The 288,358-nt window shown below is 43.2% G+C and overlaps 1 protein-coding gene and 1 pseudogene across 1 annotated transcript; one reads left to right on the forward strand and one right to left on the reverse strand.

Annotated features, from left to right (window-relative positions):
- Window positions 1-4,049: 4,049 nt before the first annotated feature.
- Window positions 4,050-188,610, reverse strand: Sfmbt2 (Scm like with four mbt domains 2). The gene is made up of 21 exons (XM_059263508.1): window positions 188,463-188,610; window positions 169,974-170,120; window positions 162,257-162,351; window positions 159,736-159,976; window positions 110,707-110,795; window positions 108,484-108,730; window positions 102,655-102,752; window positions 82,409-82,510; window positions 77,501-77,648; window positions 67,185-67,267; window positions 59,584-59,710; window positions 49,446-49,559; window positions 47,604-47,646; window positions 45,782-45,852; window positions 43,015-43,157; window positions 33,294-33,403; window positions 24,338-24,513; window positions 21,903-22,069; window positions 20,579-20,842; window positions 19,245-19,373; window positions 4,050-7,278 (listed from the first exon to the last, which is right to left on the reverse strand). The coding sequence occupies exons 2-21, from the start codon at window positions 170,068-170,070 to the stop codon at window positions 7,138-7,140; spliced, it is 2,685 nt and encodes an 894-aa protein (XP_059119491.1). The 5' UTR covers window positions 170,071-170,120; window positions 188,463-188,610; the 3' UTR covers window positions 4,050-7,137.
- A 5,319-nt stretch (window positions 188,611-193,929) lies between these two features.
- On the forward strand, window positions 193,930-194,351 carry LOC131910512 (small ribosomal subunit protein uS12m-like; annotated as a pseudogene).
- Window positions 194,352-288,358: the final 94,007 nt, after the last annotated feature.

Raw genomic sequence — 288,358 nt, forward strand, 5'->3', positions numbered from 1 at the left:
TATTCAGTCCTGTTAACCATGTAAAGGTGCATAACTCTTTACCTTTTATAGAAAACTGAAGTCTTGTATTATAGAAATGGAAAGCATACCACCTCACATTACACACACACACACACACACACACACACACACACACACACACACACATCACAAATGTGCATATATGCACACACCCATGATACATATATACATACATATTCACCTACATATGTATAATGTACATATATGCATACTTAATTGTATATATGCATGCCTAACATTTGTGTATGTGCTTATATAATGTATATATTACTATATTATATTTATTATTCCAAAACTTCACAGCAAAGAAGTCAATTTCTAACACAGAACAAATCTAGTAACAGTCATTGTATGTTGAGCTGTCATCAGAACTAAGCAAAACTTCCTTTTATTTATTACTATGATATATCATTTGGACATGTCATCTACAAATGACACTAAACTTTGACATAACAAATGAACTACATTCAACAGAGATGTGCTATGGCCCAGGCTTGAGCCAATGTCATCAACATGGCTTCATGAAATGATTCCGACAACTCTTTGTAGCTCAGGTAGTACTCTCACCTTACTGGTCGTCACATGGAATCAGCCAAGGTTATGTTCACACAATCAGCACTTAAAACATACATTCTCGGAATCTCTAGTAAGCCTTTTGCTTTCCTACAGACTTAAAACAGTTGTAGTACCACAAACCTCAGAATAAAGGAGAAATAACTTCTAGTGAACGGAAAGTTGTACACAGTCTGGCTAAGTAGAAGAAAAAAATAAAAATAGGGTTCTCATGACAACATGAACAATCTTTTTTGCTTTGAATTATTCAATTTAGAGATTTGGAAGTGTTCAGATTTTACTTCTCATATAGTCAGTGTTTAGACTTCTGTTTTCAAGGATATTCAAGTATAAATAGAAATATGATGGCTGTATTTATTCAGCGGTACACTACTCTATCTGCTGTTGGTAGACTGGGGAAAACAAACGATGTTCCTTATTGTGCTTTAAAGGTTCTGCTTTCTCTGGTAAAGCTTTGTATTTAAATAAGTCATAAACCAACAAATAAAAGCTACCTCATGTAAGCCAGGCATGGTGGCACACACCTATAATCTCAGCATGCAGAAAGCTGAGGCAAAAGGATTTCAAGATTGAAACCTGCATGATCAATCTATTTTTTAAAGGCATCCATAATTAAAAGAGTGCAATAATTTATATATGTGGATTTTAAATGTCAACAGGACCAAAAGGGAATTAAAGTGGAGCCACTGGAGACTGGATTAAAGGAGAAATGACTGCCCTCTCCAGCCCATTCCCCAGGGGTCTAACTCTCTTTACCTTCTTACCCTCCCTGGGTGATGGAAGCCACAATGACAGGCAAGGAAGGGCGTTCTCTTTCTGTGAGATCTCAGGAGTGGGGTACCACAGCAACAGGCTGGTTTTCTCTTACGTGGATACTCAAGACTTACTTGTGACAGCAAGTCATAAGATGTATCGATATGGTTAGTAAATTGGGGTGCCTGTAGAAATAAAGCCATCTTTCTTCCAAAGTATCAGGCAATCCCAGAAAAGGAAAAATGGTTGAAGTCCAGAAGGCCAGGAACAATATGAAAATAGACAATACTGTTTGTATGTGTATGTGTGCACATGTTCATGTGTATCTGTACACAAATGCACTTGTGTGGAAGTCAGGGGACAATCTTTGGAATTATCCTCAGGAAGTTCACCTTCTTTAAGGCAGGGTTTCTCATTGAACTGAAGTTCACCAATAAGCCTAGAGTCCTTGATTTGTGAGCCCTGGGGATCCACATGTCTCCACCTCCACAGAGCTGGGATAACAAGTGTGCATCATCACTACAGGTAATTTTACCTGGGTTCTAAATATGTAATTGGGTCATCATGATAGCAAGACAAGCACTTTACCCACTGAGTCATTCCCAGAGCTCCACTGCACTGTTTTCCCCAGATGTGAGGTGGTCCTAGGCCATGTAAGGAAACTGGCTAAGCATGAACGTATGAATGAGGAAGTGGGCACTGATCTCTGTTTCTAGTTCCTGCTTGAAATCCTGCCTGGATTTCCCTTAATGATGATCTGTGACCTGGGAGTGTAAGTCAAACAAATCATTTTTTTTTGTTGTTGTTTTGCTTAAGTTTGCTTTTTAGTTAGTGTTTTATCAAAGCAACAAAAATGAAACCAGACTAGAAACACATTGTTTGACTAAAATACTATAATGATGATGTGACTTTGAGATCTATGGTTCCAACCAACTTAACAGTAGATGCTATAATGAAATGTAAAAATAAAACAAAGACGTCAGAAGAAAATGACCCTAATAAAGCCCCAAACATATATTCAATAACCTTTGACACATAAACACAAACACCACCATAGAATTTATGTTTACTTTATTAACAATGTGGCTTACCATGTTTTCAAGTAAAAAGGGTTTTTTGTCATTTAGAATAAAAATTAAAATATAACTCTGATATATATTTTCATTTATGTACATGGAAACATATATACAGAATACAATCTTACAACAAACTGAGAGAGCATGCCCTTTATCCTTTAAATTTCAAAAGTAAAAACACTGATATTTTTCTCTTTTATGCACCAAAACATACCAAGATATGAACCAAATTTCAAAACAAACTTTTCAAAGTGGAGCGTGAAAGATAAAGGACTCCCGCCATTAGTGACTGCTTACACAGATCGTGTTTGCTTGCATTCTGAATGACAGGTATGATGTTTACCTTTTCTATTATTAAAAAAAAAACCCTTCCCATCAGTTTTCATCATAAATCAATTTTTAGCAAAATATTGTTCTAGACTTTTCCTTCTTCTGTGTTCCTCTTTGCCCTTCCCAAAGCGCTGTTCTACCTTGGTTCTGTGACATGACCCGCACCCTCACTGGTGCTGAGTCCTTGCCATTGAAAGAAAACGGAACAAGGAAGTCTATAGTTCAGAAAACTGAATCATTATTTATCATTTAAACCACAAAAGCTTTTTAAAACTAAAACCCAAGGAGACGAGGCAGGACAGCAATTACGACTTTTCAGTAAATTAAATGGGTCACACATACAATTTCATTTTGTAATAGCATGTTTTGGATACCTCTAAACCACCCTAGTATTAAAAGCTCTGAGAATTAAGCAACTTAAAAAGTTAACCCAGTTAAAGAGAGTAATTTTCAGAAAATTTGTGAGCAGAAAGGAATTGTAAGAGAACCACTAGATTGTATGGTTGCCATTTCAGCTTCTCCTTGCTACTTAATTATTGCACCAAAGAGACACAAGCAGCAGATGTCCCCAGAGACTTCTTCCACAAACACTACAGATATCTTAATTTACATTTTCTCCTTCCAAATAATTGCACACTCAATCACAGCTCTCCAAAGACAGAATAGAGAGTGATTGGAACCTAAATTCACTATCCTAACCCAAAAGCAGCAATGTCAAACCACAACAAAGATCCTACTACTGTTTTGTTCTATTTCTATATACAGAAATAAATATAAATGGGTGTTATATAAAATAAGTATGAAAACCCCGAGTTCTTCCAAATTTAAGGGACAACTTTCAGGAGGGATGTTTGGTGTAAGATAGAAGACAAACCCAGTATCTGTCTCATAGACCCCTCAAAGTTCTGAGACAGATTAGGAGGGGCCTATCTTCAAAAGGCTGATCAAAAGGAACCATGTAAAGATGGCAGTAAAGGTCAGATGTGGCAGTGTTAGAGTGTGGATCATTTTAATTTATTGAAAACCAAATCAAAGCAAACACGGGAAATGATTTTTCCAATATGATCAAATAAGGTCTAGGGACTTAAATAGAGCTCAAATACTGTCTGTGAGTCAAATTGATCAAAGACATCTAATTTGAAAAGTGACAGACCAGTTCTGTGAGCTCTAGGTTAGATGCTGTGTTGAAGGACACCACTGATGATTCGCAAAGATATGCAATGCCAGTGTACTTGGCTTTGATCGGGGTATGTTTTATTTTGTGAACAGGATTTTTTTTTTTTTTTTTTTTTACAATACAGCACAAATGCAGCCGGGAAGTTAAGGGCTAAAATAAACTTGCTAAACTTTGGAGTGGGAATAAATGATGGACTGTCATTATTTAAGTTTAGGTGACATTTCCGTTCCTCGATTGCATGGCACAGACTGTAGGGCGTCTGCTTGGCTGGTTATAGGAGGCAATGAAAGGTGTGATGTACCCAAGGTGTGGGGACATGAAGGAGAGGACTCTGGTCCCAGAAGATAATCAGAGAGATAATGAAATGATACCATCCAGGAAGGAATACGCGGGAGGGCATCGTTTGACCATATTTAGAGTAGAATGTTTTTGGTGTACAGGCTGTGGTGGTATTTGGAGTATGTATGTAAGATCCATTTCTTTTTCTGCCATAGTAATGGGGGTAAAGAACAAATTGTTCCTTGGGAATCAGCCCCGTGTTTAAGACAGAAGCAGGGGAGAGGTGAGTCTAGAGAGAAACAAAATCCACTTTACAATCTGGTAACAAAATTGTTGTCCACATGATGAGCACACCATCCTGGACCAAAGCTCTGGAGGATGCTGGCATCTCCCAGAGGAACACCATCCCCTTCAATCCTCTCGTAATTCTCAAGTCTACTGGAGGGCTGGGCTGACTGCCACTGACAGCCACTATGATGAGGGTGGACCCTGGCTGGGCATTCTTCTGGTATGATTACTGCCATCTCTTCCTTGCCGAAGCTGGAGACTAAGAATGAGGCTGAAGGGAATGATATTGTACAGAGAGGCATTGACATTAAACTGCACAGCTGAAGGATGGGGACAGGCTGGGACTTGTGGTTCCATAGGATGTAGGGTTTCTGACCAATGGCGGCCATATCCTGACTGGGTTTTCTGTTAATATTCTTCTGGCTCTTTCTGTGGGCTCAGTAGACCTCTAGAAAAATCTCCATGTTCTGAAGCAACACCTGCTCCTCAGTGTCATTACCGGAAATGGCATGAGAAAGTGGCATTTGCTCTCAAAGCACATCGTGTGCTGCTAATGCCACAGCTGCATCCAGGTTTCAGATGCAAAAGAAAGAGCTCATCTTGACAAGGGCACATTGAAGGATCAAGGAGTCAGCACAGGAGAAATGCCACGCCATCTTGAAATAGATACCCTTTCCAACCAATAGATTGAGTATTTATGGCCAAAAGCATATGGCTGAGAAGGCCGGCCAGCTAAGGAAGGTTCAACATGTAGCACAGAAGAGAGAAATTCAACTACAAGGCAACCATGCAGGCATGAGCATGGGGCACCTCCATCCTTATAGCACCAAAAAGGACACAATCTGACCATCAGTTGTCCCTAGGTACACCCATTCACCAAAGGTCTGTAGCTTGACAATAGAAAAGCAGCTTTAGGGAAGAGTCCCAACCACAAATAATTTGATTTCTGCTTCCAGCAGCACCCATTGCACAATGCTGAGAGGGGTTAGCATAAACAACCCCAGTGCTCCAGTCTGACAGATCACCACGCCTTAAAATGTCGCTAAACTACAAGCAGCATGTCACACTATGTTCTGGGGCAGTTGAGACTCTAGTCAGAGAGAAAAAACCAACACAAGTATGACAAAACATGAAAAACCAGAAAGCAAAACAATAAAATCCATATAGGTGGGAAGTTAAGCTTCCAAAATCAACATTTACTCCTAAACAGAGTAAAAGTTTGGTTTCCTTGCATGGTTTTAAAAAGACAAGGCAGGGAGGTGACCTCCATGTCATAATGTACCTCAGTCCCTTGGGGTTTGGAAGTACATGTTGAACCACTTGTGAGAAAACACAGAGGAAGTGCTGGACAGAAAAGACTGGGCAAACTTTATAATCACTGATTATTCTATAGATGACTTAGTGAAATTTCATGAGCAACCTCAAAGGGAGTGAAATGCGGGAACCGGCAGGTTAAATTCTGTGGCCCCACTTTTTCCCATTTTGGTCCACCTGGACTCCTATCTAGCAAGCACGAGAAGGCTGAGGGGAGATGGTCTACTCAGTGCCTGACTACTAAGTGACCTGCCTTTTCCTTCAATGGGAGCTTGAGTCCAGAGTGGTGGGAGTTCCCCAAAGACATGCAGCTGGTCATCAGCAAAGGCAGGATAGAAACAGAGTCCAGACCCAGTGTTCTCTCGGCTATATCATGTTAGGCATTGCTACTTCCTCATGCTGGCTTCCCGTGTGGCAAGCCAGATGAGCAGAAGGGAGGTGCAGAAGGGCTTGTATGCAGCGACCAGCTGTGTTACCATTTCTAAGTAGATACATCTAGCTCACAAAATGCTTCCTCAAATTTCTTCCCATGCTGGCCCTCTGAAAGCTTTGTCTTCAATACAGAATTTGGTATTTCCCTAAGATAGCCTCCCCCTGACGGGTCACAGTAATCGTGGAACAGTGAATCTATGGTTCTGCAGGAGACTATGGACAGTGCTTGCCACTGCCAATGTTCTGGGCTCTGCTTACACAGTAGCTGTCTGCTGTAAGCAGCCAAACTTGTGAAAGGCACTCTGACATAGAGGACGGAGCTTAGCACATCGTGTTATACCGGCATCCTGAAACAGAGCTGGCAGTTGTGTTGGAGAAAGGAGTTGTCAGTGAGATCGAATGGGACAGCAGGTGACTGTAAACCACAGTAGTTTGCATGTGTGGGCCAGATAGAGCTGTGAAAGAGCCTGAGAGCGAGTCAGGCAAAAACTGCCGGCAAGTCAGGGATTCTGCGTGGAGGGACTCAGTCCAATTCAGTTTTCCAAGAACCTGGACCTCAGTGTAAGGAAACCTGGCCTACAGGAAGCTGCCTAGCTTGGGTGGGAGAGAAATGAAACTCGGAGATCAAGAAGCAAGTCCAGAGCCGGGAAAGTTCTGAGACAGAACTTTCGCTACAGTCCCAGAAACTGCTGCTGCGGTCCTTCTGTGTGCTTTAGAGACATCAAACTATCAAAGAGGCTGGTGCATGAAGGAGGTCGTGGGCTTCTTGCTTTTTGGAGATGCTCAATGAATGTACTATTTATTTCACAGCACCTAGAAAATCAAGGTCTCATTTCTGGAAACCTTCAGAAACACAGCATCATTAGAATCAGGCACCACCCCAGGCAAGCTGAGCTAGTTGGCATACTGGGCATAGAATGCCACTTTAACTCTCTCGATCTGATGGCATAACTTGATAGCAGGTCCCAGCTTCAGCTCCAAGCACTCTTGCACGGTTGGTAGAGTCAGCAGTAGGAGTGCCTGGCCGTCGATGTCCTGCCGGAGATAAAACCATGTCAGAGAAGTCGGACATACTTGGAGGATGTGTTTGCCATGTTCAGCTTTGTCCTGGAGCTAATCGTGTAAAGAACTGCTCTTCCTGCTTTGAATTTGGGAGCATATGATCATAGGTAACGATTAACTTGGTAACTACTGAATGCTTGTGCTAATAAAATGTGTGTGTGTGTGTGCGTGCACGTGTGTGTGTGTGTGTGTGTGTGTGTGTGTGTGTGTGAGAGAGAGAGAGAGAGAGAGAGAGAGAGAGAGAGAGAGAGAGAGAGAGAGAGAACAGCGATATAGATGGAAGTCAGAGGAAAACCTTGAGTCTTGGTCCTCACCCTCTACCATGTTTGAGACAGGGTATCTCTGCCAGGCTAGCTGGCCTGGAATTCTGTCTCTGTCTCTCAGCTCTTCACAGGAGTGTGCTGGGATTGCAGACACATGTACACTATTGTCTCTCGTTTGTATGCGGGTTCTGAGGATAAAATCTCAGGTCACCAGAGTGCACAGCCAGTACTTTACCCATTGAGTGAGCTATCTCTCCAGCCCTCAAAATAATTTTGATAAGAATATTTTAGTTCCCCTGAAATTCCTAAGCTTCTGTTGGTGGAGACAAGCAATGGAACAGGTAGGAGGCTCCAGAGGTTGTTTCCCAAGCTCAGTATCCCATTCCAGAACAGCAACTTCTTCTTTCCAGACCAGGTCCTTCTTTGCTAATCTGAGTACCATAAAATGGCCAGATACTAAAAAGTAAAAGTTTTCTTACTAGTTTGTAAGATCTGATATCACAGGACAGGTGATAGGACACCAAAAATGGAAATATCAACTACATACTGTAATTTTCTAGAGGAAAATACATGCACGCACTCTCTCTCTCTCTCTCTCTCTCTCTCTCTCTCTCTCTCTCTCGTGCGTGTGGTGTGTGTGTGTGTGTGTGTGTGTGTGTGTGTGTGTTGTGTATGTATGTATGTGTGTATAGACAGACAGACAGGCAGACACACACACACACACACGCACACACACACATACACACACTGACACGTGGGCTATATCTACCTGGCCCACTTATATTTTCCCATTGCCACATAGTGATAAAAATGGCCAGTCTATAACACTAGTGCCACATGTACCATGCCCTAAACCACCATTTATTGCTGATGAAACCATGAGACTATGCTCTATTCAAATGGAACCCAAGTCAGTGTCATATGCCAATCAAACACCCCTGAAAAACATCTTTGGAGGAAAATTTTTTACTACAGAAGTTACCCTCCAAAACTATTAGAGCTAAAGGAGCTGCTAGATGTACAATAAATATCAATATAGATACATAAAAATATGAAAAAAATCAAGACTACATGATGCCTTTGGAGGAACCTCATAACAAGGAACACACACCTAAAGAAATGAGCAAAATGAACATTTTTTTTCGTTCAAAAGAATGGCTCCGTGGAAGTTAAATGGAATACAAGGGAATACAGACAGACAACTCAATGAAATTAGGGGAACAGCGCCTACTAAAATGACAAATTTAGCCAAGTGATGATGATTAGGAAGAAGAACCAAAGAGAAGCCCTGGAGCTAAAGAACTGAGTGAGTTCAACAGCAGCAAATACAGGCGGGAGCCTCAGCAACCACATAGGTAGAAAGAACTCCCACCTTGAAGAGAAGTCCTGGGAGATAACACATTCAGACACAAAAGGAAAGAGGTGGAGAGGAAGCAGCTGAGCCTTAGGAGACGCCACTAAATGAACTAATATTCAAATGAGTGTCAGGGGTGGGGGCAGAAAATCTAATTGATGAAATAATAGTCCTAAACAATTGAAATCTTAAGAAAAGTATGGGCATTCAGGTCCAGGAGGCTCAAAAGACCACAAAAGGGCACAGTGTGGTCAAACTACCCACGAGAAAGAGAATTCTAAAACAGCACGAAAAGGTGTCAAGGTACACATTAGGGAATCATTCTAAGATAACAACAGGCTTCTCAGCAGACATCTTAGCAGTCTTAGGAGGAAAGGCCACATCCAAAGTCCCAAAAGAATGAGTACCAGCCTAGCCAGAGCTCGGAGCTCTATAGCAAGAACTGATCTAGATAGATAGATAGATAGATAGATAGATAGATAGATAGATAGATAGATAGATAGATTAGGTTTCTAAAAACTGCTTAAGGAATCCTACACCTAGAAGCAGATGTCCATCATGAAAACACACACCCACACATACCTGTGTACACACCCAATCCTCAGAGTGAGATGCACTCGTATTTAGGACTGTTTTCTCCCTGTTCTACTACACCTTTGCTGTATCTACACAAAATAGGTGCCATATTACAGTGATATCCATCAAGTGATTGTTAAATCTGCTCTATGAGGAAGGGCACAAAAACTCACTCCAAAGCCCTAGATCATTCTGTTAGTATATGTCTCTGCCAGCTTGCTTCCTATTGCAAGCTGGTTTGTTCATGTAGATGCCATTGGATTGTGTGGCTGAGCTTAACTGCAACTTGCTCTTCCTATTTCCTAAGGCAAGCTTCATATTCCAGCAGGAATAACTAAGGATTAGTGAGATCAGAGGCTTGAAGTGATGCTAAGAGTGAGTGGTAATAAACTGAACTCAGCATGGCAGAACTTCAGCCACATGAAGTCTTATGCTCTGGGCTCTTGTGAACCATAAGGACTCAACAGCCTTTCACCATTGCCTAGGCAATATTATAGAAACCACCTGTCAACGAATTTCATGTAGAGATCTTCCATCTTAAAGAAATTGTTTATTTTCTAAAGCTATAATAAGAAAAGTCCCCAAATATATAAAGGATGTAGCAGTGAGGAGCCAAATGATAAGAGAAGTATCATTTATTATCTAAGGACTGATGTTAGGAGCAAGGGAGTTTATTACCTCATTAGACCCCAAATCCACAATATTACCTGATAAGTGCAGTAGCAATAAAAATTGAACACTAACTTAAAAGTATCGCTGTGAATTTATTTACTTTTAAATTATAGATGAGCACAGGCTGTGCTATTGGAATAAGCTATGTCTGAATAAAGACACATATGACCTTATCAAACCTCAAAAATAAGTAGATCAGTCTCATACACAGCCATACAGAAAACAAATGAACTTCCCATGTGTTTTCATGTTATATACGGACTTCCCCTTTTCCCATATTCTTCTTCCACGTCACTTCACCTTTCTGCACCACTACTGCTAAGGATGGCAGTAGTTGGAGAAACGGGAAGTGGAAGGTGCAGACCAAGTTAATAAAGTCAGCAAGGGCACTCCAAGAGTGCACAATGCACAGTTTTGGAAGCATCAACAAAGCAAGAGATGTTGATATTGGTGGCTGCTGTGTTTTCCCGGCTCTACCCTCAACACAAATGACTTTTAAGTAGATAATAGATCCAGATCACCAGGGGCGTGAAGAAGCCCACTCCACTTTTAAGTCTTTTCCAGAACTTTTCCTTTACTATTGGGAAGAGTTTGTGGAATACCTACTGAGCATAAAATGTAAAGTTTATGAGGTTTTAAGACCACCAATTCCTTCCTAATAGCTAAAGTGGTCATGCTAGGTGCCTTAAACCACCCACAAAAATGTACCATTCTTTACACTGCCAGAGTGTGGCTCACTTTAAAAAACTATTCCGTAAACACCAGCTACTTGATTCTTGAAATAAATGTACTGGATTTCTGCACATTCAGACAGTACCACAGTGATCATGTCTGTCAATTCCTCGGCTCACCCGGCATGTACTTGATTGACCTGGGTACAGTATCGAGAACACAAACAACACCCAAACATTCTCTGAATGGATAGATGTTTAACACAGGTGACAAATAATAAATAATGAAGTTGGTCCTCAAGATTAAATGGTGAAGAGCTGCTCCATTACGGTCCAGATTTGAGGGGGGAACATAGTCTTTTTTGTGGGAGGTCATCTCCTGTTGTTTCCAGGAAAATGTTTCACTATCCACTGTCGTTCACTGTCAGCCATACCTGCCATGTCTCTGCTCCCATGGTTTCTTTCCAACCCTGCAGTCACTGCCTGCTCCAGGAGCCTCAGTGCCAAGCTTACTTCACTCTCCCCAATCTACAAGGATATCCACCTCCCCACCCAGCTTTGAGTCTTTTGTTCAGCTAGTGGGGGTTTCCTGGGCTACTGTAACTGACATCTCTTCCATAACCCAGTTCAATGCTATCTCTTCTACAATTTCTCTCCTTAAACTATAACATCCTAACTGTCATTGACATCACCATTTTCCTCTGGTCTGAGCATCTCCAAATCGTGTCTGTACCTGCTGCCTCAAATCAATCCTACGTTTAAAAGGGGAGTCGGTTCTGAATCTGTTGATGGAAAGTGGAGAAGAATATATACTCCACAATGTGAATTTGAAGTGGGCGACCCGGAGTAGATGCGGCAGAGAACATCTCTGAAGCTCTCCCCCAAGAACCTGCTTGCTTGAAATCTACACAGACACTGACCTTTCATCTCAGGGTGCAGAATGGGAACTAACAGCTGAATGAAGCTCTAGTCATAGGCTCACTCATTAAACCTAACCGATATGATTGATCAGAGAGACCCTTCACTCTGCTTTTTAGCTCAGAAGAATTAATTTTAAAAACCAGGCCCAAGACTCAAAGGTGAGAAGTGCTTGAAACTGCAGCCTGCCCATATAAATATGTGGGGTGTTGGGATTTCCCTCCAGTGTTGTTATCAGTCAATTGTTCAAAAAGCACCTTGTACAAGGAGGTCACTCTCAATTCCAAGACAATGAGGAGTTGGTTTGTATATGACTGGCTATGAAGACATCAATGGCATCCTCTCTTTTTTTAATTTTAATTCTTTTGAAAATTTCATATGTAAGTACTATATTTACATCATTTCTATCTCTCTCCTTCCACATTCCAACTCCTCCTGTTAACAATCCTCTCTAGACTTGGGAAAAAAATCTTCTCTCTGGAAGTTTTTACTCTCCTATGATGTACTACACCCTGCCAAGTAGGCACAATGAAGGCATGTGACTGTTCCCTAAAATGGCCGACATGCTGAAAGGTGAGGATATGGAGGGGAAGCAGTGAGATACTGGGAAAACATTTTAGGGAATGACGGGACATCTGTGAGCATTCTCATCTTCCTTATAAATGGAGTTCCCAGTGTGTAGAATTTTAATAGAATATAAGTACTGAGTCATGTGTGCTGGAAACTGGGAGCTGAATACTGTTGTTTGGCTAAATTGACATACTGTTGAGCTGCCTTTTAAATATGTATGTTTCTACCCATAGACAAATACTACTCCCAGCTTTAATGGGAGAAGCCATTCTTCTCAGTGGAGAGTGGTGAATGCAGAGACTCATGGCTGTTCAAGATGCTGAGAATAAGCACAGATGAGTGCTCAGTCCCAAACAGGCATTTTAAACTATCCTTTCTATGGTTCAGGGAATACTGTAGCAGAAAGCAGGGGAAAGAACCTCAAAATCATCTTCTGGACAAGGCACGGCCATTACAATCATGGACTCACAGTAGCCGTGGATACCTGGACTGGGTCTGCGTAAGAAATGGCCCCTCCACAGTCAGGCATGGATGGAGGAAAGCCTCCGGGTGGCCCTACCTCTCACTGTTTAACCATGTTCCCACTGATGACCCCACCAGACTCCTGTGGATAGTTCCAAACACAGGTGGCCCTGAAAATGGCTACATATCCAAAAGTCCTGATTTGGGGAAAGGCACTAAAAAATAGAGTGAGGAATTGATAGAGACAGAGGAGAGGTAAGAGAAGGTGGGAGGGGGCAGAGAGAAAGCACAATGCATTAAATACAGGCATGAAACTGTCATAATAAAATTAATAAAAAGGAAAAAAGAATTAGAATAAATTGGGCTTAGGGGCACTCAACATCTTTACCAAAGCAGATGTATGTCCACATCACAGTAAGTCAGCAATTTAAAAACAAGTTTTAACCACAGAAATGAGAACACTCTGTGAAGGGAGACTTAAAGGAAAAGGTGGAAATAATGAGAAGATTCTGTCTACCAGACACACCCCACTGATACTGTTTTGTCTTTTAATTCTTTTTAATCTATTAAGGTATGCAGGTAAGAGAACTAATAAACCTTGGTTGTAGGTGTGTAGAATTCTGTTATCAAACCATGAGATGATAAGAGCTAAATGCTTGGCACCTATGTGTACATTCTTTAAATTATGCATTCCAGCTATTGGCTGTGAGTGCTGTAAAAGAAAACCGGGTCTGGGGATGGCTCATTAATAAAGTGTTCATAGAAATGTGAGGACCAGAGTTCAGAGCCACAGCATCCCTGTGAAAGCTAGGTGCAGCTGTGCATGACTGTAATCTCAGCATTGGGAAGGAAGAGATGGTAAGACCTCTGGGGTGCGCTAGCCAGTCAGTCTAGCCCCATCACAGAGTTCCAGATTTAGTGAGAGACTCTGTCTCAAAAAACATAAGGTGGAGGGCCTGGAGAGATGGCTCAATAGTTACAAGTACTTGCTGCTCTTGCTGAAGACTCACAACTAGCTCTATCTTCAGCTCCAGGGGATCTGATGCTCTCTTCTGGCTTCTGTGGACATCTGCACTCAAACTTACACACACACACACACACACACACACACACACAGAGAGAGAGAGAGAGAGAGAGAGAGAGAGAGACAGACAGACAGACAGACAGACAGACAGACAGACAGACACTATTTTAAAAAGAATCTTAAAAAAAATAAAGTGAAAGCCATGCAGTAGTGGCACACGCCTTTAATCCCAGCACTCAGGAGGCAGAGCCAGTCGGATCTTTGTGAGTTCGAGGCCAGCCTGGTCTACAGAGCAAGATCCAGGACAGGCACCAAAACTACACAGAGAAACCCTGTCTCGGAAAAAAAAAAAAAGCAAACTAACAAAAATAATAAAGTGAAGAATGATTGAGGAAGCTACCAGATGTTGACCTCTGGCCTCCATACAAACATGTGCACATGTATACATGAACACATGAGCACATACATTCACACATAAAATAAATGAAAGTCATGAGATGAAGAAACAATTCAGAAAATGATTCCACAGTGACTTGACATAGAAGATACTGGGCAGTCAGCTTAATTGTCCAAAGAAACACGATGTTCTTTCCATCCTTTCTCCAGGGCAGGGTTCCATAGCTCACTGCGCAACGTTGTGGTAAAGGCTGCCCTAAGGTCACAGCATTAAGGAGAATGGCAGACCTAACAGACGCCATGCAGGCTGGATGAGGCCACTTAAAAATGATGTCAAGGGCCTTGAAATGTCATTCTCTGACCTTTTCAGATCAGATGCCCCTCCTGTCCTGGCCCCAGCGCATGGCCACTTCTCCTGCTAGACTTCCTCTGAAGAGAACAAATGGGAAGGAACATTTAGCTCCCCTCTCCCACTCAGCCAGCAGCAGTGATGGAAGGCCCAGGTTTACAGGGGGTTTTAGCTTTAAAGTCATGGGTTGGAGTGTGGGAAAGAGTCTATACTGCCGGGTGTGGATGGCAAGGTTGGCAACCTGGAAGAGAAGCAGATGGAGGCCACGACCTTGAAACTCTCTAGAAGCTGGCTTACCTGAGTTCTACAGAAGCAGCTTTTGGACATCTGGACATATAAAGGGTCCCTCCTAAATGCTAAGCTGAACAAAAACCTTTCTACAAGATGATGTGCAGAGGGAAAGGGTTAAGTCTAAACAATCTGATTAATTAGCGAACTTTCACCTTCCTTCTTACCTGGTAAAAATTCACCCAAAACTAGGCCTTATATCTAGAGGTACAAAGTGCTTAAAATGCAGTCTGTCTATATTTGAACCACCTGAAGGTCCATGATTAGTACTTCTATGTTCTCAATTCATTTCCCATTCTCCCTAAATGATGGGAAATACGACTCATGGGGTTCATGGTTTTGAGAAGACCATGCTACTCAGAATACAACCAGACTTCTAATTTCCACGCTGCCTGCCTGCTGAAAACAGCTAGGTCTGGCAACTGAAACGTCTGGCTGTCACTCTTGTGCAAAGACTAACCCTAGGTTAACCCTTATTTTGGACTCACTCTTGCTGTAGATTCCATATAGTCAATGCTTGTTGTATCTCATGGTCAGCTAGGAAAGAGAAAGGTGTAAACAGGAAAAAGCTAGGTAAAGGGGGACACAGAGATGACACTGTAAAGCATAGAAGAGTGAGCAGGGAATCCCCCTGTACCAGGTGTTTCAGAGGTAATCTTTGGTTCAGTTTGGAAGAAGTTTGCTTTTTTTTTTTCCCTAATGGATTATGTAGGTTATACGCCAGATTCACAGTTGATTGAATTTTTATAAATATGTTCCTGTGTCATTTATAAATTCTGGCAGATCAGTTGTTATATTAAACAGAATCACTAATGGATGACTAATTTTAAGGACATGGACTTGAACAAAATACACACGAAAATTAAGCAGACTCACCATAACTGCAGAACATTTTGAAGGAATAAGATATGACATGTCACGAAAGTCACACTTAGGACAGGGAAAACGGACACTTACTTGGATAGAGTTCTGATTAGGATATGGCAGTTCCTTAGTGGAGATATCTGGGTTGGGAGGGTATGAATATAAAGGGTCCCTCCTCAATGCTAAGCTGATGGGCTTTAGGCTAGTGACCTGATCCGGAGGACCATGTCCTGATCCAGATGGATGCACTGGATAGGATGCTCCTGTCTTTGTTTGCTTTCTTTTGACCAGTAAGCATGTGGTTCTGCTTCACCATGGCACTCCGTGATGACACTGTCACAGGAGCTCAGAAATAGACCCACACAACCAGGGACTGACAAGAGGTAAACTTCTCTCCTTCAAATCGGGACGAAAATGGACAAGCACGTGGGCCAATGGAAATGAAGAAGAAGAACCCCTCAAAGACAACTAAAGCTGTCAACAATCCTCTAAAGTTTTCATAAAATAAACGACTCACTCAGGCAGTCTGCTTCTCTTGTGAGCGGACCGATCGGCAGTGAGTGAGCACATAGACCACGTTCGTCAGGATTGTGTGTTTAAAAACACATTACAGATGCATGGACTTTCACTGTATAATGTTCAGATTTGCAGCATGAAATTATAGAGAATAGATTTTACTAAGAGACTGCCACAACATTTCAGAGATAAAAGGTCCGTATGCTGGTAATGGGGAGTGTGTAATGTCTGCAATCGCTCCTGGTGATTAGAACCATCTCTGAATTCCTAACATCCCTAGGCGTGAACGCACACAGCTATTAGCATTCTGTACACTGTGATCTCCTGTGCAGGCTGCTGAATAGTCTGCAGACACCTAGTTCATCTGACAGCTCAGAAAATGCTGGAGGCCTCACCCAATCAGAGCACTGTCATTTGGGCAAAATGATGATAGAACAAATTAGTAAAAATAAGTCATTAAAAGTCTAATGGGCCAGAAAGGACTCAAGTGTCCATACACTTTAGACAGCCCAGCAGGCAAGTTTTTTTTTTTTTTAAACAGTTGAAAATCCCTAATGTGAAATGCAAAATTAATTGGGAACAAGACTCATCCATTAAAGCCCACCTAACGTCTAAATCAAGGACAAAGCTTTTAGCTGATGTCGGAGGAGGTGGATGGAGGAAGCCTTTGCCCACTCTGAATCTACAGTGGGGATGTGCCAGCCATGTCCACTTCCCTGAAACATTCTGAGATGTTTTTGGAAAGTGGGCTTAGCAGTGAGATAAAGAAAGGCTGTAAATGTAGTGTTTTAGCTAATCCCTCCCCACGAGCCAGTTTCTCACTGAAAATTCGCACATGGCATCAACACAGGAGCCTGGTAACCACTCATGCTACAGATGTTCTTGAGTTCCCACGTACCTTAGATCTAGAAATGACAAAAATCTATCCCTTATTCTACTCACAACAGAATAATGTTTCTAAAATGAAAATGGAACATTGGAGCCTAAACCAAAATAAAACGAGTTTTTATGAATGTCACATTTCATCGTCATACTTTGGACATTATAAAGCACATAGTAGGCGTTTGGTCAGTTTATGTTGAATGTACACATGGACCAACATATACATGGTGGCGTATTTAAACTTATATGGATAGAATTTATCATGTACTTGAATACAGGTTTCCGCTTGTTTTTTGTCGATTTTTGGTGGTGCCACTATGAATAAGCACCAGACTGGGGAAATGCTGCCCCAGGCAGTCCTCTACATGGGTTTTCTAGCTTTTGCTTTTGCTTTGCGTTTGTTTCTAAGATGGAGGTGCACTTTTATTAATAAGCCCCGTGCCAGCTGAGCTACAGCACTGTTCACCATTTCCTGTCTTGTCTGTTTGTTGCAATGAAGGGCAGAGGTCATTACCCTCTTTCTTTAGGTCAGAAAGTGCGTCTCCTTTTCTGCCTCCCGTCTGTGCCCAGACAGGAAGAGCAGTGAACGCCAGAAAGCCAAGAGGCAGGCCTCCTGTCTGGCTCCTGTTCGTGCCTTCCACATGACCTTCTCTGGAGTCTGCAGAAGTTTCCAGAATGAATGTGATTAATCACTTTGTCTCATGGATATCAAGGCAGGAGAGCTTGGATACCAAGAACACACTCTTGGGAGTGGGAAGTGGAGGACTAGGATGTCCATTAATTTGCTTTTTACAAAATATTACTGCATTGACTTGGATCAGAAGATGGAAAATTCCCTATATGATTGGGAAATCAGACTTTTTTTTCTGTCTTAATGATTAAATTTTATCTTCTCTAATTATTGGCTTGTTGAATCTAAAAAGAGGCTAGATAGGCATATCTTTAATCAACTATATGGAAAACAGTATATAAATAATACTAGGCCTTAAAAGACATATTTACTCTGTGAGGCTGTGCTGGTTAGTTTTTTTGTTTGTTTGTTTTTTTGTCAATTTAACATGAGCTATTATCATTTGAGAAGAGGGAGTCTCAATTGAGAAAATGTACCCATCAGGCTGACCTGTAGGCAACTCTTTGCGGGCATTTTCTTCATTTAAATATTGATGTAGGAGAGCCCAGCCCATGGGGGTGGTGCCATCTCTGGGCAGGTAGCCCTGAGTAGTCTAAGGAAGTTCCCTGAGCTGGACATGGTAAATAAGCCAGCAAGCCAGTTCCATCAAGTCTCTGCTTCAGTTCCCGCCTCCAGGTTCCCACCCTGAGCTCCTTCCCCATCAACCCTTCATTAAATGCCTTAAGCTGTGAGATGAAATAAACTCTTTCCTCTCTGAGTCGTTTTTGGTCAGTGCTTTATCACAGCAATAGCACAACAGAAACTGGTACCAGAGAGGGAGCTACATCTGTGAATGATGGTGGAGCCTAGAGGTTCACTCCTTTCCTGGCAGAACCAGCTACGTCTCAATCAGAAAACCCTCATCCCTATGAGACAATTAAGAACCAGACACGAGACTCCCACATCAGGTGCTCAGCACTATGCATGAGCCCACTTACAGATATCAACTGTAGCATGCAGATGAAAGGCACCTGAGACTTTACTCCTACCTGGTAAGTCATAAAGAAGCCAGATAAGATAGGTAATTCCTTTAAGATCTAGTCTCTGGACTGGGAAGACAGCTCAGTCAGTACAGAAGTTGCCTAGTGAGTAGAAGAAACTGATGCCCAGAACTTAATTTTACAAAACTAGGTGTCCTGGTACATGCTTGTAATCACAGCACTTTTGGGGCATAGATAAGTGGGTCTCTGAGGCTCACTGACCAGTCAGCCTAGCCTACTAAGTGAGTTCCAAGGCAGCGAGTGAACCTATCTCTAAAAGGTGGCATCGTTTGAGGCATGGCAGGCACCCTGTGGTTCTCTGGGCTTTACAGCCACATGCACATACATGCACACACACAAATACATGTAAGTGCACACACACGAACACACATATATTTATGCTCAACACAGAGAGACATGCAAACACAGAGAGACAAGACCTGGAGTCCAGAAAATAAATTGTTGACACAGCAAACCACTGTACCTGCTCCTGAAAGATCTTGGCCAAGGGCGCGCAGTCCGTCAGCTTAATGAATCGTACCACGTCTGTGACCGTCCACTCCAACGGATTGCTCTCAAGAATCAGCCTTTCCTCATCCTCTTGCTTTGTTTCCTGCAGGGAAGGGGGCAGGGCACTGTTACTGAACAGAAAGATGTAGGGCCAGCTACATCTTTCTAACAACCTGTGTGCCTCAACCCCACACCGCGGGACCAGAACTCCTACTTCTCTTGATCTCTTTGCTGGACACACAGCCAGTGACAGAGCTCAGTCTCTGTGGAGTTTCTTAGCAACCTGTCTCTGGTGACTCCCCCACCTGCAATGACCTGGCTGTCTTCAAAGGCTCAAAAACAGTAACAACAAAAGGTACAGCAGGGCTGGGAGATAACGGCAAAATGCTTGCCATGCAAGCATAAGGATCTGAGTTCAATACCGAGGTCACACACTAAAAAAGAAACAAACAAACAAACAAACAAAACAAAAACAAAAAACTGGTGGTGCTGGGGAAGTGGAGGCAGGAGGATTCTGGGACATGCTGGTCAATCAGCCTAAACTACTAGGCTCTAGGCATGAAATATCTTTTCAAAAAATAAAAGAATGAAAATAAAAGAAGAAACCAAGAGTGAAGAGTGAACGGCTCCTAAGAAATGATATCTGAGGTTGACCCCTGACCTCTAAGCACACTTATGAACCTGCACACCTGTCCCACCCTATGGCATAGTGGCTGTCAATCTTGAACGCCTAGTTCACAAAATCTAGGGCCTGCTTACTAAGGAATCATCACTGATTACAATGCAAACAGATACTAAGGGTTATAGGCAGACCCAGGCAGTCGAGCACAGCTCACTGTCACCGTTCGCTTTCGTTAGGATGGTGCCAAGGACCTGTGTAGCTGTTCACACGCCACCTGTACGGTTCGGGAGTCTCAAGTATGCTGATGTAATGTACGAGGGTGACAGAGAGGTGTCCCACGGAGGAGAGAGAGCTGCAGAAGTCAAGTGCGGAAATGGGAAATGTAGAGATGGCATTGGGGAACCCACAACTGCAGGACTGGACCCTCTCCATCCACTTAATTGGAAGCGCTGGGATATTAAAATTACCCAGAAATGAAGACGCTATTCCAGCCCTAGGAACAGCTTTCTGATGCTTCCTCGCCCTCTCAACCAAGAGGTAAAAATCACTCTTTTGTTCTCAGACTTGGGAATTTTGACAGACCATCTACGGTCCTTTCTGATATTTGAAAGAGGTTTTCCTGAACGGCATCCTGAACTCTACTCCACGTTCTTAAAGAGGAGCCATGACTCTCTGAGCTTACTTACCTCTGGTTCCTTGGGCCTAGCAGGCGGGGCCTTGTCGCCTTCAACAGCAGAGGTAGTGGTTGGCGCTGGGCGGACCCTTCGTGGCCTCTCCACTGGAGGCCGCTTCGCAGCCTGTGAACTGTTCCGCAGGGTCACAGCTCTCCGGGGCCTGGTGGAGGGCACCTCCGCTGATGAGGTGTCTGTCTGGTCACCTCGGACCTCAGAACCAGTTTCCTCACTGGCAGTGTCGTCCTCCGGGGCCTCTGCATCCTCCTCCTCACTTTCCTGAGAGGGAGGGATGTGCTTAGTGAGGGTGAGCTGACAGAGACTTGAGTGAGAGCAGCAAGGTGACGCTCACAGACAGCCCCATTGCCCGGCCCGGATGACTTGGCTTTCCTTCCCAGAACAGAGCTCTTGGCAAGGTTTGTCCATGGAGGCCTTGAAAGAGAGCCCATGGTACCAAAGGATCTCCTGACACAGCCTTTTCCTAACCAGTAGCTGAACACGTGCAATTGGTTCTCAGTACGCAAAGGGGCTGTCAGGGAGTGTCTTGTCCCAGGTTTCTACTCCAGGACTCAGGAAGATGAGGCAAAAGGTTAGTAAATTTAAGGCCAGCCTAGACTGCATGCTGAGACTATCTCTCAAAAAAATAGTCAGGGAGGACCTCAGCTTGATCCCCGGATGCCATGTGGAAAAGCTGGGCCTCGAGGAAGTGGAGGCAGGTGGATCCCTATGACTTGCTGGCTAATCAGCTTAGCCAAAGTGATGAGTTCTAGATAAAAGTAAGAAGCCCTACCTCAAAAACAAAACGAAAACCCCAGATGAACCTTGTCCTGAGGAATGACAACCAAGAAGGTTGACCTCTTGTCCTCACATGTTTGTGTATACACACACACACACACACACACACACACACACACACACGCAGTTCAAGGCCACTTTGAGCTACACAGAGAGAACCTGTAAAATTGCAAGGGACAGGTTGTTGCTGGATGGCAAAGTGCTTGCCTAGCCTTCACAAGGTTGGGCTTGATCTCTTTCACCCCCCAAAACAACCGAACCGGGCAGGCAAAAGGGTTTGCTGTACAAACCTGACAACCTGACTTGGATCCTGGGATCCCACAGTGAGAGGAGAAAATAGACTCCCAGAAGTTGTTTTCTAACCTCCATAGGTACACCATGGCAGACACAGGCATAGGCCTGCGTTCTCATTCTCCTCCTCCCCCCCTTACACACGCACGCACGCCACACACACACACACACACACACACACACACACACAGTAAAATTAAAACCAACCAAACACCTCTCCTCTAATGCTGGAAGCCCTTTAAGGCCAGCGTACCTCCCCAGAGGCTGCTGGCAAGTCCACCGCAGAAGATCTTCGTCTCTTCTGCACAAAGATGGATTTCCGACGTTTCCTTCTCCTGGCTGGTTTTGGATGCCCGCTTTCAATGCTGCTTTCCCCAATTGGGGGTTTAATGATCTTCTTTCTTTTTCCATAATAATAGGCTATAGGGAAGAAGATGATCTGACTGAGTACAAGCAATGATAGGTCCATCATAGAGCCAGAGCCTACTGGGAGAACCCTGCTCTCAGTAGTCTCAATTCTATCCAATGGCTGGTTTTTGTTTGTTTGTTTGTTTTCTTTTTGTTTTTCCTCCCATTGTAGCTCAGTTTCCAGTGATAGCAATATTCACATTGAAGGGTCTAAGCCTTTTGAAGTTTTGTTAAATGAGATCCAGAATCATCTTTCAGTTCACTTCCAGGTCACAATGCCCACCCCTTTCCTCTTCCCCGGTGTCCTGGGACAACAGGAAACCATATTTGCAAGGTCAACACTCAAGGCAACTGAAGTCCTCAGTGAAGACAGTTACTTCCAGGAGCAGTTGCTGGCCAGCAGACCCTTCCACCGGCCAAAGGTAAGGTGATGCAGAAATGAGCAGGGAGATGATGTGAACATCCAGAGATAGAGTATGCTATAGGTCTCCAAAAAAGATTTTTTTCAAGTTCAAGGCCAGCCTAATTCACAAAGGGACATTCTATGTAATGATTAGGGTGGTCAACTTGAAAGAATCTAGAGCCATCTGAGAAAGGCCTATGACCTTGAAGGCAGGGAGTTACCTTGGCGTAATTAACTGAGGTGGGACGATGCACCACCAAGGACGGTGCCATTCACTGCTTGAGATCCTGGACTGTACTAAGAGCGAGCTAGCAAGCTGAGAGCTTGCATGTACTCCCTGTGCTATATTTCTAATTGCAGACACACCATGACCACCTCTCTCTAACTCCCGCCACTGTGGCGTCCTTGCTATGGTGGGCTGTGACTTGGAAGTGTGAGCCAAAATAAACCCTTGCCTGCTTAAGTTGTTGGTGTCAGAGTGATCAATCACAGCCACAAGGAACAGAAATGAACACACCATGTCTCAAAACATCAAGGCCTGAGAATGTGGCTCGTGGCAGAATGCTTGTCTAGCATGTGTAAGACCGGCTTCTATGCCCTGGTCCCTCTCACCGGGAACTAAGTATGCAGGTGGAAAGGCATAGAGATGTAATAGAGGGAACAGGCGACCCTCTGACTTTCAGAGGGACTGGGAGTAGAAGGTTAATTTGCCAAGTACAGTTGTATGTGTGTGCCTGTCTACCTGTGTCTGTGTACAGAGCAAAGCCACACTGTGAACAGTATCTCGAGCCTACTCATATCCCTGGTTCCAACAAAGCAGCTGATACGTCACAGGTGCCTGTGGTTCACAGAGCACTGACCACACTGTGTGCGTCCTTAAACTCTAGTAGGTGGCTGGGGCCTCGGCTTCCTTGTCACTGCCCCGGGACCAGAGAGAACTAAGGGGAGATTAGCAAGCTCAGAAGCTGTAGACTGGAGTTTCAGGGCTTGAGATGCCCCAGGTAGAGGCTTCTACAGTGGTAAACCCTTCAAGAATGGGAGAAGGAAGTTCTCAGAACAGCGGAAATGAAGGGCTGCGGGAAGCTGTCAGTCTAAGGCTGAGGTGAGGTCTCTCAGGGCGCTGGGAGTTGGCAGAGGCAAGCACTACAGGTTGGGGAAGGGGGCCAACTCAGAGTCCTGCACAGCAGTGGGGAAGCAAAGGCATCTGGGAAGGAAGGGAGATGTTTCTGAATCCTCCAGTGACATGCCTGAGAAAGTGCTGAGGGAAGTAGCTAAGTAGGGGAGAAACGGACAGGGTCGGGGCAGTAAGAGAACGCTCAGAGACGTTCCTGCTGTTGGGTGAAAGAACTGTTAGCCAGCGTGGTCGCTCATATCTGTAATTCCAACACACGGGACAGAGGCAGGAGGAGCTCTGAGAGTGTGAGGCTAGCCCGGGTTACATAATGACTTTTAGGCCAGCCTGGGCTACAGAACGAGAGACCAAGTCTCAGAAACAAAACAAAACAAACAAACAAAAAAAAACAAACAAAACAAAAAAAAAGTAGTATTACAAATCCTGAGTGTAAGGACAAGAAGTTAATTAATTAGTGTTTCTAAGCATTACTAATAGTCAATTTATCATGTCCTGCTTCCACCCACATGGCTTAGGAATCAGTTGGTCTTCTGAAATTGTCACTTCTCCATTCCCAAAATCTTCTGATGACAATCCACCCGGGTTTGAACCATCCCATCCCTTTCTTATGTCAGGCTAAAAACACGTGTGGACCTGCACCACAGATCTTAAAGAGTTCTGCAGTTATTCATGTGAAAAACTACGCAAAACATTAAAAAAAAAAAAAAGTACCCCACACCATAGCTCAGGATCCCTTTGGACTCACTGTATTTGGTTTTGGTGTGAATGGAACAGTTCTCTGGGCAGTTCTCAGAAATCAACACAGGACTAAATAAATTTGGACAGCATTCCAGCTTGGCACACACGCGGCGACAGAAATGTTGCACCTGGTCCGATGTCCGCACGATCTTGACCACAGCCCTGTACGTTTTGCCTCTGTACCTAGAAAATGGAGGACAGAGAAGGAACGGTGAGTCCATTTTCAGACTTATTCTGTTAGACTGGAAGGTACCTCTAACCTTCTGGCATTGAGAGAGACACGGGTGTTGTCACCTGTCACCTACAAAGTTCACAAATGAGAACTGCACACGGAGTTATTAACAAAAGTTCCATTATAAAAATGGCTTGATGGTCTGGAGAATCGGCTCAGTGGTTAAGAGCATTGGCTGTACTTCTGGAGGACTGGGGTTAGATTTGCAGCAACCGCCAAGATGGCCCACAGTTATGTGGAACTCCTGCTCTAGAAGATCTTACCCCTTCTTCTGCCTTCTGAGGGCATTGTAGCCACATGGGGCACAGAAGTACACACAAGCAAAACACCCATATGCATAAAATAAAAATAAATATATCTTTTAAAAAAAATCATGAAGTTCCAAGTAAGTTTGTGATTTTGTGTTGGACCTCATTTGTAACTCTCCCAGGGTGCACACAGCCCACAAGCCAAGGGTTGGAGACACACAGCATTGTTAAGGGATGAATCTGAGTTGTTCCCTAAAAGTGTTAGATGTATGGCTGTCAGTCCTGGGGCTTTTGGGAAATGACTGGATCATAAGGTGTCTCTTCATCAACAGATTAATTCCTCAGTGGGTTCATAAGTTGATGGCATTAATGAGAGAAGGTGGAAACTTTGGGAGGGGGCCCTAGTTGAAGAAAATGAGCCACCAGGGTGTGCCTTTGAAAGGTCTATCTTGTCCCTAGTCCCTCTTGATGGTTCTGCTTCATACACAGTTTACATGAGATGAGCAGCTCTGTCCTACCATCCACTCCCTGCCACGCTGCTCCACTATGGACTGAAACTCTGAGCCCAATCCAGTGCTTCCTCCCTAGCTTTTCTCAGCTTAGGTATTTTGTCACAGCGACAGCAACAGCAACAACAGACCAGCACAAGTGTATTCCCAAAATGACATCTCTGTTTTCTAACAACATAGCTAATGTGTGTAGCTTCTATTTTCTTTTGATACTTCCTTATAATCTCACTGGGAATATGTTTGAGAATTATCCTCTGGTGGGCACAAAGGGCAGGGTAACAGGGCTAAACCTCCTGTAGTCAAGATTTCTGCGTAGCAGGTTCTCGCCATGTTACATGGAGCCTCATAGCTAAACCTAGTACGACACAGTATAGCCTAGGACACATCTAATGGTCGTGGTCCTCAGACTGAAGCTAATGATATCTAATGGGTGTCCCTTCTTTATTTTTTGAAAGTATGAGTGCATATTGGATAGTGAATGTGCTTTGAAAAACTATGAAAAATCAGATCACTGAAATGGCATCTTTGTCACGATGGCACAGCACGTTATTGAAATGAGAGACAATCTCTATTATTCATACATGGGCATTGTGCAGCATGGTGACAGGCAAGCAAGGTCACCATCAAGAGGAAAGAAGTTCAAAAGATTTTATAAAAAAAATCAAAACTAACAAAACCCTGTCCTACAGCCCTGTGAAGTCAGCCTGCCACCTGAAAAGTCCTGGAACCGGGGATGCTAGCAGCTTTAGTACCCACAGAACCCAAACTGACCACAAGCAAGCTACTGTGGTGACAGAGACAGGCTTCTGTATGTTAGAAGTATCAAAGGATCCATACAGAATAGCAAAGCCGTCCACCAAACTCTGGCCATCAGAGTAAGCATCTCCGTCTCTCTCCTGGCTGGCAGAGGTGACAGGTGGCTCCATGAATAAAATCACTCTGGAGAAGTCATCTACCTTTCTGTCCACCATGGCTTTAGTTTGCCAGCCCCAAAGAAGTGCAACCAATCTTTCCGGATGCATGCACAATCAGCAGTTCTTTGGGGACCCAAATCTCAAACAGACGAGGCCACAGAGCCTGGAGGACTATGTTCAAAGAAAGGATACTGTAAGATAAGGAGACCATCATGCTCAAAATTGGAAGATAAAACATTTTTTAAAACCCTTGGCCAGGGCTAGAGAGGTGGCTCAGCAGTTAAGAGTGAGTGTTGCTCTTTCAGACAACCCAAGTTCAGTTCCCAGTGCCATCATGCAACTCACAACCTCTTATAACTCTAGTTCCTGAGGGATCCGATGCCTCAGTCTGTGTGGGCACCTACACTCAAGTGCACACATTACCACCTCCCATACACACTCACATATACACATATTAAAGATAATAAAATCAATCTTTAAAAACCTTGATCTGGATCACAAAGAAAAATGTGTTAGAAGAAATAAAGAGAAAAAAGTACTTCTTAATAGATTTCATCTTGATTTTTTTTAAATTAATGTCTTTTGGGAGACTATAGTATGTTTTCCCTAATAATTCTTTTCCAAAGTCTTGACAGTAAAAAAAATATTAAGCTCTAACTGGAAAAAGTCCTTTGTATTTATTCTCTGGCCTTTCATGTCCTAGGACTTCTGCTCTCCTTGTTCTTCAATTCCTCTGATGTTTGAGGTTGCCTTTCTATATGGGAAGAACTCACATCAATGCTTTGTAGACAAAATGATGCTTTAAATTGAACAGCTTTGCATCGATGTTGATTTTTTCCTTCTGGAACCTTCATGGGCCCTCTTTAGAGAGACCGTTCTCTCTGCGCCCCGGGACGGCTGCTCGGATGCACTTTGCAGGGAGAAGGTCTCGCTTTCTACTGTTGTTGCGTTTCATGACAAGAATAGTCCCGCTCTGAGAACACGGTATATCCCCAGGTTTGTGGGAAACAGAGAATATAAATTTTTTACAGGTACATTTTTCCCTTATAAGTTTTATCTTTTCCCTGTTTGTGGCCCTACAGCTCTGCTTGAAAGACCTTGCTATCAAGAATCTTAAAGTCTCTTTGAAATAAAAAATGAAATAACATGACACACAAAGAGCAGGGGAAATGTGAAAACCAGGTCAGATGCCAAACTGTGTAAGGGGAACTCGGAGACAAAGCATGTCCATTTGGAAACCCTGCAGCGACAAGGTGCAGGAAGAGGCATGGAGAGCGCAGGGCTGCTTCCTGTGGCCAAGTGAAAAGTCATTTATCTCCCTCCCTACTCAGGCGGATTCAGTGGAGACAGGAGCCTTTCTTTTTGTCTTATTACCTTTTAAAATTGGCACACAAAGTAATGGGCTTCATTACGACAACCACATACATGTGTCATTGTATTGTCTTATAATGAAGCGTGTGCTTTACTAAAATCTCCCATAATTAGGGAAAGCTCATCTAAATGCACCGAAATGAGAATTAAACCACAGTCAAATAATGATGGCTTTCTTTCACACGTCTATCTGGATTCCATGGTGGTGGAGGGACTGAGGAAGAAGCGTGGTGTCTGGGTAGAGCACTGTCACCTGACAAGACACTGTTCCTCCAGACTCTGGCTGCCCCAACTCTGAGGGCAGGATGCTGCAGGCTCACGGAGCCAGCCATGGCTCCTTTAGGGTGTGCCTCAACTGTCCAAAGCTGCCTTACTTTGGCTTTTTCCAGACAGCTCCCATCTAACCATAGACGGTGGAGGAAAAGGCTTGGTGACTGGGCTCAGGACAATCAAGATGGCCTCTTTAGTCCCAGAGCTGCTCATGAGCCACCAATGACAGGTATCCCTGAAAGTCACCAACCGTCTGCCAAATCTTACACCTTCCCTCCCTACCAAAGGTGCTAGTGTCTTCAACACAATCCATCCAGGAGGCAACAGTCCTGGGATAGGGGAGACTGCAGTGGGGTAGTGGTGAGGAGGCTGTTTGCTTGTGGGACTAAAGATATGGGGAGGGTGGGAGGGAGGGAGGGAGGGAGGACACTGAAGTGACGTTGGCATCTGATCAAATAATATACTGTAGTTAGCAAGTGCAGGTGTGACGGCTGATATGCATGGTCAAGTCATTGTCAACTGGATTCAAATCAACTAGAAGACACTGCCCCGGATATGTCTGTGAGGATGTTTCCAGAGAGGCTAAAGAAAGAAGGCCCACAGTGAGTACAGATGGTACTATCCTGTGGGCTATGGTCCTGAACAAAAAAGGGAAGGGGGGAAGCCAGCTGAGACCAGCGTTCATCTCCCTGCTTTCCTACCGTGGATCGAGGGTGACCAGTTGTCTCACGTTCTGCCACCACAGCTAGAGAGCACTTTCCACCATGATGGACTGCCCTTGGGTTGTGAGCCAAAGCAAGCCCTCCCTGCCTAAAGTTGCTTCTTACTGTGTGTTTAAAACAGGCTTCCTGCTGTCAGAGGCAGGAGCTGCAAATGGGATTGAAAGGCCAGGGTGATGCTGGCATGGTGGGCTGGAACGGGAATCTGGATTTATTGCTACACTTGTCCTGGAGATGCTATCTTCAGAAAAGCCACAGGCACCTCTGGCTGGCATCTGAGAACTTGAGCAAGAGGGTTGACTCCTCCAGCCCAACACAAAGCAGTTTCCAGAGTCTAGCAAGAAAGCAAGAGCCTGGCACCAACACTGTACAGCCGAGGTACAGAAAGCCTACTCCTACAATCTTATCGCTTTGAAACCCCAGTTCCCAGATGTAACAACCACTGTGATACACACACACACACACACACACACACACACACCACAGTGACACACACACACTGTGACACAGACTGTGACACACACACACACACACACACACACACACACACACACACACAACTGTGGTTGAAACCCATGACCCCAAGCTCATTAATCAAGCATCTCTCTGAGCTACATCGCTGACTCATTGACTAATAACACTCCACTCACATCCCCAGTGCAGTAAGCTCCTCAATTAGGCAGTCACTGGCTTTGAGGTCAATCATCAGGTCTATTTCCAGGAGCACAAATTGTCCTCCTCTGAGCTAGGTAAATAGAAACTAACAAATGAGCACACACACACACACACACACACACACACACACACACACACACACACACAATCTGTTCCAGTGAACACCTCTGTTTGGGAATCCTTTTTCACACAAGTCCCCCAGGATGGTGCACTATTATTACATCCTGTTCATAACACAGAAAGAAGCCTGTGAAATGGCTAAGGGGAGAGGAGGCCAGGAAGTAAGGATCACAAAAGCAGCCTGTGGGAGAGGTGAGTACTCCACAGTTAACACAACTCACAGCAAAACAAGGTCTGACTTAGCCTTGCTGCCCCTGGCCACACGACAACCAAGTGGGACAAAGCGGCAACAAGAGCCTGGAAAAGAAAAACCTGTAGATCTTCTTCCCGGCTTCCCTAACACAGGCTCAAAGTCATTCAAAGAAGAGGTAAAATAGGAAGAAACTTTAGGATGCATTGAAAACATTTCAATTATTTTAGATCTCCCTAATGGAGAGAGTAAAATTTTTTTCTCATCTTAAAATTCAGAATAATGCAGGTAGCTTGGAATATTTACATTTATCCGAAGGAAACTGTTCCATTAAAAAACAGTTTCAACAAATAACGTCAGAATGCTCTTTCACTTTGTCAGTACAGGCAGCCCAGCTTTCAGACAATGACAAGCCACACTTCCCACAGTACTCCAAACCCTGCAACCATTTCCTTAGTAGTGTGAAAGGTGTAACTGATGGAAAAGGAAGGAAAATACCAATAGACTACTGTATGTGATGATGCTGGGTTCCATCTTATTTTACTATTTTATTTACAGGTGAAAATCTTCTGAAAGGCAAATTTATCTTGTCAGGAAAAATATCTATTTATTCTTTGAGGAAAACGCCATCCTCCAATAAAAGAAGAAGAAGAAGAAGAAGAAGAAGAAGAAGAAGAAGAAGAAGAAGAAGAAGAAGAAGAAGAAGAAGAAGAAGAAGAAAAACAGTGAATGAGAGAGGGAGACACTTTTCTCTGTGGTACAGTCACTGGCAAGTTGTTCATATTCTGTAAAAGCTTCTTACCCATGAGCCTTTCAACAACACTTATGAAACTCACTGGATCATGATACAAGAGGAGGGTCAGGAGGAGGAGGACCAGGAGGAGGAGGAGGACTAGGAGGAGAAGGACCAGGAGGAGGAAAATCAGGAGGAGGAGGACCAGGAGGAGGAGGACCAGGAGGAGGAGAATCAGGAGGAGGAGGACCAGGAGAAGGAAGATCAGGAGGAGGATCAGGAGGAGGAGGACCAGGAGGGGGAGGACCAGGAGGAGGAGAATCAGGAGGAGGAGGACCAGGAGGAGGAAGATCAGGAGGAGGATCAGGAGGAAGAGGACCAGGAGGAGGAGGAGCAGGAGAAGGAGGATCAGGAAGAGGAGGATCAGGAGGAGGAGGAGCAGGAGAAGGAGGATCAGGAAGAGGAGGATCAGGAGGAGGAGGACCAGGAGGGCCAGGAGCATCAGGGGGAGGAGGACCAAAAGGAGGAGATATAGTGGAAAGGCAACTAGTTGGGAAGAAAGGGATCCGTGAAGTGGGTTGGAGATAAACGAGGGAATAAAGGAGAATAGAATCAAAATTCCTTATATACGTGAAGAGAAATGTCCTAATAAAATTAGTTATTATATATAATTCGTAAATGTTAATAAAGACATTAAAAAACAACAACAACAACAACAAAACAGTGAGCAATCACAACAAACACTTCCCCGAGGGCTATCACAGGCCTCGACTCCTGCAGACACTGTAACATTACAGTTCAGCTCAGACAGTAAAGATGTCAGGTCTAACCTCTGCTAAGTTAATTCATTCACAATGAAGACCACTCCTGCCTGTCAGTACAGAGGAAGAAGCTGGCTCCCTCTCCAGTCTCTTTCCATTTGCATAGAGGGAAAAAAGCACAGCCAAGTTGTCAGGATCTGGAAAGCTGTCGTTTGCCATGAGAAGGAGAGATGGCACGACCCACAGACCTGTCACCAGCAGGCTCCTGCTGACGGTAGCTGTCATCATTAGCAGCCGCTCAGAAGGAATGCTATGATCAGGCAAGGAGAAAGCCCGTGCAGGCAGGCGTTTCCTCCCGAGAAGATGCTGTGTAAGGCTTTGCTGAGGACCTCCCTGCCATCCTCGATAGAAGAGGTAATCTGTTGCCTTTGTAATTGAGCAGGATGGAAAGCAAGGTGTCGGTTTCAATTCTACCCAGCTGAATTTAATAAAAGCTCCCATCGACTCAGCGACATGAAAATAAGTGCAAACATTTGCAAAATGAACTCTTCCTGTCATGGAATAGTTTCTGGCTGATTTAGGGAGAGCAGGGCTTTTAATGAGACTTGAGATGTTTGTGTTCTGGTTATTTCCGTAGCTGTTAGGTGCCTCTGGGTTATAGTGAATGGTACAGAAAAATCCAAAAGTGAGAAGTAAGGATTTCTCTGCACAAATACTTGCCGGAGTCTTCTGGCATCAGCTTAATAGGACTCTAGAAACAATGCTGTTATGGCAGATGACCCCCCCTTGTAGAACATAGAATATGGAATACTAAGAGGGAAAAAAAACTTGCTTTGTTCCTTCTGTGCTATGGGTGACGCTCCTGTAAGAGTTTCTTGGAATGATGGCATGTAATTTTGCCCATCACTGGCTTTCAGCGTTGTAAAAATAAGCCCTCTCCTTATTGTCCTTTATTCCCTTCCCCTTGTGATTGGACAGGGCATTGTTAGACCGTAAATGGCTTTCATAGAATTGAAGATAACAGGGCTGATCTAAAGAGACACCAGGGATACTGAGTAGGTAGCTGACCATAAACTGTTTCACTAGCCCCATACATGGTACCAGAAAAAGTTATTAACAGAGGAAACTATACTGGCCATACAAATCATGCACGAGGTCCTTGCAAGCACAAGGACCTGGGTTTAAGCCCTAAAACCCATGCAAAGAAGCCAGATAAGGTGATGTATGCCTGTAATCCTCAAGCTGGGGATCAGGAAAGAGGAAGATGTCTGGGGCTTGTGGTTCCGCCAGCATCGCCTACATGGCAAACTCTACGAAAATGAGAGACCTTGTCTCAAAAGTGTTCTTTGGCCTTCATACATATTTGCATAATATACACACACACACATACATCTGCACATATACAATGCACACATACACATAAAAACACACATGTACAAAATATTGGTTAAGCAAATCTGCATTTCATGTTAGCAATCTTTTTTGTTTGTTTGTTTTTTGTTTTTTGTTTTTCGAGACAAGGTTTCTCTGTGTAGCTTTGCGCCTTTCCTGGAACTCACTTGGTAGTCCAGGCTGGCCTCGAACTCACAGAGATCCGCCTGCCTCTGCCTCCCGGTGCGCCACCACCGCCCGGCTTCATGTTAGCAATCTTAATGCTTAAGGCAGCTCAATATAGCAGAAATGTCACTGTTACAGTTTGGATGTGAAATGTCCCTCTAAAGCCCATTTATTAAACATCTGGTTCTTAGTTGACAGTTCTATGTTAGGAGGTGGCAGAGACTTTAGAAGGGGGTACCAAGCTGGCACAAATAGGTCACTGGGGAAGTGTCTTGGAAGATTATACCTAATCACCTCATCCCTCTTCTCCCTTGGCTTCCTGTCCACTTGTGATATAAATAACTCTGCCACACTGTCCCACTACCACGATATTCTGTCTCAACATATACCTAGAAATGGAGCTGACTGAGCATGGGCTGAACTCCTTGAAGCCATGAGGAAAAAAATCTTGGAGCCCTGAAGTTGCTTTTATTAAGTATTTCGTCATGGAGATAACAAAACTAATCCAGACAGTAAGTCTACATGTAGCACATGGAGGTGTGATACAACAGACCTTCAGCTTGTTTCTATTTGTCTGGGCAATATCAAATCAAGGAGTGAGACGTTTCAAAACAGCAAGGGAAATATTACAAATCCTTCGTTTCCCAGGTTTGAAAATACTTACTTTGCCTTGAGTGTCTCCTCCTGAAAATTCCAGTGTGGATCCTCCACCAGTTGCAGTTCTCTCAATACCCTCCCAGGCTTGTAGGCGGCATTGATTATCATGGTAAGAATCTGTTGGGAGAAAGATACAAAATCAGCCACAACTGTGTCCATTCCTGTTGAGTTTGACAAGAATGTGTTGAAAACCACGCTGTTGACAAGAGGTTTCCGCCTTACATCTCATTAAGCGAAGGGCTCTGATGAAGTCTAATAGAGCACTGAGGCAATATGGAACTAACTCACCAACCAGAAAACACAAATCCTAGCCACCCTGGCTTGGAAATTCAACACTGCTCACTAGCGGGAGTGCCTGATGCTCCAGAACTCATCAGTTCATTATTCTCCAACTGGATGCTTCTACACTAGGGTCCTGAGACTTTCATTCTATTTTTAAAGACCTATGTTGGGGTCTGGAAAGACAGCTCAGTGGTTCAGACCAGGTAGCGCTCTTGCAGAGGACTTGTATATGGTTCCCAGTGCCCATGCCTAGCAGGTCACAACTGCCTGCACTTCCCACTCTAAGGATCCAACACCCTCTTCCAGATTCCACAAATGTCTGTACTCATGTGCATATCCCCTCAATACAACTAATTAAACATAAACATTAATCTTGTACTTCTTTGTGTAACCAATGAAGAAAACAGTATGTTTGGGCTAACACTGTGGGAGACTTCAGATACCTGTAAGAGGTGTAAGGAATTCCTGAAAGCTAATAATGCCTCAACTTAATGGACATTTAATTTGATAGTGTTCTTGGTGTGTGTTTTAAGCAGTAGCCTGGAGCATTTAACATTATCCAATAACATATATTTTCAAATAACACGCTTAATTCCAAATCTGAAGTCCAAGAAAATAATCATGTGGCGATTGCCTATAGCAAAGTACCCAGAATGACCAGATATTTCTATACTAAGGGTCAAAGGAGCAGATTCTAGAGAAGAGAGGTGTTCCTAGCAATTCTCAGCATGCCTATTTACTAAAACAGTCGAGGGACTTAGACCTCTGGGCACTAGCCTCTCACTAAGCAAGCCATGATTTCCTCATTTTTGTGTTTTGGAGACAGTATCTCATGCAGCCAAAGCTGACTTCTAACTCTGATCACCCTGCTTCTACCTCTCAAGTGCCGGAACTCCAAGAATGTGTCACCATGCCTGCATGATTAACTCAGCATTCACAAGCTCTGCCATACTCCACGCTCCTGATACCCAGCTACATCAACAGTATGAAGAAGTAAACAGGAAATCAAGTGGTAAATTCCACAAAGTGGCCCTCTGTGGCAGTTCCATGGGATGCTAGGAATACAGACAGGTACCACCCTCTTCTCAAGTTTACCTAAGTCCAGAAAAGGTGTAAATAGTCACATCAGGCTGAGGGCACAGACTGCATGTGTGGCCACATAGGACAGAGAGTGAGAAAAACAGTTCCAAGATTGGAGATTGAGAAAAATAGTTCCAAGATGGAGACAAGTACTGCTGCCGCCATGCCTACTTGGGTGGAAATCAGTCAACATAAAGGAGGTGACATTAGGAAAATATTGCCTGGGATGGATATACCCTGATAACCTCTGAAAACAATGAAGCTTTCAGAGATAGGGCTGAGGCTTCATTGGCAAAGTGCTTGCCACACAAATTTGAGGATCTGAATTCAAGTCCCAGTACCTGCATAAAAAGTCAGGAAGATATCCAAAGTCGACTTCCGGCCACCAGGTATACTCAAACGCATATACACACACATCTTCCCATACATGTATACAAACATGACCATTTATACCTCCCAAAAGAGAGAGACAAATTGCATTAAACAGTTAGTATGCAAACCACTTTGTCCTAGATGGCACTGGGCTTTGTTCCAATGGCCCAGACTATCCCCAACAAGAGGCACACTTGAACCCAGGGGTTCAAATGGAACAGCAAGGCAATACAAGCTGTTGTGGTATGTTTTGTTTTCTGCTTTAAAACAATCATCTGATTTTTCTGTTTGCCATCAGTACAATTTAAAAACTGAGTTTAAAAATAAATCTAATTAGAGCTGGCCGCAGTAACATGTAAAGTATTTATCATTAGGCAATAACATTCAGTTCATTCTTTTCATTGTGACTAGCAGAGAAAACCCCAGAGCTACGTTGTCATTTGCTGAATATCAGAATGCATTTTGTGACTGTGAATAGAATCAGAACATGCCTTCCAGAGTTCAATTCAGCCTAGAAACAAGCAGCAATTAAATTTGAAAAAGCACCCAATATAGATTTTTTTTTTCTCATGGCTTTTCCCAATACCAACCCATTTGTCTTCAAATTCAACAAAGGTTCTAGAATGCTAGCGTGCTGATATGCACAGTGGCTGTGTCCATGACTGCTGAAGAAAATACAGCTACCCCATGAAAAGAACTACATGGGGACTGGGGAAACTTCTCAATGGTTAAGGAGATAGCCAGACAGTATGAGGACCTGAGTTTGATCTCAGAACCCATATAAATGCTAGTTAGGGGCGGCAGCCCACCTATGATCCCAGCCTCATAAGACAGAAATAGGAGATCCCAGAGCAAGCTGGCTAGCCTGACTAGCCATATGATAAGGGTTTGACTGAGATGTGCTGTCTCTATGAATAGAGGAGAAGATGACACCTCAGGCCTCCAAATGCATTCTCACACTCCAGGTGCATGCCAGCACATATGCAAATATGCATAGATGCATATGCGCAGTACACACAAGCACACAAATGGAAGAATAAGAACTAAGTAGATAGTTATTGTCACTAGGCAGAGTTAAGCCAAACGACTTTGCCTTGCAAACTATCAGAATACAATTCAGTATGTTCTCCATAAGAGATTAGAAATAGCATAAAGCCCACCCTCAGCTAAGGACACTGTCAACCAAGATGTCTGAGTAACTCCAAAAGAAAATCCACACCACAAAGCAATGGCTCACTGCATCCTTTGGAGTTTGGGATGTTGAAAACATACTGTCATAAGCAAGTTCCTCTCTAATGGGTTATGGGAGAAAAGCAATGACCTCTCTAGTTGGATACATCTGGGATCAAATCTCAGTTAGATCCCTGTGAAGCTACAGGCCTTTGGGCAAATCACTTTCTCCATTTGTATGTAGAGCACTTTCATTTATCTGGTCATTTTCCCTATGGCTGCCACCACATTGAGCTCAGCCTCTGTGACCCTGCAGGGACAGGCTCCTGACACTGTTGGTCCCCTGCTTATTTGGTTTCTGCCACATTAGCTAGGAACTGTAGAAAGTCCTCTTAAGGGCTGTCCACTTCTCTTGCAATGAATTGGATCTGTAAGGTCCCTAAAGACCCAGACAGTACAGGCTTGGTCCCAATGCCAGGCACTGAAAGGTACTAGGATCTTTAGGTCACTAGAGATGTGTCCTGGAGTGGGATGAAGGAATCCTAGCCCTGTCTTCTTTCTCTTTATCAGTTCAATAGCTTTTTTCTACCAAGTGCTCCCCGCCATGAGGAAGCAACTGGACCAACTGGCATCTCAGCAACTCTGAGCCCAAATATTCTTTTTTCTTTTAATAAACTGATGGTCTCAGGTACGCTACAGTAATGAAATATGACAATACCCACATCGCCCATTCTTTTTCTCTCTCAGGTCATCTTTCCAAAAGTCCCTTCACAGAAACCTCTTTTGAGTACCCTCCGCATAAGACCACTTTCATTTTCTCATCATCAGCCCTCTCCCTTATCACTATACTGTCAATCTAAGCAGGCAGAAAGCAGGGGCACCATGCCACCACATCCTCTGTAGCTAGACTGTGACTGGCACTAGCAAGTGTCTGATCGACTTTTTAAATTTTGTTCAGTAAATTTCAATATGGAACCAGAAGCTAGCTCACTGAAAATTAATGACAAGAATCTATCTGATACCATACAGTAGAGTGAATGGAGGTTCAGGAAGGAGATAGCTTTGGTTTTGGATTGTCGTTGATACAAAGTCCTTCTCTATGGTATAATAAGAAAGTTCATAAAGTGTATCATGTCTTCCATATGGGAAAACAATAGAGAATGCCACAAGAGCAAAAGCAGCTTGCACTATTCTTTAGTTGTGCTTTGCAGACATTACCAGGCATCCCACAAACACCTGCATCACAAGCCAGGAACATGCATTATCATGGACACGCTCACCCAAGCCTGCTGCATTATTCTTAATGGGTTGATGTTCAACATTAACTTCCGGCAGTAGCAGCAAAAGCACAGCAGAGTACCTTCAAGAGGCATGTGTGCCTCCTCCGCCTTTGATTCTGATGACGGCCTTACCTGGGATTCAGCGACACAAGGCTTCTGCTCTGTCCAGTGTTACTGGGGGAAGCCATTACTATGGAGATTCACAATGGGTTACTAAGAGTGAGTGAGTGTTGAACACTTAGTTGAAATGGGACATCTGTAGCGCTTTCCCAAGGCTCAAGTAGCACTGTGTAAGAAGGGACAGAAAGAATCTAGGAGCTGGAGGAAAGGGGAGTGCTGTGGAACGCTGTCTTCTGGGAATGACACACCATTGCACTCTTTAACACTTAGCAGCTATGGCCACCTGAATAAGTCTGCATAAGTCTGGGAACAGAGTATTCCAGATAGAGTAGAGGGGTATGTAAGAGGCTCTTCCCATTCCCTGAGGATTTATGGGTTAGTTAGGGGTTGCTGAGAGAAGATTCATTTTCTTCAGTGGTGCAGCTGTGGGTAAGGTGCCCATGCTCCTTTAAACTACCACTCACCCACATTACTATAAGGAACGCTAATTCACTGGTCAAAAACTGTTGAAGTAGAAGGGACTAGTTGACAAGAGGAAGGTATCAGTAAAGAGGGGATGGACTAGATGGACATATTCAGGGGTGAATATGATCAAAATACAATACATTTACATATGAAAAGGTCACAATAAAATCCATTATTATTTAACAGATGCTAATAAAAAACTAATAATTAATATAAGACCATCCCTGCTACTTAAACGCCAACTTCTGTCTGTTTCACTGATGAACATGACTTAACAGCCATCTTCATTTGCCATCAGCTCCACAAATAGACCGCTATCTGCCTTCACACATTAGGAATGGATAGATGATAAATAATGAGACAGATACAAGTATTTGATAGATGATAATGATGGTAATAGAAGGTAGACAGATACTATAATAGATGGTAAATAGGTAGACATATAGATATAAATAAGTAGCTGTAAATATATAATAGATTCATGATGATGATATATAATAGATGATAGATGAGGAAGAGGAAGAGAGATGATAAGTGAGACAGATATAATAATCATAATGCAGCTAGATGATGGCTGGATAAATAGATGGACAGGCTGACAGGTGCTAACAAACAAAGACGAATTAAAGATATAGATAACAGACAGGTATAGATGGTGGGAGAGAGACAAATTGATGGAAAGGTACAGAGGTTGGATACTAAAAGACAAATAATACAAATAATAATAGGTGGATAAATAGGCAGGTGGCAGACACTGAGATGGGGGTATACAGATGAACGTGGAGATAGTTGAGTAGGTGAACTAAGACAGTATGGAGCAGGGTTATATCTGTATTTCTTCAATCAGAAACAGGATGCCCATCTTGGTGGACCTGATACGCATTATCACACTCAGTCTCTTGACCAGACTCATACCTAAAAGTCTCGTGGCTTCTCCAGCAACCTCAACTCACTAGAGTAGAAAGTCACACAGCAAGTGATACACTCAGGGAGGCTCATCACCTCCAAAGAAGTGATACACCACAGAGGCTTATCACATCCAAAAGTTTCCTACAGGTACAAGCTCTGTGAACCTTTCTCCTAAGAATTAGCTAGCAGCAGAAAAAGAAGAGGGAAGACAAGATTGTGATATTTTCGCTTTCTAGTAGACATTTACAATACGTCGGGTTTTCCTCTATTTATTTATTTTTCTTTATCTCTACAGTCCAGGCTGCCAAAGAAGAGAGGTCACACCTGTGTAGAGCTTATGCAATCACAGAGTGACAGCCAGCTGAATACATCCTAAATGATGTGGAGAGCATGGAAAGGGACCCCCAGAGTCTCTCTGTTTGAAATGACATGTTTCTCTTTTTGTTAAACACAGGGGTTTCACCCTGGCAGATATTCTAAGGCAAATGCCTTCTAAGAGAAAACATAGAGAACCAAACCTCCATGTGCCACCCTGGGATTCTATCATCACAGCCTGCTGAGTTTCCTTAAAGACAAAGGAACAATTATTCGCCACATTGAGTATTTTCAGAGTCATTTCTGCTGGCAACACCTGGCTGGTACTCTGCCATTTCATTATCACAGGTTGAGATACTCATCCCAGGACACACTGACCTGAGTTAGCCGAGGAAACACTCTGTTTCTCTAGTTTCATGTCCCTGCTGGCTGGCTCTCCCTTTAAATATGAGGATGTGCACACCCCAAGAACACACTGCATATAAACCAAATGCAACGGGTAGACCAGGTGACTTAAAGGATGGCACAAGATTCTAACAGTCTTAGAATAATACTACATAAAATGGTTTGTCTAACCATCAGGGACCTTGGCACACTGGAGAAGACAGCAAGTTAGAATGATTTGTTATAATGGATGGTCCCAACTGGCAATGATTTGACTGAGCATGCAGGTTTATGACAAATGTCATCACTATTATCTGTCCCTGATAATTCTACGATGCCCATAAAATGGCCCAGCATATAAGGAGTTATCATAAGACTTGACTTGATCCCTAACACTAGAAGGTCAAGACCCACTCCAGGTCCCAAGTTTACTTTTAGATGGTGTTGGGAGTTGAATGGACTCTAGCTCCAGCTCAATTAAATCTATCTCTTCTCAATACCATCTCTGAAGTCAAGGTCAGTCACACATTGCTTTCCGAATCTCTACAAAGCCCTCCCAAGTCTAATACCCAGAAAACAAGTTGATGCATGCTTTAGCCACTACTTTCTAGAAGCTTCGTTCTCTCCAATATATAGACCCCCTCACACATATCTCAGGACCCCTCTCCTCAGCTTGCAGCTAGCCTTTCCAAATACCAGTCTTGCATCTGCCTACAGACACTATCTACTTAGAGCAGACCAGCCACAGAGAAAACAACGCCCGTTTCACATTTTCTGAAGATACAAAAGTGTTTAAATTTCCAATACTGCCGATGGCCCGGAAAAGCAAGGCATCTGTCTCTGCTTCAATTACCTCGTTCTCTTTAAGCAAAATGAAATTTGAAGCCATGCAGAGGCTCTGGCACCAAAGGAAGAGCATTAGCATAAATATTGGTTTGGTGGAACTTACATTTTTCTTCCACTCATAGAACTGAAGCGCTTGCTTTTTATTTATTTATTTTTCCTTCCATCTTGCTGCACATATTTTTAACCATCAGCAAAAATCAACTTTTGTCATCAGAAAACTGCTTCTGGCTAGGCTTTTAAATTTGGTAGCTGGCAAGTTATCAGAAAATGATTGGGAATAACCACTTTTGACTTGAAAAACAAAATCATCTAGTCAAGTAAGATAGCCAGCCCCTAAAGAGAGAATGAAGCCAAGCTCTTGTTGTTGGTTAACGTGGCTGGCAGATGATAGAGAGTCTCATGTTAGCAACCAGAACCTGCCATGTGAATCAGGCTTGCAGGCGCCCGCAAAGAAACTAGGTTAGTCACTGTATTTCTATCAGGTTTGGCATTCCTGAGCTGTCAATCAATACCGGGCACTAATACAGGCAAACAACCTATGCCACCTTAGCCACAGTCCAATCATGTCAGACTGCTGGCACTCTGAGAAATCCCCACAACCCAGGCCTCACATTCAAACTGCTTGGAATACCAAGAAAGCTACTCCCACACAGCTTCCTCTGAGCTCCTTGGTGCTACCTGACGGTGAAGCACCAGACAACCCTGAATCCTCTTAGGTTTTAGTCTTAAAACATAACACACCCTTTTATACCTATTGGTTAACCACAGCCTAATGTCCTCTGCTCCAGCCAGGCCTGGCCTCTTTGCCAGAATCTTCCCCAGATTCCCACCCATACTGTACAGTTGAGGTTGTACTTTACCTCTGCCAAGCCAAATGTCGCCAGACATATCTTAGTCCTCCCACCCCCTTCCCTCTGCTCTCATAAAACTGTGCTCCCATGTCTCTTTAGACTACACCTATGATTATTAAGCTTTGGATCGTATAATTTTCCCATAACCAAATGGGAAAATCAGATAGACAGAAGGTTAAGAGGGCTGGGTTTGATCCAGTGGTTCAGATAGCGATAGCACCCAGCTCCTAGCAGCTGCCTGGTAAACAACTGGTCAGTGGGTAAATTCTGTAGCCACAGAATTGTGCTCTAAAGAGCATTCATCCAGGCAGTGCAGCAATAAAAAGGTCATAGTGATACCATGTTTTTTAGAGAGAGCCCTGTTATGTGCGGGGTGAGAGCAGAGAGTTCCTAGAAGAGTCCAGAAACTATTCTACTATCCCAGTGAGTCACCAGATACCCCCTGAAGTTGGACCAATAAGACGCAGTAGAAGCAGGGCTAGAGAGATGGCTCAATGGTCAAGAGTACTGGCTGTTTTTCCGAAGGAGCTGGGTTGAACCAGGTTCAATTCCTGGCACCCACATGGTAATTCACAACTCTCTGTAACTCTAGTTCAGACACTCTCACACATGCAGGCAAACCACCAATGCACACAAAAAATTAATAAAATGAAGTTTGTTTATGCCAGGCAGTGGTGGTGCACACGTTTAATCCGAGTACTCGGGAGACAGAGGAAGGCGGATCTCTGTGAGTTCGAGGCCAGTCTGGTCTACAAGTAGAGTTCCAGGACAGCCAGAGCTATTACACAGGAAAACCCTGTCTCAAAAAACAAACAAACAAACAAACAAAAATGTAGTAGAAGGACTTCCAGTGTCCATTTACTTCCTCGTGGTTAGCCTCCCCAGATAGGAAGGAAATGGGAAGTACTCTCCGGGTGTTGGGTAACCAGGGCTTGGCCTGGATCAAGCAACAACACAAAACTTGTGAACACACTTAGAGACCAGGCAGGTTATTACTATCTAAGTACAGGTACCAGGCAGGCACTGTGGAGAGAGAGGACTGCAAAGATGCCATGTGGGCTGGGTTGGCAGCTCAGCTGGTAAAATGCAGGAGGCCCTGGATTAGACACCATTACTACATAAAAACGTGGGTGGTGGTGTATACCTGCAATTCCAGCATTTGGGTGGTGGAGGGAGGGACATAAGAAATTCTAGGTCACCACTGGATAGACAGTGAGTTCAAGGCCAGCCTGGAATATATGAAACCCTGTCTTTAAAAAGGCAGAGAAGGAAAAGAAAAGATGCCAGCCACTCTCTCCTGCCTATGAGGTCCCTTGGCTGTCCAAGGTACCTTCTTCCTTGAAAAGCTTGAACTATTTGGCCCTGAGTGCTCACTCCACATCCCCATTCTCCTGTCCTCCTAGAACATTTGATTTAAATACATCACAACATATCTCCCTCATTCATGGGGGAGAGCATGTTGATTAGACTGTGAGTCTTTTATGGTAAGGATGTCGCTTTTTTCATCTTTGAATCTCTAGTGTTCCATCCCCAGAGATGAGAGGTGCTTTGCTGGATGTGAACTAAACTGAATCGACTCAAGGGATGAGCCATCTCCTTTGGAAACTGAACACAACGTAAAGCTCTTGTGAGAACAGTTCAGACGATGTCTTACCTCTTTCAGCACCAGCACACACTTGCCAGGCCCCACCGACTGAGGTAGCTCTGCAATCCTCCCTTTGTTCAGGAACGGGCCTGAGAAACACCTGTGGTTGACGAAGAGCTGGGGACAGCAGTACTTCCCGTTGACAGTGCCTGCTGGGAGAGAAGAGCGACAGGGCGGATGCTGGGGATTGCTATACCATGACTTACGGTGCTGTCAAGACTTATGCTGAATCCAAAGATCTCGTCTTGACTGGTAGAGAATCTGGAGGAGAAAGGGGCTCTGAATGGTCCCTGCTTTCCCAAGACCTAGAGCTGTTATGATTCTAACTGGGCAGCTTGACTTGAGTTGCAAAGTATGACAGAGAAACGTGGTTTTCTCCTTTGACAAAGGTGCCCTGTGTCCTAACACCAGCACATTGCCAGGTCTGTAAAAGTGTCTTAAGATACTTTTAAACTTTTTAAAGATACTTTTACACTTTGCTTATTTTTCCCATTACTTAGACTTTTCTGTAGATTATATAGCATCTGAGATACAGAAAGAAGCAGACTATAACAATGACTAACTGGGAATCATTACACAGCCCAAGGACAGCTACTGTCATACAGATAAGATCCCCTCTAAGTTCTACCCCAGCAACTCCCCTCATTGCCCTTAGAAAAGGGATTCTCAATCTTCCTAGTGTTGCAATCCTTTAACACAGTTCCTCATGTGGCGACCCCCAATCATAAAAATATTTTCATTGCTACTTCATAACTGTAATTTTGCTGCTGTTGTGATTCATAATATAAATATCTGATATGCAGGATACCTGGTGTGTGACCCCTGTGAGAGGGTCATTTGACCCCCAAAGGGGTCGTGGCCCAAAGGTTGAGAACCTCTGCCTTAGAAGTAACCATCACCCTGAAAGATGCTATTTATCACTCTCACACAAATTAATAAACTTTACTTCTCAACACATGGAAGTGTGCAGTAAGTTATATGCATCTGGGGTCTTCACAAAAACATCTCATGGATGGTTTTCTATCACATATTTGTTAGCTTACTTAAGTTTCCTAGAGTCACAAGTCAATAAAATTATAACAAATTTGCCAACAAACTCAGAACATTCAGCTTTTACTTCTATACATGAGTCACTCCTCTTATGGATACACCAGTTTATTTGTCATTCCCCAACTTTTCCTTAAGTCATCCAGTAATGACTTGAGGAATGTATCTTCAAAAATCAACTTCTGCCTATGAGCAAGAGGGATTTGTGTAAGGACACAGTGGAACTGGCTTGTCCATTCATCTGCATAGCCACACTCTTAGTAAAGATGACCACACTGCTCCCTACAGTGACAACCCGCTGACATTCCCAACAGCATCGTGTTAGAGCGGCTGATGTCCCACACCCAGGGCAACGAGGCATTGCCAGGCTTCTCCACATTGCCGATATGATGGAGAGAAAATGCACCTCAACATTGGCTTTTGAACTCCTATCCTTTCGACACACTCAGCGGGGCATATTGGGTCTCTAGCTCTGTAGCCCAGACTGGTGTGGAGCTCACAGCTCTTCCGCTATGGGCTCCCAAGTGCTGGAATAACAGCTGTGCACACCACATCTGGCTTGATTAAAATTTGTTGGTGTTTATAAATACATAATGAAGTCTCTTTTTGGGCTAAGAGAACAACTCTCTAATGTCCTCACTCAGCTCTTACCCAAGATATGCCAAAGAAACAGTGGTATTTCTTCAGAAATACAACTATTTATGTAAAGATAATTTAACAGTTCAGAAAGGCTGGTTTCTTAAACTTAAGACCCAGTAGATAGGTAGGGATTTTATCCTGAATGTATGAAAGAGAGTAATATTACTGCAGTGGACTATAAAACAGTAGCTGATGTGGTTTTCCAAAAGAGCACTTTGAAATCTGAGTTTTATACAACAAGCTAGATAATTAACTTCACAACTGAATTTCCTTATAATTTTTGGTAGTATTACCCAGACTTTTAGTTAAATGTTCATCTAGTCTACTTATAAAATTGTTCTCTTTACCGCAGAAAGAACATCATCAGCTAATGGGAGTATTCATACCATGTAGACCATAATCCTGGAATTCAAAGCAGATTTTGTTTGGTCAAGAACACAGAACCCCCCAAGTTAAGTACCAGTTCGGGCAGACATATCTGTAGTCACATTTGGTGGTCCAATGGCAGCTCACAATTGTATCTCACAAAGATGTAACAGTGTGTTAACAAATCTATCAGTCACAATCAGCTTCTCAGACGCAGGTTTCCATGAAGAAATCAACAGTGAGTGGGATGTAAGAGTCACTGGGGCAAAGGTGCCAGAGACAGTGACAGATATTTGGAATCCCTGTACTCAGTAGGATTGAGAGTTCAAGGCTAGCCTGGGCTTCATGGCAAGGCCATGTCTCAAAAGGGTCAAGTGGAACTGTGATAAAATGTCAAGAAAGGAATGCCCAATACTAATGCTCAATGTTTTCCCTTTCTTCACGTGGTCCATAACACAGAATGCCAATCTGATTTGTAATGGCCAATTAGCAAACAGATCCTTCTCCTGAGGATTATAGGACCTGTCTACAGCTCTTAATCTAACAGTAGTAAAGATGAAGTACAACTTTAGCTTAATAAAAATTTAAAAAAGGTGTATCTGTTAGTGAGTAGCAACTGAGGAAAAGAAAATAGGCTCAAAGCTGAGATGCAGTGACTGAAACACGCATGTCTCCAGTCACAGCTACACAGTGGAATGAGATCGAGTCCTTCAAAGTCATTTACCTGCAGAGTCCACGTGAGGGAATAAGCAAAGGTCATGAGGTATTTTCTCAACAGGCACTGTGGATGACAATCTGTGGATATAGAAAATCAGTTATTACAGGGCACAGAAGAAAGGAGTGCATTGTGAAATCTTTTCATCACTTAAAATGACTATGCTGGAAATTCAAGATAAAAGTCATTGTAAGGTAGGCTGTGTGGACAAGAGGAGCACCAGTAAACTAAATAAGGAGGTCATTTTGGAAAATTGGTTTTCAAATCCATTTGATGACCCTAAAAAGTCTAGGGCGCAAGTGCCCCCGAGTGGCCAGCTCTGATCAATGAGTTTCTTCTGAACTTAGAATAATGTCTTCAATTACATTCTAGATACAACTGACATATAATTAATGTCAGACTTTTCCACTGTAATTGTCTAATTGAAAAAAACCTTGAGGTGACTTTGGGCATCCTTACTCTGTGCCTATGAGGGTCACGGCCATACTAAAAAAAAAGACTCAAGAGGAAAAACTATAGACTGGCGATTGTTAAAATTTTAACTCTGGCTTGTTCTGTTAGAGTTCAGGTAAAAAGTTCATAAACAAATCTGTGTGTGTGTGTGTGTGTGTGTGTGTGTGTGTGTGTGTGTGTGTAGTCCTACAGGAACATAGGAAATCTGGGACACACAAGGCTCATCTGTGCTGGCTGCATAGCAATCATGGTTTTTGAAAATTGACCTAAATGTCAAATAAAACACAGCAGATATCTTAGGATGGGGAGGGGTGCATCCTCCCAGCAGTGGATAACAGACTGTGGTTCCTTGAGCCCACAGAACTGGCATTAGCTGGGAATTTGTCAAAATCCAGATTCTCAGACCACATCCCAGATAGCCTAAAGCAGAAATTGTGGGATGGGGCCCAGCAATCCATGTGAGGTGAGAGAACCATTAATCCATGAACCGCAAATTAGGACTCCATCAAGAGTTCTTGTTAATCTATCTACTTCATGTTATGTAGACAAACTGGAGCCCAGTTACAAGCCCGACCCATGGCACTCAGTGATGATCACACATAAAATATCCTCAAAGCCACCATCCTTAGTCAATTATTGGTGCAAGTGTTTGTTTCATTCCTTGTATTTAATTGTAAGCCTGAATACACGAAAAGGTGCTCTTTTCGGTCAACTTTATAACCATATGTTTTTGTTCCTTAAGAAAACACAATCACTTCAGGTGGAAGGAACATTTGGATGTATTTTAAATACTTTATAATGCACAAAAGCCTCACCAGAAGTTCCTACTTTTCAAATACACCCTGCCCACATGTACAACACTCTACCCTAAAACACTCATTCCCCCAAAATTGCACACCATAATGGAAAAACCCACAATTTTTACATGAAACCAAATTTAATATTTTTTAAAAAACTCAGAAGTATTGTTTTTAAATGGGGATGTTAAGATGTCAAGGGGTAAAGCGGCTTCTCACATTCAGCCAGCTGCGTGACAGGGGGGTCAGGGTACTGAAGCCTTTTGCCTCTAGGCACTCAGGGTCAGCAAAACAGATCACCCATCTATAAAATACACTTGTCATATGAGGCCACCAAGAATCGGTACCAGAGACAGTAGTTTCCATTAGTGTGGAATAAAAAGTAAGAAATAACCATGGGGGCTGTAGAAGGCTTTGAGAGTGGACTCCATATTTTGCACATAATAACTGCACAAGGAATAAAAGCTGTCACCATCGATGATGACATGCTTGTTAGCTAATGCCCCAAGAAAATCACACAGGCTCTTTATAGCTAATCATGCAATTTGGGAGGGGGGAAAAAAGGAAGAAGAAAAACATACTTTTTTTCCGGCTGTACAACTGCAATCTTTCTCTTCTTTTCTACTGTAAAACAGGAAAACGACATTGTTAGTGAGGCTAGTCCTTTTTTAATGGCTTAGTGTAAAAGTGCACCCTGTTTTATTTATTTAGAGATAGGGCCTCATTCAGGCTAGAACTGGATATATAGCTGCCAGCAACCTTGAACGTCTGATCCTCCAGGACCCACCTCCAAAGTGCTAGGATTACCTGGGTGCACCACTACGCCCAGTTTGTGCAGTGCTGGGCCTGACTGAGCTCAGGCTTCAGTGCATGCTGGGTAGGTGGCCATGTAGGTATGCACTGTCTCAACAGAGCTGCTTCCCCAGCTCCTCCTTATTTCTGAATAGGACAAGAATCATCTCTCTAAGCCTTTTCAGCCTCTAAATAATGAGGGTAGTTTTTTTTTAGGACAAATCCTTAATTATTATTATTTTTTATTAAGATGAGTCCTGTGTCTATTCTTATAACTAAAAAGTTGCTGAAGTCAAGCCACAAATTTACATACTATCTACTAGCATAGAACAGATACGGTTTTATCAAATATGAAAATATTGTAAGTACATTTAATCTTATCACTACACTGACTATTTAATGTTAAAGGTCACTTTTAATAAGGAAGAGAAGGAGAACACATATTGTACTGCACATAAACACACATTAAGATAAATTGTTGCAAACTTGACAGAAATTGTGATAAGGTGAAGAATACTTCCAAAATAATATAAGCCCAAGTCAACCTCAATGAAAAGAAAACACTGAATTAGTGGGAGGGGAACAGGCAGTTCGCAATGTGCGTGGTCAAATATTCAAATAAACCAGCAAATAATGATCTGGGGAGATGAGAACACTCTATGTCCCTATTTCTTTGAAGACTTGTTTCGTTTATAATTATGCAAGTGTGTCTATGTGGGGTTATGTGTATGTGAGTCCAGCCCAGGGTGCCAGATCCCTTGGAACTGGAGGTTCAGGTGCTTTTGAGCTGCCTGATGTGGGTGCTGGAAACCGAACTGAGCCATTTGTCCGACTCCAATATTTGCCTTCATTCCTTACGCACACACTGTGCTGCAAAGGAGGCAAACTTGAGCTCTTATCCCACCGAACTCTAATAGTCGCAGAAATCTGATTATCGTTAACAAATGCTATGATTGGCATAGTGGTGCACGCCTTTAATCCCAACACTCAGGAGGCAGAGGCAGCCGGATCTCTGTGAGTTTGAGGCCAGCCTGGTCTACATAACGAGTTCCAGGACAGGCAAAGCTACATAGTGAGACCTTGTCTTAGAAAAAAAAAAATGCTGATGTTAGAAAATGCGGAATTATCTGAATCAAGACTGATTAACAACAAATGTGCATATAAATCTAGCTAAGGCCTACCTTTTTATAAAGGTGATAATCATTTGTTAGAAATAAATATTAACAGAGGAACTGGAGAGATGGTCACTCACATGTACATATATCTGAACATAAACACATACATACACACACACCAAGTAAAAAATAACCTGGGGTACATAGTGAGACCCTTTCTCAAAAACTGAGGGAAAAGAAAATTAAAAATATGATGTTTAATCTCTGTTTTCCCAAATCAAAACAATGGATTATGTGGCCTCCTTTAATTGTCTCCTTACTGTCACCTATAAAATATGCCCAAATGTCTGTTTGATAACAGCACTTAAAGAATGATTGAGACAATAATAACATAGGCATTCCTTAGGACATCTAGGACCTTTATTTTCACAACCTCCTGCACCAACTTGCTCATTTATTCACCAAGATTGTGGACACTATGTGTTCAATCATCCCATCCCACTGGGCAACACTTACAAACTGTTTTTTGTGGTGTAGTCAAAGGATAAAAATTCGCTTCACACCAGCCTACAGGGAAGATATCCATGGAATCCATGTCCACAATGACCTCTGGGATTGGAGGCTGCAGACCTGTGTGGGGAAGAAACCAACATAATGGGTACCAAAAATAAACAGAAGGAAACAACACACACACACACACACACACACACACACACACACACACACACACACACACACGAAAGCATCCCTAAGACTCAGAAACGCATTCCTGCAAATGTTTTAAAAAACGATAATAGTATGGAGGATGGCTTGTAGAGTGTGTAGTCTTAAGGTGGGTACAAATGTTGAAATTACTTAACGATGAGAATCTGAGATATTTCAAATAAAACAGGAGTTTGGAAAAAAAAGATACATATTGCCCTAAAAACGAGGAGGGAAGAAGGATGCTAGGAAAAATTGGATCAGAGCCAGATATGCTCAAAAGGGACCAGATGTCCCCTTTCCTAAGAGTAGTTATGAAATTAAAGACATGTGGTACAACTTGTAAGCCACCGTGACAGAATTTGTTCCACACCAAGCAAAAAGTAACTGTCAACTAAATAAAAGCAAACTTTACAGCCAAAAGCAACAGCTATAGGGAAACCACTGTTTCGGAACAGACTAGAGATAAGGCCATTTCCTGAGAGGATGTGTTTGTCTCTCAGCTTTGACTGGAGTGACTCGTATATGTATGTGCATGTGTATGTGTATGTGTATGTGTATATGTATGTGTATGTGTGTATTCATGTTTGTGTGTGTGCAGTTGCATGTGTGTGCAGGTGTGAGTGCACTCCCATGTGGAGTCCAAGAAGTCAACCTCCAGTGTCATTGGCCACACACACCTGTATCTTAGTTTTTGAGATAGGGTCGTCCCTGACCCTGAGATCCTAAGTAGGCTCACCAGTGACCCTCAGGCATCCACCTGTCTCTGTGTCCTCATGTTCCCCACCCAAAGATTAAATCCTAAGAGCTTATTCACCAGGCCAGGCAGCCTGGTCAAAATGGCGAGCTCCAGATTCTGTGAAAGACCATGTCTTGAGGAAATAGGATGGAAAGAAAGCAGAGGAAGGCACCGAAGTCCCTCCCTGCCATCTGCACAGGTACACATAGGCTGTGAATAGGATGAATGAAAGCATTTGGAGTATATGCATATGCCACACACATATATACCACAGCAAGGGGGGAAAGAGAAACAGAGAGGGAGGGAGGGAGGGAGAGAGGGAGGGAGGGAGGGAGGGAGGGAGGGAGGGAGGGAGGGAGACACACACAGTGTGAGGGGGGAGGGAGGGAGCGGGGGGGGGAGAGAGAGAGAGAGAGAGAGAGAGAGAGAGAGAGAGAGAGGACAAATACATGCTCAAGTAAGCAATGTGGGTATCACCCAGGAAAATTTTTCCTGACCCCCATCTTTTAAACGCCATTCTGGATGGTGAGTAGCAATTGCTTATTTACTTTTATCAGCCTTATCAATTGCTGTGATTATCACAGAATTGTAGATACATCTGGCCAGATTCTAGATAACCTTTTAAGGGCAAGCTTATTATTTCCAAGCCTGGAGACCCAGCAGCTTTACGAAATGAAAATGGAGCTTGTTCGCTCCAGCACTGCTGGGATTACAGAAGCAAACCCAGAGGCTTCATCAAAGACTCGAGGCGGTATCTGTCACTTCGTATGGAAGCACAACACACAGCATGGAATTCTTGAAGGAACAAAACTATTTATGAAAAGAAAAGAAAACCTCCTTCTAGACGAGACCACACCTGAGCTCTGCCTTTGTCTCAGCTGCATCTCCTCAACATCACTTGCACCCTCACACTTGTCTAGAAGGCCATCTCAAAACCCCTTAGGAAGCAGACAGCCCCTCCACGGGAAAGTGTTGAAATAAGGTAGGGTATATTCAAGTGATGGAACACTCTGCGGCTATTTAAATACTTAATGTAATGATCTCCAAGATGTGTCCTGGAGTGAGAAAAGACAGGCTGAGCCTGTGAGTGTAAAGCATATGACATGACGCTGTTTTCAAGGGGTGAAGACATGTCTAATTATGTATGCATAAAATAAATCGGAGAGTAAATGTGAAATACTAATGGCGGTATCCCCTGAGAAGAGACCAACAGTGAGATACTTGGTGGGTTCCGTACCTTTGTGGATGTTCTCTTTTACACACAGCTTCCACAATCTCCAGCACAGTCAAGAAGAAAAGAAGGGTTTTGTGCATAAATCTTGTCTTGCCATCAAGTTCAAATTAATAAAATGCAAGTTACCACACAAGAAAAGAAAATGAAACCATAAAGAAACCACTGCTACAAGAACTTTGGTAGTCCTGACGTAAATTTACAAGCATCTGAATTTGTAGGAATCATACAGGAACCTTAGAGACAATTTTCCATCTCCAGTAACCTTTGCCCTCCCATCGCGGACCCAAAGACTGTTTGTCTGTGTGGTTGCTAGAACTTTATACTGCAGCTCAATCTAGTCAATGGCACAGGATACCTCAACAGAGATGGTGACCTGTTTAAACCTAGAAACGTTGGGATGGCACAGGTAGATGGCTTGGCGCAACACAATCCTGCCAAGGTCCCAAAGATATGCAATTACGTCACTTCCAACAAGCCATGAGAGAGAGAAAGCACAGGTGAATTAAGAGAGTGGAGATGCTATGGGGTACCACAGGGAAGAGAGATGTGAGGGGAGAGAGCCTCAGAGCCAAGCACGACACAAGTAATGATTTTCATTTACTTCAGTAATAGAATTATTGTTGCAACTTCTTCATCTTGCTTAAACGCTGGGATGGGGAAAAGGTAAGAGGTATTTAAGGGAACAACTTCACTTGGGTTCATGTTCTTGGGCAAAGTTAAAGGCCACAGCAAATGTGGACAGTCTCCAAGATGAGATAAAGAGAGACAACGTAAGATGAGGGAAGAGCCACCAGAACCAGGTGATGGATGGAGCCCCAGCTTTGACCTGCCGTGCTTGTCCCCTTTGCCATGTCAATGAACAAAGGAGCCTTTGGAGTATCTCTTTGTCAGCCTTGGAGCCAAACTCCTAAGGAATAAAGAGAGAACAGAATTGTGGCCAGCAAGGAAAAATAATAAATAAAAAGGTCAGAGGAAATACACAGTTTGAAAGAAAATGGTACAAATGGAACTGAAGGAGCGTGCACGTGTGCATGAGTGTGTGTGTGTGTGTGTGTGTGTGTGTGTGTGTATGTGTGTATGCATACATGCATATGTACCTATTTGTGTGTGTGCGCGTGTGTATATGCATGTATGTGTATAAGTGTTTGTGTGTGTGTATATGCATACATGCGTATGTGTACCTGTTCCTGTATGTGTGTGTATACATAGAGGGAAACACAATCCACAGGGAAGACAATCATAGTTCTTACTACAGGCCAGCTCTTTTCCATGAGTTTAGTTCACAATAATCCTGAAAACTAGGGGCTTTTCCCAACAATCCTGAAAAAAAAACAGGGACTTTTCTATCTCCATTTTCAAGACAAGTAACCTGAGGTACAGAAAAGCAGTAACTAGAGAGTGTAATAAGATGTGGGACTTACATCTGGGACTTCAGAAGTGTTCACTTCCTAATTTCATTTTATTAGGGGTAGCATATCAAGCATGTGGCTCCTTCTCTTATGAAGCCCCAATCTTATTAGCAGAATCGCTATGGTTACCACACAAGGGCCTGGTCAGGTTAGGTTCTGCAGGCCAGTGGCAGCAGACTCAGGTTCATCTAGGGATTCAGCTTCTTAAGAATATGTTCATCAGGAATCCCTCTCACCCCAATGACAGAAACCAAAGTGCCCCCCCGCCAACGTGATTCCTCTGCAAAGATTTCAGAAGAGGGGTGTCCCCAGTCTGTCATTAACAGCAACGTAACCATGGTTCCACTTAGAGCCGTCCTGAGCCACCACAAACCTGTCTGTCCAAGCATCAACTTCCAGAGCAACACAAATCTGGCTGTATTTATGACCTCTTTCCCCAAAGATCTTGCTCTGGGAGCAGCGTTTTCATCTTCCTGAAAACTATTACAATTGCTCTCATGGCCTGATCTTTGGCAGTGTGTATTCTCCAAATTTCCCACAGGACACACCCTTTTACGGAGCTGTGTGAGCCACTCGGGTTGGCTCGAAAGAGACTTATTTCACATCTGCACTTTTCCTTTACTGTATTTGTGCAGTGTTTGCAAAATGTGTATTAACTACCCAACTTTCCCGCATATGATGGAAATGCGAAAGATACTGTTTTCTGTGCTGTCTCCTAAAACAGGAGGGGGCTCTAACAGGTCTCTCTGATCCAAAGATACCTGGTGAATTTGACAAACTAGTGTGAATGGTGACTTAGTGTTCATAGGAAGCACCAGGGAATGCGGCATAACATACAGGTTCCAAGCCCAGTTCCCAGGGACTGGAAAGTATAAGATCTCATCAGGGCCCCAGATATGTGGACTCCTGTTGATTATGATATAGACACAGGGTGGTCAATCTTTCATTTTCTTTGGGCTGTGGGAGGTGAAGAACTGTCTTGGGTCACACAGCATTAGTGGTACACAACCTGCACCCCACAGGATGCAAGAGCATCCATATACTGTATACTTTGTGTGACACTGTGAGGTGGCACTGTCAACTACAAAGTTCACACCGAAGAAACGTGTAAGTCACAGAATTGAAAAATAATCTCAGAGTGTTTAGGGTTACAATTTTATTGGGCACATTTATAGCTATCCTGGGTTATATGTGGTCTATGGGTTGTACATGGACAGATGTAAAAGGTGGTTATGGAAACTCAAGCACGATTTTGAAAAACCGATTGAGGAGTTTTCGATTGTTAGCATATCAGTGTCACAGACCTCACTCTGAAACGTTGACCGCCAAACGGCAGTTCTTAAGAGATGGCGGCCCCTGAAACTGCTATTGGTTTCTGTAACAAACTGTGTTTATTCTTCCTGTTTGTTCAGCAGCATTGAGGGAGCAAAGTGCACAAGAGGTTGTGAATAGACACTGTGCTGGGTCCGATGGAGAGGCGGGAACAGGGTCACACAGAATAGCTTATAACACTAACAATAATATTAGCGTGTTCGAGGGTGCTTCCTCTTTCTAACGGAGACTAGGATCCTTGGAGGAACAGATTTGTGCCAGAAAGGTGCTGCTACCTCAGCTGGAACTGTGGACGTCCCTACCTCAGCAACACTCAGCACGGCCAGACTGGGGCTGCTTGTGTCGCAGTCGGACTGACATCTAACGAGCTCATGCAAGAAAATTAGCTGCAAGGATGAGAAACAGAAGCACCACGTCTATTCAGGAAGAGAGTGCTGCTTTGACTACAATGTTTTAACTCGGAATAACCCGTGAGCTTCTCACATCTTAATAATCTTGCCAATGAAGTGGCCAGGTCTGTGAAGAACAAAGAGACGAGATGGGGCTGAGGAGATGAGTGAGTCGGCCAAGTGCTTGCCACACCAGCACAAGGACCGTGTTTGGCTTGCCACCACTCGAATAAATTCTAGCTGGGCTGGGTGGTCTGCCTGTAATCCAGACCCATTGGTAGAGGAGACACGGGAACCCCCGAGGAAGCTGGCTAACTATACTACCTGAATCAGCAAGCTCTGGGTTCAAATGAAAGAATATGTAAGGTGGGAGGCAAATTAACACCAATTTCTGGCCTCTGCATGCAAGTGCATACACACATATGCATGTGCACACACATATGCATGTGCACCTACATACATATGAACATACGTACGTACATGCACACTACTACACATATGCAGGCAAAAAAGGACAGAAGAGCAAATCATTATGGAATAAGATATAAGCATAAAAGTATTAGTACTAGTAGTAAATCTTGCACAAAACTATTTTCAGACAAATACTGCAGGACTACCTCCATGGGGGTTATAGGAAGTTCATAGAGACAGAACAGCGGCTGCTAAAGACTGGAGTGAAATCTGGGGGAGTTTACGGCAATGGGTACCAAGTTTCCATTTGAAGATAAGAAAGTTCTGGAAATGAATGCTGATGATGTTGCGCAGTGATGTTCATTAATTTAATACCACATGCCCAGGCACTTCAAAAAGTTTAGTCAAAAGAGTAAACTTTATACAGTATTTATTTTACCACAATTTTTCAAAGGCACAATACCTTTTACAACTAAAATTTCTAAATTTTAAACAACTCTGAACACAAACCTAAGTTTTTCAAGTTTCTTGAGCAATCAATGTATTAATCACTGGGAATTTGAGCTGAGTACCATTGGGTCTCCCATGAAATGTGCAATAAAGTTCTACACACAGATATACAGGTAGACAATGCTTAATCCACACACTCCCAGATGCAAAATGATACCAAATGTAAACTTTCAGAGTGTCATTATGACACTTTATAAAGAAAGCAATCCAGTATGAATTTGGTTATTTTGTAAATCTCTTAAAAATATTCATAAAGTTACTTTTAGACCCCTCCCTCCATCTCTCCTTCTCCCAACTTGTCAGAGAGAGAGAGAGGAGAGAGAGAGAGAGAGAGAGAGAGAGAGAGAGAGAGAGAGAGAGAGAGAGAGAGAGAGAGAGGATGTGATTTCACATTCGATGTGGATCCTACATACAAGCAAATATTCAAAAATCCTAAAGACTTTTGCTCTCAAGCATTTGGGATAAGGGACTGGCAGCTTATACCTCATAATGTATCCAAAAGAAAGGATTCTGAGAAAGTGGTGCCACAAGAGAGGCCAAAGAAGGCAACACAATGCTCTGCTCCCACTTAAGGACAAAAGAACCATGAAAACACGTAAAACGCCGGGCTGCATCTGCTGCACAAGAAAGTGACCTGGGGTAAGTAAGGTTCCCTAGTTTGTGAGACGACCGACCGATGAGCATGTAGTCCAGCTCACAGCTGCAGTACTGGAGCTGTCTAGGGATAGTGTTCATAGCTTTAGATAGGATTACCTACACTAGAATAACGAGAAGAGAGAAAGCAGTACAGGGTCCATCCCAAGACACTAATCCCTGTTACAATATGTCTCCCTTCCAGTCAGTGGTGTGTGAGAATTAGAATCTTTTTCCAGTGTGAACTAAAAATATTACATTAATCTCATATACTTTATTCATTGATTTCTTTCTAACAAAAGACCTTCTAAAGATACTTAAAGAATGATCTGGCTTCTTAAGGAGTCAAATATTAACTAGAAATGATCATTTTAATTACCTAAAAGTGGTCAATCAGCCATGCACTGAAAAGACTTCAAACTGATTTAATGCATTAAAATAACTAATAACACTGTTGTAAAGACTTTTATAAATTTAAAGTGTCAAATAAATGGCCTGTAATCAGAATAATCATTACCCTATAAAGTAATTTAATAGCCACAAAGTGACCATAATGAAGCCCTAACACTTTATCCCCCGGACTGAGGACAGGGATGCTATGTGTAGATAGAATTATAAAGTGAAGAGAAATAGGTGCCACTGAGTTGTCACTTTCAGAAGGTAAAAGGACCTCTAAGGTCAAAGTCCCAACAAAACAAAATAAAAATCAAATTCATGTGAAACCAAGAAGATGGTCTGGAATTTAATGTATGATGTGTGTGTGCATGTGTTTATGTGTATGTACACCTTCGCACACTCTCACATGCATAAATATGCACATATAGAGGCCAAAGGACAGTGTTGGGTGTCTTACTTAATCACTATCCATCTGACTTTGAGACAGGGTCTCTTCAGTGAACCTGGAGCTCATCAACGCAGCTAGACTGGCTGACCAGAGTGTCCCTGGGATATACCTCCCTCTGCCTTCCCAGTCCTAATATAACAGGGGCACTGTGGATCAGCTGTTTACATGGGCACTCAGCATCAAGCTCTTTACATGGGTACTCAGCATCCAAATTTAGGTCCTCACACTGTCACAGCAAAAAATCTTTTAAGTTAAGAAACAGGTGCATGATTTTGACCATTAATGCCATGTACCATTCAATAGTCATTAGAAAATATTCACCCAGTTGCTTACAAGCACTTTTTAAAAATATAAATTAGGTCTGGAAAATGGATACTCTTTTTTCAAATTTTTGCTTCCTAGTTTTCAATACACAGAGCACTGTAAAAAAAATAAGAATGCACGTGAGGTGGGGTTATTTTTTTTGTCTTGGGTAGATTTTCTTTTTCCAGTAAAACCCAAAATTTGTATCTTGAGGAGATCAGAACAACAACAACAACAAAAGTATAGTCAAAAATGTTAAGCATGCATTAAATGTTGCTCATCACTCTCTTAAGAAGCAGGAAGCTGCAGCGTCTAGTGAATTAAGCAACAGAAAATGTCAAGAGCAATGAAAATGACTCCCAGGCAGATCCTAATGGCTTAGCTGGTTTCTCCAGCTATAAAAATCAGGACACTCTTACCGCTGTTTGTGTTAGGTAATTAACAGCTGCAAAGTATACTAAAAGGAGAAACTGCTAAATAAATAATGACTGCCACGGAATCTCAACCATAATGTGCTAAATAATAAAGAGGAAACACGGGCTTCTAACGTCACCATTTCTGTCTCGCAGTTAATGCAGAGTCTCATTAGCGTGGCTCAGCACACATAGAAGATATGTGAGTGATGAGAAGCCACAGCAGTGATCTTGTGGCTCCAATAGCAACTGATCTGAGTCCACAAGTAGCAACAAAATCAAAGGTGTCCCCTCTGTAACTATAAGTATCACCATTTTGCCCATGACTTCGATTGCTTCCAAGCAGAAGCCATTCACTAGGAATCCACAAAGCGAAACCCATTCTCAGAATTCCACTTAATTCAGATGGATTTTGGCACCTAAACTACAGCAATGTTTACATTATTATCTGGAAAACAATGACACAATGACATCTAAGATGACTGCTTCACATCTTCCAATCTATTTAACTGTAATGTTTATGAGACTATAAACTAACCTGAGAACTTGGTATGCAATTTTCAGACTTGCTTCCACAGGAAATAAGGATCACATGATATTACTACCAAGTCTAGCCCTTTCTTCCACACCTTCTTTCCCAATTGTGTGTTGGTTTCAATTAGAATGTCCCTAATGAACCCCAGCTCCTGGAATTGTTTGGGAAGGATTAGGAGGTGTGGCCTTGTTAGAGGTGGGGCACGGGGAGCAGACTTTGAGGTTTCAAAAGACTCTTGCCATTCCCACTGTTCCCTCATGATTGCAGGTCAAGATGTGAACTCTCAGCGGGTCATGCTGCAGCCTTTGCTCCACCATCATGGACTCTAACCCTCTGAAGTCCTAAGCTCAATTAAATGCTTCTTTTGTACAAGCTGCCTTGGTCATGGTGTTTTATCTCAATAAAAAAAGCAACTAAGACAAATAGTGACAAGAACATGTCATAAGATATAAACGGTGCATATACCAGGAGACCTAGAAGTCTCTTATAATCTTATCTGTTCTTATTGTGTGGCATATGCATCAAACATCTGAGTTCTGTCATTATGTTATGAAAAGATTGGAAATCCTTAGAGATTAAATCCACTTTAATTATTTCTAGTTCAAAATGTAATGCATGGAAGACACAATGTTGTACCTAAATCTAAAATGTTCTATTCACAAAACACATTACACTGTGAATTTTCTGTATATTCTAAAATAAACTATCTGTAAAGAACAGTTTCAACATCATTGAAGAAAAAAAGCTTAAATGTATTTGGAGAGAGAAACCATCAGTTAGTATTTTGAGGAAAAATTAAACATCTACAGAAGAAAACAAAATGAAGGGTATTGCCCACATTAAAATGCAAATATATCATTTTATTCTCATAATGACCAAGACCTCAAATACCATTTTTAGTGACTCATATTAATTTAATTGCAACATTAGCTTTTATAATCATAGATGTAAAAAGACCAGTGTGTTCCAAACATAATTATCTCGCCTGCATCTCATTTCATGAAATTATTAGTTAAGAGGAGCGCCTCGGAATGAATTTGTATTTGATTAGTTTCACTTATTTAAGAACACTGAATAATTTAAGATCTGTTTAAACAGAGGGTAACAAGAGGGGCATTTATGAGAGTGCCGAATCTTCCTGTACCCCATCCTCTGGAGAGGACCCCCAAGTACTCCTAGACAGCAGCTTATTGTACCTACCTTCTAGGTGGAGCCATAACAACCGCCCCTTCACACTGACCACAGAGGCCACACACAGCTCTGCTGGATTCCTGGGGTTCACAGCTTCCAGCTTCATGTTCTTTGAAAAGCCCCGATTGAATGCTGCCTGAAAGAAAAAGAAAGCAGGCCTGAGCAGCAGCTCTCAGAGGAGAATAGTGAGTGACTACAGAACTGGCCGGTGAAGACAGTAGCCACAATGGCATCTCGTTGCTGAGACAGACAGGCTTGCTTTCCCCACTGCTCATGAGCAAAGGGCCATGCATTCGTTACTGCATGGGTCAGGATCAGAACTGTGCTTAACACACACACAACAGGCACCTGAGACATCTTGCTAAAATGAATGAGGTTCTGGACACATTCTTTCTTGAATAGTTTGAACTTCAATTCTATGAGCTTTCTAAAACACATCATTTTTCTACTTCTCTATATTCCTTGCTAAAATCATACCTAGGGTGTTTTACAAGGCAGATGGAGTATCCATCTGGTATCATTTTCTTTTAAAGGACATTTAAAGAATGCCCTTTAGCTTATAGCACGGGCCTGTTGGTGACAAATGCCTTAGTTTTCATTTATCTGAAATTGTCTTTATTTTCTTATTACTTGTATTTGTCTTTACTTTTCTAATTAACTTTAAATTTTTTATGTGTATATAGTAGGGGCTGGGAGATACAGACAGACAGCTCAGTAAGGAGAGTACTTGTCATGTGAGCAAGAGGGCCCAAGTTCAATCCCCAGAACCTATGTTTAAAAAATGCAGGGTGTGGTGGCCCTTACTTTCAATCCCAGCACTGAGGAAGGAGACAGACTAGCCAGCCAGCCTGGCCCCTTGGAGAGCTTCAGGCCAACAAAGGCTTTATATAAAAAAACAAAAAACAAAAAACATGGACCATAGCTGAGGACTGACACCTGACGTCGTCCACAGGCCTGTGTATACACACACACACACACACACACACACACACACACACACACACACCAAGAAATACATATAGTAAAATTCACTGCTTAGGATGCTCTGGTTGATCTATAAAGATAAAGCTGTTGGACAAATGCACATAACCATATTCGCCCACAACTACAGTCATGGTGCAAAACAGCCCCTTCACCACCTCCTCCCAACAACCTCGTACTAGCCCTGTGTACCCAGTTCTTGACGCTCAGTTCCTAGTGGCCATCAATCTGGCTTTTGTTTCTGTAATTCCATGTATTTATTTTATATTATCACACAGATAGAGTCACATTCTACGAAACCTTTTCAGTCTGTCTTCCTTCACTTAGTTGATGTAGACAAGGGCAACACATAAAAAACATGGGGAGAGGGTTGTTTTTCTTGGTTCTGTACATGTTAAGTGACCAGCTTCGAGTCCCTGCCTTGACTTCTCTGGTCCCACGGACTACAAGCTGGCATCTTTCTCCTAAGTAGCTTCGGTCAAGATATTTCATTGAAGCAACAGAAATGAACCCAGCATGTTTGGCAAAATGCATTTGAGGATCATTCCTGCAAGAATCATCCGTAGTTTGCTCTGTTATGGCTGAGTAGTTAACGTATACACGTTACAATTTATCAATCCATTTGTCGGTTAAGGGACATTGAACCATTTTCAAAACTTAGTTAGTTATTGTAAATGAAGCTGCTACAACCCTGCAGGCACATACACATTTTTGTGTGATCAGAAGTACATGAAACCATTCAGGTTACCTTAACAAAATGCCACAGACTAAGTGGCTTAAACAACCAAAATTAGTTATCTCAAAGTCCTAGAAGCTGAGACCACAACATCAATCTTTCACCCGGTTGGCTCCTGCTGAGGTCTCCTTTTATGACTTACAGATGGCTGTGTGAAGTCTGTGTCCTCCCATGGTCATCCCTCCATGAGTATTTGGGTCCTGACTTACTCTCTCAATAAGAACACAGGTCACACAGGATTAGGACTTCATCTTATCATAGTTATTTCTCTAGACATCGTCATTCCAAACATCATCACGTTTTGAGGGTTTCAGATATGATCATACGAATGGGGTAGACCAAGCTAAACCCTTCACAATAAATTTACACTTCTCTAGAAACAGAATTGTTGGATGATTATATATATATATATATATATATATATATATATATATATATATATATATATATATATATCAGGCACTAAACCTTTTATGGTATTTGGTTTGCAACGTGGTCTCCTCACTTCTGCATTCCCACAAGTGTCCTAGCGGATATAACTCGCCAGTAGCATTGGCATGGCTATGTTCCAAAATTCAGCCATTCTAATAGTTATCTAGTTGCTGAGGGACGACCCTTCTGTATGCTGTGAATACGTATTCCTCTGATTGGTTAATAATAAAGCTGCTTGGCCTATGGAAAGGCAGGGCAAGGTTAGGCAGAACAATCAAACTGAGGACTTGGATGAAGATGGGCAGAGTCAAAGGAAATGTGAGCCAGCTGCCCAAGTAGCAAGATGTCAGAGGAACAGTAAAGCCATGTGGCAATACATAGATGAATAGAAATGGGTTGATTTAAATGTAAGAGCTAATTAATAATAAGCCTGAGCTATTGACCAAGCATTTATAATTAATATAAGTCTCTGTGTGGTGATTTGGGAAGGGGCTGCTGGATATGTGGGAACAGGCAGTGGGGACAGAAAACTCCACCTCCATTTACATCTAGTTGTCTTTGTTTGGCTTATGTAGCTGTGATAAAATATCCTGACAAAAAAGTGACTTAGGAGAGAAAGCATTTGTTTTAACTCAATTCCAGCACATGGTCTATCATATCTAGGAAGTAAAGACAGCAACAGCTGATTACATTATGTCCACAGTTAGAGCAAAGGGAACAAACACATGAGTGTTTATTCTCCTGCTTACTTTCTCTGCTCAGTCCAGGACCCGAACCCAGGGAACGACACTGTCCACAGTGGGCTGCCGAAACCAGGGAACGACACTGTCCAGAGTGGGCTGCCAAACCCAGTGAATGACACTGTCCACAGTGGGCTGCCAAACCCAGTGAATGACACTGTCCACAGTGGGCTGCCGAACCCAGTGAATGACACTGTCCACAGTGGGCTGCCAAACCCAGTGAACAACACTGTCCACAGTGGGCTACTGAACCCAGGGAATGACACTGTCCACAGTGGGCTGCCGAACCCAAGGAAAGACATTGTCCAGACTGGGCTGGGTCTCCCCACATCAGTTAAGGCAATCAAGACAATCTCCCATAGGCCAACCCGACAAAAAAAAACCATCTCTGAGACTCTCTTACTAGGCGATTCTAGATTGTGTCAAGGTGACAATCAAAACTAACCATCACACTGGCAAAGCATTGTGGTGCTTCTAACTTTCACAAACTCTGCTGACTAAGCAGTAGCATCCTGTTTCTTTGTCTTCCATAACATCTATGGGAGGTGTCTTTTCACCTTCCTTCAGTCACTCCTAGGTCTCTAATCTCACAGACCGCTCCTTAAGATTCATCTGTCTTTTTCATTCTCCCTTGCCATTTTTTCTTTCCTCTCTGTTCTGTGCCTCCTGTAATTTCTACATTCAAGGTCAGTAACTGTAATTTCCATTCTGCTATTAAACTGATGAATTCTTTTAGTTCATACACCATTCTCAATTCTAGAGCTTCTAGCTTTGACAGCTTTTATTTCCTATCCTTACATGCTTAACAAGGATACTTTCCTTTACATCTACTGTTATCAAATTCCAGGGTGTATCAGAAACACGGAGAGAATTAAAGAATCATCATTTCCAATAAGCCCCTAGGGGGCGCTAAAGCTGCTGGTGTGGGCATCACATAGGGAGACCACACTTTCCATCCCTGAGTTTCAGTACAATAGGGGATGTGCAAAACTTGTCTGCTAATCTCAGCATCTGAATCATGGTGGGTTTTTGTTCTCTTTTCTTTTTCTTTTTCTTCCTTCTCAGAAGGAATACATTTTTCCCAGCTTCTGTATGCCTTAGTTGAAACATGCATATTCTAAATGGGATGACACAGAAATTCTGGATTGCGCTATATTCCCACAAGGCTATGTATGGGTTTTTGCTTCTGTTTCTGTTCTCAGTTTTAGCAAACCATCTTCTCGACTGAATTCAAACCACAAACTCTGTCTCCTTAAAAGCAATTTAAATGCCCACTCTGTTCTTCTCTCCTCACCTGGGCTAACTGGAGACCTTCTGGGACATGGAGGATTCAAGAGTCCCCCAATGATGCAGGTGGCATTTAATGAACAGGATTCTGAGCTTCGGCTCCCTGATTCTCCACTGTCTGAAATTTTATCTTACTTTCTAGTATCTGTGTTGGCCTGGACTCTAGAGTCTGACTTACCAGGGCAGAAAGACTAAGTTTCTTCACACCACTCCTTAACGTCTTATATACGCTGTCAGCCTACGCTATCTTCACACTGTGAGTTACAGAAATGTGAAGGCTGTTCATGGTCCTTCCTTCCAACTGCTTGCTCCTCCCCACAACATGTCTGGTTGTTTTTATTCATGCTCCACAACTTTGAAGTGAGTGTTTTTGATACTAGGTCTGGAGTTAAATAGCTATTTCAGAAAGATCAATTCTGTACGAGTTTTCTCAGTACTATGAGCAAACTTCTCTCCAAATATTACTCTCAAATAAATCTGACTTTCCCCAAACAGTAGCTACTATAAATTGCAATCAAATATGCTAGAGTACTATAAAAACATATCTACTCTGAAATATATAAACTCATCTAAACAGATTTCTAGAACCAATAAAAGACTGTATCGTTATGTGACTCTTATGGGGATAGATATCAGAGTCATTTACATTTAAGTGTCTTTTTATAAAAGCAGTTGAAAAGGCAATTGTATCCTTATGTAATCAGAACAAAAATTATGTCCTGCATGCTTAAAAAAGTCAATTTCCTCCTTCCCTGTATATTTCTCTGGAAATAAGAGGCAGAGATGTTTACAGTGGCCTTTTTTTTATGGTCCCCTCAATACACAAGTCACCCTCTTTTATTCACACAATTATGTATGAAGCTTCTTTCTGATAGCACAGCTGGATGGCTGCATGGAGAACCTTGAAGTTAAAAAGTATTTTATCTCACTTAATAAGGCAAAGCTACAACCACATAACCTCTTTTCATTTCCTCTCGCTGCTTGAGGGTAATTTATAAAAGATCAATAGCAAAACTGTTACCTCTGAGTTTCCTTTACTAAGCATTTGGCTATGTCAATCCATCCTAGAACCAACTCTGATTGTTAAAACGTCCCCAAGGGAAATGTCTCCCACACATCCAGTTCCACAGCTCTCCTCTAGTACACATGAGATGCGTGATTAAAAAATGAATTCGTAATAAGCATTCCATTAAAGAGCACTCGTAGCAAGCTAACAGATTCAGCAGAGTGCCACTATGCAATGCATAAGCCAGCAGGCAGACAACACTCCTGTCTATTAAATAAATGGGGAGCCAGAAACAAAAGCACTCCTAATGAATACACCAGAAAATTCATTAAGCCAGATTGCATCTTGGTGACTGAATCCTGGAAGCTCCAAAGACAACTTGGCATGTGGTTAATTGCTCCTGAATGAAATGCCATGTAGACACTCCTGGATAAAAGGAAATTTTCAGAGGGCTGGTGAGATGGCTCAGTAGGTAAAGTGTTTGCCATTTGAGCATAAGGGCCTGAGTTCAGATCCCCAACATCCATGGAAAAAGCCATGGGTGGCAGCTTGTGTAATGCCAGCAGTGGAGAGGGAGGGGACAGAAAGATCCTGGGGCTCACTGGTCAGTCAGTCTAACAGAAATCAGTGGGCTCCAGGTTCTGAGGGAGACGCTGCTTAAGATAGATAGATAGATGGATGGATGGATGGATGGATGGACTGACGGACGGACAGACAGACAGATAGATAGATAGATAGATAGATAGATAGATAGATAGATAGATAGATAGACAGACAGATAAATGTGGGGATTGAATGAATCAGGCACCTAACAATAACCTCTAGGACCCCCCTATCCCCAATCTTTCTCTCTTGTGGAACTATGCTGCCATGGGAGAAATACACTCTAAAAATGGAACAAGGAGTGATGTGAAAATTTTCTTTCCCAAGCTAGAGTCAAGGGAAGGAGTGTTTCTCTCGTGAGGTAGAAAGCACAACCTTGAACGGGTTTTGAGGCATCATGGGCTATTTCCCCAGTTCCCCATGAAAGGCAGGCCGGTAGATTCTGAGCCAGTGACATCAACACAGTATAAAGTCATGTGTCACTAGACTTGATAAGCCTCAAGGGTCCTGGAACAGCCATACCTGTCTCCATCACACAGTTTAAAACACACCCCCCATAGTGCTATGCTGCTACAGAGAAACTGCTCCTATAGGTTAATATCATTAACTGAAAGGTCAGATAGTCAAATGAGTCCTTATTTTGAATCCTGCTGCTGATGTTGCTCTGTATTTAGGAGCACACATGACTTCAGTCATCAAACTACTTCATGTTTCATCATCTCAATTTGACTTATGCACAGCCAAGCTTCTCTGAAGCCAATGCTTTCCCTTCCTGCCCTTTGAATTCTGTTGTCCCTGTGGCACAGACATCCGTGTGGGTGGACAATCAGTCAATAAGTCTGGGATCACAGGGTCAGAAGCAAGCCTTTTGATTTGCAAATGCTATGCAGGGTTGGAGCTGCAGGTCAGAAGTAAAAGGGGTGTGTCATTTTTTCTTAGCATAAGGGATTTACTCTCCTAACTACAAATATGTTGAACACACTTGGCGATACTCACTTCATTTTTAAAGCAGAGGTAACAGCTCAGATCCCTTGCATAGTCTCCACGGTTGAAGAAACTTAAAGGACCGATTTTGCCAACTACTTCACCAAACTTTACCACCTCTTGCTACTGAGTAAGTTCATTTATCTATTTCTAGTTTGTGTCACTAAAATACTGCTGCAATGACAATAATCTAATAGTTTAAAGTAAGCACTTCCCAGAGCTGCTCAGCTGGTGTCTTACTAGTAATGAAAGCACTTCCTAAAGTGTCTGTCATCTACTATCTATCTATCTATCTATCTATCTATCTATCTATCTATCTATCTATCAATTGAAAACAAAGTATCTTGTAGCCTGGGCTAGCCTTGAACTCACCATGTAGCAGAGAATGGCTTTGAACATCTATTCTTCCTGCCTTTACCTACGAAGTGCTGCGATTACAGGCATTCACTACCACATCTGGTTTACGCAGTGCTGGGAATTGACTCACTCACTCTAGGCAAGCATTCTACAAACTAAACTCCATTCCCAGGCCAGGATTACACCCTTTGATAAACCTTAGGAGCAAAGCATCTCTGATCCTTGACTCTTCCAAAAGTGGAAACTAAATTCCAGCATGTTCAAGTCAGCTCCTGTGCAGTCGTTAGTCAGTTTACCAGAGCAGTCTGGCTTCATCCACACAACATGAAAAGAAACTTGTTTGGAAACCTGTGATGGTTCCACGGTCCTGCTGCGCAAGGCCGGCCTACACACCTGATCACCGAACAGGGAAAAAAACAACTCACGCAGCATACACGGCATTGCATCTACAACTTCAAATGGGAACCAATGGGAAGTGTCTTACATTTCTGAAGCAGAAAGGTGGTGCTTCTTCTGCCCCGTGCCGCTTGTGATAATCTGCCCAGTCAAAGTCCTGGCCCGAGTAACCTGTGAGGAAGGAAACACACAAGGCCTTAGCCGAGCTGGATTCAGGTCAAGGATCAGATACCTGGATCGGGTATCTTAGGAAAAGAACAAGAAACTTAAGTTTAGAAGCAAAGAGGGGAGCCTGTGAGAGCCTCACGGCTCTTGAGCTTCCTTGACCAAGTGAAACATTTGAGAAAGTGGAAAGTGTTCAATACAGGTAAGGGAGGTGTGTTATCTATCATATGCTTATCTGGGACCTGACCCCCGGCGAAGGAAGTTGGTACCAACCATCTGCCTTAGAGAGGCCCTTGACAATGGGGAGATTTGCTACTCAGAACAGCAGAGAGAGAATCTGACAGAGAGAGAGAGAGCGTGAGAGCGTGAGAGCGAGAGAGAGCGAGAGAGAGAGCGAGAGAGAGCGAGAGAGAGAGCGAGAGAGAGCGAGAGAGAGAGCGAGAGAGAGAGAGAGAGAGAGAGAGAGAGAGAGAGAGAGAGAGAGAGAGAGATGATGTGGGGCACTTGTGTCACAACTATGCTTCAGAAGTCTCCTGAGGACTTATTTGGGGAACTTGAACTGGCAGAGAGGGCAGGCACTAGGTGAAGTTACCAGTGATACTGCTGTCATCTGTCATCGAGGCTGGGTGTACTTTTGCCTGCCCATTCTTCCTAATCAAGGTAAACAAATACAGACACCCACTCCCCTTCCTCTCAAGCCCATGTGTCGGGTGACTGCACTGACTATGTGTGTATGAGGTGGGGTGCTCCGCCCGCCCAGCTAGGCCTTGCTCATTTAGGATCCAGAGGTGCTCTCATCTACACACACACACACACACACACACACACACACACACACACACACACACACTATGAAGGAGGGGAAGGAGGACAGGAGAAAGAAGCCACATGAGGAAGATCTGAGTGATTCAATTAAAGTCAGCACACTTGTTTCTCAAGCCCCTCCCAGAATCCTCTACCTCAAAGCCTCACCACAGAGAGGCCCTGGACTCTGTTCTGCACCCTCAGCAGGGCAGTACCAAGGCCTTTTACCCTCCTGCTTCCTCCCTTTCTTAGGGGGACGTTGTCACACAAACCTCTGCATCTCCAATGGCTCTCTGTTCTGCGTTTATACTTTAAAACTCCCCTCTGCTCTTCCCCCACCCCAGCAGAGCTTCGCGTCCTAAAATCAAGGGCCCACTGGCTCAGACTGCCAAGCTGAGGTGACTAAAGTCAGCGTTTGCGTCCATGTAGACTGGCTTCCCTGTAATTCTGCTACTTCCTTGGTTAATTCTGTTCACCGAATAAAAACAAAAGTCGGTGAGAGGGCTGGAGAGAGGGCGCGGGGTTACGGGGTTACGGGGTTACGGGGTTACGAGCACTTGATGCTCTTCCGGAGGACCTAAGGAGGTTCCCAACACCTACGCCAAGCATCTCAGTAACCCCAGCTCCAGAGGCCCCCAGGCCCTTTCCTGGCTTCCAGTCACCACCACACACATGGTACACGCTCACAGACATACACATACACAAAGCTAAAAATTAAAACTTCATGGGATTATGGTGTGGAAGTACCTGGAAAATTCAAAATGGATGAATGGCAAAATGTTTTCACGTCTGTTTGAGTTTGTGTATACTCATGAAGGAATATGTGTGTGGAGGGCAGAGAACAACATTTACTACTGTTTCTTAATGCCACCTATGTTTGCTTTTGTTTAAAACAGGAGTGCCCAAGTGGCCTGGAACTCAACAAGCAGCCTCTGACAGCTGGCCAAAGAGCCCTCAGGGATTTCCCTGATTCTGCCTCCACAGCACTGGGATTACAGACACGTGCCACACCAGACATGGCTCCTTTCACGTGGGTCCTGGAGACTGAACTCTGGTCCTCACGTGTGAGAGACAACCACTTTCCCAACTGAGCCATCTCTCCAGTACCAAGTATTTTCTGATAGTCATACAAATGTATGGCTTGCATTTGGGTGTTCTGTATGGCTCTTATCTGTTCAGATCAAATCTTCTGACTCAGAAGTCACCCCTGGTTGTTACATACAGATGTTTAGCTGGGTTTTCTACAACCAATTTCTTTTTTTTTTTTTAAAGATTTATTTATTTATTATGTATACAGTGCTCTGCTTGCATGTATCCCTGCAGGCCAGAAGAGGGCACCAGATCTCATTACAGATGGTTGTGAGCCACCATGTGGTTGCTGGGAATTGAACTCAGGACCTCTGGAAGAACAGCCATTGCTCTTAACCGCTGAGCCATCTCTCCAGCCCTACAACCAATTTCTAATGGGCTGCCAAATGTCACACAGAGTGCCATCTTGGACCTGCATTCAATCCTTCTATACATCCAGAGTGCAACAGTGTCCACGGGGAAGCCATTTTTAATCTAATAATTTCTAGATATAATCAAGTCTTACTGGGCTTCATCTAAGCAGCAATTAATTATCTTGACCCTAAAACTCACTCATTTACTTGAAAATTGGAATGGCTTAGACTTCTCCTCCCCCGGCTCTTGGGGACTGTTATTCATTCCGTCATTTAAAATTCTTTTCCTTTGGGCTGATAATGAGCTCTTTTTGAAAGGCAGTTTCGAGACAGCTCAGAAAATAACTACTACATAAAAAACAAATTGCCGTGGATTGTATAATAGAGACAACAGGGGTCAATTACACTCATTCATCAACCGAGACAGAACAAGAAGTACTGAGGCTTAAGCACAGCCAGGAAAACGTGTTGTAAACCAGGAGGGAGGGAAGAAAACAGCAAAGAGGAGGGGGGGAAAGAGGAAATAAAACGCCTCAAGCTACCACAATTCCTAAGAAGCCACCTAGGGAGACTGTGTGAATGGCAGCCATTAAAAGTATTTAAGTCTTTATTGCTATTTATTTTGAATGACGACATTCCAAATGATATGGGTGCAAGGGGGAAGAGGTTGATGACCCATTTTGTGATACAAATTAACAGACAGCAGCTCTACTTGCAGCCATTAAGTATGGTTGTGCAAATGGACAGTGCCTTGGAAAAATTTACAGTTTCATTCCTAGGAACTTATCCCATAAAAAATGATCCCTCCAACTGAAAAATGGATTATATACTAGGAAATGCATGGGAAGATTATGAAACTTGGGAGAAGGCAGAAACAACTTTGCATTAACAAAAAATGACATGAGATTTACCCAAGACATCTCTTAGCCCCTAGGATATCATACAGGCATGAAACTGTGTGGTTAGGGGGACAAATTCATGAAAAAATAATTGTTAAGGCTTTGGCTAAAAAAGACTAACTGCCAACATATGGAATTACTAGAGTTATACAAACTATGGAAAGAAGAGAAAAATGTAAGAAAAACAATTGTTTTGAACTTGTGGCAAATGTCTTCAATCTCTTTGTACTTCTAAAGTTTTCACTCATGATTGTGAAAGGATTTCAGCAATAAAAAAAAAAAATGGTAGCCTAGCTTCTTTGTTCTAGTATCGATCATCGAAGGTCCCGTACAATTTGTGACACATGCGTGAGTGACCCCTACCGAAGTCATACCCCTTAGTTTCACCAATCTAGAGTTTATCCAAATGCAGAGCCTCTGAGGGAGGCCCCACTTTGGTACAAAGAGGTGAGTCAATACTACCTCAAGGACTGCTCCTTGCCTGTGTCTTAGAACGGGGTTATCAGAAAGGGCAGAGGGGAGGCACCAATCTGAAAAGTCAGCTGTGATGGAGAGAGGACTCAGCTAGTACAGTGCTTGTTTTACAAGCATGAGGATCTGAGTTCCATCCAGAACCTGTGCTGAGAGAGAGAGAGAGAGAGAGAGAGAGAGAGAGAGAGAGAGAGAGAAAAGAAGGAAGAAGAAGAAGAGGAGGAGGAGGACGATGACAACCACGACAACAGAGGGGGAGGGAAGTGGAGGGCAGGGCAGGGCAGGGCAGGGGAGGGGAGGAGAGGCAGGGCAAGACAGGAGAGGGGAGGGAAGGGAAGTCAGGTGTAGTGATGCATGGTGATGAGTCACAGAACAGAGGAAAGAGATACAGCTCTTGGGGGGGGGGGGTAGGTCCTGCATGGAAAAGGATCTGTGAGCCCAAAAACCCAGGTGTGAATTGGAATATGGTAAAGCCGGGGTAGAATAAGCTGGTGAGAACACAATTCTAAGGGTACAGTCATAATAGAAAACACATGCAGAGCAGTTAGACTTTCCAATATAAGAAGACCATGTGCTGGTGTTTTATACACAAACAGCAACGGAAAAAAAAAAATGGGAGCCGTGAAAAGTATTGAATATTCATCTACACATCTCAGGACTCTGTCCATGGTCATTGAAAATAGTAGACATTCATCCATCCCATCGGAGTTCTTCTTTCTACTTCTCTCCATCGGAGTTCTTCTTTCTACTTCTCTTCATGGAATCGTACAGAAAAGGAGAGGAAATCGAGGCAAGAGGCAAGGAACCAGAGCTGGACTGGCGAACCAGAGCTGGACTGGCATGAAGACTAGCCACAACGCTCCGCTTGCAGAATAGGAATTAGGCCGGAAGGCATTTAGTAAGAGGGCACTCAGGGCCAATTAAAATCCTTCTCTGCGTAAAAGCAAAACCAACACGCTATTTTGAATTATGTTAGGAGACACAGATATCTCTAAAAATAGACTCCAATATCATATAAATATCAAGTGTTGGCAGAAAAAAAATAACACTTTAAAAATCTTAAAGAATGAGTAAGTAAGCCAAAAGGATTCTTAGTTTTTAATGGCCGGAAATATTTTCAATATTAAAGGCAACTCAGGTTCACCTTCTTAACTCTTTTCAATTAAAAGTGACCTCTTTGATGGAGAATGAATCAGAAGATGAGAAATAAGCTTCTTTGTCCATATCTATTAATCAGGTAGGCAGTCCTGCCTCCAGTGCCAGATGAAGGGTATTTTTTTAACTTAATTACATCACAATCTGTAAAGGATTAAAAAAAAATTTGCCAGGCGGTAGTGGTGCACGCCTTTAATCCCAGCACTCGGGAGGCACAGGCAGGCGGATTTTTATGAGTTCGAGGCCAGCCTGGTCTACAGAATGAGATCCAGGAAAGGCGCAAAGCTACACAGAGAAACCCTGTCTCGAAAAAAAAAAAATCAGGTGCCCCCAAACCAAGAGGATCACACCATGACGTGTGCATATGTGGTGAGTCCTGGGGATCGAACTCAGATTGCTGAGTCTGTACAACAAGTGTTTTCACTTAATGAGTGAACCATCTAACTAGCCCAGTATGTCATAATCTCTGAAACTCTAACATCATTTGAATGTATCAATGAGTGTCATCCGTGTGTGTGTGTGTGTGTGTGTGTGTACATATATACATGCATACACACACACACACACACACACACATATATATATACACATACACTTACACACACATGCATATATACAGAGAGAGGTGGGTTTCATGAACCCCGGGCTGATCTCAAACTCATTATGTACCTAAGCATGAGTACGAACTCCTGATCCTCCTGACTCTGTCCCCCAGGTGCTGGGATTACGTGTTTGTCACCGTGCCTGGCTGAATGCCTATATACTATTCTCTACAACACAGCAAGAGGTTGATAAAATGGAATTTTTGAAATGAACTGAGGACAACTGCCAGAGGCTCACATTCTTTAGGAAAAGAGAATTGGAATTAGGAAGTCACTAGTTTGTGCCCCAATAATAATTAAGTACACCTCTCCTTCCTAAATTACATTAAACAGTTTATATGTCTATTAAATGGTCTACCTAGAGACTAGCAAAGTGCTAAAATAAGCAGTTCATTTCAGTATTGGCTCCTACATTTTACAACACAAATCTAAAGGCTTAATGTTTTCCACTCAACACTGCGTCCGACAGCGCTGTTTGGAATTCTTCTTCTTTGAATTCTACAACTAATCTACAGCATTATATGCCCAGAAGGTTCATACCCTGTGTATCCTATATTCTAGTTTCCTTGTTTATATATCTGTTCAATCACTTTTGGTAGGGCCTACAATACTGTAAGTCCTTTATTGGATTAAACGAACGGGATCAACTCTTCGAGGTTCTATTCTTTGTGTAACAGCAAAGCATGGAGACTGAGAAGTGCCTGTCCATCCTAGCTTAGAAGTCTTGTCTCTGCAGTCTGGAGCAGATATATTTTCCTTTCCCTTTAAAAGAGAGCAGAGTCAAAACAACATGAAAAGAGGTCTGTGTTCTCAGCAAGTCTCTCTCCTATGTCACCTTCTACCTAAAATCTGTCAGAGAACAGGCAGCATCCAATTGTAAGACGTATTCAGTTTTCACAAAATCTAAGCACACAGGAAAACCTTGGAAATCTCCTGGGGATATGCATATTATATCTTACACATTCTAACTATAAACCCCAATGTTCAAGCTTAAAACAGACTTTAAAAAATCCTTCTCCTTTCATTTATTAGTAAAATATGGAATGGTACTTGAAAACACCTGCAGCAGGGTTCCCAGCGCTCAGAGTAAGATAAGACACAGAATGAACTACCTCAGAAGGAAACCCCTAAACCACAGGACAAACCCCAGCAGTACCAATGCCTCTAAATTCACATTCACTTCAATTACCAAAATAAATATAATCTACCCGCGTGAGATGAAACCAGAGCCCAATAAACAAAGCCACAACTGTGGTATAACCATCAACATTTGGAAAATTACACCTTTGCACTGTAATTCACCACCTGCTCTGACGCTTAGACCAATTACCCATGCAAAAGTGACAGCCCACTAAATCTGCCAGCCCTGCCCAGGGCCACCCAAACTGACCTGAAGGATGGATTGTGTGGAAATGCCAGGCATGGAACAGCAGCAAAGCATGCTGTAGTTATGCAGAAAAGCATTCACTTGAGATTATAAGGCTGGGATTTAGACACCCTCTCCGGATTTCAGAAATCTTTTAACATAACGGAACTTGGATTCCCCAGGGGAAAAAATGACTGGGGTTTAAATGAGATAACTTTTAAGATCCATTTCAAATATGAAAACCTTCCACTTGAGTGCTAAAATCCCTCATATAATATAATCTAGGGTTTAAATATAATGGTTAACACATCCTCCTGTGTACTCTTCATAATCTGCAAAATATTTGGAATATTTGGTCTGTATTCCACACCACCGCACTCACCTATAATCCCACAGCCAAGACTAAGACTATTTGTTTCTCTACAGTCATCAAATCCAAGTGTTGCTGTTCTCTTTGCTTTCAATTTTGTGTTTTTGTGAGTTGTGTGTGTGTGTGTGTATGTGTATTTCTTGGGTTTCTGTTTGTTTCCTTGCTTGCTTATTTGTTGTTTAAAGACAGAAAGAAAAAGCATTGAGCTGGATGCGTCAGGGAGGAGAAAAGTACGATTAGAATATATTGTATAAAAAATGTTCAATAAAAAGGTCAAGACATAAATAAATAAAATACATTTATTTTAAAAAGGCCCCAAGGATCAAGAGCTAAGGGTGGCTTCTGGCCTCCAGATGTACCTGTGTGCATGCACATTGGCATACACACACACACACACACACACACACACACACACACACACACACACACACACAAAACAAAAAACAAAACTGTACTTTCCTTAGATGATATACATTCATAATCCTTGTCCATTTTTCTATAAGTTTCTTTTCCTCTTATTAGATAAGTAAAATTTCTATTTCAATAAAGCCACCACACAGCCAGCAGACAGCTACAGGTCACCATTGGCTCTTTAACTAAAGGTGCTTGTCACTTCGGTGCTTGAAAAGCTTGTCAGTGGGGTTTTCTTTTTAGCAAGTACTAATTACCATAACTCAATATCCTATTCAAAATTATCAGATCCATGTGGAAACATTTTTTTTCTTTTTCAAATTCTGCTGAAAAGTATGTTTCACCTTTGTAAGGAAAGGTCAAGAAGGATGTGTAAGATAATTTCACCCAAGAGTCAGAAGCATTTGGGTGACAGAAAGAAAAACCTATAATGGTGGACTGTCAGTAAGGATAAAAACCTTGGAGCTGGACAGGTAGGGCTCAGCAGTTAAAAGAGCTGATATCACTGCAAAGACCAGTGTCCGGCCCCCAGTATCCACACTGGGCAGTGTGCATTCACATGTAAGTCCAGCTCTAGATGATCTGATACCCTCTCCTGGCCTCAGGTGTACTTGCACACAGGTGAACACAAACACATACACACCCACACCCACACACCAATAATCTTAAGATAAAAAATACTTCATTGTATATTGTGTATGTGTGTAATCAGTCATTGTAGATTTAAGAGTTCAATTATATTAATGAAAAATAATTTTCTTAGTATCCTAAATGTGAGTAGCCAAATAGCTACACCCATTTTCCTAATAAATATTCAAGCTTGTATATAGATATCAACGGTCTCTTTTCAGACATTTCAAAGGATATGTATTCAAAAATTCTTAAACATGGATGTCCACAAAAACTTCTGTCACAATGAACTGATCAAGTGTCAAAATCAGTGCATACGTGTTTGTCCTTTATTCATTCTAAAATAGATGTGATTACTAAGTAGAGATTTGTGAAATCTAACTAAGTAGCATTTCCATTATCTGAGCTCTCCTCTGATGAATGGAGTCCATTCCACATGTTTCAGTGCAGAAGTCAAAAAGAGATGAAGAGGAATCTAGGGGCTTTCAAACTGGGCAAGCGGTCAGTCAGACACGGAAATTCTATAGTGAGAAAGAAATCATAATAATCCCCAATAAACCACTGAGAGTAGAAGCTTGTATATAGACATGTAAGAGTTTGATGGTCGATTTGGTTCCATGTGCTACTTAGAGACTCCCATGAAGTCCCCGTGACAGTTTTGAAGCATGAGCTTTTCATCTGGTTCAGGTCACAACAAGAACAAACCCACACAGAAATGCCCAGAGAGCTCACAGACTGAAGCTTTTTCCACCGTCCTCAGGGGCAGATGTGCAGACCACTGCTGCTGTCCTGTTACTCAAATCCTTGTTTCTCTGGCCATGGCACAGTATATGTACTGTCAGCGATGAAGTGTCCTCATAACAGGATTTTTGAGGACACAGTGACTCAGAAATTTCAAACAGTGACAAGGAAGTTCACTGCTGTGTCATCCGCCCACAGAACTATGCAACTGTAATCTGAAGAGTCAAGAGCTGAAACATAAGAATACTTCCCCCATAGAGGGGAGTATGGGAGAAAAATGAGGCTCAGAGGCCAACAAGGAAAGGAGGCCACGGAAAGCCAGGCACGGCACAAGCCAACGACTGCACAGTTTGTGAGAGCCAGCTAGCAAACATGACATCAGAAGTAATCCCATAATCCCTCCAGATCTGAAAAGGTTAGCATAAAACCTCTTTTTATTTAAGGTAGCCTGTTGAAATCTGCCCCATCAAGTTTATTCTTCTCATTTTTCTCCAATTTTCTCTCCTGCTATTCCCTTTGCATACGCTCTCACAGTCTTATCTTTCATTTTGCTTAGTGTTTAGTTTATTTTCTTAGTCAGGGTTTCTTGTAGCCCAGGCTGGCCTTAACCTCACTATGTAGCTAAGGATGAGCTTCGACTCTGGGCTTCCCCGCCCCTACTGTCTGAGTACACCAGTATGTAGGGCCTCACTTCTCATTTATGGTTGTCCCCCCTGAGTAAACTTTAGACATGTAGCCAACAAAAACCCACATTACAAACAAGGGCATTGTTAAGCATGTGGCTCTCAGATCTCAATGTAAAAGTATATTAATGCAACCTGGTCCTGTGTGAATTGTTGTAATCAACTGCACATGAAGTGAATTATGGGATCATATTATAGCATTAAGTGAATTACCATAAAGTGTTATTACACTAAATTTTTGGATCCTAAGAGTATCTGAGCAATGGAGAAAGTACACTAAAGTCTAAAGGAATACACCACTGGCATTTTGTTGTACATAGAAAAGGACTTCTCAGACACTTCCGTGTCTTTAACTCAGTCACTAGGTACCACTGTTGCCTGGATCACTCACTACACAGCATCAGAGAGAAGCAGCTATACAGTAACTGGAGGAGGAAGGGCCTTGCCATTGAGGCTGAAATCCCAACCCATCAACCCCCAAGGGGTGGAGCTATTGGTGACATCTGTGTCAATCAAGCTAAGGAAAAACTCTTTGCTTCCATCATGGTCCAATTCACACTGCAACTTCTCCATGTAAATGCGATGACATCATTTCAGAGACATGATCATTCCTAGATCAGCAGCCTAGATCATTCCAACCCCACACATTTCCATGGGATACAAACCTTTGGGAGGAGTGAGGTTGACTCCATTTTTAAGGCACCACTGTACTGGCAAAATTCCCAAAGAATCTGCATGGCACAGCATGGAGAGTTTGTTAGGTTCGGGTCTTAGGTCATCAATAGTCACTTGGAAAAAATGATTGTTAAAAACCTGAAAGAAAAAAAATGGAATCCAAGTTAATTTCTCGATATTACACATCTAAATCCTGACACTGTTTCAAAGACACTGAGCATGTCCTATCGAACTGTAATGTAAACCAACATTTCTGTAAAAATTACTAAATTAATCTAGTGGCCAAGGATAGAATCAGCCATGAGGTCATATACATGGAGAGAGAAGTAACTAGAATATACAGGAGAGAGAAAAGGAAAACTAAAGACAGAAATATAAAACAAGGGCCTCACATGGAAGAAAAGCAAACAGACAGACAGACAGACAGACAAATTCCTGCCCATAAAAAATTAAACTGGGTATTAAAAGGCTGAAATGGCACCTCAGCCTCAACAACAGACCAAACTACTCACACCAGAGCCTTCATCACCTCTGAGTTCAGCGCTGGGAGACTTCTAGACTCATGAATTACAGCCTTCAAAGTACAACCTACTACAGCCAGAGAGGAAGTCATGTATGCAAAACCTGTCTTTATTCCGTGTTCCCATCACCACCTGCCACCCGTCACCGCCAAAATATCAAATGTTCTTTGAGGACAGTGACCTCTTTCATTCATCAAATGATTCAGAAAGGCATAGAAAATGTTTTGTACATGAATATACAATGAATATGAGAAAAAAATGTCAATGATAAAAATGAACAAGCCAGGTCTGGTGGTGTAAGTCCGTCAGCCCAGCTAAGGAGGCCAACTCAAGGGGTTCAAAAGTTCATAAGTTTCCCAACTGTCTAGGCTACAGAGTGAGTTCAAGACCAGTCTGGGCAAGTTAGTGAGACTGCCTCAGAGCTAAACTTAAACCTACAAAGGACTCAGGACACAGCTCAGTGGTAGAGCACTTGCCTAGCATGTGTCAGGTTCTAGATTGGATCTCTAATCCCACAAGGAAAAGAAAAAGAAACATTGCGCTAAACAGAAGCAAAATCAGATGCCCCACACCCCACAAGCTCGCACATGTATGCAGGCACACATATGCATATACAGGCACACATATGTACACTTCAGGTGCACACACAGAAAGAGAGGAAGATGCAGTATCTTTCCATTTTTACCAAGCAGTGTTTCTGAGCTCCCTCCATTACGAAGTAAATTCTAGACAAATCTACTTGAACACTAAGCAAGAGCAGCAACTCCAATCTGCACCTCTTTATTTTGATTCCAGTAACTAGTTCTAACTGTACTCACTGAGGGTTGCCTTTGAAAGTCTACTTTAAGAAGCAGAGACTCAAGGTGGGCATGGTGGCCCAGCCTGTAATCCTAACCCCTGAAGACGGAGGGAGGCATGAGGGTCAGGCGTTTAAGAACAGACTGCGTTTATGTGAGATCCTGTTCTAAAACAGATAATAACTTTTAAAAGAAGAATGAATATGGCCAGCTTGCCCAGGATAGTAACTCCTGGTTGTATTTAAAACCACATTCTCTGGACTGGAGAGACTCACTCAGTGGTTAAGAGCACTGGTTGTTTTTGCCGAGGACCCGAGTTCAATTCCCTGTAACTCCATTTCCAAGGGATCTGATACCCTCTTCTGGCTTTTGCAAGCACCAGCCAAGCACACGGTACACAAATATACAGCAGGCAAAACACTCATACACATAAAACAAAAATTAGAAAATAAAATCCCATTTCCCCACCAGCCCCATGTTTCATTAACCCCGTCCTGAGATTTGTCTCCTTAGTATTTAGCATACATTATACTGTATTTATTTACTCATTAATTTTCTTTGTTGTCTGATTCCCTCCGGTATAATGTATACCTTATAACAGCAGGGGCTCGGTCTATGCCTCACTGTCCAGAGCAATGCCTTTGACCACTCAGTAACTATCTGCAAGATTACTGTGGTCAGGCCTACCACACATACACACACGTCCTCACACACATTAGGATATTCCAGCAGCAGGGTATCTAAGCACCACCAGACCCTGTCTAAAGAGTTTCAGAACCGATCAAACTGCACATTGATGTGAGAACACTTCAGAGAAAAGTTCAGTGGCTCCCAACACATCTATCAGGACTCGTGTTCCCAGGGATGAAAATCGTTGCTTTGTGTTCCCTCTGATAGAGAGCTCACACGTCTGGGAAGTGGAGCGCCCAAGACTGCACAGCTCAGAACAGGCAGAAACAAAAATAGAAGAGAAGGAGGGGAAGTGATGGGACCAGAAGCCCTGACTTTGAATTCCCTGTGTGTCCTGTCCTCTAATCAACACATTTCACATATGCCAGAGTTAACACCTCATCTTCCAGTGTTTGAAATACTAGAACCAGCCCTGCTACACTGTTAATGCCTGGTCACTTGACACTGCATTTTCTCTGCATTAATATCAATCAGTTATTCTATCTTCAATAGGGCTGCCAAAAGGAAACACCTCCAAGTTTTACCACGTGTGTGAAACTTCCATTGTAAAAAGTAATGACAACACAGTGTACTATATTCTCAAGCAAAATATTCTAAGACATTTTTCAGTGTTTAGAGAATTTCAGACATGCATACCATGAAATATGATCATATCAACTCCTGGAATCCCCACCAGTGAAAATATATATAATTATAAATACTTCTAACATGAAAAATATTCTGATAAGGCATACTTGAACCTACTTATCTACAGGGGTTCTGGCAGACAAAACCACACATTCCAGCTCACACATTAAAATAACAAATGGGCGATAAGAGAAGAAGAATGGGATATGTATGAGAAGAATGATATAAGCATTTCCTGTCTGACATAAGCGCTAAGAAAAGTAATGTGAACATGTAGTTTCAAAATAACCGCAAATACTTCCTCCTCCCAGTGAGGTGATTTAAGGGGAATTAATTGTGAAATCGCAACCTCTGTTGCTGAAAGTCGATCCGAATGACGATATTTGAGGCTACCTGTAAGAAATGTATCACTGTCTAACACTGAATATAGCTGTCATTTAAAGGTATAGAAATATGAGAAATGAGACCACTGTGGGCTGAGCACACCAGCTCGGCCGGCTCAATTTCTAGAGAGCATGGGAAGCTGGTACTGTAGAGCTTTAGACAAGTGCATATACCCAGAAAAGAGGGTGGCTGCCATTGCTACACCACCAAACTCTGGCACCAGGGGAATTCTGGACAGGTTTTAAGACAGAGGCACTACTCTCCAGTCTAGGGGAAATCGGTGACAGCTACCAGAAACACAGTAAAGATCGCAAACACTGTTTCCAATCAAAGGGTTGTAATAGGTGGTAGGACCAGCGGGAGTGCCTGAGTTTCAAGCCCAATATTATCTAGCAAAGCACATCAACTTTTCCCCTTAATACATCTTTAATTTACAAAACTAATGTGCTCACTAAATAAGAAACATTTAGGAAAAGAAAAAAGCTGTATGTCATGATTACAATCATGTTTAATACAGTGTCACCATTAATTTTCTGATATTCTACCAAATCATGAAGAAGATGGGAAGAGAGGGATGGAGGGAGGGAGGGAGGGAGGGAGGGAGGGAGGGAGGGAGGGAGGGAGGGAGGAAGGAAGGAAGGAAGGAAGGAAGGAAGGAAGGAAGGAAGGAAGGAAGGAAGGAAGGGCTCAAATATAATAATGTCTGAGTTACTACAAGAATAGTAGTAACTCAGATCCTCTTTCCTTTGGAAATAGAAATTAAAATGCAACCGACCTTGAATCTTTAATCAAATTCTTCCTCTGAATATAAAAGGTCATTATCTGAATGATACATTTGGCTAAAAATGTTAAGCTTGTCAGCGTCTCCCGCCACTTAGCAAAAGCTAATATTTAAGGTGGGAAGCACATCATTTGAATTTGACCATTGTTAGAACCACTGGGATTTCTCTTATGAAGAAGAGATAATCTTAATAATCATATAATCTTAAGAGACTACCAGATCAGCATAAAAACAACTTTACACAGCAAAGAATTTCATTTTGACTGCCAGTCTCGGAAGCACGTGGTTTCCTTTAGCCAATGAAAACAGGTGATAATAAAAAGAGCAGAAATGCTGGCTTAGGAGGAAATAAGAACCTGCTTTCACTACTTCCAGGTATTTTCTAAATACAAATAGGCAGTCATGAGGGCGGAGCATGTTAGTCTTTCTTGTGTGTGTGGCACAGGCCTATATGTGCACTTGTGTGTGGGTGTGTGCATCCCATGCGCATATGCAGAGGCCAGAGGAGGATGGCAGGTGTCCCGATGTGTCACGCTCCACCGTTTCCCCTGGAAACAAGATTTCTCACTGACTCTGGAGCTGCGTTGGGGCCTTTGTTGTTGTTGTTGTTGTTGGTGGTGGTGGTGGTGGTTAGTTCGATTTGGCTAGGCTGGATGACTAGCAAACCCCAGGAATCCTCCTGTTTCCTGCCCTGTAGGTGCTTGGATTGCAGGCATGCAATATCCAACTTTTAACATAGAACCTGGGGGTTTGAACTCAGGTTCTCATGCTTGTACTGAAATAGCTCTTATCCACTGAGCCCAGTAAGTTAACCTTACAGTGCTTGTAAAATTCAACTCAACAGTGGACAACTATTAGGAGAACAGTCACTCTGTACGTACAAGAAGGAGGTATGTGGTTAGACTCCTCTGCCCCCTTTCACAGAAAGAGCTTAATGCAGAACTGGGAAGGAGGTGCACTCATCTCCCTTTGGTTTATTGATTGGGTGTTGCCGGGAGTGCTCCTGGCAGGAACATCCTGCATCCTGCATCTGCGCACCTGTGAAGACGTATGTGATTCACTGTGGGGGGGTTGCAAGGAGCAAAGCAAAAAACCCACCTTGGTCACTGATGCAGGACAGATATGAAAGGGCTCACTCATATTCACTGTCTCCAGCTTCATCCCAACTGTGAAGAAATGGCTTCGAATGTCTGCATGGTCCTGTAGGGACAAAAGTGAGCATGTTAAAGGACACAGCAATGTGAATTAACTTGGCAACTCTCTGGCCTCCGTTCTTGAGTATTTTCTTGAGTGACTGAAATCTGATGGAAATAATTAATCCTCCCCATTTCAAATTTCTAATTATTGCAAGACACTGGATTTAATTATTTTCTGCAGGCTAAATTGCTTTTCCAGGGGAGAGGCAGCATGCCTTCACAGCCATGCTTAAATTTACATGAAGCAAAATAACTCACGTGCCACTACCTTGCTCTGATCTTGCCAGGTGCTCTCTGCTGAAGCCCCACACAACAGCGGTGGCTGCCAGTCACCTGAAACCCAGGGGGATTATCTTCATAAAAAAGGCATGACCTTTTGCCACCAAATTACATGTCAGGACATCCACCAGTGAGACTCTCCTATTCTCCTTCCAAACAGGCTGGTGGCTGGGTTGGTCACTGGTTGAGTCCATGATCCTAGTGCTTGTGAGACCCTGCAGCTGTCCTAGGGACAGTCTGAACCTGACTCCTACTCAATAATGATAAGCATTGCACTTCCTTTTTAATAGTGTCCGCCAGTTCTGACCTCTCCCTGAAACCTGCTGTGTGAGCCCTGGGGCTTCCCTGCCTCTTCGAGGAAACAAATTGTAATATTTTCTTCAGCCACACAGCTAAAGACGAGGTTGGCTGGATTCAGGATATCAGAATTTATCTTGCTGAACTGGAGGTCACCTCATACCTCACACACAGTGCATGTGGTCATGGATAAATAAACATATTTGCAGTCTGTCCCTGGGGTACTAACACGTTCAAAAAAAGCTTGCTATTTCCAAATACGTAAATTGGAATCTACTGCTTTCTTGGATCTGGAAATTTCAAGTGGATTCTGAATGAATTCCATGATGCCATTCTCTAGCCAACTCTAAGAATTAGACAGAGTCATGTTGGGTGTGCCTGTGCTCCAGCTTTCCCCCCAAAAGTTAACCAATTCTCTCTGTCCAACAGGAGATCAGAAAGGAGGAACTCTTTATAAAATTCTCTATCGGAGGAGCTGGGGAGCTGATAAACTGTTTTATTCAAAGCGTGAGGTCTCAAGTTCAGATCTCCAACACCCATGTAAAAGCCAGCTGTACTACAAATGTCTCTAACCGTAGAGATGAGTGAGTGGACACGGATGGATCCAGGAGCTAGCGGCCAGCCAGTTTAGCTGAAATGGCTACCTCCAGGTCCAGTGATAGGCAGACCCTGTCTGAAAAATAAGGTAGAATGTTACAGAGGAAGATATCCAGTGTAGACCTCTATCCTCCCTGTGTGTAAGCAGGGGTGTGTGCCTCCTCCAACATGTCCCACCCTTGAGATGTGGTGGCTTATACCTATAATGTCATCACTTAGGAGGCTGAGGCAGGAAGACTGTACATTTAAGGCAAGTCTGAACTACATATTGAGTTCTAGTCCCAGCCTGTGCTACAGAGTGAGACCCTATCTCCTGAAAACAAGGGAAATTCGTAAAAGTAAATAAATAAAACTCTCTAATACTTCTCCAGTTTGTCAAGAGGATAGAATATAAGCATCCAACACTTACACTTCTCTTTGGTGTGTGTGTTACCTGTGTGTATGTGAGCATGTATATACACCTGTGTGTGTAGGAGCACTATATACACCTGTATATACATTTGTATATACACCTCTGTATGTAGGAGCATGTATATACACCTGTATATACACCTGTGTGTATGTGAGCATGTGTATACACCTCTGTATGTAGGAGCATGTATATATGCCTGTATACACACCTGTGTGTATGACCATGTGTATACACCTGTGTGTGTGAGCATGTGTATACACCTGTGTGTGTGAGCATGTGTACACCTGTGTGTGTATGAGCATGTGTACACATCTGTGTGTATGAACATGTTTATACACCTGTGTATGTATATACAGGCTCATACACATATTTGTGCAAATGTCTTTTGGAGGACAGAAAGAACATCAGAAGCTCTGGAGCTGAAGTTATACAGATGATAGTGAGCCGTTTGACATGGGTTCTGGGAACCGAACTCTGGTCCTTTGCAAGAACAGCAAGCACTCCTAACTGCTGAGCTTTCTCTCCAGCCCCAGATCCTTTCACTTCCATATCTTCACAGTGATCTATGAAGTTCTCTGCATCCAAAGACAACACAGTCAGGGTCTGGGTGAAGGGACTGGTGCTGGGGGGGGGGGAGGTTGGGGATGGGAGTGGTGAACAGAAGAGAGGCAGTCACATGTCAGGGGACATTCAAAGGACCTCACTCATTCAAAACCTATATAAATCCCTTCAGAACTAAACAATCAACACTTTATAAAAATTACATGCGTAAGGAAACGCTCTCAAAAGCAGATGGTGACTTTGTTGTTTACACGGCAAACTTTATAAAATCCTTAAGAATGAATGATCAACACTTTTTAAAATTAGAAGCCTGAGGAAAAGAGCAAGGAGAAAGTCTTGGATACAGGTGGTGTGGTGAACCAAGCGCCTCCTTTCAAAGGCACTTTAGAAAAAGAAAAGGAATTCAAAGCCACAGTCCAGGGATTTAATGTGAATTAACACAGACTAACCAAAGCAGGGCTGCAAAGTGCAGGTGCTGAGGCACAAGAGCTAAACACAAGTGTTACTAATTGACACCTGAGTTAAAAGATTGAAATCAATGCTCCTCTGCAGACAGACACCCTCAGTACTTATGGGTGAGATCTGAGTCACACTACTGGATTTTGCAGGTAAGTGTTTTCCTCTTTTAAACAAAACTCTTTATCCTTTTATTCTGAAGTTAGTATCAGACTTCCCGGCATGTATGTCCTCAACAAGTTAAAGCAGTTATTATTGGGCTGTGTTGATCATACAGACATGTCCCAGGTAACTACGACTGGCCTGGGAGAAGGCACTGATGTCTCAGGATCCCGCTGCCAATTTCTCTCCTGCGATATGGCTCTCTACTCACTGTGCAAACCTGTCAGGCTAAACCTGCGTGTGATCTTGCTCACTAATCATAGCAAATGATAACTTCTTAGCCGCCTCTAATCTTCAGGGCTCTCTGTGGAATTTTCCATCTCAGTTTCTTTGTAAAAGAGGCCCATCAGCAATCCAGACTTCTGGTCTACCCAGGCTTAAGCCCTCAGCTCCAGCATCTGTACCAGCTCTGCTTTGTCAACTTTCACACCAATCTCTGCTGTGGCAGTTGAGCCAGCTTTCCAAGCAGAGCTGATCCACAGCCCTAAAGCCTTTCTGTCCCAGAATCTTAATTTGATGCTGATCACTGACTAGAAGATGTCTTTAGCTAAGTCCACATCCATCCTGCTACGCCCAAAGTTCCTGGTACTACATAAAAAGCTCTGTGGCTCAGGGGACTCTGCATGTAAACAAGTTGCTTATCTGATTCTGTATCATGTACAGTTGTCTGGTGAGAACCAATCAATGGCAGTCTGTTCTTAGAAAGAAAACATGCAGAGAGGTTCTTCTTCTGAAGGGATCTGAACTTGTCCTTGCATCTCTCAAGTCCACTTTCTCAAGATCATTTGTGTGTGTGTTTTGGAGGGGGTATGTGTTCTGTCTGTACTTGTCAGTGTGTGTGTGTGTGTGTGTGTGTGTGTGCGCGCGCGTGAGCACGTTCCAGAATCAACATTGGCTGTCTTTCCTCCATCACTCTCCAACATTATTTTCTGACAGAGAGGCTGAGGCTAATCAATCAAACAGCTGATTAGTCAATGAGCTTCGGGGATCCATCTGTCCTGGGTCCCCACATTTACCCCAACCCTACTCCCAGCACTGGAGTTAGAGGCATACTCTGCCACACCAAGTTCTTTACATAGGTGCTGAGGATCTCAGTCCTCATGTGTGCATGGCAAGCATTTTACAGAATGACCTTTTCTCCAGCCCTAAGACCACTTTTTAACCAGCCTCTAAAGGAAACAAACAAACAAACAAAACTCTCCTTCTACAATCATGCAGAAATCCTGCCAGTTTAAAATAGTTAGGCCAGCATAACGGAAATTTAAAAGACTCAAGACAAAATGCACCCAAGAATAAGAGTTTGACCAAATCTACCATCTCTATTATTGTCCAATTCCAATACCAGAAACTATATTTTAAAAACGGGATATGTTCTTAAGGAGTTTGCACCAAAAAATTCTAGCCATTAGAAAAATTTAAAAACTATGAAAGAGGTCATATTATATACACAGTACTTTCTGGTGAATTCCAGACTCTCTTGCTTATGCATGTTGTTCATTCCAGAAAGACCTCAGTGAATACCTATCAAACTAAATAAAGAACAAAAAAGCCAGATAATTTCCCAACATCCACCCAGTTTTATGCTCTATCATTCATTCATTAGAGGAAGACAGAGAAGAGCACTAGATGTCACATAGAAAATATACATGTCCATGAAGACAAGCATGTAAATATCACACAGCAAAGGAAAAGGGAAACACAATAGAAAAAAGCCCAACCCACAAAGACAAAGGCTTAGAAGAGTTCCCAGTCATATTCTTCTACTTGTAACTTACAATTCTAAATATCTGATGATCACGACACTCAAATATCTGTAAAGGTGAATGCAAAAGGTTGGGGACATGTCTCAGAGGGCAAAGTGCCTATTGTGTCACCATGAGGACCGGAGTTTGAATCTGAGAACCCACACAAAATCTGGGTGTCATAGTGCAAATGTAACTCTAGAGCTGATTGGGTGGAGACAGGTGGATCCCCCAGAGCTCACTGGCCAGTCAGTCTAGCCGATTAGTGAGCACTGAGTTCAATGGGAGATTCTGTCTCAAAAAATAAGATGAAGAATAATAGAGGAGACACTAGAAGTCAACTTCTGGCCTCCATACGCATGAGCACACACACACACACACACACACACACACACACACAGAGACAGAGACAGAGAGACAGAGACAGACAGAGACAGACAGAGACAGAGACAGAGAACAAACAGTAGACTCTGGGAGTCAGCTGGAGTCATGCAGCTTGGACTTACAGGCTAGAGAGAGGTGAATATAGTGTACGGAGTAAAAAGAATTCACTTAGCACTCCCCAAAAAACACCAAGTTTTTAGGATAACTGAGGAATTTAACACTATCCAGTGCCCATGTAAGTCAGCAGAGCTCTATGTATGTGTCAGGACATCCATAATCACTTATGAGAAAGCAGGAAGACACTGTCATTAAAATTCAATCACAGTAAGGTTGGTAAGGCAGTCAGAATCCATACATTCCTCCTCAAATGGTTGGGTACGTCTCCTCAATGCTACAAAAGAGTTCTGGGTTCCTGGAAAGAATATGCAACCTCAGTTTCCACTGAGAGATAGTGGAAAACTCATGTGGCTTAAGAGAGAGACTGCACCCTTGACAAAGCTCTAGAAAGTTATCTACAACTGCTGAATCAAAGATGGTGTTACCACGGATACCAGCACAGAGCACTAAGTTTTTAGGACACTTGCAAATATGCCTGTCACATCAAGAAACCCTGCTTACTTACATGGACTGGAGTCCACTTAAATGGCTTACTGAAGAACTACTCTCCTGTAACAAATCCCGGTGATGTCATTCGTATCTATAGTCCAAGCCCCCCAACTATTTTACACTAAAGTAGTTTTTTATTGATCAAAACTAAAAAATATTCTTTTTTATGGGAGGACTGTCTTAGCAGGCCATCACGATCACCTCTCCTTGGGACAAGCTTCAGTGGCATGCCATAGTGAAGGGGAATCTGTAATACCCGGCCTTTTATCTGCTCAGGACTCTCCAAGTCAGCTTCCTCCAAGACCCAAGCAGGTCTCATCATGTGCACCCATTGACTCTGCACTAGTCTGACTTGGTTGTGTAGCTAATATCTGGTAGGTGGAAGCAATCATCCCTGAAGTGTTATGGATACTTGTAAGCACTTCTGTGGGGTTGTCCACCCTCACAGTGTCAGTAGAGTGGTACCTATCCTACAGAGAGGAGGCTAAGGCACAGAGAGGTTTAGTGACCAACGCAGGCACTCAGGGCCCAAATTCAAACACAAACAGCTTGACTGCAAGGCCAGTGTTTTAAAACAATACATCGAAAGTTTGGACTTATGAGAGGGTTTGCCAGGTGAAGGGGTCTGCTGCTAAGTGTGGTGGCTGGAGACTCACGTGGTGAAGGACAGAATCAGACTTTCACAAGTTGTCTTCTGGCTTCCACATGTGCATTGGAGCACACACACACACACACACACACACACACACACACATTAATTAATTAATTAAATGTAATTTTAAAGTCAACAATTTGTAAGAAAAGAAAATCCTGTAAACTGTAGGCGCCCTAAAATTTTAAAAGCTATTTATTACCAAGTTGAAAAGTGACAGCTATTAATAATTATTTACATAAAAGCCTCTCATTTTGACTCTTTATGCACAACAACCTCCAATGGCTTAGGGGAAAATGTATAACAGAGAGAATTCTGATATTAGAATGGCCTCACAAAATGTTAATATACATCCTGCCATAGTCTTTCGCCAATTGTTTTTCAGGGCAAGATTGCATGCAGCCCAGGCTGCAGTCCAACGCCCTACATAGTGGTGCATGACCCTGAACTTCTGGTCCATCTGCCTCCACCTCTCCAGTGCAGGGTGACAAGTGTGTGCCACTCCACCTGGTTTGTGTTGGGATCGAACCCAGGGCTTCATGTATGCAAGGCAAGCACTTTCCAATCTGAGCTACAGCCCCAGGCCCTCATCAATAATGAATAAATATCCTTTCTACTTCCGTATGCTGGTTCATTGAGTAAGGATGAAGGAAGGAATGTGTGCAGCAAAATGCCTCTGGTGCTTCATCATTCACCCCTCATCGATACCTATTTCCTGCTACCATTATCAGTGTGAACCATGACAGACTGCACATCAGTCTCCATCTGTCAGTGGTGTTTTAAACACTGTATGTTAAGCACTAAGCTACAATGAATGGCAAGCAGGGCGGATGATGTGGTTCTGACATTGACGGGCTTGAGATACAGTTTGCTAAAGTGAATATAAACATCCAAGCCGTGAGAACCATGAAGTGGTACTGTGGAGGAATAGATCTGAACACACCTCCATGCATTTGGTGTTTCGGCTTTACAGTTCTGACAAGAGCTCCTTTGTCCTCTTGGAAGCAGAGGCTGGGGATCCATCACTATCAATCACGGTGTACCAGCTACCACAGTGGTCACCCCCTTGCTGTAAACATCAGCATATGGTAACATCTTCCCTTTGAAAGCGGCTGCCGCTCCCAGAAAAGGGTAATGGGTGACTCTTCAGGAATCAAACATAGCTTCTGACAGAGAGTCATCTGGGAAGTCTGAGAGCCAAACTCTCTTGGCAGGGTTGATCAAGCTTTGGGTTGAATAATGAAGACCTTCATAAACATACAAATTACTATGATTAGTAATCTATGGAAGGTGATAGGGAGAGAAAGAAAACAGAAAACAAGAAAGAGTGGGCATGCCCCAGGTGTCTACTTGACCTTGAACATTCATTCATTGCACACACATTTACTGTAGCGATTTGGGAAAACTTCAAGTCATACTCTTAGAATGCAGCATGTGGCTAATTCAGATTCTCCATCTCCACTTCAGTAGATCAATACATCCCACATGATGCAAACGTATGCAGAATGTGGCAGAGGAAATTGGGTTCAAACTATTACCACAACACAATTTCAATGTACTTGATGAGGATTTTAATGCAAAAAGGCAAGACAATCATCCCTATACAAAACCAAATTCTGAGCCTAACTTCCAGAATTGAAGGCCATAAGAAATTTTCTTGCTATGTTGATATGAAATTAAACAAAAAATACATATGTAATTTATACACCCCTGACTTTTTTGAAGTCCTTAAATCCTTTAGTCTACTGTGCTTACACAAATAGAGTACAGCGGAGTGTGGCTGGAGAGATGGCTTGGGGCTATGAGCACTTGGTGCCCAGTGCTGAGGGCTAGAGTGAAATCTCAGCATCTACATAATAAACCAGACATCTCACATACTCCTGTGACCCCCCCCCCCAGCTCCAAGGTGAGAAGGTGGGATAGACACAAGAGGAGTCCTGGGGCTTGCTGGCTTCTAGCTTTGCCTAGAAAATGCAAAACCCAGGTTCAAAAGGAGAGAGACCCTGCCTCTAAGGAATAGAATGAGTGCAGAGAAAGACACACACACAGTGCACATACACTCACACAGACACACAAAAATAATGAATAAATAAATACTGCACAATATTAATCTTTTTAGTTCCAACATGCCAGTTTTTGGTCTATTGGGAAATTAAACATCACATTGGTTTTTCTTCAAGTCCTTAATAACTTGCCTAATATCTAAGAATAGGCCTCAGTAAAATTAAAGGAAGGTTTTAATTAGTACTACATTCAGATTGCTATGTAATGAACTCTGGTAACTTTATTCACATCAGCATATGCCACACTTTTTTAAAAAAGCCATTTGTTTCATAGTATTCCTTTTTTTGTTTGAAGAATGGCTTATTGCTCATGTACTCGTTAGAAAACGACTCACATAATATTAATTTCATCAAGAAATGACATTGGAATGCCAGCATTTATTAAATCAATAGTATTATTATGTTTCAACTCCATCATACTGATTTGAATTTAGCCAGTGAAATATTTATAACAAAAATGTAATGAAAAAATCTATACACTTAACAGCGATAAGCTTTTCCATTTTATACTCACAGCTGTAAAAAGCAATTTTTATCTCCGAGTGGTGCATTCAATCAAGTTAAAAAATAGTAAGAAGAAATGAAGTATTACGTACGCCAACCTGGACCACACAACTCATAAAAGGTGATTATGTCAGGGCTATTTCATGGTTAAGTGCAAAACTGATACTATATTATTTGATAAAAAAAAAAAATACGTAAAGCCACAGGCATTAGGAATATCTTCCACCGATTAACACCTAGCAACATAGAACTATGGGCAAGTAGCAAGATCTCTCCCCTTTCTTACAGTAACAGAAGGGGAAACTCAGGGGATGAGGCCATGGCTCATAAAAGGCTTCCAGTACAATCATGAGGACCTGAGTTCGAATTTGTCAACACCCCTGTAACAAGCAATCCAGGCACAGCAGCACATCTCTGTAACCCCACTGCTAGAAGGTCTGTGACAGGTGGCTCCCAAGGGCTCCCTGGAAAGTGAGTTCCAGGCTCAGTGAGTGGCCCTCTCTCAAAAGAGCGAGAAAGGCAAACCTTCAATGCATCCTCCAGCCTTTAAACGGGATGCACGGGCAAGCATAATTAAATACACATGTGTATGCACTCATGTCTATGCGCACAAGCATACACACACAAAACAAATAAACAAAGCATACTTATTGTCTAATGTCTATGCATAAACATTGATTTCTGTTCTTTTCTTTCTCCTGCTTCATTAACTCACGGCCAACAAGCCAAGAGGTCCTTTCAAGTTCCCTGGGTAGCGCTCTGGGCAGTATGGGCTGAAAAGGATCAAGACTGGGGGAGGCTGCCCTATTAGCTTCACATCCCCCCTGACCACCCTGGAGGACACAATTAGCCAGAGGCACCCCTTTATCTGGACCACCTAACTGCAACTCCAGCATTGCCATGGAAACAGACAAATCCTGAGCCGTCTCTCTGTAGAGACCCCACCTTTCATACAGGGAGAAGTTACCAAGGAACAATGATTCACCCAGCCAACTGACAGTTCCACCTTTTCATGACAAGTCACAGCGACCCAGGGAGCAAGCCTCTAGTCGATGCTCGACATGGCGGGAAGATTGCAAACGATAAGGCGTCAACAGCCAATCAGCCAGCTCCAAGGCCCTCTCGCAGGTCACACCTGCTCCTTGGTCATCCTTTCTCCAGGTCGCAGGTCACAAAATCATCGTTCGTTAGGTAAGAATTTCTCAGACTTCATGCTGCTGACTTTGGGGACCAGGTTATTCCTTGAAGGAAACTGCCCCATAGAATATTTTACTGAATACTTGGCACATTAGATGCCAACAACACAGAAGACCTCGATGTGACAATCAGAACATCACCAGATACTATGTCATGTTCTTTGATGAGCCACATCGCACCCCAATCGCAGCCCTTCCGTGAGGGTCCTCAGACTTGGGTGGAGAGAAGAAAGTCAGATGTTCAACAAGACACCTGAAGTGTAGTCTGCTTCCTCGTCACTTTTCATGAACGTTCTCAGAATCACCCACCTACCGCTTCTTCCTTCCCCTCCCGCATTAACTCATCATTGAAGCCCAGAGTCCTACTGCCCCAGTGACACAAAAACCACTTCCTGTAGCACTGATCCACTTTAATGCTCCCTCAATAAGAGATCTGGGAGTCCTTTCTTTGTGCCCGTCTGTATGCAAGCCCACTGCTTTTATTACCTGCCATCGCTCTGGGGCCCTAGTGTGTAATGTTAGAAGATGTTGTTGGGAATAAAGGGCATAGCGACAAACGTGCCACTACTCTGAGCATGATGCGGTGTTAAGGAATAGTGGTATAAATACATGTGTAGTTGAGGACAGCACAGGCTCAAATGCTTCCTATCCCGCGTGACTCTCACAGCAGCAGTGTGATGTGGTCTGAATGGAAAATGACCCACATGGTCATGTCTCTGAGCACTTGGTACTCAACAATTAGGGACTTCACCAAAACCGCCTCAGGAGTTTCCATTGGAAAAGGATGGCGGCTTTCATGGGATTTACCCATGGCTTCGTTTGTTTGTGTTTCTTCCTTTGCCTTTGCTGTTATTTCTTGGCATTCAAAGGTGCCATGATAGATGATAGATGATAGACAGACAGACAGACAGACAGATAGATAGATAGAGATAGATCGATCTTTATCTGTGTGTGTATACATACACACATATATATATATATACACATATATATATGTATATGTATATCTCCATCCACTGATCAAGGTCAAGGTTGCATGACCTTGCCATTGTAGTTCTCATGTAAACCTCTAAAGGTATGAAGTGTCAAATGAGAAGCTCACACTTTGTCTTACTGGTTTCCCCGCCACAGTCACTGCTATTTGCAACTTCCTGTTCAAGACAGACACTGTGCACGTTAGAGTATACGGAGGCACCCCTGTGCATTTTTATGGAAAGTAAAATGTCTCCTTGAAATGTGACTTAAATACACAATAAAATGCCCCATAGATGAAAGGATTCTAATCTATTCTTGTCAATGATGGCTGGAGTTTAAATCTTAAAAAAATAAAATGTGGTAGAAGAAGCCCTTTGAAACTATGCATCTAATTAGAGATTTAGTCCCAGCACTCCCAACAAACACATAACCACTACATTAAGTTGATGCTAACACTAACGTCGTCCTGTTTTCCCCACACCAAAAACAACTAAAGCCACTTTGGAGTGACAGCCCCCAGATAGACAATGGAGAGCTGACACTATGCCTCCCTTTTCAATGTTTAAAATTAGAAATCAAGTTACGATATAACAGACTGCAGAGAGCAGCATGCAGCCCCTGACTGCTGCAGTGAACTCTGCATGTGTGTTTTGCGACTTTTATATTACACCTCTTGTTTGACCAGAGTTGCCGTTTTTATTTCATCTACGATTTTTCTCCAATACTCACAAAAATGCCATGGCGCTTGTGGTTCTTTCTTGTTCTGTAATTCATGTTTGGGCTCAAGAACCCAGAGAATACAAAGAATTATCACAAGCAAGCCCTGCCTCTCATTTGTGTGTGTGTTGGGGGGTGTGCATATATTTGTATGATATATAAATTCAAGTGTTCTGCACACATGTGCAACACATGTGGAGACCAGAGGCCATATCTGGTTTCTTCTTTAACTGCTCTCTACCTTGTTTTTTGTTGTGTTTTTTTTTAAAAGATAATCTTTCACTAAACATGAAAGCTCACATATTGGTGAGGCTGGCTATCCAGTGAGTTCCAGAGACTCCAGAGATATGCCCGTCTCTAATATATCACACACACACACACACACACACACACACGCACACGCACACGCACACGCACACGCACATTCTGCCACACCCAGATTTCTGTGTAGGTTCTGGGGATCCAAACTCAGGTCCACACGTTTGGACGACATATACTGTACCCACAGCCACCCCAACTCCTCTAACTCCCATTTCTGTGAGGAGCAAAAGGTGGGCATGAAATCAACTTAATATTCTCACAGACCGAGAGCCTATGCTTAACATGTCACAGAACCTTCCAACCCTGGATGGAGAGAGAAGCCCCCAGAGAAGAAAGCCAGTTACAAACATCACCCTCAAACCCTCACAAGCTCAGTAGTTGACACTGAGCAGATCACAAAAGGACAGCTAACCTGATGGCAGATGCCCTCCAGTCAACACACCATTCCTTTAAAAGAACCACCGGGGCCTACAGACATGAGGAGACACAAACTGTGTTATAAATATGTATTGCTCAGTGCCTTGGCCCAAGTTCTGCTTCCACACAGAGGAATCACTTCCAGGAGAATTTAAAAGTCCCTCCTGAGGCAAAACATAGCTACTACACACGTTTCACTGTTGCTATATCTACCGCTGAACAAGAGAAAAGGTAGAAACCATAAACTCTGATGCACAGAACATGGCGGCCTTGTCCTTTCTTATAACCCTTTGGCTACACCAGACAGGAAAAAGAAAAGCATTCCTTGCTTTGCCACACTCGGTGTCTCTCTGGTCCCCAACCTAAGTCTCGAACACCAAAACAGAGAAGAGACTTACTCTTCAGGGCTAAATCTATAACCACATAATTCGAAGCTTGAAAACAGAAGAAACGAAACAACACTAAGTGGCATACATCTGCAATCCAAGCACTCGCTAGACTGAAGCAGGGGATCACAAGTTTGAGGCCAGCCTGGGCTAAAACACTGAAGTAAAGTTTAAAGAACTTAGAAGGTTCAGAATCTTTGGTGTGTCATGAACAGATTCTTCTGTGCAGGTATGTGCAAGTGTGGGTATGTACACACACATACATGTGCACACGTGGATGCAGGTCTGAGAGAAATGTGTGGAATAGTTCCTCAGGCACCTTGTGTTTTTCTTTTCTTCCTTTATATTTTATTTGTTTGTTTGTTTGTTTTGACAGATCCCTAGAGCTTTACTGCCTGGCCAGTGAGGCCCAGAGGCCCAAAAGTCTCCTCCCTAAGACTGGAATTCATACTATGTCTCCCAGCTTTTCCAGAAGGCACTGCAAAGTATTTACCAAGGGAGCAACATGAACAAACTCTTAGGAAAGCGTGTGCATGGGACCTTTGTATAAAATAACAAATGGCCTCAGCTAGTCCTCTCCCAGCTGCCCCTTTGCTGTGTTTATGAAACGTAACAAATTCAGAAGGCAAACACAACACACGGATTAGAGGCACCTCGTGCCGGCTAATCACACCAAACTAGATCATCCACTGTGACAACTCTATTTACAGACGGCAAAGGTGAAAGGTGCATTTGTCTCCCACAGGTACCTGGATGTACTTTTGGATCTGCTTAACAGCTCTTTGTGTCAAATATGACAGAAAATGAACCACGCCAGGCCACTATTGAAGTATAGCCTCCTGCTGTGTTATGAGGAACCACCTGTATAACAGTGCCCCCAAACGATCCTAATCACCAACCTGAAAATGTTCTATGGCCTAGAGACATTGTAGGCAGTAAAATGTCACAGGGCAGTGACCCCATGTAAACAACCCTACTGTAGGGTCATAAGGAAATACTGGGCACATCATCATATTCAGCACAGAATATTTGACAACGGAGTGGAAGACTGTGATGTGGGTTTATACGTTTTGTTATACTATACTTTATTGCTATTTTAGAGCACAGCCTTCTATTTATTAAAAACGGGATACTTTAAAATGTGTGTTACATCAGCAACAGCTTCATGCATCTCCTGTTTACTACACATTCCAATTGTGTGTGTGAAAAGGTTGTGTCAAGTGACCTGTACCATCTGGGATTTCAGAAGAACATTCTGTCTGAGTGTCAAGACCACTGGAGGATGTCTTTCTCAGAAGACACCTCTATTGTTAAACAATGCACAACTGTACTCAGACCAGACATACTTTGTTTTCAGACAGGGTTACATGAGTCCCAGGCTGGCCTTCAGCTTGCTCTGTTGACCAAATCTGGCCTAGACACTCATCATTCCACTCTGAATAGTTGAGATTGTCCTAGCACATAGCTTATGTGGTGGTGGGAATCAAACCCAGGGCTTTGTGCATGCTACAAACTGACCCACGTCCCAAGCTCCAGCTGTGCTTTTGATCTATTAAGAAATCTGATGAAATCAAAACCTGCTATCCTGACCTCTCTGATACCCATAGAAATGAATGAGGAATTGGGCAGAGAAGCAATAACGAAGGCAATCGTAGCTCAACTTTCCCGTGTACATATTACATAAAAACAGCCCTCTCCTCAGCTGCAATAAAGAAGAATATGGAAGCATGAGACCTCACTGTTCAGTCATGTCTCAACTGTTTGGTGGTAACACCTCGTGCTACCTGTGGCAGGCAGGAATCAGGTGAGAGGGAGAAAGAAAATAAGCAGACTAGAAACAGAATCCATCATTGAACACCAACTCTGTCAGTGCATTCCTCCAGCACACTGTGTTTCCATTATCTGTTCAATGAGGAAATGGAATCTATGTAAGAGGGAACACACAACATCACCTATCACACAATGGAGGCTCATAGGCCCAAGGGTCAGAGAGAATCAGGAGGACTGGGGAGGTGGCTGAATGGGTAGAGTGCTCGTGGTAGAAGCTTGAGGACCTGAGTCTCATCCCTTAAAGACCATAAAAAAAAAAAAAGCTTTGCAGAGCAGCATGTGGTTATTCATTATTGACCAGCTCTTAGATTTTATTCTTTATTGGCTCTATTTTGAAACCAAGTTCCCACAAATCTTTCAGTGATATATATTTGAATCTATTTTATCTTTCTAGATTAATATAATTAAACCTGTCTCTCTTCCCTTTCCTCTCTCCAAACCCTCCCACACACCCCGCCCTCTGCCTGCCACTCTCTCTCTGTGCAGACACTGAACTAGAAAACCAAAACAACAAACACTGTTGACCACAAAGCTGGGGGGACATGTTCATCGGAGCTTCATTGATGGTAGAAAGGAGCTCGGAGGAAAACCTCTTAATAGCTCTTTTTAAAAGATAAATATAGCACAGTGACAGAGGATAAGTCAGTTAACCAAACAGGGGATTAACCCAGGGGCTGCAAACAGGTGAATGCTATTCTATCACTGACGTTTGTGTTCACATATAAAGGGATCTTTAACAGAGCCCTAGCAGAAATTACCCAGATGGTAATGCAGGCAAATGTGTTCTAAGTAAGAATCACGTGACTGTGCAACATGATCCCCCATGCCATTATCGTTGTTGGTTATTTTTGAGGCAGAGACTCAAGTAGTCCAGGATAACCCCAAACCCCTTGGTTCTCCTGTCTCTCCCACCACAGTGCTGGGATTACAGTTGTGTGCTACCACATCAGGTATATGAGATGCTGGAGACCAAACCCCGGGCTTTGCACATGCTAGCCGAGCACACCACCACGGAGCCACATCTCCATCCCCTGCCCTTCTCTGCCATTTTTAAAGAACAAGTTCCTTCCAGAATAGGGATCATTTTACTAAACCTTTTAAAGCACTAAATCCTTAGTCGGGTTGTCAGGGAGAAATCCTTATTCATTTTCCAATAAAGTATATTTTCTAATGTCCCTCAGTTTTTATTTTAGCTTGGGACATTAACTGCTCATCTTTCAACTGAGTTTACATTTTGAGGATTGTCTCTATTGTCCATAAATGGTCAGTCAGAATTCCTTCAAAATGGCGCAGTCTCAAAGTTATTCGGTGTTTTGTCTCGGATCCAGGTGCAGAACAGCAAAAAGCCTACTGATGAGCTTCTTGGTGTATTGTTTCTGCTTGTGTTAGGCAGAGGGAACACAGAGCTCATGAACATGACTGACTGCGCAAAGAGACGCGAAGCATGCAGATACATTGCCCAAAGAAAGGAGATGCGCATAATGAGATGCATTCCCTCAAACCGCCTACTTTATCTAAAGTGTAAAAATAATAAAAAGAATTGCCTGGAAATACTGCTCAGATCTGGCCATTAAATGTGCTTAGCTTTGACTTCTATCTCATAACAGCAGAACACTATGGCAATTTTCCATAACAACATGCATCCCAGATGAGTCACTGCTGAATTCAAACATATATTCCTGGTGCTATAACTACAGAAATAGAGAAGTCTGCTCACTGAGAAACCCTGATCATAACAGGGGGAAATACATACATATAGATATATATGTATCGTCATTATAGTACGTCTACGGAGATTTACCGGGGCTGGAGAGGTGGCTCAGTTGGTAAAGTGTTTACCGTGCAGCCACAAGGACTTGAGTTGGGAGCCCTAAACCCATGTAAAGCCGTGGCAGCCTGTGCCTGTAAACCCAGCACTTAGTAGGAGGCAGAGGCAGGAGGATGGCTGGAGCCCGTTGGCCAGCTAGTCTGGCCAAATGACTGAGTTCCAGATTGAGTGATAGATGCTGTCTCAGAAAACAAGGTAGAGAGCAGCTGAGGAAGGTAACCCATGTTCACCTTTGTCCTCAACACACACTGGAATACAAACATATACATGTGCCCATGCGCACATGTATACATACATATAGCATGAAAAGGAAAGTATGGGAGGGTCAGTCTTATAGAGACCTACAGAAGAATATTGCAGGGACTCTTAACAATCCATGTGAGCGGAAAAAAAAGGCATGAAGCAACTGTAGAGATCATCTGACCTCATCACACACCATACAGGTTCCGGTAATTCCTCTGAACATAATTAGCAATTCAGCAGAGCACTTTTTTTTAATAAAATTACTAACTGTATGTGAAATGTAGTGAAATTGGGTAAAAAAGTTCATTCCCTTCAGGTTTACATCTGCTGGAGCCCATGAATAGGACACCTCATGTGGAAACAAGATCTTTGCAAATGTACTTAGGATAAGGTCGTTCTGGGTTAGCATAAGGGCTGTTCCAACGGCCAGTGTCATTATTAGTACTGGGAAATGTGGACAGATACACAGACTATGAGGTCACGTGATCATGAGAAGCTAAGAGGGAAGAATAGACTGATGTCACTACAAACCAAGGGATTTTAGGTGTGACAGGTACCCTAAAAGTTGGATAGACTGCCAAACACATTTCTCTTCACGTGGATTCTGAACCCGTTCACAGCCTGATTTAAATTATAACCCACAAAAGTATGAGAAAGTAAACTCATTGTTTTCTAAAAGTCACTCATTCCGTGGCAATTTTTATAGTAGCCTTAGGAAACAAACTTTTCTCAAGACCTATAGATTAAATATGGACTCCATCCAAATAAAATTATCTTGTCATCTTCTCTTCCATCAAACGAAATAGACATTTTAAAAAGTATCTCACATACTTTAACAACACAAATACTGAGTGTAGCCAACTTTTCTTTATCAAGTGCCCACTGCATACACCCTGCCTTGTGCTAAGCCCCATGAGGTATTCAGCACCTACTCTTGAAGTTATGCTTAGTTAGAGCAGAACATTGAGTAAGATGGTAATTCTGAGATGGTAATGCATCAAAAGAATAGTCTGAATTCTCATAGGATGAGTTTAAGGTGAGGAAAGAAGATGACTGCATTTTAGAAAATGCAGACCAACTTAAATTAAATCTCGGAATCAGGGCAACAAGACATAATGGTCTTTTGCAGAGAATAGCTACCCAATAAATGTTTAATGAATCGGTTCCTTTTTAATTAAAAACGGATCGAGATTATTAATGTTTCTGCCTTTCAAGTCTTAGTATTCACAGTTCTAAGTACAGTTATATGTTCAATTAATCCATAAGTATATTAACTCGGAATTTTTAAATCTAGTGAGTTAAATGCATGTGGTCCATTCAAGAATCTGTTAATTTATTTGACAAATCATTATTAAGTGCCAGGAATTATGTTTCCAACCATGCACAAAACATAGAGCCCTTTATTTCCTGGAGCTTCAAGTTAGTTAAAAAGCGGTGGCTGTTAGACACAGAACCACACAAATGACTACACATTTCTGTGGCACATAGGATACCACAGGAGCTGATCACAGAGCCTCATCGAGGCTGGGGACTCAGACCAAGAGCGCAGGTACAGAATTCCTCTGAGAATTAATCGTTGAGATTGGAAGATGAGTAATAATTTAACAGGAAAAAAAACATTAAAAACAACAACAGCAACAAAAACCACGAGGAGGTTCCCAGGGAGATTCGTCACCACACAATACCCTAAGGGGAAACAGCACACTATATTTGATAGGCCTTGAAAAAATGAGGCAGCAATGTTTAGTACAAAAACCCCAGCAATAAGGGGTTCTGAAAACCACAATGGCAGACTAAGATGTCAATCCAAAAACCTACCTTAAGTTTGTCCTAAACAATAAGTGTAGCTGCAGTACACAGGGCTTTGGCTTGTTCTCTTTTTAAGGTACTAGCCCACACGCAGCCACGAAAGTATGGCAAGTTCAAACAGCTGATGAACAAGGATCTAATTTAACCAATTCAGCGAAACCAAAACTGACGTCTTCAGCACAAAGGTCCGGCACTAACCCCATTAACAGTGCATACCCCTCTAAAGGTTCCGAAGCTAGAACACCAGCCACCTCCGAAAGCAAAGGAAAACAAGGCCTCGCAAAGTAAATGTGGACAGTGAGAACCCTGGAGGCACTCACGAGCCCACCCTGGAGGACCAACACCCACTCCCAAGCCCCTCAGACTAAAATGGCCATGGCTAAGGTGGCAATATGATTCTAAAAGTTAAGAGCTTGCCAAGCTACTGCAGTTAAACTGTTTCCTCCTCCATTCGCTGCTGTGGGGGGACCCGGCAAAAGCCTGGTGCGGAGCAGACACTCCAGACATTGAGAAAACTGAGTCTAAGAAAAAAACTCCCCTTCCTGTCTCCTTCCCTCCCTCCCTCCCTCCCTCTCTCTCCCCACAGCCCCCACTTCCACTTCTCTCTACCTTTCAAGCACTAAGATTACAAGTGTGCGCCGCCATGTCCCCCTTTTTGACATGGGCCCTGAGGGACTCGAACTCAGGTCTTCCTGCTAGCGAGGCAAGCCTGACCCACTGAACTGTCCCCATAGCCCATTTTTAATCCCTTAAAGAAAACAGTAAAATTAGACTTGATGTAATTTCTTTTGTCGGTTCAGTATGGAATGGGGGGGGGGAATAAAACAGATTTTCATCAGAGAGCAGAATAAACAAAAATATTTTAATCAACATCCCATGACATGAATATTTATGAAAAATAGTTTTTGAAGTAGTAATGGGGTGCAGATACAATTTTCAGAGTTTAAAATGGAAATGGGCAAAGCTTCGGTTTCCTCACCATGGAACAAGATCTGCCGTACAGTAGTTTTCCTTTACTTTTTCAAATTGGTATGTGGGATGTATATGCACAATGTGCATGTACATAGGATGTGTGCATGCATGTGTGCCCATGTGTGTGTGTGAAGGCACATACATGCCACAGTACACCTATAAAATACGCCTATAAAACAAGAAGACATCCTCAGCTGTCAGTCTACACAACGTCTCTTGCTCACAGCACTAGGCCAGCGGGCCCATCCAGTCTCTGCCTCCCATCTCACCATAGAGTGCCGGGGTTACAGATGTGCACTAACACCACAGGAGTGCTGGGGTTACAGGTGTGCACAAACACCACAGGAGTGCTGGGGTTATAGGTGTGCACTAACACCACAGGAGTGCTGGGGTTACAGGTGTGCACTAACACCACAAGAGTGCTGGGGTTACAGGTGTGCACTAACACCACAGGAGTGCGGGGTTACAGATATGCCTTAACACATCCAGTTTGCAGATGTGCATCAACATGTCCAGCTTTACATGGGTGCTGGGATCCAAACTCAGGACCTCACGCCTGCATGGCAGTTGCATTACCCTGAGCCATTTCCACAGCCTCCCAACAGTTTAGTTTATATTTGAAAAAAGGGAGAGGGGAGGGAGGGGTGTGAAGAAGAGAGGAAAGGGGAGAGAGAGAGAGAGAGAGAGAGAGAGAGAGAGAGAGAGAGAGAGAGAGAGAGAGACGATATTCACAACTCACCTTAAATACTTCCATTGGAAGAGGAGACTCTGCAGCAACAATTAGGGATTTTTCCAGAGCACATTTCCACTCAGAAGTCATCTTTAAAGGATAGAGTTCTGTAGCAATAGCAAACCACGAAGAGTTTAAGGACTGTAATTCTGTTAGTTGGTTCTTTAAATGTTGTCTTCTTCTGCTTCTAGGATACCAAAGCAAGTGTCAGTGCTCACACTTCCCTGTGAGCAGCCACCTGCTAAAGGGATTCTTGGAAACCAAAGAGCGGCTGGCTTGGGATTCTGCTATCAGAAATGGAGACTACTTAACAGGGCTCTTCCTCGGGGAACATTTGTGTGTGTTCTGTTGGTCTTCTGTAAGTAATTGAATGGCATTAATCCCACTGGCAAGACCTTCCATCATCTATAGTCACAATTCTTTGTATCACCTAAAACATCCTCCCACTGATGGAGAATCACTCTTTGGTAAATTTCTAACCTCTGAATAGTGCTGGTCCAGCACCTACAGTTATAACACTCTCATTAGATCTCAAGTTCTCTCTCTCTCTCTCTCTCTCTCTCTCTCTCTCTTTCTCTCTCTCTCTCTCAAAACACACGGCCATATAAGTCAGAAAAATTATTAAAAGGTAAATTAAAATTTACGAACCAAGTTTTATATTTATACTTGAAATATTCCTAACATACCACATGTCGCCCATATTTTTCCCCCAGGCATTGGAGGAGGGGGAAGATTTACACACAGAGGCTAGACAGGCTGCATGCAAAATTAAAAGGGGAAAAAACACGTTGAGCACTGTTTTCATGTATTGCTGAAACTGTAGGGGAATTTTATGGCCTGATCACAACAGATTTAAGACCTTATCAAACTAGGATTTGTGGAAGCTCTCACTGGAAGTAGATGTGTTTATATCGTCCCTATATCAACCCTCACTGCCTCAGACAGACTGTTGGGATATGAATATGAATTTAAGCACACTTAAAAGGCAACATTAAACCTTCAGGCTATATTTTTAATTTCTTGCATGTCTGCTTTTTAGCATGAAGCCATATATTTGGATCCCTACGGCTTCTAAACTCACCTTGAGCTCAAAGCCCCCATGTTATAGGGGTTTATTTTGTATTTGGGGGGGGATATAATTATAGTTGCTGAGAGACCTTATCAGACTTAGCCAAGTTGCAACACACTGTCTGCTGTCTTTACACAGAAGGTGACTAGGACACAGTATCTTCTATTTGCCTAAGATTCTTTCTAGCATTTCATATAGAACTGTCTACCTCTAGGAGAATCTTTTCCCCTAATCTGGCCTTTTCATGTAGGAACAGAAATACATGTGATTTTCCTTAGTAGCGCTAACGTAAGCCTTCTTTCCTTTGGTTGGTTGTTTTGTCATAGCAATGAGGAAAGTCACTAACACAGATGGGATCTAACACCATGGCAAGGCACCATCTTTTCTGCAAAGGTAAAACTTGGTTTGGACAGCCTTCTCTGCTACCTGTGAAGACGAAACACTTCCAAGATGCAATTCACAGAGCACAATGCTCCCTGTGCATGTTTTAGCAGACAGAGCCACCCTGGGTACACCAGCGAATTTATGAACAATAAACAGGTCTATTAAAAGGACATAAAACATGTTCTCAAAATGATCTGCACTGCAGGGAATTTAACAGTGTTCATCAGACTCCATTTACTGGTCATGGGAAGTCATAAACAATTAAAAAGATGGCCTTCACCCATCTGTCACCAGGAGCCTAGAGGAAAGTGGGAAGATCTCCCTTCATAAAAAAGTTTGCAATGTTCTGGTGGAAAGTGTTGCAGAAAGCGACCACATCACCCTAAAGAGACAAACAAATAACTAACTAACTAACTAACTAACTAACTAACTAACTAAATAACTAACCATAAGTAAATGGAGGCCTTGTGGAACAGCCCCCTTGTCAGATGTCTAACCATCACCATGAATCTATTCCCTCCTTCTCCACCAGGTCCATACCAGTGAAGAAAAACTGAGCAATGGTAATTAAGAGACAGGAAGTACTGGAAAATGTTATGAATTGAATCTGTGTCCTTCCGAATTCCTACGTAAAACCTCAATATTCTCCAGTGTGACATTCAGAGAAAAAGCTGCAGAAGGTGATGAGGCTTAAAGAGGGGTCTGGTGGGATGGCCCTTTAAGAGAATTAGTGTACGCTAATGAACTCCACGAAGAGCCAGTAGAAGGCAGCAGCCTCTTGTAAGTCAGAGAGCCCTCGCCAGATCCCTAGAAATCTGGAACTCCTGTTTCAGTTTTCCAGACTTCAGAACTCTGATCAAATAAACGTCTGTTTGAGCAACCCAGACTCTGGTGTTTTGTTTGGGCAATATAAGAAAAAAATTTCAGGCCGGGCGGTGGTGGCGCACGCCTTTAATCCCAGCACTCGGGAGGCAGAGCCAGGCGGATCTCTGTGAGTTCGAGGCCAGCCTGGGCTACCGAGTGAGTCCCAGGAAAGGTGCAAAGCTACACAGAGAAACCCTGTCTCGAAAAACCAAAAAAAAGAAAAAGAAAAAAATTTCAAACACACCAACTCTTTTGAAAACAGAAACAGTTTAGGCAAGAAGTATTTCAGTTCTACCCTGAAATTTTCTGATTCCAGGATCTACCTAAATGTTTGAAAGAATGGTTTCTTTTTTGAAGAAATCAACGTGGGAGAGGTTTAAAAAAATAAGTCTAGACTTAGAAAAGGATAGACTTTTGTTTCCTTAGTTTCTGTAAGACCAAAAGATCTATCGTGTCTTTTAAACATCTGCAGCTGAAGAAGTGGGCTTCTCAACCTATCCCTGACTTGACAACCTTCTTGGAAAACCAACGGCTAGCCACAATACTCTGACCATGGTTTAAATCACTTGTCAATCATCTGATGTATCTTACACACACAGCACAATTGTGTAAGTGCTCCCATACTGCAGGATGGGATGCCTTCCTTTGCTTTCTGTCTGCTCTCAAGTGCCAGAGTTCAGGTTAGACATGGAAAGTCCTACAATGCTCGATCCTCAGAAGTAGAGTACAACATCCAGTACCTTTCCCAGAGTTTCCAATGAACAACGACCCAGCCACTTGCTATTACCTATTTCTATTCTATCTGCTCAGACTGAACAGTTGAGGAAGAAAGTGACCTTTAGAAAGTAAAAGAAGAGAGTAACACAAAGTGAGAAGTGGGGATTATTTACAAGGATGGTGATGACGTTGGAGAAAAGGCATGGCAAAGGGGATCTCGCAGCAAGGTCAGCTTCCACAGCCTTCCTCTCAGGGTACACATGTAGTCTACTATATTTCCCCAACGCCACCTCTGCAACCCAACTCAGTTTTGAATACTGGTAATTTTGTATTGGGTTATTAGTGTCTGGGAATAAGAGAATCAGTCTAATATTTTCTATACTGTCTGAATTTTTATTCATTATGCCATTTCAGTTCAAGAAATGGTACTACCATTTAAGTGGCGCAAGGTACCCTAGGATTTGAAATTAATTTACACAGATATAACGTATCGGGTTCTGTTCCCATGTGTAAATTGGAGTAATAATTGCCTCTTTTCTCAGGGGTATTATTTCACTGAAGGAGGTAGCAGCCTCCAGTTTTCATCTTGCAACTACTATATTTGAGTGACATTTTGCCTTTTACTTTCTCTCCCATATACAACCATTTACGCCAACACTTTAAGTGTTGGAGAAATAAACTTTTGACAAATCACTTGTCCAGTCTTTAGACAAACTCATGAACTCTTCTGTGAAGTCAGCGTTATGTCCTGAAAATTCTAAGACAGATAAGCACGGTCTAGTCATGCATTGTAAAGACAGAATCATCCAAAGTGAGGAGACTCACAAGCAAATGTTTCTTAAAGGGAGATTTTCTCCTTCAGCTTTTGACTTTTAGTCCTGGGATTTCGTAGGAAAAAGACAGGAGAAAGAACCTAAGAAGCAACTGGAAACTCTTTGCTTTACTATAAATCCTTGCACTAGCAAGGATAAGTTCCTTCCAGAATTTATAAAGCAATTAGGGTCTGGGCTGAGATTTACACAGCCACCTTTCCCCACAAGTAAATTTTTCCTGCCAGGTTATGAATCCCTGGGCAAACTTGAGCTCAGTCTTTTCTCACAGCATGGACAAGATCTTTGTTTGTTATCACCCAAAATGCTTAAGGTATAAAAAGATTTCTTGGCTGCGTCTCAAAATGTCGACAACAACAATACAGCTATTATAAAACACCAGGTTACACATCTATCTGCCTGTCAGATTTACCACAGATGTAAATACACGGGGTCCAGAACCAGGAAATGTTCCACAATCAGAGCCCTTGAGTGACAGATACGGTAAACATAACTTCTCACTTTCATGTTCACAAGACTCACACTGGCAACCAACACAGGAGCAATTTTAATGAAGCCATGGACTAATTAGTTGTTCTAAATACACCTGTAACGCTGACCACAGAATAAAATTCTATCAGAAAGAAGTACTTCTTCCTTAGCTTATGTAGGTGCATTAACAATGTGACATTGCTGTTCCGAGGTTTTTCACCAAAAGGTTGATAAGAGTAGTATAGGTCAGCAGAGACAATGAGATGCGCTGGGCCTAGGACCTGGGAACTCCAATTGCACCCAGGCTACCCCCTACGAGCGTCAAGGAGTTCTGGAAAAGCGGCTTAATCTCAATCACAATTCTGTCATTGGCTGTAGAAAGAGATTCACACCAAGCATGCCCCACATTTTTTGGAATCAAAATAAACAACATAACAGATGTAGAATCACCTAGACTATAACAAGTATTTAAGAATAGTTATTCTGTAAATATGAGATTTTTGACAGATCTATCAGAGGGCAGAATGCACTGTTCTATCCAATTAAGTCTATGCAAAGCCATTTGCCAGAACACTAGAAGCTGCCTGGACACTTGACAGGGGAAAGGGGAAACAGATTAATCCTTTGGTTGCTATTTCCTTGTCAAAATGAATTACATAATCATAAGCAGATATTATGGAATTTGCATGGATGGATGTATAGAAAAATAGGTAAGTGATATAGATAGATAGGTGGATGGATAGATGATAGACATGAATGGGTGGTGTATGGTTGCACAACTGAGTAAATAGAAAGGTAGCAGGGTGGATGAATGGGGTATGGATGAATCTGGACAAATGAATGGGTGTATATGGATAGAGAAAGCAATTGGCTGGCCAATGTGAATGCATAAATGATGTACAGCCACATAAGTGGTAAGTGGGAGGGTGGGGAACTGGATGAATGTGGGGAGATGAATGGGTATAAATGGACTGATGGATAGAAAGAAAAAAGAAAGGGAGCAGAGGAATGGATGATATATAGATGACCCACATGCATAAATGGATGTATAGTAACGGATAGGCAGGAGGGCAGATGGACAGATGAATGAGGGCAGATGGACAGATGAATGTGGGCAGAAGAATGGGTGAACAGATGAATAGAAAACAAGCAATCAGAAAGATGGTAAGGCAAGAGAGATTGTGGAATATGCTCCCAAGACTACAATCCCTAAAGAATGGGGAGACCATGCTCGAACTCCAATCTATCACCCCTTCCATTTCTGAGCCAGTGACACCATAGGAAGCAGACCAGCTTCCTGAGGCTACAGCATCCATGTTCTCCTTTGAGAATGCTTCTGATTGGCACCTTGGATTTTAGTCTCCGTACAAAAGATTCTGAAGTCAACACAATTACAATCCACACACTGGCACGTAAAAGACACATCAGAGGATGTGTTCCGAGACACACCCACAGGAGGTTGCTATCTCAAGCACGTCACAGGGGAAAAGTGTCAGCTCTTACCTGAAGGTGGATCCATTCTGTACTTATTCTCTTGACACCAACCAACTGGTCGAAGTCTGTAATCCAAGTAAAACAACCACTGGTCATAGGATTCAGTGTCCTCCAATCCCACATAGCGAAGGCGTAATCTTCCTCCGACATTTTCAATCACACTAACTATCCAGTACTGAAAGGGGTTCTGGGAGTCCTGCAGCTCTAGTAAGGAATCAACTGTAATGAGGTCTATAGGGCCTTTCCCTCGCAGAGGCTGTTTAAACAGAAGCAAAACTCCGTATTTTAAACTTGACTTTAAGGTTCTCATGGAAACAGATGACAGCAGAAGATAATATTTTTCTCACACCATCATCCAAGCTATTGCCAAACAGTCTGGCATCACCCCCCTCCCCGATCCTCTGTTCAACCATCACCCCCACACACACCCGCTCCCCTTCCCTCCTCACACACATCCACAAGCCGACATCATTTCCCAACAACAAAAAAAAATCACAAGTAAATAGAAAATAACAGTTTATGCTGGTATTTTATCACACAAATTATCCTTCCCAAATAAAATTGCACTTGTTAGAAATTAGTACATTTTTAAAGCAATAAATTATACTCAGATGCACCCAGAGCTAAAATACCTGACAACAAAATGTCTATTTTTCAAATTGACAGATGTATCTACTATAGTGCTATAAATTTATACCATGACCCCTTAAGAGAAGTTCACCCCTGTCATCACAGATGAAGTGAATGAGTGCAGATGTGTACAGATGACATGGCTAATATGTGTTTGTGTTCACTTACATTCAACTTCTCATTGTGTGTGTATGGGGGGGGGGCAGGCATGTGGATAGTTCAGGTGCGCATGCCTGTGCATGCGTGGAGGCCTGAGGACCAGCTCAAGTGCTGTTCCTCAGTCATCATCAACTGTTCTGACAGGGACAGGGTCTCTCTCTAGCCTGGAACTTCAATTAACTAGGCTGGCTAGACAGTGGATCCCTGGGACCTGCCTCCCTCTGCTTCTTCAGTGCTGGGATTAGAAGATCAGGCATTTTTTGTTTTCTTTTTAACATTTGGCTATATTATGTGAGGTTACTCTACTACTTAACCTGGGCATTGGTTTGGAAAACGTGTAAGCACTACCCCTTCTGAGGAACTTTCTTGGCATATGAAGAGAGTAATTACTACTTAGCCTGGCAATTGGTTTGGGAACATTTAAGTACTGCCCTTTCTGAGGAACCTTCTTGGCATATGAAGAGTATGTGTTTAGTCAGCATCTTAGGCAAATATGTTTAACAATTAACACGGTAAGGCAACTTGTCCCTCTGAAACGATGAGCAATCATCATTGTAGTCTTTTAACCCAATGGTCAAAATTAGCCATTAAGATAAATATGTCAGGCGAAATTAACACAAAACACTTTCGAACACTAGATCACATGGTGGTTGTCTTACGTATTAATAACATTCATTACCAAGGAAGAAAATTAATGTTAATAATAACAATAGTAGTAATGATAACAAAAATCCACATCTTATTCCCAGCCATTCACTTAGGGCTCCCCTTTCCTGGGGTACCCTTGAGACAGAATTGGTAACTTAATAATTACATGTGATACACTGCCTTTGTCTTTCTGTTCAAGTACATATAAGAACTATTAATATTTCATTATAATGTTTTCAAACAAAGCATCAAGACTCAAGATTAAACTACTCTGCTTCTATGCCTAAAACCTGCCTTAGCTACATTCCAATACAGTCAGTCGTGTCTCCTCTTGCTTTATGAAGAAAGCTAATCAATGGTCTTAGGTGACACATACATGTGAGATCACGGAGTTATTATGCACCCGGGATGAACAACTAATGTTGCTACTTATTAATTGGGCTCCAGGAGACTACAGTAAGAACATAAATCTGCTTAGTCATCACCTGCCGAAAAGTTATCCTACAAGATAAGGCTTAAGGGTAATGAGAAGACATCCCAATACATAACTGTAAAATGCACTCAAACAGAGAAAACTTCCCACTTATTGATTATAACACAGGAAAACATCAGTCAATACCACTCAAGTCCATCACCTATGTAATTCAGTAAAAAACAGGAAGTTCAGCTGTGACAATAAAATCATCTGTGCCCACATATATCTGCAGAAGGATATGTGCAAAGGTGCCACTAGGTTTGAGATCACAGGACCAGGGTGCTTCAGGGCTAAAATAGATGAATAATAGCAATACATACACCTTCCAGAAGGTTTGCAGGTGCTGTCCGAGAACCAGTCAAATCACGTATGAGGAATTCTGTCCAGTCTGCGTACTTCTCTTTGATTGCTAGTGAAACAAGGAGAAAACAAAACACTTCAACACATCAGTGGAGAATCAAACACTCAAGGGTCACTGCAGTTTCCTGTGTGTCGAGTTTACGTCAATATTTTTCTGAATTTTATGCCTGATGATTAAGTAAAGAATAGTGAAATTGCAGTCACATATCTGATAGCAAGCATGGACATCATACCTACCATGCACCTGGACATCTAGAGAGGGAAAGAACCTGTTGCCCTTAAGATTTACACCTATTCAGACACCTGTCAGAAGCAACAATAAAGACATAGCAGCAGTTTGGAAAATTCCAAGAGAAAGCAGTTGAGGAGGGCTAGAGCATCAGAGGCACATTTCTCAGTGTGCAAACAAAGCCAGGCCCTGAGCTACATAACAGGTGTATAGAGTAGGAGGCAAAGAGGGGTTTTTCAAGAGAGAAGCAACAGTGTATGATAATGAGTGACAGCCTGAAATCAAGAGGGGTGGGAGGGCTCTGGGTAAGCACCCTTCACTGAGAAGAGACATTCAGTGGAAAGCTGGACACGTCCGTCAGCACAGACATTTCAGAAACTGGAGGTCTCTGTGTGAGAGCAATCTTGTAAGACTACGCATGTCTGAGTGCAAACAAAGATTACAAAAGAGGCAAACCAGGTGCTTCTGTGTCTAGGAACAAAAGCATGGGCTGGAAAACAAGGTGGACAGCACTGTAAAAATGAATGGCGTGCATCTGAGACGTTGTGTGAAAAAGGCAGTCGGGACTGAGGGGGTGGTTCAATCTGGCCAGTGCTTGCTGTGAAAGCATGAGGACTTTAGTTTCATCTCCACAACCATTAAAAAAACAATAAAGGAAAGACGAGGAGAGGAAAAGCCAGGTTTGTCGGCTTGTGCTTGGCATCTCAGCACTGGGGGGAGGGGGGGTTTGCTGCTCTTGGGGAGGACCCCAGGTGGATTCCCAGCACCCATGTTGGGCAGTTCACACCTCAGGTCCAGCCTCAGGGGATCCAACAACTCTTCTGCCCTGTCGGCACTTGCACTCACAGACATTCTCACACACACACACACACACACACACACACACACACACACACACACACACACATTAAAAACAAAATAAATTGTCTTTAAAGTTTCAACAGTCTTAGCAAAATTGGCATCAGAATAGAGTTCAGCAGCACCCCCATCTTTACCCATCATAAACATGGATCTCATGCACACACTCGCCCAGAATCCATGAAGGATCAAGTTCCAAACTAAAAACCATCACCTATGATGCTCCTACCACCTACAAGGACTGAAATCAGAGTCTTGTGTGCCACAGTAACATGCCAAGCCCTGCTCTTACCTCTTCTTTTACACCTGGGGTATCCCACAATTTAGAATGCCGTTTTCTTTATTTTAAACATGCACACTCATGTGAAAATACATATATTATTGTGTGGAGGAAAACTATCCATGAGAACTGTTGCCATCAACAGAAAATGTAATAATCATTTTTCTCAATGCCATAGAAGTTTTTAAAAATAATTTGATTCGTTTTTTTTTCCTCACAGTGATGAGGGCTTGAACCCAGAGCCTCAAAAATGCTAGACAAGTGCCCTGCCGCTAAGCTACAACCCCAGTCAATGATGCCTTTCATAAAATTAGCCCTCCTGCACGGCAGAGGCGACTGAGACCAGAAGTAAAGACACATGGAGTAAATTGGCTGACACTTGCCATGTGCTTTGCACACGAAGACCTCCCATTACCTTGTTTCTCTCCTTTCCACGAGGCTGTCCTTAACGAGCTCTTGCTCTTACAGAAGAAACAAGAAGAAAATCAGCTGCAAGCCTCCAACAACCCAGACGCCGTATATCAAGGGATCTTTCCACTACAATCTGCAACGCTCCCAATTTTTATAAAAAGATAAAGCAGTCCTAGGCAGGATGAATAGCAGAAAAGTATCTGCCTATTCCAAATGTCAAAACATACAACTGTATCCAGAAATACAAATTTTTGTACCCTATCACAACACCAATAAAGCAATAAGGGGCCCTGTGCTGCTGTTTTTCCGCTGGCTTAGCAGCTGTACTTGAGTCTACTGGTATTTTACTATATCATCTGCGACTCGTGACCCCACAGTCAGCGCTCTGCAGCCCAGGCTGCAGCCTGGCGGGATCTCTGGTCCCACTGGTACCAGTTCTCCTGCTGCAGTCAAATATAGTTTTTAACTAAGTCTCTGTCATTCTATTTACCAATAAAGACTCAGGAGTCAGATGTGGGGGTGAAAACCTGCTATATCAGAGAGGCCAAGAAGCAACCTTTTTGGCCAGAGACCCAGGAAGAGAGCATCTCTCCAGCCATCTCAAACCAAAAAAAGACTGCCAATCTCCAAGTCCATCCCTGCTCCTTCCTGTGTGTCTATCTGTCTTCCTGGCTTCTCTGTACTATCTGTGGCTAATTCCTGTCCACTAGTTGCTGGTTCTGTCCGGCCCCCACCCCATCCAAGGTTGATTTTATTGCCAGAGTCTCAAGTTTAATAGTATGATCAAATATCCCCCAACACTGTGCTTCACAGAATTTTTGTCTACGTCTAACAGAAAACAAATTCATTTTCCTCTTAAGGTCATTCAATAAGCATGTAGTCCAAGTCAGCATTTATGTTAAAATTTTAAATTATGCAAACACATTATGAAGACACAGACAATTATGGAATTTAAATTATCCTGAGAGCTAGAGACGGGGTAGCCATGGAGATAGTCCTAAAATTTGCATCTTGTGAGCCCTAGGCTACTGAAGTCTTCAGACTGTCCCTTGCCATGTTTAGGTAGAACACTTGGAAGGGATCCTGAATATCCAGGATATTTCCAGAAAACACATTTGGAGCCTACAGAAGTGCACTGCTAGCCATAAGTTAAAAATAGTGGTGAAACAATTCTCAGGAACTTTGTGGATTTTAAAAGAATTGTTTCAGGTAGCATTTAGCCTTCTAAGCTCTGAATTTTCAAACAAATGACAAACCTATCCTAATAAACCCCACCATAGGTGGACATGGATCCTGAGAATACACTACAGGTTGTCTTCTGGCCTCCACAGGCACAGGCATGGGTACATTGGTGCTAAACACACCCACATGCAAAATGAGAAAATACGTGAACAAATAAATATGTCCATAACATAAAACTAAGTACAACAAATTTACATATCCCTCAGTTGTACATGTTTTAAGCAATTTCCAATTTGGATATGTTATAGAACAATTCCAGTGCCCTGGGAGAATCTCTTTGAATTCACTGCAGTGGAAGCTGATGGGCATTGTTTCTTGTGCCCACTTACTATATAAAAGGTATAACAAATCTCCTTTTAAGACTCAGAATCAGATGTGTATGAATGCAAGAAAATTTTCACAGGAAAGGAGGTTAAATCTCTGCCACGGTATTTAGGTTTTTCCTTCCAAAAGAAGGGCCCTACTACACACTAACTGCCAGAAAGCCTATAACCTGTTCTGCACCATCTATAACACACACATGTGCTGTAAGATGGGGGAAAAAATGATCAAGGGCTGGAAGCCAGGACTGTGTAACTCCAGCTGAAGGAAATTCTACCAGGACTTGTCAATTACCAACCTATGTTGGTTTCAATATATAGAATGTCCTAGAAATTCATAAGAGGTACACAGTTCAGATCTTTATATTCTATGTTTTCATGTTATTTGTGTGCGTGACCGTGTGTGTGTGTGTGTGTGTGTGTGTGTGTGTTTATGCATATGTGTGACTGTGTGTGTGTGTGTGTGTGTGTCTGTGTGTGTCTGTGTGTGTCTGTGTATGTGTCTATGTGTGTGTATGTGTGCCTGTGTGTGTGACCATGTGTGTGTATGTATGCATATGTGTACATGACCGTGTGTGTCTCTGTGTGTCTGTGTGTGATTGTGTATGTGTGTGTCTGTGAGTATGTAGGTACACATCTGTACTTGCATGATGAGCTCCGAGGTCAGCCTTGTGCTGACCTCAGGCATCATCCACCACATTTTTGAGAGACGGTGTCTCTCACTGGTCTAGAACTCGCCAGCTAGGATGGGCTCTGGGATCCTGTCTTCACCTCTGCAGCACTGAGATTGTAAGCACCTGCCAGCACATCTGGCTTTCACTATGGGTTCTGAGGATCGAACTCAAGACTTCAGGCTTATGCCACAAGAACTTTAAGAACTGAACTGCCACTCCTGTCTCAGTGCAGATCGTTAAAAAAAAAAATCTCTCTCAGAACTTTTTCCAAATTCTATTCAGTTACAGTAAGTAAACACAAAACTTTTTCAAAACTCCAAGTTTTACTCCACAAATGTGTCATTTGGGGAGGAACCCTCATTGTGACCCTGAGATACAGAAAACAAGAGCACAGACTTTTTGTGAAGACATTTAGGCGTGGCCCCAAATCCCACAGCAGCTTTCTTAGGATTAGAAGGCAATAAGCAGAGTGACAGGCAGGAGACTCCTGTCAGTTTGCACGCTCCAGAAAAGCACCCCTTCTGCTGGATTTCAAACCCAATCAAGTGAATGTCAACACGGAGCTCAAGGAGAGGTTGCCTCTTAATAAGGATGTCATCTTCTCCAGAGCCCAACGCAAGGGTACAGCTGTCCATTTGAGCAGATGGGAGGGGACCGTGCACCAAGAAGCCTCTGCTGAGCAAGCAGGAAGGAATGTCACCTGGATTCACAATGGCCGGGCGTGTTCCTCAACCTCCCATGTACCCAGTGAACTAGAGAACACCAGCCACACCATGCCTTTCCACCCATCCGGGAGGTAGAGGGAAGTCACAATGCAAAGGGTGGGCCTTTTCATTTGAATATCCTCTAGGCGACACTGAAATGGTTTGGGACACTGGCCTGTGTCTCAGAGGTTAAAAACACAGGATATTCGGCTGATCTCCATGAACAATTGTTTCAACTCACTTTCCACCAGGCCTTCTTCGAAGGTATCCTGTGGACTGTAAGATTGTTGTTTAGTCTCTAGTGGTTTCTTCCTTATAGGATCTTTTGTTTGTTTGTTCGTTTTGTTTTGTTTTTGTAACAAGTGATATTTTTTGAACCCCTTCATTAGAGTAATTTGGGAGTTTTCCACTCTCCTATTTCCTGGGTCTTTTTTCACTCCTGGGGACTGTATTTTTTTTTTTATCTTCATCCTTCTTTCTTCTGATAAAGGTTTTCCTGGGATCTCTGCAATATACAGTCTGGAATGTGAGACAACAGAAAAACCTAGAGAGACCTGGCTTTTATGTGTAAGAGTCTTTTGTCTAGGCTCCATGTGTGTGTCTGGTGCCCATAGAGGCCAGAAGAGGCTGTTGGATCTCTTAGGACTGGAATTATGAAGTTATGAACCATGTGTATATGGTTCTGAACTACTATGTAGGTGCCGATAATTGAACCTGGGTCTTCTAGAAAAGCAGCCTGTGCTCTAACCACTTAGCAACCTCTCCAGCCCTGAGAAGACTAAACTTTACAATAACAGCTTGGGCAGCAGCTTTTGACATGTCAGAAAAGGATTTTAAATACTTAGTTAAACAAACTGGTAATGGTGCTGGATGAAAAATACAAGAGCTTATTCCCATAAGATGAGAACTACAGAGATCTTTCCCATGAAGGTTCTGAGGAAGAATCTGCATTGATATTTTCATATTGTGTTCAAGTAAAACTGGTTTTACAAACAGGACAGACCTTCAAATGACTCAACAGGACTGAAACTTTCACTGTATACAAATAGACTAAACCACATAGAGTGGTTGCTCAGGTGTACAGATGCAAATATTCTTAGCGGTGTCTGGTGCCACAGGCCTGTAATCCCAGCTACTGGAGAGACTAGGGCAGGCAGAGCACAAAGTTTAAAGCCTGCCTGGCTCACAGAGTGAGATCAAGGCCAGCTGCAGCAACTTCATAAGATCCGGTTCAAAATAAAATTTAAAAAGAGGACTAGGGGTATAGGTTAGTGGTAAAGCCTTGTCTAGCATACACAAATCCCTAGGTCAAATACCCACTAACACACAACACACACACACACACACACACACACACACACACACACACACGGAAGGGTTTATTTTGTCTCATGGTTAGAGTACAGTCCCATCGTGGAGGGACATGACAGCCGGTGTGTAAGGCAGCTGGTCACACTGTATCTGTGGACTAGAAAAGGGCCAGGCAATGTATGGAACCTTAAGGTCACATCAGTGACTATTTCCAGTGATAAGGCTCCACCTCCTAAAATACTGCACAGCTTCAAAAGCACCACTGCTGGCTGGGGACCAAGCTCAAACACACAAGCCAATGTGGGGGGGGGGGGGCATTTCACATTCAAACCACAACTGCCTAGAGTCACATAAAGATAATTGGAGAGAAAGTTTTGAATGAACTTTTCAAGACTTTCAGCTGTATGAGCACACTTGCATGATCGCAAAGGGAACGGCCAGAGTGATTGTGTTCTAAAATGTAGGGCTTCACAGCAACAGCATTTCAGAGCTACTGAGGCATCATCACTGTGATGACTTGAGAGTTTTAAAACAGAAACATTGGCCGGTAGGATGACTCAGAAGGTAGAAGCGCATGCTGACAAGCTTGGTGACCTGAGTTCACTCCCAGGAAGCCACATGGTTCTCTGTCCACAGAAGAGAACTTAATGCCACAAGTTCCCTGGACCGCCACTTGTCAGCCCCGCCCCCACCTGCACACACACATACTAAATCAATAAGTAAATATTTAAAGACAAATAAAAATCTTTAAAGAACACAATAATCATTTGATAATCATTGGTGATGGCCTCCTCTCCTGACCCCAGTTGGTACTGTACTGAAATTGTTAAATATTTACAAGGCTGCTCCCAGGTTGACCTCACCAGAAGGAAGCCCACCAATGGAAGAATCTTCCTATCAAAGGGCACACACAGGACCAAAGGCATCTCTGCGGGATAAGGGCATGGGGACCCACAGGCCTTCTTCTTCATAAGCTCTTGGTCTTTGGATCCTTTTTAGCTTCCTCCCTTTCCTGAAACTTCTTCCTAAATTCACCATGTGTGAGGCTGTGAAATTTACCCCTAGCCATGTGCACAGCAGAGACTCAGCTGAACAGCCCTGTCTCCAGTAAGGCTACCACCAAGTGAAGCTACTTCAAAGAGCAGAGATCAACGGAGGCAAAGGCTGCTGTTAGGATGAGATGAAGTCTGAAGCCAGACCGTTTATTTTTATGACACTGTTTGTTTAGAATTCATTCCCATGAGCAAAACAACAAAGGATTTGTCAGATACTGACAACCTAATCTCCTGAGTCATTCCTACAATATAAACTCTCATCATCATGTACAAGCTCCCTCCTCCCTCCACCCTCGCCAGTATTTTATAGGATAAGACTACCCAAGTCCACCAATGTCAAGTATATAAAACTTGACATTTTTTTTTAAATTTTCATTTTCATTGCACTGATTATTATTATTATCACTATCTTATGACAATTCAGGTTCCCTTCTGGGAGTTTCCTATTTGCATCTAAGGTAGGCTTTTCTATAGATTCTTCTTTTCAGAAGATAACTCATCGTTAAAGTGCTCACCATGCAAGCATGAAGACCCAAGTTCAGAACCCAGCACCAACATAAAAAAACCAACCAATGTGCTGGCACTCCCTTGGAATCCCAAAGCTGGAAAGGCAAATGCAGGGGATCCTTGGAGCTGGGTGGCCAGTCAGCCTGGCCAAATCAGTGAGCTCCATTATAGCAGCCCCTTTCTCAAAAAATAGAGACATGGAGGAGGACACACAACATTGACCTCAGGCCACACATATAACATATTCACACACAGAGTACACTGATTTAAAGGAACTCTTCATATATATTGGACATTCATTTCTTGATCAATACAACACAGTTCTAACTTGGTGTGCTGTGTTCAGCATGAGCCTTTTACAGCCAGAAATAGGACAGGTTCATTCAGTTCCTGAACCCTGTCATTCAAACTGCTAAGCTTGGCAGTGTCCTCTGTAATTTGGTTCCTCTCCATTAGGGTTTGTAACCCTAATATTTCTCTAAGATCTTGTCAATTTAATGAACCCCATGAAGGCTCAGTAAACACACTTCCATGTGCATGAAAGTAAGCACATAGCTTCCTGGCCATCTCTCAGCACCTCACCCAGCCATTCCTCACTGGTCCTCCCTGATCTGTGATACACAGCCCTCACTCCCTCAGTCCCCGACTCTGACCCGTCACAGTTTGTAACCATGCTTGAATTCATCTGTACAGTCTCAAGGAAGCTATGCACTGCCACAGCCCTTGTGTTCACAGTTACACACCCAATCCCTAGAATAACAGCACATCGCAGGCATTTGTTACAGTTATTAGTGCTCGGTTGCAAGAAGGGCTGTCAAGTTAGCTGGCTTTACAAAGTATATCTGTTCCATTCATCTTCTGAGGAGCTCTCAAATCCAGACTAAAGTCACTGCCACCGCAAGCATTATGCAGACCTTTGTCAGTACAGCTCAGCTCAGCTCAGCTCAGCTCAGCATCAGAGGTAAAGCCTTAACAACGCACTGCATTTCTTTCTGATGGATATTACATGAGGTAAATTATCATCTATAATTTTAGTTTCAGCCCCTAGGATACAGAAGTACAGACAGCAGACCAAAGGGACCATGGGCTTCTTTCCCTGAAGTTCCCACCAAGCTCTTAGCACTAAAAATAATCAAGATTTACAGAAGAAACTGCATAGACAAGCTGTTTACAGAACCCTGGAAGTATAACCCACGCTACTCCACAGTATGTCTGTTACAGACAAGAAGTCAAAAGAGCCTCTAAAACTATTATAAGAAATTTTAAACTTTATTCTTAATACTGTTTAATTTAAAACTATTCGCTGGTTGGAGACTTTTTTCAACCAGTGAAATATGGAGTGCCTCTTGTCCTTGCCCATTCTCTCCAGGTCTTTTCTCGCTGTTAAGACCTCATCTGTATAGACATTCCTGCCACTGCTTTAAACAATCTCCGGTTTTTACAGAACACCCTACAGAGTTAGCTTTTCCCCTCTCTTCACTAGGAAAATTTTCCTATAGGTCTTTTATTCATTCCCAGGGCAGAGAAACTACTGAATGGGAATTGACATTTCCCTCAAGTCCAGGGCTCTAAGTTTAATGGAAACTTGGCTTCTTCAAGATTCTTATTCTCCTTGTTCTTTCTCCTCTTCATATTTGACACACTTCTTCCTGTGAAGCTGCTTTCTTTGCTGGAGCAAAAGAGCTGCCATTAAAATACTTTCCAACGTTCGTATGTTTTAAAAAGAGGAGGACTTGGAAAAAATTAACATTTCCATGCCCTTTGTAAATGAACATCTACATTCTCTGATGCAATGTGCCTGTCCCTGGTTAACAGCTTTCGAGTCACTATCTATGATAGTTGATTTTATATGTCCACTTGACTGTGCCATGGGGTCCAGATGTATGGTCCAATAGGATTCTGGATGTTTCTGTGAGGAAGTGTTCTAAGCTTCTAAAGCAGATTGCCCTCTCTAAGGTGAGTGGGCCTCATCTGATCATTTGAATGAAAAAAATCAGTGGGGCTGGGAAGATGGCTAGACAGTAAAGTGCCTGCTGTTTAAGAATGAAGACTTGAGTTTGGGTCTCCAGCAGCCCCCAACACAGACACACACACACACACACACACACACACACACACACACACACACGCTGTGTGTGGCAGTGCAAATATGTAACCCCAGCCCTGGGGGGTTAGGGAGTATGGCAGAAGGGGAGACAGTGGATCCTAGGGGCTTGCTGGCCATTTGTTCTAGTCAACTGGTGAGCTCAAAGCTCACTGAGAAATCAAATTGCATAAAGAAAAATAAGCAATGTCATCCTCTAGCAAACACACACACACATACACACACACACACACACACACACACACACGTACATACACAGAGGTGATTTTGCTTATGCACACAAACACATACACACATGTATACAACACTATGTGCAGGCACCAAATGAAAATGACCTAGCTTCCAAAGAAAGCCATGGAGCATCATCCTGGAGGGCTGAGGGGGGCTCAGCAGACACCCCTAGGTCTTAAACTGCCACTGTTTCTAAGTCCCCAGCGTTTTACACTCCCCTGGCAGATTTATGACCTTCCAAATCTCCATAATCTTAAGTGTGAGTGTGAATGCGTGTGAGTGTGTATGTGGTGTATAGGTGCAGGCGTGTCCTCATACTTCCTATTGTTTTATTTCCCTGGAGGACTCTGATTAATAACTGCCTTATTATCTCTATTCCAAAAGTTCGGTGGACAAACAGGAAAGAACAAAAGTACTCGCCGAAAGAAAGATCAATCATGTGACACTCCTGCAAGTGTACCTTAGACAGTAACTGGTAAGAAACTTGAGATAAACTTGTGGCCTCAGAAAGCCACTTAATATAGGAAATGGCAGGTCTCTGACAGCCCTGCGGAGTTGGATGGAAGCTCCATCCCATAATGGCTGTGTGACATTAGAAAAAAACATCTAGCCTGTAGGTGTACGTTTTCACCTATAAAACTGGATTTACAGTATCAACCTGGCAGAGCTGTAAACGTGTTAAATGTGATCACTTGTGGATGCGGGGTCTGTGGACTCAATGAGAGAGGGAGGAAGAGACGGAAAGAGGGAGGGAGGGAGGGGGAGAGAGAAACTCTGAGTAAGGCAGAGAGATGGTCAGGAGAAGGAGAGAGAGTGAGGAAGTGGAGGACACATGTGCCAGCAAGGACGATGGTAACATGACCACACCCCCAATGAGCTACGAGAGGGAAAGAAGCCAATTTTAGAAATTATTCAAAAGGAGGTTAATTGAGAAGTCACATTTTTAAATTTCAAATCTAAAGCCCGGACAACTAACAAAGTCAAATCGCTGCTTCAAACAAGAAGAGGAAGTGGAATTAAACAGTAAGTTGTTACGACCAGTGCATTCGTTTGTGTGACGGCTACAACCACATTCGACACATCCGAGACTGTGACCTTGGTCTATAAGTCACACGGAAAGGCTGAGGATGAAGCTCACTTCATAGAATGACTGCCTAGTAGCATGCAGGATGATCTAGATTCAATCCCTAACATCACATAAAATGGACATGAATGGATGAGAATCAGTAGTTCAAGTGTGCCTTTATCCACCTAGTGAGCTGAAGGCCAGCCTGAGTTACATGAGATCCTCCCTCAAAAAACTAAAGGAAACCAAAAAGGTCACCTTGACACTTGTATATTTGTAAACAATGTTTACAATACATTTCTGCACCCTGCCCTGGCCCCACATATCTCTCAGCATTTATTCCTGCACTCTGTCCTCTATTGGCTGATCTTCAAGAAGAGTTCTCTCACTTCCGCCCAAAGGCTGCCTCCACCTCAACTGGGGCAGGCAGATGTGGTCCTGAATTACTTTTGGCGCTATGTACCACAACATTCTGCTGCCAGAGCCTATAGCTCACGATGAATCTACTTTCCCCTTAACCAATGATGGGCAGACTTTTTTTTTCTTCAGAAAACAACTAGAAATCTGCACAACCTGGAAAGACCCGGTGTCTCACAGAAACTGTAATGGTCCTTATCTACCTAGTGCTTTCCTAAGAACAAGGAACCAACATGATCCATTTGTTCAGCCTCTGCCTAGAGTAGTGATCCAAACCTAACCATGATGCTCTTCTCTCATGCCCTGAACACCCTTAGAGACACATGGGAACCAAGACACACCCTTTGCACATGATGCTACCCAAACCTTGGGTTATTGAGCTACTACATTTAAACCTGTAAGACTCTGCCTAACCAAACATCTAACAGCCGGGCCAATTCTCCACTCCCAGACGATCCATTTCTAAAGCCTGTTTGACTGGGTTATTACATCCTAGTCTAAAGTAAATGTTATTAACCTGCTATCCATGACAGACTTCATGAAGTTCACGAGCCCGTAAAACTGAATATAAGGCTGTGTGGGTATGTTCATGTGTGCACGATAGTATGCGTGCATGTGTGGTGTGTTTGTGTGCATGAGTGTACATGAGTATGAGAGTGTGTACAAACGTGTGTATGTATGTGGGTGTGTATGTGTGTATGTGTGTGTGTGTGTGTGTCACGTGCATGTGTGTATACCGTGTGGAGACAAACACCCCTCTCAGTTGGCATCGGGGTTTCCTTCTCCCAGCATGAGATTCCTCGGAAAGTCCCAGGCCTTCGGGGTCCATTGCTGAGGGCATCAGGTGCCTCTTTAGAGTGTCTTCTTTTCTGCCAGGATGCTCACATTAGGAGACTGAGGCACATGTTTGGGTGTTCACCAAGGGGGAAAGAGTCACCCTGAATTTAGGTGGCACTATCCTACAGCCTGGGGCTTGGAGGTAAGAAAGGAGGAAGGGAAGGAGGAAGCAGGCCGGGCACCAGTCCCCTCTCTCTGCTTCCTGACCCACCAGACGTGAGCACACAAGGCCATGCTCCTGTAGCCACAGCTGCAAACTCCTCCCACCTCCATGCCGTCCCTACTGTGCTGGACTGTCCTTCTTCAAACCATGAGTCAAGACAAACCTCCTCCCAGATTGCTTTATTTGGTCACAGAAATGAACAAAGTAATGTAATCGGCAATAATGAGAAGGAGTCTATTTGAGTGTGTGATGGGCTTTTTTGTACTATTTATTTTATCTTATATTTTGTACTGGTTTTGGACACAGAGTCTCAGGAAGCCCAGGCTGGCTTTGAGTTCCCCATGTAGCCGTGGATTGCCTTTAACTTCGAATTCTCCTACCATGGCTTGAGTGTGCTCTCCTACCAGGATTATGCAGTGCTCAGGGAGGATCCTAAGGCTTCACACATGCTACATAGGAAAGCCTTCTGTCAGCTGAACTACATCCTCAACCCTGAACTCCATCTCTCCATTTTTTCTCAATGAGTAAACAGGAAATTTCAAATGAGTAAATCCCTAAGGTTTTGCCCTGTATGACCCTTAAAACAAAGCAAAAATGCTGCAGTAGTGTATCAGGCAAAGGCATCATGAATGGCTCACAAAAGGGCTAGACTATGTGAAGGGATCCCGGTGCTGGCGCTGAGTCATTTTGAACGTTGACTATAAATTCTGCCTGCTTAATCACATCAACAGAATTCATGTGGATTTTTGCATGTGGCCCATCTAGAAAAGGCCTGCTGTAATCAGAGCCTGGACAAATTCCCCAAGCTTTCTTCCACCAATTACAAGAGATCAAATTATATTTGTAAAAGGAAGCTTTACCACTAACAATTAGTTTTAAGCAATGAAATGTAACAGATATTAACTGATGGTTTTCTTCTCGTTAACACTGAGACCAGACTAGATGAGATTTATAGTTAACAAACAAAAGCCAGCGTGTCAGCCTTAGAAACAGCAATTCATCAACTTCTGTGGAACAAACAATTCATGCCAGATCAGGGAAGAGGAACACATTTCCTAATCACTTCGCAACTATTATTTCTTCAGCCAAGGGAAGATGGGGCAATTTGAGGTTTAAAACGACAAAACAAAAATAAAAGAACACAATAGGTCCCTATGAAGACATTTACTCTAAGTACAACCTACCAGCCACTAGCCCAAGAACTATAAACTCTTAGCAACCAAGCCCAGAGACAGCTACAGTGAGGCCAGTGTCTCAAACTAACACTTCTGCCATTTGGGGCCAGACAATTTTTTGTTGTTGCCAGGAGGCTATTCTACGTGCTACATACTCTTAGCAGTATCCTGAAACTCTCCCATTAATACCAGGAATACTTCCCCCTGTTGTGACAACAGAACTTGTCCCCAGATAGTTTTGAGAGTAACTAGGTGGCAAATCTTCCCCAATTGGAAACCAATGGTTCAGACAGAGAGCACTTGGAAAACAGTTTCCAACATATATATTAACGTAATGGTCTCACTGCTCTCCAGCCAAATGCCACGAGTTTATTAAAGCCTTAGAAATGCCTCTCCAGGGCTGGGGAGAAGGCTCATTTAGTGAAGGTTTGCCACGCCAGCTTGAAGACCTGCTTTAAGTCACAGTACTCATAGAAAAAGCCTGACATAAGAACACTTATCTATAAGCCCAGACTGGAGGAGGCCTAGACGGAGGATCCCTGGGGACTTACAGACCAGGCAGCTTAGCTTAAACCCATGAGTTTCAGGTTCAGGGAGAGACCCTGTCTCAAAATACAAGGTGAAGTGCAGAGCAAGTGAAGAAGATAACAGACATCAATCTCTGGTCTCCACACATACTCACACACACGTGTGTACTTGCACCTGCATACACAAGTACATACATGTCTATACACAGACACCACACGCACACACAGAAGAAATGCCTTTCCAACCAGCACACATAGGCCAGAAAGGACACACAGTGAAAGAAGATGTGAAGACTGGAGAAACGTCAGGAGCTGAGTACTCACAACCACGAGCTGACTTCGACTGTGCGAATGAGCAAATGATTATGCCCATCATTAGAGCACCTCAACACCATGTATACACACACACTTCTGACTCCACTGTCCTAGACTCCCTAAGCACAGAAAGAGACAGAAGGGTATTGACTAACATACTATTTGGTACTCAAGGCATTTTAATAAAGTAAGCGGTCCACTTCAATCTTCAATACTGAAGAACGCCAGTGAGTGGATTGATGAATGGACAGGATGACGCAGGACTCGCCACCATTTGATTTTTGATAACGTCTGCTGAGTTTCTTTCTTCCCTGACTGGATCTTCTCTCGCATCTTCTACTCTCCGCCATTTGTATTTACTATTACTGCTGTGCTTGTGTGTGACGGTTTGTGTTGGTTGAGTGGGTGTTACACGGCGTATGTGTACATCAGAAGACACGTCTGTAGAGTTGACTCTCTCCTTCTACCTATATGTGGGTACTAGGGTAGAACTCAGGTTGTCAGGCTCTGTGGCAAGTACTTTGCCCACTGAGCCATCTTACTGCCCCCTAGAATCTTCTTTTACTAATCAACCTTAGTTAATATCAAGTGGATATACAGTTCCTAAAAACACACAAGCTCTGCAAGGAGGGGGGCGGGGACAGGCAACCAAGTAAAGGAGTGAGATGGTCAGGGCAATCATATTTGCCTATAAATTAAAAGAAGTTGTCATTGCACAACCTGGATAACCACACAGGATGACTCTTTTCTCCCGCGTTTAGCAAATGCCCAAACTACTATGAACACAATTGCCATTTTTGAACTTGACAAAACTAATCGTGAGTTGAGTAGTACCAGTGGCCATATCTTCGTAATTCATCTTCTCTTGTGACATTCAGTTGGCTCAACTCTACTTTGGAAACAAGCAGATTCTTCCATTGAGGGTAACTCGTTATTTTACTATTTGCAATCTGCCTGGCTAAGAATGTAAAGAGATCTTTAATCGAGAATATGGCTAATAAATCCATCACACCATCCATTGTCATCCGAGAACAACCAACCCACTTGGGTTTATCTTGATTGACTCACAGCTCCACCAGCAGTCACTCAGCTACACAAAGCAATAAATGATCTCCCTGCAAGCTGCTATGATTAATCACCACCCTTCAGTTACAGTCAATATCCCGCTCACATCATGTTGACAATGAGAAGAATTTGGTAATAAGAAATGGCTTTGCCTTATCTGGGCTGAAGATATATAAATTACAATCAGATTATGCAGATAAAATGCATGGGCTAAATCTATCTGCTGAAACTCCACTTGTCACAGCCCTTTTTAATGCCTCTTTTAAAGAGCGGATTTATTTCAGTGCTGTAGCAAGAGGACAGCTGAAGAAAAAGGCAGGAACAGTGGTGCCTGGAAAGATCATTTGTAACGCATTCAAAGTATTTCCTTCCACTGCAAAAATCAATAGCTAAAAACATCTTTTCATTTCCCTGGTCCAGAATGATTTTTTAAAAATTACTCACAAAAATCAGACCATCTTCTAGACACAAGCAAACAGCACGCGTATGCAGAAATGATGTAAGTCTGGTTCTGGAAGGCTGAGGTCGGGTTACTGCAACAGTAACATCCACCCCTAAAACTGGCTTCAGACTAAGTGAGTCCAAGTGACCATCTTCTTCCTTTTTACCGGACACAAATCAGGACAGTGGAGTGGTCCAGAGGTGTTCCAACTCGACGTGAACGAGGTTAGCAAAGTAACATTGAATGGGGAAACCTAAACGTTTTGCCTTAGATCCCACTTTCTAGGCAATGTGCCATAAATAGCCTCCTCTTTAATCGCCTCTGGGGCTTCAGTGAGACATTCTTATATAGATACCCAGCAATAATTATCAGATTAGCCAAGTGGAACTGCTCTGGGCCAGGCAGCCTCAGTTAAATGGTTGTTTCTTTGGCAGCTGTCAGAAAGGGTGTCTGTATTAAAATGCTGTTCCTGACTCTTCCTGGATAGGAAGTTATAAAGCCTGAAGTTGGAGTTCATCACAAAGCCCTAAAACTGAGATGTTAATCGCTTACGGGGTGGCTACACTGTATAACTTAATCTCACAAAACAGAAAAAATAAAAATTGGCAGCAGGTTGACGAAATCTGTGGACGCTTCTATATTGGGCTATATCAAATGATTGAAACAAGTCAACATGAAACCTTCCACCTACCTCTGAGGACAAAACTATACAACATGCTGAATTTTGTTCCCAAAAGGACGGTGAAGCCAGTTGGCTTGAGAGGATTGTCCTCAAAGCGGTTATTCCCTATGCTCATGAGCCAAGCCCAGAACAACCCATATGTCTGCTGATCATAAAGAAAAGAAATTGTAAAGTACAGCAAATTCCCACTGTAAGCTGTGTTTGCCAACACAGAAGAAGCAAGCACCCATTGTTGACTAAATAAATTAAGCGATGCAGAGAAACCCAGCTGACTGAGCTCTCTGTGTTGTTTGATGTCACCACAAGAACACTGAGGAAGGCGAGACCCTTCTCTTCTCACTTGCATTTCCATTGTAAAATATTTTCACGAGAAAAAAATATCTTTATAGAATTGGATAATACCCCCGTCAAACGCACATCTTCTCAGCAGTTACTGAGTTTGAAGAAAGGTAAGGAAAATAATTTTTCATTTTTACCACATTTACTTATGTATTATGTTCATTTTTGTGACTTTTGCCATTTTTTTGATAATGTAAAATTGGACTGGGGACACTTGGTCAGTAGAGTGCCTACTGCACACACTGGAGCCCTTGAGCTCTGATCCCCAGCATCTGTGTAAAAGGCTGGCTGGGTCGCATAGGTAGCTGACATGGGGTTTACAGGGGTGGCACGAGGCTGAACACTGGAGCTCGCTGGTCCCTAAAAATTAATGCGCAAAGCAACTGATAAAAACATACAATGTTAACACCTGACCTCCACACATATATGTGCACCTGCACACATATGCATACACACACATACAAAAACAACAGAAAACTGAACCTAACAACACTGAAATTAATCCAGTTTGAAACATCTATCAGATAATTTAATAAAAGCCTAATACAGAATCACTGTTGAGTTTTAGAATTATTTCCAAACTACTATTTATTTTCAAGAGAAAAGAGAGATGAGTCTTAACTGGGAGGCACAGTACTGATCAGCTTATAATACCCAGCAGCCTCAATTGGTTTTTACTTTCTCCATAGCAAAATGATGCATCTGCCCCTTCTCCCTTACAGAAAAAGGCACAAGACATTTCCAGAACAAGTCTATGACTTCATGATTGGCTAGGGCAAAGCCACGGGATGAACCTCAAGGCAACAAATACAAAGGCAAGTATGCAAACAAAACCCCAGATCCTCTCAGGAACAAGCAAGAATCACCTGTTCTGTTTCTATATGAGTATAAGATTCCTAGGACTTGGAACTCAAGCTTACTCAGTGAGATTATTACACAGCCTTTCCTGGCACAGCTATTCAAAAGGGCAAGAGTATTATACCCACACACATGCTGTGTGCACACACCCGCACCTTTGTGCACACGCGCATGCACACACAAACACAAGGAGCTGGTAAGATCCAATTTGATAGCTATTTATGTGTTGATTGGCTGTGGTGTCCAAATCCTTCTCAAACATTATTCTGGGTATGTATGGATAAGACCAAGATGTGAATCAGTTGAGTTAATAAGGCAGATTGTCTTTGTCAGTAGAGGTGGGCTCATACAGTCAGTTGTAGAAACAAGAAGAAATCTAAGGTGAGCCCTCCACTGAGTGAAGACTCCCTGTTAGTGATTGCCTTTCATCTAGAAGCATGGCTTTTTCCTGCCTTCCAATGAAACTGAAGTACTCATCTTCCTGGGTCGACAGCCTGCTGGCTTTTGTCCTGGAACTGCACTATTAGTTCTGATTCTCAGCAGCATTGGACTGACTCAAAACTCCACCATCAGCTCTCCTGAATCTCTACCTTGCCAACTTCAGACCATAGATTTGGGTTAGAATCTGGAATGGACTGCATGGGCTCAGGTTTGGGATGATCATGTCAGGCTTGTGGGGTACCTTAGGAGGCTGTAGATCTTTTAGTAGGTGGGGCATAGCTGGGAGCAATATGTCACTAGGTACAGGTTATGGTCATCTGGCTCCTGGCTCTAACCCCTCTCTGTTTCCTGATCCACCAGAATCTGAACAACTCTGTCACATGATCCTACCATCATGAGTCTCTCTCAAGGACACAAGGTTTAGAAATTATGAATTAGAACTGTGAGCCAAAACAAACCCCTAAGTTGATTTTGACAGATGTTCTGTCCCAAGGATACAAGAGTAGCCGATGTAGCTGCCGTAATCATGGGACTGTCCTTTAAAATAAATCTCTTTATGTGTCTTCATTCTAACTGATCTGGTTCACCAGTCAGAACACTGACTAGAATGTATGCCGAATAATTTCAACTGAGTTTAAATCGAACCTACACACTTACTGTCTGTGGGGCTTGTGTGAAACACTTGGCTATCCTGTTTCTCTTCTGTAAACAGGGAGAGTAACAGTCCCCTCCACCGGTAGGCTCAACATGGACAATACAGCCCACAGCTTGGAAGACAGTTTAGTCTTAAAGAGCTTGCCGTGAAAGCGTGAGGTTTTGAGTTTGACCTCCAGAACTCACGTGAAAAAGCCAGGCAAAGTAGCACGCACTTGTAATCTTAAAGGAAAGGGAGACAGATGCATCTCTGGGGTCTTCCCTGACAGCAAGCCCAGCTGAATCTGTGAGCTCCAGACCAACGAGACTATGACTCAAAGAACAAGGGAAATTACTCCTTAGGAATGATACCCAAGGTTGATCTGTGGCCTCCACATCCACCCATACATACACCGACACATACTCTCCCCACACACAAAAGAAGACTTCGGAACAGTGTCAAACCTAACAGTAAGCCCTATATAAACATCTGATGTCACTAGTTAAAACACTCAGGTATAGAAGGGCACGTATCTGGACAATGACCAGACAAGGAAAACTGGAAATATTTCCCAGTTCTTGAGGGAAATGGGAAGTTGATTTTGGCCTACTTGATCATAGCAAAAAGAAACACACAGAGAAAATAGATGGCAAAATAATTCACAGGGGACAAAATGCTTGACCTCCCTCACCAAGACTTACATTTCCACACTGTTCTAATTAGTGAATGGGACTGTTGTATTTTTATCAGATTGGCAAAGAGAATAGTAATGCTTATGGCTGGGGAAAGGCAGTAAAAAAGCTCAGTAAATAACCTAAATGTGGACCAGAAGAGAGCCGAGCAGAACCTGAGCTCTGCAGGCGAGAACCTTAAACCAAAGGATCCCAGGAGAAAGTCAGACAGGATGAGCAATTCAGAGCCTGAAGCCCACAGCCAGGAAGCCTAGGGAAGAACGAAACAGTGGGCCAGAGGCTGCCTATGACCTGCTGCAGAATAAACCCAGAGCTAAGTCTCGGGCCAGAGCCCACGAAGCAGAGGAGTCAATCAGGTCGGGATGACTGCCAGCCAAGGCCATCACTAAGGGTTAGCTCAGCAGCAGCTCTGTGCTACTGGATTGAAAAGGAACCCTGGACCCATATATTGTGGTGTTCCCTCTTTTTTTTTCATGCAAAATAGAAATGGTGATAATGTGTTGATAAATAAATGCACCATGAAGATAACTAGCACAGTGCCTGAAATCAGGCTATCGATGAGTTTAGCCTTGCTTACCTGATGAAGATTTTGGATGTTTCTCAAGGTCTACCTCACATGCCTCACCTGAAAGATATCTCCACAACCATTTCCTCTAAATACAGTTGTTATTGCCTGGGGTGCTCATGGATTTTCTTTCTTTCTTCCTTCCTTCCTTTTTTTTTTTTTTTTTTTTTTTGAGACAGGGACTCTCTCTCATGTAGTTCTGGCTATTCTGGAACTCCATATGTAGACCAGGCTGGTCTTGAACTCACATGAATTTCTTGCTGTCATATGGCCACATTCTGAATATAAAGGCTTTTGGGAAACATGACAACCCTACAGACCGTCACACCACCCACAAATACATACATCTCTGAATATGGCAGTGCATCTATTTGTTTCTCTAATGATAAATTTGACACTTACATGTCACAGAGCTCCACCCTGGTTGTAAGATGAATACGGATTCCTCTTAAAACTGTCCTGTCATCCCTGCAAGGTTTAGCCCTTACAAGCCTGGGCAGATCCAGCTCCTCCAGGAATAGGCTGTGTCCTCCCCAGGAAACTTCAGTTCACTGGCTGCTCAGAGGGTAGGCTCACACTAACCCAGCAGCAACAATCCTCGGGGCACTATGGGATGCCACAGTGTGCCACAATGGCTTGTCCCCTCAGCCTGAGAAGACAGGGTCAACGCAACAGCAATGCCCCTATGACACTTAATATATTTATTTTAAATAAAAGCATCTCTCAATTCCAAGTTATAGCAACTATTCACTAAACTGGAAACGAGAACTAAACCCAGATTTCTTTGATTCTATGGATAGTTGACCTATCAGTGCCAAGACTAAGAAGGAAACGTGAAATCCAGTACACACTAGCTAGTGCTTAGTTTTGAGGATGCTTCTGATTTCTTTTGCTGCATCTGGTATGACAAAGAGCTCCCATATTTACTAATCATTCAGTGCTAATGCAAAGTGCTCTGCATGCTTTCCCAAAACGTGTTTTGTCCTTATTTTAAGGAGCTTTGGATTGTGTATTGGTTCATCTACTATAGCATAAAAACTGGTCAACAAAATCTGCAGGTGTATGTGGATGTGTTTTATGTAGTAGATGTGTGTGTGTGTGTGTGTGTGTGTGTGCAGGTACACATGCACATATGGGAACATACTTGTGGGGGCCAGAGGTCAACATCAGGCATCTCTTTCAATTGCTCCTCACCTTATCTTTTTGAGACAGGGTGCCTCACTGAACCTGGAGCTTACTGGTTCTGGCTGGCCAACAACCTCCAGGGGATCCTCCTATCTGTCTTTCCAAAGCTGAGACTATAGACATGCAACACATTGCTCTGAACTTTTTACATGACAGCAGAGCAGAGGCAGCATGTAGCGGGTATAGCAGCAAGAGCAGCAGCCGAGAGTTCACATCTTGAACCTCACACAGGCAGACAGCGAACTGGGAATGGTCTTTGGAACGTTCAAAGCTAGACTGCAGTGACATACTTCCTCCAACAAGGCCACACCTCCTATTCCAACCCAAATAGCACCAGCAACTGGGGACCAAGTATTCAATGCCTGAGACTATGAGAGACATCTCATTCAAACCCCCAGAGGGCTCCTGCAAAAAATTTTGATTTAATGTCCCCTCCCAGAGTACTTTGCCTGAAAGGGAGGATAAATTCCTCAGAATCAGAAACCCCATATGCATATATTAACTGGACCTTTATTTTCAAAACTATGGATCACAATCCAGCATGAGTTATGGAATTCATTCATTATATCCCTATTAAAATTTTACTTTTTTAAGAGCAACAGAATGGAAAAGAAAACATCACCATGTGCATTTAGATAAGGAGGGCTGTCATCAGATACCTGAGCCTCATGGACTTTGGCACAGGGTGTCTCAGAATAGAGCCACCCACGCAGCCCATGAATAGACTACTTAAATAAATAAGAGGCTATTGGTATAGCTATGAGATCCATCATTAGAAACAAAAATCAAAATGTATACATCAACAACATCATAATTGCATGGCCTTCTTGACCCTCTCAGCAGAGAGAGTGTAAAAGTTCAGAGTCAGATCTCCATGGAAAGCTGTACTATTTAATGTACAAAATGACATTAATTATTAGGCTTCAATTTCTGTTCAATTAGCAAGGACATGATGTGAACCCCTAGTAATACCAAGGAGAGGGCTGAAGTGGTTCTTTGGATGAAAAATATACTTGAATATTTTTGTAAATTCTTGAAGAATGACAAGGAGCTCCAAGAACACTGCATAGTGTTATCATCCTAACCACGAGAGGAAGGTGCAATTCAAGGTGGGAGCACGTCACAGTGGCATGAGTTACCGCAAAAACAAAACTTCCCCAAGAATTACAAAGAACACTGAGAAGACATGAGTTATTTCAACACATATCCTTTGACTGTGTGTGTGCAGGTCTGCTTATCAAATTCTGCCTGGTGCCAGGAACACACCCTCAGAACTAGCAGTGGGGGGGGGGGGGACAGGCACACAACTCCTGTCAGGATGTCCATGCCTGTGTTCACTAAATTCTCTGCCTAGAGATTAGGCTTTCTCTGGAATTTCCCTTAAGAAGCCATTTTGGACCATGTGATAGGTAATCTTCATTGCCAGCCTGACTGGATTTAGAACCATCTAGGAGACACACCCAGAGGTGTCTTCTTTACTTGACATAAACCTTGGGGAAAGGCAAACATTCTCTGGCAAGGCAGCAGCTTTGTGTCTGGGTATCTTAAGCAATGAGTAGAGTTGTGTGCTTGTGATAACTTCATGTTTTGTCTGTCTTATCACTATTGTTTTATCTTTTACAGTACATAAAGCATAGGGATTAAACTAGCAGAAAGAGAAAGGGAAGGGGATGGAGACAGAGAAGGGCTATGGAGGTGGTTCAGTAGATGAGGAATTTGCCACAAATGCTTGAGGACCAGAATTCAGGTCCCCAGCACCCATACAGTAACTGAGGAGGTGTGGTGGCTCCCCTGTAACCCCAGCACTCAGAAGGCACAGACTAGAGATTGCAGAGGCAAGCTGGCGAGCTACATTAGCCAGAATGAGCAAGCTCCAAGTTTAGTGAGAGGCTCTGCCTAAATATACAATATGGAGAGTAATGGAGGAAGACGCCTGACGTTAACCTCTGACCTCCACGTGCACATGCACATATGTGACTGTCCACTGGACACACACGTGGACACACACATAGAAACTAACAGGCAGTATACACACATACGCAGAGAGAGGAGAGTGGCAGGGTGGGGAAGCAAAGCTTGACAAGTCCATCGTGGCAAGATGAATTGCTCTCATTACTTTAATATGCTGTCATACACACAAGGCAATTTAAAACCAAGGCATTTGTTTTCCTTTCCTATCAAACTAGATGCCTGAGTGTGCAGCTGCTGACTCCTAAAAATTAATTAATGACTAGCTTTTATCTAGTGCTTCCTCAAGGGATTTCAACTCCTTTTATGAGCTCTTCTCCAATGTCTGGGCCCATGGTATGAAAGAAACAAGCCGGCGAGCCAGGGGTTGGAGACCTTCTTCTCTGTTTCAGACATACACCCAGAGACAACCAGAGTGGAAATGACTTCAAGTCACTGGAAAGCTTGTCTTTGGAAACCTTTTGTCTGCACTTATTTTTTTCACGAGAATTACTCAGGTATTTTCTTATCAAAGGAACATGTCACTATAGGATATAAGATCAGCAGTCACAAAGAAGTCACACTTGCTGACCACTGGTACCATTTCAAAACACTCAATAATACTTCCCCTTCTATTCAGAGAAAGGTATGCCTTGTTTTACTGAAGCAGGGACTCGATCACAAACTGCGTATCCTCTACCAGGCAAATTCCAAATAGGTTTCTTCACTGAGATACTTACATTGCTGATTCTATATGTGCTGCTGTATTACTTTTCTTGCCACTGTGACAAAGTAACTGATAAAGCAATTTAAGGAAAGAAAGGTTTGCTTTGGTTAGAAGGTGCAGTCTGTCGTGGCCAAAAAGGCTTAGGAGTGAGAGGCTGCTGATCACACTGCTTCCACGGGCAGGAAGTAAAGTCAAATGCTGGTGCTCGGTGGCTTTCCCCTTTGCCTCTTCCTTCTGTCTGCTGCCCCTTCCCAGGGCATGCTGCCACTCACATTTAGGATTGACTCTGTCCTCATCAGTTAAACTTCACATACAATACCAGAGCTGTGACTCCTAGGAAAATCTAATTCCCCTCAAGGTGAAATGAAGATTAACCATCACAAATGCAAATGATGGAATTATCAATCAGCCATTCTGCTTGGAGGCAAAGTAAACCTGCCAAGCACCTAGTTCCTCTCCCGGTTGGATCACTGAAGAGAATTAAATACACCACCCAAAGCAACATTCTTATGCCAAAGTTCACAAGACCTGCTCTCCGGGGACCGACAATGCAATCTTTAATTAACAATACGACAGATTTTATTACAGGAATGCTCTCAATATAAAACAAATTAACAGTCTTTCTTGGAGGGAAGAAGGGAGCCTCTTCTTTGAAATTAAAATGGCTATCTCCCCTTTGAAAGGAGAAGGCAACCAACATTTCAGGAGAGCATTTATGAACATCAGAATAGTGATTTGGAGTAAAACCATCTGGAATATAAGAGAGGGTACACAGTGAAAACATTTGGAAAATTGCTAAATAAACTGGCCGTTAGGACATGCCCCCCTTCCTTTTAAGCCTTTAACCCAGACATTTGCATGTTTCTTAAAAGAATTGTAAGATCCTATCTCCAGTTTTTCATGGCTCTGTCTATTCTACTTCCAGACACAGCTGTGAACTGAGGTCAGGCTTCAGCGCTTCTCTGGGACCCTTTCAACAGTGAGACTCGGGTCCTAAAATAGAATCTCTGACATGCGCAGACATCTTTCCTAAAACAGAAGGAAACTGAGTTCAACCTCATCATTATTTCAGTTCCTTGATTTTATGCAAGTCCGATCCAAACTTGAGTAGGGTTTTGGGGGGAGCTTGATAACTTTAGCCTCTCAATGGATGTGGAATGAGAAAGCACTAAGGGTGTTCAGGACTTCTAAAATTGCTTCACACTGTGGCACACACGGGAGCCAATCCTTTCTGGGTTCATACTGACTAGACAAGGAATGTTCTAGATGGGATGCTGTATTCCAAACAGTGAATGTTCCTTACACAGGCATGAATTCCACCACAATTCTTTCATATGTGGGGGCTAGAGATGACTCTGAGTCTTGCTGTTCCGAACACACAAGTGCCTCACAACAGTCTGTACTCCAGTCCCAGGAACTCGGGCACTTCCGGTGTGCCCCAGCACTGAGGACGTAGCATGGGGTGCACATACACATAAGCAGGCAAACACTCGTACATATCGAATAAATTTTAACTGCAATTAAACAAAAAAACTTTTTAATCTTTCATAGTTTTAGAAATACGTTTTTCAAGCTCCAGAAGGAATAAACATGAAAATCAAATGTTAATTCATTCGTTTTGGTTTTAATATGAAAGAAGAAGGAAAATTGAGAAAGGCAGCATGCAGTGACCCTGCAGACTTATGCCTCCTACCCTTGAATGTGTTAGGCATGTGACCTCCACACAGGGTCAGTCAGGAAGGCATGCCCACGTGATTCTAGGAGATACTGTGCTAGCCAAAAACTACCAGACACATAAGCAAGAAACCCTCTATGGAGGCCCTAAACCACCTCATGTTCCTTCTCTCCCCTCCCTTTTCCCATACCATCATCTTCTAATACAATTACTCAGCCTACCAAATCTTTATCATAAAGCATGTTAGTGTGCAGAAATAAATATGCCATCAGGAGTACTAGGTTAATAAATCTTGTACATGCTAAGATCCTTCCCTGCCTCCATTATTCTGCAACACATGCAATTAATTATCAATACTGTCTAACCACATGTCTGCCTATATACAATTTCTAATAGAAAAATAATTTTCACTTTCCATTTGAACAAGAGACTGAGGTGAAAGCTGATCAGTACAGTACTAATGAAAAACAATCTCTAAGTATACAAACCCAATTATGTTCCTGAATCTAATACTTTACCTTACAGCTACCAAATGTCTAAGTAGAAAGTCATTTTAGTTTGTGAAACCCTGGTATTTTCCCAGAAGGGGATAGGTGAGCAGATGACGATCACCATGTGCAGGAATTTGGGGTGACAGCATATGCCACCCACCAGCCACTTCTACTCTATCCTTTTTGGTAGCACAAGGATCTTGGTGGAGAACATCGTGTGTGTGTGTGTGTGTGTGTGTGTGTGTGGACTTCTGGGTGTGCAGACATGCTTACTTGTGCATGCCCAGACTGTCAGTTAGCAAGAAAATTATTAGGGACAGAATTTGTAGGGATCCTCCAGGGCACAAAGAATCTAAAGGCATGCATGTACTGTAGAAGGGCCTGACTTGATTTCAAGTTCATTCTAGGTGATAAGCAACATTACCGGTTATTGGGACCATGCTTAACAACCAAGTAGAGATGGCCACACTTCTGTGACACAGCATCAACTCATGTCTGATGGCTGAGCAGACCCTAGTCTTCTAATCCACACATTTTCTCAAAGGGGAAGGAGTTAGAACAAGTAACCTTGGCTTTAGCATGCATTGCAGTTTGAAGGTGAAACATCCTCCACAGGCTCCTGTGTTTCATCACATGGTCCCTGACTAGTGGACCTGTTTTAGAAGATTCTGGAACCTTTAGGAGGTAGAGTCTAGCTGGAGTAAGTGAGTCAATGGGGGTGGGCCTTAAGGTCTTAAAAACCAGGTCCAACTTACTGTGTGCCTCAGTTTATTGACTGCAGAGGCAATGGGACTGGCTACCTCATTCCCCTTCGGTCATGCCTTCCCTGCTGTGACAGACTATATGCCTTCTTGAACTATCTCCCATTTCAATCTACAAACCAAAATAAACCCTGGTCACAACCATGAGAAAAATTATTAGTACCACAAGTAATCAATTCACTCAGTACAATGACTTAACTTTCTCAGTATCCTAACTCCCCTCAAGATCAGATCTAGAAAGGCTGACTTTCTTTTGAACATACACAAAGGAAAAAATGGGGTAGTAGAGCTGGGCGGGGGTGGCCCATGCCTTTAATCCCAGCACTCGGGAGGCAGAGCCAGGTGTCTGTGAGTTCGAGGCCAGCCTGGACTACAGAGTGAGTTCCGGGAAAGGCACAAAAAGCTACACAGAGAAACCCTGTCTCGAAAAACCAAAAAAAAAAAAAAAAGGGGGGGGGGGGCGGGGAGTAATGAGCTCCTTGGACACACAAGACCACCATTACCATGCCTTATAAACCTAGAGCTACTAAAATTTCTTTACTAATTCACTGTTGTGTTATTGTCATTTTGTATTTGAGACACAAGTCTATAGCCAAGGTTGACCATTAACTCACAAGCCTCATTCCTTAGCCTCCCCAGTGATGAGATTACAATGTATGCTATTATGTCTGGAGCTAAACCTACGACATTTATATTTAGTATATTTCCAGGTCCACCACAGAAAGAAGATGCAAACTTTCAGCATTTTTAAATCTAGAAGAAAGAGCACCCTTCTGGTTTTAATTTTTGGTACAGTTTGCTGAGAAGAGGTGTTGATTTAATTTTGGGTTTTACTCATTCCACTGATTTTCGGAAGGGACATTTAAGTTCCACTAAGGGAGTGTTTTTTAAATCAATGTTTGGCTCCACTTCTTAAAAAGCATCTTGAAAATAAATAAAAAGCCTTCCTTTAAATTGCCATGACTTCTCAATGATTCTACACACACATGTGCAGAATTATCTATTAGAGACACATGCTAAAATATTTACAGATGAACTGATATGATGTCTAGGATTTGCTTTTAAGTAGTAAAAGCCAGAGAAAGTGGGCGGTGTATTGATTAAACAAAAAGATGGGCTTTGAACTGATCGTGGTTAGTGTTGAGGAATAAACATACAAGGTTTTGCCTGTTACTGGATATACTTAAATTTCCCATAATAAAGAAGTCTTCAAAGCAGAATTAGAGAGACATTCTGCCATTCATTACAAAAAAGGAAAGCTATAAACCACAGCAAGAAACTGTGATGCATACAATTTAGTTGAACATGCCAACAGAGAGTTGAGAATTTGAAGACAGTTTATTGTCTCGTTAAAAATAATTTATCACGTGTCCACAGTGAGCACCCCAAGATCTTCAAATGTAAACCTCAATAATAATAAACAGATATTAATCTAGAGAACCACAATATTTGTATGGCAAGCAAACTGGTAGGTATTGCATGAGTTAGTTTACATATTAGCTACTACAGCAAGTTAGGCATGTGCACATGTGCTTGCATGTCTGAGTTAGTTTAACTCATGGATTGAAGGGGAAGCTTCTAGAAGGGAATAAGACTGAGAAACCACAATACTGAATCATACAGGAACAACTCTTGTAGTTACCAGGAAATGTGCATTTATTCAAGTTTATAATCATTAATGTTTTCATTGCTTTTGTTTTGCCTAAAACTATCATAAAATAACTGCTCGAATAAGCCACTATTTAAGCCATTTTGGGGCTAAATTAAAAAAAAAACAATTTCGCTAAACCATTAATTTTATTAAACCGTTACACCACCTTCTGAGGAAATTCTATTAATATCTTTGTGAAGGGGAGTAAGGAGGAAAGAGATGTATACGTCAAAACCCATCAGAAGAATAAAGGACACAGAGAACCAATCTTAACATAGCTGGGAGAAGCTGATATTCTAACCCTGCAGCACACCATTCAGAGAATGGGAACAACAGAGCTGAGAGCAGAAAATACAACATCAATTGCAATGTCTACCCTGTAAGGTCCTGTGGAAGCTGAGTATCTTAGTAGGTTGTTATGTAAGAGTCTCTGAGAGTTCAAGTTAAAAATGAGGCAAGAAAATGTTCATCTTTATTATGACTCTCATCTGCCAATCCAAAGATCAAGTACCAGTCACAATTATTCATACACTTCTGAAGGAAGCCACAGTCAGTTTAATTGGAATAAATTAGTCAGGGGACCTTTCATGCCTTCTTGATTTAATTCCTCATCCTGTTTGTGTATGTGGTGAGCTGCTTCGGAAAAAGAACATATTCAGTCTGTCTTCCTAATGCTCAACTAAGTTTTTTACATGTTATGGCTTAGAGCTATACACACAGGTAGGCTACCCAAGAAGAAGGAGCAAAGAAATTCTCATTCATCTATAATTTATAATTAAATTGTTCTGGCAGTAATGGGGTGAGGGTGGGGGTTGAACTTGCTAGGCAAGGCCTCTCTCATGAACAAATATCCCAGCTCTTACAATTAACATTTTTGAGCTACGGGTTATGGGTAACAACAGTCAAAGAAGGTTATGATATAATCTTGAGAAATCTATAGAAAAAAGAAACCTACCAACAAGCTAAGGGCTTGACAAAGATGGTTCCAGGACAGCCTGAAGAGAAGAGAAATTGCCAATGCATGAACTAGAAAGCTAAGGACTCCACTTCTTGCCCAAGGGGCCACATGACTTCCCCTCAGGGTCAGAGCCAAAACACCTTACAAAGTTGAAGGTCTTCCAACATGGAGAATCATACCTGTAATCCAGCTACTTGGGAGGCTGGGGAAAAATAACTGTGTTCAAGGCCAGGCAGGGTAGCTTAGTGTATCACTATCTCAAATTTAAAACAAAGAAGAATTGAAGGACTAGAGATGTAGCTCAGGGGTAAAGTGTTTATCTAGCATACCCAAGGCCCTAGATTCCAACCCTAATAGCACAAAAAGAAAAAGGAGAACATTCCAGGGTCTTACAAACGGCCAAGTGTACACCCAGAAGTGGAAGGTTCAAAAGTCCTTCCTAAAAGTCAGTAAGTCCCTTCAAGAACATTCTTATACTTTTCACAAAAAATTAGATCACAAACGAATCAGTTTTGTGTCCTTCATCCTACACAGTCTACATCTACAGAACACATTCAGAGTCAAATGCCCTGCAGTAAGTTATCACACACAGAAATCTGTTTTCCCTCTCCCTGGGCCACCAGAAAATACCATCACAACGTGATAGCATCAAGCTTTGGCTTGAACGACATTCACCCTTTGTCCTGGCTTGCTTCTCTGTTGCTCTGATGAAAACACTGGTCAAAAGCAACTTAGGGGAAGAAAGGATTTAGAAACCAAGACAAGAACTCTAGGCAGGAATCCAGGTGCAGGAATTGAAGCAGAGACCATGAAGGAACGTAAGTCTCTAGGCTCATGTTCAGCTACAGTTTTATATAGCCTAGGCCTACCTGCCTAGGGAGGGTACTGCCCACAGTGAGCTGGCCTCTCCTATATCAATTAACAATCAAGAAAACGCCAAGTAGATGTGCCCATAGGCCAATGTGATGGAGGCAGTTCCGAGGTTCCTTCTTCCCAGATTGGTCACATTGACAACCAAGGTTAACCACTACACCCTTCATCTGTGTCTGCACAGGAACACACACAGGAGTGAAATTTTGATTCTTCCAGCATCAAGAGTAGCCCAAAATGTTCAACACTGAGAAGACACTATGTGATTCTCAAGGACTTAGCACAACACTCAGTTCTTACCATGTTTTAGGCAAATAAAAAGGTATTGAAAATGTTAATTCTGCAGTCCTCACAGTTTCAAATTCTTTCGCTTTTTTCCTTATTTCAAAACTATAGTCCAAATTTTGACTTCTGGCATAATTTCGCATCTAACAATTAACTATATACCTGTACTGCAGGCAGCATAAAGTTTGCTTCGATCCCTCGGTGTTAAGTAATTGAGAAAAAAAGTAAGAAACAATTTGGTCAAGGCTGGGGATAGTGCTCAGATGGTAGAGCGCTTGCCTACAATGCATGAAGCCCTGGGTTCCATCCTCGATATCATGTAAGCCAGGCATGATAGCTCAAGCCTGCAAACCCAGCACTTATTTATTGTTCTTCATTATCTAAGTAGACAATCACCTGCAGCAATTCGATCACAAACTAGTCAATGTTACACCCGTCATTCCACACAAAGTACTCAGGAGGTGGAGGCAGAGGCTCAGGAGTTCAAGGAGGCTGAGGCCAGCTCAGTATACATGCAACCCCTGCTCAGTTCTTCTCAGCTAAATGAGCTTGCAGCAGTGACCATTGTCCGGCTCCTTCCTCTTGTCTGCTTTATTATCTCCAAGGGAGCTGATGTCCCCACACTCTCTGACAGCCAGGCAGGTCGGTGCAGCCCAGACTTGCCTAATTAAAATAATTAATAATAATTATTATTATTAAAATTGCTTTTCTCTATAAAACCCCAAAGAAAATTCAAGAACAAAAGTTCAAACAGGAATGGAAGGGGCTCATTTATTTAGAAATAGGGGGAAACATTGCAAAATTGGGCAAATCTGTTTATTTAAAAAAAAACACCTAAAATCTTGGTAAAACTTGAACACAGAGCATTCCCTGAATAGAAGAGAAGAGCCCACTCCTTTAAATGTTAACCGTCCCCTTGGTTAAGTAGAAAGATCAGTTAAGACAAGTTCCTCAGAAATATTAAGTCTGATCTCTACATAAGTGTACTCAACATCAACAGACTTCTGCCAGCTCTCCTAATAGGACTTTTCATTGATGTAAATTTGCTGGTGGATTATTTATGTTAACACAGGCCCTGCGATATCCTTCACAGAAATCCACCCGAGAAGAGCACATTAGCACTCACACTTCACAGAAGGAACCATTAGCAATACTTATAGATCTAAAGATCCATGTATATCACAGACTTCAGCTTTGGTGCACTAACAAATTTCACATCAGATGTGTAGCTGAAGATCATGGGATGAACTTGGCTTTCATCTCACAAAACAAATCCTGTTAAATATTGTTGCAAATAACACTAGGCAAGATCTGTACACCACAACTTGGTCTCCAGAGAACCAAAAACTAAAAATTAAAAAAAAATTAAAGAAAAGGAGTCTTTAGCCTGACACTGACATTGATGGTGCATGCCGGTAATCCCAATACTTGAAAGGTGGAGGCAAGAGGGTCAGAGGTCAGCCTTAACTTTGTATTTAGTTTCAAGGCCAGACTGTCAAAAGAAAGGAGAGAGAGAGAGAGGGAGAGAGATGGGGGGGGGGGAGATGAGGAGGAAGGGAGAGAAAGAGAGGAAGGGACAGAGAGGGGAAGGGAAGCAGGGAAGAGAAGAAGGAGGGAGGGAGGGGGGAAGAGAGAGAGAGAGAGAGAGAGAGAGAGAGAGAGAGAGAGAGAGAGAGAGAGAGGGGGGGGGGGGAGAGGAAAAGTTCTTAACATACGTTATTGCCTTTGGTAACTTTTAATGAGCCTCATTTGTTTGCCTTGGAGGGTGGGGAGGAAGTGTGTATGTAGGCACTGGAAGGCTGCTGCCCTATGTGATGGCCTCAAAAGAGATTCATCACAAAACTGTCTGAGAAACAGGCTGAACGGATGAGGATCAGATGACGTAACTGCTCAATGTGGAAAAAATTAATTACAGATTAGTTCAATGGTTATTCACTTCTTATAATTCAAGAGAGGTTTTTTTGGGGGGCAAGGGGGTCTTTTCCAAGCCATGTATAAATACGTCATGAGCTTTCTAAAATTTTTACATTGTTTAATCAACTATGTTCAGCAGCAGCTCTGTTCCTTGATAAAAGATAATCAAACAAATAATTACAAAACTCCTCAAAAACAAGTTTCTCTTCACTTCCTCGGCCCTCCCTCTGATGAAATCTCTTCAGAAATATTAGCTTACAGGCTTACTGCAAACCGCAGAAACATTTCAAAGGACAACTGTGCCTTGATTTGTGTAATTATTCAATTCCAAAAGCTGTTGGATATAAAAGAAATGAAATTTGTGCTACTCTTTGGATAATCGGCATATCCTTTTAAACATTAGCCTCTTAAAGGGAAAGGCAGCTCTCCAATGCTGAGGCTTTGGGGACTAGTCTGTAGTATACTCAGAGTAGCAATAATACTGGACATGAGACAGGGCTTACTGAAGTTTAGCTTTGTCTCTTTCTTTTTAAAAGAGGATCTCACTATATGGTTAAGGCTGCCCTTGAACTCACAATCCTGCATTACCTCTTGAGTGCGAGAATTGCAGGCATGTAAGAACACAAGCTCCTCAGGGCCTGTACATTCAGAAGTGTAGGAATGGCAGCCATCTATCTCAATCAGGATAAAGGTGAGACCCTGCAGTATGAGACTGAGCAACATCGACTATGGGGACCACCTGTCACCTCTCTGGTCCCCATTCTGCTCTGATTCTGAAATATCAAGTCCATTTTTAACTTCCCTCACATGAAATCACAGCAGAGAGAATCTCAGGCTCCTTCCTTAGCCCCAAAGGTCATAAATGTGAAAATAAAAACCATCTAGTCATTAAAAACTGTCCCAGTTCAATTTCCAAATGTTTCGCACTGTCCCTCAATCCCTCAACTGGCTATATTAACTCAGTAGCCCTCAGAGTTCAGTCCCAAAACTGCCTTGGTTCGTGGAACTACCGTTTGGCACTTAAAGTAGACAAAAGCACGCACTAGCACAACAGCATGCTACAGGGATTCCCTTTACCCTCCGAAGCCCCTTAGCTGTGTTCACCAACGTTTGCCCCTGCCAATCACCTACCTAGAACACTTAATGCTTAGGGACCATATTTTAAGGGCCAAAGCTACCATCACCCAAGTTCTAGGAATCCCCTGTGTACACTGCTTTCTCAAAGAGAGAAGAAGGTTGTCATTCACAAGTGGATCCTAAGCTGAAATAAGACATCAGAGTCAGGACACACACCTGTTCTACCAAGCTTGTTTCATTCAGGAAGTCAGGCGTGGACTCAGTGTTCATGCCTACTCTCCCTACTGGCTTCTACCTACTCAGTGAGACCAGGAGATGCCTTGATCCTTCCCAGTAGGTTTCTCAGCCTAGAACACACGCCTAGTTCAAGATTCTTCCTAAGGGGTCCTGAATGATTTGAATAGGAAAACTCTTCCACAGGCTCATGTTTTGAATACATTGGTCCAGCTGTTTGAGGATCCTGTGGAAACAGACTTTAGGAAGTGAAGCCTCTCTAGGGGAAGTAAGCCACTGAAGACAGATTCTTGGGGACACATTGTCCTTAATCCCTTCCAGTCTTGGTCTATGCTTCCTGGCTGCCATAAATTCAATAGATTTCCACCACACACATTCCCCTCTTCCATGATGTCCTATCCAGCTGCTCCAGGTAGAATGAACCATCTGTAACTGTGAGCAAAAATAATCTTTAATAATGATCTCGTTTAAGTTGTGTCTGTCATGAGTTTACTCACAGCTATGCAACAACAATTAGCAAACAAGCATCATGCTGATGAGGATCTTGTCTGATCTGGCCAATCCAAAGCCGCAGACTCAAATATGGATGGACCACGGATTCTCCATCTGGAGGCATCTGATGCAACCCTTCCAGGCAAGCCTTGTTTTACAAGCATGACAGCTTCCTGACATTTGCCCTGTGCCTGCTAAATAACTTCCCAAGTGACCATGAGCTGCTCACCACAGCTCAGTACATCTCAAAGAACACACTGTTTAACTAAACACCCATGTGCTGGGTCAATATTGGCAGGCTCCTGATGTTGGCCTTAGTTAGGGGCTTTACCAGTTTAAGGAGTCAGAATAAAGACTGCTCTTGTCCACGTTCCTGAGAAAAGTTCTATCACACATTTGGACTCCCAAGCATTTGTCTTTCAAAGAGAGAGAGTTGCTGACAACCATCTTTTTCTCTACACCAGACCTTACTCCTGAGATTAGCCATTGCCAGGGCTTCCTACTTGGCAGATGAAAGTCAATTCTTCTGCTTCATTACGTCACGGCTGACACTTCAGTCTGCAGCCCAAAGCCTCCAGATCTATGGGTAGGCTATCCATTTCTATGGAAGAGGTATTTATTGTGCTTGCATTCAACATCCACTTATCCCAGCTGTCCTCACCTTCACTACCAGGCTGACAGTTGTCATTTATTTCTGATACAAGTAGGTGTGACTTGTTAGTTCTCCCTGCTTCTACATGTGCAAGTGCCGATATGAACCAGGTCTTAGACCCAAGTACAACTGCTATCATATATATGAGCAACAGGAAGATTACAGAGAGATCTCCAGGAGTGGGAAGATGGCTCAGTTGGTAAAGTGCTCTCCCTGCAAGCATGAGAACCTGTGCCCAGCCCCAGAACCCACCTAAAACATCCAGGAGTGGTGGCATGTGATGGTAGCCCTAACATGGGGGAGGCACACACAGTAGATTTCAGTGTCTACTGGCCAATCAGGATAGTCTAATGAGCAAGCTCCATGCCAAGATAGAGACACTGTCTAGAAGTAAGGTTGCAGTGTTCCTGTGAAATGACACTGGGGGTTGTCTCCCGGCCTCTCCTGTACACCCTCACACACATCAGAGTGCTCCAATACACTACACATAAACACCAGTATTAACTAGTGTTGTGTTTTGTTGGCTTAGCTCAGAGGCTTTATCTCTTATCTGCACAAGGACTCCTGGGCTTTAACTCTGTGCAAGCTTTTATAAGAAATTAAAAAGCGAATAAAACACCACCCTCAGGCAAAAGGACAATGAATGGTAAAATACAAATTTCTTATTGTCTCTTATATTCTTAACACTGCCCTGAGGAATCTATGCAAATCAAATTTAATATATAAAATGATCAACAGGCCACGATCTTCAGCCCCAATCTATACCTGAGAGACTGAGGGTCAGAAAGTCTAGAAACTTTGAGACACTTCATCCAAGTTCATACATTTACACGGTAAAGGAATTCCAAACGGATATACATCTGACTACAAAACGTGCACAAGTCTTTATTCATACAATCAGATGAATGAGAGCTTGTATCTATAAACAACTTTAACAGAGAGCAAAAATAACTGTTTTGAAGGTACTATAGCCCAAATTCTAGGTAACGGGAAAAAACAACAATTTTTGTCAGTACTCTGGACAGTAGCCAAAGCGGAAAGAAGCATTTCCAGCTAATAAGATGGGGGGCGAGGGAGGAGGGGCGGGGAGTCTTCGCAGCAGTATAGGAAGGCCCTGTCAGAATCCACAGAATGCAAGCTCCTGCTGATCACATGTCCCTGTCACAGCATTTTAGGTAAAGACTGAGGTAAAGGCCTTTGACCTTAAAAAAGAAAAACATGCCGGCACTGGATCTTTCCACTCTACACATCTCCAAAAGTTGCACAGCATTTACATTGGTCATCAATGGTTAAACTAGGAAGTTGGGCATCAGGGGAATGCAAATTCAAACTGCTTTATCTCACCCCAGTCTTGGCTGCTACCAAACAAATAAATGCTGGCTAAGGTGTGAGAAGAGGAACCCTTATTCACTGATGGTGAGAGCTTTAGGTTCAGCTACTATGGAAATCAGTATGAAGTTTACACATATACACATTACACAGACCACAAAGAACAAAGTATAGTAAAAATGTCATAATCATATCCATTATTTTGTAATGCTAATATAAAAAAGAGCTTAAGAAATTAAAATTAAATTAAATTTAAATTTAAAAGTATATGAGAATGCTATCCCAGTGGATTAGCCATAGCAAAGATGAAGGGAGCTGGGATGTCACTGGCTAGAAGTTGACTGTATTACATATGTGTTTCAATTAATACTTACTAATCTTAGTAAGCTTAGTAATCTCTGTATCACATGATCTCAACAAGAACAGAAAATGTAAGCCGTCAATAAGCAACTGCCCATAGACTGGTAGAAAAATGTTTCTGCTTCCATGACAACAGTAACACAGTCTGTGAATCAACTGGAGGGTATCACCCTGTGACAGAGCACACGTTTAGCATGTACATGACCCTAGCACTAAAGGGAACCCAAAGCAGCTGCTGATAGTTGTGAGCATTTCTGCTCGTCGCTGCACTGTCTTCTCTGTCAGCTCTAGTTTCTCTATTAGCAACTGAGTAGGCAGGATGAAGGGGGGACACACATACCCATATACACATTACACACACCACACAGATACATAACACCCCAGACCTACAGGAGGCAGGGAGAGAGGTAGAGAGGGAAGGAGAAAAGGAGGAAGGGAAGGAGGGAACGAGGGAGGGGAATTGGAAAAATAGAGAGAGAGAACACAAGCTCTAGTACCTACGGCACACGAAGTTGGCAGAATGCCAAAGATGACTAAATGTAATTACTGTAATTACGAGCCAAGTCTGGGTATTGTCCTAATAGGCCAGCAACATTTAGATGAGAAACAAAGTACAGATTTACCTAATTCATAGACAATTGCATCTTACTCTAAGAAATACATTGACTTTCTTTTGCCTTCATTTCAGCAAAATCATTGTCAAGATAAAAGTCAAGATTTTGATATAACATGTTGTATTCACAGAAATATCTTAATATTTTTCACCAAAAACTGCAAACTGAAGGAACAAAATTTTAAAGTAGTATAGATACACGTAAGGAGGGGGGCTTATGTAGCCTTGAATTTCTAATCCTCCTGCTTCTTCATCCTGAGAGACGGGATTACAAACATGTGCCACCATGCCCTATGTTATGATGTGTTGTGACCCAAACCCAGGACCTCCTGCATTCTAGCCAAGCACTTTACCCACTGAGCTACACCCCCTAGAAAACAGATCCCTTCTATCTATTTTCCTTCTAAAAGCCACTGCACAGAATGTCTATTATTTTATCATTTGAATCTACCTATGAAAATATGTAAATTTGAATTTTATTTATGGATATCCAAAATTGAAGAGAGTTAAAGTTAAATAATTTGTCTAGATTTTTTTCACAACTGATTTTAATTAAATGTGCTCATAAAAAAATTGTGTAATGCTATCAATGAGTCCATGTCTACCCACTGGCAACATGAAAAAAAAAATCAAAGTTGTCTTTCACCCATACCATTTCTGGAGCAACATCTACACATGTGACAGTAACATGAATTAGTACGATGTAAACACAAAATCCAGTTTGGTTCAATATGATAAAATAGTCACCAGATAATATATACAACTGTTGCCAGCTCTTCCCTGACTGGGCAGGATAGTTAGGATCATAAGTAGGACCAAAAAAAAAAGGTCGGGGAGTGATGCTTGCCCTTTTGCCAACGCAGCACTTCAGTGATACTTGACATGAACAAATGCCATCAGAGTTAGGATCTCTTAGAGAAGGAATTTGGCCACTGATTTTTCTTTCACTCTGACGGTGTTAACATCACAATTCACAGTGCCCAGACTCAGCACTCTGAGTTAAGCAGGTTGCCTCCCTCACTTGGGTGGGCCTCGTTGAATCAGTTGAAGGCATACCAGAGCAAAGGGTGCAGTTTATCTTAGCAAGAAGGAATTTTCCAGGAAAGGCCCTAGGGCTTCACCTGCACCATCAGCTCTTCCCGTCTGTACAGGAGAGGGCCTCCTGGGCTCACACTGTAATTCTTTCTTAAGTCTCCTTCCTAGGTGGAGTCTTACGTTCCAGTCCTTGCCATCTGACCTCAGACTCACCATACTAGCTGAAGCCAATCCATATATATGTGTGTGTGTGTGTATATATATATATGTATATATATACATATACATATATATATACACATATATACATACATACATACATACGTACGTACGTACGTATGTACGTATGCACACATACATATACACATGTGCGTATGCATATATACATACACACACACACACACACACACACACATATATATATACACTCTCTCTCTGCAGAGTCCTAATCTCTGAATCCCACCATCTTAGTGCTCAAGACTTTGAATTGAAAGTTGTATTCAGTGAGCCTTAAGATAATCTCGGGGTCAGAAGACATGTACAAGCCGAGCCTTCCCTTACAGCTGGGTGAGAAAACAAATTCTCTTCTGGAAGGTCTGCAGACTGGAAGGACCAAGCTGCAGGTAGTCCAGAATGAAGGAGCTGCCAGGACTGGAGACCTGACCGTGCACTAGAAGCCCAGCCCTGGAGTGGAAGAATCACTGGAGAATATGTGGCCGTGGAGCGGAGGCATGGCCCAGAACATTGATCCATGAGCCAGCTTTAATAAAAAGTATAGGAGATGCATGTTCTGAAGACCAAAAAACCAAACCGCACTGGGCACAGCTCACCAGTCCGATGGACTGAGAGACAGAGAGCAGTGGGCAGAGCTGGAGACTCGGGGCTCAGGGTGGACACAGAGGAGGACAATGAAGGGGGGTCGAGGACAAAACCATCAGACGTTCCAGCAAACAAGCTGAGTCTAGAGGACTTGTGTGTTGCAGGTGCCATGAAACTTGCCCCACAGAATGAACCTCAAGTGCGTGAAGGACATTAGATGGTCCACCCGGAGCAGGAACTGGGCCAAATGGAGCTGAGCCCTCTGTGGCTCTGAGGCCATGTCGTCTGAGCAGGATAGGGACAGGATCTCTGGATGAGGGAAGAGGAGGGCAACAGGAAGCATTGGCCAAGTGAAACCAGGGCTCTGACAGTGAAGGAGATAAGAAGAAATAACAGGGGAAGGAGTGACCAGAGGCCAAAGAAACACACCAGAGGAACTCACGCTAGTGGTCCACACAACCACACGCATGCTTGGTTTATAGTACATATGTCGCTCAATTGAGAAGCTACAGAAAATAAGTGCACTTTATGAATCACAAGAAAAGAAAATCTGCTCCTGGCTTTGCGCTTACAGTTTTCATGCAACAAGGGAAAACCCAAATAGCATCTGATCCAATTTACATAACTTTACATAATTTCATGATTACCATTCGCCAAAGCAGTTCCAGACCACAGCTCTTCCGTTTATTTGCCGCCAAAAAAGACAAGATGGGAAACACTCTGGGCAAGCAGCTTCCCACTCTGCTCTTAAAGATCACAAGAAGGGGCCGATGGTTTGTCTCAGAGACTGTTCCTAATATTACAAGTTCGCTCATTCTCGTACAAAATCTTACAGAATTTTACCAGTAACCAAACAATGATTGACACCACCCCACCCCGACTATTTTCAAATCATTGACTTCAAGACTGGGAATAGTCACCCTTGAGTTAAATCTATACAGCAAGGTATCTGATTTAGGATCAGCCACATTCTCTTTAAATGTGAAATAAAAAAGCCACCAGCCAATTTACATGTTTTTTCTAAGGACAGGATTAAACACTTAGAACTACGATAGGTAGGCACACAGTAAGAAATAGTCTGCTTTGGAAAGCTGAGGCAGTGGCTGAGTTCAGCCTAGAACCTACTGTACAGGCCCAAGAGACTGAGTTCATTGCCTCCAAACCCACATTAAAAAAAAAAAAAAACTGAACATGATGGTATGCACTTATAATCCTACCACCAGGGGGACAGGACAGGCACATCACTGACCAGCCAACCTAGACAAAATCAACCAGCCTCAGGCCAATGAGAGACACTGTCTCAAAAACCAATGTGGCTCTTGGCTGAAAAATGATTAAGGTTGACCTCTGTCCTCCACACTGACATACACATATATGTAAATATGCCTGCACATATGCACTATCTATCCATCCATCCATCCATCCATTTATCTATCTATCTATCTATCTATCTATCTATCTATCTGCCTTTAATTGGAGCACTATGCTACAAACACAAAATTCCAGATTGATTTTTTTTCACTGTACAAGACAATGATAAAGGGAGAATAGGGCACAGTAACTGTCAAGAGACAACACTAACACCAAACAGAGATTCCTAAGAGAAAAGATTAGCTGGGCACAGTGACCCATGCCTATAATTCCAGCACACAAAAGGCTGAGTCAAGAGTATCATGAGATTCAGACATGCTGGACTGTACAGAAAAAGTACAGCTGCCCCTTGATGCACAAAGGGGATTGAATCTGGGACTCTATGAATTCACGGATGCTCCGTCCTTATGTAAAATCATGTGAAATTTACATACAGCCTACACATGTGCTTTGTGGGAATCTCTAGATTGCCTATAGTACCTAATGCAATATAAAGCAATGTAAATAGATGCTGGGGTGTTCTGTTTAGAGAACAACAGAAAAAAGTCTGTACCTGCTCAGAACACATGCAAATTTTTTGTTTTGATATTTACACTCTGTGTGGTTGGTTGAATCTGCAGATTTGAAATCCACAGAGAACAGAATGTATTCGTTGTTCACTCATGAACGTGTCTGCTCTACGTAAGAACCATCAAAACCACCTCCACTCCTTTGGTCTCTGTTGTTTTTCCTTCCAGATGCTAAAGCACAACTCTGGCTCCTGTTTCTTTAGGAGTCCTTTCATAGATCTCATTCACCACATTTCTTTGAATTCTTACATCTGGGACTTTGTTCTTATTTTGAGACAAGGTCTCATGTAGCCCAAGTTGGCCTCAAATTGGCCATGTAGACAAGGCTGGTCTTGAACGCCTGATCTTCCTGCCTCAACTGTCTTCCTAAGTGTTGCGATTACAGGTGTGTGCCACCGTGTCAGGTTAAGCAGGACATTTTTGAACTGAGAGAAAGCTTGAGATTGCTGATCCAACAGTTTGCTCAGATCTGAGGTCGCATGCATGGAGACTGTACAAAGATATCTGCAGTCCTCTTGATCCCATGCCCGATGCTCAGGCACAAAGAATACACATATAAGACATACCAGGCCAAACAAAAACAAAACAAAACAAAGAAAGGGTCCAGGGAACAAATGCCCATCTAAAGAGGTGGCTGCTGTACGTAACTGCTGCCCTGTAGAATGTTGATTCAACTGTCTATATACCTTTTAATTTTTTTCAGAGCCCAAAGATTTAAGTTTTTAGTGATGTTATCTGAAAATTATTTATTGTTTAAGACAAAACATACAGAAAGTGAGAGAGACAGAGAGAGAGAAAGACGGAGAAAGAGAGACTCACATACATATATGCTCAATGATTGTTCACAAGCCAACTTCACTCTAGTCTACACTATGGCACATGTCTACACAGACTCTGCACCTGCTCAAAAAGGCTTCAGACCCATGGGAGTTATTTTAAAAGACCTCCTGAGCCCACACAGGAGGATGACTTTGTTGCCGGCCAGCACCTTCCTCTCTTGTGCACCGTTCTGAAAAGCTGGCTTTGGGGCCGGGTGTGTTGGCACACACCTATCATCTCAACACTTAGAGGAGCCTGAGACAGGAGGATTGCCACAAATTCAAGGTCAATGCCATCTACACAGTGAGGTCCAGGCAAGCCGAGGCTAGAGAATAAGACTCTGCTTTGAAAAATAAAAGTGACTTTTGACCAAAAGATTTTTTAAAATACAACTATTATTAATTTATTTACTACCATATTTATCAAATTTACTCTATCTTTTCTCATACCAATATTATTTTATACTCTTCACGTCAAATTACCTAATAGTTAATGAGTGTCTCCCTGCTTCCCTCAACTCCAAACGTTCAGTTAGAGAAAAGACTGACCTAGCTAGGCATGGTAGGAGAAATCTGTAATTCCAGCACTCAGGAGGCTGATGCAGGAGGACTGTGGGCTTGAGGCCACAGTCACTAGCAATTTTTGTTAATAAACAAGATCTCCAAAGGAAAAAAGTCATTAAGTATCACTAATATTACTAAAATGTCATTTTAAGTCTTTAAGTTTTTAAAATGAATACTCTCTGGCTAGGAAGATGGCTCAGTGATTAATGCTCCCTAGAGTTCGGATCTCCAGAACCTATGCAACTGTCAGGTAACCATGGCAGCCTGGCCTGTCCACTCCATCCTCAGAATGCAGAGAATCCCCTGAGGGTCGCCACATTAGGAAGCTCTGGTATTGAGTGAGAGAGCCCGCCTCACTGAGTAAGGTAGAGAAATGGAGGATGATTCTGGTATCACCTTCAGGCCTTCACACGCCCGGGCACAAACATGCACACACATCTGCTCACATGTGTCCCCACCACATAAGCACACTACACACACGTGTGCACACACACATACACACAAAAAAAATAGGAAAAGAAAATAATAAACTAAAAATGGATAGTCTCACAGAACCTCAAATTCTCCTCCTCGTAGCCACGCTTAAACAATGGCTGTGGACAAGGGTGTCCTTGTGTCCGGACATTTTAGGTCTGTGTCCCACCTGGTGGCAACACTTCCTTTACACTCAACTAGAGTCCTCACCACGCCAGAGAACTTGGCAGATCTACCCACATGACAGACGGCCATCTTCACACTTTCTCCTCATACTTCATGAATAAACATTCCTTTATTCAAATACGTTATATATACTAACTAACTCCGGTAATGGTGATTCCACTTCGAAATGGTAAACACAGTCATTCTGGCACGCCGGCAGGTGTTTGCAATTCAAATTACAGAAATTTTAATAATGGCGAAAATAAAAATTAGCGGCAGGACTCCTAAGGCACTATAATTCCAACACTCTTATTGCAGCAGTCGAAAGCACACATAAATACTTGCCTGTTTAGAAGCCGAGGGCTTTTATTGTCCTGCATCTTCACAAATATTCACCTGCACTCTCACACAGGAGCATCCTTAAAGAATTCAATAGGCACCATTCGGAGCATCAGAGAACCAAAGCTCCCGGGCCCCTGACATTAAGAGGTAATGTCGCTACTTCTGAATACATAACAATGAAAACAGTCATTGGATTAAATGATCTACGTACATTATCACCATAAACAATAATTATTTGGCAGCTGCCCTTTGCGAGCGTGGCGCACACTTATGAATAAATCAAGCCTTATTGATTTACTAAGCCAAAACGCTTTCCATTTTGCTCTGCTAATAGGCGCTCTAATCCCTCGCTGCACTTAGTGAGGCTTTAATGTAGTACGTCTCTTAATACTTTTAATATGAAAGATTAGCGCTGGGTAGCCCCGGAGCAGGAACACGGCGCTCTCAACGGCCAATTGGCCACTGAACTCAGCTGTCTTTGAGCGTGTCCTTGTTAATGGAGTTCTCTGACTGCTGATGGGAATCACACCATAATGACATGAACTGGGAATGCTGCCCTACTGATTTTCCTTACTAAATTTAACATATTTATGAAGACCTACATTCATTCAAAGATAAAGTTAAAACAGTGCAGCGGGAGAACATAGTACTGTAACCAGGTCTTTGTGCTCTATCAAACTGGCATCTGAAATAATACAATCTGGATTTGGGGATGTAGCTTAATTGGTGCAGTGTTTGCTTAGCATGCATGAAGCCCTGGGTTCAGTCACTAGTACCCCCTAAAAACCCTGTATCAAACAATGGACCAATCAAATTGCTCTTTTTCTGATGCAGAGACAACTTTAGATAATCCATCCAAAGATTATCAGCAACTTCCCACCTCCTTTTTCTCCTCCACAGAAAAGTAGGCAAAAGCCCACATACTCCAAGCTCTCAACTACCATTCATTCCCTGACCACTCACTGGGGAACTAGAAACTCTCAGTTATCTCGGTTGAAAAGGGGAACTAAACTCTCAATTATTGATTAAAGGACATTCTACCCAGGCAACCACAAGCATAGTCTACCCTAGATATGTCACGGTTGATAGTTTTTCATTGTTAACTTGACCAATCTGGAATCACCGATGGAGTCGACTGAGGAATTGTCTCAGGTTGGTCTGTAAACACCTCTGAGGAGGACTATGCTGGTGTTAGCTGAGGTAGGAAGACCCACCCTGAATGTAGACGGCATCATTTCACTTGATGGACCCTGGGCTCTGTAACAGTATTGGAAGCCGACAAGGATGTGTTAATTCGCTCACTGCTCTTGACCGGCTGTGATGATTTCAGTTCCTGCCTTGACTTCGCCATCACACTGAGCTGTAGCCTGGAACTGTGACCCAAATAAACTCTCTCTTCTCCACATTGCTTTTGTTAGGATATTTCATCACAGCAACAGAAATAAAACCAGAATCTATGCCATGGTCCAACAAGGACACTGGCATTTTGTTCCTATGCTTTTTGTAGATTCCTCAGCTGACATGGATGGATCCTAATCCTAAAACAAACTCCATGCCTCACTCCTAAAATAGAAAAGTAATCAGTCACACTTTCCTACTTTTCTCCTTTATCTGGAATCCCAAACGCAGGGAGGGTGGACCAGGTGGCCCCCTGAGATTACAATACAGAAGTCCCCACTTCAAAGACAGACTGCCAGAGAATGTTGGTTGGGACTCAACCATGGAACTAAGTTAATGATGGATGCTCCTAAAGTCTCAGATCTCTAGTCCGCTGCAGCGTCCCTTCCTTTACTTTGATTCCTGGGATGCTTGGACTCAGTTGGGCTGAAGTGATAGCTCAGTCCATAAAGTTCTTGCTTTAAAAGCTCAACAACATAAGCCAGATCTCCAGAACCCAGGCCTCGCAGCATGTGCTTGTAATTTCAGTACCAGTGAGGCAGTTCCTGGGGCTCGCTGGATAGCCAGCCTAACCTAACTGGAGAGCTCAAGGCCAACTAGAGACCCTGTCTAATATATTTTTTAAAAAGTGGATAGACCTGAAAAAAGACAGCCAAGCTTGTCCTTTGCTACACACATACACACACATACACACACACACACACACACACACACACACACACACACACACACACGACCCTTGTATGCGCATACAAGCCTCTCAGACAGAAACATTAGGGTCTCTAACTGCTGTTTCATATTTTGCAATGCCTTTTCAATTCAACCACAACAAAGATAAAGATCATCCAGGCACAGCTGTAGTATTTACAGTACTAACTCACTAAGAAAACCGTACAATAAAAATCTCCATTCAAAACACAGATCCCTCTATTCCCTGTAGGACAACCACGGCCTTTGGTTATGAAGCAATAATTATCCCTCCCCACAGAAATCAATAAAACCTCTTGCCCCGTGAACCTGCTATTTCCTGACTTTGTTCTCTGAACTAAAGATGCCCAAGTCATATTGATTACATAGTAAATTTTTTTAAGTTCTTTACAAGACAGCACTGAAAAAATCCTCAAGCTAACATTACTCGCTCTTGTTTGAAAAGACTTCTCATCTTTCCATCACATTAATGGTCACCCTTTTCCTAGGATTTTCCATTTTTCATTTTCATCTTGTCATTTTAAGGGCATCTTTGTCTTGGCTAATAGCACAGAGTCTGCAGGATACAAATTTGATGGTGTTTCTGAGACTTTGACAACTGCCATATTTTTCTTCCAAGTGAGAGAGGGGAGCTGATGAATCCACAGTGCCTTGTCTCTCCAGGGACAGCAGAGACCATCCCAGATGAACCCAGGAGCTCTGAGAGTACTAACGTCGGGACTTGAAAACTCTGTAGAAGGGGTCACAAAGCAGCAGCTACTGTAAAGTACCACCAGGCTTGGGAGAGGAAGGTAAAATGCCCCAGAGGATAAAGGTGCCTGCTGCCAGCCGGGCAGTGGTGGTGCATGCCTTTAATCCCAGCACTTGGGAGGCAGAGACAGGTGTGGATCTCTGTGAGTTCGAGGCCAGCCTGGTCTACAGAGTGAGATTCAGGAAAGGCACCAAAACTACACAGAGAAACCCTGTCTCAAAAAACAAACAAACAAACAAAAAAGATGCCTGCTGCTAAACTTGGGACATACATAGGAGAGAAATGACTCCTTTATGTTGTCCTCTGACCTCCACAAACATACACATGTGTGCACTTGCACACACTCACACACATACATATAAATAAATTTTAAAATGTGATTTTTAAAAAAATATATTGAGGGTTATAGTAGGTGAGAATGGGGAATAACTTTGGAGTGATAAAAGCACCCCAGACCTTGATAGTCCATTTGCACAATCTTGTGAATACAGTAAAAATCACTGAGCTTAGAGGGATGACTTTCATGGTACATGAATTATGTTTTAAAATTATACAGGGCTCAGGACACAGATCAGTGGCAGAGTGTTTGCTTAGTATTCTCAAAGTCCTTGCAACATTAATTAATCAATTAAGTTACATTAAATACACACACATAATTGAGATGTGAGTGACATTAAGGTCCCAACAGCCTTGTTTGTGAGCACAGATTGGTTCTGACCTCAGGGACCAGTGGCAGAAGAGGAGGAGGAAGGAGGTAAGTAGTTCCAGGCATAGGACAGAACAGACACAACAATCTAAAAGGATGCCCTCTCTCTCTTTCTTCTGGGACAATAAGGGGTCATGAGGTCAGCTGAGGTCAAGGCAATGGATTCAACCCTGACAAATGTCACAGAAAGGCAACTCTGAGCTTCAGCCAATTTTATGACGCCTCTTTAGCAAGCCATCAATTATGCATAACAAAGGAATGAAATAAAAGCCACAGACCATTCTCCCACATCAGAAAAATCATACCAGAGGTTGGGGTGGAGGTGGAGTGGGGGGGAATCATAGGAGAAAGGAGAGAAGAGAGACGAGAAGGGAAAGAGTGGTGAGAAGAGAAAGGGAGAGGAGAAAGGAGAGGAGAGAGAGGGAGGGGAAGGAAGATGGAGAAGGAGAGGGAAAGAGATTACTCCAAAGGAAGAGCAGCCATGTGGGTACAGAGATCATGGAATAATACCCTTGGGAGACAGTAGCAACGCCGCTGGAAACCAATGATGCTATAATAATTCAGTAAAACAGAGATCAGAGTCAAATACTTGGTTGAACTCAGTTCTCACAGACCCATAGGAGCTTCTTCAGTGCCTTCTTTCCCAGCAGGAGCCCTCAACTTCAGTACTTCAGGGAGGTTGAACCTGGCAATACTCAATTGTGGAGATGTCTCATGCATTGAAGGAGGTTCAGGGATGTCTCTGGCTTGTTCTCGCTAGGTATCGGTAGCATCTCCCTCTCATCGGGGCCAAAAGAGTACTCCCAGACATTGTCAGATGTCTCCTGGGGAGAAACCTGCCCCCATAAGGAACCATTGTTCTGTGGCGACTAAACTAATCTCGTGTCTATATGATCTTGGACCACTGCTTTGAGTGATGTCAGTTCTCATCAGCTTAGCTTTCTTTCTGTTTCATAACCTCAGTCTCCCCACAGTAATAAAGGTCAAAAACTAAATGCAGTGTCTCGGATGTGGCTCAGTTGGTAGAGTGTTTGCTGCCCATGCAGGAAGCCCTGGCTTGAATCCTCAGCACTGCATAAATGGGCCAGTCATGGCAAATGTCTATAATCCCAGCACTGAGAAAGTAGAGGCAGGAGGATCAAAGGCAAGGTCATCAGCCTGGGCTACGTAAGACCTTGTCAAAAGCAAGGGTGGGGAAGAGAAAAGAAAGCAAACAAGCAAACTTTGGAAAGATGCCTATGTAAGGGGACTGGAGAAGTGGCTCAGTGGTTAGGACCATGTACTGCTATAGTAAAGGACCCAAGTTCGGTTCCCAGCACCCAAATCAGGTGGTTCACACCCCGATCACCTGTAACTTCAAGTGGATCCAATGCCTTCTTCTGGGCTCCTGAACTCAGGTGCGCTCAGTTACACACAGACACATACATAGTTTAAAATAAATTAATTTTAAAAAAATAAGAAGGCTGTTTCAAATGTCAATTCTCTAAAATGGCAGAAAAGTAAAAGCAACACATCTAATCCCCAGAGCCTCTCTCTCTGTATCTCCTCTCTCTCTCTCTCTCTCTCTCTCTCTCTCTCTCTCTCTCTCTCTCTCTCTCTCTCTCCTTAGCATCCAGCTTAAGCTCCTCTCCTACCAACCAAAGACAACCTGAGAACTGGTCTTGAACCGTTTTTCCTCCTGTATGACCTAACTAGCTAAAGATCAATAGTAAACAAAAATCCACCCACCACCTAACCCACAGCATCTGTTAAATAATAAAGCCCCAGATGTTTTAAAGATATGGAAAACCTTTGCACTAAACCCACTCAGGGTTTTTTAGAAGGTCCTCTCTGCCCTTTCAGCAAGGACAGGCATCATGAAAAGCAACCTCTTTGATAGCAAAGCCTTCGATATGTGAGCTCACCATCCGGGGGCATCAACACCTTGTTGTTCTGTGTGCACCACCCCACAGGGTGCAGATCTGCTATGATCACGTCACACCAGAAGTCAGCCCTTCGGTCCTCCCCATAACCACAGTAACGCAGAAGCAGCAGCTGTCCACAGGTGGTGATGATGGTGGCCACCCAGTAAGTGTCCGGATTGCTCTTATTGGCCACCTCCAACTTCATTCCTGGCTGGAAGTTACTCTGAATGCTGATTTCCACCTTGAGACATCAGAAACACAAGAAAACCATAATCACACTAGGCATGTGCCTCCAAAGATGTTGAGAACTACTTAAGCAGAGAACGTTTTAAAACAGAACTTCTGCAGCCCTAACATAGGCATGTACTTAAGACTAACAGAACATGAGCCTCCAACACAAGGCTAAGTCTTATGGAAGCCACGTTCAAAGGAAAGATAAAATGGATTTTCATAACAAGTTTTATTTTACCCATTAAATTCAACAGTTTGTCATTTCAATATGAAACTAATACCACAAAAAGTGAACGAGCCAGGAACGGTGGTGCACACCCGTCATCCCAGAGGTCTAGAGGCCAAGGCACAAATATCCTAAATTTAGGTCACCTTGGGTACACAGATAGACCCTATCTCAATACCAAGGGGGGCACAAGTAAATAAGGAATGAACATGTTGTTGCTGTGGGTAGGATGTTTACCAAGCATGAAGGAAGTCCGGAGTTTGATCCCAGCACTGTATCATTTGGGGGGCGGGGGACAGGCAGGTGGAGGCAGAAGGATCAGAAGGTCAAGGTGATTCTTGGCTACATAGTAAATTTGAGACTAGACTGGGTTACATGAGACTCTGCATTTTAAAAAAATAAGGTGAGGGCTAGTGTTTTTGAACAAAGGCTCTCAAGATCTTGAGTTCAATGGACAGCATATCTCAATTGCAGCTACGTACTCTTCTATATAATTCAATTTTTCTGTGTTCCAGGAGCTACTAACGCCAGGATGAAAAAGAAAACTAAAAAAAGCTTTCCAGCCTGGAGATCTCCACATTCCAAAGCCAAGAAAGCAATGGGACCATGAATTAGTCATCTGTGAAACTGAGGCTACTTTTCCTGTCAATCTTGCACGCAGGCCTGGGGACAGCCTACACCTGGAAGGGTAGACGCTGGCACCATCCTTCAGGAATACAGACATCCTGAAAGATGAGCGCATGTTCATGAGAGCCTTTGGGTGGCATATACGTCAGCTCAAAAGGACCTGAGAGAAGAGGAGAATCAGAGAATGGAAGTGTCTCATGACGTGACTTCACTGCACAGAAAAGAAGGGGACAGTTGTCGGTCACCCTTCTTTCCCAAACTGCCTTCAGGAAATCACCAGGCCATCCCAGTATCTCGTCAGCCGGGCTTCTGCAGGGTCGTGATCCCAGCTGTGTAAGCCAGAGAGGCACGGCTTTCGCTGGGCTTGAAAACGCAGGCCCTGGTTTCACTACCCGGGTACAACCGTGACCAGAATAAACTACAGCCTAGTGAGGACAGAGAAGAAGGGAGGGCTGCAATCTTACACATTTCATGAGGTCCTAAATTCCCTCTCAAAAGAACACTCCACTTCTCAGTAGAACTTAATGTGGCTTTCCTATTTCAGCTGAGGAGCCAGAAGAAGCTTAAGAAGGTTGAGTTGTTGCTGGGGTAGCATGATGAGAAAACAGATCTCTTAGAAGTAATTTTTTTTTGCTGAATAGTCCCATGTAAGAGTTTAGTTTGGGGGACTATCATCTTTTCCATGCTAGAGCTATGGAAACAAAAGTTTACACCTAAGAAAAATCTGGCAAGAACTCATGTTTCTTTTTCTTAGGGTGGGTCCCCCAGTGGACATGCTAGCCAAATTATACAAATAGATATTATTAAGGAGAATAACCTTTGTGAGACATACATTTTCAGAATATCTATCATGATTCCTCCTACCCAACTTACCTTCTCTCTAAAGCCTAGAAAACTCTAGTGTGACTTTTCAAAATGATAGTTATCAACCTTTAAAAAAAAAAACAAAATCTCACGTAGCTCAGGCTGGCCCGGAGATCCCTATTTAGCCTGACACTGAAGTGCTAATTCTGCCTCCACCTTCCCAATGCCGTAAATACACAGATGCACCACAACACCCCATTTTAGGCCATGCTGGGCTCAAACCCGGGGCTTCACGCTATTAGGAAAGCATTCTATCAACTGAATCAAGTCTCAAGCCCCAAATATCACCTGATTATAAAAAATATACAGTCATCACACCTCCAAAGAAGACATTAATGTAACATCTTGCCTAACTGGCTGGCTTTTTGTGAGAATCAAGCTGTGGCCTATTTCATGTGCAGCTGTCTAGGAACAACCAAACTTCCCCATCTCCCCTTCTTCCTGTAAAGTCTTAGCTGCATTTCCACTTCATTTGCATTCTTCTCTTCTGACTGGTTCCTCAATCACCCAACAGATCCCTTTCCCTTCCCTCCCACAGACCAGAAGGGAGGAGCTGCTCAGTGCTTGACTTACATGCCTGAAGGATGAGTGTGGCGCCGCCCTGGTGCCTGTTTCTTCCAAATAGTCTCCCCAGCTAAAGCCGTTTTCCTCCAGGCCGGAACCTTCCTCTGTGGAAACAAAACAAAACAAGAATATCAGAACTAGAGCAAGGCATGCCTGGGAGACAGACTGATTCAGCGCTTTAGAGGAGATGGCTGAACTCTTTGAAAAGCTTCACCTTGCTGTTGTAGAAATATTGAGTTTAAAAGGGGGAAGGGGAGCTGGAGAGACGGCCCCTTTGGTAAACTGCTTGCTGTCCAAGGATGATGACCTGAGTTCAGATACCCAGAACCCACATAAAAAGCCATGCTGGGTAACACACATATGTATGTAATCACAGGGAGACAGAGACAGGAGGATCCCTGGGGCTCGCTGTGCATTCAATCTAGCTAAATCAGTGAGCTCCAGATTCAATGAGAGAGTCTGCCTAAACAAACAAACAAACAAATAAATAATATGGAGAGTAATTGAAGCTCGCCACCTTTAATGTCAGGCTTGTAGAAAGACACAGTGACAAAGACAGAAAAACAGAGAGATAGAGACAGAGACAGTGAGACAAGAAGTGGCAACACTTTAATCCTTGGTCAAAATTAAAAGCAACATTTGTGCTTTCAAGTCAAACGAGTAAGAGTTGTCTTAAAGCTAACGTGGATTAGCCTAACATTAGCCATAGCAGACAGCTATGTTTGAGTAGACTGAAGGAAACAGAAGAGGACACTTCAAAGTGTGTGCCAAGATACACACAGGCACCAAACTACCTGCCCACTAAGGCTGCAGACTGGAAAATAACAGACCTTTATAAAACTGTGACTTCGGTAACATTTTAAGAAAAATCAATTGGGCTGGAAAGCAGACTCGGTGGTTAAGAGTGCTTCTGCACGGGGCTGGAGAGATGGCTCAGTGGTTAAAGGTACTGGCTGCTCTTCCAGATGGTCCTGAGTTCAATTCCCAGCAACCACATGGTGGCTCACAACCATCTATAACAACACCTGGTGCCCTCTTCTGGCCTGCAGGCATATATGCAGGCAGAACACCGTATACATAATAAATGAATAAATCTTTAAAAAGAAAGAAAATTTTTTATATATATAAAAAAAGAGTGCTTCTGCCTTTGCAGAGGAGCTGAGTCTGGTTCCCAGCACCCACATCAGGCAGCTCACAAGCACCTATAATTCCAGCTCCAGGGGATCCACAGGACTTGGAGCATCTAAGACACATACAGAAGCAAGCAGGGAGCACATGCAGTAGTTCTGGTAAACAAAAACACTTCAGAAAGTAAACCACACGTCAGACCCAGAGTGAGATCAAATGATAGAAAAACTGTACGTCCAGCACCAGCAATGCTAGCCATGCTGTTGTAGCAATAAAGTTGTATACAAAACTTAGGTTTACTCCTAAGCCAGCCTGTTCAAATCTGCCACACACAAGCCCTCCTTGGGCCTGTGCCCCCAAGCAGTTGATTCTCTAAAGGCACTCCCAATGAGCAATAGGTTTATAAACACAAAATGTTTATGAGAGATCTCATAAACCAGAGAAAGTATTTACAGCTGATCCATAAACCTCTTAAACCCAAAACGTTTTGCCAAAGAGACTCTGACAGTCCCCTCCACCATAAATGAACTAGGGAGACATTTCCCCATGATGTCATGAAAACCAGCTATGAAAAGCTGCTATGAACATTTCACACCTTACAAAGAAAACAGGCGTATTCATTAAACAGCTCCAGCTTCATTTTGTTTTTTGTTTTTTTAACAGAAAGCTATCTGTGGGACCAGAATATTCCAGAATAAACACAAAGAGAATGTCTTATGAAAAGTTGGAACACAAGTGACTTTAGAATAAAAATATAGTAAACAAGTGCCCCATACATTTTTTTCTTAATAAAATCTGAGAAAAGCTCACTTTACAATCTGAAGGGAGCCTGGCTTCCCAAGACTGGATAGTAAAGCCTGGAACAGCCACAATACAGGGCTCTGAAAACGGGCAGATTCTGCATGAACTAACTCACGCAGAAGGCAATCTCTCACAGGCTAGGTAGTTTTTTTAAATGTGCAAAGAGATGGGAAGAAGACATTAAATCATCTCTAGATACTGGTAGCTCCTCCTAGCACCAAGAGAGGAAAACAGCACAAATCTGAAGAGCAGTCTAAATAACTCAGAAAGGAACTATAGTGGCCAGTCCACTGTGGATCTGACCAAACACACAACTACAGCCTAAAGTTCAAAGGGGGAGTGAGTGGGGTGGGGAAGGGTTAATACTGACTCTCAAGACTAGTTCTCAGAATGAAGAGTAAGCCCTGAACTTTTCTAAGAGTGTTAACTCAGTCAGGCGGTGGTGGCATCCCAGAATTCAGGAAGCAGAGGCAGGCAGATCTCTGTGAGTTCGAAGACAGCCTGGTCTAGTTTCAGGACAGGCTCTAAAGCTACACAGAGAAACCTTGTCTCAGGGGGCAAAAAATGAAGCATTGACTCATGTTCTTCCAAACTAAAGAGGCCTGATTCTTTGATATATTCCTAGTGAGAGCCAAGCATGGCGTTAGGGTGGCCGAGGCAGGAGAACTATTACGTTTAAGCAAGCAAAGCACAATCACATTAAGTATCCCTGTCTCTTAACACATAGAAAATATATACGGAGAGAAATGTATTTAATACACATATACTTTCTTTGTGTGTGCACATGTATAAGTGCGTTCATCTGTATGAGTAAGCCTGCAACTGGGCATGTGCAGAGGCCAGAGGTCAATGCCAACTGTCATTCATCAGAAGCCATCCACCTCCTTTTTAAGACAGGCTCTCTCACTGGCTCGCCAATTAAGAGAGTGTGGCTGGTCAGCAGGCCTGAGGGATCTCCGCATCTCTGCCTCCCCAGCAGAGTTCTAGGCTCATGTCTTAGGTCCTCATGCTCTAGAGCCAAGGACTCCACTGCCTGAGCTACCTTTCCGGCCCTACTATTTTTTATGATTTGGAAGACGTGTTCCACTTCCTTCTTTTACTCAGAGGCTGGCCTTGGCTGCATGTACAATACCACAGGCTCCCCTAGCAAATGGCATTGAGCAGGCCTGCACAAAACCACATCACAGAACCTCTTACTGTGGTGTCCCCACATTGTTCTGCTTGCTTTTATTCTGACTGAAGACACTCAGAATTTTGGTGGGCTTCATTCTCATGTGCCTCGGGGTGCTCTGCCTGCTGGGGAGACCTGAGGTTCCTGGACTATTTGTCTATCTGCACTGACTTCAGGCACACACTCTCTTTGTTTCTGGGAGGGAATGCCCTTCTATCTTATTTCAAGAGCAGGCTTCACATTTGAGTTATTGATCCCCGCTAAGATTTGAGCTTTCCTGAGGAAAAGCCAAAAGTGAAAGAAAAAGAAAAAAACTACTCAGTTCAATCCAGCTAGGACAGATCTCACAGAAGAATCATCATTGCAAGGGGGTAAATCAGCCGGAGGCACAAGGACAGAGGCACAGAGAGTGGACAGAGGGACAGAGGGGACAGAGGGACAGAATGGACAGAGGGGACAGAGGGACAGAGGGGACAGAGGGATAGAGGGGACAGAGTGGACAGAGTGGACAGAGGGACAGAGGGGAGAGAACAAAGAAGCAAAGAGAAAGACCCTGAAGCCACAAGACTAAAGTTCTGTCCATTGATCATTAGTCAGGACAGTTTTCTCAGGAGAGAGCTGTAGAGACTCACTCATGTTCGTTCTCGTTCTCTCTCTCTCTCTCTCTCTCTCTCTCTCTCTCTCTCTCTCTCTCTCTCTCTCTCCTCCCTCTCCCTGTCTCTCCTCTGTCCTGGTAGTTGAACCGGGGGCCTCCCACATCTCATACAATGAGCTACAATCTCAGCCTCATTTATACATTTTTTAAAGACACGGTCTCAACAAGTCTCTAGGGTAGTCTCATACTCTGTAACCCAGCCTAGCTTCAAACTCACAATCTCCCTGTCTCAACCCCTCAAGTAGTTAGGATTATGAACCTGCATGGCAGGGCCCGGCAAGCTACAGTCTCTTGGGTGTCACTTGCTAAGGAGATGCCCCCATGTGTCACGTAACAAAGGGGGAAGGAAAGGAAGAGAAGAAGAAGGAATCTGAGTGATGTACGAGGAGGGGGTCAGGATTCCTGATGACATCAGGACACCAACTCCAGGACCTGAGACTATAAACCTGCTTCCAGCACACCACTCACGCAACTCCACCTTGCGGTCCAGTTTCCTCATCTGTAAGAAGGGCCTGAAAAAGCAGTCACTTTACCGGGCATTGAAGATTAAGTCAGCTTAATCCTTAACATGCGAGGGACTCTAAAGTAAGAGCACTTATCAATAGAAATCGTGCTTGTATGCCATTTGTCCTAATTCACGAGTCCATTTAGAACCCACTGAATATATCAAATATGCCTTATTCTGCACATCCAGAAAGCTCATCTGAAAATCAAACAAAAAAACAAAAAAGGTTCTGAGCATCCCTAAGCATGTCCCAGTGTGTTCACAACCAGATATCATCAAAAATGAATCTAGAAAGGAAGGTATTTCATGTTTCAACAGGTTGAAAAAAATAATGACTTGAAGAATCATACTTGATCATGTTATTATCAGATGCAATTTTGATCATTAAGTCAGCCTTGTGTAGTCTACAAGGTGTTAGACTCTCTTTTAAAATTTGTGGCACTATGCTGTACTCATGAACTCCTGACAATATGCTCACCCACACTGACCACACCAGCCAACATGCCAGTGTGGGTGGGGGAAGGGCACATAGACCCCACCCATAATTGAGGAGCCACAGGCGGTGGACGGCTACCAAGCAAGAGGCTGGATTGTTTTCTGGGAAAAACCTATCAGGATTTAGAATCATTTAGCAATCTTAGTATTAAAGATCGGAGCATCTTGTATGATTTAAACCATCCACTACATGAGAGTAAAGAACAAATCATGAATGAGTATCTACGACAGGTTTTCAGCCTGGAATCCCCCAGACTCTGATATCATTTTGAAGAACTTGTCAGTAAGAATAATTTCCTGACAGTAAATTTTTGATAGTTTGCCCATGCCCAAGTGGTCAGCTCTACACTCAAGTACATATGAGCAGCACTAATGGGACTCAGTAGGTATAGCAACAATAATTGTAGCTAAAGAAGACATAAATTTGAAAGAGGCAATGAGTCAACATGCAAGGAGCTGGAGATAGAAGATGGAATGGGTATGATGGAAATACAATGCATTCATGTATGAAATTCACACACAAAAATTTTAATTGAATCTAAAGAAATTGTATCACTATCAAAGCCTCCTTGTCACAAACATATTGAAATACTAAGAAACAGGGACACATAAACCCTTAGCACAGCGGGGAAAGATCTGGATCAGAAGCTGAAAAATATAAACATAATTTAGAATCATTTAGCAATCTTAGTATTAAAGATCGGAGCATCTTGTACGATTTAAACCATCCACTACATGAGAGTAAAGAACAAATCATGAATGAGTATCTACGACAGGTTTTCAGCCTGGAATCCCCCAGACTCTGATATCATTTTGAAGAACTTGTCAGTAAGAATAATTTCCTGACAGTAGATTATCAGTAATGAGCTTCAGAATCTACTTACGCTAGAGAGAAATATGGCAGCTGTGTGAAAATGAAAACTTATCATTGAAAACGACACAGCCACAGAGAGCGATACATGCAGAAGATGCACTACAAAAATAAAGGAGATGCCCAGGAACTTCCAAAGAGCAAGATCACTTTACTGAACAGATATAAAAAGACTGGAGGTTAGAGGGGAGTACCAGAGTGCTTGCTTGCCTAGCATACACAAAGCCATTGGTTCAATCTCCAGCACCACTAGAAGAAAATGTAACTGGGTCTGAAGAAATGCCCCCAGTCAGTAAAGTACTTGCTTACCTTTCTTGAACCTTGAGGATCTGGGTTCAAATCCCCAGCATCCACATAAGAGCCAAGCATAGTGGTGTATACCGCTAATTCTGGTGCTGGGGAGGCAGAGAGAGAAGGAGGACCCTGAGACTTACAGGCTAGCCAGTCAAGCAAAACCAGCAGACCCCCCACTAGGTCAGCAAGAGACCTTTCCTCAAAAAATAAGGTGGAAGGCTGGTGAAAAAGTCCAGTGGGTGGGAAGTGCTTGTGGCAGAAGCCTGATGACCTGAGTATGAAAGTTGTCCTCTGACCCCACACGTGACCTGCAAACTTCTGCCTGAATTATTATTAATAATCAATACAAATAAATAAGGTGGAGAGCATTGAAAAAGACACCTGAGATCAATCTCATGTACATGCTTGCACAGAATGAGAGAGAGAGAGAGAGAGAGAGAGAGAGAGAGAGAGAGAGAGAGAGAGAGAGAGAAGCAAATCTACATTTCAACAACAGACAATTAGTATGAACCTTCAGCCTTGGGGGGTGAGGACCGCTCAGAAAGACATTTTCTTTTTTCTGCAGGGGGCAAGGTACCACCTGTGCTTATAGACGTTTCTTCCTCCCTCTTTATATATAGAAGAACCAGGAGGACTGGCATGATCCTGGGGGAGATGCTACATGCCTTTATCCTATTAGATACTCAGTTTTTATAGCTTTGCAGAGAAAGAGAGAATGGAGAAACCTGATCTAACAAACTCAATGATATCAAGCAATTTTTGATTCCATCATTGACTTAGTTTGATCAAAACATGAAAATGGGGCCAGCAAGATGGTTGAGCAGGTAAAGATGCTCACTCTCAAGCCTGAAGACTTAGTTTAATCCCCACCACCTACGAGGTAGGAGATACTTCACTCTTCCAAGTCATCTTCTAATTCTTACCTTCACATGTGCACCACAGCATATGAGTGAACACACACACACACACACACACACACACACACACACTTGATTATTTTAAAGTGAAGACGAACTTGCTAATTTCATTAGACAGTGATCAACTCTCCCCCTAAGTTAACGGGCAACATTTTTGTATAAATTCATTGTAGCAAACATTACCAATTCATAGAGTTCTCTTGCCCTTATTTAATTTGCTGATCTATAAATCATGCAAGTTTATTTTCAGAAAGAGAAGTATCTTTTTAAAATAAACCATCGCATGAATGTTTTTAGAGATGCATTTATAAATTCATTAAATATTAAAATCCAATCAAACACAATCTGGTTTTTTTTTTTTTGCTTTGTTTTATCCAATTACATCACACAAATGCACATGACCTAAATTTCTTTCACACTACATGCTTTCCAAAGCCATGCTCGATACTTTGGAGGGCATGTCAGTAATGGGTTATACCCCAGCTCTTCTTTTCCCATGAAAACTAACCTGGAGACTGCTGAGGTGCAGCACTGAGGGACAGCACAGTCACTAGGTACGAGAGCACCATAACAGCTCTCAAGTCAGCACAGACGTTCATAGACATTTACTAGCAGAAGGCACTGAGACTTAGAAGTGTTATGTCACCAGGCTGTAACCTAGCACACTCTGTTTGTACGGTCAGTATTAATACTGACCCAAAATCATCATAACTTGGAAGCTGCTGTATCTGTAGACATATGACTTGACTAGCACAGCAAACGCCAAGAGCTGGTGGTCCATCAGCTCTAGTCACGCCACCCACTGTTCCTGAGCATCTTGGGAAAATACTGGTCCAAGAGCCACATTTTCAGAGAAAACAAAAACAAAAACAAACATACAGAATCCTACCTGAATCAAGATCCCCATTCCCATTTGCTGGGCCAGTTTGCTTTTCCAATGGTGAGGATGAGTTTTGCATCTTGGAAACTTGGGAACGTCTCTCCATGTTGACAAGTGTTGGGTCCTCTTCTCTTAGTTCATCCTACGGCAAGTTACCTAAGGGCCACCAAAAACAGAAGATCGGAGGACTTCAATCGGGTTCAAAATATCAACTCATTTAACTCTCCTAAGGTAAGAGAACCCTAGCAGAGTGGCCACCAACTAACTCATCGTCACGTTTCAGAAGCAGGGTAGTGCAGTTGTCGACTGGAAACACCAGGAATGAGGCCGAACGGCGGCACATCACATCTCCACACAGTGTCAACAGCAAAGGTCACAGCACAGCAAAACGATCCATTGTCTAGAGGTCATTAGCACCACTAACCTGGACACATTTTTCACCACCAAATACAATCTAAGTGCCAATCCACCAGGCTGACATTAGACAGCTAGAGAGCCATCTCTCCCTCGATGCTGTGATGTTACAAACGCACCTCTGCCCCAGCCCTCCGCATGCATTCCTGATTCTGTAAGAAGTCATCCTGTCTCACAGTGACTTGGAACTGAGAACAGTTATATAAGCCTTGACACACTGGTTTGCTTATTTTCACAAGTTAGAAATGGGTAAGAATTTCCCCATCATACTATAGCTCTGCCATTCCTCAATTACATTCTGTTGTGTCTGGGAAGAGAAAGAGGTAAAATCACAGACAGGTCCCATAGAATCCTACAACATAGTTCATTATGCCAGAGACCATGAGATACCAGGAGCAATGTTTAATAAGACCAGCATGCTCAGCTCTGGTAGACAGGACAATCATGGAGCAGTGTTTCTCTGTGTAGTCCTGGCTGTCCTGGAACTCCCTCTGTAGACCAGGCTGGCCTGGAACTCAGAGATCCACCTGTTTCTGTCTCCTGGGTACTGGAATCAAAGGCTTGTACCCCCTCACCCCAACTCCCACCTCCCCACCTCCCTACTGCATTTTTAAATCTTTATTCATTTGGGGCTAAAGGATGTGTCTCAGTTGGGAGATTGCTTACCTAGAGTGTATGAAGCTCTAGGTTTGATCTCAATACCATACAAGCCAGAAGTGATGGTGCACACCTGGAATGCCAGCACTCAGGACTTGTGAGGAAAAGTAGGAGGATCAGAAACTCAAGGTCATCCTTGGCTTCATAGCAACGTTCAAGGCCAGCCTGGGACACATGTGTCCTCTCTAAAAATTTTTTTAATTTATATGTACTTACATATTGTATTACACATAAATTTTAAAAATTACATATATATAATTTGTATATTTTCACATGTAGATAAAAACTAAAGAAAGCTAAAGGCAAAACTAGAAAGAATATAGTACATGTATGTCTAACAGTAGAATAATGTGTAGCTCACATGTTAATAAGTGATCCAAGACTATCACCTCCTTACACACACACACACACACACACACACACACACACACACCACATGCATGTACACCTACCTCTAGTATTACTAAGTTTCCTTTCCTAGAAAACCGTTACATCTCTGATCAGCTGTAGGTTCATAAAAGAGTATAGATCTGGGAAATGAAGGGGGAGTGCATCTGGAGGAGAGGGGAGGTGGGAGGAGCTGGGAAGAGTACAGGGGGGAACTGTGGTCCAGACGTATTGTATAAGAGAAGAATCTATTTTCAATAAAAAATAATAGAATAAAAGCCATAATTGTTTGATACATACGTGTGTGTGCATGTGTGTATGTGTGTATAAATGGAGTGTGAATTCTTGGTGCAATGGCAAGAAAATGTAAAAACAGCTCCAGTCACCAGGAAGAGGCTACAAAGTGCAGGCACCCAGAACTAAAATTTAATTGTCTGCGTATTTATTTATCCACCTGTTGCATCAAAACACACCAAACACCGTTGGAAGGAGCACAGGCTATTTCTCAATTAAAGTACAAAGGACGAAAATGCTTGCTTTAGACTAGAAAGTATAAGACCACCCGAAGTGGTTCATTAAACAGTCATCTGAGCATCTTGCTCATGAATAAGAAAATAGGGTGAAAAGCAAAGACACAAGGCACCTCCAAACAACTGGATTATCTTTCTTCATTCAATATTCTCTAAGCACAGAGGCTTACGTTTTATGAAGCAAGCATAAGGATACATGACCAAGATGTTGATGATACAAAAAGAAAGAACAAAAATTAAACCGAAGGCTGGGGAGATGGCTCGGCTGCTAAAGCGTTTGCTATGTAAGCCTGAGGACTGGAGGTCGGATCCCCAGAACCACCATAAACGCTGGGTGGGAATGGCAGCCTGTCCATAATCCCAAGCCATGGAAGTGGAGAAGGGAACACAGAGCAAGCTGGCTGGCCCTTGACTCGCTGAATAAGGTGGAGAAGGATTGAGTGGGATTCCTGACAACCTTGGGCCTCCACTTTCTTGATACTGACCTTGAAGCTATGAGCCAGAATGAAACTTCCTTCTGTTTTGTTTTGGTTTTCTCGAGTATTTTGTCACAGCAATGAAAAGCTCACTGACAGAGGGGCTGACTAAAGACAGGAAAGTGCAGGCAACCGTTATGGGGTAAAACTAAAGTAGAGGAGAAGGAATAAAGAAAACAAGCGTAATCAACAGAACACAGAAGAAATAATCCTAGCAAAACACAATCTTTTCACAGCATGTAGCTACTGAGGCTAGAATAAATCACTACACAGCCAGCTCTCAGCCACTAATGTAGCCTATGGAAATAGTTCTGGGGGAAACCTATTAAATATAAGAATGGCACACTACTTCACAGAAATATCTGTTTACCTTCCTTTTTTAAAGTCTATTTTACTTTAAATGGGATGGGAGGTCGAGTCTTACTGGTGAAAATAATTAATCCATTAAGCTCAGCAAAATAAAGATGGAGTGTTTTAGGCTGGAGATTAGCTTGCTGCTCCAGTGTTCCTTAGCATGTGGGAGGCCCTGGGTTCCACCCCGACTCTCCACAAAAACAAATATAAAAGACACACACACAGGCACATGCACACATGCACACACGCATGCACACTCGAGCACAAGAACTCATGCACGCACTCACTCACATAAAGATGTTTTGCTTAAGTTTTTGTTTGTTGTTACTTTTTACACAGGATCTCATAGAGCCCAGATAGGCCTCAAATTCTCTACGTAGCTAAGTCCAGCTTTGAACTCCTGATCTTCCGGCCTCCATGCACCAAATGCTAGGATTATAGGCCTGTTGGCCATGCCTGGCTAGTAATAGGATATTTTAAAAACCAAATCCTTTTCCCAACAACAATACTCTCACCTCCAACCCACAAAAAGAGCTATTTTTTATAAGAAAGCATATTTCCTTTTCAGTGTGCATGTGGCGCTCTGTGTGTGTGTGTGTGTGTGTATGTGTGTGTGTGTGTGTGTGGAGAGAGAGAGAGAGAGAGAGAGAGAGAGAGAGAGAGAGAGAGAATGTGTGCATGTGTATGTGTGAGTGTGTGCCTTCATCTTTAAATCCTCCACTAAGCTCCACTCCCATCCGTTTTTACTCCTATTTTTAAATAAACTCTATAATTTCAAAACCAAAGTTCAAAGTGTCTATTTAAATGTGGCAGAATTCTTTTTTCCAAAGACATACAAAGAAAGTTCGGCAAGCTGTGCTCTAAAGGGGAACTTCCTTTTCCTACGATGATAAACTGAGGCATGACAATTGGCTCCTCTCGCCTCCAAAGCAGAGGAACTACAGAGCCACGGAACTACAGCATGGGAACTCACTGCACAAGTCTCCTCGGCCTTGTGAAAAGAACCATTAACTTGAATATGGAGTAACTAAGCCATTATGGAGCTGTGGGACATCAATGAACCTCTCTGTGCCTCAAATTTCTCATCAGTTAAATAAGAGTTTTGATTACGTGCAATCAAAGATCCCTTTCAATGCTAACAGACTGAGGAGCTATGATGCCTCTTCAGTATTAATTGTGTATTTTCTCCATCAGACTATCATTTTATCTGAACCACATTTAATACAATAAACCTTCTCCCTCTCTTAGCCGAATTATTCCTTTTGCCTTTGTTTGGGGTGTACTTGCAGAATACAACTAATTCTAGCATGAGTTATAAGCAGAGCTTTGTCAGGGAGAAAACGAGTCTAGAAGGACACTCATTGGATGATATTAGAAAACTCTAAAATCGGGATGGAATTACTGATTTTGAATGTCAACACCATCCAAAAGAACTTTCTATACCTGCCTGGTGACATGGTACCCCCCAGTAACATGTGGCTACTGGCACACGAAACCTAGCTAGTATAACTAAGGATCTGGATTTCAATTTCAGAATCTGGGGATTGGGGAAGGAAGATTTGAGACGGAGTCTCTGACAGCTCAGGTTAGTCACAAACTCTCTATGTAGTCAAGAATGACACTCGAATTCATGAATCTACTCCCTTCACCGTCCAAGTACTGAGATTATGGGTGTGTTCCACAGGGCCTCAATAAAGCAAATTGATATTTAAATATCTGGAGTTGGGAAGATAGCTAAACTAATCAACTGCTTGCCTTACAAGCATGAAGATCTGTTAGTAAGTAATCCCCAGACCAGAAGGTATTTAAAAGAAAAGCCAGGCACGTGACACTTTCACAATCCCAGCAACTGCAGAGGCTGAGAAAAGCAGACCCCAGGGGCCTGCAGGCCTACTAAGTGAGTTCTTGGAGAGGGAGACCCTTTCTAAAAAAAAAAACAAAAAACAAAAAAAACAAGGGTGGGTAGATTCAGGGTGGGGATGGATATGAGCTCAGATAGGACTCACTCTGGAAGCTGAGAAGAAGCTCTTTAAACCCCTAGGCATTTTACAGGTTGAAAGCATTCCCTGATAGACTTGATGTCATATGGATCATTAAGACCTGCTGTGGACAGACTTGGACACTTCCTGTTAAGTAAACCTAAAGATCATATGGCGTAGAAGGAGTTACCATGTTGACTTTAGGATGCTGGGTCCGTTGCAGATGCACTTCTACAAAACAAAGAATCCGGAAAAAGAACTGCCAGACAAAGAATCAAAAACAAGATTTTAAATGAGCGTGTACACCTTGATCCTGGAAGAACACACACCAATAGCAACAGCAACTGAGCAGTCTTGAGCATAGAGAACCAAAGTCCAACTCCAAGGCAGAGAATACACTCCAGTTTAATGGTGAATCATACTCTGTATAATAAAAAAGCTCTCATCTAAATAAAGAAACAAACAAAAAAACAGGGTGTGTGTATGCACACACACCCCTTAAATATCCACAGGAGTCCAACAGTTGCATACTAGACACCCCAGCACTGGGAAGCCACACTTGGGACTGAGACATATCCTAAACCACCGCCAATTCTTGGCTCTCTTAAAAAAAAAAAAAGTATTCATTTAATTTAATAATGTCAAGCTTGTTAAAAGAGAACTAGGGATTTCAAAGCCTGGGAAACTACAAACAATCCCATTTCCCTCTACTAGTAACATGTGACAAGCTTCCTCTAATACTAGACCATTACCAAGTGTGCTGGCTTTGATGGCAGACAATGTCAAAAGAGAAGCAATCTTAGAAACCAACCTCTTTATGTTATTCTAAAACTGCAATTACTTTTCTTGTTTATTTGTAAATTTAAAAAAAAATCCCCCCTGAAAAATATTGTCAGACACATAGCTTTTCTGAAAAAGGTGGGGAGGCATGAATGTACCTGCTTAATAAATCAGATATCGGTGCTTCTCTGACACCTATCGAACGGGGGGAGGTGTTGGTAAAGTGAGTGACTCCACAGTGATTCAACTCTGTATCCATTTCTATCTCACAAGACACCACAGAAGGATAATCTGTAAGTCAGACACTGATGTAAATGTACCAAATGGATCATTCTAAATAGAACTCAAAGGGAACGATACTGGCAACAAAGAAAATTTCCAGGATGAGCTGGAAAATTAAACCTCACATCACTCCGAGCCTTTCTCTCTGCATGGGTATGTGTGCACGTGTGTGTACAAGGATGTGGAAGTGAGTGTACATGGAAGCCAAACGCAGAAGGCAGATGTCGCGGGTGTCCACAGATTCAGTCAGTAAGCACCAGGGACCTGCCTGGCTCCACCTCCTCCTAGACAGGATTATAAGCACAGCTTACTTTTTCATGTGGGTGCTGGGGTCGTGTTCAGGAGCTCATGCTCATACAGCAAGGCCTTCCTCAGTGAGCAACCATCCCAGCCCCACCAGCCTTTCTTTATGCCCTCTCACATGACTGAAAAATGTTACTTTGGGCAAATGGCATGTCACGTTTTCAGGTTTTCAACAATGTTTACAGTTTCTTTCCTCATAAATTGTGAATGCAGTCTTGACAGAAATCCAGGAAAATAAAATTAAATAAAAACAGTAAACGAAAATCACTTCTAACCCTAACACCTAAGAAAATCATTTGCATGTGTTTCTAACTTCTCAAGATGGTTTCTTGGTGCACATTTTTGTGAGTTCATAAAAAATTCAGAATCTAACCCAATTTTCATCTAACATTACATAGAGAGCATTTTATCATGCTGTAACAATTCTTTGAGAGCAGGAAAAATGGTTGTATAATGAATAGGGTAATGTTTTTATGCTTATTATCAAGTAGGAAAAGTTTTTGCTGAAAAGACTATTCGCATTGCAAATGCTATCTCTGGTTTAAAAAGAATTACAGTACGCATTGATGTGCTCATCCAGACATTTCAATTCCACAAGAAAGCAGAACAGAAATCACCCATTGCCTGAGCTAACTCTGAAGAACATAAAGAAGCCAGCAAAATTGCAACTACAGCTCCTCTCCATAATAAAGAATATAGGGGCCAGGGAGATATGTGGCTCCATCTACAAAGGGCCAACCAGGAAAGCATGAGAACCCAAGTTCGGATCCCTAGCACATACGTTTCAAAAGAAAGAAAGAGAGAGGGGTGGGGAAGGGAGGGAGGGAGGAAGGGAGAGAGAAAGAAGGAGGGAAAGAGGAAGGAGGGAAGGAAGGAGGGAGGGAGGGAGGGAGAGAGGGGGGAGGGAAAAGAAAGAAAGAAAGAAAGAAAGAAAGAAAGAAAGAAAGAAAGAAAGAAAGAAAGAAAGAAAGAAAGAAAGAGAAGGAAGGAGGAAAGGAGGGAAGGGAAGGGAAGGGAAGGAAGGAAGGAAGGAAGGAAGGAAGGAAGGAAGGAAGGAAGGAAGGAAGGAAGGCAGGCAAGCTTGGTGGCAGGCATTCGTAACCCAGCACTTGGTGAGGAGCTAAGGGAAGAGGCAGGTAGATCCCTGGAGCTCACTGCACAGGCAGTCTAGCCCATCAGTGAGCTCTCTGTAGGTTCATGAGACCCTGCCTCAAGACACAAAGTTGAGGGTAATGGAGGAAGACACTTAATGTTGACCTGTGTCCTCCACGTGTGCACACACATATACATACATATACACATGTACAAAGTAAAAGAATAAATTAAGTATGGAAATAGTACTAATTTCCATTTGTGGCAGTGTCCACTGGTACCTCTGTCTGCTCCAATCTACACTGGAGCTTCCCTAACTGGACGTAGATGATGTCTAGAGATTACACTTCATCGCCCTTTTTCAGGATCTGCCGATGTCTTCTCTGGGTTTCTCCCTGTTGTTGTTGGAGCACACTCCAAGTAGCTCCCTAAGAAAAGACTGAGTGGAGAAGTCGCCAGGCCTTGTCTGGCTGAAGATGTTTAATGTGCTCTCGTATTTTAACCTATAGTTTAGGTGGATAAAGATATCTTAAGTTGGCGGTTAGCAAGATAAAAGCAACGGCCACCAAGTCTAATGTCTGGAGTTCACTCCCAGGAACCCAGACCTCTACAGATACACTGTGGCACACACACACACACACACACACACACACACACACACACACACCTGCACAGACACAAAATGAATAAAAACATAATATAAAGAAATTTTAATCTTCAATTGGAAAGACATCTATCCTCAAAAGGAGGGCATCCCTCCACCGCCTGCCAGCCTCCACCCACCAGAGCTTTGATGTCATCTGAAATCTTCCGGGTCTTTTGATGCTTAGAAATGTCACAACACTGTGTCTAGGCAATCTATTTGAGGGTTTGGGGTCGCTCACTGACTTCTGTTGATTTCTTCAGTTCTGGGACACTTTATGGAATTATTGCTAATTTCCTCACCTTCATTTTCTCTTTCACTCTACTATTCATTCATTCAAAGGCTGGCCATTTCTCCTTTTATTTTTTTAATTAATCCTTGCTCTCCTAATCTACCACCAAGAGCGCTTTCTCAGCTTCTTCTCTGGCTCTTCCACTAACTTCCACATACTTCATTCTCCAAAAGCTCATTTGATTTGTGCTTACCATGCAGTTGCTTATTTCATTCCCCAACTCAGGGGGGGAAAAAAGTAAAATAAAATGCAAAGATTTACACTAAAGTCTTGTGAAGTCCTGTATGTCTGAATCACAGCTTCGTCACTCCACACTAGGAATTTCATAATGAGCTCAGGACACCGACCTGAGACCTTTAGAAGATTCCAGTCAAAGAGGAAAATCTCGAAGGAATCTCAAGAAAGCACAACCAAGTTTGGAACCAAAATGTGATCTCTGAGAAATCCTAACTTCTTCTTAAGAAACCAAGTGCACACAGCCGGGAATCACAGGAGCCTAAGAGAACGCTCCGCAAATGGCTTTGAAGAGGCAAAGCGTGTTAAGTGCCAAGTGCTACCACCATCCCTTTTATTTATAGTCACCTTGTCACCCGGCTCATTCTGCTAATAATGCCTGACTAAGTACATCGCTTCCGGCTTTCGCTCTCCAACTCTCAGCCTTCCTAAGAACAGACAAGCCCTGCCTCCTCCCTGCGTCAAATGAGATGGCCTGATTGTTTGGGGCAGAAGGTCCGTGGAATGATGCCATCTACCATCAGCACAGAGTCTGACTTACCTTGATTAGGACAGCAATTTACTCTCCATTTTTCAACCAGACTTCATTGGTTTTCGCTCTAAATAGATTGAAATCTGACACAAATTGCTGCCCCAGCATAAGAAATGCTAATTTCTTTGCAATCAGATGCCTACCCCAATACTAGGATATAAGATATGTTGGAAATAATAGGCACTCCAGGAGGAAATACCAGAGCTGGAAGCAGCCACCACCTCCCAAAGCAACTTTTTGTTTCTAATGGGCCTCCTTACCTTGGTCCTCAAACAATGTCTGCTACAGGGACTATACAGTGAGCAGAATCAGCTGCTCACAGAGGGGCCTGTGCAGAATGAGCCTCCTCAGCTAGAGAAATGACTCAGTTGATAAGGCGCTTGCTGTGAAAGCATAAGGACCTGAGTTCGAGTCCCAGCATCCACATAAAACAAAGCCAGATGAAGCAATACATGCCTACACTCCCAGTACTGGGTGGCCAGCCAGTCTAGCAGAATCAGAATCTAGGCTCAGTGAGGAAAACGTCAAGTATCAACCTATACCTTCCACATGCACACATTCACACATTCACACATTCACACAGACCACACACACACACACACACACACACACACACACACACACGCACACACGCACACACGCGCACACACACACACACACACGCGCGCGCGCGCGCACACACACACACACACACACACACATGCACGCACATGAACACATATACATATATACCACAAGCAAAAATAATTAAAATTTAAAAGTAAGTGTCTGTGATGGTTAGCTTTATTTATGAACTTGACACAACCCAGAATCAATCACCTTCGAAGATAGGCTCAGTGAAGGATTGTCTACGTTGGGCTGGTCTATAGGCATGTCTACAGGGAAATACATTAACTAAATTAATTGATATGGAAAGATTCAGCTCACTGTGGGCAGCACCATTTCCTAGGCAAGGGAGTCCCGAATGGTATATGAGTGGGGACATTCACCCAAGTACATGAAAACAAGCAGATTCATTTCTTTCTGCTCTTGACTGTGGACAACTGTGACTATCTGTTTGAAGTTCCTGCCTTGACTTCCCTTAAATGGTGGACTATAACCTGGAATTTAAAACTCCAAATAAACCCCTTTCTCCCCTAGGCTGCTCTTTGTCAGGGAATTTTATCATGGCAACAGGATTGAAAATATAACAGCCTTCTATGAGAAGGAAAATTTTTCAATGTTCAGATTAGTGCACTTCCACTTGAAAGTACATTCATTTATCAACTAGTTAGTTACAAGTTATTTATTCACTATAAAGGAAGATAAGATTGTGAACTATCCAGTTAAATACCACACAAGTTGAGAATCCATTATCTAAAATGCTCAGGACAAAAAGTGTTTTGGATTTCAGATTTTTTTTTCTCTCTCAGAGTTTGGAGTATACAAATGCATAATACGACATGATAGAGAGCCAAGTCTAGATATGAAATTTATGTTTCCTACATAAACACCTTTTACACACAACCTGAATTAGTTAATATCAGGGGATTTTGTTGTTGTTTTAGAAACTGTCTGTGTATTCAGCCAAGACTGGCCTTGAACTCACAATGTATGTCATGCCTATGTCTCCCAGTGCTGGGGTCACAGGCAGGTTCCTCCATACCCAGCTATTAGACAGCGTTGCTAACACTATATACCTGAAATAGAACTTCATGGTGTTGACTTTTCCATGTGCAGTGCCCCATCAGTTTTCCATTTAAATTTCAGAGCACTTTGCATTTCAGATTTTTGGATTAGAAAATTCAAACAATACAAGAGGGTTTGGCATCAGAGTACCAAATTAGGGCTTCCTGTACCAGGAATGTGCATCCGAGTCATAAAGGATTGAACTTGGTCCTAGAGTCAAGTAAAAAAAAGTTAGAGGAGAGAGGAGGGGAGGGGAGGGGAGGGGAGGGGAGGGGAGGGGAGGGGAGGGGAGGGGAGGGGAGGGGAGGGGAGGGGAGGGCCAACTTCTTTCCATTGTGCTCTTGCTGCCAGCAGCTGTTTCTCTATCTCTCAAGAAGCTTGCTTAAAGCTCTTTTTTCTTTTTTTCTGAGACAATGTCTTAATAGGTAAACCAGGCTGGCCCAAATTCACAGATATCCATCCATCTCCACCTCCTGAGTCTTGGGATTAAAGATGTGCACCACCAAGCCTGGCCCAAGAAGAAACTAAGTTTTAGAATCTGCACAGACATGGTCTTCTTGGTTCTGACACACTGAACAAACCCCAAATATAAGATGTCTCATGTTCTGCTAATGTTAAAAAGAATAAATTACAGCATCCTCCCAAGTGGTCACAAAGTGCATCTATGTGTAGATCAATTACGGTAAGCTAGACAGTGGCGACTCAGTGAGGAGAACTCAGAAAGTGGAGAAACTTACAAGAGAACTTTCTCTGAGCTGTACTGCATAGAGACTGTCTAATAACCAGAGTCCAGTGTTTGGGGTGGTGTTTATGAATCGAGAACGTCAAGCCAAACAGATGCTCAGCAGCACTGCTTGACAGATGACATCAACCAAGCTCACAATGCATAAGGAACCATTTCCTGGCCAAGGAAGTGCCTGCCAGGCCAGGAAGTGGACACAGGTTCAGAACCCCAGCACATATACAAGCCGGTTGGGGGCAGCACTGGGCTGCAGTCCCAGCACTATGGCGGTGGGAAGAGGCAGATGCCTGGAGCTTGGTGGTCAGTCTTCTAACTGAATCAATCAATCAATGTGTTCCAGGTTCAGTGAGACACCCTGTCTCAAAAAATAAGGTGGAGAGCAACTGAGGAAAACACCCCAAGTCAACCACTGGCCTCCACATGCATTTGCACAGACATGGACATGTGTGCACCTATCCACACAAACATACACATATATCATATACAACACACACAGACCACATCAACACATACACCAAAGCATCGATTCATACTGGCAACCAGAACATTAAAACTAAGAACTAACCTTGGGGGCAGCCTCTTGAAAACTATGGCCAGAGAGCAGGCCTACAGAGCTCCACCATTTGGCTGGGAATTCACACAAGTCTGGGAACTTTTGTGTGTTTAAGACACAAATTTGCATATACATCAAAGTTTAACAAACTCCCAGAATAAAAATGTGCCTGTCTTAAGTAAAGGGAGGTTGCCTGTGCACCTGAGCAGCACAGAGAGCGCACTGATAACCATGACCATCCTCTCCCTTTCTGATGATTCACCAGACTCTGTGAGAGCCTCTCCTTCCCCTCCCCCAACAAGACCACTGGGTGTGTGTTGAACAAATACGGGACACTAAAGGAAAGGTTGGGCCAAAACCAAATAAAGATGGAGGGATGGAGAGAGGGAAGGAGGAAGGGAGGGAGGGAGGGAGGGAGGGAGAGAAGAGGGGGGAGGGAAGGAGGGAGGGAGCTGAAATACACTTTCCTTTCCTTCCTTCAGTCAGCTATTTGTCACAGCAATGGAATTTAACACAGGGTTCACACCTTGCCTAACAGAGAACTATCAACATGTAGTGGCATATTATCACTTTTAACTCATTGCTTTTGGACAACAAGGTGGTCAGAGCGAGGGTAGCATCTTTTCAGAAAAAAAAAAGTTGAACTGGCAATATGAATATTCCCTGTTACGTTCAAAGTTCTATCCAGAGTGTCTATTTACAACACACAAACCTACATATTAACTATCTTTACACTGATGTAACACAGTTAGCATTTACTTTAGTAAGAAATTATTTTTAAGAACTGCCTAGGGGCTGAAAAGATGGTTCCTCAACTAAGAGAGCGCTTGACACTCTTGTAGAGGACTGGGCTTCTATTCCCATCACCCACGTGGTGACTAACAATCAGCTCTAGCTCCACTTTCAGAGGATCCAACCCCTTCTGACCTCCACGGACTGCATGCACATGGTGCACAGATATCCATGCAGGTAAAACACCCGTACACACAAAATAAAAATAAATCATAAAAAGCAACAAAAGGATAAGAACTGCCCCTGTCTTACAGAGGATGGACTGCCCAGCAGCCAAACCCAAAGACGGAAGATAGAAAGTTTTAAGTCTCCCAGTGGACAGTGAACACTTTCACCGGCTACCAGTATGCCTCCGTCATCAAGACACACTACAGCCATTAGCCAAGACACACTAAACAACACCCACCAAGTCTGGGTAGTGGTGTACACAGTGCTTTCTGGAAAGGCCCCTTTTAGATCTAGGGATAAGTAGACGCAAATCAAATCAGGCATTTCTTCATGACTCGCATTCAAAGAAAGCTCACAAAACCCAGTATGCGCATTACTTTCCAGAGCAGAAATGAAGACAAGGCCTCATGTGGCCCTTACATCACTGAACAGTACAGCACTCACTTCTGCACGGTGACCCACAACTCAACAGCTGCTCTCGGACCTTAGGTCACACAACTGTCACCCCTAAGGCCAGTGGTGTTTTACTACACTTTGGGGACAGGAAGCTCAAAGCATCCCTTGAGCATGTTGGTGTAGACAGACAGCATCGTAGTCTTTGTCTCTTTATTTCTGGTCCCTCATGGTAACAGGGACATCACAGAGGGAAACTCCAGTCCAATGCCCTCTTGTAGACAAGAAGACTCAGATTTGGTATGATAACAATACTCACACAGCTCAACAGAACCATCTCCGAAACTAAAGGCCATGCCTCCTAAATTTCCCCTCTCTCTTCCTATGAACAATTTTCCTTCTATACAAACTAGGCAGCCATTCCTGGGTTATCAAACTTAATGCACTTAATTTCCCTGTTTTCTTTCAATTGTGGATGAGAGACAGCAAGCTGCTATTGAAGCAATATGGATATGAATTGGGAATGGGGCATAAAAACGTATTTTGAAATACAAACCTCAGTATCATTTTGGTACAAAAGATTTACGAGCTTCTACTTCCTGACAAGGTAAATTTCTTTTTGAGACCTACACTGTTACATAGACACAAAAGTTCCAAATCCTGAACTACAAAGAGAGAAAGTGTTATCCAAACTGACTATACCAAACTGGAGGGCATTTAAATCCCACAGTAGAGCTTTGGGGTTTTGCTGTACGGACTTACGTTCAAGAGCATGCTATATTAAGTAAACCAAATCTCATGTTCAGCTCAGAGCAATGTCGCTAACACTTCCTGTTTCTTCCCACAGTTCTTTGGGGGCATTATTGACATGAGGACCAAAAAAAAAAAAAAAAAAAGGTTAAATGTCACCTCAGCTAGAGTGGGCAGAAAAGAGATTTGATGAACACACACAGCAAAGCTTTTGATAAAAAAAAAAGGGGGGGTCTTGTTTTGTTTTGTGGTTTTGTTTCAGGAATCGTGGAACCAATTATTTATATCTACAAAGGGCCATCATTTTTTAAAATGTAGTCTGTAATATCTCAGGCAAACTGACCGTGTGAGGTTCATGGTCTCTGTACCCTAACTGGAGATGGGAAACATTCAATTTGTCACAGAAGCAGATCTAGGCTAGTGTTTAGAGAGCGATGAGTCGTTGGTGCTGTTTTTCATAAGATGAAGATGGCCCAGATGCCCATCCTTACACACTGGGTCTGACACTAGCCTAGGAATGAGTCTTGCTAGCAGCAGAACTTTGCTATGGCACAAATGACTTATTAGGGTATGCACACATTTTTTCTGGGACCCATTGAAGGTCCCAGGAAAGAGCAAAGACAAAGATCTAAAAGGCATTTCTTTGCGGTTTGGAGGGTCCCAGGGAGTGCAAATTCAGTGCTCAGTAGGGAGAAAGTCGCAGAAGTTTGTCTCAAAGACAGCTTGGCCAACAATTCCTTTAAAACGCCTTATTCCAGTTACCAAACAACTCAACCACCATCTCCCCAGAAAGGAAGGTAGCCCTTTCCTCAAACCTGATGGAGCCTGCATTCATTCATTTGGTGTAGTTAAGCCGAATCCTTGGACTATGGTACAGGATGGAGAGGTGAGAGTAGGCGGCACTGACAATGATTTACAAGGGCAGTGAGCCCTGGTCCAAAGTAGCTTCCTTCCCACCGGGGGCTAAGACCTTCCCTTCGCAGTCAGCATCTGTAGGCTGGGTGCTCCAAACCCGCGGTAGCCAGGCACGTGGGGCAAAATAGAGCTAACCGGACTGGATTAGGAGTCCTGGAATGGAGCCACAGGTGCACAAACGTCCCTAGCCTTTCCCGGAATCCCACCTAAATCCTCTAATCGCCAATATCCCTGAAATTCCAAAAGTAAAACTGAAAAGTTTGGGAAGTGTCTCAGGAACCAGGTTTCCCGGCATTGTCCGGGGTACTCCTGGATGCCGCACTGACATCAAGGAGCACCCGCCCGCCGCCTCTCTCACAGGGCCCCGGGGATTTCCCTAGGATTTTTATGCGCAAAGGTCCCCACACGTCAGCCACTGGAGTGCCCCAAATCCCCGCTGTGCAGCGCTGGTGGCTTACACCACCTCAGTCTCCCCCTCCCCCCCCCCCCCCGCGCGCGCCCACTTCCCGCCGCTCCCCATGAGAAAGGAACACTTGGGCCCTGCGACAATCCTGTGGAGTATTCTTTGGAATTAACTGGATACTCACTTCCATGGCCCGACCCGGTGCAAAATTGTGGATTTCGAAGCCTTAGGATGAGTTGTGCCCTCAGCAGCAGCAACGTCGGGAGGAAGAGGGGAGGGAACCCTGGTTGAAATTGCAGTTTGCAAACACAGAACCATTTTGTGCTTATCCTCACCTCAACTGAGCCCACGGATGCCCCCACCCCACCCGAGGACGCGCAGGCTGGGAGTGCTGGGGACGCGCCGCGCGCTCCACTTGGGAAGATGAAATGCTTCCTGTCCCGTGCCTGTCAACAATCGCTCAAGTGGGACGAAATAACCTGCGGTGGAGTCTCTAATGCCCATCTCCCACCCCCCTGACACCCTGGAGCGGACTAGACACCGCTTCCCCCCCAATCCCCACCACCGACTGAGCCGAGTCTGAGACCCAATAAAATCACCCTCTGGGTCCCGGCAACGGCCAGGTGACCACGTTGTTGCAGTGACTACAGACCTGGCCAGTCCTGTTTTTAATCCAATCCTTTTAAAATGCCTCCTCGATCTTGGCCTTGCGCTTTCACATTCGTTGGCGGAAGAATGTCCTCCCGGACCAACCCTCACCAGAGATCGCGAGCGACTGGCACGTGGCTCACGCCCACTCTCCTCCCAGGGTCTTTCCTACTGGACCCGCGGCGCACACCCTACTCCTTTGCTGCGCCGTGGACACGGGCGACCCCTGTCGGGGACCCCTGTTCCAAGCTAGGCGACTACAATCATGCATTCTGAGTGGCTTTTTTCCAGGTCCAGGTTTACTGGTTTTCCTAAGAACCCCAGAGTTGCTCCAATCTTTATCTCCAAACTCCACTTCTAGACCTTTCCAGACGCATCCAGACCCCGGATGCAGACCTTTCTCCAGCACTCGAATTCCCATTCACACCCCATGACTCCAGCCTAGCCCCGAGCGCCTACCCATGGAGGGCTCCCCTCCCGCAGCAGTCCGGTGGGTTGCTAAACTGAGCAAGAGACAATTTTTTCCTAAAATTCACTCCCCATCCCTCACCTTCCCCAGAACGGGAAAACCGAAAGTGACCTGGCCACTCTTCAGGTTGACCTTGTATGCCTTTTGCTGCTGGGAGGTCCGTGCTTCCTCATCCTCCGTGAGCCTCGCCCGGGGTCCCCAACCTCTCACCTTTGTGAGGAGTGCAGGAAAGCCAGAGTCTATCACTAAATTCGGCACAAACCTCATCTCCCCGGACACAAAATCCCATTGACTGCATGCAGCCTTCCCTATTGCACCGAGTACCCTGGACAGTTAGTCTTTTTAATAAGCACCTCCTCGCTCCGCCTAGTCCACGCAGGATCCAACAACACTGAGGGAAAAAGAAAGCACGACCCCTAAAGGAGCGAAATTAACCATTCCCTCTGCCCTCGTGGATTTTGCGCCTCGCCTCAGCAGTTTGTCACGTCAGAACGTGGCAGAATCTGGTTCCGAGACACACACACACACACACACACACACACACACACACACGCACGCACACACATACATTGACGTGGGGGAGGGGGGCCTCTTTAACACGCACCCTAGCGACTGCACATACAGGCTTGTACACGCTTCCACAGGCACACACACACACACACGAGGCAGTTGCGCTTGGATGCCCTCATCCCGGCCCAAGGCACCCCTCCACCCTGGACCCTCTAGCTCTGGACTAGATACAAATGAACCACGGGAAAAAAAACTGGAATAGCTCGCTCCCCCCTCTTTTTTCCTACTTAATTCGCTAAAGAAGCTCCTGGAGTAACCAAAAGGAGTCGAAACTAAGGCGTGGCCACTTCAGTTGGGTTTTTTCCCACCTCAAAACCTTTATTTTCAGTTTTTAAAAGCCACCTTAGCCCGCCATATTGGAACTGGTACGGTGTCTAAAGACTCCTTCCCCGCTGCTGTAGCGCTTCCAAGAAAACACAAGTATGGACTGGGCTGGGGACATGTGTCCGGCCACTACGAACCAACCACTTTCCACACCCAGTGTTCTCCCTTTACCAACCTAATCCCCCTTCAACCGCTCCAGGTCAGAAATCAAAACATACATCCAGCAGTTCCTACGGTAGCTTTTTTTTAAAAAAGAGGATTTCAGCAAGACACACACGCACATAAAAATAAATAAATAAAATCCAGAGCTCGATCAGGTTAGTAATTCTGAAAAGAGACGGGATGAGTGTACACAAGAAAGCCCCAAGTGACGGGATGTTACTTTAAAGGGTGACAAAAAATGAACAAAAAGATCGCCCTTGCTAGAGCTCGCTCCGAAACTACTATTGACAATTTCAGTTCCGCTGCACAAGGCAAATGTTTCCAATCCGGCGATTCCAAATGTCTGCGCGATTTTGGAAACAGCCCCCACCCGACCCCTGCTGATCTCCAATTCCACCACCATCACCACCTTCCTCTCCCCAGTCCCCAAAACCTCCAAATACACACCAAAAGAGGGAGATCCCAGAGCCGAGGAGACGCGGGAACGCGGGGTAGGTGGCAGAGGCGGCTGCGTCGCTAAAACGAGTGCACAAGCAAGGAAGGTGGGCGGCGGGAGAGAACGGGCTGCACCCGGAGGAGGACGAGGTCACTTTGCAACTCCGGACAGACTCCCGCAAGGCCTGGCTTTTCAGAGCCGGGAGCCAGAGGGAAGGGGGTGGGGAAAGAAAAAAAAAATGACAACCCAGAGCGCAGAGAGGAGTTAGAGGCTTCGCTCAAGTGCTGCTCATTTCCTCTCCAGCCCCTGCTCTTCGGTTTTTCTCCTCCTTCCTCCCCAACCCCCCGCCTCCCCCACCTCCACCCCTAGCTTGGTTCGGGCTTCCTTTTTCTTTCTTTCTTTCTCCTTCTTCTTTTTCTTCTTCTTTTTTTTTCCCCCCTCCAACTAAACTGGAAAAAAAAGACGCCTTTCGGCGCACTCAACCTGCGGGCCAGAGATCTGCTTGCGGGCCGGGTTAGGCGAGGGAACAGTGGCTGGGAAGGCGTCTTACCTGATGAAGTTCGTCCTGCCCCGGATAGTGGAGGCCGGCCCCGGGGTGCGACGGGAGTGGGCGCTGGTCGTGCTCACCCGCCCTCCTAGCTCACTCGCTCTCTACCCGCCGCCTCCCTAGCGCGCCCGCTCGGGTCCTCCAGCTCCCACTACAGCCTCATTCCAATATGGCATCCTCTCTATGCGCATGCCCGGCACTCTTTTTTAAGATTTCTCTTTCTCTCTGTACAGCGAACTCCTTCAACGACCTTTTCCAGCGCTTGCAAAATGTCTCAAGCCAATTAGCCTGCTGTTCGTGGTAGACTCCTTCCGCCCACAAAGCAAAATCCTCCTACCCCCACGCTCCGGCATACACAGAGACCTCCCCAGGCAGGCACCGTCCACGCCACGCGGCCCCCCTGGGGCCGCTCCCTTCCCTCCTTTCCTTCAAACTCCCTCCATAAGTGATGAGTAGAAAGTTCACACCGCAAGCGTTCCCGAACACCCATTTGCACCGACAACTGGACTAACTCCGCAATTCCTCCGCGGCTGTTTGCTTTCTGGGTTTGCAATCCCCTGGTCGACCCAGTATACAAACTTGTGCTATATCTGCCCAAGAGCTTCCTAAGTGGGGAGGATGGGAACCCCAAAACAAAATCGATTGTCCCGCCTGGTCCTCCCCGCCCTGGTCTTTAATTGTGGGGTTTTTGTTTTTGTTTTTTTTTTACTAAAATTCTCAAGTCTCCTGCCCTTGGGGGAGGGCCGAGGGACCTGGGAGAGGTTTTTCCAAGGGCTCTCACCACGCCTGAGAAGCTGGAAATTAAGTTTGGACTGTCGGGGAGATCTACCAGCTGTGATCTAGTGGGGTGCGTGTGACAAAGCTCGCCAGGCTTCTCGTGGCCAGGATGGGTTCCCATAGGGTAGGAATAAGAATTCCTGGGCCAGATCGAGAAAAACGAAGAGTGCGGAAGAAGATCAACGCAGCCTGGGTTGCGGGGTCAGCCCGCGCGCTTTGTCACAGACGTGGTGGGAGGACTGAAGAGCTTCCCCGGCCTTAGGCGCAACGGCTGGACAGAACACAAACGAAATGTTCCCAGTGCGGAAAAGCTGGCGACGCTCAGATAGACAAGATCCGCGGCTTGTGAAGCTAGGAAGCAGTGGGGAAGTGCGAGTGTAGAGCCGGTTACATCGACTAGGAGAGAAGCGACACACTTGCTCAAGGTCTTTGCCTTTGAAACCCTGGATAAAAGTTCCCCATCCCCCCAGTCTCCCGTTGCCCATCTCTCTCTGCACCACTCGCTGAAAAACGACTACATTCTGGGATTTTTGTCACCCTCCGCGATCCTAACATCCCAGCGAGATATATATATATATATCCTCGTGTGTGGTTCCCTAAGGAGTGGTGAGGGCTAGGGATATCCAATAGAGTGAAGGGGCCAGGAGCTAACCTTAAGCAGAAGAAATCACCAACTATGAGGCTTTAGCTCATCTGGAAGAACCAGGAAGGGATATACCCAGAAATGGCTCTTGCCACAGCACAGATGGACCTCCGCAAAAAACGTGGCCGAAGGTTAGAGATTCAGGCAGGGTGGTGGAAGTTAGGAGAGACTGAGCACTGCTAGTCTAGGAAGATCCTATTTCCTTAACATTTTTGAAGAACTCGTTAGGAGCTCTAAAGCGCCTCATTTGCCTTTACACCTCCATTTAGTACATGAGCCACCTAAGACCCAAAAGCTCCCAGGCATTCGATTGTCAGTACTCTCTGAGGTGCACACTTGAATCCCCAGCCCGAGTTTGCCACTCCTGAAGCTTACCGGTGTCCAACTTTTAGGAACACCAAACCGTAGTTTTGAGCTCATGCCCCTTAAAGTCACTGACGGCAGAGAGTCCTCAAAACAACAGTATCAGACCCCTGAACATTACCCATCCCACCCGCACCCGCAACTGCCCCTTTCCGCACCCGAAGGTGGTTCCAGGTGAATCCGAGGATTCCAATGCTAGCTCTGGGTCTCAAAACCTCAAGTCCCCTCTTTTCTTTCATTCAACACACAGTAGAGCCTTCAGAGAGGGGTGGGAACAAGATTCAGAGTCATCTTTGGAGACTTAAAGCGCACAAATCCCAACCTGCGCTTCTGTCCTGACGACAGTGGTCACGGTCTTGTCCATCCCCCAAGCGCAAAGCGCTCTTGAACCGGAATGACCTGGAGCTCACACTCCCAACTCCCCAAAAGCCTCAGACTGTAGCTGCGCTAGGCGCCCTAGGCAGCAGGACTCCTTTGTGCGTCCCAGACCGCCCAGCTAGCTCCCAGATCGCCACAGGACTTCCGGGCAGCTCTTGTTTGGAAGGAAATCGAATTTTACCAGTCTACCAGCCAAGAAACTTGAGTTGTAACCCACCGGTACGCAGTTTCGGGTCTGTTTACTGGTTTTAAGTCATGATTCCCCATAGAACGTTATTCCATCAAAATTTGAAAACATACATCTGATTTTCTTACCCGATTCTCCAAGGCAATTGAGCAATCTCTTTAGATGGTTGATATTCAGACCCACATTATGCAATTTTGCCCATGGATCTAGAATAAATGGCTCGGAGTTCCATTTATTTATTTACTTACTTATCTACCTGTCGTGGTTAAGAAATAAAAACATTGCGCTACCACAGCACACAATGGCTGGATTGTTTACACAAAGAACTTCAATGATATCTACAGCGAACTGTCTCAAAGTTCAGTTTCCTTTACTTTTGATTCATTCTTTGCATGTGACTTTTCTTAATGTCCCTTGCCTTTTCTTTCTTTCTTTTTTTAAAACCACCTCCCACTATTCCCTTTTATCCAAGGACACCATGGAGACAAATGAAAAGTGGTTAACAGATTCCCTCAGGCAATTAAAGCGAACCCCTCATCCCACTCCCATATCTTCCAATTTCCATTTTTATTTCACAACCAGACCCTTTAGGAATGTGGGACTCCAAATGTGGGATCCACCCCAAATCAATAAAAACAGTAACCTTTGCCAAAAATAAAGTAGTGAGAACAGAGACTGTTTTTTTCAAAGTAAAGACAAATTGCACTCCAGCTCAGAGAAAGTCATGTAAGTCTCATGATTAATACAAGATTTGTCTCTGCATTATTAACACTGAAAATCTCCTCTCAGATAAGTCTTTGAGAGCAGCGACTATGGATACTATTGTACTCCTAAATTCTGGCTAAGCCATGGATTTCATCACTGTGTTAAAATACTTACATTACTTTTGTTAACTGTAAAATATGTGTGTGCTCTTCCAGTTCTCTGATGACATTAGGAAGAATTTGGAAGTTCAGAGGAGAAAAGTTTCTCCTTCATCATCTGTACATCCCTAACAATTGCATCATGAGAACTTGCAGAGTTGGAAAAGTGTGTTTCTATTAAAGGAATACAGTGGTTTAAATCTTGTCGCATTCTTAAAATAAATAATAATTAAGTAAGTAAGTAAGTAAATGTTGCTTCTTTGCTCAGCCACATCCATTGTTTACATCATCACTTCTTTCAAAGGAGAAAAGGAAATAGCCTTTCCAGAAACTCTTTGTATGTGAATATTCTTTAAAAGATACAGGACATAGAAGCTTACAAAAGGCAGGAGAGCTAACAGCCAAAACCAATATTTGACGAATGTGTGCAATCTTCTCTTTCTGGAACCTTTACCCTAAAACATCTTTTCTCTCAGACCACATAAGAGAGCATTTTCCGTTCCCTCCTAAGTCACCAAGTCTAAATTCTCTCTCTCTCTCTCTTTTTTCACCTTCTTTCTTTATCCCTTACCAGCATTAAAGTACTTGGTCAAAGTACCAAGAATCGAATGACCTTGGCCTGCGCTTTATCATTAATTATCTGTGTGACCTCTGGGAACCCAGTGGCCTCCCTTTCTGCTGCATTTTTTCCCAGTGAGTAAACTAAAGACATGAGGTTAGATGTTCCATAAAGCCTTTTAAGATTCCAAAGATTATCTAGTGATTCGCTTTACCCCAATGCCACAAATTGCTTTCTGTAATATCCTAACACTATCTCTACCAATTCCATATAGGGCAAAGCATAAACTGTGGGGGCCACAAAGAGGAAAGAAAAATCAAGTAGACCCATCTGTAGGGTCCTCTTCACCTGATCGCCCTGGGAAGATATTCTTTGGATCGTAATTCTTCCTTCCTGAACTTTTGTTCCATTATTACCGTTACTATGTGGGTTTTGCCTTGCCTCTAGCAATGTTCAGGACTGAGGTGAACATGTCAGTCATGAAGGTGATTTCAAAAGACACCTGGAAAAAGAAGGCATGCTCACATGGCTAAAGAATTATTAATGCGTACATTTTAGTGATGTCCATAAAAATATAATCACCTCTCATGTATTTCTAGAAAATTCAGAGACTCATTATTGTTGTGGCTACTTGTATAATTTCAAGACATTTTGGGTTCCTTCAGCAAGAATAAAAAAAATTAAGAGCATACACAAAGTATTTTAAAAGTGCATTGTGCCTATAGACTCATGGGGCATTTTTTGAAAGAGCTAACACCTTGCTTGTAGAGTGCCAGTTTAGACTAATGGCTTCTTTCTCCCCTGAGGAAAATCCTCCTGACAAATATCCCTGAAAACTTTCATAGCTATTGGCTTGAACACCTGGGCACACAGTAACGTATCTAAGTGGACAATGATACACACATTACATCTCATGATGTTTTCTCTCAGGCAGCTTGTTCCCTGTCCTGAAGCCTCATGTCCAGCCATTTTGAGAGCTGGAATCCGGAAATGTAGATTATATGGCCAGTGCCATTAACTGGACCGAGTTGTAGAGTAGAAGCTGGCTTTCTGCTTCTGGCCCTTTGTATTTCTCTATGTGCTGAGTGATAAGAGAAAGAAAGGGAGTTTTGTTTTGCTTTGGAACAGGATTTCATATAGCCCAGGCTAACCTTAAACTCACTTATACACTAGAGGATGGTGAGTTCTCGAAAGCAACACCACACACCACATTTGTGGGGTTTTTTGTTTGTTTGTTTGTTGGTTGGTTGGTTTTTTGTTTGTTTGTTTTTTGGGTTTTTTTTTTGTTTTTGTTTTGTTTTGTTTTGTTTTGTTTTTTTGGTTTTTAGAGACAGGGTTTCTCTGTGTAGCTTTGCGCCTTTACTTGGAACTCACCCTGTAGCCCAGGCTGGCCTCGACTCACAGAGATCCGCCTGCCTCTGCCTCCCGAGTGCTGGGATTGAAGGCATGCGCCACCACCGCCCTGCCACATTTGTTTTTAATGGGATTCTAGGGATCAAACCTAGAGCCTTTTGAGCTTAGGCAAGCACCAACTGAGCCATATCCCTAGCTCCAGACACTTGTCTAGGCATATTTTTATATATGATAGCATTTAATAACTACTAGTCAATATCATGTATAACATTTCTTCTAAACGGTTTTAAGAAATAGTGTAGGTCTACGACCCTGCTAGGCTGGTGAGGGACTCACCAGACCGCCAGATGTCCTGGCCCGACCTTCTCCATGGTCTCACCAAGTACCTTAGTCTTGGCCTGGTCCTAGGTCCCCCAACTCTGGGCCACAGGTTCCATGGCCACCTTGAACCAGATACATTGCTTAGGCCTCCTGCCCGAAGGAACCCTCTAAGCGTCTGTGTCCCACAGAGGGCAGGCCACAGCAGAAGGGTGTGGTGTTATGCACATTTATCAGAAAGCCAAAGGAGGCCACCTCTGCGGAACACAAGAGCTGCCAAGTGCTCCTCAGCACAGGCAAAGAAAGCTGTCTGCTTCATCCCCGGGAGGGCCACACCTGGCAGGAGCACCACGTGGTCCTCATGGAGAGCAGCTGCACCCAAGACCTGCCTGGGGTTAAACTCAAAGTTGTGAGGGGCAAGTATGACTGTGGCCACGTGCAAAAGAAGTGACCATAATTCACAGTGGTCAGGCACTGGGTCCCTGGAAACCAGTTCTTCCTGTTCCAGGGACAGCTAGTCTTGGGCTCAACTCTCACTGGGACTCATCAAGACTGCTATTAATCTGCAAGAGTTCTGGAGATGAATTGGGAGGAAGCACTCCTCTGCCCACTTTTGTGGCTTCCATGTTCAGTGTCCACAAATGGGACCTCCTATGCTGGGATGGCAGTTGTAATAAACACATTTTCAGGTTGTGGTGTCAAAAAAAAATAGGGTAAACATATATTCCTTGTTACACAATCTGAGTTTTAATTTACTATCACTGTACCTGAAAGATGGTGTGATTTTTTTTTTAATTAGGGAAATGGTATTTTCAGTGGCCACTAGCATTTTTAACACAACATATTAATGGTTAAAGGTATTGGGGACACACACACACACACACACACACACACACACACACACACACACACACACATAGGTCAGGGATATGGCTTCTGACTCTAGAACAGTCCTTCCTATGTGTCTGCTGACCGGCCTGAATGAGATCAAATTTGGCACTGTGCTAATGTATACAGCCCATTGGACTTATAACATAAAATAAAATAAACAAATTAAAACAAGCAGGCAAAATCCAACATCAAAAGTGATTTCATGCATACGTATAGCGGGTCCTTTCAGTGGCAGGGAGCCCACTATTTTAGCTATTGTGTATAGATGAGATGTCAGTGACAGAACACAGTACAAAGTCCCCCTAGGTGTTTGTTGTCACTGTGTAAGTTTCTTTATATGACCTTATAGCAGAATAAATAATTATTCTCATGATCAAAGAGGTATCACTAGATCTAAAAAGCCTTGCTCTACAGTGCCATCTACTGGAAGCAAATACTGACTTGCCTTTGAATTTTTTAAAGGTAGTCTTTTTTTTTTTTTTTTTTTTTTTTGGTTTTTCCAGATAGGGTTTCTCTGTGTAGCTTTGCGCCTTTCCTGGATCTCGCTCTGTAGACCAGGCTGGCCTCGAACTAACAAAGATCCGCCTGGCTCTGCCTCCCGAGTGCTGGGATTAAAGATTAAAGGTGTGTGCCACCACCGCCTGACTAAAGGTAGTCTTTTTGTTATTATTTGTTTGTAATAGAAAGAACACTGAGAATATAAAATCAGTAGTAAGGGAAGACATGGGTCCCGATTATGTTTAATGTAATACAATGCATCGACATCTCATGTAGAAGGAAGCTGAAATATAATCCTTTCAAATCAGTTGTCCTTTAAGTGTTAGGCATATAAAATACTTGAATGCTCTTTGAAAAGTGAAATTGCTTCCAATTTTTAAAATGAATCACTTTAAACTAGCTCTTTGAGAGAGTACTATATTTTATCATCCATTGAAGAACTTTCTTAATATTTGTAAGTGCCCATGAAATGAATACCATGTTAAGTTCTTGGAGGTGCCAACCTTATGTTCATACCTTGAAGGAAAGGAACCCTTTCAAAGTTTTCCTAAGCCAATTTATTGAAGAGATAAATATTTATAGTTTGGCCTAGAAGAATGGGAAGTAACAAAAGCTAAAAACAAGGGTCAGGTTGTGACTCAGTGATAGGACTGTCACTCAGCATGCACCGGGCCCAGGGCTCAGGTCCCATCACCACGAACAACCAACAACAGTAATGACTGTGTTCACACCTACTCACTCAGCAATACTGAAGACCTCTAATGTCCTAGACATCGCTCTGGGTCTGAACTACAGTGGAAAAAGTTTTACTCCACAGTACTTAAATTCCGTTAAGGATAAATCAAAGGTAAGCAATTCTACAACATGCCACTTGGAGGTTCACAAAACAGGGAAGATAAAAGCATAGAAAGTAACAATAATGGAAAGAAGCATGACATTTTATTTGGGAGAAGTTTCTGGAATTGATATTTGGGACAAAGTGTGGAAGGAACCGTGGCTGCAGATGCCCTGGGGTTGTCTTGACTGTTTGGAAGGATGTTTGGATGACACTTGTTTAACTACATGAGCACGAACTGTTAACTTTACCTGCCTAAACTAAGCAATGTGTTCAGAATTCCAGATGGAAAACCACATAGTTCTCCTTTCTTCCTCTTTCTTCCTTCCTTCTTGCTTCCTTTTCCTTCCTTCCTCTCTTCTTTTCTTTCTTGTTATTTTTCTTTTGTTGGTGTTGTTATATTTATTTTTGAGACAGGGTCTTATTCAGCCCAAGCTGTGAACTTGCAGCAGAGAAACCTCCTGCCTCTACCTAACAAATGCTAGGATTACAGATGTGGACATCCGTTTCATATAATAGTGGGGATTGAACCTAAGGTCTCCAGCACAGGAGACAAGCACTCTCCCAACTGAGCTACTCTCCCTTTTTAACTTGATAATTAACTAAATTATCAAAAAGCAAAGGAAACCATAGAAACATGGTATTGTGGAAGAGTCTAACAAAAAAAACCCAAATTAAAATTTAATCTTGAATCATAAATGGGAGCAAACACTCTATTTTTGCCTTAGCTGGTCCTTGGGCAAAATGACACCCAGAGACAGCCATCTGCACCGTTTCCCACTCAGGTGCATCATAAAGTTTGCCCTACTCCAAGTAAGTTATTGTCAGCACCCCTCATCTTGTTTAGTTACTTGTTTTGTGATCATATTTCAAACTGCCTTGGGTCTTAGCTAGAAGAGAATTACAAAAATTTTAGCATGAATAAAATTTTTCGTGTGTGTGTGTGTGTGTGTGTGTGTGTGTGTGTGTGTGTGTAGGTGAGTGGACAATTCGTAGAAGTCAGTTCTCTCCTTGCACCATGCTGATCATGGGGACCTAGTTCAGGTCATCAAGTCTGGCAGAGCTTGCCCACCTACAGATGCCATTTCTTGTGACTCGCGCAAGGGTGTCTCTTACTGGTATAGCAGAAGAAGAGGAAGAAGAGGAAAACCGGAAGGAAAAATTGTAAAATCACCAAGTTCTGTGAGACAGAAATATCTTCATCTCTTTTTACAGTCTTCAATCTAGGTAATAGAAACCATGTTGAATGAACCAATATTTTTCACTTTGAGAAGCCACCAGGTAGTTTTGATTCTTTCTGCCTACTAATTGAGGAAAATTATTTAGCTTGTGTGTGTGTGTGAGTGAGTGTGTGTGTGTGTGTGTGTGTGTGTGTGTGTGTGTGTGTTGGGGGTGTATATAAGGAAGCAGACTTAGGATGCCTTGCTTTATTGTCCTCCCACTTATTTCCTTGAGTCGGGGTCTCTTATCAGCCTAGGCTGGTAGTTAGCAAACCCCAGAAATCTTTCTGTCTCCTCCATCACCCTTCCCAGTGATAGGGTACCAGATACTTTAGGTTAGGTGAGTGCTGGGGATTCGAACCCATGTTCTCAATCTTGTATAGCAAGTGCTCTTATCTGCTGAGTCATTTCCCCCATTGCCTAGCTAACTTTGGGCAGTGATAACACACATATCTTAAGATCATAGCTTGAACCTGATATTGACCTCAGTAATTTGTTCCTCAAAGAGTCTCAGTAAATATTTGCAATGTAAGGTCAAGGCCAGAGCCTTGACCTGAATGTCGTCTATGGACTGATGCCTCCTTCTTCATTCTGTAAACAAGTGTAGCGTTGTCGAAAGAACACTTGAGAGAAGATTGTTTAGAAATCGTTCAGGGCTTTTCCTTAACTTCTTAGAAGAAAGAGTGTAAATCAGATTTGGGATTTTGAAAGCAAAGTTTATTTACACGGCTTCTGAGTGACCCATGGGCTCGTAAACGAAAGGTTTGCACTTGATGTGATTTTGTTTGTGTTGTCATTGTGGGGAGAGAGGGTGGATCCTGCCCGTGGAGATGTTGGTGCCTTTCATAAGAATGCTACTTTTATCAAATGAATGTCAGTACTCGAACAATCTGCAGGATGCAGCGGCCTCCGTGTGACTCTCATTTGGACAATCCAAGGTGGAGGCAGAAAGGTCCCAGGGTCTTTCTCAGGGTAGCTTTCTTCCTTCCTGTATCAGCCATAAAGAACAACACAAATTGGAATGTTGTTTTTTTGTTTATTATTGTTGTTGTGGAAATTGAACCAAGGGGCTTTCTACCAAGGGCAGGCTTTCTACCTCTGACTTATTTGCCCAGCCCCCCCCCACCCCCGCTTTTTTTTTTTTCCATATTTTTCTAGACAGGGTTTCTTTGTGTCCTCTTGGTACCTGTCCTGGAACTCACTCTGTAGCCCAGGCTGGCCTTGAACTCACAGAGATTCCCCTGGTTCTGCCTCCTGAGTGCTGGGATTAAAGGCGTGTGCCACCACCGCCTTGCCCACCCCCCCTTTTTTTTATTTTGTTTTTTACAGTTTTCTTTTGTTTTTTGAGACAGGATCGCTCTCTGTGTAGACCAGGCTGGCCTCTAACTCACAGAGATCTGCCTGCCTCAGTTTCCCAGTGCTGGGATTAAAGAAATGTGCCATCACATCTGGGATGGAACCCAGGGCTTCCTTCATGGTAGGCAGGCGTTTTACCCACTAAGCCACTTCCCTGAGTCTTATTCCTCAATCTTGAGATGAGTCTCACTAAGTTGCTCAGGATGACTTTCAATTCACTCTGTAGCTCAGAATGACCTAGAATTTGGAGTCCTCCTGCTTCAGCCTCCTCCCTAACTGGGATTGTAGACCTGTGGCTCCTGCCCCACCATGAGCCTCTCTCAGCAGCAGCTCTTACTTTATCTTGAGCCTTGGTCCTAGGAGCCTGTAGCAAGGACACCTGCTGGGGCCGTGCAGCTCCATCTCAAAGCAGACTTGAGAGTACCATCCTAAGAAGTCGAGTGTACCCTTTGCCTGGCACACTGGACAGAAACAAACCTCCCAAGACGTGGACTCTCGACTCCAAAGCCATGACCCACAGTCTTCCTTACTTGGGCCACACAGAGCATTTTTCACTCACACTGTCACAGCTTTTGTTGGGGGCTCTTTACCTTTGACCTGTGTAACCGGACTGCCACCTCCCAAATAATGACATGAAGACTTTTTATTAGTTATGAAAACTTGGCCTTAGCTTTGGCTTGTTCCCAACTAGCTCTTATAACTTAAATTAACCCATTTATTATTAATCTACAATTCTGCCACATGCTCGTTACCTCTCCTCAGTAGAGTACATCCCACTTTCTCTGTGTCTGGCTGCGGACACAGATTCTTGCCTCTCAGACTCTTCCACCATTCCTCTCTCTCACCAGAAGTCCCACCTATCCTCTCCTGCCTAACTATTGGCCATTATGCTCTTTATTAAACTAATCAGTAGGTGCCTTGGCAAAAACACATCCTCACAGTGTGCAAAAAGATTATCCCACAACAGACCAGTCCTCTGATGTAATGGCCTCCTCCAAGCATTTTAATGTAGAAGGTCTCTGTAGTAACGGGGGAAGTTAGAAGAGAGGAACTCGTAATTTATCATGGGAGAAAGTCACATAGGTATATGCTCAGACCACTGACTTGTGTCTAACGTCATTTCTACTGCTGTGATAAAATACCCTGAAAAAAAAACTTGAGGGAGAAAGGGATTCTTTTAGTTTAAGATCTCAGGTCATTCTTACAGAAGAGTCACAAACGCAGAATTCTGTGGCAGCTAGTCATATCACATCCACAATCAAAAGCAGAGAGCATAAATGTGTGCATGCTTAGTATTCAGCTAGCTTTCTCACACAGTTCAGGGCCCAAACCCAGGGAATGGTCCTGTCTTATTCAGGCTGGGACTTCTCACATAATTAAGGTAATTAAGACAAACCCCCATAGACACATCCACATCCACAGGCCAACCTGATCTAGACAGTTTCTCATTGAGAGTTTCATTTCAGGTGACTCTAGGTTGTGTCGAGTTGACAGTGAAAACTGACCACTGTAGGACACAATCCAGGAGAAAACAAACGGACCAGCACTATCAGTCCTGAGACTTGCTTTCTTCTCTCTTTTGCAAAAGTGTGAGAGCACAGAAGTTAGGGTATGAGCACTCTCATGGTTAACTTTGTATGTCAACTTGAGACTGAGTTGCAAATTGCTCTTTTCTGTTTCTGGAAGCTTCCACACTTCCAAAAAAGAAAATAATCTTTAAAGCTCTTTTTGCTCACAAACCTTCCTTCCTTCATTCCTTCGTTCCTCCCTCCCTCCCTTCTTCTCTTCCTTTGCTCTCTCTCTCTCTCTCTCTCTCTCTCTCTCTCTCTCTCTCTCTCTCTCTCTCCCCCCCTTTTTTTTCCAGCAGATTTCCAATTATACTGCAGGCCTTCTCTAAGCTTGCATTTATTACCTCCTGATTATAATGCTGAGCTCAGTGGCTGTCACTTGTAAAGAGCGGTTCCTTAAGAGGCTACTGGGCTCTGTTAGGACTGCCAGAAGCAGGGGTTGGCAGAGGAGTGATGAATGCTGGAGTGCTAACTCAATCTTCCCAGGAGCTCCCCTCTGTTAGAGGCCACAACACTGCAGCAGCCGACACTTCTGCCACTTGCAGACCTAAATAAAGATCAAGAAGTCTGCTTCCCATTCAGTGCAGACGTAAATATCTTGAAGGCATCTCAATGCTGTCCTAGCTAAACTGTGCATGCGTCTTTCATTTTATATGTGAGCCTAACCAGAGGGAGACAGAAGCACTGACTGTCCCAGAGGGAACTCCTAAATGTGTTAATAAGAAGTAATGGAGAAAACAGCTCTGCCAGCTTGTGCCCAGGCTTTAGACACTCTACCCACTCAGACATGGACTTGCCTGACATGGTACAAATAAGCCCGAACTACAGTTTAGATTCGCTTGATTCCACCTTCTGTTATCATCTTGGACAAGTAATTTCACCACTTTAGTCTAAAATATCCTCCAGTTTAAAAGAGAGAAAAAAAAGAACAAACTTGCCATCAGGTCCTGTCTACATCTATCTGTCCATTTCTCTTCTCTGCTTGGGTTTATGTTGTCATCTTGACTGAGAGATTGTAAGTGCTGTCCTGATCCCCTTCAGATTCCACCTCTCGTCATTAAGATGCACATTAAGATAGCTACAGTCACAGGAACTCATTACGAGACTATAAGCAAAGACAGCTCTAAAGCTGCTTCAAAGATGAGAGGAGGGATTTCCTTTGGGAAAGCGGAGGAACAAAAGCAAAATTCAACCGAGAATGTCCAAAATCAAGCTTCTCCCTTACCATTTTCCTCCCTGGCACATTCTGTTCAACCATGGGAGATTGTGAGTGCTGTCCTCATCCCCTTCAGATTCCACCTCTCCTCTGGTTCCACAGCTCGATTCCTTGTGCTCCTGGCCTTGAAGCACAATGCGCCTCTTCCATTTTGGAAGAACTGCAAGAGCTAAAGTCAGCATTTCTTTACTCCTGCTGTCATTTGAAATCTCGACTTTAAGCAGGCATGGTGGTGCACACCTGTAATCCCAGCACTCAGGAGGTAGAGGCAGGTGGATCTCTGTGAATTGGAGGCCAGCCTGGTCCACAAAGCAAATTCCAGGACCGCCAGGGCTGTTACAAAGAGAAACCCAGAGTAGGTCAGTTCGGGCTGTCTCTTGACCATTGCCAGCAGTCTGTTGTGGGGGTATCTTTGTGGATTTCTGTTGGCCTCTCTAGCACTTTGTTTCTTCCTATTCTCATGTGGTCTTCATTTACCATGGTCTCCTATTCTTTGTTCTCTCTCTCTGTTGTTGATCTAGCTGGGATCTCCTGCTCCCCCAGGCTCTCTTTCCCTCGACCCTCGCCCTTCATTTCCCCCACTCATGTCCAGGCTGTTCATGTAGATCTCATCCATTTCTCCGTCATTGGGCAATCCCCGTGTCTTTCTTGGGGTCCTGTTTTCCAGGTAGCCTCCCTGGTGATGTGAGTAGCAGTCCAGTCATCCTTATTCCACATCTAGTATCCAAAGATACTCCCACAATAGACTGCTGGCAATGGTTGAGAGACAGCCCAAACTGACCTACTCTGGTGATGGGATGGCCAAACACCCTAATTGTCGTACTAGAAACACCATCCAATGATGCAGAGATCCATGGCTAGGCCCCGGGTGGAGCTCTGGGAGTCCAATTGGCGAGAAAGAGGAGTGTTTATATGAGCGAGAATTGTTGAGACCAAGGTTGGATAAAGCACAGGGACAAATAGCCAAACGAATGAAAACACATGAACTATGAACCAATGGCTGAGGGGCCCCCAACTGGATCAGGCCCTCTGAATGGGTGAGACAGTTGATTGGCTTGATCGGTTTGGGAGGCATCCAGACAGTGGGACCGGGTCCTGTGCTCATTGCATGAGTCGGCTGTTTGAAACCTGGGGCCTATGCAGGGTCTCTTGGCTCGGCCTGGGAGGAGGGGACTGGACCTACCTGGACTGAGTCTACCAGGCTGATCTCAGTCCGCGGGGAAGGCTTTGCCCTGGAGGAGGTGGGAATGGGGGGGAAGCTGGGGGGAAGGGGAGGGCGCGGGAGGGGGGAGAACAAGGGAATCCGTGGCTGATATGTAGAACTGAATTGTATTGTAAAATAAAATTAAAAAAACAAAAAACAAAGAGAAACCCTGTCTCTCAAGGAAAAGAAAAGAAAACATTGGACTTTAAAAAGAGAAGAAAAGTTTAACTGAATTCATTTATTTAGTGTGTATGTGCAGGTGTGTGTATGTGGGTGTGCACACACCAAGGTGTGCATGTGAAGGTCAGAGAACAACTTGTAGGAGTTTATTCTCACCTTTCTTCTTGTGAGTCCTTGCCTTCTTCCATGCAGGAGTCAAGGATTGAACTGGTGACTTCAGGCTTGGCAGCAAGCAGGTGTCTGTCCCGCTCAGCCAGTGCTGGGGCCCAGGAAGTCTCCACTTCACATGTGTATCTTTACCTCTCAAGCAAAGCTGGTCTAAGAAGACAAGACAAAGACATAAACATGCATGTATTTATGACACAGTTGCTAAAAATACTCATCTCTAGAGAGCTGATTGAATCAACTTGTATACGTACATACATACAAAAGAATAAAACAAGCACTAAAAACTATGTTCTCAATTTATCTATTTTGACATAAAAGATATTTTTTAAATAGCACGTATAGCATGATCTCAGCATTTTTTTAAATCTCAGTTTTTTTAAAAAAAAAATACACTTCTGCTTGGAATTGAAGAGTCTCAGAATTTGAAAACAGATAAGATAATTGAATGATAGTAAAATGAGTAATTTCACCTTCTATATATACTTTAACTCTCTATACTATGTAATGTATATTATAAGATGCATCTTGATTTATGAAAAATACTTAATTTGGTAAATAATATTTGCAGTGCTCAAATGGAAAGGAGACAAGAAAGCAGAACACAGCAACAAAGGTAGCCTTCTTCCAAATGTAACTATTGTTCCCTTCCTAACAGTAATCCTGCCTTCCCGATCTCCCCGAGGTAGGCTCTGCCTTTCCACGTTACCTTTGTAATCAAGAAAACAATAACACTAGTCCACTTTGAAAAGAATAATTTCAGAATAATTTCTGCAAAGTTAAAATTCAGTCTTCAGAAGTTAAAGAAAATAGAAGAACAAAAGCAGTCATTCCCTGATTGGATTTTCTTATGTTTTACCACAGAGTAGGGCAAAGTATCCATTTGTTACCCAATTCTGTGATGACTAACGTTCTCTCCTTATTAAATTCCGTCGATTCATTCACGTGTTCAATTGTCTGTTCGTTTGTTTGTTTTGAGACTGGACCTTCCTATGTATCCTAGGCTGAACTGGAAATTGGTATGTAGCCCAGGCTAGCCCCAAACTCATGATCCTCCAGTCTCTATCTCCTACGTACTGGGATTACAGGTGTGAGCTGTGAAGTGAAAAACACACTTAAATGAGTGTAAGCCCTTTCTCCCCTCAGCCTGACTTTGAACTCTCTTCTGAGGCTCTTGCCTTTAATTATAGATATGTGGTACTGTGCCAAAGTGACATCTCTTCCTCCTCTCCCTCCTCCCCTTCATCCTTCCCCTCCTCCCCCTTTTTCTCCTCTTCCTCCCCTCATCCTCTTCCTCCTGCTCCTTCAGAGCTGTGGATCAAACTTTGGCCTTGAATCTCCTAGGAGGTACTCTACCACTGAGCTGTATCTAGCCCAAGATAAAACATTTTCAATGACACAGTTGGTAGCACACAATTTTATGTTCTCCATAGTGTCTATAGGCTGTACAACACATTTTTAAAATTTCTAAAATGTCCAAGTTACCAAGATTTTATAAGTGCTAAGGTTCTATTAATATTAGATGTTATCATCACTACTATATATACTTTGTATATAGCAGCAGGAATTACATATGTTTCATAGATAAACAAATGCCCACAGTCTGATAGGAGATTCAAAAGTTGTAACTTGAACAGCAGTGTAAGCAGGTCCTTCCATGACAGTCACTCATGGTGTGACAGGTTTCTCATTGTTGACAGGAATGACTTCACTTAATCCCCTTAACTGTGAAAACTTTCTCTCCTTAACAGATAAGGAAACGAAAGCACAAACAGAAGGAGTCATCTGAAGACCAGGGGGCGCGTCCTACAGCACAGCTCCAGAGCAGACTCATGTCCGTCACTCTGGGATTTGAACTCAAGTCCTTTGGAATGGATAAATAAGCACAAACTTACACTTTAAAGAGTGCAGTGCTGTTGCTGAAGCTGCACTTCAATTATCTCAGCATCTCCAGCTGAGCTTAGAGTGCCAGATCTCAGCCTTTCTCTAGCCATCTACCAGTCCAGGAGGCTGAAAGGAAATACAGTGAATATTTCTTATTCATGGAGTGTCAATCAAATATTCAAGGCAATTAAAAGCATCATAGACTGAGGAGAAGATGCCTCAGCCAGTAAAGTGCTCATTTTACAATCATAAGATCCTGAGTTCAATCTCGAGAACTTATAAATGTATATATAAAGAAAGGGGTGGTATGTGCTTACTTGTAGTCTCTGTGCTGGGGAGATGGAGACAGGCCACTCTAGATAGTCTGCTTATTTGAATCCCAAGGAAGTGAAAGACTCTGTCTCTAAAAAAGAATGAATTTTAAAGGTGTAGGGCTTCTGAGAAATTATAGACAAGGTTGTCCTCTAGCATCTCCATAAACATATACACATGTACACCTACACACACATGAACACACTCAAATGTACACGGGGAGGGAGAAAGAGAACACATCACACTAACCATGGCTGGAGAAGTCTGAAGAGAACCTGAGCCTGTGATCATCAGCTAAGGTGAATATTATTCATTCATTCATTCATTCCTTTCTTCCTTTTATGTATTTTTATTCATTATTACTGTGTGTATGTGCATGACATGTGGAGGGGAAGGGGCCAGGGTACATATCGTACAAATGGAGATCAGAGGAGAACTGTAGAGTCAACTCCCTTCCTTCAACCTTTATCTGAATTCCAGGGATTAAACTCAGCTTGTCAGGCATGTATGACAAATATCTTTACCCACTGACCTCTCACTAGTTCTTCCCAGCCTGTGGCTTTTATTAAAACTTAAGAATGCCTACTATCTGCTATCCCAATGATTCACTCTAAAGAACTTTTTAAAAACAAAATCTAAAGCTGGGCGGTGGTAACCCACACCCTTAATCCCAGCAGTCGGGAGGTAGAAAGGCAGGTAGAACTTTGAGTTCAAGGCCAGCCAGGGCTACACAAAGAAACCCCATCTCGAGAAAAACAACAAACAAACAAAAAACCTAAGCCGAGCCTTTTCCAGGGAGAGGAGAGAAGGCAAGAGGAGAAGTAATGCTCTAAGCTCCGTGGACAACTCAAGCAATGCATGATAGAAACAGAAATCCTGGGTCAAATGAAGAAGTCCCTTACAGAGATAAGAGGAAATGCAGGACCTGGTATGGCCCCAAATGCAGGTCTCGCTCACCTTAGCACCACAAGCATCACTTTAGAGCTGAGAGGGAAAGCTGACTTGTCAGGCTCATCTCACAGACCTCCTGAATTCAGACCCACAGTTTTAACAAGATCCCAGGGTGGCACACATCCAAGCTGGAGTTTAAGAAACCGTGTTCCACTTCCATCTCCTTTTATCACAGGTGGAAATAAAATCTAGTGTTTTGAAAGAACCAACCATACAGGGCGAATTTAAGACATAAGTCTACATGGAAGACTAGGAATGGACCAATATGATGTTGTTTCAGATGATGAGCTGCACCCTGACAGCTGGGCATGCTCGGTTTGTGGCTGTCAGGAGAAGCTTAGGGTGATGCTCACTCCAATGGAAGAGTTACTTCCATTTCCACGTAACCAGCTGATACGGCCTGACCCCTATGAACATTTATTCTTTCTTGAGCAGCATGTACCGTCCCTTAGTGAGGATAATTTTCCCAGCATCAAGGTCCCCACCCCTGAAGGCCTCAGGTGCAACTTCAATTAAAAAAATACAGGCTGTCTTCTCTATGATATGGTAATTATTGCCATATTTAAAATGCAATCCTCTTCTAAAAATACGAATGTTAATGTAACATCTTAGCTCTACACTGTGATTATCCATCATTTTAATTTCTCAATTGATTTTTTCAAACAGTTTCAAATCAACTAGGTATTTATTAGAAGATTTTTTTTTCTTTTTCCTTTCGGAAAAAAAAAGAAGCATTTATGTTTGGGCCTGTAGGGGAAATCAAGTGATTACAAATTTTAAAAACTTTTCTGACCTCAATTCTAAAGTCTTGGGAGGATCAAATGATTAATTAGCATTTACAAACATTAAAAATGGGAATAGTTTCTTGAATACCAAAAGACAGTTAAAGTGTACAATAGTCGGGCTTAAAATTGGGGCATTTATTCGTTTAAACGAAAGAAGAATTTGAAGACATCAACAGCCAATGTAGATAATACCTAATTCTAGTAGCCCGACTTTCTACGCAGGTTTCATTGGAGAATCTTGTTTAATTTTCCCACAGAGTACAACAATGTGCCTGTGTCTCTTAATATATTCCTCTGGGCAAAAGATTTAACTGGAATTTTTTTTTTTCACTTTTCCACTCACATTCTCTCGCCAGTTCCTCTGTTAGTGTTTACTGGCTGAATTCACCTTGAGTCTTAAATTTCTAACAAAATGAAATGGTTTGAAAACAGACTCAGGGGGTTGGAGAGTTAGATGAGCACTTAAGAGCACTTGCCCCTCTCGGGAGAAGAACCTGGTTCAGTTCCCAGGGCTCACACACTTTAACCCCAATTCTGGGAACCCGGGACCTTCTTCTGGCTTCTCTAGGCACCAGGCACACACATGTGGTGCACATCCTTGCATGCAGGCTGAACACTCATACACATAAAAAAAGATAAATTAAAAAAAAAATTAAGCCAGATTCAGAAGGAAGTTCAAGGACATTTTTACTAGAATGGGGAGAAACACAACAAGGCGTGAAAGCTGTAAATCAAAAAAGCTGCCTGGAGGAGGAAGATGAGGATAGAGAAAGCCATGCCATTTCAGTTAGGCTGCCACGTTCATCATGGAGGGTAGCAAGCAGTCAGATGGTAAAAGTGGGGTAGCTTTAGAAAAACAGTGACAAAGCTCCAGTGCCAGGGAAGCCATGCTGAAAGAGAGAGATGGGAGAAGAGAAGAAGAAAAACAGCTTGTCTAAAGTCAGGACTGAGAAACGCAGGCAGACTTAACTGCACGGCAACAGCTTCCTAACCCACTGCACCACTGGAGAGATTTCTTAGAAGAAAAAACATTATATAATTAAGGGGATAATTATTCCTCCCATCTCTTTATTATGGCTTTAGGTGAATCAGCTTTCCTAGGGGATGATCAGGTGATTGACAAGCCCAGATAGACTAACCCTTAAGAGAGAAGGCAATAGTGTGAACTGTTCCAATCTTTAGGGAAGATCCGAATGTCATATTTCTGTCTATTCTTTTGGCCAGGAGGAAATAGAATTTTCTTAATGGACTTCAACAGAGGCCTGATATCATCCAAGACACCTCTAACACTAAGCCTTTTCTGTCCGACATTTTATCACAGAGATGAAGAACAGACTATCTCAGTCCTTTTGGCTTCAGTTATCTGTTCCTTTGTAGCATGCAACACAGCATTGCCCGATACCATCAGGGAGTTAAATGCTTTCTTCTCTCAGTGGGTTGTAAATATGTGGGTTTCTAAAAACGTCCAGTCATTTTGTGAGCACGATTTAAACAAACACAACTGATGGGAAGGAATGGAAGTTCCATAAAAATGAAAGCTTTTCTGTAAGTAAAACAGGTAGACTATGGCTCTGTTAAGCAAAGACCAGGACATGATGGAGAGAAGAATTCACAGGCATTACTTAACTGTCTTGCTACTCAGACCTATAAGGGAGGCTGGAACAAGGTACTCTGGATTGAGAATTCGGCATCAGTAATGATACGTAGAAGAACCAGAGATAAGGAGAAAACATGAGCTTCCCCACACACACACCAAGTTTCAGTGATTGCCAGGGTTCTTGCAGTTTAGATGTCAACTTGCTGGTGCTACATTTGGTTTCCAGGATCATATGAAACATGATCCTAATTGTTTTTAACAATAAAAACCCAGAGTCAGATATCGAGGGTGAAAGCTGAAAGATTAGAGAAGCAGAGCAGCAGCCACTAGAAACTTCTTACCTCTATGAATCCTCAGACCCAGTGGTGGGGCTGAGATCCTGTCTCCACCCACCTTACATTCCTGTCTCCACCAACCTTACATTCCTGTCTCCACCCACCTTACATTCCTGTCTCCACCTCCCTAGTGTACCACCACCTGGCTCTGTTTCTCTTTTAGACAGTTTAATCTCATGTAACCCAGAGTGGCCTTTAACTCCTAATCTTCCTGCTTCCTCCTCCCAAGTGCTGGTATTAAAGGTATGTGCCACCACTGCCTGGTCTCTCTGGTTAACTAGTGGCTAGCTCTGCCCTCTGATCTTCAGGCAAGCTGTGTTTGTCAGAACACACACAAAATATTCTACAACAATAATTCTACTTGATTCAGAGCTTTCCAAACAGGGGCTCATGCTGATGGCATAGGCCCTGTCCTAGTTAGCTTTCTGTAGCTGTGTTAAATACCATGAACAAAAGCAACTTAGGGAGGAGAAGGTTTATCTAGCTTACACTTCACAGGACAGTATTGAGGGAAGTCAGGGCAGGAACTCAAGCTGAAATCACGGAGGAATGCTGCTTGCTGTCTTGCTCTCTGGCTTGTTCCCAGGCTCCTGCTTAGCTGTCTCTCTTACACAGTCCAGGACCCCTGCCTAGGAGTGGTACTTCTCACAGTAGACTGGGCCCTCCTACATCAATTAATAATCAAGACAATCTGCCACAGGCACGCCCATGAGCCAACACGATCTAGGCAGTTCCTCAATTGAGGTTGTCTTCTCAAGTGGACCATTAGAGCCTATTAGGTGGCCCCTAAACCCCACACAGCTCCATCCAGCATCCTTTTACCACCTCTTTTTATCATTGCATTGTAGTCTACCTAGTGATATGTGTCTTTCCGGAGATAATTATATCTCTTTGCTATGTTTTTTATAATTCTTCAATACCTTCCACTATATTTGAAATCTACAGTCTGCTCTTTTTATCTCACAAGGTATATCATTTTTTCTCTCAGGAAGAGTTCTTTCATAAAGAGATCTTAAAGTTCCTTCCAGATGTTAATTCTCTTAGCAGAAACATCTTTTTTTATTTTTCCGTTTGGGAAAACAACTGGTGTAAGAAGATTCTGGGGCCTGTGACAGTCATATCAAAAATTGACACCAGAGCTTGGATAATTACACAGCAAATACAATTCTCGGTATTCCCTATACAGAAAGAAATTGAGATAAGAAACATGATAAAAAACCAAAAGCCAGCAAACAAACAAACAAAAACTTCAAATGGGCCGGTGAGATAGCTCAGCAAGAAAGAGCACTTGTTGCCAAGCTTGTTGGACGTGGTAGGAGAGAACTGACTGTAGTAAGTTCTCCTCTGACTTCCAAACATGTACTATGACACATGCACACTCATATACATACGTGCATGGACATACAAAATAAATAAATGCCATTTTAAAACCTCTAATCATCAAGTAGAGGGGGCCAGCATTGTACCGTTTCCCTGAAGTACAAACCTAGAAACCAACTCCTCAATGATGACATAACCACTAAGATACAGTAACACTCATATGGCCAGGATTTCATCACTGCACACATAAATCACACACAGCGGACTTTTAGAAGCCCTACAAAGTGTTATTTGAATCATTAAAACTAAATGGCACCTGTCAAAATAAATCAACCAAATACACTTCATGATTCGGAACTCAACATTTTATTGTTCCTATAAATTCATTCATTCTGAAATCTCTTCCTACAAAAAGGGTGTGTTTAAAGGAATTTGGGTGTTTAACATGTGATTCTGCCTTTGGACTCATCTGGCCTAAGTTTTGTCCTTCAGTGTGAGTTTCCCGGACCCTAAATGGCTTGTCCTTATAAAATGTTTTTACAGCTTTACGCTGTAAAAGTCAATCTGGTTGACAGATCTCGGCTGTTGCTTTTATGTATGTCTGTTTGATTTAACATGCTTCTGATTAACAATGGAGTTTCCTGATGCTGTCAAAATAAGTAAGGTATTAAATGCCTTTCTAGAAATGACTGTTTTTAAAAGAGAGATTAAGTAAACAAGCCGTTCCCGCCAGTGAGAATAATTGATTATGTTGTTGACTAGTTAAGGTTATGTTTAGTGGCACTCCCTGGGGACAGGTTATTACATTAGCATAAACAAAGAAAGAACAGGGCACTCAGAGAGGGGAGCAGGGGCGCAGGGGAAGGGACAGAGATGTGTGTTTGGGGAGAGAAGAACAAATGCTTTCCCCATGGGAAATGAAGGGCAGCCAGCATGAGAACCCCAGGGCCAAACAGAATGTCGCAGGCTTAGTCTTGCTGTAGTAGAAACAGGTCCTAAGTGTTTTACAAATAAGTCTTCTAGGTCTCAAATGAAACAAGCAATTCTGGAAATATTTTGGTTCATAAGACTGAAAATTCTAAGTCCAGTAGACTTGGAATCTGGCTGTTTTCATTTTCCTTTTTCTTCGTTTCCATCCTGTTTTGTTCCCACATCCTGGCTATGTTCTGGGAAAAGTCTATTCACCTCTTTTCCATGACCCCCCCTTTTTCAGGAAATCACAAAGAGAAACTGATCAATCTCCAAGGTCCCTTTGCTGAGTGAGATAGTTGGCTGGCTATGGCATGGGGGGGGGGCTGTACATCTGTCTGCATGATGCTGTGTGATGGCTTATGAGGATTCCTTGGCATATATTTACATTTGAGGACTGGGAAACATTTATCTCTGCTGGATTTTGAAAGAAAAGGGAAGCCAATACTTGTAAAAAACTTACCACCTCTTCCTTATCCATTTGTGGAGGCTAGGAGTTTTAATAATCATTCTTCGATTACTTTCTCCTCTAAAGCAGGGGAGGTAGACATTATCTGTGTTAATATAGCTCTAGAAGTACACAGAGGGGTTTAGTCATTCACCCAAGGCCACACAGCTCATCAAAGACTTTGCTCCATGAACACTCATCTCCTCGATGGCAAAGCTCACAACGTTTCCAAGCCCAACCATGAACGGAGGCTGCAACACACACAGCCACATATTCCCCTTCTTGAGGGATCCAGATGGAAATGCTAACAACAAAGAAGTGAAAGGAAATGTCGAGATACTCAGCATTGACATGACATGAGCCAGCCTAAGAACACACACACACACACACACACACACACACACACACACACACACACCACTCCAGTTCCTCAACGCTCTCCTCAGACTGTCATCTAATTTTCATTAGCTAAGCCAGTGCAATCCTGATCCATCCCATTTTCTCAGGAAGATGAGCTGGCTGAATAAAACTGTCAAGAAAATTACCTCAGTTCAAGGGATGGCATTTATTAACCCTGGAAGTAAGAATACAGACGTGAGACCTGGGGACACAGGAATTGTGAGCAAAGGAATTGATAGTTTCAGAGTTTAAGGACCTTTGGAAGTCAGTTTCTCTTCTCTGGTTCTTCATCGTCGGTGTATTTGGGTACTTGTTTTTTCACAGAAGTGTCTTCTTCCTTAACCGCAAGTCACAGTAGCCCCCAGTGTGGTTGTGTCACATCCCTACGAGCTAAGTTTCTGGCACCATCAAATCCCAAATCACGGGGAAGAGTTGATAAGATTGGCACCTTGGACAGGGATTCAACCAGTGTGTGTTTCCGTGTTGTGCGGGGTCTAGCTTTAAGACCATGAATTTTGGATTCAGAATGACTGGTGTACATAGGTGCGGATCAAGTTACTAACTAACAGAACACATGAATTCAAGAGTCACATCCTAGCTCCATACTAGAAAGAATGAAGTTATGTTATTTGCAGGAAAATGGATTCAACTGGAGATAATCATATTAAGCAAACTAAAGCAGACTCAGAAAGAGAAATATCATGTCTTCTCTCTTTTGTGCTCCCTAGATTTTATAAAGATTCATGAAACAGTGGAAATGTATGGCATTAGTGTTGAAGTAAAGTGTCTTGGGGGAAGGGGAAACTAACAGGAGAGAGAAGGAATATAGTGAGTTGGGAGGAGACTATACAATATGAATTTGAATGAAAATTAAACTAAATACATATACTAGAAGTTAGAAAACTCTGTTGCCCAATTTGCTATGTGGCCTTGAGCAATGGTTAACAAAGGCTAGTTTGTCCTCATTGGCCTGTGGAGTTGCCCCCCACTCACGTTCAAGATAAGACCAAGGAGGCCAGAGTGGAACCTGCAGCTTCTAGTTGGGAGAAGATTGGCTGGACCATGGGTTGTAGCAGAGATAACAGTCAGGGATGGAACTTGGAACAAAAGACACATCGTGTGGCTGGGCCGACTAGACAATCACACTTATCAAACCCATGTGACAGGCATCTTCCAAAAGGTGGGTGGAGTTAGAGCAGAGCAGGATGTGCTATCACTGGGGTACCTCAGGGAGCCTAGGAGGATGTGAGTAGATTAGGCAGAAGATGAAAGGAGATAAGAGTCTTACCTAGAGCTTCTGAAGATCAACTCTCCCAACAGTTCCTCTTGTTTCTTCTTCTTCTTCTTCCCCTTTCTGCTTCCCATCATAGCTGTTTGCAGGACTGCTAAAAATCCACCTGACCCAACTGAATTGCTTTCAAATGCCCATTAAGTTACTGATGTTGCTATGGGATGCCTGAAACTTTGGGGCTTCTAGACGTGTAAAAGCAAGCTCTTCCATGGTAATTCACCCAAGAATAAAAGTCAGAGCTAGGTTAACTTTTTGACCCAGGAAGCCAAGTTTCTGAGGAAGTGGTGTTTCGATCGTTTTAAATCCTCACCACACATCCTGAAACTCAGTTTTTTATCACAATAAAGCCAAATTCAGTTGGAGGACTGAGGTGACCCCAGTGATATTCCTTGTTTCATTTGTTCGGCTATATCAATGACATAGGAAAGGTCTTTCTCTGTTAACCTACCCCTTGCGCTACCCCCAGTATTAATAAACCACCCAAGATGTGACAGTGTTACTTTTAGAACCAAACATTAAGTTTCTTATTCACTTCACCACTAATAAATAATTCCTATGAGGATGGACTTCTTCCATGACCTCAGGCTAAAAAAAAAAAATCTCAGTGGGATAGCTCTGTCCTTCATGGACAAGGTTGGGTGTTGTGAGAATTCAATCCGTTCAGCCAATGGTATTGGAGTGACTAGCCCTAGGGCGTGGTCTTGTCTGGGTAGGTGACCAGGTCAGAACTGAGGAGGATAGTTGAGTTCACTCTCTCTGGGACAAGGAAGGTTTCCTGACGTCATGGTTTGGTGAGCGGGTATAGAGTTTTCCCCATCCTTTCCTGGTGGGTGAGGAGGCAGCAGAGCCACTTCATTCTGTGTTCGTGAGTGTGTTATTCCCATTTCATCCCTTAATGAATTATTGACTTCCGTGGGTTCTTACTTTAGTTGGGGACAAAGGGTTGCCTTTGGGAACATAACAGACTCAAGAAATATGAACAGCATAGGTGCTGTGATGGTTGATGTTCACTGTTAACAGGATCTAGAATCACCCAGGGCACAAGCATATTTATGAGGGGGGTTCCAGATTGGATTAATTAAGGTAGGAAAACTGACCAAAAATGTGGGTGGCACCATTCTGTGGGCTGGGGTCATGGGTTGAACATCACAGGGACAAGGTGTGCTGAGCACCAGCATTGATCTGCCTCTGCTTCCAACTATAGATGAACTGTTAGCAGCAGCTTTGTGCTCTCGCTTGCTGGACTTCTCCATCATGGTGAGCTGTATTGTAAAACTATACATCAAAATGAACTTTTGCTTCCTTACATTGCTTTTTCAGGCCTTTGTTCACAGTAACAAGACAAGTAATGAATAGAGGTACAATGCCTTCCAAGCCCTTCTCATGCTCTCAGAGCGTGGACTGAGACGCGAAGCATGTCCTGGGACCTGAAGTAGGTTTTATAGGCAGCTGTGGAAGATGTTAGCTACTCCTTTTCAGCAATTTTCCCATTGATGCTTGGGACAATAACAGCAAGACTGACTCCGTCATGTTGTGAGGATTGACCTAGCTCAAATATCAAAGCAGCCATCACAAGGCTGGGGTGTGGTGAGGTGGGAGAGTATGCACATAGCATGTGTAAGGTGCCCAGGCTTCAATTCCAGCACAAAAAAGAATAAAAGAGGAAAAGGGCATGGCATATGACAGTCTGATCTTTATGAGTATCTAATACAGCTCTTTGGTGAGTATTTTATGGGGATGCTTTCTTCATCCTCTCAACAATTTGAAGAACTAGCTAGAAATATACTTACTTGGCCAACAGGGAAGTGGAGCCACAGAGAACTTACCTGAGTTACTCAGGAATGGGGAGTGGGAGGTGAGGATTCCACTTGTGATTGGCAGGGGAGCGTGACCAACCCATAAGGACCGTGAGATTTATAAATAGCTTGCTGCTTCAGAGAGAAAGCCCTGTGCTTCTTACAAATGAAAATTTAAACTCTCTACTTGTGAACGAAGTGACATTAACTTAAAGTACCTAAGCCAGTCTTGTTAGCTCCTTAAGATGGCTTTTCTGGAACCCAGTGATTCTAACTTTTCCCTGTGACATCAAGGGATCAAGATAAAATGTCATAATGAGGGTGCTATAATCTACCTTGAGGAAGTAGAAGATATTTGGAGAAAGGTTGTAATTCATGCAATAAACAAATGCATGGTCTGGGACTGTCCCCTCTTTTTGAATTAATTCATAACACAATTATTGGCAGTCATCCAAAAACAATAGCACTTGTATGTAGCATCTGAAGTCAGTCTCTGGATGGACTTTTTCAGTGACTGTCCAGTTGTTTCTAGCAATATTAACCTTAGTTCTGTGAACCCTCCCCCACCCCCACCATGTGTTTTAAGGGAAAATTGTTTACGCTAACTGAATAGGGCCTGGGACACTTACAGAACAGGGGGGAGTGCTGTATGGGAGAGAAGAGGGGGACTCCCTATTTGACAGGAGGAAAAATGGCATTAATGTTGGGAGACTCAGCACCGACTAAGAGATCAGGTGACAGTGTTTGCAGGTCTGCGTGCTTTGGGTTGTTAAGGATTACCATCAATTGCACTCTGTAATGTTCTGGCTACTGGGGCCTAATGTCCACTTTCAGCAGTGCTGAGAGCGAGAGCAATTGAAGGATAATAAGAGGAAAATGAGTCATGAACGCATTTTATTATATGCTGTAAAGGGCCTTCATTGAAACAGACTATATTTAGCCTGCTAATAAAAATGAGCGAGGAGCAGGCACTTAACTTAGCAATTGGTTCAAGCAAAGAACATATTTTCTTTCTTTCTCTCTCTCTCTCTTCCTTCCTTTCTTTCTTTCTTTCTTTCTTTCTTTCTTTCTTTCTTTCTTTCTTTCTTTCTTTCTTTCTTTCTTTTTTCCAAAACCCTGACAAATTATTTAGGTTCTTGTTTAGAAATTTTCTACAACTATTGTACAGTTTTCATAGACCTTGGCAGGTATGCTTAATGCCCCCCCTCTTTTTTTCCTATGACTTAGAATATTGGTAAGAGCTGTACCAATAGGGGGAGAAGTAAGAGTTGTTGTTGATTTGTCCCGATGTGGGCCTGTCTCTCTCTGCTGGGCATACAGGAGAGCTGAGAACGAAGATGTTCAGAACATGTCATGTTTCTTAGGCTCTAGGAATTTTGAAAATGGACAGATTTGTTACTCAAATCTTGCAGCTGCAGCCCAAATGCAAAGTCTGGCCACTGCAGCAATGCATATTATGAGAACTTAACACATCTGACATTCTTAACAGTACGCTGATTCTGTTTACCTCTCATTCTCATATTTGTGACCAAAATTACAAGACTCAGACAAGCCTCATGATTTGCCTGTTACTACGTAATGCAGCCTGGGGTGAAAGATGAAGCCAGTGAATTCTGGAGTCTTGGCTGTGACTTTCAGAGTAATAATAATGTTTCGCAGTCACCTAATTAGAAAAGGCAAAAACAGGCATAACAATAAAGACAAGCGATAGAGCTAGGAGGTGGTTCAGTAGGTGAAGGATGAGGATTTAGATTTAAGTACCTAGAGCCTATGCAAAAGCCAAGTGCAGTAACCTGTGTCTCTGTAACCCATGTTTTCTTACAAGGAAAATTCCTGAAAGTTGGGGAGCAGCTGCCCCAGTTTACAGCAGAAAAACGACGATAAGATTCTCTTTCAAACATGGAAGGTGAGGACCAAGACCACAGACTGTCCCCTGACTTCTACACACTTGCTGTGGCATGTACACACTGCCCTCCATGCACACACACACACACACACACACACACACACACAGAGAGAGAGAGAGAGAGAGAGAGAGAGAGAGAGAGAGAGAGAGAGAGAGATCACATGAACAGACACACAAAACATCTTTTTTTAAGAGACAAGCAATAAAACCCCTTTAGGCAAAACAGTTAGCCTAACTTTCTGCAATGAACAAAGAATATAGACAATTGTCCTTTCACACACCCCTGGATCCGTCCCCACCCCCTAACATCTCTCAGACCTTTATGTTACCCTCTAAACATGTTTCCTGCCTTGCTTTTGGGAAAGGCACTCGCACCAATTACAGAAGAAACTGGGAGTAGGAATGATAGGGGACTTTGTAAAGCGAGGCAAAAATGAGACCAGAATAGAAAGTGCGAGAGCAGACGGTGGGTCACTGCCTCCATTTGCCCCTGGTTGTGAAGTAATCCATCAGGTTTTACCAGTGCAATTACTGTCTCCGGGAGCATCCCCAGAAAGCGAAAGGACTGGCAGGGGAGAAAAATGATCCTCTCGAATTTCCCACGTCGTTTCTCCTTTGAAATCACGTGTGCCATATCTGGCTCGCCCATGCCTCTTGGAATGCCTAGGCAAAAAGATGAGACTGATGCAGAGTGTTCTGAAGTCCAAAGTGTCTGCATCGTCTGGGGAATGGAAAGTTAGAGTGTGATTTAAATTAGCAGCTTTAAAATGAAGTCTGGGCCTGGAAACATCACTCAGGTGGTAAAGTGGTTGCCATATGACCATGAAGACCCAAGTTCAGATTCCTAGCACGCACATAAAAAGACAGGTAGGGTGGTATGCATCTGTCATCCCAGCCTTGGGGAAGCAGACAGGCAGATCCCTGGGGCACCTTTGGACAGTCAGCCTACAGTGAGCTCTCCATTCAGTGAGAGAGCCTGTCTCAAAATACATGATGGATAACTGGGTGGTGGCAGCACACACCTTTAATCCCAGCACGCAGGAGGGAGAGGCAGGTCGATCTCTGAGATCAAGGCCAGCCTCGCCTAGAAAGCGAGTTCCAGGACAGTTTGGACTACACTGAGAAACCCTGTCATATACATGATGATGGAGAGAGACTGAGGAAGACACCCAATGCCAACCTCTGACCTCCATATGCCCATGCACACAGGTATAGTAACACTGGAGCACATATCACACACACACACACACACACACACACACACACACACACACACGGATTTTTCACTTTCAAAGCAAAAGTCAAAAACAACAAAAGTCCTTACTGTCTCAGGTACCTGCATTTAATACTTTTCAACCCGGAGTCTCCAAAAATCACCGGAACTCTGCAGCCTGAAGCCCTGCGATATGTAAAATAGTACTACGTCATAACCTGGCAATGAAATATTGTCTCAACTGGAGATAGTCTGCCAACTCCTGTAAACAAACAGTAAGCCTGTCAGCAGACCTGTGACAAGGGTTACAGTCAAAATGTAAGAAGTGGCCATATGAGCTTGAACAGATGATCGGGTCCCTGGCTGGTCAAGGGTCGAGTGCCAGTCAATTAACCCCCTTCCTACTCCATGGTGTGGTCAGAGCCACCTCACTGCAGATAGTCCTGCCTTCCAATTCAGGGCCTTGTGTTCAGTGAACAGGGATTTGCTTTTCCGACAGTTGGTTGTGTTTCGTACCCGAATCTGCTGGCCCGGCAGTGATTCGAGCTCCGTTTATTCAGCTTCTCTAAAAGAACCACTACCTGAATTTGGAAGTCAGGGTGCCATCTTCCCACCCAAGGCTCTTGCAACTACCCTTTCCTCCACTTTCTTGGTAGGTTTGCAGCCCTAGGTTTTGTGAGGCAGAAGAGGAGAGGAGAGAGGGAGAAGAGAGGAAAGAAGGTAACACACCCAGAGAGGGCAGCCTGAGACTCGAGTCCAACAAGTCGACATGGCTAGTGCCCATCACAAGAGTCAATCTGGAGATGAGCCAGGTGTCATGATCCGCAAGGCGAGGAACTACTGTGGGCCTCCCCGTGTGCCTGACCGTGTGTGTGTTTGTGTATGTGGGTGCACACAGGGGACAGCGGTCATCTTCAGGTGGTGGTCCTCGGGAGCACTTACCTTTTATTTTTGAGACAGTGTTTTTTACTGCCACCTGGGGGCTTGCAGACTGGGTTAGGCTTGCTAACTGCTGGGCCCCAAGTATCCACCCATCTCCATCCCCCCAGTGCTGGAATTACACTTGGGCGCCACCATCTCTATGTGTTTTACTTGGTTACTGGGGGGTAAAACTCAGGCCCTTGTGCTTGCATGGCATGCACTTGGAGAGCTGAGCCATCTCCCCAGCACCTACGCTTCAACATGAAGCTCAAGCCATGACCTGGTGAAACAAACGGAGCCGATGAAACCAAGAGTCTTCGACACAAATACGGTGCACGTTTCCCTGCGTCCTTGTCTATTATTTATTTCCCTCCATAGCCCGAGGGGAAATCCTGAAGACAAATACTCCCTTCAACAAACAAGTCGAATGACTTTCAAGTGAGATGAATGCAAAGCTAAGATGGACTCAGGGGCAGGAGAAACTGTTTGCAAGTGACACACCTGTGGACGTGACCCTCCCTCCCAGTGTGACATACTCTACAGTGTCACAAGACAGGGAGTGGAATCAGAATCTTCAGGGCCTTTCTTTCCATACTAAAGAATAAGTAATGTTTTACAACGATTATTTTTTAATAGAAAGAAAGCAAATTATTTATCACGTTGCACAGAAAGAAGTGGTCGTGGCATGAACGGAAGAGTAAGTCACAGCATTCACACCAGTATATTATCTGGAATAGAACACTAATTATTTTAAATCCTATGCTTACTTTAAATGTTTATAGTGGTAATTTGTTTTAAATATTTTTATTCTTCTAAACCTCTTATTTTTACATGTCTGTGTATCTGTGTGTGTGTGTGTGTGTGTGTGTGTGTGTGTGTGTGTGTGTTTGTAAAACCTGTGCAACGGAAAATGTATGCAGGTGCCAAGGCATAATGTGGAGTGTGGGGGACAGCTTCCAAGAGTCTGTTCTCTCCTTCCAAGCATATGGGACCCAGGGATTGAACTCACATCCTCAGGCTTGGCAGCAGGTTCCTTTACCCCCTGAGCCATCTCGCCAGCTCTAAACTCCTATTTTGTTGTATGTTAAGTTTTCCAATAGAAACACTTCAAGGCATTTGACTGAACTGAGGAGGCACTTACATGGTCACAGTATCTGGGGTTTCCTTGCCTCTGCACATCACTCCTTAGAGAAAGAAGGCGAGAGTGTGAGAACACATGATTCAGATACTATAGTGGTGGACTCCAAAATTATACAGTACATCATAAAAAGATTTCTATTATGTGCATATTTATTTACTTGTAGACTAGAACCACGCGCTATTGAACTATCATACAATTATATTACAAATGGTCCATGAAGAGGGGAGTGATAGAGGAGCAGTGAGTTCAACCTTGTCAGCACTTACCCCCTCCTTAATTTAATCAACAACTCCCTGATTAAGAACCATTGATCCAGCGCACAGGAAAGAGGACTTTGTAAAAACAGTGCTTTGGTTTCCAAGAGCAGCTTGTTCCTCACAAATGCTGCCAGACAAACGTGCTACCCAGTCAAGCAAACAGAACCAGGACCACCACCGCATGGGGGCCTCACTGTCTCTGTCCTAAATATATTTCACCCGGCCATGTGGCTGCCCGGTCATTGTCTACAGCAGAGGGAGCTGCCTTGGCTAGCTGATTCTGTCCTTCCCTGTGTGTCTGCAGAACAGGGCTGGGGACAGACCAATGGGGTCTGAGGTGGCTTTTCTTTGTAGACGTGTTTCTAAGGAGACAGTGCAGGGTGCCATCACTGCCGCCTCCTCTATTTGTCTTGGCCTAATTGAAGTCCTGTTGGCTGTGGGCCAGGCAGCTGTGTTCCACCTGGTGATGAATGGTCTCTCGCTGTCCACCTAGCAAGCTAAACTAACCCCGGGATGATCTGGTTGCTCTCCTGGATGGTGTTCCCAGTCCAGGGCTCTGTGCTGCAAATAATCAATGTATATCAAAGTAAGTTGGCCAGGTCCAGCAGGTAAGGGCGGAAGCCTCAGCCACCAATACACAATGGCTTTCCTGACAAAGGCATGGCCAACCCACACTCACCTGGGAACCGTGTCGGAGATTTTAATAAAAATAGTCAGGCCATAATGTAGCTTCTTGCTAGCATTCTATTTAAAGTAGGATGTGCTTGACATCACTGGGTAACCATTGCTCTCTCTACCTAAAGGAACAAGATGAAATTTACTACGAAATGGATATGTGTACCTGCCATCTATCCAGAGATAGTACGACAAGCCAAAAACATATTGAATGCAGTGTGTGTGTGTGTGTGTGTGTGTGTGTGTGTGTGTGTGTGTGTAGATGCCTGTGTGTTCATGTGTGTAGTTAGATATAAACCTTACGGGTCTTCCTCAGTCCTATTCTATCTTGGTTTTCGAGGCAGAGGTTTCTAGCTAGCCTGGAGGCTCTTGCTGTAGACTGGGATGGCTTGCTGGTAAGTTTCTACCTTCCCAGTGCTGGGTTCCAAGCATGCACTGCCATGCCTGGCTTTGCATGGAGGCTCTGGGGCTTGAACTGGAGCCCTCGCGCTTCTGCGGGGAGCACTTCCCCGACTGGGCCATCAACCTCCCCACAACGGGTGTTTCTGAGCTTGTGTAACACTAGTAATGGAAGAAGTCAAGGATCAGAGAGGGAAGAATTTCCCAGACCCTCAAAATCTAAGCTCAGAGAAGCCAAAACCATGGCTGCTGCTGGGCAGGGGCTCACTTGGCAATAATCTATCGTTGGAATTATTATTCAGAAACAGGTGTTAATACATTTGAAAATGTGGAATGTTGTGTTTATTCTGGTTTTTTTTTTTTTGCAGTTTCCTTTCTTCTTTTAAGGTGCATAATTTTAGAAAGATAAATAGTCATCAGTCAATGTTTTACAAAGGAGGCCTAGGAAAAGAAAAAGAGAGCTAGAAGGCTCCCTGCTAAGCAGTGGCCAGGCCAAGACTACACTATCGATTCCCAGAACAAAGTTTCTTGATTTCCAAAATGTCACAGTTCAATCCAAACAAGACACCCATTTCCTCTGGGGTATCTGCTCAGCTCACACCAAAGCAGAAGTCCACTCTCAAGTCAGTGGAACCAGTTGCTGTCTGGTTAGCGTTAAGAATGGGGCTCGCTGAGCTGACTAGCATTTGGAGGTTCATCGGAAGAACCTTCCAAGTTACGTAACTCGCTTTACCAGGCTCCAGGCTGTTCAACAAGGAGCATGGCACACGTGCACAATAACCCTCGCCCAGGCCCTTATCTGTAGTGGTGCTAACTTTCTGTGCTTAGAGAAACAACATAGCTTTTGATTAAAAAAAATTCAAATAATGATATGACTTAAAATGAAAAAACCAGGGCCTTTCCCAGGCCAGACTCCTAGTGCCATTGACCAGCAGTTTCTTGCATGCTTTCTGACCAATGTTAGCCCTATAAATTCATCCCCATGTTTTTGTATAAGTGGAGACCTACAAATTATGTTATTCTATGTCCTGATTTTCATAACTGCCAATGTTGCTTGGTAATCTTTCTTTTATGTGGGTCTACATGCATCAATGGATATAAGGGGCACCTTGCCTATGCTAGTACTTATGGAGGCTAGAGGTCAACATTGGAGACCTTTCTTCCATCACTGTCTACCTTGTTTTTAAAATATGCTATTATTATGTGTGTGTGTGTGTGTGTGTGTGTGTTAGAGTGTGACTGTGTGTGTGCCATAGTATGTCTGTGGAGGTCAAAGGGCAGCCCTTGGGAGTTTGTTCTTTTCTTCTATTGAGAGTTCCAGGGATTGAACTTGGGTCATGATATTTGTGCAGCAAGAACTTCGACGTGATGAGGCTGAGCCATCTTGCTGGCTCTCCACATTTTATTTATTTAATTATTTTCGACAAGGTCTGTTACTGTACCTGGGGACTGCCATTTTTGCCTATCCTGGCCGGCCAGTGAGCCTCTGGTATTCATCTGTGTTCATCTCCTTAGCTGCAGACTTGTGGGGTCATGCCTGGCTTTGGCATGGGTGCTGAGGATCCTTCTGTTTGTGCCGCGAACACTTTCCCCACTGAACCATCGCCCCCAGCCCAGTCTTTGTATGTCTGCATGTAGGATTCCCCACTTCCTTCTATGGACTATTACACTGAGAGACTACATTACACACTCTTACTCCAGCCTGCACTGTGGCTATTGAGACTGTTTCCAGCTTTTGCGCTGAAAAACAGTTGTTAGGTTATTGTATAAATCTTTACGTACATTTCCCATGTATTATATGCTGATCAAAGCATATAATGACTATATAGTTTTGATTGACATCACCAAACAAAACTCAAAGGCAGTAGTTCTCAACCTGTGGGTCACAACCCCTTTGGGGGGTCCAACTACCCTTTCACAGGAGTCGGCTAAGACCATCAGAAAACACAGATATTTGCATTGCAATTCATAAAAGTAGCAAAATGACAGTTATGAAGTAGCAACGAAGTAATTTTGTTATTAGAGTCATCACAACACGCAGAGCAGTATTAAAGTGTCCCAGCATTAGGAAGGCTGAGAACCACTGCTCTAAGTAGCATGAACAAGTACATCTAAGAGCATCATGCCAGTTTATACTTGACCTATGACATACGTGAGGGGTGATTTCCCATAGCCTCTTTAGCCCTGAACGTTGTCAAGGAGACAAGGAAAAACAGTGTCCTGGTTTCATTTGAAGTTCTTACCGGTGAGACTGGGGGTGCTTTGATGTGATGCTCTATTTATAGGTTTTGGGTTTTTTTTTTTTAATATCAACTGCCCACTTTTTGTTTTCCTTCTATATTGCATATAAAAAATTCCCAACCCCTTTAGACTACATACAAAAATCTCCCATTTTTTTTCTCTGTCATTTGCTTTTGGTATACTTCACAGTATTAGTTTAAGATATATGTGTATAGAAAAATCTGTAGAGAAAGAAAGTCAAAAGGAGAAGGGAAATTAAAACATTTCCCTATAGCTTATGAGGATCTGAGGTTGTGTCTTGCATCAAAAAGACTTTCTCTGATCCAAGATTATATGACAAATTCTCCTATATTTTCTCGTAGTGATATTTTGAATTTAGAAAATTCAAATCATTGGCTCAAATGTCTACTTCACAACAGCACAAAAGGCCTTTGTTTCCCCTGGAAACACCAAAACATCAAGGAAATAACAGTATTTTCAGGAATAGCAAACAAAGATTAAGGAATAGATGAAGACCCACGGAGCTGCACTTCCTTAAAATGAGCTTTCCACTGGGTGAAGAGACAATGGGGACAGTTTCCTTTCCTGATGAGCTCTGATCTAGGTATTGCAGGGCTGCCCTCAACCGAAAGAGAAGCTAAGGCTTGAGGAGTGGGTTGCACAGAAATGCCCTCGTTGTGAAAACATATTGGGCAATTACTCTCACATCCCCCCCCACACACACAGTTAAACTTACAAAGCAGTATGAGTGAAGAAAAGGTCAAAAACAAAGAGGAGAATTTTGAAGACCCAGGGACTCTCCCCCAGTGCTTAGACTCCAGGATCCTACTGAGTTGCAGCTAAAAACACAAGACAAATGTCTAAAATGGAAGCCCAGAAAATCAAATACGGGTGACAATCAAAAGGAGGCCGTAGTGAAGGAACGAGGCTGAGCTAGCACACAAATCACCTCAAAGGAGTTAAAGCTTCAGTTCAGATCTAAGGCAGGTTTGGCTAGAGAGAGAATCTGAGTATTTCCCCTTTAACTTCTCAAGAGAAAGGTCCTACATCCTCTGGCAAATAAAATACAAACATTACCGTATTTTGATCATCATTGCGTTTTACATGCACATATTAGACGCAATAAAAACTTTAAGGCAGATAAACAGAAGATACTGAACGATAATAAAAAACACAAGCTCGGTTAATAGAAACAGACCTGTAGTTAGGTCCAGTTATTGGAATCAGCTGCAATTATTTTAGAACCATTATAATGAACATTTTAAATAATGTAAGGGGATTTTAGACATAATTGGCAAATACAGAAGTATTTCAAAAGACAGGAGAAAGATTTCAGGACCCAAAGATGAAATGTTTAAAATATACTGGATGCCATTAACAGTCACTTGCATTTTCGGTGAAAGCATTAGTAAACCTGAACACAGGCTGACATGCCCAGTTGGGACAGAGTGTGGGAAAAGATTAACAATCAAAGGAGTCATGGGGTTAGCAATAAGAATCATAACTGACTCCTCATCAGAAATGATGCAAGCCAGAAGACAATGAAAGAGTAACTTTCAAGAGGGAAAAGAAAAATCACTATCAACCCAGAACTCCGATACAGTAAAGCCACCTCTCAGAGACACAGATGGGCAAGCCAGATACAAAAGGAACGGTCAAAGTGCGGCCATCATCAGCAAGGAATGGCAGATGTCTGATTCTGAGGGCACAAAAAGACGTCTGGTCCCCAGAGCTCCTGTTGGGTCATGAATATTAGTGTCATGTTCTCCCCGATAAGAAATCACTGTTCTTTTTTTTTTCCCCCTCCAGTAGTGGCTGCTTAGTGGCTGATATTTTTTCCCAAACCTTCTGCCTTCTCTTCATTTTTCACTTTGTAATAACAAATCGTCACGAGAAATTAGGGAAAACCTCTAGACTTTGCACCCAGAAAGAGTGTTAAGGGTATAATTATTCTGAGACAGAGGTTCCTCACTTACAATTTTTCCAGCTTTATATTTGTGATTATGAAGTGTTTAGATGTATTTCATAAAATGTTAATTTGTGCTTTAATTGCTCACATTTAGTACCGAAGCCCAGAGAAGAAGTTGGCACAGAAGAGAACACCATGTCTCTTCCAGAGGTTGTGGACCTCTAGGTTAACCATTTCCTTCCTGCACATAAATTATCTTTCACTTAAACATGTTAACTCTCACAAACTCTCTTCAGGAGAACGCAATGAAAGAATGCAACACTACCCACTGGTCTGTCAACATTTGGAGACGGGTGACATTGCCCTTAATGAGATTGTACAAATGGAGACAGATGTCACCAGGGGTGGGGTGGGGTGGGGTGGGGGGAATAGTCATGTAACAAAGAGAAGAACAATAAAGAATTTCTCACTGATTTGTTAATTCTAAGCCAAACGGGACTCTTTTCTAAATGGCTACAATTTTAATTAACTGTCCTCCAGGCAGTTATCATTTATCTGTAGCTTCTTTTAGCAAACAGTGTGGCTCTTACTAGGAACTCACTGTAGGAAGTGTCGACCGCCTTGCAATGGTGGTATGTCTCCAGTTACTTTGAAGGCAGTGTTTTCACTTTGCTTTTTTTTTCTCTCCCCTTAAGCATTAGGATTGGCATAGAAATAGATGTTCTTTCTTCTACATACGTACTAGTTTAATCCACAGTTGACGAAAGCTCTTCTCGATTTCTTTTGACGCTTCCTCCTCTCTGTATCAATTTTGTCCTCAGTTGGCTGCCCTTAAGATTACATGGTAACTTAAGCATTGCTGGACACCACAGTCAAACCTAGTTTAAAAGGAGGAAAAGAAAGAAGAGGAGAAAGAAGGAGAAAGACTCACATGCAAAGAACAGTGCTGGGGCATGATAATACCTGGTCTCAAATTATACTACAGAGCCATAGTGACAATTATAGCCCGATAGAAACACAAATATAAACACGCAGACCAAAGGGACCGAATATAGGATCTAGAAACAAACCCACACAGCTACTTCCACCTAATTTTTGACAAAAATACTAAATTAGAAAAAAGGTAACTTCTTCAGTAAATGATGCTGGGTGAAGTAGATATTCACATTCAGAAGAATGAAATTTTGTCTTTTACCCCAGACAAAAATGAATTAGGAATGGGTCTAAGATATTAACATAAGACATGAAACTTGGAAACTGCTGGAAAAAGACAAAAAAGAAATATGTCAGCCGGGCAGTGGTGGCGCACGCCTTTAATCCCAGCACTCGGGAGGCAGAGGCAGGCGGATCTCTGTGAGTTCAATGCCAGCCTGGTCTACAGAGCGAGATCCAGGAAAGGCACAAAGCTACACAGAGAAACCCTGTCTCGAAAAACCAAAAAAAAAAAAAAAAAAAGAAATATGTCATTATGTAAGCACAGGTAAAGACATTATGGAAAGGACTCTAGCAGCCTAAGAAATAACCATAAGAATTGTCAAATGGAATGTATGAAATTAAACAGCTTCTGCACCAGGGTAAGGAACCACCAGAGCAAAGAGGTCTACAGAAGGATGACATCTGCCAACTCTGTGTCCAGAGGGGTTGGTATCTAGATGGGTAAAGAGTGGCAAAAAATAACACCAAAGTCAAATCTTCCAGTCACCAGGCTGTCTAAGGAAGTGAAGAGACAGTTCTCAGAAGGAACACAAATGGCCACTAAATATTTGAAAAAGCATTCATTGTCCTTAGCTCCCAGCCAAATGCAAATAAAAACTACTTTGAGAGTCTTTAGGAAAAGAAAAAAAAACCTCTTTTATAATCTTATGGTTTCTTTTTTTATTTTGATTTTTTTTTTAGTTTTGTGAAGGTTTGTGTGTCCTCAAACTCATAGAAATCCACCTGCCTCTGTCTCCTCAGTCCTGGGATTAAAAAGTGTGTACCACTAGGACCCGAGGTTTCTTTCTCAGCCCCAGTTCCAAACTATTCTCTACTTCCTGGCTGTGGCCAGCCGCCCCACACTTCTGCCATCACGCTTTCCCCCACTCTGAAGGACAGTAGCCACTTAAACTGTAAGCCGTAATCTACCTTCCTTCTTTAAATTGCTTTATTTTTTAAACCAGGCTTTTATCACAGCCACAAGGAAAGTAGCTGGTACACTGTGCTTGTGGGGTGGCCAGACCTAATGAATCTCCTTTATCTGGACATCACCCAAAAGTGGAGATTCTGGTCTACAGCAGGCGCTTGACAAATCCCTGCAGAATTAATAAATAAAGGAATTCATGAATGAATGATGGAATTTTTACTGAAACCATTTAGTAGTTGTTGGCTCATGTATCTCATAGGAAACCATAACAATTCTTTTCTAGACATTTTTTCCTGTATAATTCTTTGAATTGGTGTTTCTGAAACTGTGGCCAGAGATTAACCTCAGGCATCTTCCACACTCTCTATCTATCCACCTTGTTTTTAGACAGTCTTTAACTGATTTGGATCGGCTCTCTGCTTAGAAAGCCCCAGGAATGCGCCTGTCTCCATCTTCCCAGAGAAGAGATTACAAGAGCATGCCCCTGCACCAGACCCTTTTCTGAGGGTTCTGGGGATTGACCTCAAATCCACTCCGCCAACCTAGTTCTAGCTCTCCAGCTCCCAACCAACTTGTTTGACTATTAAAAAAAAACTGGAAGAAAGACTTCCCTGTCCTTCAGCACCATGCATTATTTTGAGAGCTCGAAAATGCAGCCTTTTAAAAGTCATGTGCTTAACTGCTCTCTGGTGTATAATAAATACCCAAAGTGCCTCTCACCCCAGAAACATTAGAGCTGAGAAATGCTTATGCTTCTGTGGGTGAGATGAAATTGGCTACAAGGGTATGCTTTCTTCGGATTTGGCAACAAGACCTGTGTTGTTTCTTCTCTGAGTCTACCTAGAATAGGGATTTAATTGATATGGCTGACGGCAATTGCTCAGTTCTGGTGACACATGCCTGCCTGGTTAGTCACAGAGACACAGCTTTCCTGTGCTTTTCTGCAGAGAGACAAGATTAAAAAAAAAAAAAAACCTGATAGATGGGGCAGTTTAATTAGAGGGCACTTACCAGTAGAAATTCCAGTCCCAGGTCCAACCCCAAATGGACTCATTACATAAAAAAATACAGTTGGCTCTCTATGCCTATTGGTTCCTCACTGTGGATTCAACCAGTGCAGCAACAAAAGTATTATGATGCAGACAGGAGGATCAGGAGATCAAGGTCAACCTGGGACACAGTAGACTGTCTCAAAAAAAAAAAAAAAAAAAAAGAAGAAGAAGAAGTTAAAAAATTTTCTAGAAAGTTCCTCAAAGAAAAATTTGATTTGTCACACACTAAGTGCTATACTAAATCTATTTGCGTGAATCTATTCACATTATATTGGATATTACAAGTAATCTGATGATTTGAAGTATACAGGAAGATGTGCTAAGATGTGTAGGTCACATGTAGATATATCTGTAGGACTTGAGAATCTCTGACTGTTGATTATCTAAATGGGAGGGAAGAGTTTCCTAGAGCCAACTCCACACGGATAGGAAAAGATGAGTGTCTATTCTCCGTTCAGCCAGAGACTTAGCTTTGAGCAGTTGTAGAGTAACATTAACTAAAAGAAAACTTTTTTTTTTCCAGATCTAGATGTTGTTATATCCCAAGTTACATATTTCATTCAAGGTAGTCTAGCATTTGCTCTGAGCTGTTCTTACTCCATCTAAAGTACTCGTCATACTAGAGCAAGGATGTGGGTTAAGGATGTGGGTTCTCTTCTGCTTTCTTCACTAGTAATAACTATGTAGACTCAATCGCATCTGAAACAGTCTGCACAGCAGACTCAAGCTCATTCTGGTGAAAACGGTAGTGTGCACCAAATACTAGATACTAAGAGAACTAACAGATGCTCATGAGTCCAGACAAGGCAGGGAGACTCGCATCAGGGTGTTGCTAGATATTGGCCAGCACCCTCATTCTCTTGAACATGTGCGAAGAATGAATTTCCAAACATTCAATGCAGGTGGGTGGAGATCCTTTAATGTGTTTTGGAAAGTGCAATGCATGCCTAAGTAGTATCCTGTGATTCCAGTCTGGGCCAACCAACATCCCATGCTGTATCCATCATCTACACCCTCTCTCCATACCTATGTGACCAGAAAGGAGAAAGCATGAGATGGGAGAACTGAACAGTAGTAGACTTAGGTCTGAGGAAGAGCTATCTGACAACATTGCGTGATGTGTAAAGAAGTTTATATAAACAGAAAAGAAGATGATCTGTGTGAAGCCACTGGGTTTGTAGCTGTTATAGAAATATATCCAGTTCTGTCCTTGGTCCCTTAAGTCCACCATAGAGCTCTCCTGTGTCCTCAATATGCTAAAATCTCATCTAAAGATCAGCCCTCCCTCTAACTCAGTGATTTCTCTGGTGGTAGCACTGCTCATCCTTAACACGTGCCCTGTAAAAGATTCCAGGAAACTGACATTTTTAGAAGTGACCCTTAACCAACAAGGGGTTGGTGACTGAGGATCTCAGCTGCTTCGCCTCTAGGAGAAACGCTCCCGGGGACAATCTGCTTATTATTTTGGAGTTCTGAGCAAGACTGAGGTCCCAGCAGCTGCTTCCTCATTAGTTTGAGCTTGAGGTCTCCTTCCTTCTCATTCTACTTCCTCATTCCTCCACGCAGCTTCCTGGGGTCATTTTTCAGATAAACGACCAACACCCAATTCCCTACTTTACTGCCCTGCGGTTGTGTGGAGCCAAGTAAATACATGGAATAAATCTGGCACTCATTTCTCTCGTGCGTGATGAATGAAGATGAATGGATTAAGTATGTAGCATAACACTTTTAAGACTGTGAATTATACCTCTATCTGTATCCCTAGTGCTTGGACCACTAAATTAGGGTAGTCTAACTTATCTAATATTTAAGGAAACTAAAAGCAGTAATTAGTAATAAGAAATGATTTGTAAATGTTAAATTCTATTTTAAAATACTAAACTATACATATGTGTGTGTGTGTCTGTTTTATATGTGTGTATAAAGTGTTTAAAGATTGATTTTATTTGTATGTATGTATCTACGTGTATTTCTGCCACATGAGCAAGGTTGCCCTTAGAGGCCAGAAGAGAACGTCAGGTCAGCTGGAACTGGCTTTACAGGTTTGTGAGCTGCCCGGCATGGGTGTGTGGAACGGAACTTGGGTCCTCTGCAAGAGTGTTAAGCACTAACTGCTAGGCCATCTCTCCAACTTGAAAGTATATGGTTTTTAAAGAATGTTTTCTGGTTATATACCACAGTCACTCTATAAAACTTGGACAATACAGGAAATCCTAAAGAAGATGATGAAGTGTACTCATTATCTCATAGTGACTTTTCAAGTTTAACTTTACAGGTCTTTGGTACATTGTGTGTGTGTGTGTGTGTGTGTGTGTGTGTGTGTGTAAAAAGTAAGATTACATTATATAAATAGCACTGTAGCATTGTTTCTCACTCATCAAGAAATAAATGTATTGGCTTGTTGACACATACTTATAATCACAATGTTCAAGAGGGATAGACAGGAGAGTCTTGAGTTCAAGACCAGCTGGAGCTACATAGTAAGTTCTAGGCCAGTCATGATGTCCTAGTTAGCTTTACCAGTCAACTTGACAAAAACGTAGAGTCACTTGAGAAGGGAGTCTCAATTGAGGGGTTTCCTAGATTAGTTCGGCCTGTGGGCATGTCTCTGGGGTACTGTCTTGATGTAGGAGGATTCAGCCTATTGTGGGGTGCATCATTGCTTGGACTAAGAAACGTAGCTAAATACAAGCAGGCAGGCAAGTCAGCAGCAGTTTTCCTCCACGGATTCTCCTTCAATTTCCTGCGTGGGTGTCTGCCCTGACTTCCCTCTCTGATTGACTCTAATCTGTAAACGAAAGTAAACTCATTTCTCTCTCAAGTTTTTATTTCTCAGTGATTTAGTAGGGCAACAGAATGAAATTAGAACATAGGGCTACATCGAAAGACTGTCCCAAAAAAAAGAAAGAAAAAAAAACAAAAAAATGTAAGGAAGAAAAAAGAAAGAAAGATGGGGCCTCCAAGAGGCATTTTGTAGTAAGTCTATAGCCCCATTAATCTGTGCCACATAAATGTTGGATTTATTCTTACCCAGGCCCAGTTCATGTATTCACATATAAGTATTCCAAAGTCAGAAAGAATTCATATTAACTGAGCAAATTCCAAGAGATTAGAGATTATGTTTCTTTTCTATTTTATGATATCCAGAGTTTAGAGAAATGCTTGGCAAAATAAGCTTTCAATAAATATTCATTAGATAAACGGAGGAATAATCAAAGCATCGAACACTATCTTACTGCCTAGATTAGATTCAATATGGAGTACTCAGCAAGCATCAGTGTGGAGGGGTTGGGGGCATGGCTCGGCCAGTAAAGTGCTTGTTGCAAAAATATGAAGACCTAAATTCAATCCCCAGCACCCGTTGAAAGAACAGAGCTCAGTAATGCAAAACTGTAACCCCAAAACTGAGGAGGTGGAGACAAGTGGTCCCTGGAGCTCACTGGCCAGCCAGGTTAGCTGAATCAGTAAGCTCCAGGTTCAGTGAGAGACCCTGTCTCAAAAAATAAGGTGGAGAGCAACTGAGGAAGACACCTGATAATGACCTCTGACCTCTAAATGCATATGTACAGGCCCTCTAACATAGATTCCATCATATACATACAACACACACACACACACACACACACACACACACACACACACACAATCAGTGTTGAGTGAGGACTTCTACGAACACCAGGTTTCTGGAATAATTACTGGTTGCATTTGATCTACTTTATTCCTTTATCCCTATGTAAGACCTTCCTCACACCCACAGCAACCACATCCACATCCCAACTTGATATCCCTGAGCAGTCTCAAGTTTTCTATTGCAGCTCTGTTGTACACACTACACTGTTACAAATCATTCACACAGTCACATTGATCAACATGAATGAGTGTGAGTGACAGTGCTAGAGCCTAGATTTCATCTTGCAGACTTGTTCTGCTGCCTGCTCTAGTCTTCAAGCATATGGTTACTGTCCTGACACTCAGCAGAGGCCGTGGTCAAAGGACTCATGGCTGACGGTGTCATCAACCCTTCCACATCTTTCTCTGTTCTGCTCCAGACAAGAACTTTTAAAAAATGTAATTTTGTTACTTATGATTATTTCACATGAAGTATCCTATAGAACATAAATGATGGGTTCATAATCTTATTCACAATAAACTTCAGATTTTGTGATTTTATTCACATATTTGCTTCAGGATAAATACCAGTGATTCTTAAAAAAATTTTTTTTTGAGATCCAATGAATGCATACAATGTATTTCAATCATATTTTGATTCATCTTGCACATACCATTCACATTCCCCTTCCAACTTAATGTCATATGTGAGTGAGTGAGTATGTGTGTGTGTGTGTGTGTGTGTGTGTGTGATACTGAGCACAACCATTGCTGTCCAAATACTCAACAGTGTGGGGCCATCCACGGAGGCATGGTCACGCTACAAGGGACCAAGCCCTTAAAGGAAACTGACTCTCCCTCCCTTGCAGCCATCAACTCTGAATAGCTCCTCAGCCAGGGGTGGGGTTACCTGTGCCCCTTCCTCATCCAGGATCAAACAAGAACCTTTGATTTGTCTCACTATCAGTTCCTGCCTCTGGAGGGCTTGGAGAACCTGAAAGGTGCTGCCAGAGGCTAAGAGACCCAATTTCCATGACCACTTATCTGCAACGTCACCATCTGGTGATTTCAGATGTCACCTGGTGGAACTGGCCCCACAGGGAAAACGTGACTCTGAAAGCTACTTTTAAGAGTTACATTTTAACTGGAGGATAATTAGGAGAACTATCTTTGGCAAACTCGTTTCACAAGCGATTGCTCCACACCTGGAGTGAAATTTAAACTTTCCCCACACCTGAGGGCCGGCCATGTGGGCTCAGCTCCCAAGCAGGACTACAATGTTCTACCATATAATCTAGTGTTATCTGCCATTTCCTTTCAAAACTGAAAGCTAATGGTGGTTATGATAGGGAAAGACAAAGGGAACCCATGAAGAAAGAGAGCTGTTGGTGGTTGTGTTAACAATAAAATATCCCCATGACATCCATCTTTGAAGCACTAAGAGCTCTCACAGGGCGCTGGAGACATGACCTAGGGGTTAAGAGTGTTTACTGCTCTTCTAGAATGCCTGAGTTCAATTCCCTGGCATCCACATCAGATGGCTCAAAACCATCTTTAACTCTAGGATCAGGTGACCTAATGCTCTTTTTCAGCTGGCATGCACTTGCAAGCATGTGTGTAAACACATATACATAGACACACATACATAAACATAAAGCAAAACCTTTTTAAAAAGGAGCTGTCACATGGCCGTAGACGCAGAGGGCAAGTCACTCAAGGTGAACTACATTCCATTGAACAGGATTGAATGAACCATTAATGGATGGACCGTCCTGGCTGGCTTTAATTGTGAAATAGGTGTAATACAGTGTTCAAATCCAACACCACAACACTGAAGAAACAAGCGAGAACAGTTACTATCTTTTTAAAATGTGCTCTTAGGAGATACAGAACCCCAGTCATGTAGTTAGACACGATATCCTATGTGATCATGAGAACACATGTATAGTGGTGATGAAGGGCTGAACAGGGCACAGGTGACAAAGTCTGTGATTTCCCAGCCCTGAAGTTCCCTGGGCCTCAGTTTCTTCATACAGTAACGTTAGGTAGTTATAAGGGAAAAGTCTGGTTCAAAAATCCTTAGGAATCCAAACACAAGAATACACTAACAGAGATGTCAGGAGACTAGGAAGGATAGGGATGCCCAAGTTTCCTAAGAAACATATTTGCAAAAATATTCTTCCCTTTAAATTGCTCACACTGATGAAATGCCAGGAGAGAATGAGTTGTTTCTACAAAGAGTCATGGAAAGAGATTTTGTTCAAGTATCTGAGTTCTGGTGGCAGCGACTCTCTGTGCCAGCACACAGCATGTGAACACTGCCCAGAACACCATTCTGAGGAAAATGTGTCTGACATCGCAGCTGATTCACCAATGTGCTGCCAGCATCACCAGGAGCAAGAGGGCTTTTCTCTTAGTCAAGGCCAAAACTGGGGCTTTGAAACTGATCCTCCATCTCTCTGCTACAAATTACCAAGGAAAAATTAAGAACTCTCTTCAAAGTGCACTCTCAACTCTTGCAGGTTCCTGGCAGAAGGAACGAAGAATGAGTGAGCCGGGCACCTGCATCCAGTCTCTCCATCAATATGTTCGGCATCCGTTGGGTGCTGGGCAACATGGATGTCCGTGCCACACAAAACAAGAAAAGGAAGAATCCTATTGACACAGAGTTTGCAGTTCAGGGAATCATAGCTTGTGATGTTAACACTCATTGTCAACTCCCCTGGGTTTAGAATACCCACAGAAGCACATCTCTGGAATGCCCACAGGGGTGGTTCCAGGGAGGTTTAACCAAAAAGAGAAGACTCACCTAAATATGGGTGGTACTCCCAATGGGCAAGGGTCCCAGAATAACGAAAAAGGAGAAAGCACTCCCTGGCTATGGATGCAATGTGACCAACTGCCTCATGCTTTCAGGCCTTGAAGTTACTTTAACTCAAGTGATGTTTGGGGCACAGCATCAGGAAGCTCAAGGTCCCAGTGGGTGCCTGGACGTGTACCTTCCTTCCTGTCCTTTTTCTCCTTCCCTCTCTTGCTCTGTCTCTCTCCATGTATATCACCTGTACATTTCTCAGTACCTGTTACCTCTGCACAGTAAGGGCATAGGAAGTTTCATTATGAGCTTCCATGCATACACAGAAGGTGCTTTGTCCATAGTCAGCCTTTGGGATGGCTAAGCTTGGTTGTCAACTTTATAAGCCTGGGAAGAGGGACAGCTTGGAGTGGAGTTGGGAAGTTTTCACCTCACACTTTGTTTTTGTCTTTGAAAGCTGTTTTGGTTATTTGTCTCCCTGGGATTTTGTGTGAATTTTAGAACTGGCTTACTGATTTCTGTAAAACACAGAACAAAACAAACAAACAAAAAGGAACAGCTGAGATTTTGATTGGGATTATGATGCTACAGAACTACAATGAACAAGGCAGTTCGGTAATGCTATAAGAAAAGAAAAATCAGTTAAATTGAATTAAAAAGTCCAAAAACAAATCCTATGCTTATGATCAATTTAAGGTCAGATGACTTTTTTTTTTACAAGTGTGCCTATATAATTCAGGGGGAAAGAATGGCCTTTTCAACAAACCGTTCTAAGACAGACACATGGAAGCAAATTTACAATAAAGTAAACAAATGTGAGCCTACACTTTCTACCACTTAGAAAAATCAACTTGGAAAGTGCACAAAAACCTATGTAAAAAGGCAAAAACTATAAAGCTGTTTGGCCCGAGGGTTAGGCAGTGTTTCCTCCTCTGCCCCCAAGCAATGTAGTGTTCCCAGTTGGCAAGTTCAGTTATGCGGCTATGCATTATTCCTGCTGTAGGGGGCGCTCTACCGGTCAGCTCTGTGATGCAGCTCATATAGGTCTTCCTGGTTGGATGATGTGTACATGTACATGCATGCATTGATGTTCACATGTATACACACACCCATACACACACACACACACACACACACACACACACACACACACACGAGAGAGAGACAGAGAGACAGAGAGACAGAGAGACAGACAGAGAGCCACAAAGTTTAACTCTATCTCTTCCTAGGTTGCTAACAATAACCATCTTTCCCAGTAACTCATGAACCGCAGTCATATTGGTCTTGAAACAGTTTTAAATATAACCTGGAGCATTTTAAACAGAAGTGAAACTAAGTCTAACGAACTATGTAAAGCAGAACTATGAAAAGTGTGCATCTTCTGATGGTCCCTTTGGAGACTGAAAGAAGTGCAAAAGAGAGAATCCTTCCCAAGAGAGCCTGTGAAGCTGCGGGACAATGCGGGGAAGCACTGGGGCTTTCCCTGTGTGCTGTAGAGTACTCCAGCCACGGGGCATGTACTGAAGGGTAAGTGCGTAAAAAAACTCTCTCTCTGAATGTTAAAGCAATGAAGAGGTCCTGGTGTCAGCTCAACCAGTTACAGCAACAAAGCATCATCAACCCCGTTCTCCTTCCCAGCTCCAGTGTTTGCTGAAAAACTCAACCACTTATATGAATAAATTGAGATTATTGAGTATTTACAGTGTGCCAGGTGTAGCCCTGTTACCTGTATGAACTCTCATTTAATACTTAGACAATCTATACTATTGTTGTGTAACAATTTTCTTCCTGCAAGAAGCTCCTAAAGCAGTAAAGCAAACAACTCAAAACGGCTTCAGGAAGTCCCTGAAACTGACCAGATTCACAAGGCCCCTCCCTGCCAGAGTAAGCAGTAAAAGCTGAGAGTCTGCAGGGCATGGTGATGCAGGTCTTTAATCCCAGCACTCGGGATGCAGAGGCAGGTGGATCTCTGTAAGTTCAAGACCAGCCTGGTCTACAGAGCTAGTTCCAGGATAGCCAGGACTGTTAGGCAGAGAAATCCTATCTCAAAAACAAACAAAAATAAAATAAAATAAAGCTGAGAGTCCCTCTCAGACAAACTGAGCTGCCACTAGACCAGCTGCCTGGAAGAACTTTAGACCAACTGAGGCACCTGGAAAGGACAATCTACAGCTTGTTGAGCTGCCTGCAGGGTGTGCAGTGCGCTCCAGGATCCTAGCTTTGTGGGCTCTCATCCATGCTGGGATGCGCTTTGGTGACTGAGTCATTTCTGCTTCTGTAAGTAACCCAATAAAGCCCATTGGTTCCCCAAGTTGGACTTCGGTGGTATCTGTACTTTGGTCTGTTGTGAAATCCCTATTTGGGGTGAAGAGATGTGTGTATAGCATCTATACAGGAAAAGTTTTGTCACACAACAGCTACCAAAAATGAAATTGATTAAAAGCACAGTAAACTAAGAATACTGATAAATGAGTAGTTTAAAAGTGTATGTGTTGGGGGAGGGAGGGTGGGGTTCCCAATGGCAAACCCAAGAGAAAAGCAAATGAGATATTAGAACCTTTTTCTCTTTTTTTCTCTAGGTCCTAGAAAGTTACACGGAGGTTGGGTTGAGTTGAACTGTGGCGTCTCATCTTTCCTGGAGTTTACACTGCTGTGGTATCTGCAGTGGACAAGTGTCTGACGTCTAAAGAGCTGCCAGCATGGTGGGATTTTTCTTCATTTGCATATGCAGGGCCTGAGCTGGTCACACTTAGTTTGCATTCTGAGGGCTTGGCAGAATCGCTTTCTTTCCAGCTATGCCACAAGCCACACCTCCCAATTGGCTGATGTCATAGCTGTGGGTGTGTCTCAAGTGCTTTGGGTACTGGGAGCAGCCCTAGTACTGAGATCTAGGCAGAGGACCCGTCTTTGCACTTCCAAGGCCTCCTGGGTGTGATTCACTCCACTGAAGGGATGCTGTCTTGCATACCATGTTTACCCCTTGAACTGGTTACTTTTCTGTTACTACAATGAAATAGCATGACCAAAAGCAACTACAGAAGAAAGAGTTTATTTTGGCTCATGGTTTCAGAGGGATAGTGTTTGTACTGGCAGACTATTTCTGTGATGTGTCTCTTCATCCTTCAGGATTAATATACTTCCTTTATGAAAGGCTCTAAGCATCTCCTTGGCTCCCCTCCATCCCCAGGCACACCTCCATCACCCATTTCCCCATCAGGCGTTTGATCACTGTTTATTGAGTTCTTATTATAACTCTTCTCTCATTAATTAATGGACTTTGCTCTTGTTATTTTTTTAAGACAAATTAGGTGGAAATATCTGAGGATAGACGCATGCTCCTCCTGCGTCAGTTAGTCATTACCCACAACACACTTGGTAATGAAGTATAAAGTAATTTACAGGTTAAAAGAGAAGAGCTATATTTTGTTTTTTGTTTGTTCTGAGTAGCCCTGACTATCCTGGAACTCATTTTGTAGACCAGGCTGGCCTCAAACTCACAAAGATTTTCCCGCCTCTCAGGGACTGGAATCAAAGGAGTGCACTGTAGATTTAAACAAGGCAGAAAATATCAAAGTGTACCATCTCACGTCTGAGATGCAGTGAAATCAAGCAGGTTTTCTAGAGCTGCATGTTAGTGAGGCAGCCATTAGCAGGCTTTTCTCTGACTCATCTGAGACTCAGAACCCAGCAGGAGGCTGAAGGCACTGTGGAGAAATGACTGAACCATCCAGCTACACAGCAATAGTTTTAACATTGATGGTTTATGACTCTTTTCAGGAACTACTGGCCTTCAGCCAGGGGATGCCACAGCAGCTGCCAAAGTTGTCACTGACAGTCCCCCAACCACTTCTACCCAGCTCGCCCCACTGTGAGGACAGTGTTTCAGGTACCCTGGCTACTAGGGTTCATATGAGGTAGCCAAAACCTACAGATTGTTCAGGTGAAGATGGGGGTCAGCTTTAGTTCCAGCCAGGGCCATCCTAAACTAAACTGACACCTCATATAGTTTGTTTCTTCTTCTGTCTCTTGCCTGTCCATTTCCTGCCAAGTATCTGGTTCTTCATGCTAATCCCAGCTCTTTCTTTCTAGATATGGCTTGGCAACCATTCAGTTCTCAAGCTCAAGGACCAGTGTCATAACGATGCATCACCCCATGGCTTTAGATGAGGAAACAGAAGCTCAGGAGGCCCAGCCACTTCTTATGGTCGCACAGCCAGGGGAGCACTTAATATTTGAAAAACATAATTTTTCTGTCTTAGTCACTTTCCCATCGCTGTAATAAAACATTTTTATAAGGCAACTTATAAAACAAAGTGTATAATTGGACTTAGAGTTTCAGAAGGCCAGAGTCCATGATAGCAGAGTGAAGGAACACCTGAGAACTCACATCTTGATCCACAACCATGAAGCAGAGAAAGAGAGACACACCTCCGCTAGCAAGTACACACCTCCTTATAGGGATAATAACAACTTGTATATCTCTCCCCAGTCCTGATGGGTAATGTTGAGATGGTCAAGACTTCCTACTAGAGTACAAAAATGCAAGCTTTCAACTGCTTTATTCATTTACCATGTTTAGGATGTTGGCACTGAGGTCATCTCATTTTACTTTGGCCACAGTCCTAAAAGATATCAGGACTTACACCAGCCCTTTACTTCAGTTATAAGTGGTTGTTAATTGGTTTAGTATGAATTTCTACAAATATGTTGAAACGTTATGAGTGGTTCTTGTACAAGACTCATGCCCAGTCAAGATCTTCTCTTACTGAAAATGGAGAAATATTAACTTCTTCAGGAAAAAACATCTCTAAGGAGGGTTATATTATCCTCTCTTTGTGGTGTAGCTTTGATGATGCTCTCTGCAGACTTGGCTTCTTGGCTTATTTCTATTTGATTAATTGTCTGCTCTGCTTTTCCACAAGCATCCCATGGGTCACTATAGTATGTGTGTATGTATATGTGGGTATGTGTATGACTGTATATGTGTATGAAGATGTATGTGCATGTACATGGGGGGCAGAGGTGAACCTCCAGTGCCACCCCTGGGGAGCTGTCTTGGTTTTTGTGGTTTTGTTTGTTTTCCAGATGAGAGAGGCTCTCTCCCTGTCATGAGGGGTTCTCCAATCAGGCGAGGCCGGCTAGCCACCAAGTCCCAGAGATCCGCTTGGTTTCATCCCCCCAGTACTGGGATTATAAACACCATGTTGGGCCTTTTATTTTAAAAAAATATATAGGTTCTGAAGGTCAAACTCACACCTTCAGATTTTCAAGGCAATAACTCTACCACCTGACCTACTCTTCCAGCTCCCAAACACCCCCTTTCCGTGGGCTTTCTCTTTGTAGGATGAACACTGCTACTGTATAAACAGCATGAGTGTTCAGAGTAAATCATAGTCCCGCAGATACGACATCAGCTGCCACATCTCCCACGGGATCAGATGCTGCCCTGAAGCTCACCACTTCTGCAATGCTTGTGGGTTCTGGCCACTCTGGCTGTGCTCTGAGCACTATTGTCTCCCACTCATAGGAGGAGAAAGCAGGTCGTTCCTTTCATAAACTACGGTGCTCAAAGTATAACTTCCTGTTAAACTTTTACTAATTCGTATTCAAATGATACCTGCAGTGGCCTTCCCTCATGCTATCGGAAGCTGGAATCTGTGTGGTGAGTATCACTTCCTCTCCACAGCAACCTCTGAAGGCAAAATGACTTTGGCATTGTGGGCTAATTACTTCAAGTGGACTAATTCCTAGAAATCTACGTATTTCCCGCACGTGTGCTTATGAGTATCTGATGCCTATAAGTTGGGTAAAATTTTTGAACCCTTGCAAAATACAAAAAAGGACGAGGAAAAAACAAAACAAAAACTACCTAAACACCGTCACCTCATCAGGTTCGCTCTTTTTCCTGCAAGTGCTCATGGCTAGTTAGTTGCCTGACCACTCAGAAAGAAAAGGGGACCAGAAAGGATGAGGATGGGGGAGAAGAGGAAGAGAGGGGAGGGGAGGGAGAGAAAGGTAAGGAGGAAGAAGGAAGGAAGGAAGGAAGGAAGGAAGGAAGGAAGGAAGGAAGGAAGGAAGAAAGAAAGAAAGAAAGAAAGGAAGGGGAGGGAGGGAGGGAGGGAAAGAGAAGACGGCGGAAGGAGGAGAAACATCAGGAAGCTCACTCAGTCTTTCTTGCTGGTTCATTTCCCTCCATCAGCCTATTCCTTCCTTCTGGGCTGGAAGCTGTTCTCTCACACTGCAGACAGTGGCTTCCCTTCTTCCTTCCATTCTTTCCACTCCAGACAGTGGCTTCCTTTTTTTCTTCCATTGTTTCCACTCCGGATAGTTGCTTCTCTTCTTTCTTCCATTCTCTCACACTGCGGACAGTGGCTTTCTTCCTTTCTTAAAGCCTAAAGCATCCCTACTCCTACTAACAGGACGAGAAAGCGAGAGGTGACGTGAAGGATCTGGGGAGAACGCTCAGTGGGTAAAATGCATTCTGTGCAAGCTCCGGGATCCGAGTCAGAATCCCCAGCGCGAATGGAAAAAGCTGAGCCCAGCAGCAGATGTCTGTCATTCCAGCACTGGGAGGCAGAGACAGGAGGATCCTGGGGACTTTCTGGGCAGCCAGTCTAGCTGAGTTGGCAAGCTCCAGGTTCAGTGACCTACTCTATCTCAAGAAATAGATAGAGAGTGCTTGAGGAAGACACTTGATATTGACTTCTGACCTCACCAAGGGTGTCTACACCCCACTCACACTCACATACAACAAACACACATATAAAATAAGTGATTTTATTCCAGTGGACACAAGGAACACTGTGGTAAGAGAGTAGCTGAGCTTTTTCTCCCATAGCCACTCACAGTTAAAAAATAATGAAGGCCAGAGCAGGAAGGTCAGCCTTTGGACTCACTCAGCGTGGTGTCCCTTGCCAGACACCACTCTACTCAGCCTTGTCTCTGCAACATCACCCTGGCTTTAGTGACACCAGTTATACAATGTGGGGAACATTATCATCAAGTCTGAATACACTGTGGTGGTGGTTGCCAGCCAGGGCTGGTTTTCTATCGTCAGATATAATGTCAAGGAACTCTTGGTTGTCAACACTCGGGGAAGGGCATGGTGGGCAGAGGCCCAGGGTGGTACTCAACACCCTCCCAGGACACAGGACAGCCTCCTCAGTGGAGATCCATCCACACTCAAATGCCAGTGGTGCCAAGGTAGGGAAACCCATCCACTGTTGACTATCATAATGCTGCTCTGGTAAATCCAGAGCCAGCTCTGTCCCTGCAATCTGATTTTGCCAGTTTCACAAATGAAAGAGAAGTTCTGAGAGCCTGTGGTAGGTGGAGAGACTTTGAAAATTCAGCTGCAGTTCAGGCTCTGCTATCAACCAGTCTGTCCAGTCGTGAAGCCACTGCTCTGTTCATAGATACCCCTGGAAGATGTCACTGTTCGCACAACTGGTTTTGACTGTAGAAACCTGGTGTCACTAGGAAGTGCATTGGTGGAAGTATCTGGGTGCCTGAGTGGGTACAGTTGTGTGAAAACTCCATGTGTGGATGACTCCTGGCTCTCATGTCCCCTACCCAACCCAGAACACAAACTCTGGGGACAAGGACACTCTGGTGCAGCTCTATTAGCTTCTCCTCGACTCCCTCCCCATCTGCCTCCTGACAGTCAGGGATATTGTCCTACACACACACACACACACACACACACACACACACACACACACACACCCCTGTATTACCTACAGTTCCCCAATACTAGTCCTTATTTCTGACCACTTCACATACTCGTTTCTTAGCTTCCAATCTCTCTGTTTATAATCACTGCTAATCCTATTTAAAGTTCATCCCAGACCATACATGCCATGACAGCAAGTCCACGGGCCTCCTCTCACTAGCATTGCGATAAATCCTCAAAGTTAGTGCAGAAACCTTTGTAGTGAATACTGGGAGAGAGAGAGAGAGAGAGAGAGAGAGAGAGAGAGAGAGAGAGAGAGAGAGAGAGAGAGAGAGAGAAACAGAGACAGACAGAGACAGAGACAGACAGAGAGAAACAGAGACAGAGACAGAGAGACAGAGACAGAGAGAGGGAGAGGAGAGAGAGGTTTGTTTTTAATTTGTGTGGCTGTGTGTATATATATCCACATAAACATATTCCATGTGAATGCCGGTGTCCTTGGAGGCATAAGAGGGTGTCAGATCCCCTGAGTCTGGAGCTATAGGAGTTGTAAGCCACCAGATGTGGGTGCTGGAAGCAAACTGGGATCTGATGTAAAGGCAGCAGGTGCTCTTAGCTGCTGAGCCGTCTCTCCAGCCTCTGGTGACTGTGCTTTTAAAGATTAGTAGTCTCTGCTCCACGCCATCCCTGGCTCTGGCCAGACCACTCAGGACATTGGAGCTCATTCAGCATCCGTGCCCTTTACTCTCTGAACACACTCTGACTAATATAACTCTCCTTGCAGGATCCTGAAGAATCTTTGAAAAAGCAGTTTCTGAGGAACTGTCCCTGAGTGTTCATGATGCTTTACACACAGGAAGCACTTACAAATACTGGTGAACTCAGTGGGCTACCCAGCCTAGCCGCACGTGCCGGGGAAGCCTATCAGCGTTTGTTCTAACTGGCTCACGTTCTGCCCAGGCAGCAGGTTTCAGTTTCCACTTCATTGCTGCTCTCCAGAGGGCTGTTCCTCCCTCCCCCACCCCGGGACACTTAGTTTCTAACTGACACAAATCTGATTTTTATGTCATTCTTCAGATGTCACCAAAGCCTTCATCTATTTTTTTTTCTTTCACTATTATTTATTCCCAGGGAACACAAAGCTAAAAATTAAGCAAGAAGAGAATTATCTCTCCTTTTGTGTACGTTAAAATATACAAACCAGACCGAGAGTTGCAAGTCTCTTGAACTCAGAGAGGAACAGATGTCTGTGAGTTGCTGTAAATGTGGCCGCTGTGACTCAGAGTGTGATAATGTATGAAACCACATTTTTCTATTGAGGCTTTTCTTACAATGGACAAATCTCCCTGAGCAGAAACCACAGCCATAAAATGTCACCAGCAGCAGGTAAAAACTGGACACGTCCTCGTTCAGAAGTTGTCACGTCTCTGCCCTTTGATCCCAGGTAGATTGCCCACCCTGCAGCAGCATTGATTGATTAATTATCATTAACTGGGGAGTGTGTACTTTGATTTTACAAACTTCTTTATTCGTGGGCCTTGGTATGTTTTCACAGCACACTCAACTCATACCACATGTGGACGTCTTTTACAACTCAAAACCAGAAAAGATCAGAGCATTTTAAATGAGATGGAATACATACATACGTACATACATACATACATACATACACACATACATACATGTATATATTCTTGGGAAGGCTACAATTAGACACACTGATGGAAGAAGTAGCCTTATAATCCTAGAAAGTAGGGAAGTATAATCTGAATTTTTTGGTAATCATCGTTGTCCCTCTAAGGAATGAGACTCTGACACTGCCTTTTACCAGATGCCGGCCACTGACAGCAGCCACATCATCAGAGTTTCACATCCTTCCTTTGAGGCATGATTTAAACAAGGAATCTGTTGTTAGGACTGACAAGGAAGATCCACCCTGAGAACAGCTGAAAAGCAAGGGTGAAGGGGTTTTTTTCTTCTTCACAATTAAACAAGTGAAAATCATCTCTGATTACTTGACATAGCATTAAATGGCTGGGAGTATCCCACTCGTTAAAAAAAAAAAAAAAAAAAAAAACGATTCTCAGCTGAGTTTTTTGTCTGTCTGTTTGTTTTGTTTTGTTGTTAGGGTTAATTATCAGATGCTGGGAGGAAGAATCAGTAATGAAAAGGATGTCAGAGCACCCAGGAGGTCAAAGTCCTGGGATAGCTAAAAACCAAACCCAGGGAATTTTCGTCAGCAAGACTGCCAACAATGCTCTACCTGTGGTGTGTGTATGTGTGTGTGTGTGTGTGTGTGTGTGTGTGTGTGTGTGTGTGTGTTGTGTGTACATGTCCATGTGCTTGTGGGTGCAGGTTAACATATGTACATGCACTTGTGGAAGCCAAAAGTCAATGCTGAGTACCTCTTCAAGAGTTCTCCATCTTACTTTCTAGGACAAGGTCACTCACTGATCCGGAGCTCTCCTCTTGGCTAGTGAGTGAGCTGCTCTGGCCAGTGAGCCTCAGGGGTCCCCTGATTCCTCCTCCCTGACTCTGAGATTACAGACATGTACCACAACACCCGGCTTGTGTGTGTGTGTGTGTGTGTGTGTGTGTGTGTGTGTGTGACTGCTCATCCAAACTTAAGTCCCGTCACCCACTCCACAGGTACTTTACCAAGTAAGCCTTTTCCTCAGCCCTGTAATGCTTTTTTCAGATTTAGAACTCCCATGAACAGTGAGTCTATTGCCTTACGTTGGGGAAGTGGTTACTCACACAATACGGTAAGTGGGATAACAGTGTGTGCTGGAATTCCTGACTTCTGCTTGGAAGGAGCCGCAGAGAGGACAAAATTTCCTCCTCTGCATCTTCTTGATTTTCTGCAGAAATAACATTAGCCAAGAGTCACTCGTTTTTGTTTTTTTTTTTTCTATTTCAAACTTGAATTGTCAATTATTTCCTGCATCACCTTTTTATGTCTTTTAGAAGATGTTGCATACCCTTGCATGGCATTTAATTTTAAATGCTCTTCCATGGTATTTAAAATAAATGCAGATTCTTTAGCGTTCACAGAACACTTAGTGAGACCCAGAGGTGTGAGTACAGGCGATATCTTTATTTACCAAATGTGTTTCCTTTCTATTTCCGTGGTTTTTATTTCCCCCACACTTTGCTTGGAATAACATCATCTCTTATCTATCTGGGGATAAAAGATGATTACCTTTTTGTTCAGAACCCACTAAACTAATACAGTTTTTCAGTTTGTTGCTAAGCAACTGAGCTGGGTTACCTAGAAGCAGCTGATTCCACTCAGTTCCTTGTTCCCTTTTTGATAATTGACCATGGAGAGTTTCCCTGGGATGGAAGAGGAGCTATCATCAAGAGACTTGCAGACAACAGCAATTGACTGTCCAGAGTTGTTTCAAAATACTTTTATATTAAATTCTGGTGTATTCATACAGTAGGACATGGAAGCAAGGACAAAATCCGAACATGCTAAAATAAAGCCAGAAACATGCAAGGCATAGGGACTCTTTCCCGTCATTTCATCACTCAGGAGGCTGAGGCAGGAGGACCACCATGAGGTGGAGGCCAGTGACGACCACTGAGTGAGTTTTAGGCTGTATCTGACTACAAAATGAGAAGCCAGGAATGAAAATGTACAGATTATGTGTATATTAGTTACATGTCTCTTGCTGTGATTAAAACACCACAACCAAAACAATTTACGGGCGAAAACGTTTATTCGGGCTTCCGGTTCCAGAGGAATGAACATTCATGATGGCAGGGAGGCCCGGCAGTAAGTAGCAGGCATCGTGGCCAGAGGAGGAAGCTGAGAGATCACATCTTCAATGACAAACACAAAGTGGGCTGAGGCTATAAACTCTCAAACCCCACCCACCCAGTGACGCAATTCCTCCAGCAAGGCTCTATCGCCTAAAGATTCCACAACCTTCCCAGACATCGCCAACTGGGGACCAAGTGTTCAAATACCTCAACTGTGGAAGACATCTCTCATTCAAACTAGCTCAATGTGTTTCATTTTGTTATAAAACTCCAGAAAACGTAAGTCTAGGGCTAGAGAGAGAGCATAGTACTGCTTTGCCAGAAGACCAGGCTTTGGATCCCAGCATTCCCACAGCTGCTTTACAGACATCTGTAACTGGTGCCCGGGATGTGACGCCCATTTCTGGTCTCACATAGTGCACATCCATGCATGCAAGCCAAGCGTTCATACACATTATACAAAAATAAATATAAGTAATGTAAGGAAACAGAGCATAGGTAGACTTGTCCGGGAGTGCAGGTAGGAAAAGTCTGAGGAGAGAGGAATGATGGAAACTCTCCATTGTTTATAGCTTTACGGTGTAAAAGTTGCACACAAAATGCCATTTCATGAGTACTTTTTTATTGTAAGAAAATTACATTTCAACTGAGAAACCAAAGCCCTCACTGTACCTCATACTTTATTAAATTTTGACTTAGTAATATAATTCTCAAGGCTAGGAATATCTTTTTTTTTTTCTATTGAGGACTATTTAAAAAAAAAGGAGGAGAAAAAAATTCATGTTACACGAGTGAGATGTGATTTCTTTCTTAAAGCGAGTTTGGTTTGTTTATTTGTTGAAGGATGCTTACTCGAGATGTGTCATAATTAATATTTCTCACTTGGTTGCTTTTTCCTGTCACTTTCATTTTTATTAAAATTATATACACAAAAAATTAGAAATGAGAATTTTCAATCTTTTCAGCTGCCTCTTTTGGTAGGAAAGTATTCCCATTTCCAGAAAGAGGATAATTCTGCTTCATCTTGGCTCTTCAGATTTTGTTTCACTGACTTCTTATTATGGAAATTCACTGCCCTGACACTCATCCCCACACCCCTACCCCACCCCCACCTCCATTTTCAGCTGCCCTTCTCAATGTAGCTGCTGCGTCACAGTTTGGTTTGGATTCCCAGATACCTAACTATAGTCACATCCATGCCGTTCATCACTGAGAAAACAGTTAAGCTATGATACTTTCTCTTTCCTGCAGGATTATTAGGTGCTGGGGGCTTGTGTTTCTTGCTTGTTTGCTTGCTCCGTTTATTCCAGCCTGGTCTTGGGCCCTTTGTAACTGGCAACTTTGGGTTCCTTTCATCTTGAGGCACTAAGGTGCCTGGTTCCAGAACCACATGTATTCTGGGATTCCTAAAAGATCAAATGACAGGTTTGTGTGACTAGAAGCAGAGGGATGCTGAGACAATAATTACCAACCAGAAATAACCAGCAATAGAGGGGTGGTTTTAAAATACTTTGGGGTTCCAAAGAGATGGCTTCATGGCTAAGAGTGATTGCTGCTCTTCCAGAAGAGCAGAGTTCAGTTCCCAGCACCCATGTCAACTGTAACTCCAACTTGAGGGGATCCAGTGCGTCTGACTTTGGTGGGCGCCTGAATATTTCCTTCTCTCTCTCTCTCTCTCTCTCTCTCTCTCTCTCTCTCTCTCTCTCTCTCTCACACACACACACACACACACACACACACACACACACAGAAATTATTTTTTAAAAAAGCTAGTTTGCACTTCGCACACACTACTCTAAACACAACAAACCTTCACCGTCTACTTGTACCAACCCGTTTTAACAATGAGGAAGCTGAGGCTTAAGAGGTGACATAATGTTTTCCAAAGCTACCCTAGTAGGAGCTATAAATTTATTGTAGGGGACTAGGGATGTGTCTGGGCAGTAAAGTACCTGCATAAGAATGCACAAGGCCCTAGGGTAGGTTCCCAGCACAGCAGAAAAAAATATTAATTCTGAAGTCAGCAATTATTATCCTGGACCACGTGGCAAGAGATGGGAGACACAGGCATCCCTTGCAGACTTTCTCTTCCAGGGTTATGTGTTTTTGTATCTTGAGATGATTTACCCTCAACAGATATGTTTTCACTGTTAGCTTCCTGGGAAGCAAGAATGCTGAAGCTTGCAGGCTGGACTCAGAACTTCAGTTAGGCAAAGTGGCTGGATGCTTAGGAAGCCAAGGAGCCATAACATCATCTTGAATTCCAGGGCAGTGAGTTAAAAAGGCAATATATGGGCAAATAGCTAATATCTTCTCTGACCTAACAGCAGGACATTGTCAGAAGCGTGTGTCCTTGACCTGTGAAATCCTGCAAAGCACCTTCTAAATGTAAGTATTTTGAAACTGAGAAAGAACAGGAAAACTTAAACCAATCCCAGGGAATTTTCAAGATGCCAAAGAAAACTGAACTAGCCTGCATATGCCTGAAATTTCCATTAAAAAACACAATATGTAGCAACTTGTAACATTTTAAGAACGTTTTAAATTCTTTTTTTCGAACTCTAATTCAGTAGAAGAGATCAACCATCAAAGGTTTGCATTACAATCAGTCTTCTCAGGAAGCAAGACGAAAATCAGAGAAAGCGTGGAAGTGTTCGCAATTACACGTCACCATTTCTGAAGCAATTAGGCGTCCACGTGCTGTGCCAGCCAACCAACCATCTGAGCAACAGTTTGAAAGAGAATTCCTATTTTGAGAATGCTCAGAAAACAAACAAACAAAAATCCAGAAAGAAGGAAAAAGCCATTCTTTTCAAACTTGGCCATATCATCAAGGAGGCCGACATAAGAGCAAAAACAAATATCAGGGTTGATGAGCGTTTTCATTGCAGAATTTCTGCAAAGCAGAGGGAATCGCACTTTGCATCTGCTCCAGGCTCCCAGTTTTTCACAGGGAAGCTACAGAAAGGGCAAAGGTAACTAATTGATGGTAGCATTTGATTTCCCAACTTCCTTTTCCAGATTGCTTTGGTTTGCCAAGTTCTAGTCATGCTAGGTTAAGGAATGTGTCCTCTGGAGATGTAAAGACTTATAATAGCATCACAAAACCGAGGAAGATGTCTCCATGTCTGTGTAGACTGAGCCCTAAAGTCATCTGGAGGTTTGCAAGGAGTACATGAGTTTCACAAAACCTACAACTTGAACAGAAAATTTCTGAAGAAGGTGGGCTTCCTTGTGGCCTTTCACAAATAGAGACGGCCATTTTGAAGTCAAAGTTTGGCAATAAAGACCTTGACCTGTAGACACAACAATCCCCTTCCCTATATCTTAGTGCTTTATTGATTTCATTTCTTATGATAACAGAAGATAACCAGAAAACTATGTATAGTACATAGATTTCTGTAAGTCTGATCCATTTCTGAAATGTGTGGGCTCTATAGCAGGAGCTCTGAAGCAGGCCACATTTCCTTTTGGGGAAAGCTCAGGCTGACGTGCAGACTGCTTCATAAAAAACGCCTGAGCTGAACCAACTCAGAGTCCCATATCAGCTCTCCTTGCCTGTCTTATGTTCCTCATTTTCCTCTTTTGTATTCTTTTTTTCTTACTTAGGTATAGGACTATTATTGCTCAGAATAATAAGAATCTGCCAAATAACTATTTCCAATTATTCTCATGGAGGAGTTAAAATTGTATAGAAGGATCCAAATAATTCATCCAACGCAGAAAGATGTAATTTAGGGACGCTACAGGTAGGGAAGTGCCAGCAACTCTGTTTTTCCTGAAGCTGGGATTTTTTAAATATATTTTTAAAACAATCATCATGTATATGCATTGTTCACAGTACTATGGTATACAAGTACATTTTCATAAAGTATGTCTTCTGTGCATGTAGGGGACATCTCATCTCATCTTCTGCTGACCTCTCTCTTTCTGAGACATATTCCATCGATCTCCTAGCTCTCAGGTCACCAGAATTCGGCTGAACTGGGCTACCCACCAGGTTTCCTGGTGTGCAGATTACAGATGGAAGATTGTGGGGCTTCCCAGACTACGATAGCAAGACAAGGGGGAGGGGCTGAAGAGATGGCTCAGTGGTTAGGAGCACTGGATGTTCTTCCAGAGGACCTGGGTTCAATTTCCAGCACCTACCTGGCAGCTCACAACTGTGTGTAATGCCAGTTCCAGGGAATCTGGTACCTTCACACAGACATACATGCAGGCAAGACACCAATGCACGTGAAATAAAAATGAATCATGAAAAAATTTTAAAATATAAATTAAAAAAAGAAAGTAGGAGGGAAATAAAAGACCACCAGCTCCCCATCCCTGTGTGTGACATGGATGTGGGGGTGGGTGCATGTGTGTGTGCATGTGTGTGTGCATGTGTGTGTGCATGTGTGTGTGTATACAAATGTGTTTTGTTTGTGTGTATTCATGTGTGTTTGTGTGAGTGGAGGTTAAGGTTGGGTATCTTCCAATATTGCTCTACCTTTTCCTTCCATTTTATCATGTGATACCTCTTATAGCCCATGGTAGCCTCAAATTTTCTATGTAGCCAAGGATGACGAGAGACTCCTGAGACTCCTGCCTCTGCTTCTCCAGAGCTGGGATAATAGGTGTGCATCACCATGTCAGGTTCTGTGTGGTGCTGTGGATGGAACCAAGGATTTTCTGCAGGCTAGGTACATATCCTCCCAAATGAGATAACATACATCTCCAACTCATTCCCTCCTTCTTAAACAGTTTATCTGAGTGCTAAATATTGCATTTCCTGGCTACTCTTGCAGCTTAACGTGGTCACATGACTAAGCCGTGGTCAGTAAGATATAAATAAATGTGCTGAATAGGACTTACAAGGCGTTTCCTTGAAAAGCATAGATGACAGGAAAGAGCTCTTTTTTCTTGTCCCTTCGGTTTTCTCTTTATGTTCTTGAAAATGTGATGTCTGGAGCCACAGCAGCTGTTTTGGACTACAAAGTGACCTTGGAGCCAAAATCCATATGTGCATTGAGGGTGTCGATCTGTAAGCGTCACCTTCCCGGCTTGTGCTACAGGGCTGCAAAGGACTCTGGCAGGGAGGCAAACATTTACCTTGCTTAAGCAACTGTTAACTTTGTAATTTTCTGCTGCCTGTGACCAAGCCCAGTCTCAACTAAAAAGAGATCCATTCCCCTTTGCCTTCTGACCCAGGGCGAATGTCAGCGGTTTACTATTTGAAGCTCTTACCTGAAGCTCAGTGACAGCTTGTACATCACATGATGAGCAAGGACAACTTTTATTTTAGGATTTTAAAAATGAAAACATTCATGTTTTCTTACCCAGGCTCTTAGCAGTTTGCTGCTCGGGTTTCTAAGAAAAGGAAACGAATTAAACTGTTTCCACGCTGTATGTCCTTCTCCTTCCTTCGGGCTGAGTCTCCCTAGATAGTGAAAACTAGAACAGCTCCAGCTCACTCCTATCAACGCTGGTGGTCCCAAGAGGAAGGTCACATGCATCCTCTAACACTCCCCTCTTACCCACTGCTTTTGAAGCCTTCTAGAAGAAATCACTTCTGCCTATGGTGCTGATGAAGTTCAGCTATTTCCTCATGCTCCAGTTAATTTTAAACACCACCCCCGCCCCCATCCCCTGTGGGCCTGTCCCCTTGGCTCAATAAGGAAGTCTCATGCTATCAATACCTTAGAGGGATTTATGAAAATTTGAATGACAGTTAGGACTGGGATACTGTGAGTACCTCCCCACATACCCTGGAAGTTCGGCTGACTTAAGGTCTTACCACCCCATCTGAGGAACAGTTGGCAATCGGTAGCTGCTGGTGGCAGGGAGACCTCTTCTTTAGGGGTGTGGTCCATTGGCAGGCTGCCCATGCTCCAGGAGATGTGTCCATGCTTATACACATGTAAGCATTCATTGGACTCAGTGGGATTTTCAATTTTAATTTTAATGCAGTTTTTTTTTTTTCATGTATGGGCATTTTGCCTGTGTGTATGTCTGTGTACCATGTGTGTGCCTAGTGCCCTCAGAGGCCAGAAAGAAGGTGTCTGATTCCCTGGAATGGAAGTTACAGATGGTTGTGAGCCTTCATGTAGGTGATAGGAACTGAACCCTGGTCCTCTGAAAGAACAGCCAGTACTCTTAACTTTATACTCTAGCATCCATCTTTCTTTAAAAAACGGAATTGGCCTTGTGTGGTGGTGCAAGCCTTTAATTCCAGCACTTGAGAGGCAGAGGTAGGTAGATTTCTGAGTTCAAGAAAATAAAAAGGAACTGAAAAATGGCTCAGTGGTGAAGAGCACTGGCTGCTCTTGCAGAGGACCTGGGCTGGGTGCTCAGCACACTATGGCAGCTCACAACCATCTACAACTCCAGTTCTAGGTGATTCCATGCCCTCCGCTGTCCTCTGTGGGCACAACACTGCAGTGCATTACCAGGCGGCTCAGGGAAGTAAAGGTGCCTGCTGCCTGACCTGAGAATCTGGGTTTAATCCCCCGACCACACGGGAGGAGAGAACTGATCCCCTCAAATGGTCCGATGACGTCCCCATACACACTACATGAACACGTAGTCTCTCTCTCACACACAAAATAAATACATTAATGCAATATAAAAAAATGACTGGTAGGTCAGGTAGAGTGCTTAGCTGGCATGTAGAAAGCCCTGGGCTCAACCCTCAGTTCTTAAGCCAACAAACAAGCAGATAAAAAGGCTACAGAGATGTGTATGACCCGTGCCACACACACCATTTGACCTTCCGACAATACACATCGATACTATTATCTGTGTCCTTTGATCAAAAATGAAATCAAGGCTCAAAGAAGATTAGTAACGCAGAGAAAAGCCACCAACCAAAAGTGACAGCTCTGGAATTATAACTGGATTTTCTGGTTCGTTTTACGGTATTCTTTGAGGTGAATTTGTACATTTATTTGGGCAGCATAATTATGTAACTGCTACCAAAACAGAAGCGTGCGGACTGTTTGTGCCTCAGTGACATTAAAATGCAGGTAATCTACATCATAGATGGAGGCCACCATCACTTTGTCTTTAGAATTTACATAAAGTTCCTTGGCCATCAATCACACCAATGACTCAAATGCATGCGTCATAAGATAGAGGATAATTCGAGCCCCTAAACATCTGATATCCTTCGATGTCTGACTAGGCTTGAGGGAAACACAATAAAACACAGTACACAGAGATATTTTAGTAATGGAAAGTCAATTTTTACAAATTAAAATTTTGGATGACATAAATAATGGCAAGACGATCAGAATGAGCTTAAACATGCTGCTTTCCAATTACAATTACAACGCACCACGGAAAATTCAGAACGTAACTATAGTACAGTTGCGGCAAACCACAGCGGAGGGCTGTTGGGAGGTGTGAGCGCCCGGCCTTTCCCCGTGTCCTTTGTTTGCTAACAATGTAGCCAGATTCCTGCTTTGCAGTCTATACTGTGGTTGGTTTTGTTTTTGTTTTTTATTTTCTTTTGTTTGTTTGTTTTCACTTAATATCATGCTTCAGTTCCCTGTGTGAAAACATTTTTATAGCTTCTCATACACCATGCTTGCAGAAATTTACTACAGTAAATGTCCCCTGTAAGTGGGACGTTTCCATTGTTTCCTTTATTCGAAAGAACACTGTAAGTAATGATGCCTGGTTTTGCTTAGCACACATTCCCAACATAGGGTAGCTAGCTTAGACTGTCAGAAAATTTTTAAGGTTTATAATACCGCATGTCATGATCTCCCTTATCATGGATTCCCGAATCTGCCTGGAGTTTCAAATTTGCCCAAGCAACCTTCTTTGTGGTTTGATGGTCGCCAGGGGACCTAAACACCATCTCTGTGACCCAGCTCTCCCATGCCTTCACCTGAGAGCTTGTTACTTGTCTAAGTAAGTGAGCAAGATAGCAAAGAATGTCCCAAGACCCTTTCAAATCCATGTCCCCACTCTCTGAGAACAGTTCTGGGTATCCAGAGGCCCAGGAAAATTCCCCGTCTACCTGTCTGAGCCCTCCATAAACCTGAGGCTGTTATCATCCTGTCCTCCAAGCAGGTGAATAGCAACTCTTATGTCCCCACCCTAAGGCTGCAACCAGAGGACAACATGGGACCACCCTGGGGACTACTATAAACTTCTATTTCTAAGCCTCTGCTCAAGAGCGTTATGTGTGAACAAAGCTTGCATTTGCAGTCCTTGTTGAAAGGGGGCACCTTGTTACATTCATTAACACTAACACTGGGAAAGGGGTCAGCAAGGTTATTCTGAGTCAGGTTGAGACTTAGGCTGTTTGCTAGCGTACCCCCAAAGGCTTATGAAATTATTGATTCCAATTTTTATAACATTGGGATAGGGGTGTGGTGAGGTGGGTTGGGGTTGGTTGGAGCATCAGTGTAAACTATGTGTTCCGGGGAGAGGTTGCTGCTTGGCATGTTTTCTTGCATCCAAGGGAAGTCGTAATGAGGGATGGACAGTGTGAGGGAGGTCAGGGACTTGGTTACCTGAGGGTTCCAGCAGAGGGAGGGGCCATCTGGAAGCTGACCCCTCATCAAGGATCTTGAATTCACCAGCTGGTTTGGGATATCTGAATGGAGAGGTGGACCTTACCAGACAGTTTCCTACAAAGAACTGGGGTGTTCGTCATCCTCGGGTCAGTCCCAAATTGAGGGAGGTGATTTCCTTTTGGAGACGAGCGGCCCTTAGTTAGACTGAGGTGAATAGCTCTGATTGCCTCTGTTGTCTGGAGCATTTGTATCTTTCTTCTCCGTCTTGTGATTTTTCTGGGTCAATAATATTATTTCCCAAGTTGTGAATCAAATCTAACATTTAAAAAATAGGACGGAAAGCCACAGGCTTAATAAATGCTGTACCCCTCATTCACGATGACCGAGTTTATCTGAGCTGTCTCTTGGAGGGAGAAAAGACATCAAGAAGTGATTTTTGTTGTTGTCCTGTGGACGCTGAGGAAGGAACACGTGATTGGTCTGATAGAACCCAGATATTTTCAAGGTTAAGAATAACTTTGTCCCACGGCTCAAACGGAAGGACATAATGCGATGGTTAGAAATGAGCTCCTTTCTGTAGATTCCTGGGAAGTGAAGAAGTCGAGCTGGATAGTAACAGACTGGAGGAGAGGACAGGCCAGCAATCCAGGTCACAACAAGAGGCCGTATGGTATAGACTGCAGTGGACAAAAAAGGCTGGCTGGCTTGGAAGCAGAGACAGGAAGCAAAATCTGATAAATGTTTCCTCAAGTTTTTGATCTGCTGGCCTTTCAAAAGACTTAAATATTTAGAAAAATCAATTGGAAATCAGGCGTGGTAGTACATGCTGGTCGCTGCAGATACTCAGGATGATGAGTGAAGCAGGATTGTGAATTTAGAGGCCAGACTGAGCAATCCTGTCTCAAAATATAATTTTAAAAGGGGGGGTTGGGTGCAGAGAGTCTGGTTGGGAATTGGAGAGTGGGTTGTTCCATAGAAATTTTCTGTTGAGGCCTGCCTTGGAACTGGGCCACTTGCAGGACCATTGTGTAGCACTGTTACTAAGAACAATAACAGAGCACTTCTTAACCCTTCACTCAGTAAAGCAGTGTGGTCTAAGCGACAGCTCAGACCATGAAATGCTGGCCTTGCAAGCTTGAGGACCTGAGTCTGATGGCCAGAATGCATGTTAGAAAACAAAATAAAACAAACAAACTAACTAACTAACTAACTATCTAACTAACTAAATAAATAAATAAACTGGACCTGATGAGTGCTTAGAGCACTTATAATCCCAGTGCTAGGGAGCAGAGAGAAGTGAATCCCTGGGGCTCACTGACCATTAAATTCTAAGTTAGTAAGACACCAACCCTGTCTCAAAAAACCCAAAACCCCAAAATGATAGCACCTGAGAATCATGTATACTCATGTATACACGTGCACATGGGTGGGTGCACATATATACACACACATAACACAGAGAGAGAGGGGTGGGGGTTATATTTCCGGAATTGAGATCAGCTTCTCTCATGTTGAACTGAGTCTTAGGCTTCAGTTTGGCTTATGTCCACCCTTGCTTTGAAAAGTTACTCATTGACCTCATCCATGAGGTCAGTCTTTCGTTCACTGCTGTAAACCCCCAAGCACAGGCTGCTTCTCTCCCCATCATCCACTGTGGGTTCTCCAGCATGAACAGTAGGCCCGTACATCACCGGACTGCATGACTTGAAAATGTCTCACTAGATGCTAAGTTCAGAGACAGCAAGAGTCACGGTGTCTTCCGTCACCTCCTCTGTGCTCTGGAGTAGCTGAGATGTGTTCTGTGCCAAGCACCCTTGTAAAATATGGACTTTGATAATCTAGGTGTGTGAAGTACAGTCTTATTTGTCCAGTGACGAAAGGCCCAAAGACGGGAAGCAGGGCTGCTGTGTCTACTTGTAGGGTAGACAGTGGGTCAGCATACAGAGAGAATTAGGAAGCCAGTGGTCCAGGAAGCTGTCAGGAAGAGCTGGGTACATTCCGCCACTTGTCATTTATAAAATAGAAACAGTGTCAAAATGAGTCCCCCAACTCAGAGTCACAATCCTGGCTGTAAATGTCACTGGAATCTACAGAATTCTGGTGTGAAGAGAGCAGAGGAATGCTTGGAATGGTGTCAGGAGCCCATCTTTGCTCTGCATGCGGTACTGGCCAGGAAGTCATGGCCATCATTTGTCCCCTCCCGAAGGCGCAGTCCTGTGGACTCCCTAGTGGCGCACTAGACCTCTGACTCTGTGTTCTCTCATCCGCTTCGTACCAAGCATATGTTCCTACCATGATTCCTGAGAAATAATTACACGATATGACTGAGAACCATTTCTTGCTACCTGATGGCGATGTCTTGAAAATAAATGCAGTGCAGTGTGGGCTCCCCCTCCACTGACTCCTGATGCTTCGTGCTCTAATTCAAGGGTTTAGGGGACGCTTTCTCTGTGGTCTGTGTTTACCTGGGTATTCCTAGAGTGAACTCAGTGGTGAAGGAGGAACGGATGGTAAGGACCTCAGAGAGGGCCAGGCAACTGGAGAAAACTGCCACATAGGAGATGCATATATACAGATGTATTTTCAATTTTAATTGTGTGTGTGTGTGTGTGTGTGTGTGTGTGTATGTGTGTGTGTGTGTGTGTGTGTGTGTGTGTGTGTGTGTGTAGATGAGTAAAGGTGCGTATGGAGGCCAAAAGAAGGTGTCAGACCCCGGGAGCTGGAGTTGCAGGAGATTGTGAGTCATTCCACAATGATACTGGGAACTGAATTCCGGTCCTCTGCAAGAACTGTATATAAACTTACCAGCCGGGACACCTCTTCAGTCCCTGTAGTATTTAGTCCCCGTGGCACTTAGTGTTTGCAAAGCAGCTCTGAGGCAGATCTCTTCCTCTCACCTCCTGGACCATTGCCTTTCAACCTGCACTGTCCACGTGTTCCGGACATCTGCATGTTCACAGTCTGTTCCTGACACTTCCCTGCCAAACTTCAGCTCTCTCCTGCTTAGCTTCCCGAGACACCCTTCCCAGCTCATCATAAAGCTTCACCAGGAGCTTCAGTGCTCTCAGCACCTTTTTCCAACACAAGAACTCACAGGAATGTGGAAGAAGGAATGGGAATGTTAATTTTCTCTGGATAGAGCACTACTTACTTACTTAGAGGAAGTTCGTAACCCAGGAAAATAACATTGGTGACTCTCCTATACTACCAGTGCTGACCTCTAACCCTTAACACCTTGGGGCTCAGATGAATCCTGTATTTCTATATGCCCAGCACCATCCTCTGCTCCTCCGCTTCTGCATACTGCTTTCCTAGCTGGCATAGACAGACAGCAACTCCCTACAACCTTGAAAATTAATTTTCCCAAGGTATGATGAAGGGTATCAGGAGTTTTAAGGGTGGTCTACAGAAAACACAAGGTTGGGAGTCCTTTGAAATTGTCCCAGCTAGTCCTGTGGGAGGCTACAGGTGGTACTCTGGAGTACTCCTCCTTTTGTCTCTGGGGTAAGGCTTATTTCAGCAAGCCTTGCAGGCAGTCCATTGCATCACAACCAGATTGTCCCCTCAAGCAGTAATAATGTCTCCAGAGCCAGCAGGACCCTGTGGAACCAGACACGAGATAAGGATTGTGCAGAAGACAGTTTGCCCAAGACTTCTTATCCACGCATGCTCCTGGTCCCTGGCTTTTTCTGGTCTCCTTCAGAAGCCACAGCTGTTATCAATGCCCCAAAGGAAAGGCTTAGTGCAAATTATCCCCTTCCCAGCACGGCCATCTGAGAAAATCTCACTCCTTCCCACTACACCTCAATATGGCCAAATAAGGTCATCAATTTCCTCAGGATTCCCAGAGTCAAGACTCCTGCCTAGAGACCAGCAACACTAGAACTCACAGGAATGTGGAAGAAGGAATGGGAATGTTAATTTTCTCTAGATAGAGCACTACTTACTTACTTAGAGGAAATTTGTAACCCAGGAAAATAACAGAGAGCTTAATGGAAAGGCATTTTAGTCTGTGGTTAAACAGAAAAAAAAAAAAAAGTCTATGAAAATCCAACTGAGAGTTAACCACAGGAAATTCAACACAGTTTAATAGATATATTGACTCAGGTTTTACGTTTTAATATTTTCATTTTCATCATGCCTGTTAATCTTGATTGTCAACTTGTTGGGACTGAGAATCATTTGGACACGGACCTAGGGCTATGTCTGGGAGGGATTTCCTAGATTGGGGTGATGGGGACCGAGAAGACATATCCTAACTGTGGGCAGCACCATTCCACAGGCTGGGTGCTTAGACCAAACACAAAGGAGGAAGACTGCTTAGCAGCTCCTCCCGCTGTCTGAGTGTGGGTGCACTGTGACCAGAACCTCGTGCTCCCGCCAGCACCTCTCGGCCATGGCGGACTACGCCCTGAAGCTGTGCGCTGGAATGAGTCCTTCCTTCCTTCAGTTGCTCTGGACAGGGATTTTGTCCCAACAGCAGGGAAAGTGACCAGTGCACTGCTCTGGCTTGAGCCATTACGGTTTTCAAATGGTTTTTAAAGGGAATTATGAAGAAATTAGTAATAATGACATAGAACAAAAACTGAAATCACATTTTTCCTTTTCTCACTTTTCCATTACATGGAAGAAAATTAAAATAGATAATTTAATTTTAATTTGTTTTCATCTAATCCTGATCAGACCCATGAAATATTTTACGGTTATAATCTAGATCAGAATTTGAGGTCTTTTTGCATGTGTTTCATTGGTGAGAACTAGCCCCGTATCTACACGTAGCTGTGTGAGAGGCTAGATGCACGGCTTTGGCAGCCTCATGGATTGCCTTAACTTTATCTACACATCAAGAGAGGGTGGTATGTTGACCAGCAGTGGTCTTTACTACACAGACCAAGGTTAGTAAAAGAGCTCCCTTGAATTTTCTGCCCTCCTCCATGCCCGGGCCTTACCCAGTATCTGGCCTAGGGGAAGCAGATGTAAACACTTGTTGACAAACGCGTGAATGAAAGTCGAGCTGAGCTGTATATGTAGTCATCTGTTAGGTCCATTCGCTAGCTTCCCTGTTCATACCTCCAAAACCAGGTCTCAGTAAAACGTAGGCAAGAATTCTCCTAACTGAGCCACATCCCCAGCCTGACGCTTTCCTTCTATGTACTAGTGATTTATCAACTCTCACAACTACCGGAGTTAAATACATCAACATTGAATGTTATTCTAACAGATTCCATTCATTGACTGACAAAGATGGAATGAACTTTATGCAGAAGATTAGCATGGATTGTATTCTTAATGTCTATTTTAAAAATGTTTCTGTTATAAAGATGTATCTGAAAACATTTAATACAAGGTCAAAAAACAAAAGTGGGTACTTTATCCATTCAGAAAGGCTGCTCAATAATTTCTTAAACGTACATTTACCATGCCTATGTTGTTGTCTAGCTCAGCATTGTCCATTGGGTGTTAAACACATCACTGTGCTATTCAGCAGGGGCCCAGCTCCGTGTAATGGCTTGTTTCTGTGTGTGCAGATAAATGTATTGCTTTTTAACAACATGTTGTTGTGGCCTTAGAGAGCTCCAGCTCAACAATGTACGTCGTGTTTATTTTTTTCCCCTCATGTAGACAGGAACTGGATCAATAAAGAAAAAGCATAATGACTTTCCCTGCTTTATTTTAGTAGGTTATCTGATACTGTTTGCTGTTTTAGTCTTAGTCAATATTGGTGTCTCCGGGGAGTTGGTGAGGCCGGTGACTCTTCCCTCAACCCATTTCTTTTCAAAGCTAAATATAAAGCCAGTCAAGACAAAGGGCACTGATGGTGCTGGGGATTTTCAAGCAGTCCTTGAGCCAATGACAACTCAGCCTAATTTCTATCACAAGGATGTTCTGTGCCCTTCCTGGGATCTTGACTCTGCACTGTATTGCAAGCCTGTGGCTCTGGGCATGAGGACAGCAGGGACAGTTTCCACAGAGGGCAACAGGGCCATGTCCCTTAGATGAGGCCTTGCAATAGCTCCCTGATAGTTCAGGAGCAGGTTTGCAAGGTTCAGCACAATAAAGTACCAAGCAATTGAGGAAAAGGAAATTCTTGGACTCAAGTCTAGATTCCTCATGGTGTAACAAGGTCATGTTGTGGAGGACCATGCATTTCCTTCCTAGTCTCTGAAAGCTTGCACCTCCCACCCTTTCCCTTCCTGTTTGATTTCCACAAGTGTTTACTCTCCACCTGACATGGTAAAGAGACCGCAACTCCACACAGAATAATGGTGTTCACAACCCGTTTCCCGGGACTTCTAAGCTTTTTCTGGTCTTAGGAAGCCAGTATTTGTGGAAGCTTCTTCCTCCATTCTCGACTGCCACTACCATAAAGACACTGGTATCCAAGAAAGCCAGCCGAATGACTTCAACAATTAAAACCAGAGCTGATCCCCAGGAAGCAAAGGAGCATTTATGTTGTGATCTCAGACATTTTCTGGGTTCTCAGTTGGTGCTGGCAAGATAGAGGCACAAATAAAGAGAAAGTTGGATGGCTATAAACCACTACCTGCCACTGTTCTGAACCAGCTCCTGCATGTAATAAAAACAGTGTAACAAACTGGATTGCCTTTACTTGGAATTCTAGCCTGAATATTACGCAGATAGGACTTGAGCATCACTCTCCTTGTTAAGATGTCAAAATTGGAGTAAAATACACAGGGTTTGGGGGGTGTTCTGTTGTCTGTTTTCTTCTCTCACAGAAAGAAAATGGCATGTATTTACAGCCATTTATAGTTTGTGATATTTATAATGAAGTAAAAATTATGCCCCCCCCAAAAAGCTTGTGCCAGGCTGCGGTGGCGCACACCTTTAATCCCAGCACTCAGGAGGTGGGAGGCAGAGCCAGGCGGATCTCTGTGAGTTTGAGGCCAGCCTGGTCTACAGAGCGAGATCCAGGACAGGCACCAAAAGCTACGCAGAGAAACCCTGTCTCAAAAAACAAAACAAAATGAAACAAAGCTTGTGTTGTGTTAGTTCTGTCATTGCTGTAACAGAACACTTGACAAAAGCAGCCCTAGGGAGGGGGACTTACCTTGGCCCTGGTTTTAGGGTATCCACAATCATGGCCAGGAAGCCTTGGAAGTGGGAACAGCCCGCACCTGTGTTACAGGAGTGTGAGGTTGCTGGGCCCATATCTCAACAGTCCAGGAAGCAGAATGAGAACTCAGAATGAGTCAGCAAGCACTAGGTGATAATCAGACCCACCATCCCCAGGTCCGATGATTCACATCTTCCACCCAGGTCTGTCTTTAAAGATTCCAGAGCCTCCGAAGTAAAAGTCACAAGCTGAGTATAGAGTGTTGAAATGCATGAGCCTGTGGGGGGCATTTCCATCTCAACCCATAACATCCTACATACAATGTGAAAGGGGAAGCAAGTGTGGGTTGAGTAGCTATGGGAAAAACTGCCTGAGACTCACTAATAAAATACAGCTCCGGGATGGCTTTTCTCACCCAGGTGTCCCTCAGGGTGCCGCCCTTCCTTGCTTGTTTCACAGATGGGAAGTGAAGGAGGAAGGGGGTCATTTTCTGGTGGTCTGTTTTTAGAAAAGGTGCTTCCAGGTCCCCAGGCTTTCATTCCAAAGCTAAAGGTGAATTGTTAAGTGTGGATCATCTTTCTTTCTTTCTTTCTTTTTTGTGAGATAGACATCGCACTCATCAATTCTTACTTCAAAATCCAAATGATTTTCATTCACTCAAAAATGGAAACTCAGCATACAGGTCCTGGACAAAGACGTTTAATTTAATGTGCTTTTAATAAAATCTTGCCTTGCCTTATTTGTGCCGGATTGCTGGTGAATTTTAAGCAGAGTGAAATATAGATTCCTTTACAACCTCCTTCTGGGATATCTCTAGATTAACATTTCTTACCCTGATGCTTATGGACTCCACCTAGGGAGCCTACTCTCCATCGTGAATGGTTTAGAATAGGTTTTGAATTCTCTGAATAGAGTCACAAATGACTCCACGTGTATGTCAATACATGGAGTATTTACACCTGAGCAGAAACTTCACTTTTCTCTTAGAAATATGTAGAGATTATATTTTTAAAGGAAACCTTGAATAAAAATATTGCCCCAAAGAGTGGGAGTTGCTCTTCTGGGTGTTTCTAGGACTTGACTGTTAAGAGCAGATTATTTTCTACCCTATCTTAACTTTTACCCTAGTCTTAACTAAACTGTCCTAAGTTTCAGCTAGATCTCCCAGGCTTTATAAAAATACCCCGAATTTCTCAAACAGAAGTTTTGTACATCAGAACTCGAACCAATGTGCTTTTCTATTAAGTGCCTCTCATGACCCATTTGATGGAAGTTACAGGCTGTTAACCGTCTATTAGTCTCAAGTATATGAGTTTACACAAAACTGAATGCACTGGAGCCTCCACCCACTTCTTTTGTAATTATCTGTTTTAAGGGGACATTTCCCCCTTCTTTCCTTAAAGAAAATAAGTGAAAATACTCTTTTCTGCTCTTTAGTGAAATTTGCACACTCTTGTTTTTCTTCCTTCTCTACTGTGGTCTGAGTCCAACATGTACCCTCCAGGCTCTTGTTTTGATGGATCATTTTGTCCTCAGTCTGTGGTGTTGTGGTTAGGAGGTGGGATACACCTCAATGGGTGGATCTCTGGAGGGGTGGTGCCTCTGATTCCAGCCACTCTCTGTTTCTTGTCCACCATCTTGTGTGGGCAGACTTTTCTGTGTCCCTGCAGCCACTTCCAAATAATCACAGAGAGGCTTAATAGTAATTGTAAATGCTCAGCCAATAGCTCAGGTTTGTTACTAGCTAACTCTTACAACTTAAATTAACCCATTTATATTAACCTACATTCTGCACGTGGCATTACCTCTCTTTCATCTTGCACCTCCTGTTTCCTCCTGTGTTTGGCTGATGACTCCTCTGACTCCGCCCTTCTTCTTCCAAGTGTCCTTAGTCTGGTTCTCCCACCTAACCTTACCTGTCCAGCTATTGGCCAGTCAGCTTCTTTATTAAACCAACCACAGCAGCATATATTCACAGGGTGTAAAGGAATATTCCACAATCTTGTCAATAAGTCACCGCATCCCAGGCCCATGGCCACAGGGGGAGCTGTTCTCCTACTTCCCCCTGAGAGCCCTCAAATCTTGAGCCACAGTGAACATGTTCCCTCTTAGCTGCCCTGTCAGTGAGTTTGAACAACAGATACAAAGGTAACTGATGTACCTCCTTTCTGGTCCCAGTTTTGAATTTTAGCTAAGATGGAGTGAATATGACATTGTCTCCAAGAGGAAATGTTGGCAGAAATCGAGAAAATTCAAAGACTTGTCATGAAATATTGTAACCTACAGAAAACAAACCTGTAAGCTTCCCCCTTTGTATTACCCATAAAATCAGATGTGCTTAACTGAACTGAATTCTTTAGTAACTTTCTTTAAAATTTTTAATTAATTAATTTAATTAAGTTTTTTAATTAAAGTAGTGAGTTTCATCATGTCATCTTCATACATGTATAATAACTTGTTCTCATTCATTCCCCTCTCCCACTGCCGGAAGTTACCTTTTTTCTCCAAATTCATCCCAACTTCTGCTTTCTAGTTATGTACATACCATTACTCTATTTCCCATCTCACTTCAAGTCTCTTCCTGCCCTCCTTTATCATGATCCCCCTTCTAGTTTTGTTAACCTCTAAACACATATAGAAAAAACATATATAAGCACACATACATGCATGCAACACATATACACACCACACAGGCCACAGAAATGAAAGTAACTTTTAAATAGACCCAAAGTGAACCCTGGAATGTGAGGTAAGGATGCACATGGAAAAAAAAGTAGAAGTCATCCTGTGTAAATTTTCTTGATGGAAACTTCAGTGGGATTTTCTTCCTACACTAACTGGTAACCTCTGATGAATCCTTAGCTGCTTGGTATGACCAGGGCTTCATAGAGACACTCCATCTTGGTGTTTGGCTTTATAGAAAGCATTTTAGTGAGCTGCTTCCTCAGGTAATACATACAACTCCACAATGCTGTTTTTATGATTTGGGAGTCTACTCCTGCCATATGAAAAGACTCCTCCACGAAAACAAGTGTCTGCCTTTGTCTTCAATAACTGGAGAAGTCACTAGTGAGTACATGAGTTAGCACACTCGAATGTCCATTAACAGAATGCTATTGGTGTTTTTCAGGCAGATCACTTACCTTTGGTCTCAGTATACATCATTAAACATCACCACTTATATACAGCCATCTGAATACATATCACTTAAGTGAATCCCAGTATACTCATTTCAAGAGGCTTTGTCCAGAAGCTGGAGGGATGGCTCCATGGGTAAAGAGTTTGCTACCCATGCATGAGGAACTGAGTTTGTATCTCACTACATAAAAACATGCTGCAACTGTGTGTGCCCAGGACTGAGGAGACAGAGACAGGAGGATTCCTTGGGCTTGCTGGCCAGCCAGTTGGGGAAATAGCTAAGTTCCTGGTTCAGTGAGAGACCTGTCTCCAAAAATCAGGTAGACATTGGCTTCCACACACATGTATGCCTGGGTGCACACACATGGGTGTGCTCCAAAACAACTAATATTTACAAGGTCCCATGCAGCCGAAAGCCTTAAGCTCCCAGCATCCAGCCTGTTAGGCCTGACTTCTGGACCAAGCATCTCACTGAATGCCCGATTAAGCAGTTAATTATTTCTCATTGATACTAGCCTTTTTTTTCCATCTTTTAATACAACAGTTTTACTGTCTCTGATAATTACCCTTCTCAGATAACTCTTTTAAATCTAATGAGGCGTGGCAAGCTCAGCTTAACAAGGCAACACATCATTAACTTCTCTCTTCGTTATTTGTCATCTTATCGCACTCAATTACTGTAGCACCAGTTGGATAGAAACCTGTTATTTGCAGGGCAAGAACAGCGAGAGTTGACCTGCTGTCAGGTCAGGAAGCAGTGGTCTTTAATAAACTTCCAGGGACCATCCACAGCCCTGGAATTTGTCCTAATCAGGTGGAGGTGAGCTCCAGGCTTTCTCAGCTTTCCACTTACTGCAAATCAGCTCTCTAGAAACAGTGACCTTTATTTTCTTATCCTCTACCTGTGGCTCTGGTTTCTTTTCTTTCTTTTTTTAATTGCAATGTTTATTTCTTTGGTTTTTTTTTTAAGTCTCCCCCCTTGAGGAAATGTGGAAAGAAATGCCATGAACACTTAGGTAAAGGGCTTTGAGTCAGTCTCACAAGCTCTTCACCATCTCTATGTGTTAGAGCAAAGGACACAGACTCTCTAAAAGGATCTCTTTATCCAAAACAGCAGCATTAACAATGTGTTTCTGAGGTTATCTTGAAAGTAAGAAGAAGTCATTCTTACTTGTATTATCAAGCCAAACTCTGGAGAAAATAGTAGACTATTCTACAAATGTGTTAGTGTGTAAATGTGTGCGTGTGTGTGTGTGTGTGTGTGTGTGTGTGTGTGTATCAGTTGGTAGAGTGCTTTTCTAGCATGCATGAAGCCCTGGGTAAGATTCTTAGTACTGCATAAACTGGATGTGGTGATGTAATTCTGTACCCTCAACACTTGGGAGGTGAAGGCAGGAGGATTGGAAATTCAAGGTCATCCTTGGCAACATGGTGAGTTTGAGGCCAGCCTGTGATGCATGAGGCCATGCCTCAAAACAAAACAAAACAAAAATAAAACAAACAAACAAAACAAAACAAAACAAGTCCTTCCATTGTTCTAAACTCTCTAACTCTATAATTGTTACCATTCCTCTGGCATTTGAGCAGCTTTGAAATTCAACTTAGCATCCACCATGCTCCATGCAGAACAGAACACTCAAGTAACACCACGACTTACTTCACACACTGAGGAAAACTAGTGAAAAGGTGATTTTTTTCCCCACAGAATAATGCCTGGTACATCCTCAGTAGGTCAAGTTCCAAGTTCTTGATATGCTCCTGGTGGTGTAGACAGAGGTCTAATGTGAGAAAGTGAGTTGTGGTGGCCCAAAGACTGGGCTCCAATTCTAGCTCCCTCCATATTATCTCTGTTGCCTTTGACAGGTGTAGAGAGTGGGCACATCGTTAGAATGATGGTACTCATGCAAGATTTGAGCAGATAAAAAGAAGTATCTGAACACTGTAAACTAAGTCATTGTTAGAAATACTATTATTGATTTGGACTAATTTCATGACCTATGGAGTTCATCACAAGAACTGTGTTAGGAAGGGCTGAAAGCTACTTTTAACAAACATTTATTCATTCATTCATTCATTCATTCATTCATTGAGTGGGAGTATAGGGGAGGAAAGCATGTGGAGGTCAGAGGCATAACTCTCAGGAGTGGGTTCTCTCATTCCACTATATGGGTTCCAAGGAGGATTAGGCATGGTGGCCAGCCCACATACCCATTGAACTATCTTGGTGGCCCAACAGGAGAGATAGGGCTTCTCTCTGAACTATCAGGACAGCTGCAACTCCACACAGAGGACCACCCCTTCCCCTGCCGCTTTATCATACCACATTCCTGCTTGGCTGCTGAGCTCCCAGCCAGGTAACGCTATCTCTAGAGATGAATGTCAGAGGACAGATCACAAGGAAAGCCTTCCATCCTGTTGGGCTTAATCTCAACACAGATCTTCAGCGGAAGGGTCAGTTTTAATCTGAGCATGCAGATCTCTTACTTTTTGCAAAACACAGGGTTGAGTCATTCCTCAGATATTTTCCAGGTTATCGTCCATCAGTTTACAATAAACACCAGTAAATGACATCTCTCAATCTCCCAATCCAGGAATATCTTTGGACAGTTACTGTCAGACTCACTTCCTTAGCTTTGAGGGAGGTACACGGTAGGAGGGACATGCGTAGGAATCACGTCCTTCATAAACTGTCAAAAACAATGGCAGACACTGCTGGGCCTTCCTGGAAAACATATCTTTCATACTCACTGCCACTTATAGCACCATATGCTGTTCTGAGGTGATTCTTTCTCATCCGTTCCCTATGACCTAGGAGAAAATGAGAGGTAAAAAGGTCTAGCCCCTGTGAGCTGTGTGCCCTATTCTTGAGAAATAAGGCTTTGCCACTCTGTGCACACACCTCCCTGAAAACACAGAGCTACAACTTGGTATACAGGCCCATTCTTTTACACCCATGGCCCCAGGTCTTTCACCCAAGGAGAGTCGGGCTGGAAACTCTGTTGAGGAGGTCCTTGAGAAGAGATGCCAGGGGTTCAGGTGGCCTTCTGGGCTCTCAAGAGCAGCAGACACTTCTGCACGGCTCTCCCGAACATCTACCACACTCAGTGCACTGGGTCACATGGTGTCTCTGGGGTGGATAAAGGAAGCTCAGTCATCACCCACCCCATGCTGTGAACTTTGACCTTTCTTTAAACCCAGTAGCCTCTCCATTCAGAACAGTTTGTAGAGATCTGAGTAATGGGTAACCAAATCACTTCTGTTGAGGAAGGCTTTCAGTAACGGCTTACTTGGCATCCTCAACACATCTAATGGACAGTCCTTATCAAATCCCTGTGTTCCGTCACAAATCAGTTTTTTCTTCCAACAAAACTCACCAGCACCTGCCACTAGCCAGCACTCTTCTGCTTTTTTTTTTTTTTTTAAATGCATACCATAGTTCCGTGATCCAGTTGTCAGACTCCTCCCCACAGTGGAGGCCCTCTGTTAGATTGTGAATGAGGCTGCATGCAGGTCCGCAAGTTAGCTCATCCTCACTGCCCATCTCTAGTTTAGAAAGTCCTTTCTGTTACTATAGTAATCCCAGAGGCTGGATCATTTTTAATGCCCTGAAATTGTTTAGCTCACGGTTCTAGAGGCTGGGAAGCCCAGCGTTGGGGAGCTCTATCTGGTGAGGGCCTTTGGACTGTTTCATCCACAGCAGAAAGATGCCAGGCCAAGCGAGCTCACACAAAGCACTGATCCATTTATGGCTTTTGAGCTTTGTTGTTATTGTTATTCGTTTATGTGATACAAGAGGTGGAAGAAGGCAGGACTTGCATTCTCGGCGAACGTTCTACAAGATGACAAGCCTAGCTCTTTAATAGTTTCTGAAAGGCTTCAGCTCCTCACACTGTTTCAACAGCAATTAAACCTCAGCGTGGGTTTAGGGGACCCACACATTCAACCCATATCCGTTCCCATCTAGGTTAAATCATTTTCATGACCCAGAATAAATTTCATCTGTTACTTAACTCAGCAAAGAAAGTAACTAATTCACGCATTCAGTGGTTAAGCCAATCCAAACCAGCAGCAAGCAGGATAATATCTTTCTAAGCCTGAGCTGCTTGCCTTTGCAAGCATGTATGCACTTGACACAACCTGACAGTCCCCGGTGGTAACTGTCCATCCAGGTCCCTGCTGCCCCTGTACATGTTGACACGGGTTGATTAATTTTGGTCACTGTCAGGGGTGTGTGCTCTTTCTGTGATTGCTGGCCTCCTATGTTTCCACTGGGATTTAGCTTTTCCAGTCAACAGATAAATTTTAAACTCTTGTTTTGTAGTAGATCATGAAATCTCAATGAGTCACAGTGGGCTGTACTGAGCCCCCTCTTTTTTTTTTATTTTGCAATACAATTCAGTTCTACATACCAGCCACGGATTCCCTTGTTCTCCCCCCTCCTGCCCCCCTCACCTTCCCCCCAGCCTACCCCCCATTCCCATTTCCTCCAGGGCAAAGTCTCCCCCGCGGACTGAGATCAACCTGGTAGACTCAGTCCAGGCAGGTCCAGTCCCCTCCTCCCAGGCCGAGCCAATCGACCCTGCATAGGCCCCAGGTTTCAAACAGCCGACTCATGCAATGAGCACAGGACCCGGTCCCACTGCCTGGATGCCTCCCAAACCGATCAAGCCAATCAACTGTCTCACCCATTCAGAGGGCCTGATCCAGTTGGGGACCCCTCAGCCATTGGTTCATAGTTCATGTGTTTCATTCGTTTGGCTATTTGTTCCTGTGCTTTATCCAACCTTGGTCTCAACAATTCTCGCTCATATAAACACTCCTCTTTCTCGCCAATTGGACTCCCAGAGCTCCACCCGGGGCCTAGCCATGGATCTCTGCATCCAGATCCCTCAGTCATTGGATGGGGTTTCTAGCACGACAATTAGGATGTTTGGCCATCCCATCACCAGAGTAGGTCAGTTCGGGCTGTCTCTCGACCATTGCCAACAGTCTGTTGTGGGGATATCTTTGTGGATTTCTGTGGGCCTCTCTAGCACTTTGCTTCTTCCTATTCTCATGTGGTCTTCATTTACCATAGCCTCCTATTCCTTGTTCTCCCTCTCTGTTGTTGATCCAGCTGGGATCTCCCGCTCCCCCAAGCTCTCTTTCCCTCGACCCTCGCCCTTCATTACCCCCACTCATGTCCAGGCTGTTCACGTAGATCTCTTCCGTTTCTTCATCATTGGGTGATCCCTGTGTCTTTCTTGGGGTCCTGTTTTCCAGGTAGCCTGCCTGGTGATGTGAGTAGCAGTCCAGTCATCCTTGTTCCACATCAAGTATCCTCCTACGAGTGAATACATACCATGTTTGTCTTTCTGAGTCTGGGTTACCTCACTCAGGATGATTTTTTCTAGATCCATCCATTTGCCTGCAAACCTCATGATGTCATTGTTTTTCTCTGCTGAGTAGTATTCCATTGTGTATATGTACCACATTTTGTTTATCCATTCTTCAGTTGAAGGGCATCTAGGTTGTTTCCATGTTCTGGCTATTACAAACAATGCTGATATGAACATAGCTGAACAAGTGCTCTTGTGGTATGATTGAGCATTCCTTGGGTATATGCCCAAGAGTGGTATAGCTGGATCTTGGGGGAGATTGATTCCCAATTTTCTAAGAAAGCACCTTGAAACTGAGCCCCCTCTTTTATGAAGAGAAGCTGGGAATATCTTTGATACAAACAAAGTTTGCTTTGCTACAAATGAATGAAATGTGAAATCCACATAGAAGAAGAAATCCAAACACAGGTGCACCCTACTTCACAAAACAGACACCACTAGATGGAAAGCCATAGATTAATCCCAACAGGGTGATAGTAGATGACTTTAATGCTCCATTCTCACCAATAGACAAGGCTGTTCAGACAAAAACTATAGAGAAACATTGGAGTTACATGATATCAGACGTCAGACGTCATCATCAATGGACTTAACACACTTCTACAGAACGTTCACAAAAACACTAAAAAATACACATTCTTCTCATCAGCCCACACATCTTTCTCCAAAATTGACCATGTTATTAGGACACAAAGCAAGACTCAACAAATGCAGGAAAACCAAAACAACACAGGGTAATCTGTCTACAGTGGAGTAAAAGTAGTGCCAACGACAACAGAGACTGCAGACAGAACCCATTCTCAGAGGGACTGAACACATCGTGCAATGGTGCGCAGGTTATTGAAGAAGTCTGCAAGGAAATCAAAAACCTCCCAGGACTGAATGAAAGTGAAGATGCAAACACTAACATCTACAGGAAAAATGAAGGTGGTCTGAAGGGGAAAGCTTATGGTTCTAAATGCCTGCATTAAAACACTTGAGAGATGGGGCCTGAAGACATGGTTCAGGGTTAAGAGCACTGGATGCTCTTCTAGGAGACCCAGGTTCAATTCCCAGCACCCACTTGGTGACTCACAGCTCTCTGTAACTCCAGCCCCAAGAGATCCAACACCCTTGTCTGGCATTCAGGGGCACTGCACACACATGGTCCAAAGGCATACACGCAGGAAAAAGACCCATACACACAAAAAATGAAAAATAAAAGAAAATTTAAGAGAACTCAAATAAATTAGTGGTACACCTGAAGTCTTAAGAAGAACAAAAACAAACCAAACCCCAAAACAACATATGGAAAGAAATAAAAACATGCAGAAACCAGTGGAAAAGAAATAAAAAATAAAAACGAATAGCACAAAGTACTAGTATTAGGACATGAAAGTGAACCTACTTGGCGAACAGAAAGGTGTCCTATGACTATCATCCACTAGATGGCAGGATCCATCCATTTATCTGCCACTGCCTACCTGTTCCACCAGGCTAAATCCTGTTTTGATACTTGAAAGCTAGAGGGCAAGATTTCCTTGCAAATAAGCTACCAACTGAAAAACTAATAATAATAATTCTAAGTCTGTCAGAGGAGGGAAGGCTCCTGAAGGGCCCAGCAGACAAGGAAAAAGGTCAGCTTTCATGGAGGAAGAAATGAATGTGTGATTTTTGTGACTTAACCTGGGTAATGATTTTTTGAGTGATAGACGTCATTTGTCTTTCCAGGGGACACTCTTCCCCATAATTATCATAGCATCAGTGCTGCCTTGATAATCTGCTCTCTCTCCCATCCGTCAGCTTGCATAAGATGAGCACTGGGCTGTTTTCTGGGCAACTCTTCCCTTCCCACATGGGTGAGGGCGAGAATAGGTATTCCTTCCATCTAGAAGACGATCTGTCTTCTGGAAGTCATAAAGGCCACTCTCAGAAATGTTTGCTGTCCCTTTTGTGACCAGTTGCAATGTTTCATGGCCTCTCTTTGGGTTTTAGCTCCCAAGATTCCCACTCTTACAGGAATCATATTGTGTAGGTTGGTGTCCCAGGAGCTTTGGTCAGAAAGGAAAGGTTTAGACATTCACTTCACCCTCCTGTCCTGCTTGGAGTCATGTCCTTCTCTTCCTGCATGTCAAGGTTTAGCTTTCCCCCATTTTGTGACCTCTGACCAGAACAGCCTTTGCTTCATCTCTTTATGCTCTTGATTTTGTAACTTTCAAAGTTGCTGCTAAGATTTAAACACATTATAAATACAAATATAGTATACAGGGAGATATGTAGAAGGTAGTTATTTTCGATTCATGGAGAGCTTGAGCCCATTTCCTGGTGAACCAAAGCATACCACAGCCTTTATGGCCCATGACCAGCTTTTAACCTGGAAGTGGGGGCGGGGAAGGCCAATGAGGCAAAGAAAGGAGTTCCTCATGCTCTGTCACCAGGGTGATGAGATGCAGGTGACAGCCCTACGCAGACCACCCTGACGCTAGTCTGCTCCAATTAACATCAGTGCTATGATGATGCTGCCTCTCGGGTCCTCAGGAAGGGGACTCAGAGGCACTGGAGAGAAGAATTCAAACAAACACACCACCCTTCCCACCTCTGTGTGGCTCCACACAAGGGAAAATCATCCCTTGCTCCAGATTCTCTTTGGATGCCCCACTGCCATCTATTCACATGGGTGCTGTTTTCACCAGGCTACTCTGCCCAGGTTCTCTAAGAGCAATGTTTAAATTACTTTCTCAAACTCTTTCAATCGTTTCCTGACATTTTACTGACTTTTTTTTTTCCGAGACAGGGTTTCTCTGTGCAGTTTTGTGCCTTTCCTGGAACTCACTTTGTAGACCAGGCTGGCCTTGAAGTCACAGAAATCCGCCTGCCTCTGCCTCCCGAGTGCTGGGATTAAAGGCATGTGCCACCATCGCCCGCCCGGCCATTTTACTGACTTTTAAAAGAAAAGATCTAGTAGTAGTAGTAGTAGTAGTAGTAGTAGTGGTAGTAGTAGTTATTGTGTGTGTGTGTGTGTGTGTGTGTGTGTGTGTGTGTGTGTGTAAACTTGGGAATGCACACATATGCATTGGATACACTAGAGATGGAAAGTACAGGCAATTGTAAACTACTAATGTGGGTGCTGGGAACCAAACTCTGGTCTTTTACGAGAGCATCACAAGTGCTCTGAACTGCTGAGCCATCTCTTCAGACCAAAGCATTGTTTAAAGACAAAGAGGAGAGGGTGTAGAGACAGAGGAAAGAGAGTGCAATACTCTGAAATACTAGATGCAGCTTCCCAGCATGAGTAAAATCACCAGCGACACAGTTGAGATTGCCATTTTATCAAGAAAGATGGATGACAGGTAGAAGAGTAGGTAAGTAGATGATGATAGATAGATCGATAGGTGGTAAAAGATAGATGGATAGATAGATAGATGATAGATTTATTGATTGATTGATTGATTGATTGATTGATAGGGAGATGATAGAGAGATAGGTGCATAGATAGTAGAGAACAGATTGGTAAATGATAGATGATAGTAGATACATATACAGAGAGATAATGGACTGATATATTACAGATAGTTGGATGGATATATAGGTAGATGATAGATAGGTAGATAGATACATAGATAGATAGATAGATAGATAGATAGATAGATAGATAGATAGATATTGATAGGAGGTAGACAATAGGTAGGTAGATAGACAGACAGACAGACAGACAGGTAGGTAGGTAGGTAGATAGATAGATAGATAGATAGATAGATAGATAGATAGATAGATAGATAAATAGATGATAGATATTGATAGGAGGTAGACAATAGGTAGGCAGACAGACAGACAGACAGACAGATAGATAGATAGGTGAGTGCTGTGTTGGGCAACTGACCATTGGGGAAAGACAAGCTACTTTGATTAAGAGTTTAACTAATAGATTTTGGGCCCCTTTGTTAGAAACTGAAATATTCAACTGGAGGTCATAGTAGAAAATGCCTTGGCATCTTTTCCTGGAGGTCTTAGTGACTCCCATAATTTATGTAGCCCCACGGTAGCTATATTTACCACAAATAAGCCATTCTAAAAATATTCGTGATTAATTAAGACTGACTTCACCCAGTCACTGTGCTTCTTGGAAAGGACCCAGACAACAGTTTTGTTGTCTTGTGCACTGGTGTGGGTACAATGGACTCACTTAATTACAATGCCACATGCTTTAAATATTTTTACTGAAATCGATCGGGCCACAGGGAGAGAGAGCCTTAGTAACAAGGGAAGCTGAGGGAAAGCCCCTGAGGGGAAAAAGGAGAGTGCTTCAAAGGCTCCCCCTACCCCCAATCCCATCCCCACCCCTCACCCTCACCCCTCACCCAAGGTTATGATTAAGAAGCAGGAGGAAGGAAAAAACCTTTACAAACGAACAGGATAGAGGTTCTGATCTTTATTTTACACTCTGGTCTGACTTTCCCCTGTCAATAAGTCTGAGAACATAATTGCTGGGCTCTGATTTTTTTAAAACTTTCTCTTCAAGTAAAATGTATGAAGGCACCAAAGGACAAAAAATGTCCTTGAAGGGTGAGATTGATCACTTTCAATACACGGGACTGATGGATATCCAAAGACTGGAAGCTTGCAGAGTTTCTTCCTCAGCAACATTTTTGTTTAGTTGCTTGTTAGTCTGAGTGACAAGTTTGGTGGTGAAGGAGGTATTCATTCTTCTTAGATTATAAAATAGCCTTTTACACAAAATAAATCATTCTGATTATTGTTACATGCCAAACACAAAAGACAAATGAGATGAAGCCAGTGTCTACAGAAGCACAGAACTATTGCTGATTTTCTTTAACTTCTGCTATCATTAGTTTTATTTTTCTTATTCCCTTTTTTTTTCTTTTTTTGACAGAGTTTCACTGTGTAACTCAAGTGGGCTTTGAACTCAAATCCTCCTACCTTAGCTCCTCAGGATTGGGATTACAGCCGTGCTCCACGGCACCTGAACTGTCTGCTTATTTTGAAATGACATTGGTTTGGATAGATGAACGTTATCCAGCATTCTGATTTTTGAAGATGCTTCTTCACCTCAGTATCCTTATTTTTGTGAGAAGAAAATGGCATCATTATATATGACCAAGGTTGTTGTGAAAATAAATAAAATACAAATCTTTCCATTTGGTTTCTACAGTGGAATCACTGTGACAGACAAAGATCTTCCCACTGTAATACATACCAAATTTGGTTGAATTATCTGTTCACATAAATATGCATACTTAATTTTCCTTCATTACTACAGTAGGAAATTGACTAAAGGAGCCATTGGGAGTCTTAAAGTTTCTATAACTGACACACGTTCTTTGATGCAATTGTGCTTCTTAAACAGATTAATCCCACACCATCATGATACACTTCTCTCTCTTAGTCACCCTTATTGGGTGAATAGTCTTCAAGAAAGCAACTCAGTACTAACTGGAAGTGCTGTGTTTTACCTTTGCTCTGGGAAGAGGATTGCTCTTGTGAGGGTTTGTGTGTTTCTAAGCTTTTGAGAGTAGGGTAGTTATTAGAAGCAATATAGAATTTCACAATAGCATTCAACTGTGAAAACCTGGGTCAATTCCTACCATTTCATTCCAGAGTCTATACTAGAAATTAGTTGGTGCCCTCTGCTTGTAGCTTTGCACAAACCCCTCCTGTCTTATCAGAACTACACAGTAGCCTTTTCCTGTTTGTTCCTAAAGATAATCAGTCCCTTAGTACTCCTCTCTTAAAAATAAATCCATTCATCAAGTCACTTCTTCAGTAAATCTTTATTTATCGCTTATTATTTGCCGGGTGCCCGTTCTGAGTGTCAGTGGTAAACCAAAGATTAAACACATAGCTGGTTACAGACACACCCTCCTTTCTGAGCAGACAGCAACAGTCCTAGCCCTTAGGCATTGCTGGGCTGTTTTTTTAATACTTTGTGCGGAGTAGGCCGAAGCTCAGGAAAGAACGAAACCTCTGATGGCAACAAAAAGATAATGGGGATTTTGTGAATTTTCTTTCTGCAATAAGCTATGAAAACATGGCACAGTAGGCAAAATGGTGGGAGAAATTAATATTATGAACTCCTAGAATTCTTTTTCTTTTGCAGACTATTTTCTCCCCCAAGTCTTCTCCAGGTCTGGAAATGTTGGCCCTCCTCTTCCTCCTCCTCCTCCTCCTCCTCCTCCTTCTTCTTCTCTGCTGCATCTGAATATTTTCTTTATTATTTTTTAAATAAAAATTTTTAATTGATTCTTTCTTTGTGGTTTTCACATTGAATTGTATCCGATCCTATCCATCTCCCTATCCCTTCATATCTACCCTCTGCCCTTGTAACCTCCCTGCTGCAAGACAAAACAAAATTCAAAAGAAAAACAAAAAACAAAAACAACCAAACTAACACACACACACACACACACACACACACACACACACACACACACACACATACAAAGTCTCTTTGTGGAAGCTGTAGTGTGTCCCAGTGAGTACACAATATACTCTTTAGTCCATACATCTTTACTTGTAGTATTCATTGCAATGAGTTATTGGTCTGGTTTGAGTCCTCTGGCTTCTGCTACACTGTAGCTAGAGTTTTCCTTCCTGGCCCACAGTCAGGACAAATCTCTCTCACCCACCAGTCCCACAGCTGCTCAGACCCAACCAAGTAAACACAGAGACTTATATTGGTTACAAACTGTATGGCCGTGGCAGGCTTCTTGTTAACTGTTCTTACAGCTTAAATTAATCCATTTCTATGAATCTATACCTTGCCACGTGGCTCGTGGCTTACCGGCATCTTCACATGCTGTTTGTCATCGTGGCAGCTGGCAGTGTCTCTGTCTGACTCAGCCTTCCACTTCCCAGCTTTATTCTCCTCCTTGTCCCGCCTATACTTCCTCCTGCCTGACTAATGGCCAATCAGTGTTTTATTTACCAACCAATCAGAGCAACACATTTGCCATACAGTACATCCCACAGCACTACACCCTTGATACTGGGCCCCCACTGGGACTCCTCTTGGATAACCTGTTGTTGCCTTGTATTATGGAGATCCTACTGTGTTGGATCTGCAGGTCTGGCCCCTTCACATGCTCTAGCAGGTCATAGATATGGTTGGGCTGACTAATTGATACCACCAGGGTGAGCTCCAGCATTGCCCTGGCTAGCTCACCCACTGCAGTAGGCAGCAAGGAGCAGGGCCAGGTCTCCTGCTCCCCAGCCCTCCTGGCCAGCTCACCTGCACCCACACCACCAGGGCCAGCTCTGCTGTTTTGTCCAGATGAGGTGCAGGGCCTGCCCTCCCAAGTGCTGCACTTGGTGATGTACAGGGCCAGCTCTCCCACTCTCATGCTCCCCAGGCCAGCTTCCTGCTGGTGGCAAGGGGTGGTGGGGTGGACATCTTTCCCTCATTCATGCCATGGAGAGGCAGACAACGAAGGGCATGGTCAGCTCTCCTGCTCTCATGCCTTCAGGGCCAGCTCACCTGCACTTTGCCAACAGGGTCAGCTCTGGTGTGTTGCCCAGGTGAGGTGCAGGGCTCCTGAGTGATGCAAGTGGTGAGGGCAGGGCCAGCTCTCTCACCTGCCACAGATGGTGAGGGGCAGGGGATGAGGGAGGGCATCTCTCCCTTACCCACTCCACTATATGGTAGATGAGGGGTGGAGACAGATCACCTGTGTCCCCATTGACAGAGTCAGCTCTATTGTGCTGCTGAGGTGAGGTGCAGGGCTGCTCTCCCGAGTGCTGCAGCTGTTGAGAGGCAGGATCAGCTTTTCCACTCTCATGACTCTGGAACCAGCTTTCCCGTCTGCAGTAGGTATTGAGGGGCAGGAGGGGGGCATCATCCCCTTACCCACACCACTGCATGACAGACAGAAAGTGGGGCCAGCTCTCGCACTCTCATGCCTCCAGAGTGGGCTTACCTGCACCCCTGCCAGCCAACAGGGTCAGCTCCACTGTTCTGCCCAGGCCAGGGTACCTCTCTTCTTTATCTAAAGACAAAGGGAGAAAGATTAGCTCATTTAAGTGACGTAAGGTCACTGTTAGCCTTCACATATTGAGCTTTGAATGTTCGAAAAGGCCTTATGGAAAATATATTTATCCCACTTGGAAAATAAATTTTCAGGTGTCTTTTTGCGGCAAGGCCTGTGAGTATCTGAGTAGTGACTCCTGTTCCCTCTGCTCTTTAGTTACTGGATTCATTTTTTCCCTGGATACCACCATGAGAATGCTCGTCCTCTTGTCTGGAGTGAAGTTTACAGGGTTACAGAACGGAGGTGTTAGTCCTTATTAGCATGGAAAGGATGGTAAATACCATGGAAATGTAGTTGAGTACATTTAGACCGTGTCACAGAAGGAGAAAGGGATGTGGCAGTGTTTCTGTTTGCCCAGGGCTTCGGCTGAATGTCACACAGCGTGGACCACCATCATAGATTCTTTGTTGAATCACTGCTGTTCCTGTGCTCAGCTAACAATAGAAGTTTCACGGGCTTTAGTGAGCACTGGGCTGTGTGGTCAGGGTTCACTTGCAGAGTGGCATTCGTTCAGCTCATTGGGCAGAGAACGATTCATTACAGGGCATTAAATGACTCCCAGAATTCCTAGTGGGGTGAGGAAGCTAAAGCACCTAACTGTACCTAAAGCTACATTGCCAAAAAGGGCCACCAAGAAACGAGTTTCATCATCATCAGAAAATGGCTTGTCATTGCAGATGCCCTCCAGAGGTTCTCTGTTTTTGCAGTGTCTATGCCAACACAAAATACCCTGGCTCCCTCTTTAGGTCAGTCCAGAAGTTGCTTCTGGCAGTGGAACTTAAGTCACATTAAGGATTTGATAGTAGTCAAGGTCCTCCAGAGAGGCAGAACCAATAGGGGTGTTACTGGCTCACACATTAATGAAAGTTTTCCATGTCCAAAGTCTCTAGAGTTTCTTAGCAGGGTTGATACGCAGACTGTTGATGGTGTAGTTCACGGCCAAAGACTATCTGCTCATAGAATCCTTTCTTACTTGGAGGAATCTGTCTTTTGTTCAACCTAGGTTGCAATGGGAACTGGAATATGTCTCCATCCTCCTCAAACACACAGTACAGGAAGTAACCCCAGAGAGTCTTCAATAGATACTTTGCTAGGTTGTCTGCAGACTCTGAAGACGTCTATGGAGAAGTCCTGAGGAAACTGGAATGATTCTTCTGGAAAAGTTAATGGATGGAACCTTGTAGATTAATGACAAAGCATCACTTGTATCTTTTGAGGCTGGGGAGATGGTTCCATTGGTGAAGCGCTTGCCTTGCAGACCTGAGGACAGGAGTTTGCTCTCCATCACCCATGTGAAAAAGCCAGGTGTGGTAATCCTGGCACTGGGAAGACAGATGGGAGGATCCCTAGTCTCACTGGACAGCCATTCTAGCTGAATCTGTGACCAATTTCCAAGACTATTATTGTCTCCCAAAATCTCAACCGAATTTCTCCTTAAACAAGATCTTGGAATTCTCCCAAAAGTTGACCAGCCCAGCCCTCAAAACAGCTGTCTTAATTATTGCATAGCTCAAGGCTCCATAGGCACTAAATACACTCAGTAGGACTTACTCCCACCTGGGTGGTGCTTTGTGTTTGGGAACAGTTCACGTCTGTTGTTTTCTTTGGTTTTCAGGCAAGGCAGTCCCTGCGTTGATCTTTTCTTTCTGTTTTCTCCACAGATGAGGAAAATGGAAGCTCGGGTACATTAAGCGATGTTTTCTGTAGTATGATGCTCGGTACTGAAGGCGACACTTTCCTCATGCGTCTCAAGTTTGGTTCCCTTCTTTCCTTAGCTCAAACTCTCTGGATTGTCTCCCAACACAACTCATCAACTCTAGGTTACAAGACCCTCGAGACAGTAATTCTCACCTTTCACATGCAGCACCACCTGTGGGGTAGCTCCAAAAGGCAGTACAATTGATCAGAAGTTCATTTAAATTCACTTTCATGAAAATGTATTTGAGATTTATGCTCAAGACAGACCTTTCTCTGTTTTAGCATTTCCCAAGGAATCCCACAAGGGGGCAACAGGAGTTCTCAGAAAGGCTGAACAATGCAGCAGTCTGTTGGATGGTCAGACAGTCTTTATTTCTAACCAAACCAGAAAATTGTTTTACCATAAAAATCCAAGTATATTCACTACAGATAAAGTCATGAAAGTTCTATTTTTAACCCATTAATTTTACTGTTTTCTTATTAGAAGTGTATAGTAAATATTAGGGTTTACACATTTACCGTTCTTTGTTTCTTCCATTTGAGTTTTGCTGGCATTGTCTGATGTTTTCTTGCAATCATGTCCCTCTGACACTGATGAGCTCTTTGCCACATTTCAGCACGACGACGACCCACATGGAGGGCTCAATGTGTCTGGGGAAAAAAAATAGCCTGACAGCTAAGATCATAATCATGTTAATTTAGTGTCGGGAGCTCCCTCCTTTAAGGGAAAGACCACTGTAGCATGGGATCATCTTAGTGTCTAGGTTATAAAGAAGTTGCCCTTAGCTGGGTGGTGGTGGCACACGCCTTTAATCCTAGCACTCAGGAGGCAGAGGCAGGCGGATCTTTGTGAGTTCGAGGCCAGCCTGGTCTACAGAGCGAGATCCAAGAAAGGCACAAAGCTACACAGAGAAACCCTGTCTTGAAAAAACCAAAAAACAAACAAAAAAAAGTCGCCCTCAAGTGTTTGCAGCATGAAGAACAATGAATGCCTTAAAGAATGAGTGAATGAGTCAACCATAGCTCTACAGGCAAGACAGAGTAGGAAAAAAGCAGACTCCTGAGTCCAGTGCCTGTTTCCTGGAAACCAGGCCCAGAGCTATGTCTAAAGATGAAAGTCAAGAGATCCACAGGATTACAATTTTATATGGCTTGAAAACAATGCCTATTTTCTTTGCCCCCAATAAAAACAAGACTATTTTCGTTGTGGGTTTTTGTTTGTTTGTTTGTTTGTTTGTTTGTTTGTTTTAGTCCCTACCAAGAGAGTCTTCCTACAGACTTACCTTTAACAAGGTTGCTCTGAGAGTCTTTTTGACTCTGTCATGGACTGGGCTTTGCTGAATCGTGAATGAGTCCCTAGAATACACGGATACTCACAGACCCTCTGTCACAGAGGTTTGACTGGATATTAAAGTCACCTAAAAATTACAAAAGACTTAAAGAAGCCCCCTTGGCTCCTCTCCAGAGCTATGCAGCACCTGCTAACATTTACTGAGCACCTTCTGTATGCTATGCCATCCCTTTGCCATGTGACATTTTCTCCTCTAAGCACCCCAGCATCCATCAGAGAATCTCAAAACATGAAGGAAGGCAGATCCTCCAGGCTCAGCACTGAGACTGGAGCTCTGGCGCCAGGACCCTGGCCCTGTGGTGCCAACTCCAGAGTGTTTTAACCACAGTGGAATCCTGCTTTCTATTTAAAACTCTATTTGGAAAGGATTTCTTCAAGCAGTGGATTTAGTTTTTGGAGTTTTCCGAAACGTAGCTGTTGTCATTAAATCTAGGTAGATTTAAGCTAGGCTTGGTAGGCATCTAGAACTTGGAAGGCTAAGAGCAAGACTATCTAGAAACCCCTGAGTCAAAAAATAAAAACAATAGCATTATGGTGTTCTGAGGAAAGACTGAAAACAGTCTGCCTTGCAGTGAATTGTATGCTAGGATTCTGACCATTAACCTAGGCGGGTGGTAAATAATGGATTAATTTCCAGTTTCCCTTGGAGAACTCAACTAGCAGAAATAGCTCTCTGACATTTGTTAAAGGCCCTAGTATTGTTTGTTTGTTGTTTTTATTTTAAGACAGGATCTTACTATGTACCCATGGCTGGCCTGGAACTCATTATGTAGACCAGGCTGGCCCTGAACTCATGGAGATCTGCCTGCTTCTGCCTCCTGAGTGCTAGGATTAAGGGAGTGTGCCACCACATCAAAAGCACCTGTTTTGACCTTGCAGAGTTTTCATGTTTGAAATCAATGACATCAGCATAGCAGAGCCGTGAGGACCCCACAAGGACTGGCAAGGGGAAGGACCTTCTGGATCTAAAGGATGACAGGTGTGTCCTGCCCCCAACTCCAAGTGTGTCCAAGACCTGGAGCCTGGCCACAGCAGCAACATGGACTAAGCTGGAATCTCACCTTATCTCAGAGTCACAGGAAAAAGAAAGAAAGCTTAGATAAAGGAACGTGGGCAGTCACAAAGGTCCGCCCAGGGTCCAGGGAAGGGGAAATAGATTCTCCATCCTTATGGGGTAGTAGTGAGACTAGGAAGGGATTGGGGTTGGGTGGTAGAAGTATTATTTTATCCATTTTTTTGGAAGACAAAACTTTCTTCAGAATCCACTGCATAGAAACCTACCCTCTGGAAGCAACGGTATTCTTAAATGTTTATAAAGTGGGCACCCTCAGGACTAGATCATGAAACAGTGTCTCACCATTCTTCAGGGCCAGGCTTCTTTTAAAAATAACATTGATTTTTATTATTTCTAATTACAGTGTGTATGTGTGTCTATGTGTGAGTGTGTGCACACAAGAACAGGTACCTTTGGAGGTTAGAAGCCCTGGTCCCTGATCCCCATAGAGCTGGAGTTAGAGGCGGTTGTGAGCTGTGAAACGCGGGTGCTGCGAGATGAACTGGGGTCCTCTGCAAAGAGCTGAGCCATCCCTCACCCCCAGGGGCAACCTTCCTTCATCATTTCCCATAAAGAACGGCCTTCTCTCAGTGGACGTTAAGCTGTTCAGTCTCTCCTGCCCACTTCCGTTGTAATCTTTCAAGGCTCCCTCCGCCTCTCCATGCCTTTGCTGGCCACACGACTTGACAGTATTCTATTCCTTGACAATATTCCCTTCTCTGAACTTTTGCTCTCTAGATCACTGACGGAGCCCTGTAGATGACTCCTTCTACTACACGTTAATTTTCCTGTGTGCATGTTCTCCTTTCAAGTAGATAATAAGCCCCGGGCATCTCTCCCAGTGCCTTGCACAGAGTGGCCATTCAATGTACGGTTCTTGATTAGATTATGTATTCATGACATCACTGTAGAGTGTGTTCCCCCGGGTCACATACCAACACGGAGGAAAACTGCAGCCCTATGACCCACTCTAAGCCTGGTGCATCTCATTCGAGCACTCAGTTGCCCTTCAGACAGGAAAAGAAATGTCAGATTTGGCTTGCTTGTCTGATCTTCATGCAACTGTGGTTTCATACCTCTGGGGACAGAAGAACTGGATCGTTTCATAACCATTGGGAGTTAAGTGTAAAACACTGTGGATGAGAAGAAAAGTATCTGGAAAGGGTCAAGATGAGTGGACTCTGGTTGGGTGATCCTCACTTTTTCCTTTGTGTGGGAGACATGCAGATGGTGGGTGGGGGAGGAAATGGCTATTTCAGGTTGCTCCACCATCAGGGAGTGTGTGGGAATAAAGGCACTAGCTGGTCAAGTTACTGCTGATTATGGTTACGGACGTTAATGAAGGTGAACCTTGGCAGTCATTTCTTCGGGAGAAGTTTAAGTCTTTCCAACAAACATCCCAGCTATGTTTAATGGAACAGTTTGTCACAGGCACTTGTCATGGACTTATGGGGGCTGTCTTTTCGTAGAGTGAGGGTTGTGGGTCTTCCTGAATCCAAACAGCCCAAGATGAAGATAATGTGTTTGTTCTCTGATTTCCTTGTCTTAGGACCCTGCTCTGAGTGGCTCCAGTAATTCTTTTTTTATTTTATTTTATTTTTTTAAATTTATTTATTATGTATACAGTGTTCTGTCTGCACATATCCCTGCAGGCCAGAAGAGGGTGCCAGATCTCATTACAGATGGTTGTGAGCCACCATGTGGTTGCTGGGAATTGAACTCAGGACCTTTGGAAGAACAAACAGTGCTCTTAACCTCTGAGCCATCTCTCCAGCCCCTCCAGTAATTCTTTTTGCAGGATAGCAGATATCCCTCCCCAAGGCCCAGGGGCTGAAGAAATTCTCCAGTCAGAACTGCAAAAAGGACCATGTGATAGGTCCAATATCCATGGGCACCTGGAGATCAACAGAGAAAGGTTGGCTGGAATCCGAGGTGACTTCAAAATACCCCTATATTGTAGAGAAGTGGAGCAAGCCCATCACTTATGCAGGAAGTGAAAACCCGAATTCAGTTCTTTTGGGTTTTCCATGTTACCTGCTGCTCTCACGCCAGCCTTTCCTGCTCAAAATGTGTTTATTTTATGGTACAATTTCCTTGGATTTTCTAAAGCATATTATTACCTGTGACATAAGCTTATCTTGGACGAGTGCTGGGTTGACGAGAGATGCCAGTTCCTGCCGCCAGTGACCTGCTACTGGTTGGAACATTCCTAGACCCGCTGACACCTTCTTCCCTTCATCTGTCCCTCTTCCCTCCCTTCCTTCTTCCATCCTTTCCTGGTCCTTAGCTGGCAAATATCAGCTGTGAGAATCCCATGGTAGGCACATTGGATCCCAGCATGTTGGGCACACCGCTTCACTCCTTTGTTTTAAATGTTATATTTCTTTAATTGCTCATTTGTTTATTCACTTGCTTGTTTATTTGTGTAGTTAGGGGATGGGACACATGTGGATGTCATAGAACAACTGGCAGGAGTCTTTTCTCTCCTTCTACCGTGTTCATCCTGGGCAGGAGACACAGGTTGTCAGGCTTAGTCGCAAAGATTGTTACCTGCTGAAATGCCTCACTGGCACTTTGCTCATATTTGTAAGATTTTATTTTATTTTTAATTCTGGGTGTGTGTCCACGTATATGCCATGGGGGCCAGAAGCAGGTGTCTGATCCCCTGGAAGTAGAGTTACAGGCAGCCATTAGACACTTGACATCGTGCAGGAACCTATGGACTCAGATCCTCTGAAAGAGTCGTATATTCTCTGTCTAAGTCATCAGGCCGACTCACCTCCATATCTTTAAAGAAAACATCGAAGTTTAAGAAGACTTACTGAAGATTTTGTACTTTAAATTCTTTTTTAAACACTCCTTCGTTCACTTATTATTTATTTGGGGAGGCAGCTGTGGGTGTCATAGCATACATGTGGATGCCAGAGGACAAGTTAAGGGAGTCGGTTCTCTCCTCCATCATTTGGGTCCTGGGGATGGAGCTCAAGTCTTCAGGCCTAGCCATCTCACCAGCCCAGTATGTTACTTTCAAAGACAGGTTATTTAAAAGCAGAAGCAGTTGGTCTCTAGAAGGAAACCATATGGTGTTCACACAACACCAGCCTGACGGGCACACAGGCAGCAAAACCTCGCTCACACCATGTTTAGAGAGTAAGAAGAAAGTTTAGCGTAGATTTCATTCTGTCTCCAAGAAACCAAACTATATTTGTACAGATAAAAACAGAACCAAAGATGTCCCTGGCTCTTGCTTATTTTTGTCTCCCACAGCTATATCTATAGGTGTGACACTTGGGATCTGAGAGTCAGTCAAGGTCTGGAGAACATGGGGGAATCCCAGCATGCATAAAGCTTGTTCTGTGTTCACAATCAAGTCCTGTGAGGCTATGTTCTGCCAGCTGCAGAGACAGAGGATCTGTCCATGCGTTGCCATGGCACCAAGCTATGTTTCCATAACACAGCCTTCCCACATGCTCACAAGCCAGCTTGGCTGTTTTGCCCTGACTGATGCTAGTGAGGCTGGGAAGTGAGCAGGGGCCTTTGGGAATGATACTCTTGTTTGCGTGTGTGTGAAAGTTGAACTCTGGCTAAAACCTGCCATACACATAGCACAGGCTCATATCTAAAATGGAAAGAACTGTGCATGTTCCTCCTCCTCTCTTAGAGGCTTTTCTGAGCTTGTTGAATGTCTCAAGCACACTGGGTGCAGGATGTGTCTGTGAGAGCAGAGTAGTGTAGGGGGAGGGTTGGAAGACACAGGGCGGTGAACTCATGACTGATGGGCAGGCAAGTGCTAACTTTCATGGTCCAAGATTTTAGAAAAGTATTTGTAAGTTTTCCTAACTTCCTTGTCACAAAGGAATTTAGTAACTCAGTGTGAACTTGAGTTGAAGGAGATCTTTTATGTCTTGGCCTGAGCCAGCCACCCACCATCTGGTTTCCTTGTGTTATTGAAAAGAGAGTCCACCCTTTTCTGAGTGCTCAGCTATGCTTAGCATCCTCGTGGGGCTCATGCTGATCAATAGCTCATTGGAGAACAAGGCCCAGAGAACAGAGAATACTGCTGTTTCTCTCTCAGAGCCAGAGAAATGCCTGGGCCAGAGCAGGGAAAATATTTTGTCAACCAAGTGTTGGTGGAAGTTTCTATCCTGCCAGTCAGCTCCCAAATAACCACACAGAGACTTATTATTAATTACAAATGCTTGGCCAATAGCTTAGGATGGTTACCAATTAGCTCTTACAATTTAAATTAATCCATTTCTATTAATTTACATCTTGTTACATAGTTCATGGCTTGTTACCTCATTTTCTACATGTCTTGCTTCTTCTGCATCTGGCTGTCAACTCCACCTTTCTTCTTCCTGAGTTCTCTCAGTCTGGCTCTCCTGCCTAACCTCTTCATGCCTAGCTATTGGTAAGTTAGCTCTATATTAAACCAATGAGAGTAATACATCTTCACTGTATACAAAAGGATTATTCCTCAGCAACCAAGAGTCACTTTTAGCCTAGATGAAACATTCCTAGAACTGGGCCAGGGTGCTGTGAGGTCCCTGTGGCTGCTCATGCCATTATTGTCTTGGTCATACCATCCCTTCTCAAGGTGAGAGGATGACCTCTTTTCCACCATGAGATTCTTTAGTCTTGATTGACTCTATAGTCTGTCCTAGTTACAAACATGAGGCAGATATCTAATTTTTTTGGAGGTAGGTGTTTTGTATATGATTTGTTTTGTTTCAGTGTTTAGCCCAGGCTGGTTTAGAAAAACAGTGTGTAGCCCAGATGCATCTCTCCTCCTCCTCCTCCTCCTCCTGCTCCTCCTCCTCTTCTTCCTCCTCCTCCTCCTCCTCCTTCTCTTCTTCCTTCTCTTCCTCCTCTCTTTCTCTATTTTCCCCTCCCACCACCACATTCCACCCCTCTCTGGGTGAGACAAAGTCTTATGTATGCCATGCTGGCCTAAAACTCATTGCATAGCCAAGAATGACTTTGGACTTCATATTCTCCTGCCTCCACTTCCTAAGTGTTGGGATTAGGAAGGAGCCACTATACTTGGTTTCTGTGGTACTGGGGATTGAACTCAGGACTTCATACATTCATTCGATGTAAGCATTCTACTAACTGAGCTATATCTCTCCAGATCCCTTTTCTCATTGTTGTTGTTTTGAGGCAGGGTCTCATGTAGCCTAGGATAATCTCAACCTTGCTATATACTAAGACTGGGTTTGAACTGCTGGTCCTCAAGCATCCTCCTCTTGAGTGTTGGGATGACAGGTGTGCTGATCTTGAGCTCTCAACCCTTCTACCTCTGCTTCCTGAGTTCTGGGA

This window comes from Peromyscus eremicus, chromosome 5, assembly GCF_949786415.1.
Source record: "Peromyscus eremicus chromosome 5, PerEre_H2_v1, whole genome shotgun sequence".
Taxonomy (NCBI): domain Eukaryota; kingdom Metazoa; phylum Chordata; class Mammalia; order Rodentia; family Cricetidae; genus Peromyscus; species Peromyscus eremicus.

Bases quoted from the DNA above. Each gene is read 5' to 3' on its own strand.
- Sfmbt2 (XM_059263508.1), bottom strand. From the start codon at position 170,070: ATGGAGAGACGTTCCCAAGTTTCCAAGATGCAAAACTCATCCTCACCA. The intron at 102,753-108,483 runs GTAAGAGCTGAC...CTATTGCTACAG, and splicing joins CAGAATGGATCCACCTTCAG to AACTCTATCCTTTAAAGATG. The intron at 82,511-102,654 runs GTGAGTTGTGAA...TTGTCCCTACAG, and splicing joins TTCCAATGGAAGTATTTAAG to GACCATGCAGACATTCGAAG.